This window comes from Trichosurus vulpecula, chromosome 3 (assembly GCF_011100635.1).
Source record: "Trichosurus vulpecula isolate mTriVul1 chromosome 3, mTriVul1.pri, whole genome shotgun sequence".
Classification (NCBI taxonomy): domain Eukaryota; kingdom Metazoa; phylum Chordata; class Mammalia; order Diprotodontia; family Phalangeridae; genus Trichosurus; species Trichosurus vulpecula.
Genome location: NC_050575.1, coordinates 266,601,427 through 266,858,019, shown reverse-complemented (window position 1 = coordinate 266,858,019; position 256,593 = coordinate 266,601,427). Strand labels below are relative to the sequence as shown.

Here is a 256,593-nt window from a genome sequence, read left to right as displayed (position 1 = left end):
GCTGGAATCCCCTCCAGATCAAGTCCTCTAACAACAGGTGTCTTTCAGGGTTCTATCCTAGGTCTTCTCTTTTCCCTCTATGCTACCTACTTCACATGGTGAACTCATCAGCTCCCATGGATTCAATTACCATCTCCAACCTCCCATTTCCAACTACCTTTCAGATATCTCAAACTGGAGCTTGAATCTGTGCCCTTCTCTTCTCTGATATTGCAGGTCCTAATTACCTCATGCCTTGATTACTGCAGCAGTCTCTCCCCCTCCAATCCATCCTCCATTTAGCCACCAAATTATGTCAAATCCCTCTCCTAACCCCAATAAATCCAGTGGTTCTCTATTGCCTCCAGGATCAAATACAAAATCCGCTGGCTTCCAAAGCTTCCCATAGCCTCTTCCTACCCTTCCAGTCTTCTTACGTTGTACGCCTTGCCATAATATTCTTCCACCTAGTGACATTGGCTTCCTTGCTGTTCCTCAAAGGAGACACACGGCACCTCGGCTCCAGGCTTTCCTCCATACCTGGGATGCTCTTCCTCCTCATCTCCACCTTCTACCTTCCCTAGCTTCCTTTACATCCCAGCTAAAGTCCCATCTTCTACAGAAAGCCTTTCCAACTCCCCCTTAATTTTAGTGCCATGCCTCTGTTAATTATTTCCTCTTTATTCTGTATATAGCTTGTTTGCACATATTTGTTTGCTGTCCCCACCATTAGATTGTGAGCTCCTTGAGGGCCTCCTTTTATATCCCCACTGCTTAGTTCAGTGGCTGGCACACAGGAAACAGTTAATAGACATTTGCTGACTGACTGAGCCTGGGCAGGCCATTTCACCTTTGTCTTCCTCCATTTCCTCAGTTGTAAAATGAGGATAATAAACGCACCTACTTTGGGGCAGCTAGGTGGTGCAGTGAGTAGAGCACCGGCCTTGGAATCAGGAGGACCTGAGTTCAAATGTGGCCTCAGACACTTGACACACTTACTAGCTGTGTGACCTTGGGCAAGTCACTTAACCCCGGTTGCCCTGCCTTCCCCCCTCCTAAAAATAAAAAGCACCTACTTCCCAGGGTTGTTAGGATCAAATGAGATCTCTGTAAAACACTTAGGACAGTGCCTGCCACATAGGTGGCACTTAGTGAATGCTTGCTTCCTTACTTTCTTTTTATAATAAAAAAGAAAGAGGAAAAAGTTAATTCAGGGAACTTAACCAATGTGTCAACTGAATCTGACAATGTATTTAATGTTCTACACCCACAGTCTCACAGTTCTTCAAAGTAGAGAAGGAACATACATTTTCTCCTCTCTTCCTCAGTCAATAAGCATTTATTAGCACCTACTATGTTCCAGGCTGGTGGCACTGGTGCTAAGTACTGGGATACAAAGGAAGACAAAAGACAAGCCTCAGCTCTCAGGGAGCTCAGAGTCTAATGAGAGACATTAGGCAGACAACTATGTACAAAGAAAATTTATACAGGATAAGTGGGAGAGAAAATGCCCATATCTCTTGATTCAGAGATCTCACTGCTAAGCTTAGACCCTAAGGAAGTCAAAGGTTCAAAGAAAGGTTCCCCTAGGACAAATTATAATAGCACCTCTGATAGTATCCAAGAACTGAAAATAAAGTAGTTATCCATTTCTTAGGAGATGGCTAAACAAAGAATGGAACAGCTTGTAATGGTCTCTTACTCCTCAATAAAAAAAATTATAAAGATGAAAGATCCAAGAAAAGTATTAGCTGTAAGGGTGTATAGGATGTTTAGGGAGGACTAGCCCTCTGGTGTGTGGGTTTGCCAAGCCCTTTTCATGGCTGCTCATCCGCCTTTGGTGTCCACCTGACACTCAACTCTCCCTTGTGTCTCCAAGAAGCTGTAGCATGCACAGTGGCCACACCCTGGTAAAACTATCTTGGCAGATGGGCTAAACCAGACTGAGAGTAACTGATAGGCCTCAAAGCTGCTGGTGAATTAGGGGGATGTCAACCCCAAGTATGTGAAGACCTCCCCCTGTGACATGGGTGGATGAGAACAATTTGTTCAATTGCCATGAAGGTGACTGAAGCAGGCGCTGTGGAATGGAAGACACCAAGGTCATCTACTGCATCCCAGGCCACTGTCAGTCATCTTGACTTTTGTTTTGTCACTAGACTTCCATGATCCTGGAAGAGAGAGTGAGGCTGATGACTTTGTGCAGCTCTGCCTCACAATTCACACATTAGTCAAGACATCACTTTGTGATATCATGGGTTCTCTTCAAAGGATGAACAACAAGGGGTATCAAGAAAGGCTTCTCATAGGGATTTTAGTTGCAACTTGAAGGAAGTTAAGAGGCAGAGATGAGGAGGGAGAGTATTCCAGGCATGTAGGACAACCAATGAAAGTGCTTGGGGTCTGGAGATCAAGTGTTTTGTTCAAGGACCAGCAAGGAAGCTAGCATCACTGGATGGAGGAGCACATGGTGGGAAGTAAGAGTGGAAGGGTAAGGGGCGAGGGTGGGGGGAGGTTAAGAAGGGCTCTAAATGGCAAATGGAAGATTTTATATTTGACCTTGGAGGTGACAGGGAGTCACCAGAATTCATGGCCAATCTTGATCAGTATAATTACCAAGAATTCGGGTTTGTTTGTTGCCGTTGTCCTTTCCATTGATATTAACGTTGTCACACTCCATATTGCATTACTGGCTCAGCTCACTTCATTAGGTAGCTGATGGATGAGTCATCCTTGCTTTAGCTGACAGAAGTCTTCCCATGATTTTCTGTATCTTTCATCTCTATAATTTCTTATCGAGGAGTAAGGGCCCATTAGAAGCATGTGCCACCCTTTGTCTAGCCATTTCCTAAGAGATGGATAACTACTTTATTTTCAGTTCTTGGATACTGTCAAAAGTGCTATTATAGTTTGGCATATGTGGGACCTTTATACCTTTGACCTCCTTAGGGCATAAGCTTAGCAGTGAGATCTCTGAATTAAGAAGTATGGGCATTTTATTCACTGGATATCTAGTTGACATCTTAAACTCAACATGTCCAAAATGGAACTCATACTTGCCCCTAAACCTTCCACCCTTCCTACTTTCCCTATTACTGTAGTAGAGGGCGACACCATCCTTCCAGTCTCTCAGACTCTCAACCTAGGAGTTATCCTGAATTCCTCACTATTTCTTATCCTGTTCCGCACCCCCCCCCCATATTCAAGCTATTAACAAGACCAGTTGATTTTACCTTTGCAACATCTCTCAAATATGCCCCCTTCTCTTCTCTGACACTGCCCCTACTAGTGCAGTCCTCAATTAACTCACACCTGGATTACTATAATAGCCTGCTCTTGGGTCTGCCTGCCTTACATCTCTCTTCACTCCAATCCATCCTACACTTAACCACTAAAGTGATTTCCCTAAAGTGCAGGTCTAACCATATCACACAACTTCCTCCCAGCCCCCTCCTCCCTCCCCAATAAACTCCAGTGGCTCCTTATTGCCTCCAGCATCAAAAACCAAATCTTCTTTGACATTCAAAACACTTCATAACTTGGTCCCCTCCTACCTTTACAGCCTTCTTATATCCTATTACCTAACACTCTTCAATCTAGTCTAGTGACTGGCCTCCTGACCGTTCCACAAACATGACACTCCATCTCTCAGCTCCAGGTATTTTCTCTAGCTATCTTCTATGCTTGGAATGCTCTCCCTTTCATGCTCAGCCTACTGACCTTCTTGGTTTCCTTTGAGTTTTACTGGAAGCCTTCCTCAATCCCTCCTAATTCTAGTGCCTTCCTCTTTATCCCATTTTGTATATATTTGTTTGCATGTTGTTTCCCCCACTAGATTGTAAGCTCCTGGAAGGCAGAGACCATCTTTTGCCTCTTTTTGTAGGAACTTAATGTTTACTGACTGATTCACTGATTTCTTAGCATAATTCCGAATTGATTTCCAGAATGGCTGACCCAATTCATAGCTCCGCCATAATCCTTCCAACATTGACTCTTACCATTTTTGGTCATTTTTACCAATTTGCTGGTTGTGAGGTGAAATCTCAGAACTGGTGTGATTTGCACTTTTTCTTATTAATGATTTGCAGCAATTTTTCATATGGCTACTTACAGGCAGCAATTGTTCTTTTAAGAACTGCTTATTCACACCCTGTGACCACTAGGGAAAGGATCTTGGTCTTAATTATTTGAAACGAATTTTTATAATACTATATAATCTGTACAAATAAATGACAATTCATAGAATTACAGGGTTTACATCCAAGTCTCAGAAAGTTAAACAGCTTGTAAATATTAGAACAGTTTGGCTTCCACTATGTCACACTTCGGAGCCTGTGGTCTGTGATTTTAAATATTCTCAATGGGGGCAAATCTTCAATGATTTCTGAAAAGAGACAACAGTTAAATTTTAATAAGGTAGGTGATCAAAACATGCAAAACAGCGATTGCTTCCAAACAGTGTGAATGTAAAATAATGAGTCCAATTTTCTTGTCTGGTTTGTAAATTAGCTATGAAATTCCAAAAGAAAAATTCCAAATAGATTTTGGGCAATGGTATCATTGATAACATTTCCCCTGGGACCTCCCTCCCTCCTTCCCCTTTCCCCAACTTGCTTCATCTAGCTCTAGCAGATACCAGCAACTATTACCTCTCAAGGTTCTAGAGCACTCTGAGGGGCTCCTACACCCCTGAAACTAGGGCTCATACCTTCATTCCCCTCCTGGCTGTGCTTCTCACTTTCCAAACTTCAACCATGTTGGGGAGGGGCCCAGACCAACCTTCGTTCCTTCCTAGATGTTCTGATTGCTCTTTGGACTTCTACACCACGTGTCACCCCAAGGCCCTTCTTTGCCCCAAACCCAGCTTTCCAGCTCCCTTTTGTATGCTGTCTCCCCCCATTAGAACGCACACTCCTTGATGGAGAGGATTATCTTTCTTTTTGCTTATATTTGTATTCCCACTGCTTAGCACAGTGCCAGGAATATAGTCAGTGCTTAATAAATGTGTTGCTTTGCCTTGCTCACCAGTGTGCAATAAGCCTATCTTTAACAGCTACTAGACACAGTTAACTCAAAGCAAAGATTTCTACAAAGATGACATGATGAGAACAATAGCTACAAAAAATTTCCCTACCCCCACCCCGGGTCCATTAACCTAGGGCACATTCTCCCACAGATATATACAATTTCCTTGGGAAAAATGGGCAAAGACTTAAGTCTGCACTGGTAGTGAGACAAACACATCGGGAACCCAGGCGACTAAAGGACCTCACACCTCCTCTACTATGAAGTCCAGAGGTCCTTTCTCTTTCCCTGACATCCTTATATGCTCTCCTCTGGGTGTCATGACTCTGCTGGGCAGGTAACTGAGCTACACTCCCAGGGTCGACTCTTAGTCTCAGCTTGACTTCTAACTGCCTGGGGCTAATTTTCTCTGTTGCCAGAGGTCATGCTCCTGTGAGTTTCCTCTGGCCCTGACTCTTTCTTTGCTCCCTCTAGGATGCAGCTGCTCCTAGTGCATTGGTAGCTCCAGTGTAAGATGCCATAGCTAATGGGTGGAGGGGAGGAGAGGAGAAGAGAGAGAAATCATCTCCTCCTTACTGCCCTTCTGGCAGAGGTCCAGGGATTAAGCTCCACAAAGCTCCTCTGAGACATTTGGCTTTTCAGAGTCCTGGCCAGTCTTCCCCCAGCCAATGCCAAACTCCCTTTCCAAGTCAATCAGGAAAACTTATTTTTTTCATATTTCCTAAAGGGATATTAGAACTTAGATACTTTAGGCATATTAATACTTCATTACCTCTATGTGTCTTTTATTTTTTGTGATTATATCAACTGGAAGACCAATTACCCAACATTACAATTGGAATGTAAGCTCTTTGAGGATATGAACTGTTTACATCTTCTATCTTAATATCCCCGGTGCCTGACACACAATGAATACTTAATAAATGTTTGTTAGATTAGACTGAATTGGAATAAGTATATATTCCAAACAAGACTACTTTGAAGGACAATACTCACTTGGCTATAAATCTGCTACAGTATTTCTAAAGAAAACAAAACCAAAAAGTCTTCCTTTCATTGTACTTACATGTCTATCAAACATACTATTGGTCTCATTTGTAATGATCACATAGCCCTATTTAATAAATTAAGACTTTTTAACCCTTTTTACCTTTCTAGGTCTATGTCTTTCCCCCCCTCTTTTTTGATGGGCTTCTCTGGATGTCTGTAGTACATTTTTCTACCTGTGGATACATATATTATAAATAACATTTCACTGCTTGTGCTTGGGCTGATTTGGTTAACTTGTCCTAAATTATTTTTCTTAAGAGGAATTCTTCAGAAGTTTCCCCAAAATATTCAACTCTTCATCTCATGTTGCTTTTGTCAAGTATTGTTTCAAAAACAACCTAGTAGAAATGATGATCAGGCAGACTTCAGAAAAACCTGGAAAGACTTATATGAACTGATGCTGAGTGAAGTGAGCAGAACCAGGAGAACATTGTACACAATGACAGCAACATTGTACAATGACCAACTCTTCTCAGAAATACAAGGATCTAAGACAATTCCAAAAGACTCATGATGGAAAAATGCTTTCCATATCCAGAGAAAGAACCATGGAGTCTGAATGCAGATCGAAGCATACTATTTTCTCTCTGTCTTTTTTTGTGTGTGTTTCTTCTTTCTCATGGTTTTTCCCTTTGATTCTAATTCTTTTTTACAACACAACTAATGTGGAAATAGGTTTAATATGATTGTAGCCTATATCAAGATTGCACAACATCTTGGGAAGGGAGGAATGGAGGGAGGGGGAGAAAATTTGGAATTCAAAATCTTATAGAAGTGAATGTTGAAAATTAACAAATACATACATTTTTTAAAAAAAGTTAAAAAAAAACCAACCTAGTAGGGGCTATTCTAAAAATGGCACAAAATCCATAGCACTGCCCTGTTCAGTTATTTCTCCTAAGATTAATTGGTCATTTAAAAAAGGTACTTTCTTCCAGAACTTTAGTGTTTCCTTAGAGCTATGGCTATTTTGATGGGATTGTACTTTAATCCTTTTATATATATATATACACACACATATGTATATGTGTGTATATATGTATGCATGTGTGTACATACACATACATATACACACATATATATCTCTATCTATCTAATCTCCTTTTGACTTTGTTTTGCACCTGCCTATGCTGACTCGCTGCTAGATAGAGGTTTCCCACCTACAAGGCTTATCTTTAACTGCTTCACAGTATGAGGTTTTTGCTGGCTGCTAGTATCTTGGGGTTGTTTCGTTAATATTTTCCAGTTCTCTAACAGGAAGTTCCAAATTGCACTCAGTTGTATTCAGGCAATCTTTTGGCTGTCTTATACATCAATATTTGCTTCAAATGGATAAATGGATGAAGTTTGATATTTATTCTTTTGGTCCTCTATGTCTGAATTGAATGAGCCAATAGAAATTTCCATAGTGTTCTTACCTATTTGTAATTTGCTTGTGTTATTAATCTTTGTTTCTATTTTTCCATCCTATAATAGAAAAAAAATTTTATAATTAGAGTATTTCTATATGTATAATAACATGATTTCTCTCAGATTCTGCTTTAGTGTTCACACATATTTCAAGGAATATGCTAAACTCTTCAAATCTAGAAAACGAAGTTAATCTCTTTCCCAAATCTGGAAACAATTCTTTCCCCATATATCCTGGATTATATCCTAAATGAGGATTTATACAATCAAGTAGATTCCAAACCCTCAGATATTCTGCTGTACCAAGAATGAATCTTACAAAGGAACTCAAATTATACTTCACGAGGTAGAGATATGTTAATTTTAGATTTTAAGGATGAATGCTATATATGTATGATACACTGAATCTGTTATAGCATCTGTATAGCAAGTATATAATACACATATCTGTAACTGTATACGCACACACATACATTCATATATGTATACATATATGTACATGTATATATATGTATATATATATATATTTATTGTATCATATGTGCTATATTTATGCACACATTCAGGACTTCCATACTCTGGTGTAAAGCATTTTTTTGGAATTTCTCTCAGGATATTTTAAGTTAGAACTCAAATTTAATCACTGCTCAGCTAATACTAAGCCTGTTCATCTGGGGAAAGGGCTGAGTTAATATAACTTGAAATGTCCTGAAAGGAATTCCAGAAAGTATTAAAAGATAGTGAAATCATAGAAGATATCATAGAATATCAATATATACACATCTTTTCAACTGTACCTGTTATAAACGTAAACTTCACATAGACTATAAAGTTAAGAGGCAGAACAGAAGCTGCACATGTGGAATTTAAAGACCAAACATAATGTCTTCAACACCATATTCTGCAGGCTTGTGGATAGTAAGAAACTTCCTTTAGATCAAACCCAGAACACTGGAATTTGGCTTAGAATTAGTCTAGGAAGAAAAAGTTCTTGATGTTGCTATTAGGAACATTCACCAACAGAAACAACTTCACTCAAAAAACAATTTTCTGAAAGAAGGTATTTTCAAAAATGTTTGCAGTAATCCTCAGCACGGTACAAAGAAAAATAAATACCATCACCACCACCAACCGGCACTTTTCATCTTCAAAGAACTTGACAAACAATAATTATTACGCCTTGCAACACTTTTATATAGCAAGTACAATTCCCATTTTCCAGAAAGCAAGAGAGACAAATTGACAGAGAGGAGATAAAAAAACAAGGCTATATGACTTAGACAAGGTCAAAGAGAAGGTCGGTAAGAGAGAGAGAATTCCTTCTCTGTATTCAGACTATAGACAATTTGTTTGTAAAACCAGACTTTCTATTAAAAGTTTATTTATTCATTTGGCAATAATGCTGCTACAACTAGGTCTACTAGGGCTATTATGACTAGAAGGACTACTACTACTACTACTACTACTACTACTACTACTACCACCACCACCACCACTACTACTACTATCACTATTACTACTACTACTTCGCACCTACATTTCTTTTAGAGTGATTTGTAGTTTGCATAAGGAAGAGGTAGACCATGTGAATACCCAGAAAAATAATCAGATGTAACCACAGGAAGGTTGGTCTTTCTATCCCAAAAGAAATCAAAGGTTTAAAATGTAATCAATTACATAAAATAAAAATGATTCAAATTATCTTATGGATTATTTTTTCTCTTTAAAGGACACCTTGGCCTAACATTATTTTAATCTTTAGGACTCTAGTCAATATACTTGTCCCTTGGGACTCTGACTTCACCTATTTCATACATTAATGTGAACCACAAACAAACAATAATGCAAAGGATATAGATTCCAAATCATTTGGGGGAACTTTTGGCCAACATCTGATATCTCTATGGTTAAATCTGCGACAAATGCCAGGAACTGCTTTATGAGACACCCGTGTGTCAGTTTTTTTCTTTTTCTAGAGACTTAGTGGTGCAGTGATTCATATCCTTATTCTCTAAAGAATTCCAAGATTTTCAAATGTGCAAAAATACATTAGGTATATTTTACAATATTTAAGATAACTTTAAGGGTTAAAATTTTTAGCATCATCAGTTCTATGACTGGGGTCTAGGGTTTTCTAAAGAACCATATGCAAATCTTTGTTGTTGTTTTTAGCAGTGTCATGGTTTTATACAGTTCAGGAATGAGCTCTCTTTGTCTATATGTGCATGTCTCACAGTTCTATAAAATCCAACTACCTACTAATTTTAATGCATTTTATGCTGTTACCATGTTGTAAATGTGTTTGTGTGCACACAATGGCAAACAGGTCATTTAAAGAAGCAATGAAAGTTTCTCTCATTTCCTTTGCCATAAATTATATACATTTCCACATCAATTTTTAGTAATTTGATTCCTATAAGGTGCTGTTTTGGGGGAGCTTATGTGGTACAGATGTTGAGCATGAGTCAAATTAGACTAAGTCTAATTTGAAAGTGGCTACTAGTTGAATCAGTGGGCATGGAAGAATGAAGACAAGAGTACTTACAGTTAGAGAGAGTGTGGGCAGCTTTTATATACACTTATATAAGTTAATATATATCTGTGTGTGCGCACATATGTATACATATATAATACATATATGTTCGTGTGTGTCTATGTATACACTCATGACTGAGACTACCTACCATTATATCTGAATTCTGGAAAGAAGCATTTGGTTATTTCAAATTATGGAGTGGATTTCAGTTTTGGATACATGTGATTCAAAGCAACACTGATTCATGATATAAGACAATTTTAAAGTTAGTGAGCAAGAGACCAGTTTCATACAGATAAGATTCAGTAACTACCACATGACTGCCCCCTTTTTATTTGTTTGTTAAAACATCCAAGTTGACTAAAAAGGGTTAAGGCATAAAATAAAATTAAAAAAAAAAAGATTTATGTGTGAAACACTTCTAAACATGCCCTCTAAGTACAGTAGATTTTCCCCTTAGAACCACACCCTGTAAGTGCTGTATTTTCAGAGCTGAACAATTAACATAAGGAGTATGAGTCAGTCTTTGAACAGCTCTGTGGGAACCAGAAAGCCTTTGCTATTAGGAATGATGTAAATTCCCCAAGGCTGGAAGAAGTCCACAATAGAAAGCAGACAGGGTCATAAATAACAACAATGGACATTGCATATACCATATAAAATATTGTACCACTAGTGACACTTCCTTTAAATCTCATATTAGGCTCAATCATTGACTTTACTTTCTTTTATTAGGCTTCAAAAATGCCATTTCTTTCCTATGGGAATTTCAAAGCTTGCTTAAGAAAAAGGGTAATATGCACTCATCCCAAATTCCTTTGACAGCAAAATAATGAAAAAACCCGACCCAGAAATAGGATGACAACACAGAAAGTGATGTTCTGACTGAGAAAAAAATGCCCATATCCAAGGTTTACTTCTCCCCCCGCCTCCCCTTTTTAAAGGCAGGGACAGATCCCTTGCTTAAAATTAAAAACACATTTCTTGGCAAATTGTTGAAGACAGACATATTTACATTTCTATGAAGGCTGGGTGGGCAAAAAAAAAAAAAAGATTCAAATGCTTCTTTAGCCCTTGAACTGTCAAATCTCATTAGAAACTTCTTACTTTTATATTCTGAGATCCAGTCACTCTCTTTTGTCATTAAATCTCTGTATAGTAGCTCCCCAGAACATAAATCATCATCGGGGCGGGGGGGGGGGGGGAGGTTATTACCTGGAAACAGGATTTTCTAAAAGTAGTTCACACAGAATAGGATACCTCTTAGAACCTACCTGGCAAAATATAATGCATGGTTGTTTTAGTTAAGATTTATCTTGAGGCAAGACTATTAGGAGTGTATCATGTATTCTATTAAGGTTATAAACAACCTATTTGTTATGTAATCATCCCTTTTTCCTATCTGGATCCTGATGTGAACACTACATAAAACGACTTCTGAGTGGAATCAGGCATCAACAAAGAAAATATATTTATTAATGAACCAGCTTAGTGGGTTGTCCATCTGATCACATATCATAGTCTGGACAATATAGTTGGCATTTTTCATCCACTTGGCTTTTCTTGTGTGCATAGTTAGGGCAAACTCTTTTGAATAGATCTAATTTAAAAGGCTGCACAGTGTCCTAAGTAGATAATGATGCAATATTCAGAATATCATTTGCAAATGGTATACCTGGGGGGCTTCATAATCTGTATCTCCTCCATTAATCAACAGGTATTTACCAAACACCTTCTATTTGCTAGGCACCAGGGATAAAAAAGACACAAATGAAATAGGCTCTGCTGTATTTCAGTTAGACTTTATGCTGATTATCCTCCATGATGATGGCAAATAATTTTAAATAGCTCTAAGAAAATTGATCCAATTCTCAAAAAGTTAAAGAGTTCTGCTTTAAATATGACCTTTAGAGTAAGTTGTTTATAGAAGTGCAACATTACTTTCATTTGCAATCTTAAAAATTATCTCTTTTTTTAATTCAAAGGATGCTGGAATGCCCACCTTTCTCTCTGCTGATTCATTCCCATCTTCCTAAAATATATTTATTCTAAGCCATTTTACTCAATTTCTTCGTGTGTAAAATATGAATACTTATACTAACTACATTATAGTACAACCATAAGGAAAGCACTTTGTAGACCTTAAGGTATTAATATATCCATATGTTGCTACAACATTTTCTATTTGTTATATCTTATTCACTCTCCACTGGGTTCTAAACTCCTCGAAAATATGGACTGTCTCTATCACATCTGTGTTCCTAGCACTGCACAGACTACACATAACACATAGTAGGCCCTTAACAGTCATTGAATTGAATTATTAGACCCACAATTTTAACCCATATTTACAAAAGAGAGCAAAAAAAATGCATCCATATTTGCAAATCAATCTATTTTCTTATTGTTTATCTCTGGGCTTCACTCCTGATACCACAACTTCTTTTTCCACTGTGATCCAGCAGTCTTCTCATCCTGGAAGAACACTTTGTCCCTGTGTCTTTTTACTTTGATTGGTCAATTTCTCACAGAACTTCCATTTTAAAGAAAATGCCCAGGCTAGCTATGTTTACTCCTTTATTCCTCTCTGGGCTCTACCCCTTACTCTTTAGACATTTTAACATCTTCCTCATTATCCTTTCTCCCCACCTTCTTCTTTTCAGCATCCTTTTGATGTCTTGCCTTCCCCCATTAGAATGTAAGCTCCTTGACAACAGGTACTGTTTTTCTTTTTCACTTGTACTTGTATTCCTAGAACTTAGCACAGTGACTGGCATATAGCAAGCACTTAATAAATGCTTTTTTGACTTGATTTGATAAAACATTTATGTATTTTTTTTTGCCCTGGTACTATATACTCTAGTACTATATGCAACTTTTATTAATTTGAAATAAAAACAAGGTAGGAAAACTCATAAAAGGACAGCAAATGGGAACATATGTTTGCAAAATATTTTTGTCATCTTTTGGCAAAACAAAATTTTTAGCAATATTCAAATTCACGAATACCTGTTTATGAATCCCAAACAAGTCTTTTTTCAAGGCATTGGTAAGAGTTCAATTACTTTTGATAAGTTGGTTTAGGCCATGTCATTGTATCAGTAAGGCAAGATTCATGACCTCGAGGATGACCATGAACATGACTGTATGGTTCAGAATCACAAAGGAGTTTTGCCTAAAGATAAGTCTTAACTAATAGAACCATGAATTGTCTTTTGATACCAGGTGCTAGGAATCAGTGTTTTCCTTGTACAATACTTTAAGAAAAATCCTATTCCCAAGTAATTTCTTTCTCCATGATGTATGGCAGAGATAGTGACAAAAAGGAGTGAGTTGACCCTAGAATATAAGAATAAAAATATTTGAATGAGACTAGACATTTCTAGACAGGGTATAAGATACTGACAGACACTTCATATGGACAACAAATCTGACCTAGAACTGAACAAGAAGAGAAAAGGATGGACTACATTTGAGAAACTACATTATGCTTTTAATGATCCCAAGCATCATCCTGAGACAAAGTCTTTTTTTTAACATTCATATTCTTAGGGTGATACTGCATGTCTTCGAGTTATGGAGTAATGCTAACTCAGAAGAATTAAAGTTGTGGGATATAGGAAGATGTATTCTGTATGTGAATAGGGCTATGACATATTTTTACAGAAGGATCATGCAGAAGTGGTGTAAGTATACCATTAGAGAGCTGGATGATAAGAAAGGAAGGTATGGGGTGCTTGGTGGGAAATAACAAATGAACAGCCTGTGTGCTCTTTTGGTATCCATGTGACATCAACAGAACTGGTGTAAGGATATGGACAAAAATATGTGTGGGTGTGTATGAGTAGAAACCTAAAACATTGGATGGTATACTCATAGATCTGTCAAATAGTGACACACCTAAGTGTATACTCTCACTCTTTTCCATTCTCTCTTCAAATAAAAATGTTTAAAGCCACCAGATAAATTAAACATGAGGGCATTTCTACTGGAATATGGAGATGTTAGGAATTTCCTACATGTCAGGAAATATGTAAAGAAATAACATTAATCAGATGGTCCTTTTTGCATATTTTGGCTCTATCAAGTCCCAAGGACACTGCAGAACCCTCTGGATGAGAATCACAGCTACTCAAAGAGTTTGGCCCAGCCAAAATGGAAAACACAAATGGAAAATGAATGCGTAGTAACCAGATTACAACATTAAGTTATAGAACTAATTCAATAATGTAATCACGCCCAGGGTAGACATGCAAATGTTCAAGTTGGGTTAGAATTAAAGAGGAGGAAATAAGCCAACTGGATTGACTATGAGAAATTGCAGAATTCTTTTGAAAACCCTAAACTTGTCTCAGAAGTGAAAGTTCATCTTTTCAATACCAATATTTTACCAGCACTGTTGTATGCCTATGAGTCAAAGAATTAAAACTGAGTGATATTCAGAGGGCAATGGAAACGCACCTGGTGGATGGAGCCAGGCTGTAATACGAGACAAATAAGGAAGAAGAAATTAAATAAAGAATGTTATCAAAGACATGTATGATCATGGGCTGGTCATGTGGCAGGAGTAAGGAATAACTCTTGGTCATGTTGTGTGATCCTCCACTGTTCTTATGACGTCAAGAAAAAGCAGGCAAGGATGCCAGTACATGATGTGCACCCCTGTGGTGAAATAAATAATGGGAGGACATGGACAAGAGTCATTCAAGATGGGCATCTTTGGAGGGAACATTCATATCAATGAGATCACAAATCCATCTGAGCATCTGGTGTACTACTCAATCGTAACCATTAAACAGTGTTTTGTGGGGCCTTTGCCTCAATATTTCTTTTGGCCATGTCTATTGTGATTGATGTCTATATATTTAGTAAACCAGATCCCTGCAGAATTAGGTATAACATCAGTTTTAAGCATTATTATACCCAGAATTTTAATCGTATAATGTTACCCTTTGAAAAACAGGTCTAAAAATTCTTTTATATTAATAGATGCTTAATTAAGTATGATATTTTATGTGTTAGTGATGCACAGTATTTGTATGTTCATACAACGCAATACTTTTTTCCCTTTGGAGTTCATCTTGTATTTGTATAGCACTGTTAAACTTCCTGAAGCATTTTTATATTATGTTTACATTATCGCATTTGAGTCTTGGGATAGCCTTCAGCTCGATATTAAAAAACAATTCCTAATGCTGTTCAGAAGCAGAAGAGCTGCCTTATAAAATGAAGCTGTTCCCCCTACGTGGAGGTGGATGACTACATGCTAAGGATTTTTAGAGCGGATTCTTGCTCAGTCGCCCCAGGTTGGGCCAGATGACCTCTAAGGATCCTTTCCACTGAGATTCTAGAATCCAAAGACAATGAGATTGATAGAAAATGTTAGCAAGCCAAAGTCATGTAACTAGCTAAGTGGCAGAAGCAGAACAAGAGGATGTGTTTCTTATCTCCTCGTCCTGCGTTTTTTTCTACCACACTACTTAAAATAGTAATGTCCTAATTGTTTTCCTCTTCTGTGCCACAAAGGTGAAGCTCCAAGCTGTATTTTTGGTGACATAATTCAAAACTACCTGACTCAGCCAGTGTGCTTGACTTTGATTCCTGGGAAAATTCGAGAATGGATCATTAAAGAGATGGTTGGTGAATATCTACAAAGGGAAGCAGGGATTACAAAGAGCAGGCATGGCTTCATCTAGAACAGGTCATACCAGATTAATCTCATTTCCTTTTTTTGATGGGATTACTAAACTAGTAGATTAGGGGAACGATGAATGATGAATGAATGTAGCCCTGTACCACATGCTGTATGTGGAGGGAGATGAGATTTCTAATTGGTGGACAGAATTCTGAGCTTGAGGCTGTGTACCTGTGTAAAAGTTATATTGAAGTAGTTCCAAACATTCTCTGGAGAGAGACAGGCAGACTATGGACACTCTATGGAAGATGAAAAGACTTTAGAATTCTCAGCAGACATGTAGGGGAAAGCTGGTTATTCAATATATCCCAGATTTTCTGCTTATCTCCCTAGAGACTTCAGAGAAAGGACCTCCCTTTGGTCGAGGATGAGCCTTCTCTCCTTTTTGAGCTAAGCTATTATTAGGCAGCTGGGTGGCACAGTGGGTAGAGTACTGGACCTAGAATAAGGAAGACCTGAGTTCAAATCCTGTCTCAGATACTTATTAGCTGTGTGACCCTGGACAAGTAATTTAATCTCTCTCAGCCTCAGTTTTCTCATTTGTAAAATGAGGATAGTGTTTTGCCAACCTTAAAGTGCCATATATATGCTAGCTCTGATCATGAAGACGATTATATCACTACCAGCTGAAAAGCTCATTCATTCTGTGTATCTTTGGGTATATTTTAATCTGTGCTGCTTCTTTGATTTCTGTTTGCAGCCCTGATCAGATGAATGGGGTTTCCTGCTATTTGTTTTTTGTTTTTTAGTGTGTGTGTGCAGTATAATTAGCATTTGGTGAAAGGGAGCTAAATTGATAAGTGTAAACTAAAAGTTACCCTCCCCTCTAAAGCAAACTAGCCTGATGCTTTTCTAGGTGACTGGAGAAAAGAGCACTTAGCCTTGGTGGTACTTCTGTACCTGCCTGCTGCCTATCCTCTCCCGCCCAGCTAGTATGTTGGTGGTACAGACATTGCCCTTGGTTTTCCTCCTCTCCACAGATGGGGTATTAGGCTAGAGCTATTTGCAACACCTTATATATCCGTCCGGTCTACGAGTATGAAGTTTGGAATAAAAAAGGCACTATTTTTTCAAGGAAAGCAGCAAACAGAAATTGGAGAAGTTATAGATTAGAATATGCCAAATGATACATAAAAGTAAATGATCTCTTCAGTTGGAAGCAAGATAAAACCTCAGTTTAAATGAGGACAGAGGTCTCAGTCTCATCCAAGAAGAGGTCCTTTTTCTGAAACTTCTAGGAAGACAAACCAAAACCGAGGGCATGTTGAAGGGTCAGCTTCCCTTATGCGTCAGCAACTTTCAAAGTTTTTCCCTCGATCCTCTGTAGAGTATCCTATGCCTACCTGTCTCTCTCTCCAAAGAACGTCTACAACTACCTCAGTACAGACTTTACACAAGGACATAGTCTTATGCTCAGTATTCTCTCTGCCCATCAGGAGTTACGTCCCCTTTCATTCACAGCAAGAAGTACACGGCTGCCTTTCTTCTACCCTGCTTATGTGAGCCAGGTCACATATAGTTTCCTTTGATTTTAGTCAAGTTTCTGATAAAGTATCATATTATTGTCATAGGAAGGCTGGATCAATATGGATTAAATGATATGATTAGATGTATTAGAACTAGTTGAATGGACAGATTCAAAGAGTAAGCTGCTAAGGATTCAATGCCAATATGGCACATGTGGCCCTCTAGGTCCTCAACTGTGGCCCTTGACTGAATCCAAACTTCACAGAACAGATATGCCATGTTGGCATTGAATTTGCAGGTTCCCTCCTCCTCCCCCCGGGAATAGTTAATACATGGGAGAAGTCAAGATCCAAAAGGCTCCTGACAGGTTAGAGCTCTGTGCTCAATCTAATATGAAATTCAACAGAGATAAATGCAATTGGGTACAAAAAAATCAGCTTTAAAGTACAGATAGAAGAGTCATGGTTAGAAAGCAGTGGTTCTGAAGAGTGTTTTAGTGGACTGTGAGCTCAATATTGGCCAGCAGTGTGATTTGTCAACTTAAATAGCTTATGTGATTTTGGACTGTATTAAGAAGAGCCTAGCTTCCAGAAATTACAAGTCATCCTTAGACTGCATCTTCTGCACAGTGTTCAGTTCTGAACACCAAGGTTTAAGAAGGACATTGATCAGTAGGACAACATCCAGAGAGGGGCTAGTGAGGTGCAATTAAATTATGACATAGGAGGATCAGTTAATGGAGCTGGGCAACCAGGAAAGACATGATAGCTGTCTTTAAATATTGCAACTGTTGTCATATGAAGAGAGGCTAGACTTTTTCTATTTGGCTTCAAGGGGGCAGAACCAAGAGCAATGGGTGAAAGCTACAAATAAGCCAATTTAGGGGTGATGTCAAAAACAACAGAGCCTGTGGTTTCCTCCTCCCTGGAGATATTAAAGCAGCATCTGTGTAATATAAGTTAATAAATACTAACATAGCTACAATATAATATGATAAAATATAACATAACAATATATTAAAATCATAGTATTATATTAAATAACACTATATTATATTATGATGTATCTGTATTATATAACTATGCTATATAAACATGATATCATGTTGACATTTATATTTTAATATTGCAATATAATGCATTGATATTAATATAACATAGCATAACTATATTGAATATAATATAACCATATTAAACTATATCAACACAAATCTTATAATATAGCCATACTTGTACTAATATAAATATATAAAATAATTTTAACATAAGTTAACATGTATATGCTATGCCAAGCTATGCTATGTTGTGTTATAGCATATACTATGCTATGCAGCAGGGGTTCTGTGTGTGGGCTGACAGCTGCTGAAGTCTCTACCAATTCTCAAATTCTGTGATTCTATGCTTTCTGCTAATCTACATGGCAACTTCACAAATCAGATAGCCTTATTTGGGAATATAAAGTAATCCTAAGGCATAACATTGATCCTATTCTATGAACATATACAAGAATAAGAACATTTTACAGTTATATTTGGAGCTTCTGGTTGTACTTGATGGTAGATGTTTGTTAATCACATATAAAAGTTATGAAATATGAATGAAAGCAGTGCCAGTTTTAGAATGTCATCTGTTGTAGAGATGACAAAAACTTCCCAAGAAGATACAAAATTGAATACAACCTTTAAGTTAAGAAAATTTTAATTTGCACAAGTATCATCTTCTGGAAGGAGTCTCACTGAGAATACTGTACCTTTTTTAGTGTAATATCTGACTATATGACAGTAAGAATAACAAACTGGACTAAGTTAAGGAAGGAACATAACAGAAGAGGCAAGTTTTATTACATACTTTTGAATGAAAAATTAAAACATGCTTTCTGTCTATTCAAAGAAAAAATGAAATACTTATAAAATATGAGAATGTTTAATGAAGCAATCAGATTAAGCAAATAAACAAAATAAAAAGGAAAGAAGAAAATACTTGATTTTTACATGGGAATTGTTTGCTTTAGAAATGCTAGCACTGGTCTGTGAAAATCCAATGACCATATAAGGGTGTACTGAGCAGAAGGCAGGCTATGTTGCAGTTTTAATTTGTAGTCAAGATGCTGGGAACTTGGAGGCCTGGGGAGAGAGGCATTAGTGAGCAAGAGAGGACCTAGAAAGGAAGGTGGGAGATTGCCAAAGACAACTTCCATCTATTTAAAAATTTTTTACCTAGTGTTGGCCCTGTGCCCAGGAAAAAGGGAGGAAAATCCATTTCTCTATTTCACCCTCCATATTACAGTACACAGTCTCCTGCTTCCAAGACCTCTAGAATTTAGGTTACTTCTGGTTCCCAAATAAGTTTTTGTGGATAAACTGGACAGTATTCAGAGGAGGACAAACAGGATTGATAAAAGCCTTGATTCCACGTCATACTGCTTGGAAATCTATCATTCATGTTATTGTCTCCATGGGAAAATGTTCTCCAAGCTAAAAACAGTCAATTTAAAAAGGAACTTTTTGGAACTAGGCCCATGTAAGCCAACAACTGCCTCAACTATCAGAGTAGGGAATACTAGTGTCTTACTTGCTCATGAGATGATAATGCTGAGTCAGGCTGCTGCCTTCCACTTCTTACGCACTCTAGGGAAGTAGATGCATCCTCTTTCCCTTGAGGGAAGAGGTTTTTTTTTTTTTTAAATTTGTTTGTGGAAAGCCCCCTAGGCTGCTTTAGGGCACAGAACAGGATTTCAGCTGGGTGGTCTCTGGTACTGCCTTTTTTTTCTTGCCTGGCCTGGTATAGACCCTACTGAGGACCACAACTTTCTATTAATGCTGTCTCTTTTCTACTACTGGTTGATGGACTAAGCACAAGTAACTGACAACTTCGTAGGGTCTTGGTTTTTCTATCTGTAAAATGAGTTATTCTTGATTTTTGTTTTACTACAAGGAGAGAAGGGAGAAGGAGATTATGCTTGTATATATGTATATATCCCAAGTCCCAAGTGGCAAAAGGGTCTTGAAGATCCATAGGACTCACCTGTTTATACTCATTCCCAATATTCCAAAAATTACCTTGTTTCTATTTTGTGTATACCTCTGTTATGTACATTGTCTTCTGCTAGATTTTAAGCCATTAAAGTCCTGGGACTGTTTTGGCTTTTGTCTTTGTACTCCTAATACCTAACACACTCTACCACATAGCAGGTGCTTAATAAATGCTTGCTGATTGAATAATGGTTTTTAAAAAGATGGGTTTTTGTTTTAGAGAGAAGACTGGAGACTTTGGAAGAACTGCTTAGGTTCCAAAATGTGATCAACCCATTCTCTTCCTTTTACAAGCCTAGCTCACTGTCCATTTCCAACATTTGTCCAAAGTATTTGTACTGACAGATCAACTCTATAGCTGGTCTTCCCAGCTGCATTTCATAATCTGGCAGTTGGGATGAATCCTTCTGAATAGCAAGTATTCAGGACTTGATGCAACCTTAGTTGTTATATGCAAACATGAACATCTGGAGGCCTTTGCCATTGAGAGGGAATTTCTCTTGGATTTGGATGCCATGATAGGTACTCTTGATGACAGTCACACATATCTGTTGCTGCAGCTATCAAGGAATCTTACGTGATTTTAACATCCAATTGAGAAATGCCTTGTTGGAAGACAGCCCTTAAAGCTGCATTTTGTTCTACCGAGTCCAGTGATTTCTTATAATCAGCAATGGGATCTAGTATTCCCTGTACCTTTTAGCCAATTATGCAATTATTATGATGTAAACTGCGGTGGACAAACGTTTATGAAAGTCTGTGTATTTCCTCTCACAATTCTAACAGTTTTGCCAGCGACACATTTGTCAATCACTGATAAAGATTTTGTAGAGATGAAAAATGAATCAGTAGTTATTGATGGCCTTTTGTTCACCACTTTTGATATCAATACTTCCCATGATCCCAATTGCTCGGTGCCTCTCTATCATATATTTTGAAACTTGAAACCTCAGCATCATCAAAATTTATTCACTTCCAGCAATATCCTTCTCTGGCTAAACTGTTCTTACCTTTGTTTTCTTCAATACTGTTTCTCCTTCCTCATGCACAGTATTAAGGTCTGTGATGATAGATTTTAAACGTGGTAGAGGTCATAGAATCTTACCCTCTCATTTTACAGATGAGGAAATTGGCTCAGGGTCACAGCAGAATTTAGTAGCAGTCAGGATTTGAATTCAGGTCCTCTGATTCAAAATCTAGTGGTTTTTCCCCTACATCACGCTGCCTCTCTCTTCCCTTTGGGGAATAACTAACTAAATGCTTGGGTACTTAATACCCATATAGCTAAAATTGTACTTACAAAGAGTTCTGAGAACTTTTTTTTGTTTGTTTTTCATAAAGAGACATAAGTTTTTTACATTTGATAGTGAACATTTGATAAATGAATATTAGTAAAGAAGTACGTTATATTCAAAGAAAAAATTTTCATGTGGCTGACATTTGGTGACAAAGACCAAAACATACAGTCAGAAGAAGAAAACAAAGTCAAAGAGCCTACATCAAAAGTCTCCAAGAAAAACATGAACTGGTCTCAGGCCATGGAAGAGCTCAAAAAAGAATTTGGAAAAGCAAGTTAGAGAAGTAGAGGAAAAATTGAGAAGAGAAATGAGAATGATGCAAGAAAACAATGAAAAACAAGTCAATGGCTTGCTAAAGGAGACCCCAAAAATACTGAAAAATATACTGAAGAAAACAACACCTTAAAAAATAGACTAACTCAAGTGTCAAACGAGATCCAAAAGGCCAATGAGAAGAATGCCTTGAAAGGCAGAATTAGTCAAAAGGAAAAGGAGGTCCAAAAGACCACTGAAGAAAATACTACCTTAAAAATTAGATTGGAGCAAGTGGAAGCTAGTAACTTTATGAGAAATCAAGATATTATAAAACAGAACCAAAGGAATGAAAAAGTGGAAGACAATGTGAAATATCTCATTGGAAAAACCACTGACCTGGCAAATTGATCCAGGAGAGATAATTTAAAGATGACTGGACTACCTGAAAGCCATGATCAAAAAAAGAGCCTACATATCATCTTTCAAGAAATTATCAAGGAGAACTGCCCTGATATTCTAGAGCCAGAGAGTAAAATAGAAATTGAAAGAATCCACAGATCGCCTCCTCAAATAGATCCCAAAAAGAAAACTCCTAGGAATATTGTTGCCAAATTCCAGAGCTCCCAGATCAAGGAGAAAATACTGCAAGCAGCCAGAAAGAAACAATTTGAGTATTATGGAAACACAATCAGGATAACAGAAGATCTAGCAGCTTCTACATTAAGGGATCAAAGGGCTTGGAATGCAATATTCCACAGTGTCAATGGAGCTAGGATTAAAACCAAGAATCAACTACCCATCAAAACTGAGTATCATGCTCCAAGGCAAAATATGGACTTCCAATAAAATACAGGACTTTCAAGCTTTCTCAGTGAAAAGACCAGGGCTGAACAGAAAATCTGACTTTCAAACAGAAGAATCAAGAGAAGCATGAAAAGGTAAATAAGAAAAAGAAATCACAAGGGATTTACTAAAGTTGAACTGTTTTGTTTACATTCCTACATGGAAAGATGATGTGTATGATTCATGAGACCTCCGCATTAGGGTAGATGAAGGGAATATATATCTATATATCTATATTTATGTATATAGACAGAGAGCACAGGGTGAGTTGAATATGAAGGGATGATATCTAAAAAAATAAAATCAAATTAAGGGATGAGAGAGGAATATATTGAGAGAGGGAGAAAGGGAGAGATAGAATGCAGTAAATTATCTCACATAAAAGTGGCAAGAAAAAGCAGTTCTGTTGGGAGGGAAGAGGGGGCAAGCGAGTCCGAATGAGTGAATCTTGCTCTCATTGGATTTGACCTAACATACACACTCAATTGGGTATCTTACCCCACAAGAAAGAAGGAGGAAGGAGATAAAAAAGGGGGAATGATAGAAGGGAGGGCAGATAGGAGGAGGAAGTAATCAAAAGCAAACACCTTCAAAAAGGGACAGGGTCAAGGGAGAAAATTGGATAAAGGGGGATAGGATAGGAAGGAGAAAATATAGTTAGCCTTCCGCAACATGAGTAATGTGGAAGGGTTTTGCATAATGATACACATGTGGCCTATGTTGAATTGCTTGCCTTCTTAGGGAGGGTGGGTGCGGAGGGAAGAGGGGAGAGAATTTGGAACTCAAAGTTTTAAAAGCAGATGTTCAAAAAAAAAGTTTTTGCATGCAACTAGGAAGATATATAGGCAATGGGACATAAAAATCTATCTTGCCCTACAAGAAAGTAAGGGAAAAAGGGGATGGGGGGGAGTGGGGTGACAGAAGAGAGGGTTGACTGGGGAGCAGAGCAATCAGAATATATGCCATTTGGGAGTGGGGGGGAGGGTAGAAATGGAGAGAAAATTTGTAATTCACATTCTTGTGAAAATTAATACAGAAAACTAAAAATATTAAATAAATAAATACTGATTTAAAAAGAACAACAAAAATATTCTGTCAGGACATACAGAACAGGGGCAGTAAGAGTTCTTCTGCCTACATAAACTGAGGGCATTTCTAAAGGTCTCCACCCTACCTGGTCATTCCCCTACTCTATCTGGTTGTTCAGAGCACCCTACTCTTGCTGTTCAGGGGGTAGTTCACATGAATCCCTCTGGGGAAGAGTTGAGATTCCCCTAATGTTCATCTAAGTGGTACACTGGAAAGAGCAGCTGAGTCCAGAGTCAAGAAGTGCTGAGTTCAAATCCCATGTGAGACACTTAGTAGGTATGTGTCCCTGGACAAATCATTTAACCTCTGACTCAACTGCTCTTCTGTAAAATTGTGATAATAATAGTATCTACCTTTCAGGGCTGTTGTGAAGGTCAAATAAGACAATATTTGTAAATAGTTTTACTGATGTTAAGGAAATCTATTGTTATTACTATTAGGCTGTTCTAACTACAGGACTTCTGGAGGACTAGAGGCTATATACTTGAGGAACTGTGATTTTGAAAGGGGGTAGGGAGCCAAATGTACAAAGATCTGTTAGATACTTGGTAGCTAGGTTAGTTGGTTGGACCCTCAATGGCAGATTGGACTGGTAGCCAAGTTGGACCCTGGGGGGTACCCTAGTTTCCAGTGGTAGTTTTTTTGAGAAAACTTTGAGGAAACACCCTTGGTTTGGGTGATGGTTGGTAGAGGACCTCCTGGCTGCATCTCAGTTGTGGTAGCTAATAAGTGGGAGAGTATTTGTGAGCATGGCTATTATAAGTCCGTATAAGAACTTACAATAGCTTCTATGTTGGTTATTGTGGGTTAGTGGAAGCTCTTGTAGTTGCTTAAATTATCTCATGTAGTCAATATTAAACAAAATGAGGTGCTGGATGGGATAAAATATACTTCCCTCCTAGTGATAAGAGATGAAGGAGGCTGGAGTACTTCACTATACAAACTTCCCTCATAAAAAACAGTATGGTCAACGAAAGGTGCTGTATGTGGTAGGCACTGTGCTAAGCACTTTACAAATGTTTTGTTTAATTCTCACAATAACCCTAGGAGGTAGTCCCTATTATGACCCCCATTTTACAGCTGAAGAAACCGAGGCAGGCAGAGGTTAAGTGACTTGTCCAGGGTCATAGAGCTAGTAAAGATTTGAGGCCAGCTTTGAATTGAGGTCTCCCTAATTCTAGGCCCAGTGCTCTATCTATTGTAGTAGAAACTGTAGACTAAATAATACTGGACTAGTCTAATAAATGTGCCTAACTTAATACCAAACAACAATGTTGGTACTGTACCTGAGGTTTCAAACACAGACAGAGCATTTGATGGTTATTTATAAAAACCAAACAAGGAAAGAATAACAACAAAAAAGTATATAAAGTCCTGAAAGCATATCAGCTAAAACACAAGCAAAATGGCCATGTTTTTATACTTTTAACAGAAAATAGTCAAGAACATATGTGTGTGAGAAAGAGATCATGTCCAAGTATAACTGATAGTAATACCGTTTTCATTGAAGTTCCTCATGGTATCAGAAAACTAAACTGGGCACCTTGTTTTAGGAAAGACATTAAAAAGAGGGATGGTGTCCAGGATAGGTCAAACAGGATGGGAAGGGGCCTTTATGAGGCTGACTGAGAGAATTAGGTATATTTAGTCATAAGAAGAGAAGCCATGTCTCCAGGGAGACACAATAGCTGCCTTCAATTGAAGCGCTGTCACATGGAGGGTGATTAGGTGTGTCCTATTTGGCTCCAGAAAGCAGAACCAGCAGCTGTAGGTGGAAGCTGTTAAGAAGCCAGTTTGGGCTGGATGTAAGGATCAACTTCCTGACAATGAAATCATCCAAAAGTAAAATGGGCTGCCTAGAGAGCCTGTGGTTTTCCCTTCCTTGGAGGCTGGATGACCATTTGCTGGGTGTGTTACAACGTGGATTCCTTCTGAGTGTAGGTGGTTCTAGATGGCCCTGCAGTCCCTTCCAACTCTCAAATTCTGTCATTCTGGTATACAGTTTGATGAGTAAAATGCAACTAGTTTGAACCAGATATCCAAGGTTTTAACTTATGTGTAGACTTGGTTTTCAAGACGACTTGTCCGGAGATGTCCCAGTCATCCTTCTCCTTCGATGATATTAAAAAAAAGGATTCGGCAGAAGCAGTAAGTCTTCAGCACCATAGAGATGTGTGATAAATTTGCAAAACTCTGACAGCTATTTTCACATCTCAACTCCTAAGCACAAAAGGAATGAAAACAAACATCCTTGAAATACAAATCCATTCACAGGTAACAACTGCACAAATTACTCTTTTAGTGTATGATTTCCTTCTGCAGGGACTACAGACGATACTGACTTAAGCCTAAAATCAAGAACTTAGGGTCATGGCTTCTAAGCGTTTTGGAACTTCGGGTTAGAATCTCCACTAAAGTCCTACTTGGACGCCTCATGAAGGTGTTCCTGGGATCTTGAAGGTTTACATCAGAGGAGTATGAGGCCTAGCAGGTTATGCCTTGTTGGGACGGGTTTTGCATGTCCGTTCTATAAGGATCAGATCATTATTAACATATAAATCTTTGTTGATAGCTCTTGTTTTTCTGTGACTTACATTTTCCACTGCATGCCTTCTTTCCAGACAGCCATCCCCTATGATAGAGAAGATAAAAAAGGAAAAACTAACCAATATATCAAAAAAGTCAACCTATCCATATCTCCTATACAGGCAAAGAAGGAGGGAGGTGCCTTCTCATAGCTTTTCTTTGGGGCCAAGCTTGGTCACTATAATTACACAGTAGTCAGTTTTGATGAACACCTGTTTCCAATTTTTTGCTATTGCAAAAAGTATATGAGCATCAGCTTGTACAAGTACTGATAAAATGATTGTCAAAAGTTGACTGCTTAATTTTAGTGACAGAAACTCATGAAAAAGGGACAGGGCTTGATCCCTGTCAGTGGAGAGAGTATCTATATAGATGAAATCATGGATCTCTCAAGACATCAGAATGTAGGAAGAATGATCATAATACTTCTACATTTAAACACACATACACACAACGACAATGGATTCTCTAGAGGTTCTATCTGAATTAAAACCGTTCTGGGCCTCTGGTACCATTTAGTATACTGTGGTGCAAACTGTAGACTAAATAACAGTCTAGAGGAGTACACTGATAAATGTGCCTAACTTAATACCAAACAACAACGTTGGTACTGTACCTGAGGTTTCAAACATACAGGCAGGGCCTTTCAAGGAAAGAATAACAATGAAGTAGTATATAAACTCCTGAAAGCATACCCGCTAAAACACAATCAAAATGTCAGAGGTTCAAGTTTTTACACTTTTGACAGAAAATAAAAGGTAATACATTGGTGTGAGAAAGAGATGAAATCATGTCCAAGTCTAACTGAAAGTAATACAAGTTTCATTTAAGTTCCTCATGGTATTAGAAAACTAAAACATACTGAAAGAAAAACTAAAGGCATTATGAAACGATTCCCTATGTAATGTACTGTGTCAAAATCTGAGACTGAAAGGGTTTGGGGATTTCTTATGAGAAACTCTAGTAAGAAAAACAGAGTGAGTCATTTCATCATAATGTCACATTCCCACATCTATCGTTTCTGGCCTCTTGGTTGAGTGCTACTGCCACACGAAGCACCTTCACTGCATCACTCTCACTGAGTGGACCAGGGGAATGGATGCAGTGGGATAACTGGACTTGACTGTCACAGCCACGGTGGAAGGAGGTGATGTGAGCTGTCCTTTCCGTGCACACTAAAGAGGAGAAATTGTACTCTCTTTGTCCAGGCTGATCTGGAACAGCGATTCTTTTGTGTCTCTGTCTTTAGGAACTGGGAAGCTAAGTGCAGCTGGTTTTCTTTTCTGTAGGCTGAAAGAAGTCTTTGGCAGAAGTAGTTCTCAATAGATGCTCCCAGATTTTCTGACAAATTGTCAGTCACACACTAAGAATCCTCCTCCCCCTCTACCAAGGAAGGAATAAAGAAAAAAGTGTATGTTATTCAAGTCCCACAGCACCAGTAAATTATACAGGTTGTTTCTCAGGTAACTGCAGCTCTCCCACAGGATTTTTTTTTGTGGCACAGTGAGCTGGGTGAACAGCTAGAGGAAAATAATTGGAATTATATTACCAAAAAGGAACCTCATTGTAGCTACATAGGGAACCAATATCCTATTGCTTACTTTCCTTAGAGTCACTACAGAGGGAAGATGAGATGAATACAGACGCTTTGGAGAAAATTGATGAAAAAGTGATAAAAGTATTCAACATTTTCAAGATGCTCTTTATAGGAATACCATAATCTATTTTTATATTCTCTAGGTCCTGAACTTTCTTGGTTTGGGGTAGTTAATAGAGGAGAAAGATTCTGGCAGAAGGAAATTTTAAAAATCAGAAAGAAGGATTTTTTTTATTGATTCTTGAGAAGCTTAGACAAACAGACTCTCCACAGATCGAATATCAATGAGGATAAAGCACTGAGGCACTTCTGTTGGAAACCTTTGTGTCACTGGTGTGATGGGTAATCTGAAGGGCAGGGTGAATTACATGTCCTCTGTCTTTTGTTACTTCTAGGGACAGTAAGCTTAAGGAAGTGACATTTGGGTAGACTGCTAAGGGGGTGGAAGTTGAAGTGAAAAGGTGGCATACCCAGTTTAATTTGCTGAACAGAATAGAGGTGGTTTCAGAAAGGCCTTAATTATAAGAACAGCTCTATATGTTATAATGTTGGGTCTTACATTCCTAATATGTATGTGTATTTTGGGGGGAGGGTGGTACACATGCCTCTGTTTTAAAAAACTCAGATTTGTAAGATTAAACTAGTGTCCTGAAGAGAACAACTGAAAAGAATTAAAAAGCTTCCTGTTGAAAATGTATCAAATTATTTTATAAGTTAAGATAATTAAATAACAGACTATAAACTCAAGAGCTTTGACTAAAAGAACTACCCCAGTGGTCTAGAACAAAAAAAACCCACTAGAGACCCTAATATTTAGCAATTATTCCAGAGCTTAAGGGATAACAACTATATAAGAAAATATGTCTATATAAACACTGGTACCCTTAAGGGGGATAGTATTTCTTTTGTGCTGAGATAATGTTTAGATTCCCTCAATTATTTAAGATCTTGAATACAAATGTTTCCTATCAGATCAAAGATCTAATTTTTCTTATATCCCTATTGAAAGAAGTAATATTTATGAGAATAACTTCACATCCTTTTAACTACAAAGCCATTTGATCTTCATTTGGTTGGACTCTTACTAGTAACATTTGCAATTTCTAGTGCAAATAATATCACAGCTTTAGCCAGTCTCTAATTTATTAAGATCCTGGGATAACAAGGAATTAAACTGGCTAAACCATCCTGGAATGGCATTTTATTAGATGAGTTTACTTCTGCTTTGCTGAAAGCTGGGAAACAATAAGACAAGATTATACTGGGATTCTCAAAGCATCCTTCTACCTACCTTTGTTATTAACTAAGGGCTTAGAGATTGGGACTGGACCTTTGATTTTGCTGGCATAAGAGCTCTGGGAGGAGGAAACTTCCTCCACTAATGCGGAAGGGAACATTAACTTCCAGAGCAGCACCCATAGAGCACAGAGAGCAGAAGTGATTTGTTCAAGGTCACGTGCACCGTAAATCAGAGATTTGAACTCAGGACTTCCTGGGCTTCAAGATCAGCTTTCTATCTACCATACCAGACTGACTCTCTTTTCTATGCTATATAGTTCTAGGCTTAAATACCTGAATCCATACCTCATTTACTTTCCTTATGCCTTTTAGTCAGAACATGAGGAAGAAATTTCATTTCCAGCAGAGGCTGTGTGTGTATGTGTGTGTGTTATATACATATATGTGATAAAGATTCTAGTAACCTCCAAATTATTTTGGAAACATAATCAAATCAGGCATAATGGCAAAAATACATCTCCTATTTAGCATTTCTGGAATTCAGTTTTCATGTCTGTAAAATGCAAAGTGAGGTAAGAAGGGATGATCTTCAGGGTCCTTGGTAGCTCTAAAATACTATTTATTATCTAGATGTCTTTCTTTAAAACAAAAATAATCAAGTAATAATTCTGTAATTATGAAGAAAATTGTTCTGAGCATAACTACATCTGTGAGAAGCTATTTTCAGGTTTGAGTAGTGGATGCCATAACTTTTTTGTTTTAATTTTCTGAAAGGAGTGTGGGAAAAGATCGTTTAAGTGAAACACATCCTGCGTATCCATTAAACAGTCATTAAAAGATGAAAGCTATGAGTGAAAAGATTCTAAGTGGGTTTTCCTTCATCCTTGTATCTGAATAGCAAAATCCAACCAAAGAGAAACATTGCACAGTCTTTGAGCAGGATTCTCAATACTTAACCATGAGAAGAGAAAGGAAAAAAAAAACCCTATCAGTTATGAAACAATCCGCTGGGGAAAAGCAGCAGTTCTCATGAAACTGTTAATGATTCAGCATGGAATAAAACTCAAAAGCCACTGACCCCAGTGAAAAATTCCAGCGGAAACATATGGATTTTTATTCACTTTATTAAACTACTGAGGAATTTTAAAGTTATTATAGGTGTATCACAGCTTTCAGTGTTCTGCCTCTGTTAGCTGCTGTCTCTTTCACATAAAGGTGATATACATGTATAATTTTATTGGATTGGGAAAGATTAAATAAATATAAAAAAGAACCTTTAAAGAAAGAAAATCATCAGCAGTGCTAAATATCAAGCATTTTTTTTCTCTTCTACATAACATGTGCTGAATATTTAAACAACTAAGTTCTCCATAAAAAACATTTTTCAATCCATTTGGCAGTTACTCAGAACTATTCCAACCTCTCCCCTCTTGCCCATATTGTCTCCGCCCCCTACCCCCCCACTCCAAACAGTTTCATACTTACCAGTGCTTCATTTTGACTTGCCAAAAGATGGTGAGTTTATTCAAGATGATTTACATATACCACAAATTGATCTGGGAATACATGTAGTTCTGTGCATGATGAAGAAAATAAAGTCACCAAAAGGGACAGAAGTACAACTCTTAAAACAGAAAATACACGTTTTTTTTTCTAGATTATAATAATAAGCATTTCTAAAATGCACTCTTTCTCTTTGCCTCACTTACACCCCTCCCCCTTCCTTTTATCTTTGGCTATCAATAGGGCAGGGCAAACTCAAAGCTCTAGAGGATACACAAGGCTGCAAATTAGTCCACCTGAGCCCCTGGACCAATATATCACATAAACCCCCTAGGCATGTCCTTTGTATGCCTTCTTTCATGTTGATTTTATTTTTTCATTTCTCAGAATCATATTTATAGGGCATGATCATTGATTATTAAATCAGGAGTAGGAACGAACAACAGATGGGGGAATGTTTTACTAAATCTGAAAACAGGAATAGTCAGAATTGTTACTAGTTTACATAGCATCTCTGTCTCTCAATATATTAGCATATTAGCTCTTGAATGTTTTCTCACTTCCTAATTTGAGTCAGACTATAAACATGAAAGATTGTTAAGAGAGATTATGAATTTGTTGGAGATTTTAAAGCGAAAGAAGACTTGACTCTATTACTCTATTACTCCAACAATTTACTATGAAAGCTTCTTAGAATTAGACTGTTCATTTGCAGAGAGGATTAAATTACTGAAAAGTGTATTACTAAGAAAACCAAACGGAAAACTATCAATGAAAAGCTCTTCTTTGTATTATGTAGATTTAAAATTGGATAACAGCTTCAAGAGTACCCACAGTCGACAATTTTACCTAAATTAATTTACTTATTCAGTGGCATACCAATCAAACTACCAAAAATTATTTTACAGAGCTGGATAAAATAATAATAAAATTAATCTGGAAGAACAAGAGGTCCAGAATATCAAGGGAATTAATGAAAAGAAATGCTAAGGAAGGTGGCCTAGCCATACCAGATATTAAACTATATTACAAAGCAGCAGTCATCAAAACTACTTGGTACTGGCTAAGATATAGAGTGGTGGATCAGTGGAATAGATTAAGTACACAAGACACTGTAGTCAATGACTATAGAAATCTAAAGAATTCACTATTTCACAAAAACTGCTGGAAAAACTGGAAAATAGTATGGCAGAAACTGGGCACAGACCAATTATCTTACACTGTATACCAAAATAAAGTCAAAATGGTTCACAATTTAGGTATAAAGGCTGATACTATAAGCAATTTGGGAGAACAAGAATAGTTTCCCTGTCAGATTTACGGAGAAGGAAAGAATTTATGACCAAATAAGAGATAGAGAGTGTTAAGATATGCAGAATGGATAATTTTGAGTAAGTCAAATTGAAAAGTTTCTGTACAAACAAAGCCAATGCAACTAAGATTAGGAGGGAAGCAGAAAACTGGGAAAGAATTTTTACAACCAGTGTCTCTGATGAAGGCCTCATCTCTAAAATATACAGGGAACTGAGCCAAATTTACAGGAATACAAATCATTCCCCAATTGAGAAATGGTCAAAGGATATGAACAGGCAGTTTTCAGAGGAAGAAATTAAAGATATCTATAGGCATATGAAAAAATGCTCTAGATCACTATTGATTAGAGAAATGCAAATCAAAACAACTCTAGGTACCACATCTCTCCTGTCAGATTGGCCAACATGACAAAACAGGAAAATGATAAATGCTGGAGAGGATGTGGGAAAATTGGAACACTGTTACATTGTTGGTGGAGTTGTGAACTGATCCACACATTCCAGAGGGCAGTTTGGAACTATGCCCAAAGGGCTATAAAGATGTGCATACCCTTTGACTCAGCAATACCACTTCTAGGGCTGTATTCCAAAGAGATCACATAAGTGGGAAAAGGACCTGTATGTACAAAAATATTTATAGCAGCTCTTTTTGTGGTGGCAAAGCATTGGAAATCAAGAGGATGCCCATCAATTGGGGAATGGCTAAACAAGTTGTGGTATATGAATGTAACAGAATACTACAAGAATGCTGTAAGAAATGGGGAGCAGACAGACTTCATAACCACCTGGGAAGACCTACTTGATCTGATGCTGAGAGAGGGGAGCAGAACCAGGAGAACATTCTACATGATTACAGACACTTAACATCTGAGACGACTAACTTTGACAGACTTGGCTCTTCTCAGCAATGCAAGGTTCAAAGACAGCTCCAAAAGACTGATGATGGAAAAAGCTATCCACATCCAGAGAAAGAATTACGGAGTCTGAATGCTGATTGAAGCAGACTATTTGCTCTTCTTTTTTCTTTTCTTTTTTCCTCTTTTTTGGTTTTGTTTCTTCTTTCTCATGGTTCATTCCATTGGTTATAATTCTTCTTTACAACTTGACTATTGTATAAATAAGTTTAATGCCAAGGTATATGTAGAACCTACATTGGATTACATGCCTGTTGGCAGGGAGGGGAGAAGAAAGGGAGGCTGAGAAAATTTGGAACTCAAAAATTTGGGGAACTGAGTGTTGTAAACTAAAAATAAAAAATAAATTAAAAAATAAAAGAGTACTCACAGTTTATGAAATAATAACTATAATACTGAGGCTAATCACTAACGTGTTAATTATCCTGGGATTGAACTGATCTAACAAATTAAAACAGATCTAACAAGATATACCACAAGGCTATTTTAAAGTACTACAAAAAGTTGAATGAAGTGATTCAGTATAGGGAACTTCCTCTATAGAAATTCCCTAAATTGGTCTGCACCTCAGTGTCAGAGTTGCCTGGGGTACCAGCACCAAGAGGGTTAAAGTCACTTCCTCATGTTTTGTTAGAGACAGGACTTAAGGCCAGGTTTTCTTAACTCCAAGGCCAATTCTGTTATTTTTCTTCAGTGCATAAAAAAAAACGTTTACAAATTCATGTAAAGTACTTTATGTTTGATAGTAATACGGAAATTAAGATAACATGAATTTTCTCACTAGGGTACAAATATGAAGCAATTTACAAATCACAGATGGCCTTTTATGGGGAGCATTACTGACCCTATGATTTCACTGGCATCAGAAACCCCCAGTGAGGAAACTCCCTTTACCAAAGGAAGTTGGTGCCTACTCTTCAACTTACAATTTTAGAGAGTTGCCTGGGATACAAAGATGTTAAGTGACTTGTCCAGGTTCTAGTATATGTCCAAGGCAGAACAGGAATCTAGGTTTTCCTGACTCCAAAATGGAAATTCAATTTACTATACCACTCTGTCAATAGGATTCTACAACTGTTAAGTTTTGAGGTTTGCAAATGAAGTGAGAGGGTAAATGGATTCTGAAAACTACTACTGTCTTAGAGGCTATTTATTTCAATTATTCTCTTTGAATTGGAGTATCTTGAGAATAGTGCTGCAAACAGTGATGAAGATAGGTGGAGGGAATTCACTCCTTAAAACTGTCTGTGGTTTTGCAACCTGCATGGAACTATAATTCCACTGGTTATATGGACTACAAAAGTACTACTAATTTTGACAATTATCTAGGTGAATGTTGTAAGCCATTCTCAATCTTCATCAATAAATCAGTTTACCTCAGACAGACCCATAAATTTTGTAATACATTTTTAATCAAATTGTTTATATAAATAGGGGCCTTGTAAAAAATAGGGGTCCTGCACACCATAGACATAGGCCTGAATAAGACTGAAGAGGAAGCATCAACAGGGCTTGGTAACTGATAGAATATAAACAGTGAAAGAAGAGGAAATGTAAAATTAATTCTGAGAAGAAGCAGATGCTGAGGAAAAGATAAACTCAGGTTTGTACATGCTGGGTTTGAAGTATAGGTCTATCTATAATAGAGATATCCTGTACAGAGTGGGAGATGTGAGTCTGGAGCTTTTAAAAAAATATATAAATTTGTGGGTCATCTGAATAGAGGTTATAATTGAAGTTGTGGGAATAAGACAAACAAGGAAAATGATGTAGGAAAAGAAAGATGAGAAGAATTTTGGAAAATATGACATTCAGAGGTAAGGAAGAGGATGGAGAATCATGAAAGGATATAGAAAGAGTGGTTAAAGCTCATTATCAACCACAAGTTCCATTTCCATGATCAGAATGTCCTCATTCCACCTCTCCCTATGAACTATTCCTCTCTAACTTCATCTTTTCCTTCACCATGACCTCCGACTTTCCCACCCTTTAGTATTTTCTCAGGCTATCATCCCTGTTCTGTAGCCAGTTCAACTCAAAACTGTTCTCCATTCTTGAATCCCTTACTTTCTCGTCCTATCGCCAAACTGCCAATATGGATTAGTCCCACCATCCCCTCCTTTTGCTCTTACGCACATGTTGTTGAATGCAGACTGGGTCTACTACAATTCATGGCATCTAATTTCAATTGGACTTTCACTGCAGCAAAGCAACCCTTTTCTTCCTCCCTAACTGATACTTTATCTTACTTACCCCACAGGCCATTTTAAATCTTGTCTTTTCTCCTTAAGCCTTTCACACCACCCCTCCCTTCCCCTTCTCAGTTTCACACTTTGCCTTATACTTTATCAAGGAAATCCAGGTTATTTGCTGTGAGTGCCTACTTCTTTTCAACTGATAACCTGATTATCTCCCACTATATTCTCCTTTACTCCAGCTGCTGATAATGAAGCTACCCTTTTTCCTTTCCAAGGTCAACTTTTCATATCTTGTCCTTTTCTCTAGCACATTCTCCCTGCTATCATCCCCCCTTTCTAATCTTCAGTATCTCACTATATACTGGTTCCCTTTCTGCTTTTTAAAAATGCTTATTTAGAAAAGATTCCTCGTTAGATCCTACTATCTATTCTAGCTATTGTTATCTATCTCTCTTCCTTTTCTCAGCCAAACCTTGAACAAATCATCTTCAGGGGTGGGGAACCGGTGTCCTCGAGGCCACATGTGGTCCTCTAGGTCCTCAAGTGCACCCTTCGACTGAATCCAAACTTCAGAGAACAAAGCCCCTTAATAAAAGGACTTATTCTGTAAAACCTGGATTCAGTCAAAAGGCTGAGTCTGGACCTAGAAGGCCACATGTGGTCTTGAGGCTGCAGTTTTCCCACCCCTGAATTCTACATTATCTCCATTTTTCTTGTTTTTTTTTTTTTTTTCTAATCCCTCTACAAATTGGTTTCCCATCTTATCTTTCAAGTGAAACTACACTCTTCCAAGTTACCAGTATTCTCTTAATTGCTAAATGTAACAGCCTTTTCTCAGTCTACATCCTTTGACGGATTTAATTCTGTTGGGGAACCCACCCACCCATTTTGTCTTTCCCCTAGCACTTAGCACTGTGCTTTACATATAATACTTAGTAAATGTTTATAGAGTTGAATTGGATTAAATTCTCCAGTACAACTAAACTTATGTTTGGATATATTTGAAGACTCAGTTGGCTACCATCTGAAATGGCATCCTTAACTATTTTTTTTCCAGAAAGCTTTCCATTTATTTTATGATGCTCTAATATATACAGTAAAAGTACAGACAAGGGTTTCTTTGTGTAGGTGAGAAGCACTCTTAATTCTTATCAACAAAAAGGAATTAGCTGCATAAGTAAAAGCTGTGGAAACCTCAGGGGAAAGGAACTACCATATCCTTGAATTCAAGATAGAAAAGAGGAGGGCTGCACATTGTCTGACACACCATAGAATTGGAGAGAAGAGAATTCAGAGACTTAAGTGAGAAGAAAGGTAGGTTTCTGTGAGTGAAAATTTTATAAGGGAAGCTGACCCAAGAGATAGGAAACTCTTAATAATACAATTCTTAAAATCCAAACAATTATGATAAAGAAGAAAAGGATAAGCTGTATAAAGAGACCAATGTGGAAGCAAAGACAACTCAGTGCCCTGCCTAGATTTTTAAAAACCATTTTAAGAAGCTGGTCTTTTCTGCTTAGCAGTGATCATAGAGTGGCAGAAAAGAGAGCAAAGGATGCTAATGATTATCCTGTTTTTAACCATAAAATCAGCATGAACTTATTGTTGGTAAGAGCATTGTCCAGTGACCAACAAATGAGCATACCACTGGAAAGAAGAAATCATACAAATTCCAATATTCTTGCTATAAATGAAACAACAAAAACATTAATAATAATAACTACCATTTATATAGCACCTACTATGTGCTAGGCGCTGTGCTTTACAAATATCTCATATGTTCCTCACAACAACCCTGGGAGGCAGATGCTATTATTATCCCTATTTTACAGTTGAGGAAACTGGGGTTAAGTGACTTGCCCAAGGTCACACAACAAGTAAATGTAAGGCAAATAAAGAAGTCAACAGAGTTCATTACTATGTGCTCAAAAACGATGACAGGAAACATCACTTCAAGTGATATTTGGCAATCTTTTATTGAAGTATTGCATTTGCAAAAAGATTTCCATGAAAATAAATGTCCCTAATGCACCCACATTCATTACAGTGGATGAAGAGATGGAGCAGTTCCACAAAGAAGTCAATAGGACCATGCAAATCAAATCAATGTATACTTTGATCCTGGATGACTCTAATGTACAGGTAAGCATAGGGAATCAGGAAAAATATTTTGCAAAATGTTCAGAAGTAAGACAGGAAAGAGGCTTGTAGAAAACAGAAGTCTGTTATCTGTACATGAGTTCTTACCCCTTTTTAATTTCAATTTTCTTTTTTATTAAGTGTTTTAAAAACATCAACATGAAAAAAGTGCTAGATAAAGAATTGAAAAAGATTTATATGAAACTGAATTTGCATAAAGTTACAATTTGTATATGTGTAAGTAGTAATCAACTGCCTTGCTTATCTGTGTCCCATTTTTTTTAAAGAAAGGATATCAATTTGTCCAAATCAATGGCAAAACAGAAATCAGAGCAAGTGTACATAAAAGAATGGCTACCAGAGAGTACAGAATGAAGAAGCTCTACCACTGGGAATGCTCAGCTGAACCAAGAGAGGGTCCTAGAACTTCCTCCTGTTCTCTTCTGTATAATTTTAAGGTTCTAATGATCTGTTTTTCTTTCTTTTCTTTTCAGTATCATCACTAATAGATTAAGACCTTTATTGGCAGTTTTTTTACAGTTAGATCTATTTCCCTTTCTGGGACCAGTTTATTTGAGATCTCTATCTAGTCTTCTGATAGTGTGGGTATTAGAGTTTTGAAGGTATTCCTCTACTCCTTCTGTATTCTCAGTTTTGTATGTATTTTTTTATTTCTTCTGGTTCTGTTGTGATTTCACCTTGCTCAGTTGCTATTTTATTGATTTTTTTGCCCTCTCTTTTTTGATTTGATTAGCTAAAGTTTTTATCAATTTTATTAGTCTTTTTGAAAAAACACACCAGCTTTTAGTTTTATTCATCATTTCTAAGTTTTTTTCCTATTTGTCTATTTATCCCTTAATTGTTTATATTTTCTTTTTGACTTTGTTGGCTTTCTGGTTTTTAAAAATGCATATTCTCTTCAATCCTCTTTTTTTGTTAATGTATGTTTGTTGGTATATGATTTCCCCTCTGAAGATTGCTTTAGCTGTATCATGGAAATCGTGGTATGTTTTTTAATATCATTTTTTTCACAAAATTATTAGCTTTTTCTATGATTGGTTCTTTAATTAACTCATTATTTAGTATTTTGTTGTTAAGAATCCATTTGGGTCTGTGTCTTTTGTTTGTTTTTATTTTATTTTTTATTACATTATAGTCTATAAAAGATACATTATTTATTTCTGCCTTTTTACATTTGTTTGCAATATCTCTGCACCCTAATTGTCAATTTTTGTAAAAGTTCTGTGTGATATTAAGAAATATATATATTCTTTTGTAGTCCCTCTTAGATGATGTCACAAGTTTTTGCTTTAGTTTCTCCAGCAATTTATTCAGTTCCATATTTTCCCTTTGTTTATCTTTCTATTATACTTTTCCAAAAGTCTCTTGTTACTATTGTCTTACTTTCTATGTGAACAGTGAATGTTTCCTTTATGAATTGGGATGCTAGGGCACTGGGAAAATATGTTTATTGTTGATAATAGTTTGCTGTCTAAAGTTACTTTCAAAATAAGGTAGTTTCTCTTTTTAATCTCCTTTTATTTCCTGAATGTTTGCTTTTGCTTTGTAAAATAGCATGATTACAACTCCTGATGTTTTAGATTCACTTAATACATAGTATATGTCTATTTTTCCATGTCCTTAGTTTTCGTGTGTATGTGTACGCATATGTCTTTGTTTTTTAAATGTGTTTCTTGTAAATAACAGATTGCAGCCAATCTGTTACTCTTTTTCATTTCATTGGATTGTTTAATCCATTCACTTTTTAAATTATGATTTAGGTTTATATTTTCCTCCACTTGTCTCTAATATTTTTTCCAAGTTATAATCCTATCCCCATTCCCCCTTCCAAACACAGTACTAGGTCTCTTCAGCTGTTTTTAGCTTAATCTTCCTTAAGGTGGCCCAGTTTCTGCTGGCTCTCTTCCCCTCACCCTCAGTCCATCTTCCCATTTGTAATCCTTTCCCTCTTGGAATTTTGCTTATCAGTTCCTTTTTCTTTCCTGCTTTTATTTGGCTATTTAATTCTTCCCCTCTTTTTAAAACTTCTGGACAAGCAGATTCTTCCTTGCCTCCTCTTCAACTGGTCCTGTTTATTAGTTTGTTTTTTTTTTTGCATCACCATCACTTTCCAGAGAGGATTTCTCTCACTCATTTCTTTTTCCATTCTCTTTCTTTTTGGACTCTCATTCTCTGGTTTATGGTCCCTGGCATTATCTAGTCCCTCTCTATTTTCAGTATTACTCATGGAATAAAAGCTTCCAAGGTATCCACTTTGGGATCTCCCCTCTATGCAGTTTCTGCCACTTCCTTGTAGATCTTGTCCAATGGATTCCCCTTTTCCTCACTCCCAGAATAATGCCAATTCCTGAAGGTGAAAAGAGGATACTGCCCCATGGTAGGACCCTTTCTACTTCCATGTTAGTGATTACGCAGACCACCAATGATCTATGCCTCTCCCTGGATAGCTTCATTCCTCATTTGCCTCAAAATTTCTTCTCTGGGTCCATGCCTTCTCCCAGGTTCCAGCTGCTTCCGGGAGTTCCAACTCCTCCACCCTCAAGGTAGGACAGGTGGTCTTTTCAAGCACAAATCCCCCCAGCAGAACCCAGCACAAGTTACCCTTATCCCTTCCCACATCTCTCTTCATCCTTAGGAGCAACCCCTCCTACTACCAAAAGGAGGTCTCCTTCTTTTTTCTCCCCTTTTCATACCTTCTCTCTTTCTCTTCAGCTATTTCTCTACAGGCTCTTCTCTTTCTTAGAGACCACAGGAGTCACCTTTCTCTCACTGTTAGCCTTCGCTTTGACCTGGGCACATCATATACTCTCCTCACCCTTTATACCCTCTTCAATTTTGTAATGTAGTCCCTCCCACCCCAATTATACACCTGTAGGTAGGGTGTTGAAAGTTCTGTCTATATAATGCCTCAGGCCTGCCTCTCCACTGTAACCTCCACTCTTCCTACTCCTGTCTCCTTGTTTACTTTTAGAAAGAAGTGTCTCTCTGGTCTTTCTGCCCTCCCTCTGTTGTTGCTATCCCTGGCTGCTGCATTCATTCACCCCTCCCCCATTTCTGTTGTTTGGGGAGTTCAAAAAGCAATTGTTCTCTTCAGGTCTGTTTTCTTTCTAAGAATGTTTCAAGTGACTCTTTATTGTTGAATGTTTACATTTTTTCATTTATGGTTAAGCTTAGCTTAGGTAGTTTACCCTAGACTGCATCCTGAGCTCCACTGCCCTTTGGAACATATTATTACACTCTCTCCTGCATTTTATGGTGGGTGAGGAAAAGTCTTGTGCTCTTCAAATTTCCTTTTCTTTGCATTTGAAGATCTTTCTCTTGGTCACTTGAAGAAATTGTTTCTGAACTGGATTACCGAATTTGACTACTACGTGTCTTGGAGTTTGCAATTTTGGGCTTTTTTTTTTCTTTCTGAAAGTGATATATGGATCCTTTCAATTGGCATTACATTTTCTGTATTCAGAAGATCTGGGCAGATTCCTTATATTATTTCTTGCATTATGGTGTTCAAATTTCTTGACTTGTGTTCTTCTGGAGATTTGTAATTTTTAGATAAATCATATAAATCAAGTGACTAAAAATGTCCTTACTCTGTGACTAAGAGATTTCACTAATAGGCACATAGGCCAAAAGAAATTACTGGTAAGAACAAAGTTCCCATATACATCAAAATAGAGCAGCAAAGAAAGAGCAGCAAAGTAGCAAAGAAAACATATTCATCAACTGGGGAATGGCTAAATATATTGCGGGACATATGAATGGTTTACTCTATTACTCAGAATATTATAAGAATATTATATTAGAATATAATTATATTATAAGAATTATAAGAATATTATAAGAAATGATGAATATGATGAATAAAGAGAAATATAGACAAAGTGGAAGCAGAACAAAAAAACATATGTAATGATTACAACAATGCAAATGGAGAGAAATATTTTTTAAAAATTGAAAGTTGAAAAATTAGAAAGAAAAAGCAGGCTTTGAAAGAAGAAATAAGAGAATATAACCACAAAAGCAGAAGACTGGATTGTCTGAGTGCTTTGCATAGTGCGGGGCACATGGTCAGCACTGAACAAATGCTTGTTTATTGGTTGATTATAATGACACATTGGATTTGATAGAGATGATCTATATACTTGGCCTTAGTTTCTCTTCTAAGCTCCAGACTTGCATCACCAACTTCCTATTAGACATTTCAAACTGGACACTCTCAAATGCAACATGTGTAAAACTGAACCTCATTATCTACCCTCCCCCAAAACCCACCCCTCTCCAGAACTTCCATATTACTAATGAAGGCATCACCATTTTCCTCATTTCTAAGGGTTGCAACTGTGGTTTTTACCTTTGACTCATTCTTCCCCTGCCCATAGTTCTAATTAGTTTCCAATTTTTGTTAATTCTATGTCTAAAACATCTCTCAAATCCATTACCTTCTCCCTAACCACATGACCACTACTCTAGTCCTAACCCCCACATCACTTCTCACTTGGACTAATAAAACAGCCTTTTAAATGGCCTTCACAATTTAAGTCTCTTTCCATTTCATATAGCAGGCAAAATTATTTTTCCTACAGAGTGAGTCTTACAAAATCACTCCCCTATTGGCTCCTCATCACCTCTAGGATGACATGTAAACTCCTCTTTTTAGTATTTACATTCCCTCACAACTTGGCCCTAATTTACCTGTCTAGCCTTATTATATACTACTCCCATTCATGAACTCTACAATGTAGTTATTCTGCTTTTTTACTGTTCCTTAAACATGAGAACCATTTCCTATTCTCTACCTTTTCCCTGGCCTTCCCTCATGCTGGGAATGCACTCTCTCTTCACCTCTTCCTCTTGGGATTTCTAGTTTCTTTCAAGACTTGGTTAAAGTGCCACCTTCTACAATGAAGTCTTTCCTGATTCCTCTCAGCTAATAGCACCTGTTTTCAAAAAAAAAAACCAAATTTTTATCTATTTTTGTGTTGGATCTTCCTCAACAGAATGTAAATTCCTTAAGGGTATGGACCATTTCACATTTATCATGGAATCACTATTGCCTGTTGCCATGCTTGGCATATACTAGGAACATAATACATTTTTGTTCATTATGACAAGTCTACAAAAGACACATGCCCCATTTATTGTGGTAGGTCATTGTACTGATCAGAATTACCAGGTCTTTCAAAATTTATTATCTTTAGAATGTTGCTGTTCCTATGAAGATTATTCTTCTGACTCTGCTTACTTCACACTGCATCAGTTCATACAGATCTTCCCAGAGGTTTGTGAAACCATCCCCTTCATCATTTCTTACAGCACAACAAGTATTCCATCATGATATCTTATTCAGCCATTCTCTAACTGATGAATTCCCTCAGATTATGATTCCCTGATATCACAAAAAGACCTGCAACAAATATTCTTGTATATATGGATCCTCTTCCTCTTTCTCTGATCTCTTTGGGGGTACAGCCCTAATAGTTACTGGGTAAAAATAGATGCCTTTTAATAGCCATTTAATAGTTCCAAATTGCTTTCAGAATGGTTGGACTAGCTCACAGCTCCACCAGCTGTGCCTTCTTGTGTCTGTTTTCCCATATTCCCTCCAATATTTATTTTCCTTTTTTGTGATTTTAGTCAATCTGATGGATATGAGGTAGTCCCTCACAGTTATTTCAGTTGATATTTCTCTACTTATTGGGGATTTAGAGCATTTTTCATATGGCTATTGATAGCTTTGAATTCTTCCTCTGAAAGCTATCATGTGACCATTTATCAACTGAGCAATGGCTCTTATTCTTGTAAGTGTGATTTAACTTACTATATATTTTAGCAATCATATCTTTGTTAGAGAAATTTGCTGCAAATACTCTTCTCAGTTTCCTATTTTCTTCTAATTTTGGCTATATTGGCTTATGTGCATAATCTTTAATTTTATAAAATCAAAACTAACTGTTTTATTGCCCATGAGCTTCTCTATCTCTTGTATGGTCATGAATTCTTCCTCAATCCAAAATCTGACAGATAATTTCTCCCCTGACCACTAATTTGCTTATGCTATTGCTTTTTATGTCTAAATTATGTGCCTATTTTGAGCTCATCTTGGTATATGGTGTAAGATGTATGTCTAGGCCTAATTTCTGTGGACTACTTTCCAGTTTTCACAAGTTTTTGTCAACTAGTGAATTCATGCCCTATAAGTCGGGATCTTTAAGGTTTATGAAACACTAAGTTACTACATACTTTTCCTTGTATATATTGTATATGTAACATGTTCCATTGATCAATATCTCTATGTCTTACCCAGTACCAAACAGTTTTGATGATTATATCTGTGTATAGTTTGAGATCTGGTACTGGCTAGGCCACCTTCCTTACAATTTAAAAAAAAATTCCCTTAATTTGACATTTTGTTCTCCAGATGAATTTTATTATTTTTTCTGGCACTATAAAGTAATTATTTGTAGTCTGACTGATGTGGCATCGAATAAATGAATTTTAGTAGAATTTCACTTTTATTGTAGTGGCTTGGCCTACCTACAAGCAATTAATATTGTGCCCATTATTTAGAACTGTCCTTATTTATGTGAAGTGTTTTATAATTGTGTCATGCGTATGTCTTGGTAGGCAGACTCCTGAGTATTTTATATTATGTATAGCTATTTTCAATGGAATTTCTCTTTCTCTCTCTTCATGCTGGATTTTGTTGGTAATATACAGAAATGCTGATGACTTATATGGATGTATTTTATAACTTGTAAAGATTTGCTGAAGTTGTTAACTGTTTGCATTAGTTTTTAGTTGACTCTCTAGAGTTCTCTAGGTAAACCATCATATCATCTGCAAAAAATGATTTCCTATGCTTATCTTTTAATTTTTCTTGTTTTATTGCTATAGCTAGTATTTCTCATACAATACTGAATAATAATAGTGATAATGTATGTCTCTGCTTCACCTCTGATCTTACTGAGAAGGCTTTAACTTATTCTTATTATAGACAAGGCTAACTCTTGGCTTTAAATAGATGTTACTTTTCATTTTTTAAGAAAAGCTTCATTTATTTCTGTTTTCTAGTGCTTTTTAACAGGAATGAGTGTTGTACTGTCAAAAGCTTTTTTTCTGAACCTATTGAAATAATCAGATGATTTTTTGTTGGTTTTTTGTTAATGTGGTCAGTTATGCCTATAGTTTTCCTAATATTGAACCAGTCCAATATTCCTGATATAAATCCAGTCTCATCATAGTGTATGATCTTTGGGATATATTGCTATAATCTCCTTGCTAATATTTCATTTAAATTTTTTGCATCAATAGTCGTTAGGGAAATAGGTCTATAGATTTCTTTCTCTGTTTTGACTCTCCCCAGTTTAGGTATTAATATCATATTTGTGTCATAAAAGTAGTTTGATAGGACTCCTTTTTACTTTTTTTCCAAACAGTTTGTATAGTACTAGAATTAATTGTCTTTTAAATATTTAGTAGATTTCACTTGTAAATCCATCTGGACCTCAGTATTATTTTACTTTTAGGAAGAGCCCAAGTGTGTCTTGTTCAATTTCTTTTTCTAAGTTAGGTTTAATTAAGTATTCTATTTCCTGTTCTGATAATTTATGAGATTTATATTTTTGTAAATATTCATCCATTTCATTTAGATTGTCAGTTTTACTGGTGTATAGTTGGGTGAAAAATCCTAATATTTGCTTTTATTGATTATTCATTGGTTGTGAATTCACCTTCTTCATTTTTGGCACTGGTAATTTGGCTTTCTTCTTTCCCTTTTAAAATCAAGTTAGCCATTATTATCTTTTTTAATCTCCTAACTTTTATTAGTTTGTTGGTTCTTTTACTTTCAATTTTGTCAACCTCTTTTTTGATTTCCAGGATTCTAATTTTTGGTGTTTATTTGGTTTTTTTAATTTGTTGCTTTTCTAGTTTATTTTTAGTTGCATGCCCAATTCATTGACCTGTTCTTTTACTGATGTAAACATTTAGAGTTATAAAATTTCCCTTAAATCTGCTCTGGTTATGTTCCAAAAATTCTGATGTTTTCTCATTCTTGTAATAATCTTTAATGAAACTGTTTCTGTGATTTGTTCTTTGACTCACTCATTCTCTATTTAGGAATAAGTTATTTAGTTTCCAATTAATTTTTAATCTATGCTTCAAAGGTCCTTTATTGAATGTAATTTTTGTTGTACTGTGGTCAGGAAAAGATGTATTTAACATTTCTGCTTTTCTGCATTTGTGAGATTTTTATGCCCTACTAGTAAATCATCAATTTTTGTGAAGGTGCTATTCACAACTAAGAATAGGTATACTTCTTTCTATTCCCATTCAATATGTTCCAGAGCTTTATCATACATACCTACCTTTTCTAAAATGCTATTCATGTACATAATTTTTTTTTTGTATTTTATGGGTGGATTTATCTAGATCTGAGAAGGGTAAATAGAGGTCCCTCTCTATTATTGTTTCACTGTCTATTTCCTCCTGGGTTCTTTTTTTGTTTGCTCATTTTTCCACCCTACTTCTTAACTTTGGACTTTATATCAGTGTTAGGCTCTTCTCAGTTCTGAAGAGATTGTCTGGCCTGATCCTCTGGGTTTTTTTTTAATAGCCTGCTCTTTTCACAGCTCAATCTAGGGACCTGCAAGTTTTCAGTGCTTCCAAAGTTGTATGAACCGGGGAGAGGTTTGTTCAATTCCCCCTTGGCATAAGCTCTGCAAGTTCCTGACCCAGGTTTGGGTTAGTTGGATTGTGTGCTTTTGAGTTTCAGTAGACTGTTGCTGGACTTAGTTACTCTTAGTACTCTGGGAAATTCTATAGGTTCAGAGCAACTAATATACTTGACTTCCCTTTGGTTTTTCTTTCCTGCCCTGTTCATTCCATTGCAGGCTTATGTGTGGGTTGAAAGGTCAGAACTGAGTCCTCCCTTTGTTCTTGGGCTCAGAGTTAAGTCTTTGGAATGACTTCCTTGTTCAGTACACAACCAGGAACTCTCTTGCTCATGAATACTCGTCTCTACCCTGGAACTATGATCTGGGTCTAGGTAATGGGCAACAGAGATGCCAGCTGGCATCTACTCCTGTTTCTAGTGCTGGTTCAAGAGTCGCTTGGGATTGCTTTCTGCCTTAGTGCTTCCAGCCCTGGTGTTCAGTCTTAGCCTCCTTACCTTCCCTGAGCACTAGATTGCTCCCTGCTGGCACTGCTGCTGCTGCTGCTGTCTCTGCCTCACTTGTAATGCTTCTACAACTCTGAGTTGTACTCCTGGCCAGTTGTGTGACATGGGGGACACTGGCACAGGACCACTCAGCATAGCATGCCTGCATCAGAGAAGGTGCTGTGTTCTATGAGCAAAGCAGAATTGAAACAGCTCAGAGGAAACACAGGATTCACAAATTTAGAGTGTCCACCTCAAATATTCACATGGATTATTCATGCCCAACCTGTGGTAGAGCATTCTGAGCTGATATTGGTCTGATCAGCCACAGTTGGACACAATGAAACTTGATTTTAGCATAGTGATGTCATTTTGGTCCTCTTCGAGAACAAAGGACAACCAACCAACCAAGAACTCTCTATCTTCCTAAGCTGCCTTGGGCTGGAGAAATGACTCACTGTGACTTTTTCTTGTCTTTCTCAATCAAAATTCAGTCTGAAGTGTTATCTACGTTGTTGAGAATGAGGTGTGTTGGAGGAGTTGTGCAAAAATGTTGACTGTCATTCTGCCACCTTGACTCTGGCCCCATGGCCCAATTTTTGAGAAAGTTAAAAGGATGAAATCTGCAAAGTATTAGGAGAGTGGGCTTAACTTCAATTTATGGAACAAAATTTTATGAAGTTCTATTAAAGGAATGACTTGTTAAAATCTAGAAGGGGAAGTGGGGGAATCACTAAAGAGAAACAGTATGACTTCATTAAAAACAGGTCAAGCCAGAATAGATTCATTTCCTTTTTTGAGAGCATTACAAGATTGGCAGATCAGGAGAATTAGTTATATTTTTTACCTTAAATTCAACAAAGCATTTTTTTAAAAATAAGATTTATTGCTTATACACTATAGTTATTTCTGAACATAACCCCCTATTTTCTAAATACACAATAATATTCTAGTACACTCAAATACCACAAAAAGCACAGCAAAGCATCTGCCAATCTTTTATACTATTCTTATAGACAGAAGGGAGAAATGTGGGTTAAGTGATAATATAGTTAGGTAGATTCAGAACTGGTTGAAAGGGAGGACTAAAATAGTAGTCATTAATTGCTCAAAGTCTATTTGAAAGGAAGTCTCTAGCAGAGTGATACAGGATCTGTTTCTGGTACTGAACTGCTTAAAATTTTACTTAATTATTTGAATAAAGGTACAGGTAGTCATGCTCTTCCAATTTTCAGAAAAAAGAAAGCAAAGAGACAGCAAATGTTTAATTAATGTAAAAAAAGAAGTATCAACAGGCTAGAACAAGTAACTGAATCTAATGAGTTAAAATTACTAAAGAGAAAGGGAGAGTTCTAAACTTGTTTATTTTTGAAAGTTTTAATTGATCACAAATTCATTTAATTGATTCCAAATTCAATAGGCATCCATAGTTTAACAGGGATGGAGAAGGGGAAGGGAATAATGAGCATGTGTTAAGCATCTACCACATATCAGGCACTATGCTTACTAGCACTTTACAAAATATTATCTCATTTGATCCCACAACAATCGTGAAGGTGTGTGTTATTATTATCCTCATTTTACAGTTGAGAAAACTGAGGCAGAGGGTAAATGGTTTGCCTAGGATCACACATCTAGGCCTTGTCTGAGGCTGGATGTGAACTCTGATCTTCCCAACTCCAGTCCCAGTGTTCTATATACTGCTAGGTAACCAAAAAGTTAATGTGTTGTTGGGCTGCCTTCCAAGATGCATATTGCCTAGGACTAGGGAAGGGATAGTTCTTCTGCTCTATCCTATTCAGATCACATGGAACTGTGCCTCTTCTGGGTGTCACATTCTAAGGAGGGTATTGACAAATCTCGGCATATCCACAGGTGCCTGTTCATGATAGTGAGGGGTCTTGAGACTTTGCTAGATGAAGATCATTTTTTTTTTTGAAACTGATAGGCATAGCAGTAGTTCTCTTCCCAAACACACAAAACAATTCAAGTATAAAGCCCCTAAATTCAGAAAACTCATCATCAACTGGAAGATAAATGAAAACAAAACAAAGCAAAATCATGAGGTAATTCTTTTGAAAAAAGGAAACTAGAGAACACCTCACCAACCAGTTGTCTATGGTTTAATATTTTTTATATTTTTTAATGAAGAAACATCTATTTTTTATTCCTTCCACTCTTCTGTCATTTTGGCTTCTCCTTCCAATTTTATAGTCTACTTGGTATTATGACCCTCCTGGCACTTGCAATTTTAGACACCTGACTTTTGGAGTTAATCTCTTTGCAGTTTGGAAAGGGGGACAGTGCTCCTAGGGTAGATGGAATTAATAAGTATCACTAGGTGCCATCCCCAAAAAACTTTCCCAGAGATGGCCCAAGGCAGCTTCTTATCCCTCTTGGCTGCTGCTGCAATTTCAGGCATAAGATTTTTGAAGCTAGTCCTTCCAGTTTCCCAGGAGGAACAATACTATCAGGGCAAGCTGAGGCCCATGAATCAGACCATACCTGAGGCCTGAGAAGGAAAGGGGGATGATGTTTAATTTAAGGAAGGGTACTTAAGGGAAACATGATAGCTCTCTTCAAATATTGCTTTCTATTGTTTAAAAATTTGATACGCATCACTACCTATACCTTTATTCAAGTAATTAAGTGAAGTGTGGGCATGTGGAAGAGGAATCAATCTTGCTAGGTTAAACCCTAGAAGGTAGACCTAGGAGCAATGGTTGGAATTTGTAGACAGACGAATAGGCTCAATATAACAAAAAAAATGGAATGAGTTGTCTCAGGAGACAGAGGGTTACCCTTCATGAGTGTGCTCATCAACAAAAGTTAGATGACTGCATGTTGGGGATATGGTAGCAGAATTTCCTCTATAGATATGGACTGAATTAAATGGCCTGAGGTCCCTTCCAGCTCTGTGTTTCTGAGTAGAGAAGTCTCTGTGAGCAACTAGGTATCCTCTATCCATCAGTCTTATTTCAGGACTAGGATGGCATTATTTACATACAGGAACAAAGTAGATAGTTATTTGTCTTTGGCTGCACTCTTGCAGGTAGTACTAATGAAAGAAGAAACAGGGATTTTATTTTTTTTAAAATTTATTTATTTAACATATTTAGTTTTCAGCATTGATTTTCACAAGAGTTTGAATTACAAATTTTCTCCCTATTTCTACCCTCCCCCCAACTCCAAGATGACGTATATTCTGGTTGCCCTGTTCCCCATTCAGCCCTCCCTTCTGTCACCCCACTCCCCTCTCATCCCCTTTTCCCTTCCTTTCTTGTAGGGCAAGATAAATTTCTACACCCCATTGCCTGTGTATCTTATTTTCTAGTTGCATACAAAAACTTTTTTTTTTGTTTTTGAATATCTGTTTTTAAAACTTTGGGTTCCAAATTCTCTCCCCTCTTCCCTTCCCACCCACTCTCCCTCCCTAAGAAGTCAAGCAATTCAACATAGGGCATATGTGTATCATTATGTATCACCCTTCCACAATACTCATGTTGTGAAAGACTAACTATATTTTGCTCCTTCCCAACCCTTTATTGAATTTTCTCCCTTGACCCTGTCCCGTTTCCAAAGTGTTTGTTTTTGATTACCTCCACCCCCATCTGCCCTTCCCTCCATCATCCCCTCCCTTTTTTTAATCTTCTTCCCTCTTCTTTCCTGTGGGGTAAGATACCCAATTGAGTATGTATGGTATTCCCTCCTCAGGCCAAATTTGATGAGGGCAAGATTCACTCATTCCCCCCTCACCTGCCCTTTCCCCTACTCCCACAGAACTGCTCGCTCTTGCCACCTTTATGCGAGATAATCCACCCCATTCTATCTCTCCCTAACTCCCTCTCTCAATATATTCCTCTCTCATCCCTTAATTTGATTTTATTTCTTTTAGATATCTTCCCTTCATCTTCAATTCACCCTGTGTCCACTCTCTCTATATATATATACACATACATATATACATACATACATGCACATTCACTTATATATATATATATATATACACACATAAACATATACATATACATATATATATATATGCATATTCCTTTCAGCTACTATGATATTGAGGTCTCACAAATCATACACATCATCTTTCTACATAGGAATGTAAACAAAACAGTTCAACTTTAGTAAGTCCCTTATGATTTCTCTTTCCTGTTTACCTTTTCATGCTTCTCTTGATTCTTGTGTTTGAAAGTCAAATTTTCTATTCAGCTCTGGTCTTTTCACTGGGAAAGCTTGAAAGTCCTCTATTTTATTGAAAATCCATATTTTGCCTTGGAGCATGATACTCAGTTTTGCTGGGTAGGTGATTCTTGGTTTTAATCCTAGCTCCATTGACCTCCGGAATATCGTATTCCAAGCCCTTCGATCTCTTAATGTAGAAGCTGCCAGATCTTTGGTTATTCTGATTATGTTTCCACAATACTCAAATTGTTTCTTTCTGGCTGCTTGCAGTATTTTCTCCTTGATCTGGGAGCTCTGGAATTTGGCAACTATTCCTAGGAGATTTCTTTTTGGGATCTATTTGAGGAGGTGATCGGTGGATTCTTTCAATTTCTATTTTACCCTCTGGCTCTAGAATATCAGGGCAGTTGTCCTTGATAATTTCTTGAAAGACGATATCTAGGCTCTTTTTTTGATCACGGCTTTTAGGTAGTCCAATCATTTTTAAATTATCTCTCCTGGATCTATTTTCCAGGTCAGTGGTTTTTCCAATGAGATATTTCACATTGTCCTCCATTTTTTCATTCCTTTGGTTCTGTTTTATAATATCTTGATTTCTCATAAAGTCACTAGCTTCCACTTGCTCCAATCTAATTTTTAAGGTGGTATTTTCTTCAGTGGTCTTTTGGACCTCCTTTTCCATTTGGCTAATTCTGCCTTTCAAGGCATTCTTCTCCTCTTTGGCTTTTTGGAGCTCTTTTGCCATTTGAGTTAGTCTATTTTTTAAGCTGTTGTTTTCTTCAGTGTATTTTTCAGTATTTTTTTGGGTCTCCTTTAGCAAGTCATTGACTTGTTTTTCATGGTTTTCTCGCATCCTTCTCATTTCTCTTCCCAATTTTTCCTCTACTTCTCTAACTTGCTTTTCCAAATCCTTTTTGAGCTCTTCCATGGCCTGGGACCAGTTCATGTTTTTCTTGGAGGCTTTTGATGTAGGCTCTTGCACTTTGTTGACTTCTTTAGGCTGTATGTTTTGTTCTTCTTTGTCACCAAAGAAAGAATCCAAAGTCTGAGACTGAATCTGGGTGTGTTTTCGCTGCCTGGCCATATTCCCAACCAACTAACTTGACCCTTGAGTTTTTCAGCGGGGTATGACTGCCTGTAGACTTAAGAGTTCTATGTTCCACGTTTGGCGGGGATGCGCCAGCTCTGCCACACCAGCACTCCTCCTTCCCGAAGAATCCCCAACCTGGACTGGGCTTAGATCTTCAGCAGGCTGTGCACTCCTGCTCTGATCCACCACTTAATTCCTCCCACCAGGTGGGCCTGGGGCCGGAAGGAACAGCAGCTGTGGCTGCCCCACCTCCGCTGCCCCGGGGGTGGTGGCCAAACCTCGAACTCCTTCCACTCCTGCAGCTTTTCCCACTAACCTTCTCCACTGTCTTTGGTGTTTGTGGGTTGAGAAGTCTGGTAACTGTTGCAGCTCACTGATTCAGGGTGCTAGGGCCTGCTCCTTCCGGCTCCTGGTCTGGTTAGTCTGAGCCGCTCATGCTGGGCTCTGCTCTGCTCCGCTCCTAGCTCCCAGCTCCCAGATCCCAGCTCTGTGCGGGATAGACCTCACCCAGAGACCATCCAGGCTGTCCTGGGCTGGAGCCCTGCTTCCCTCTGCTGTTTTGTGGGTTCTGCAGTTCTAAAATTGGTTCAGAGCCATTTTTTATAGGTTTTTGGAGGGACTCGGAGGGGAGCTCACGCTTGTCCCTGCTTTCCAGCCGACATCTTGGCTCCACCGAAACAGGGATTTTAAATACAGAATGTCTATGGTTGGCTTGAGATGATTTTGTTTTATCTACATTTGGAAGACATATAAATAAGGCCTTAGAAGAAAATACTGTCTTCAATTCAACAAATATGAACAGCTCAGTAAGTGACAGGTACTAAGCTAGGCCTTAGTGATAAAAAAAGACAAAAAACAAAAGTCTTTTTCCTCAAGGAACTTATTTTAAGTTCCTATGATCTCCATTTTATTTTAACTACTCATGAGGGTGGTTTCTCATCATTGATTCTTCATTCTATCTCATCCCTATATCCAATCTGTTACCAAATCATGTCAGTTTTACTTTTGTAGAATCTCTTGTATATGCCCCTTTCATTTCCATTCCTCTGACACTACCACCTTAGTGCAAGCCCTCATCCTCTCGTGCCTGGACTGTTTCAATAGTTTGCTGGTGGGTCTGCCTGCCTCGTCTCTCCTTGTCTATCCTACATTCAGCTGTCAAATTAATCTTCCAAAAGTACAGGTCTGATCCTGTCACCCCTCCTCCCATTCAATAAATTCCAATGGTTCCTTATCACCTGCAGGATCAAATACAAAATTCTCAGTCATTCAATAATCCGTCCCCCCCACAACCTTTCCAGTCCTTCTTACATCTTACTCACTCTCATGTACTTTGAAGTACAGTTACATCTGCCGCCACCCCCTTGCTGTTCCTCAAATATGACATTTCAGTTCCCCACTCGCTTGCTTTTTTACTGGCTGCTTCCATGATGGAAGGGAGAATTCTCTTCCTCTTCATCTCTGCCTCCTGTCTTCCTTTGATTCCCACTAAAATCCCACATTCTTCAAGAAGCTTTTCCTTATTACAGTGCCTTCCCTCTGCCTATTCTCTCCAATTTATCCTGTGTATATCTTGTTCCTGTTATTTACCATCTAGTTTCCTTTATAATTCCCATATCCCATCTCAGTTCTAGTAAACTTCCTAATGCACTCCTCTGACTCTATCACTCCTCTACCTAAAAACTTTCAGGGACTCTCCATTGCCTGTTGAATAGAGTAAGAGAGCAATTTGTCACAGTAGTTCATAAGGCAAAAGCAACGAGGACTGAGAATCTTGCTATTAGAAAGTAGAAAGAGCAGGTCTACATAAAGTACATGATTTTGGCCAAGAGAGATCTCTCTATGTTAAAATATATACTAATCTCCTTGTTAAAGCAGAAAGGAAAAGAACTCAGGAAACCTGCTTTTACTCTCCAGGGAACCAAAGAGAAGGAAGCATTCCTTAAAAAAAAAAACCAAACCAAACCAAACAACAAACCAACAACACATCAATGTGAAAACAAAGAAAGGAAAAGATCTAAAGAGTCAGAGAGGAAAGTTGATCTACGTTGGAAAGTGTAGAAGAAAATAGATATGAAGTCCTTCCCAAAGAAGAGGGAACTAAAGAAGAGGAGGAAGAAGCTATTTATCCTTCAGAAATTATGCTTAACCACAGGTGCTAAATGAGATACTTTATCAAGAGCTAAAATCTGGATTGGCTCTATCTCTAAGTAGACTTCTGCAGAAGGATATTTCAAACCTCCTTTCCCATACTCTCACCTCAATTCATGCAACTAACTAGATGTTCTATTATGCTCGTATATCTTTATCAGGCAAGAACACTTTTTTCTGACTGAGTTACAGATTCAATCAGTCAATTACATGTGTAAACTAGGTTGTGAATAGTTCCCAGAAAGCTCTATGGAAACAACCAGTCAATCAAAATTATAAATTAGATACAAGAGAGAAGTGTTTTGGAACTTCTGGAAGAAACCAGACAAGGAAATGTATTGGGAATTGAAAGAATTAGACATACTTCTAGGGCTAGGCAGATCAAAAAAGGTACTTGAGTAGCAGAGCACTTAAACTTTGGGAGTACTTTGAGGATCTGGACCCTTATGTTTATAACCAGAGGGCAACAAAGGAGGTGAGGAGTGAGGCTAGAGGGAGATAACCTGTGGTTTTCTGCACCCTAAAGCCAGACCAGACCATAGGTCACATCCACCCTTACACACTCAGCCATTTTGCCATTGCTCCCTCCACACACACCCCTACTCCCCTACCTCTTGTTCAAATCAATACTATCATACCACTATTCCTACAAAAAAGTATCAATTGACTGCCTTATGGATCACAATTCCAGGGACTCCCCAGACATTCTCTTCCCTAGCAATCACGTCCATATATGTGTTGTCTTCCCCTATTAGAATGTAAGTTCTGTGAGCTTGTGGGCTGCCTCACTTTTTTATGTGTATCTCTTATGAGCTCACTGGATACAGAGAAGTCCCAGATGAGTAAATTCCTCCTACCAAATCAGGTCAGTACTTTCCCTGTAACTTAAGAGTCTTCAAGAGAGTAGCCTGGAGCCTCACAAAGCCAGGATGTGCGAGAGGTAGGATTTAAGTGCAGGTCTTTCTGGCTCCAGAGCTGCTTCTCACATATATATTTTTTCATCATTCATTTGCCATTTTTTAATTCTGTTATTTCTAATCCACCAGTCATTCCCTGGACAGAGAAAACAGAAGCAACATGAAAAATGGACAGTTGTGCCTTCTCTCTGCCATCAGTCATCACTGACTCTTCCACACTGGAGCAGCACCCAGTGCCAGCATTTCTGGGCTGCAGAGCTCCTGGCACTGTTCTGTAGTCTCACCAACTACCCTTGCCACTTCTTCTCTAGATATTCAAGGGGCCCCATGGCCCATACCAAGGGGGTGTTTTCTCCAGCAATGCAGATTGCAGCCCATTTGTTCTTGCATAACCTGTGTGTTCTTGTCTGTGTCTTCCCACAAATTCACTGCAGTGTACTCACATATAGATTGTTCATTGGTACTCAGGGCCTATAACCAGGTCATCTTTTGTACTCATACATACATTTGATGATATGCTTTACTCTTGTCCTCCTTTGTAATTATTTTTTTGGATTGTGTTGCAATTGACATAAGGAAAGAAAAATTCTTAAAATCAGAACTACAGAAAGTGACCTAGGATGCCCTGGGAAATTGTGTGGTCCTGCTGACTGGAGATCTTAGAGAAAAGGGCTGAAAATCAATTAGGAGGACATTGTAGAAAGAATTCTTTTTAGATGTGGTTTGGACTAGATGGTCCCTGAAGTCCCTTTCAATTATGAGATTCTAAGATTGCCCTTGTCATATACTTATTTTAACTAAATAAGACTACCCTAGATCTCCTTTTCTCACTTTGTGATCTCCAGTTTGTACTTTTGATCATGTGGCTTCTCCACTTGTATAATGAGCTTCAGCATATGTAGAAATCCTCTAGTTTCTTCAAGGTCAAACCTAGGTACCATACCTCCAGTGAAACTTTTCCTGATCTGTAAGTTGAAAATGATCTCTTCTTTCCTTTTTAAAGACTAAATATTTTTCATAAGATGTAAAAAATTCTTTAAAAAACATATTCTTAAATTGGCCAAATATAGTTAACTTTCTCTTCTTTGAAGAAAGACCAGTTCAAAAGGTAATTACTATTATTTGACTTTATTGTTAATGCCTGGACATTTTAAAAGTCACTTCCCCTTGGAACACATTGGCTTGAGAAAAATAGAAGGAAAAAAATCTGGCCCAGTTACATCACCTGTGTAGGGATTTTATGGCATTAGACGGAGAAAAAGCTTTTTCATGTACACACTTGTACTATATTTTTGATGTTACAATGTGCTTAAACAATGATGAAGTGATTCATGGTGCAATCTCTTGTTGATTCACTGTGGAGACTTAAGAAAGTGCTGAGACTCATCAGAAAAGTAAAATTTGGTTTGGCTCAGCTGATTATCCCCAGTTAGATACTACATATATACATATAGATATTCATACCTACATACATACATGAAAACATATTTTTGAAATTTTTCTAAGAAATGCTTAAACCATATGCAGGTTACAATAGCAATAACATTGCTAATTCCTTGGTCCTTATTTTTTTTTTTTCTGGAGAAATGTGATTGTACAAAAAGGTATAGAACCCAAAGAGTATGCTACTTACCACAATTTGGCTTCCCTACAATACAACGAAGGTGAATCCTTCTTTTGATGAAATAGGCTGTTACGTGAAGCCCATATCCTATAAGACAATGAAAAAAATAATCATGAGACTTGAGAACATTGTTTCAGAATAGACATGCATTTCAGGCTCAGTTTCTCGGGACAGCTCTATAATTGCCCTAGTTACCTCATTTACAAAAATGACATAAACAAGTAAAGCTGAAAGAATATTTCTGAGTCTTACATTTCAGAAGCAAAATAATGAATTAAATTGTCTGCTGCTTAGGTTAGGCATTAAACATCAGTTAGGAACACAGCCCTTGTGGCAGGTTGCCTACCTCAAATATAGAACTTCTGTTTGCTTACAAAATGAACAGTCTGTCACTTTCCTGTCAGATACCAGGTATACTTCCCAATAAAAAATAAAGCTTCAAAGTAATCTGCTGGAAGATGTCGAAGAGAGATGTGGCATAGGGATGTTCTCCCACTACACAAAATGATTCAAGTAAAAAGCCCCCCAAACTCAGAAAACTCATCATCAACTAGAAAATAAATGAGAAAATGAGAAAAAAACCCATGAAGTTTTTAGTCCCAGACTCCTATACATGCCTGGGTAAATCAACTGGCTAAGTGTGATTTGGAGATTGGGGGAGCTGTAGCAGCTCTTCACACAAATAGGAGCTCTGGGGATGATGGAAGGTAGCCTAATGGTCACTGCCATGCTAGGTGGGCAGAGCAGGATGATATTCTCTCCTATAAAGAACTTTTTATTTAGTTTTTAAAACAGGAGGTCATTGATTGTCAATCTAAGGAGGTGTTGGTAAAATTTTATTAAGATGGCCACAACTGGGCTAATAAAGGTGCTTCTATTCCATTGAAAATCTAAGATATCCCTAAAAACTCCCACTCTACTTGGCAGGTCCCCTATTCCCCTAGTTGTTAGCTTGTTAGACACAGATTTTGTGTCCATATTTGGAGGACTATTAGAAAGAGTCCTCCTTGGGCCAGGGTTGCAGGACCAGAGGCTGTGCATCAGAGTTATCAAGGTTTAGAAAGCTAACGGACGTTGATAAAAAGATATATTACAGGATGGAATGCTGAGAATCAGATTTCTTTCACTGACTCATGGGCCAGTTGCTGGCATGAATCGAACCCAGGGTATGGTAATATGCAAAATCATAACTTTTTTACCATTCTTAACAATCTTCTGTATTAGAGATATTTTAATTGACATGAAATAGTAAAGTCAGACATTAGAAATGGAAATGTTCAAGTGTGATTTGATCATCATGATGTCAGGATTTCAGAATCTCAAATGCTGTTGTAAATTTAAGTACTGGATTCTAGAACTTTAACATGCAGCTTACTCTTTTTTTTCTTTAAAACTAGTTCATCTTAAAAGGTTTTTTTTCATCAATAAGTGTAATTTTCCTAAATTTTATTTCCTTGTTTGCAGAAGAAAAAAATCATCATCTCTAGTTGAATTCTTTGTTTTTAACTCTTGTTATGATCATATTTTAATATTATTACAACTATTTTAAAGTTATCATGAGTTCTTGTGGCTATTGTGACTGTTCAAGTGATTACATAACTATCCTGTTCAACACAATACAGAAGAGTCCCCAAAGGCAACACAGGAACACCCTAAATTCTACTGGGAGTTTTGGGTAAGAGTGCTCTTCCTTAGATAGAGGTAGGTGAAATATTATCTGTTTGGGTCTCAGCTGTGGTGACTGATCAGGGCAACTGAACTGTGAGTATGGACATCATGAGTTTTTAGGAATTGCTTTTAGTATTGTCTATGTAAGTTACTATGGGTACAGCTAAATGAAAACCCTTGGAGTTATCTGAACCATCCTATATTACTAATATTAAAAAATGTTTGGTTCCAGGATGGAGGTTAAAGACATCTCCTCTTTAGTAAAGGAAATGAAGAAGGATAGAATAGTTGGATATATAAATTTCCTTATAATCTGTGTGGCCAGTGAAGAAAGTGGATGGTGCCCAGTGACTAAAAGTAGAATACTGGGAGTTAAAATAAGGTAATTGTGCTGATTGCTGCAGTCATTCCTGAACTTATCAAATGGTAGATTAGAGAACCCAGGCACTATGTGAGTGGTTTGGGGTTACTGATCTTACCAATGCTTCCTTCTCCATCCCTATTGCTGAGATCAGGCAGACACAGAGGGTCTGTAGTGTTGGATTTCCTTCACAGATTGTCATAATGTGAAAAGTTAATATAGACTTTTAAATGAGGAATGCTTTAGGAAGAATTTATATAGGAAAGAGCACCATATTGTGAGTCAGCAGAGCTATGTTCTAGTATGAGTTATGCCATTACCTAGCTTGAGGTCCTGAGCACTGTTATCTCACTGCTAATAGTTTCCTCATCTGTAAAATAAGAGCATTACACTTCACAAGCCCTAAGGACTCATTTGTCTTTAAATATACTTTCTCACCTCGATTTTATTAAATATCTTACTAAATCTAAAGAAGAAAACTAAAGAAAATTGCCAATAGTTTTTTCCACTTTGACAATCACAATCTTTCTAAAATATTCAGTGAAATCAAACATTTAAAAACTTTCTTTCCTAAAAAATTGCTGATGATTTAGTGAAATGATACAAAATTTCCTAAAACACACATCTATAGTACTAGAAGAGTAGATTTCATTCAGGTCATGTGGTTTCCTTCTGAGGCAAAGTCAAAGAAAATGTGCAAATCTTTTGCATTACCTGGATTTCTACAAAGAAAATACTTTATGAGGTAATTTTAAGAATAGAAATATATTTTACATTTGTTTATTTGTCTTGTTGCTTTGGAATTTTGTAAGACATAAATCAGTTGCTATGAACTAACAGAATCACTGGGTCAAAACTGATTTTCAATAGCAATGATTTATAATGTTTTCCCCTGTAATAGGGAAAAATATGAAATATGAAATACTTTTCAAGACCACCCATTCTCTGCTGGTACATTAAATGCTCTGGGTAATTAAAACTCAGAAGATATGTCAATAAATATCACACATTTGAGATGCTATTAAAGTTATTCATCTCAATTTACCCCAATTAACAAAATCTTCCATTTTACTTCCAGCAAAGGAACAAATGAAAAAAATTAATTTTTTTCTGTATTTTAATCCTGGAAATCCGTAATTTACTATATAAGTGCAAAACAGCATTTAAATTCTATGAAATCTGTTCTACCTCTCTGATTTGGTAGGAATAAATTAGAGTTTTACTACGAGAGTGTAACTTTCACTATTCAGCACATATCAGCAAGAGGTAGTAAATCCAACATAGTTTATCACTAAAACTGTATATGCAAAGGATGTGCACATTTTCTTTGACCTTTTCATCAGAAGAAAACCACATGACCTGAATGATATCTACTCTTCTAGTATTGTAGATGTATGTTTTAGGAAATTTTGTATCATTTCACTAAATCTGTAAATAATCTTTTTACAGTTTTAATTGGCATCTCTTTTTCATGCATTGTCAACAAAAGGGATTATATGTTACATCAACAATTTTTTAGGAAAGAAAGTTTTTAATGTTTGATTTCATTGAAAATATTTTAGAAAGACTGTGATAGTCAAAGTAAAATAAACTACTGGCAATTTTCTTTAGTTTTCTTCTTTAACTATAGTAAAATATTCAATAAAATTCAGATCATAAAGGCACCTTAGTATAATACCTAAAATATAACCCAATATTATAGACTACATGCAATTCAACTCAACCACTATTCATTAAAATCCTATTATGCTACAGCCACTAAGATAGTCACTGGAAATAAAAAGACAAAAAGGAAATAGTTGCTGCCCTTAAGGAGCTTGCATTCTACAAAGATAGCATTATTTAGTAGAGATGATAAAGGATTTAGTTCTTAAAATGGCTTCTTTTGATTGGTATATTTTAGTCATTGTCTACTACAGGTATAAGCATAACAGAAATTTAATATACAAAATATTTATACTTGGCCATCAAATTCTACTATTTTTTGCAGAAGTATAATGGTAAATCTTTAAAGTGAGTTAAAATGTAGGTATGCTGTATCATTTCTCATGGACATGGATGAAGTCAAGTAACTACTTGAAAACCTCACAAAGAGCTGATTTTCATTCATCCACTAATCACCAACGAATAAAGAAAGAGTTCTAACCTTATCTCCTGAAAACCAAGCGTAAAGAAAAGAAGTCATATTCTTTACCTATGTAGGGCTAAAGCTGTGCTTTGCTATTTTCCAGGTCAAAGTTATTACCACTTGGCAAAGAAGTCATAGGATTGTAGATCAAGAGATAGCAAAGCCCTGTCTCACTCCTTTCCTTGGTTCTGTAAAGTCCTATTTCTGGTCTGCTGAATTAAGGATCTGGGTTGAAAATGTTTATATCAGCAAGGAAATGTATGATTGAAATGTTAAGCCCAAGTGCTACTTTGGTGCCCACAAAAAGTAAAACCACTGTGAGGAAGATCTTCAGCTAGCTGGAGAAAAAAATGGGAAAAAACAGAGACAAGAGTCATGGAAGATGAGATGGTATGGAGAGGCTTGTAATTTGCATAAAAGGAGACACTAATCACATTGATGAGATAATAGATCCATTAAAGTATCAAAGTAATTTTATGTGAGTTACAACCTTTCTGAGGCTACTTTCTCATCTGTAAAATGGAGATAATAACACCTGTGCACTACCTACCTTACCTCACAGGGTGGTTCTGAGGCAACTGCTTTGCAAATGTGGCACTGGGTAGAGTGCTGGATGTGGAGACCCTGAGTTCATACCCTCGCTCTGCTACATACAGTACCGCCACAGGGGTCTTGGACTTCACTGCTTTGGGCTTTGTTGTCCTCATATATAAAATTAAGGGTTTGGATTAGATGATCTCCAAAATCTTCTCTTCTTGATCTAAATCTGTGATCCATAAAGCACTACTCAAAGAGGTCTTATTATGAATATTGTATTTTAGAAGGTGATTCTGGTACAACCATGGATTCTCTAAATGATGAGGTTTTCCAGGATTGGTTAGAACACATTATTTTTCTTATAAGCATCATGAACTATCACAGATCAAATCTTTCCCCTTTTCTAGGGTTTCCCCAAAGTCTTAGTATAGCTCTAATCTCTACATCATTTAACCTTTAATAGCTTAGCACAGCATTAAAACTCAGGGGATACCCTAAATTAACTCTTAAGTCCCTCCACCTTTCCAGTCATCATTTTTCAATAACTACAGCAAAAATGAAGGCCCGTCACTAAGTAAAATCTTACCTAGCATAATAAGTTGTTCAGAAAAGAACATTCAGCCTCCAAGAAAAGGGAGGAAAATTATGTTTGTAAGTGGCACACAAAGGCAAGCAATTAATAACTATGGTAAGTTTGTTTGCTTTTAAAAATTTCATATTTTGCTGAAAATTATGTTTTGTGGTTCAAAAAATTCATTAACAGAGAAGCTAAAATTCCAAATGTGACTTGAACAAATTCCATTCAAGCTTAGAGAGAATGTAGTTTACTTTTAAGCAGTAATGTGCTCCAGTGAGTAATGCATTTTAAGGGAGTGGTAATTTGCCCCGGTTGTTATATTTCATGGTCCCAGGATACTGAGAGGAAATATCAGACACTGGGTTTTTACTGTAAAACTATCCAGCATCACTTGTTTTCCAGTGGACTCACAGCCAAGTTGACTTGAGCTTCCACAAAGCTGCCAAGTAGAGTCTGTGGTACAGTGCATAACAGGAGAAAGCCCTCTCCCACGGCTATTAGAGACCATTCATCTGGGAGCCTGGGAAAATGCCTCTGACTGACGGAGTTATCTGGAGTAGCCTGGCAGGTGTTTGCTTCCCAGCAAGTTCTGGCACCTGCATGACTCCCTCACTGAATCCAGCAAAGTCTTCTCCAAAGCCACAAGGCGGGCTCAAGGAGGCCAACTGTTTGCCCAAAACATGTCTCTATTTGAGATGGTCTCTTAATCAAAAGGACAATTTTTATAAATCAATTTTCCTAAATATAATTTTTCTTGTTGCTTGTCATCTTCAAATAATACAAAGATCTTAGTAAGAAGCTGGTCAGTGTGGTGGATGGAGGGTCCTCTTTGAGGTCAGGAAGACCTGGATTAAAGCCTTGCTTCTTATGGAGCCTAGATATGTGACCAATGCCAAGTCTTAATTGCTCAGTGCCTCAGGCAACTCTCTAAGACTATAAGTTATTGATGAATTGCTGATCTGTACTTGCTGACAGAGTTTTTATACCATGAGTTTGATGTACTAATAAAATAATAGATCAGCAGCTACCCATCAAGAAATTTTTTTTTAAAATTTAAACTATTATTGAATGAAAGGGCAGATTTATGTTAATGAAAATACACAATGGCTAGAAAGCAGATGACTTTCATACTAAATAATAAACACAATTTTAAAAAATTAAGTTTGTTATGGATGCTTATGTTTTTAGCAAATGCAAATTCATTAAAAGCAGATTAAATTATTTCAGATGTGTTAAAAGAACACCGAATTGTCTTCTTTGGCAGTCACAACTAATCCTAATAATAATGGTCTATAGTTATGATGGGCAGATGCACTTAATTTTATGCCTATTTTATACATTTGTTTGTTTTCAAGCCTTTCAAGCCCAAGTCATGGTATTTTATTTTCTACTCTGAAACTGCAGAGATGTGGTACTTTTTGTGTCTATGTCTTATGTTATTTAATGGGTGAAGAAAGGAATAATCAGGCAAAATGATCATTTAGGTATTTTTGACATTTCTGATGAGAGACAGCCAATTTTCAAAAAGCTTTCCTACACGATTACATTCAACATGCCAAAGTGTGAAGTCACATGCCCACTCTTTATCCCTACACCAAAATGAATTTTAGTAGATTTGATGTATTATAAGTACGTTTAGGGAGCTTATATATATTTCATTTAGAAAAAAATAAAGTTGTAATTCTTTATGAATAGAAACTTCTTGCACAATTGTTTTCAGATGCATGCTCAATGGGAAATTTCAATTTAGAATTATCAGGACACAGCCTAGGAGAAAATGTCAAAAATCTGTAAATCCCTAAAAGTAAGCAGACAGAGTAAGAATGTGATTCATTTTGGATGAGTTGACTCAATGACTTGTTTGCAGAATCTGGAAGGTATTCCTGTGGACTTCTCTATGGAAGTATTGCTGGATTAAGAAGAGTTTAGTGGCAGCTGTGGCTGTGGAAACCAGTCAACGAGCATTTATTTATCTCTTATTATATGCCAGTCACTGTGCTAAGGGGATTCACAAAGAAAAAGCAAAAATAGTCTCTATTCTCAAGGAATTTACATTTCAATACTAGAGACAACATATACATAGATTGGTACATCTAAGATAAAAACAAGTAGGTGGAAAGTAACTTGGAAGAGAAAACATCACTAGCTGGGGGGATTAAGGGGCGTGACCAGAAAGGGCTGTCTACAGAAGGTGGCACTTGAATTGAGTCTGAAAGGAAGCTAGGGATCAAATGAGGCAGAGGTTTTAGGGAAAGCATTCCAGGCACAGAGGAAAGGAAGAGCAAAAAGCAGAGACCAGAGACGAAGCATCATGTATGAGGAACAAGAAGTTGGCCAGTATGGCTAGACCATAAAGTATATGCAGGGGAGAATTGTGTTTAAAGCTTGATAGGAAGGGTCCAGGATGTGAAATATATTAAATGTCAAACAGTAGAGTTTATATTTGAAGGTAATCAGGAATAATTAGAGGTTAAAAGAGGCATGGTCAGAGACTTTAGGAAAAGTATGCTTGCATCTGCATGGAGGAGGATGGATTATAGTGGGGAGAGAAGTGAGGTAGGGAGTCCAATTTAGAAGGCTACTGTAATAGCCTACGAAGAAGGGGACATAAGTGAGAGTTACAGAGAAAAAAAATTACACAATTTAATGACTGGCTGGATATATGGGAGGAACAAGAGAGGAGGTAAGGATGACAAAGTTTGCAAACCTAGGTTATTAGATGGATGGTGGTATCCCCAAGAATAACAGGGAAATCTGGAAGAGAGCGTTAGAAATTTCTGTTTGGGACATGTTGAGTTTGTGATGCTTTAGTAGACTCAGGCTGAATTAGCAACTTAGGTTTAAGAAACTGGAATGAAATAAGACATGGGTAATTCATCTAACGTAACAAAAGCATATTATCTTAGTCATAGGGAGGAAGGATATTCAAATCATGGAAAGGATATTCAACAAAGTTATGGCCTTGATTTGGGGGAGTACGGCTTTGCTCTGGTGTGTTGGTCATGCTGCAGGTCTGGCTGTCCCTCATAATTGGAATATTCTCCCTCCTCATCTCCACCTCTTAGTTTCCCTGGCTTCCTTCCAGATACAACTTAAATTTCACTTTCTACAGGAGACCTTTTCTGGTCCCTCTAGCTGCTACTGCCTTGTCTTCTGTGATCATCTTCCATCTACTCTGTACATGCCTTTTATATACTTTGTTATTTATATGTTGTCTCTCCCATTAGAATATGAGCTCCTTGAGGGCAAAGACTACTTTTTTTGCCTTTAATGTATATCTAGCACTTAGTCTAGTACCTGGCACACAGAAATTAATAAATATTATTTGAAGAATTGGAAATTGAAGGGTGGATGTCCTTCAATTGGGGAATGGCTGAACAAGTTGTGGTATATGATTGTGATGGAATACTATTTGTGCTATAGGAAATGATGAGCAGGATGTTTTCAGAAAAACCTGAAAAGACTTACATGAACTGATGCAAAGTGAAGTAAGCAGAACCAGGAGAACATTGGATATAATCACAGCAATATTATAAATGATGATCAACTTAGCTATTCTCAGCAACACAATGATCTAAGACAGTTCTAAAGGACTTGAAAAAAAATGCTAGCCACCTCCAGAGAAAGAACTGATGAAGTCTGAATGCAGAACAAATCATACTTTTAAACTTTTTTATTTTTCTTGGTTTTTTTTTTTGGTCCAGGTTTTCTTTCACAACATGACTAATGTGGAAATATGTTTTGCATGACTGCACATTTTTAACATATATCAAATTGTATGCCTTCTCCATAAGGGGGGAGGGAAAGGAAACAGAGAATTTGGAATTTAAAATTTTTAAAAAAGAATGTTAAAAAATTTTTACATGTAGTTGGAAAAATATTTTAAAAAATAAAAAAGCTTGTTGACTGAGTGAAAGGAGAGTTCTTGCCCTTCATGGCTAGTCTGTCTTAATACTTCAAGAACCAGAAAGATACTTTAATTCCTCTAACCCTTGAGCCAATTCAATCTTGAGGACAATTTCAATATATTTTAAGCGTAATTAAGAGCTAGCTTAATGGGGTAGGGCCTTCTGACATTGGTCTTGCTGCAGACGCTTATGACATATATACAAATTGTAATGTTTAACAGGCAGTCAGTGATGTAGGTCTGGAGCTCTGGGTAGAGAATAGGCCTAGATAATAGTCTGAGAATCAATTGCATTGAGATGAAAATTTGATCTACTATCTGATTAGATCACTAAGTGAGAGTAAAGAGAAAAATGGAAGAGAGTCAAAGACAGAGTCTTAAGGAATGTCTACAGTTAGTGGGTCTGGCATGGCCAAAAATCCAGTAAAAGAGATTGAGAATGAATGGACAGACAGATAGGAGAATCAAGAGAACAGAAAATTCAGAACAGAGAGTATCTAGGAAGAAAAGGTATTCAGAATCAAATGGTACGCAAAAGTCAAGGAGGATGACTGAGTAAAGGCCATTAGATATGGCAACTAAGACATCATTGGAAAATTTGGAGAGAGAGAAATTTCAGTTAAATGAAACTGAGTGAAGAGATAGTGTAACACACTGAGTGTAGATGACTTCTTCAAAGAGTGGAGCTGAGATGAGGGAGAGAGATACACAATAATAGCTAGCAGGGATGGTAGGCTCTAGTGACAGTTTTTTAAGGTTGGGGGATACATGGTTGTATTGGTATGCATTAGGAAGTAGCCCAGAGACAGGAAGAGACTGAAGATTAGAGAGAGAGTGGGGGTGAGGGTAAGGATATTCTGCTTAAGAAGACAAGAAGGGAGATCAAGAAAACATGTAAAGGGGTTGACCTTGGCAAAGAGAAAAGTCAACTCATCATCAGACTGGAGGGAACAGATAGTGGTAAGTGATGTCTGAATGATATAAGATGAGGAAGAGGGGAAATGGGGGTGCTCTTGGCAAACAGTCTTGATTTTTTGAGGTAGGGAATGAACTATGTTGAGGTACCTAACAAAGAGATTGGGGAAAAGGGCAGCATGGAAGAGATGGCTTGGAATAGCCAATGTAGTAAGTGAGAAACGGAATCTATTAGGGAGGAATTATATTTCTTTGTTGCAAAGAGGGATGAGTTGATATCATATGACAAAACTGTAATGGACTCAATCAGCATAATTTCCCTCTGTTCTCTTCAGTAGAATGTGCATAGGAGGAAAGGAGATGGGTTGTGAAAACAATTTCAAGAGGTTTACAAGAAGTGATCAGAAGTAGGACAAGAAAAAATTCAAGAGATTTCTATAGTATATGGCAGTACAGAATGGAATCCATTCAACTAACTGGGAAGGGAGAAGAATGTAGTCTGGAATAGTACTAAGGAACAGAGGGATTGGAAGTTATGGTGAGTATGAAAAGTAGGTCTAGGATAAGTAGGGCACGGGGGAGAGACAGACAGGTTCAAGATTAGGATCAAACAGGAAGATGATTTTGAGGAGCAGAGAAATACAGCTGTTCTAGGGGCTATAGTATATAAAGACAAAGCCCCAGTTTTGGATACCATAGGAGAAAGCAATGTAAGTAGATTTGTGGAAATAATCACGGGCCTGAAAAGTTTTTTCACTTGTCTGAGAAATGTAGAATTCCACAATACGGTGTTAAGACAATTCATGTTCTTGACGTAGTATAATCTTAGAAGCTTTGGGCCACACTAAAGTGGTTGAATGCCAAACTAAATAAATCAGTCAACTTAGTGAAAAAAAGAATTGGTCAGTAGTATTTGGGAAGGAATCTAGAAGCCTCTTCCCCCAAGGGTCAGACTGAATTTTTCACCTCTCAACTGGTTGTTCTTACCTCATATGTGCATGTCTATGCACATGCTATAAATTTATTTATGTGCCCTGACAGAAACAAAAGGATTTAATAGGAGCAGCACCCAAGAGTAGAACAAATTAGAATAAAATACATAAGAAATTATCCCTCTAAATTTCTTTCCCATAGACCTTTCTTACTTCACTATTTTTAAAAAATATTAAATACGAAAAATAATATGCAGGCATAGACATGATGATACTGAAATTTACTGTTCCTACAACTATAATTCTGTTGGATTGTGTATATGTAATAATATTGTGCACTTAAAACATTCAAAATGCTTTCCAATATACTACTTCACTCATTCTTAAATAACTGCTGATAGAAAAAAAATCTTTAAAAAAATTTTCTAAATATAGTGTATTTGGTTTGAACTACTAGGCATTCAGGTACTTTTCTCAGTGATGCAATCTACGTCTTTTTTTATGTCTATGAGCCCCAGATCACAATATCATGCTGAACTGATACTAGAAGATAATGAAGCACGTATAGCTAAACACTGCATCTATGACACTATTGTTTTTCATGAAATCTCAAGAGCTGCTTTGTAGAAATAGCTAATGAACTAACGGACCATACTAGCAAGAGCAAAGAATCACAGGACTACTAAAAGGGAACTTGAAAGTATAACCAGTCGATTTTCCTAAGTACATCTAGGACTCCTCTTAAACTATTAAGAAATAAGATTATCAATCACTTTCTTTAAAAATCACCAGATGAGAAAACTGAATGAGGATAGAAAGGAATGTGAGTGTGTGTGTGTGTGTATGTGTATCTTTTTCTCAGCTACATATGCTATCTTCATAGAGCATAAAAACCTCACAAACAAATACAGAAAAACAGAAATATTAAACGCACCCTTTTCAGACCTTAAGGCTGTAGAAATGGATTAAAAATTAATTGGAAAGTAAATAATCTAATCCTAAAGAATGAGTAGGCCAAAGAACAAATCAAAGAGACAATCAATAATTTCATTAACAATAATGACAATGATGAGATAATGTATCAAAATTTTTAGGATGCAAAGGACTACTTAGGGGAAAATTTACATCTCTAAATGCATACACTGATTTAAAAAAAGAGACAGCAGATCATTGAATTGGATATGCAACTAAAATAACTAGAAAAAAAATGAAAAATTCCCAATTAATTACTAAAATAAAAATCCTGAAAATCAATAGATTAATAAAATTAGAACTGAAATAAACACCACTGAATTGCAAATAACTCTAACCCTAAATAAAAACAGGAGCTGGTTTAATAAAAAAAAATAGATAAACCCTTGGTTAATTTGATTTTTAAAAAGAAAGAAGACCAAATTACCAGTATCAAAAATGAAAAGTATAAATGCACTACCAATGAAGATGAAATTAAAGCAATTAGTAGTAGTTACTTTGCCCAATTATATGCCAGTCTAAGTGAAATGGATGAATATTTACAAAAATATAAATTGTCTGGATAAACAGAAGAGGAAATAGAATACTTAAATAGTCCCATCTAAGAAAAAGAAATTGAACAAGCCATGAATAAGCTCCCCCATCCCAAAAAAAATCCATGGGACCAGATGGAGTTACAAATGACTTCTAGAAAATATTTAAGGAATAATTAATCCCAATATTGTATGAACGCTTTGAAAAAATAGGTAAAGAAGGAGGCTTACACCCAATTCCTTTTCTGATACAAACATGGTTTTGATACCTAAGCCAGGGAGAGCAAAAACGGAAGGAAAGCTTAGGCCAATTTCCCTAATGAATATCAGTGCAAATTTTTAAATACAATACTAGCAAGGATATTATAGCAATACATCACAAAGATTATACATATGACCAGGTAGAATTTATACCAGGAATGCTAGGCTGGCTCCATATTAGGGAAATTATCAGCAAAACTGACCATATCAATAAGAAAAACAACAAAAATCATATGATATATACCAACAGATGTAAAAAAAGGTTTTGAGAAAATACATGTATTCCCATTAAAAACACTAGAAAGCATAGGAATAAATTGAACTCTTTGTAAAATGGTAAGTTGTACTTATCTAAAACCTGCAGCAAGCATTCTTTGTAATGAAGATATACTAGAAACATTTCCAATAACATTAGTAGTGAAGCAAAGATGTTCACTGTCACCATTATTATTCAATATTGTATTAGAAATGCTGGCTATAGCAATAAGACAAGAAAAAGAAATTGAAGGAAAACAAATAGGAAAAGAGGAAATAAAACGATCACTCTTTGCAGATGATATGATGGTATTCTTAGAGAACCCTAGAGAATCAACTAAAAAACTAGTCGAAACAATTAACAACTTCAGCAAAGTTACAGGATACAAAACAAACCCACATAAATCACCAGCATTTCTACATACTACCAAGAAAACCCAGAAGAAAGAGATAGAAAGAAAAATTCCATTTAAAATAAATGCAGACAATATAAAATACTTGAGAGTCTACCTGTTAAGACAAGCCCAGGAACTACATGAACATAATTACAAAACACTTTTCACACAAATAAAGACAGATGTAAACAACTGGAGAAATAGAAATTGATCATGGGTAGGATGAACTAAAATGATAAAAATGATAATTCTACCTTAATTAATTTGCTTATGCAATACCATTCCAATTAAGCTACCAAAGAATTATTTTACAGAACTAGAAAAAGCAATAAAATTCAGCTGAAAGACTAAAGGTAAAAAATATGAAGGTAGTCAATGAAAAAAAAAAGGAAGGCCACCTGTCAGTTCTGGATTTGAGATATTACAAAGTGGTAACAATCAAAACAATCTGGTAGCGGCTAAAAAATAAAGTAGGGGACCAGTGGAACAGATTAGGTACACAGTACACAGTAGTAAGTGACCACAGTAATCTAAGGTCTGATAAAGCGAAAGATCCAAGCAAAAGCTCACCAATTGACAAAAAATGCTGGGAAAACTGGAAAACAGTTTGGCAGAAAGTAGGCACAGGCTAACATCTTACAGCATATAGCAAAATAAGGTCAAAATAGGTAAATGATTTAAAAAGGGTGATATTATAAGTAAATTAGGGGAACATGGAGAAATTTATCTATCTGATTTATGGATAAAGGAATAGTTTATGACCAAAAGAGACAGAGAGGCTTATGGGAGATAAAATGGATAAGAATTCATTATTTGATTAAAAAAAATTGCTAGGAAAACTGGAAAGCAGTATAGCAGATATCGGGCATAGACCAATATCTTAGATCATTTACCTAAATAAGGTCAAAATGGATACATGACCTACATATAAGAGAGATATTATAAGAAAATTTGGAGAGGCAGAGCCAAGATGGAGAAGTAAAGGAAGGGACTCTCCTGAGTTCTCCCCTACATACCTTTAAAAATGACTCTAAACAAATTCTAGGGCAGCAGAATCCACAAAAAAGATGGAGTGAAACAAATTTCGAGCCCAAGACAACTTGGAAGGTAGGCAGGAAAGGTCTCCTGCACCATGGTGAAAGAGGAGCACAGTCTAGCATAGGCTACATCAGTGTAGGCAGACCCAGCCCCAGCAAAGCCAGAGCAGGCCTCAGGGTGATTGACTCACTGGCAGCAGTGGTGTTTCCAGGTCTCTCAGACTATAAACATCAAAGACAACTTAGAAGGTCAGTAGGAAAGGTCAATTGCACCTGAGTGATAGTAGAGCACAGTCCAGCACAGGCCATGCCAGCACAGCCCCAGCCTCAGCAAACCAGGAGCAGGATTTGGGCGTGGCAGCAACGGCAGTTGTTTCTTTCAGAGCTCTCAGCAAACAGACAGTAAGGGGGTAAAACAAACGGGGAGAGGGAAATTGCAAGGGTCTTTTTGCTAGCATTGAGGCAGGCCTCTGTTGCTTTGCCTGGATCTGGGTCCTGGGTGGCAGTGCCAGGGTGAGGAGGAGTACTAGCATAGCAGAGCTTGTAGCCACAGGTGAGGAGGGACCCTCCTCACAGTCCCAGGGCAGAAAGAGTGATTGTGGTCTGTCACAGAACAGAGCACAGGCCAGGAGAGTAGTAAACACCTCTCCTTAGATCATACCACCTTGGAAGAACTGAAAACTTACAGGGCCGTAGAAGTATCTCAGAAAACAGCTGTATAAATCCCCTGAAACTTGGAACAGTGAACCCTCCACCCTGGAAGCAGAGCCCTACTGTAACAAAGACTTAAAAGTCAACCTAGTACGCTGGGAAAACGAACAAACAGAAAATATCTCTGATTACTGAAAGTTATTATGGTAACAAGATCAAAACACATACTCAGAAGAAGACAATAAAGTCAAAGCTCCTACATCCAAAGCCTCCAAAAAGAATATGAATTGGTCTCAAGCCATGGAAGAGCTCAAAAAGGATTTTAAATATCAAGTAAGAGAGGTAGAGGAAAAATTAGGAAGAGAAATGAGAGAGATGCAAGAAAATGAAAAATGAGTCAACAGCTTGGTAAAGGAGACACAAAAAATACTAAAGAAAGTAATACCTGAAAGAACAGGCTAGGCCAAATGATAAAAGAGGTCCAAAAAGCCAATGAAGAGAAGAATGTCTTAAAAAGCAGAATTGGCCAGATGGAAAAGGAGGTCCAAAAGCTCACTGAAGAAAATAATTCCTTGAAAATTAGAATGGAGCAAATGGAAACTAATGACTTTATGAGAAATCAAGAAATGGTAAAGCAGAACCAAAAGAATGAAAAAATACAAGACAACGTGAAACACCTCATTTGAAAAACAACTGACCTGGGAAACAGATCCAGGAGAGATGATTTAAAAATTATTGGACTACGTGAAAGCCATGATTAGAAAAAGAGCCTAAACATCATCTTTATAGAAATTATCAAGGACAACTTCCCTGATGTTCTAGAAACAGAGGGTAAAATAGAAATTGAAAGAATCCACAGATCACCTCCTGAAAGAATCACAAAATGAAAACAGCCAGATATATTATAGTCAAATTCCAAAGTTCCCAGGTCAATGAGAAAATATTGGAAGCAGCCAGAAAGAAACAATTTAAATATCATGGAGCCACAATCAGGATAACACAAGATTTAGCAGCTTCTACATTAAAAGATTGGAGGGCTTAGAATATGATATTTCAGAGGGCAAAAGAGCTACATTTACAACTAAGAATCACCTACCCAGCAAAACTGAGTATAATCCTTCAGGGGAAAAAATGGATAGTCAACAAGATAGGGATTTTCAAGCATTCTTGATGTAAAAACCAGAGCTGAATAGAAAACTTGACTTTCAAATACAAGTTTCAAGAGAAGCATAAAAAGGTAAACAGGAAAGGGAAATCATAAGGGACTTAATAAATTTAAACTGTTTACATTCCCACATGGGAAGGTGATATTTATAATCCATAAGATCTTTTTCATTACTAAGGTAGTTAGAAGGAGCATATAGAGACAGAGGCACAGCCCTACCCCACTCAAATCAAAGTCAATTGAAAGTCATGGTATCATCTCCCTGATATCATGGTCCTCTTTGAGAACAAAGGAAAAAAAACACAACCACACACAGACAGAAGGCATAGGTATGAATTGAATGTGAAGGGATGTGTAATGATAATGTATTTTTGCTCAATTTGAAGATCTTCACCATCCATTAATAGGCCCATGTGACTTGCTTACATCACAGGAAGCCTAAGTCATGTGGTGGAAGGAACTTGCTGAAGGGGTGGAATAGGAAAGGGTGGAGCAGGAAGGAAGAGCAGTTAGAGCTGAGAGAGAGAGAGGAGGCAGGCAGCTTGCTGTGAGTGTTTGTGGGAAGGCCTGGGGGGGACATTGGGGGCAGGGAGAAGGATATGGAATGGAGCTGCTCTCTGTAGTGATAATGTGTTTTAACTTCTTTTTTGCTATGATGGATTCAGTTTGCTGATGTTGGGATTTGACTTTCTGGTGTCTGAATAAATGCTTTGCTTCTGTCTTCTATGTGGAGAGCCTGTTAAATTTTGTGATTCAGAACCACGCCGGCATACTCATGGCAACCATTGTGAATATTGCCTGACGATACAGGATAATATCTAAAAAATAAAATTAAGGGGTGAGAGAGGAATGTACTGGGAGAAAGAAAAAGGGAGAGGTAGAATGGGGTAAATTATCTCACATAAAAGAGGCAAGAAAAAGCTTTTGCAGTGGAGAGGAAGAGGGGGGAGGAGAGAGGGAATGAGTGAACCTTACTTTCATTGGATTTGGCTCAAAGAGGGAATAACATACACACTCAACTGGCAGCTATTCCTCAGTTGGGTGGGAAGAAAAGTTTCAGGGTTCATGCTTGGTCCCCTACTTCTGAAGTCAGAGAGTTCTTCCCTAAAAGACACAGGGGTTTCTTCGCTCTTATTTTTCTGACCCACATAGTGGACCACAAAGCCAAGGCTGAGAATGGGAAATGGGACTATCAATCACTATCATCCTTAACTACATAGATCCGGTGGAAGCTTGGGTGCCCCTCAAGATTTCTAGAGACTGGCCAAGAGCTTTAGTACATTGCCTGATGAGAAGCAAAAGTGAGGTCCTGTAAGGTGGGCAGGGCTCCTTTGAGGAAAAATTAGCAAATGTCAGAGAGAGAGAGAGAGAGAGAGAGAGAGAGAGAGAGAGAGAGAGAGTGTGTGTGTGTGTGTGTGTGTGTATGGGGGAGCGCTGTTCTAGACCTGCAAGTTGTTTGGAGTGAATCTACTGTACAACAACAATTTTTAAGAGCTGGATATGTCCCTCCTCCAAGACAATTCACTCTAACCAGGCTCAGGCATTCAGGACAGTAGCAGTAGGCTGTTATTCTTCAGGCCATAAAGACTAAGCTTAGTATGGAAAACATGATAGTATTTTGATTGCCACTGTGGGGCTGACACTAGTTGGCCCAGTGTTCTAAGCTAGGTGGGGATTCAGGGGTCCTAGAATATTCTGGCCATATGCTGTACACAATCTTTGTTCCTGTGTTAAATAAAGGTAATAAGTAGTCTGTTCCTTTTGTATCTGGGCCATGAAGATAGTCCTTAACTAGGGAGCTTATCCATCAGAGGCACTGAGAAGGTGAAGGAGAGAGGAGAGTATTATGAAGGACCTGCACAGTTGCTCTAGAAGGAGTCAGCTGAGCTTTTATGGATGAAGTGCCCTACAGGATTCCAGGGAGCCTCTCTTTATAAAAGATGGGTCGAGTTTTGGGCTACATAGCATGTGAACACTGGAGGCAGGGTACAGAGGCTGGTGGGTGCTGAGAACACTCTCTCAGGGTTCCTTCTATCTTTGTTTTAAGGCAACTTCTAAATACAGAAAACAAAGTGACAAACAAAAGAATCCACAGATTGCCTTCAGGGGTAAAAATAAACTCCAAAACATATAGTAGTCAAATTTTAACTACTTGAATAACAAAGAAAAGTTATAAAGATTAGAAGAAAGACCTTCAAATATAAAGTTAAGGAAATTTTGATAACATAAGATTATTTGGTATCTCCTGAAAAACTGCAAGAGGGAATAGAATAACATGTTCTGAAGAGCAAAGGAGCTCAAGATACAATCCAAGGTGATATACCCTACAAACCTGGGCCCAACCAGTAATGAAAAAAGATAAACTTTCAATTAAAAAAAAAAGCATTTGAAGCATTCCTAGGAAAACGTACCTAAAACAAATGATTTGCTTATTAAGTACCCCAGAGAACAGAAATACAAGGTAAACAAACGTAGCAACCAAGGACAACAACAAAATAACAACAGAAAGACCATTAAGAGATTTCTTTTTCTCTAATACACAAGGAGACAAATGTGAAAGGAAAAGGCAAATAAAGCAAAAGGCGAATGCAGGAAAAGAATAAATTCTACAATCCCCAGCTTACAAGTGAATCAGCGTTCTTGTGGTTTGGGAGAAGGGAAAAGAAAATGGAAGAGAGTAGGTGATGTATCCTAATCAAGACAAAGGTTAACAACGAAGGACAATAACTCCTGCAGTCTCTCAGGAAGAAGGGAGCCCATACGAGAATGGGTGAGGTGGCAAAGAGAGGAACTGAAAAAGGGAGAAAGAGGGAAATCTTATTCAGTGCTGGGAATGGACACCACAGATGAATGCTTCTATGAGAGAAGAAAGATTTTATAAAGGGAGAAGGGAACTTTACAATTTACTTTACACGGTGCTTGGAGAGATGACTCATCCTGACTAAGGAGAAGGGGAATTAGAGCTTCTGGGGGCAAATGGCATCCAGAAGAGAGGGAAGGCATGGACTTGAGATGGAGATTCTGTGGCAAATGGAAAAATGGCCAAGGGTAGAGCAAAAGCTAATGATAAATTGCCCAATCAGGGACACAGGAAAATTCCTGCCATGAGGCAATATCTTCTTTATTGTCTGTCAGAGTTGGTATTTCTAAGAGTGAGACACAATAAAAGGGGAGCAGGGGAAAAGATCCATAGAAATAGTTTAGACGAAGGAACTCAAAATAGGTACCTTAAAAGTTCTAATTTTCAAGAGACTAAAAAAAGGACTACATTAGTATAAAATCCATGATTCAAAGAATAAAAGTCTAGAATAGACAGAAAGGGAAGATAATGAAGAGAATAAGGAAATAAAGTCCATTTTAGAAAAAAGTACAGAATACAAAAATATAAAAACTTAATGACCAAATAAAATAAAGAAAAAGATAGAGGATCATATTTGACTAATTAACTGGGAGGGGACAAAATGATGGGAAGAATTATATAACTAGATAAAAAAAGGAATTAGTAAGTAAAACTCCAAATCTAAAGGAAGGTATAAATAAGTGGGAGGGTGAGGGAGGCCTTGAGGTTGAGGGAAGAAAAGGTGGACTACCTTAGAGTAGATTAAACTAAAATAACTCAAGAGACAAAGTACAGTATTTATAGAGGAAGAAAGGAAAATTTCAATTTGGAAAAAATATTAGAGACAAATGGAGTAAAATATGAACCCAATTCTCATAACTTTAAATGTGAATGAATTATAAAATCCAATAAGGTGAAAAAGACAGCTTGGATAAAAAAACAAAGCTCCACAATCTGTTTGTGAATCTAAAGAAGCAGAAGTTGCAGATCATGCTATCAGACAAGCCCAAAACAAATGATCACAACGCCAAAAAAGGGATAAAGTAACTACATTGTGCTCAAAAGAATCACTGAAAATCAAACAATATAATTATTACCTTAGCATGTAAATTCATAAAAGAAAAATTAATTGAATTACAAGAAAACAAACTATAGCAGTAGTAGGAGATTGCAATATCATTCTCTCAGTTTAGGATAAGTCTAACAGAAAGACAAACAGAAGGGAAAATACAGAATTGAACAAAGTGCTGGAAAAACCAGAGCTAAAAGTCTTACGGTGTCTTCTAAATAGTAGTACTTAAAAATAAATGTATTTCTCAGCATCATATGAAACTTTTACAAAAACTGGCCATGTACTGGGGCATAGAAATACTGTATGCAAATGTAAAGATTTAAAAATGGTAAATATCCTTTATAAACAATAACATAATTAAAAATTGTAACCCAACTCATGGAGTGCTAACAAAAATTACAGACCAAATAGAGACTTAACAATGAAATCCTACATAATCACTGGATCAAAGAACAAATCATAGAAAACATCAATAATTATGAGAAAGAAAATGATGATAATGAAACAACATACCAAAATTTCTGAAAAGCAGAATTTAAGGGGAAAATTACGTCTCTATAAACATACATTAACATAATAGATAAGGAGAGGATTGAAGAACTGACTATGCATTTTTAAAAATGAGAATGTCAACAAATACAAAAAACTAAAATAAGACAAAACAGGGGATATTAAAAATTAGAGGAAAAATAAACTGGAAACAAAAAACCCAGAGAGCTAATAATAAAACATCCCAAAAGCTGGATCTTTGAAAAGACAAATAAATTGATAACTTTTAGTCAACCTAATTAAAAAAAAAGGACAGGAAATTAAACTGATAAAATAACACACGAAATGTGCAAACACAAAGCCAGAAGAAATGAAAAGAATTATTAGAACCTACTATGCTACCACAATTGAGAACACAAAGGAATGGATGAATACCTTGAAAAATGTAAAATCTCCAAATTAACTGAATATCAAACAGAGACTTTTTTTCCCAAAGTATATTAAGTTTCTTGGCTGTGATATCATCCTGTTGTTTTTTCCCAGGTCTTGTTTCAAACAAACTGCCTTCTACATGGATGGGCTCCTCACATATATTAGCCCTGAATCCCAGCAGTCACCTTCCTCTTCTATTCCATCTCTTACTCTGCCCTGTCCTCTCCATAGCTGGTCTGTTCTATCTTACATCACTGTACCAGCACTGCTACCAAACCAGGTGCCCCTTCTTGCATTGTACCCTTCTTGATGGGCCAATGGTCTCCTTTGACCATGACCTTTACTTTGTTTTATAAGCCCCCATTTTCTTCATCTCTGTTCCCTGTACCTGGGAAGCTTTTGATCATAAAAGCACACAGATAGAGAGCTGGAAGGGACTTTGGATCTTCCTTCTTCATAGCCTTGTGTCATTTCTTGCCCTGATCCACCAGCTTTTCATGCTTCTCTTGATTCTTGTGTTTTAAAGTCAAATTTTCTATTCAGCTCTGGTCTTTTCACTGAGAAAGCTTGAAAGTCCTCTATTTTATTGAAAATCCATATTTTGCCTTGGAGCATGAAACTCAGTTTTGCTGGGTAGGTGATTCTTGGTTTTAATCCTAGCTCCATCGATCTCTGGAATATCATATTCCAAGCCCTTCGATCCCTTAATGTGGAAGGTGCTAGATCTTGTGTTATTCTGATTGTGTTTCCACAATACTCAAATTGTTTCTTTCTGGCTGCTTCCAGTATTTTCTCCTTGTTCTGGGAGCTCTGGAATTTGGCAACAATATTCCTAGGAGTTTTCTTTTTGGGAACTTTTTGAGGAGGCGATCTGTGGATTCTTTCAATTTCTATTTTACCCTCTGGCTCTAGAATATCAGGGCAGTTCTCCTTGATAATTTCTTGAAAGATGATATCTAGGTTCTTTTTTTTGATCATAGCTTTCAGGTAGTCCAATTATTTTTAAATTATCTCTCCTGGATCTATCTGCCAGGTCAGTGGTTTTTCCAATGAGATATTTCACATTGTCTTCCATTTTTTCATTCCTTTGGTTCTGTTTTATAATATCTTGATTTCTCATAAAATCACTAGCTCCACTTGCTCCAATCTAATTTTTAAGGTAGTATTTTCTTCAGTGGTCTTTTGGACCTCCTTTGCCATTTGGCTAATTCTGCCTTTCAAGGCATTCTTCTCCTCATTGGCTTTTTGGAGCTCTTTTGCCATTTGAGTTAGTCTAATTTTTAAGGTGTTGTTTTCTTCAGTATATTTTTCAGTATTTTTTTTGGGTCTCCTTTAGCAAGTCATTGACTTGTTTTTCATTGTTTCCTTGCATCATTCTCATTTCTCGTCCCAATTTTTCCTCTACTTCTCTAACTTGCTTTTCCAAATCCTTTTTAAGCTCTTCCACGGCCTGACATCAATTAGTATTTTTCTTGGAGGCTTTTGATGTAGGCTCTTTGACTTAGTCGACTTCTTCTGGTTGTATGTTTTGGTCTTCTTTGTCACCAAATATTTCAAAGTCTGAGACTGAATCTGAGTGCATTTTCACTGCCTGGCCATGGTTCCCAGCCAACTTACTTGACCCTTTAGTTTTTCATGGGGGTATGAGTGCTTGTATAATAGAGAGTACTTTGTTCCAAGCTTGAGGGGATGCATTGTTGTTTTCAGAGCTATTTCTATACAGCCAGCTCTGCCACACCAGTACTCCCCCGCACCCAAGAACCACCAACCTGGACCTGACTCAGATCCTAAGCAGGCTCTGCACTCCCACTCTGATCTGCCACTTAATTCCTCCCACCAGGTGGGCCTGGGGCCAGAAGCAACTGCAGCTGTAGTTCTGTAGCTGTACCACCTCCGCTGCCCCTGGGGCGGTGGCTGAACCACGAACTTTCACTCTGTCCCCGCAACTTTTCCCACTAACCTTCTCTGTTGTCTTAGGTGTTTGTGGGTTAAAAAGTCTGGTAACTGCCACAGCTCACTTATTCAGGGCACTAGGGCCTGTTCTGCCCAGTTCCTGGTCTGGTTGGTCCTGCCACTGCCAACGCTGGGCTCGGCTCCCCTCTGCTCCCAGCTCCGTGCACAATAGACCTCACCCAGTGACCATCCAGGCTGTCCTGGGCTGGAGCCCTGCTTCCCTCTGCTATTTTGTGGCCGGGAACTCACACAAGTCCCTGCTTTCCAGCTGCCATCTTGGCTCTGCCCCTCCCAACAGAGATTTTAAATCAACCAGTATCATAAGAGGAAATAGAATTAAAGGTAGTTTTTTTAATTATCAAAGAAAAAAAAAGTCCTAGTCCTGATGAATTCACAGAGCTTTGGTTTATGTGAGTCATACCTGTAAATATTTACTGTATTAGAAATTTAAAAGTCTTAATATTACTATGAAAATAGGTTTGATCTCATGGATCCCCTGAAAGGACATCAGCAACCTCCAGTGATCCCTATTTTGATCATATTTTAAGAAGTGCTGATCTAGAATATTGAATGAAGTGACGAAAATATGTAGAGACAAGGAGGAACAAACACTTTTAGATCTCAAAGTATATTCAAGCAGCAGTCATCAAAACCATCTCGTACTGGTTAAAAAAGAGAGAGGTAGATCAATGTAACAGACTAGACAAAGGAGAACCAGAAACCATAGAATTCAAGAACCCAGTTTATTTAACATTACAGTTCAATAAACTAGAAAATATAAATTACTTATCAAAGAATTCTCTTTTTAATAAAAACTGTTGGAAAAACTAGAAAGCAGTCTTGCAGAAATTAGGCTTAGATCAACACCTTTTAGATATTCCACAATACACTCTAAATGGTTCTATGGCTTTCATATTAAAGATCATACTATAAAAAAATTATAAAGGAAGTAGAATAGGAGATGTATTCATAACCAAACAAAATATAGAGGTAATTATAGAAGACAAAATAGATAACTTTGATTACATGAAACTGAAAAGCATCTGCACAGAAAAAAAATTAATGTAGAATAAGAAAGGAAATGATTGAATGGTTAAAAAGATTTTGCATCAAATTTCTCTGATATGGGTTTGGTATCTAATATATGTAAACAATTAACATATATATGAATGATTAACATGTATTATATATTTATATGCTTATGTACATGTGCATATCTAAGTATACAAACATTAAAAGTCATTCTATAATAGACAAGTGATCAAAGGATATGAACAAAAAGTTCTCAAATGATGTATTACACACTATTCACTGCCATATGAAAGAACGTTCCAAATTATAATAAGATAGCAATAATTCTATAAATAAGAGACACACAAAGGAAAATAACCCTGAAGTTCTCCTTATACCCTCCAAATTGGCAAAGATGACAAAAGATGAGAGTATTATATAATGGAGGAGCTATGGGAAGATAGGTAGTACAATGTTGGTGTAGCTGTCAATCAGTACAACTATTGTGGAGAACAATTTGGAATTATGCAAATTAAGTGACTAAAATTTCCATACCCTTTGACCCTGAGATTCCATCATTAGGGTTATACCAAAAGGAGGTCATTGATAAGAGAAAAGTTTCCATGTACACCAAAAGTATTCATAGCAACACTTTTTGTGATAGCAAAGAATTACAAGTAAAGTAGATGCCCAGTGTTTGAGGAATAGCTAAACAAATTGTGGCACAAGAATGTGACAGAGTATTACTCTGCAATAAGAAATGACTAATGTGTTGAATACAGAGAAACATGGAAATGTTACCACGAACTGATGAAGCCATAAGAAAATAATATACAATGACTAAAACAATGTAAAAAGAAAAAACAACCAAAAAAACCCTGAAAATTGCAAAATTATAAAGAATAAGCATGGCTTGAAAAAAAAAACTATTAGAAGCTATTCCCATTCCACACCTTATGAAGAGGTCGGAGGTCCCTAGGTATGGTGCAATGCACATATATTCAGACTTTTTTGATGCACTAATCAGTTATTCTAATTTATTTCCTCTTCATTTTCTTTTTTTGTCTTTAAAAAAATTCTGTTTCTTACGTGGGATGGCTCTCTGGTAAGTGGAAGAGGAAGGATCCTAGGGGAAATTATGGTAACGTAAAAGACATCAATAAAAACTTATTTTAAAAGATTAATTTATGGAAGTAAAAAATAATAATGAAATTTATCTGGAGGAACAAAAAGCCATGAATCTCAAGGAAAATAATGAAAACAAGTGTACAGAAAAGGGGCCTCACGATATCAGATCTCAAAGTATACCACAAAGCAGTAATTCGCAAAATAATGTGGTACTGGGCAAAAAATAGATTCTTCAGTTTAACAGATTAGGAATACAACAAGCAGAAGCAAACAAAACTAGTGGCCTGGTGTTCCATGAATCCAGTAACCACAGCTGCTGGGATAAGAACTCACCATTTGATCAAAACTGCAGGGAAAACTGGACAGAACTGCAGCAAAAATTATATTTAAATTCTCACATCTTATGCCAAGATATGCTCAAAATGGATGCATGATTTAGATATAAAAGGTTATATACTATAAACAAATTTAGAGGAACAAGAAAAAATTACCTTTCAGATCAATGAATAGCAGGATAATTCATGACTTCAAAAGTAAAGGAGAATCACAATACAATTTTTGTTACATAAAATTAAAGAAGTTTTTATACAAATAAATTCAAAATAGCCAACATTAGAAGAAAGACAGTTAATAGTGGGGGTAGGAATCTTTAAATCAGATTTCTCTGACAAAAGTCTCATTTCCAAGATATATAAGGAAATGATTCAAATTTATAATAAGGATCATTACCTGATTAATAAATGGTCTAAGGATATGAACAGGTAGTTCTCAAGGGAAGATATAACCAAGCTGCATATTAGCTATGAGAAAAAGTGTTCCAAACCATTAATACTTAGAAAAATGTAAATTAAAGCAATTCTGAGGTTCCATTTCATACTCATTCAAATTGACAAAGCTGACAAAAAAAGAGAATGGCAAATCTTAGACAGGGTGTGGGAAAACAGGCACACTGATGCAGTGTTGGTGGAGCTGTTGTTTGGTCTAACTTTTCTACAAAACAATTTGTAACTATGCCTCAAAAGCTACTAAAACTGTGCATGTCATTTGACCCAGCCATTCCATCACCAGGCCTATATCCTAAAGAGATCAAAGAACGACAGTAGGGATCGTTTTATTCTTTGAATTTGTAACCTCAGCACCTAACACTAGATGCTTAATAAATGCTTGCTGACTGATTTACTGATCATTCCTACCATTTTGGTTGGCAAAACAGGTTAGGACCATGACACAGAACTGACATAATTGAGAAATTATTGAATTTTATTCAGAAGGCTCAAAGCATATATTACTCTATTAATTCAGATAAAAGTCATATGTTCCTAAAACAAGATTTAAAATTAGCTTCTAACCAGTGAGTTAAAACATATTTCTAACCTTGACATACAAATTTGTTTCTTTGATACTTTTATACAGAATGATTCAATACTTTTAAGAAAAGAATGAGATGTGTTTTTCCAACCAAATATATAGGGACTGTCAGTTTTTCCTCTGTTTTGCAATTCTAAGTCTGTCATTCAGAATATTTTATAACTGGAAAAATAATCAAAAAAGGAAATCCAAGTGATGAAATAAATCCTAAAAAGTAATGTTATATAAGTCACAGTGATAATAAAAATATACAGTTTAATAAGTATAACAAATGTTTGTGAAATAATTTAACACATATATTTTCATAATTTTCAAACAGCTGGCCAACATGTTTTTATTGTTTTGGCTACAAAAATCCAGTGATACTGCTACGCTTATTAAGAAACATAGATTATATGCATATGTATACACAACTATCTTGGGTTCATGTCAGTAGCTTTCCTACTAAAAAAAAAGCTAAACAGAAAAAAAAATACTTCAACAATATCAAAACTAAAAAGTCAAAAGTCGCAAAAATTTTCCAGCCAATGGATGCGCTGTTTCACATCTGCCCTGGGAAGGTAATATCACATAGAAATATAAAGAAAAACCTGATAGAGAAAAGGCTGGCCTAAAATTATATTTTGAAAACACTATACTTAATTTTAAAAACCCAGAAGTGGCATTCTTTTTCTTCTAAAGAAAGATTTGATAAGTGTTTCAAAAAAATGCCATCCATTTAAGAATGGTTTTTACAAGTCTTTCTTGTAAATAATGAGGGTTACTTTTCTCTCAGGGGAACGATTTCTACTTCAGTGTTTCTAAGAACACACCAAGTTAAAATTGCATAAAATAGATTTTCTCACAGTTGGGGGGAGTACAAAACACCGCATCTAGGGAACCAGACAGCTAAGGGGTCAAAACGTTACACTTCCAGGTCAGGCTTCTGGTTGCAATTAAGTAAAATTCTTGCAAACTTTTCTAAGGACATCATATTTCTTTTGTGTTCTTTCTCAGTCCTTGCATCTTTTAACTCCCTTCAGTAGCATGTTATATACTTATAAATAAATAAATTTATAAATATATACATGCATATATAAATATGCCCCCCATAGTATGAATAAATAAATCAGCAAATCACATGTACCTAACTTTAGAACTACAAATTGATTTTAAAAATAAATAAATTCAAACGTCCAGAGTTCTTTGGAGTTCTTTAGACAGTTCTATAAAATTTGCTTAATTTCTCATTTTCTCAAGAGAATTCACCAAATAAGTGATTACTATTTTTTATTATCAAACAATTAAATCTGAACCTAGTTTGAGTTGATGCACTTGTGCAAAGCACTTCTGGTAGCATGGTAGAATACTTTCTTAAATCATCAACGAAACAAAATAAACAGTATCTGCAGAGTTGTTGAAGATGTTGCCATGAGAACTAAATAGGGGCTCTTGATGTCTCAAAAATTTTCACCTTAGAAAAAACCACAGTGAATTTTCGAATGGAGGCAATATGAATATTAACTAAATCAGATGAAGTGGATATTCTGATTTTCATAAGCAAATATAGGTTTCTAATAACTTGCATAGGATTGATAAGGTAATAAGGATATTTTAAACAACTCAAATAATGACAATTTTTTACTTTTAATTTTCATCATGAATGCAAAAGCAGCATTGTCTCCAGGGATAACTGCAATGGAAGCTAACCCTGAGTAAGTTAAGGCTTATGTCAGAGGAGTTGCCAATTGAAAGGTTTTCTGTTCTTTATTGTGTTTTGGTTACAGTCTAAAAAAATTCCTGAAGGTTAATGTGGTAGCAAGCCTTTGTTGAAGCTTTTTTTCTACAGCAAAATATACCTACAATGATGCCTAATAAGTCTTTATTTACATGAACAATATCTAGACATTCATCCCTCTGAATCTTGAGTGTTATATCAAAGCTATGTATAGTATAGGTTATTTGCTAGAAACTATCAACACTAATAATGCTAAACATGATTATTTTATGATAGTGGGTCAGCTAATCATCCTTATTTCGATCCGGAGAAAGTGTCACTATTGATACTAATTAAATATGCACAAATAATTTTAATTACTGAAAGACATTTGCATATTAGAGATGCCAGGATTAGTGAAGCCAAAGCCAGGAAAGGAGATTCTGAATATTGTTGGTATCCCTCTCCCTCTCTGGTGGCAGAATAAGACAGGGAAAACAAAAAAAGAGAATCCCTATAATGTTATTTTTCATCTCTTTTATCTCCTCCCTGCATTGTTGCCTGAAGAAAGGGGCAATGCCAACCACTGCTTACAGTGGTTCTGCTATTTGAATACATAAATACCTTAAATAAATCTTAGGCTACAAATGGCAATCTTGCAGAGACGGAGTTTAAACATTCTTACCACAACATTAACACTAATAAAAAATAGTAAACGAGTGTCCTACATGTACTTAGCACAATCATCACATATTACAACCTGAATTAGAAACTAATTTAGAACCTAAAATTAGAAATACATACCAATTGGTGAAAAAAAATGTTGAAAACAAAGAGAAAAAAGCATGCCAATGAAGTCTCTGTTTCCCAGGCAATAGTGCCCTTTGTCCATGGAAGGGAAGAACATACAGCATGTCACAATGGGGAAAGAGCCAGATTTGGAATCAGGGGCATGAGTCTGAAACCCAGGTCTGCTACTTACTATCCATGAGTCAATTATGCAACTCATCCAACCTTTATGAGCATCAGTTTACTTACCTTCAAAATAAGAGGGTTGGACTGGGAGTCTCTAAGGTTTCTCTGTACTCTAAACATGTGATCATAAGGCCTCTGGCCCTGGGTCCTCAGATGAGAGGGGGCTCAGAGCAGGTTGCATCTGCTAGAACTGCCTCTCTTCCCTCTGTTAGTGAAGCTCCTCTTCCATTATTGTGTTAGAAGAAAGAGGTGAAAGACAGACCATTTATGAAAATTCTATTTCATATATATGTGTGATGAATAAAGTTACTTTCTGTACTTTTGTTCATTTGTTTCTGGCTGGAATGGAATTTTCCATCTCCTACTATCTTGACCTACTGAAGTTGCTCCTTTCCTTTAAAGATATCACTTACATACAACCTCTTCCACATCTTCCATAACTCAACGACTCCCTTGAATAATAGTTATTTGTGTATGTGTTATTCTCCCACATTAAACTATAAAATACTTGAGCCTAAGCCTCATGTCACATCTATATTTTTATTCCTAGCACCTATCATGTTGTTTGTACATAGTAAGCACTTAAATGATATTTGCTGGATTCTAATAAATTCATATATGTTAGTCCTACTGACAAGGAACAGAATTACAAGGGAACATTCAGGGAACTGTATGCTATTAATACTATTGGCATGCACCAGTGGTATTACAGTGCCTTCCTCTGTGTAATGGAAGCAAAACTCCCGAGAAAAGAAAAGTATTGGCCAAGAAAAATTGTTCCCATTGCATCTTGGCACTCTACACAAGATAAGAATACATCACCTATGGGAAAAGGTCACTGATTTACAAGTGGGCAAGACAAACAATATAAAACAACTTCCCTAATTAGCTGTAATCCCTAAACCACAGGAGAGGTCATCACCTTCCGGACCTTTGCCAAGTCTCCGCCAAGGGCAAGTATGTCCCTCTGGGGTCACACTACCCACACACACATACAGAGTATGAGAGCTAAGCAAATGAACCAAACACAAAGCTTACACCCAAGGGTATCTCATTCCTGGCACCTTGGGAAGAAGCGCCTCTTTCAGTTGTTGCCACGAGCTTTCTTTCTTGTGTGTAGTGGAAGAACTTAGGATAATGCTCAGTCTGTTAGTATTAACATAAAAAATAAATAAATTCATCAGAAAATAAGTAGCTAAGATGCATAATATACTAATATACACACATGCAAACATGCATACACAAAATAAGTCTGTTTACTTTAGTAGATAAACTTAAGGGAAGGCCTCCTATCCACTCCTTCCACAGTTAAAGTGGGAATACCAGTTCTACCTGACCCTTCAAACAATTGTTTTTGGAATGTAGACTATAAATAACTTGTAATCTGTAAAAGGGTAAGGCTAACAGCCAACTAGGGCAGCTCAAATAAAACAACAACACAAGTTTTCCAAATCAGCACACATTGACAACGATCTTCATATAAGTCCTGGAGGGATACAGTAAAACATGTTTTGAACTTCCTCTACCAGCAAATACAGAAACTTGAGAAAGGAAAGTTTAGATGTAAATGTAAACAAGCAAACTCAGAAGATAATAAAACTGATGTTGCATCACTTTAGAAGCTTCAATGGAATTTGCATTGTAAACTGAAACCAAACAATGGGTAGCCCAGACTTTGTATTATGAGAGAAATAAAGCCTTCCATGATTTTCTGAAATTCTAAAACAAAGAAAAAGCAAAAAATACAACCAGAAAACAAAACAAACAAAAAACTCTACCTGCTGCTTATAAATAAGATTCAAAAAGATCATTCCGACAAAATATATACTGACATACAGAGTCTTCCATATGGTTTAAATTGAAGCTCTACAATTGTTTCATTGGTGAACAAGAATTCTAAAAATTTTTCCCAGACTTGAAGTTGTTTTATGCATTTTCTATGCATCCTACAAAGTTATAAAATAAGAAACAGCCATCAAAGAATAAATATACACAATTTTATACATATTCATATATATACGTATATATATATGTATATCTCACTATATGTGTCATATCCCTAATAGAAAATCGCCATATTGCATTTCCATAAAGGCTAATACCCTGGATGACTGGTGCGCGCCCTCTTGGACTCAGGGTCCTGGGCTCCAATCTTATCTCAGACATTTACTAGCTATATGACTTTGCACAAGTTATTTACATCTCTCACTGTTAGTTTCTTCATGTATAAAAATGGAGATAGTAGTACCTAACTCACAGTGTTGCTACTATGAAGACCAAATGAGATAATATGAACCTTAAAATGCTATATCAATGCTAGCTATCACCACCATCATCATCAAAAAGGTAAGCTTCCAGAGGTTTGGGAAGGGACAGGATCAAAGACATAACCGTATGAATTGGCAAAAAGAAGGGTCACATTACCTGAGACTGGAGCAAAGGAGGAAAGAATGGGAGGTGATGTTGAAAGTAACAGAGGTGAAGAATTTAAGAGAAAAGTAAACTCAATGCAGAAGGCATCAGTTTTCTCAGTAATATATGAACTGAAGTCCTCTGCTCAGACCTAGTGGGGAGGGGTGGTAAGTGTGGCCTGAGGTGAGAGTGTATGGCAAAAAGGACATCTTTTTCATTATCTAATTCCTTTGAAAGATAAAAAACTTCATTGAAGTTCTGACTAACTTAAAGGAATAATCATACATTGAAAATACAAAAATAAATTATAAAAGATAAAAACAAAGCAATCACTATTTTCTTTACCTTTTGGTCTTTACAAAATCTTAGAAGTAATTGAAATTTATAGACATTGTTTTCAAACAATTCCATAACTAAGATAGGCACAAATACACTAACTTTAACATAGTAATCAATCAACCAATAAATAAACATTTAATAAGAGCCTATTATGTACCAGGCACTGTGTTAATTGTTGGGGAAACTAAAAGAGGTAAAAGATATTACTTGTCCTCTAGAAGCTTACAGTCTAACAGGAGAGACAACATACAAACAAATCTCTACAAAGCAAGTCATATAGAAGATAAATAGGAAGTAATTTTAAAAGAGGGAAGATACTGGAATTAAGAGGGGTTGGGGAAAACTTCCTGCAGAAGGTGGGATTTTCCTAAAGTGCAGGTCCAGTCATCTCACCCTCCCCTTACTCAATAAACTCTAGTGGCTTCCTATTGCTTCCAGGATCAAATACAAAATTATCTGTTTGGCATTTGGAGCCCTTTATAACCTAGCACCCCAGCCCCCCACCTCTCTAGTCTTCTTAAACTTTACTCTTCAATGACACTGGCCACCTGGCTATTTTACAAGTGAGACATTCCATCTCTTGGCCCCAGGCAGTTTTTTCTGTTCATACTTGGAACATTTACTTTTCACGCCAACTACTGACCTCCCTGGCTTCTTTTAAGTCTCAATGAAAATCATTTGAGGCATGCAGAAAGGGAACAGCATGAGCAAAGGCACAGAGAAAGGAAACTGCTGTGCATGAGGGACACAGAATACCTGGTATTCAGGCAAAACACAGAATACATGGAAAAGGGACAAGGGAAGGGGAAAGGAACAAATGTTCAATAAGCTTTTACTATATGCCAGGCATTGTGCTAAGTACTCTAAAAATGTTATCTCATATTACATGGAGAAAAGAAGTAGATTATGTGGCTGATATCAAGCAGAAGAATCTGCACTAGACTTAGAAGCTCCACATTGTGCCACAGTGCACTGGATCGAGAGTTAGAAGACCCGAATTCAAACCCAGCCTCAGACACTGGCTGTGGGACCTGGGGTAAGTGATTCACTTTCTGTCTCAGTTTCCTCAACTGTAAAATTCAGATAATGATAGTACCTACTTGCGAGGGTTGTTGTGAAGATCAAATGAGTTAATGTTTGTGAAGCATTAGTAGAACACCTGCACAAAATAGGTGCTTAATAAATACTCTTTTCTGGAAGCCCAGAAACAATGCAGTGTAGAGGCAAAGGCACTGGGCTGGATTTCAAGAGACCTAAATTCTACTACCAGCTCAGCCATTACCTTGTGTGACCTGGGGTAAATTGTTTAACCTCCTATCTTCATCTCAATTTCTTACTTGTAAAAGGAAAGGGTTGGGCAAGGTGATTTCTAATGTCTGTTTTAAGCCTGACCATCTCTGAGATTGTCCATAGCATTCTCTTCCTCACCCTGGAGGGCCATAGCTCTTTAATATTTGACTTGTGCTAGTAAAGTTCCTTATGTGTAGTTTGTGCTTATTAGAGGTTCACTGAACTAAAAGACATTTCTATAAGCAAAAGGAAATTACTAAGGGAATCTGTGAAAAGAGGTGAGTTTTTTTTCCTCTGTCATTTGAGTGTTACTACTTGATCAACAATGTTTTTTTACCTAATATGTAAGAAACCATAAAATAAGAAAACTTGGAAAGTTAGGGTGAAGTTTTAGAGTAAATTCTAAGTGCATTGTGTAAAAATTCCTGATAGGTTATATGAAGAAGGGGGAGCTAAAGGAGGAACAGCCTTTCTTCTAAAACTTATTTTAAATAGGAAAATATATCATTTTCAATAAGTTGGAAAAGCAAACAAAAACCAAAACAAATACTACATATACAAATTTGCACATTAGCCAAGACATCAGGGGAGAAGGGTTTACAATAAAGCCTATGTCTGAAGAACAAATGAAAGCTTACTTTGGCAGGTACTTTGTATCAGCTGTTTGGAAAGGGAGGGGAAAATTTCTCAGACTGAAGGAAGAATAGGAAGAACTTGCTTGTTTTGGCTATGCCCTCCCATTTTTTCAACATTCTCTGTCCGCTCTCATCTTGCACATAACACCCACAGATTTCCTAACATGGTGGTATTGTGCCCCACCAGAGAATGCTGTGTGGGTGTAAACAAAGACAGAGGAAGCCTGGTATTTTGGAACTTAAAATTCACATAGATACTTTTGGTGACACAGAATAGAAGACTGGACAAAATGCCACCAACTTTGAATAGTGTATTGAGTTTAAACTTCATTTTAAAGTTGAGCTTAGAGGAAACATCAAAATGAAATCCAATTTCTACCTCTTTAAAAAAGAACCCTGCAAGATTTAATTTCTTTTATACAATTTTTCTTAGTTATTAAGTTTAAAGAAAGACAAGTGTAAAAAGAAAATAGGATGTTGTTAGCATCAATTTATTACCCTCTTTTACCTTCACCACTATTTAAACGGCCTATTACACGCATCAAAACAGCATAGAAATTATGTAGAATTGTGACCAAAAGATAATTTTCTATTTTTCTTCTTTGTACATATGCTTAGAAAACAATGTTGAGCCTCAGAATATAAAAGCAAAAATAAAGGCTCACAAGTCAGCTTAAATTCTCATAACACATTTCAGATTTTTAAATAGGTTTTATATACTTAGGTTAAAAATCAGCCATTGTTGGATATTCTTTTTTCATAGTCAGAATTTTCCTTAGGGGGAAAAACAAGGGGAAAAAACTGTCCTTTATAGGACGATTCATGCTCTTCTCTATTTGAGAGGCAGATAGGTCAGGGGTTCTTAACCTTGGCTATGTGAACTTAAAAAAAAACCAATAACCTGGTATTTAAATATAACTGGCTTTCTTTACAATACTATGTATTTTATTTTATCCATTTGAAATATTATTCTAAGAAGGCATCCATAGTCTTCACCAGACTGCCAAATTGATCCATGACTCACACAAAGTTAAGAACTCTGATGGAGTAAGGATCGAGTGATGGTCTTGGTGTCAGGAAGATCTAAGTTTGAATCCTGTCTCATATACTGAGTAGCTAGGGCAAGTCATTTAACTGCTCTCAGCTTCTGTTTTCTCAGTTGTAAAATGGGACTATGCAAACGTTAGCTATTATACAGATGAAAAAAGAAGCTCAAAATAGAGAGGAAGATTAATTTCATTGGGTTTTTTTTGGAAGATTATTTTCAAGCATAGCCTGTCTAAGAGTAAAAAACAACCACAATTATTACAAAAACTCTTTTAGAAAAATAAGGTATAATTTCTACTTTCTAAAAAACCCGTCCGGTAATCTCAACTCATATGAAATATCTTATTATGTCTGCCTGTTTTACACTGACACAAATCCACAAATGTAGTATTGACTAGATACATACACATACAGATTTATATATGTATATAATATTATATATGTGTGTATATAAAATCTGTGTGTATACATACACACACGGCAGTTGTGAATAGTTCTTAGTTGTTAAATGCTAAAAGGGGCTATATCTACTCATTAAGACATTTTAAAGATTTCTTATAGGCATTCACTGCCACTAAACCTACTGAACCATTATAGTAAGAGAGAGGAACATTAGATGCCCCATGGTAATTATACTACTTTCTCTGGTTACTGGTAGTTCTCTGAAAACTCTAAGCACTTCCTTCCTTCCTCATTATTACATAGTAAATGAAACTTCCTTGAAATCTTATACATTCAGTTTTTAACAAATGAAAATCATACAACAAATACTTCATGAGCACTTAGCAAAACTACCAATTGTGACTTTATATTGTCGAAGAAAAATCAAGAGTATACATATATGTTAATGCAAATTAAACTTGGAAAGAATTGGAAATAAAGTAAAGGCAAACAGTAAGGTAATGAGTAAATGAGTAAAGGCACCCAATCTCCCTATTTTCTAATACAAAAGCATAAAGAGGCACTATCACATTTTTTGGAAGTACCCCAATGTTGAAACAACTTTCCCCATTCCACACGAAGTCCAAGGGTGTAAAATTGAACACTAAGGTAAAAAGAAGCACAACCCTGTGGTTAATGGCATTGATTGATACTGTTTTTGAATAAGTCACTTACCTGAGATCATAAGAACAGATGAGAAAAGGTAGGATTTTGAAGACTGTGTTAAAGAAGTGCCTAAAGAAGTTCCTTTGGTGCAGTCCTAAGAGTACAATGGTTCATTTAGTTTGTACTTTGAAGTTGCTTTTTGGCAATGATGAATACATAATATGAAATCATGATCACAAATGCTGATGTGCACATCTATTTTATGCTCTTGGGCATATACTGCCCTTATATATCTTGTGATCTTCACCATCTATGGAAACCAATTCCGTGGCAAAGGAAGAAATGTAGTATTCTCATTTTCTGATTATAAGCACTTTAATGCTGTTAAGAGTTATAGACAAAGCAAACTGGATATAGTTAGCATCCAATTAATGTCCAGATAATTGGCCTGCTCTGCTTTATCAATAATTGTTAACAGGAAAAGTTACAATAAATTACATAACTTTCTATTTGTATGTGTTTATAGTTCACATTTTTTTGTTAAGGAATAAAAGTCGTAAAAATTGTAAAAACTGAAATATGTCCATTTTAGATAATTTGGGAAAAATAACATCTTTCCCTCTTTTACTGCTAATTGCCAGCATGTTTTTGTAAGGATATTAAGTAAATATTCTCTAGATAAGTAATGGAAAATGCCTAACTCTGTAGAGCCCCATATGACAATAATGAAAATAACTGCTCTAAAACTTCAAGGTTTATAAAGTATTTTCCTTACAACAATCCTGTGAGGAGGTTAGCACAAACATTATCTTGTCTTACAGATGAGGAAGCAGGGGCTCCTAGAGATCTGCTCACTGTGATATAACCAGTAAGTATCAGAGATGGAGCTTCAACACTGGTCCTCCTGAATCTAAGCCCAGGGCTCTTTTCACCACACCAGAGTGCCTCTCGAATAAAAAAATAAAAATGTTCCCCCCGCCCCCGCCACCCCTAGTCTATTTGAAAAGAGAATTCCTTACAAGTATATTATCCAGGGTTCTAACCATCAAATAGGAAAACAGAAGGCAATCGTGTAAATAGTTCACCTGACTTTTTCTCCAATGGGAACATCAAGAGCTAGCAAAAACGTACAAAAGAAAATATGTACAACATAATTTTCATAGTAATATATGCTATCCATGTATGTGCAATCTCTTTTAAGAATCAGTCAGTATGGGCAAAAAGGAGAGGTGATATTGTTACTAGCACATGGTGCTATTTTTAAGAACAAATTATTGTTTTATAAAAAATTCAGTAAGCATTTTTAAAGCACTTACTCTGTGCCAGGCATTGTATTAACCATCTAGAAGAACCCGGGAGAAAATTTCTGCATAAAGGAAACATATCAAAACAGGATTTTATAGACACTTGACTTTTGGTTAAATTAACTAGACTGTATCTATCATCAACAACTACCAGCGAGGAAACAAATTCTTACCAAGGTACTTAACAACTGCTCTGAAACTAATAGAGAGGTGTCTGGGGCACTGAAAAATTAAGTGACCATCCCAGGGCCACCAGTAGGTATCACTGCCAGTCTGTCTCTCATTGGTCACCTATAAGGTAGGTCTGCTTTAGAAATGCTTATATTTAGGGGAAAATTGAAAATTTATTAGAAGGTTCAGTTTTTATTTACTCATTCAGGTCCAATATTACTCAGTTTAATCAGAGAATGAAGATCTGTAATTCACCATATTGTCCTGAAAAAACCTTCAGTTCATCTTTCCTTCCCTGCTAACACATCATCTCTTCTGCCCTTTGTGGCTAAACTCCTTGAAAAGACCATCCACAATGCATGCCTACACTTTTTCTCCTCTCCTCTCACTCTGATCTTAACTCCTTGTAATCCATCTTCCAACCTCATCATTCCACTAAAACCACTCTTTCCAAAGTTACCAATGATCTCTTCATTGCCAAATCCAATGGCTTTTTCTCAGTCTTCATTCTCCTTGACCTCTTGACTGCCTTTGACACTGTGGATCAACTTGTCCTCCTTGATACTCTCTTCTCTCTAAATTTTCAGGACACCACTCTCTCCTGGTTCTCCTCCTATCTAACTGACTGCTCCTTCTCTGCTTCTTTTTCTGGATCCACATTCAGATCATGCCCTCTAACTGTAGGTGGCCCACAGGGTTCTGTCCTGAACCTTCTTTTCTTCTCCCTCTATACTATTTCACTTGGTGACCTCAGCAGCTCCCATGAATTTAATTACCATCTTTATGAAGATGATTTCAAATTTATCTATCCTGCCATAAATTCTCTTCTGACCTCTGAATCTCTAAATGCCTTTCCAACATTTTGAACTGGATGTTCCAGTAGACATCTTAAACTCAGTATGCCCCAAACCAAACTCATCTTTCCCCCAACACTCCCCACAGTTCTATTTTCCTTATTATAGTAGAGGGCAACACCATTCTTCCAGTCTCTCAGGCTCAAAACCTAGTAGTCATCCTGGATTCTTTACTCTCTGTCACCCTCCCACCCCCAATATCCAATCTATTGTCAAGGCCAGTCAATTTCACATTTTCAAAATCTCTTGAGTAAGCCTTCTTCTCTCTTCTGCTACTGCTACCATTCTGGTGCATACCTTCATCTCCCCATGCCTAGACTATTGCAATAGTCTCTCCACATTCCAATCCATCCTCAGTTCAGCTATCAAGGTGAAGCCCCTAAAGCAATACTCTAACCATGTCACCCAATATGCTTCAAAGGCTTCCTTTTTCTTCTAAGATTAAATACAGTCCTCTATTTGGAGTTAAAAGCCCTTTATGTAACCTAGTTCCTTTTTACCTTTACAATCTTCTTATCCCTTACTCCTTATCATATACTCTTCCAACTAGTGACACTCGCCTTATTTTCCCTGGCTGTCCCCCATGCCTAGAATGCTCTCTTTCTCTTCTTCTTTGTCTACTGGCTTCCTTTAAGTCCTAACTAAAATTCCACCTTCTACAGGAAGTCTTTCCCAACTGTTCTTAACCCTAGTACCTTTCCTAATCTAATAACTTCCTATTTATCATGTATATGTTTTGTACTCATTTGTTTGCTTGTTATCTCCCCCATTACATTGTAAGCAAAAAAACCATTCTTGCTTTCGAGGAGCTCATGGTATGATGGTAAAGACAACATGCACACAATTATGTATAAATGAGATGTATACAAGATAAACTGGAGATAATCACATAAGGGAAGTACTAGGCCTCTCCATGAAAGCAAATTTTTGAATGGTTATCATTGTTAAAGTTAAAAATAACCAACACCCATAGAAAATGAACCTTTATTTTATCTGTCCATCTTACAAGTACCTTGTGCTTACCTTTTAAGGATAATGGATTATATAGTGTGAATTCTGCATTTTTTGACAGGTCATGCTGTTTAGGAGACTCTAAGTAATCCTTTACTCTTGAATCAATAGTTTCTTTAAGTAACATACAGATATCCTGAAATAGACAAAATTTTACAAGTAATGTCAATCAATATTTTGATAAGTGAGTGATGAAATTCCATTTTAGTTTTCAATTTCCTCATAGTACAAATGTTAAAGAGAAACCACAATAAGCTAATGGACACGTCACAGGATCTGAACAAACAACGAGTTAAATTGTCCACCAACTTGTGTTGGCTCACTCTATTTCTCAGCAAGTTTTTATTTTTTATCATCTAAATTATCCTTGATTTAAAATGAGGCTACTACTGATTAATACTAATCATACAAGATAACTGTAAGAATAAGATAAGAAGGTAAATTAATGACATTATTCAAATTTCTTTGGAAATTGTTGTTACTTAGAGAGAGGCGTCACTGACATAAATGGAAACACAAATGATAAAAATAACAACCCATCTATGATGGTCCATCATATCTGATCTAGTTAAACCAACATTTGTGAACTAACTACTATGTATAAATCTTCTTTATTAAAATGCAGGTCATGTACTACCTTTTACATGAAGTCTTTCCTAACCTTTCAGCTGCCAATGTCCCCTTCTACCTTGTATTTATTCTGTATATACTTAACATATGTGTCTCTTCTGTCCCATAAGCTCATAGGCAGCAGGGATTGTATAATTCTTTCTATGTGTATCTCTCGTGCCTTATATAGTACCTGACACATAGTAGTATGCTTAATAAACATATTTTGATTGGTTGATTTCAAGGAACTATACTGGAGCTTGGATTACAAATATAAACATGAAATAGCTACTCTCCTCATGGAGCTTAAATATGTTCTTCTATGATAGGAAAGGGAAGAGAAAAGTGTTTAGCACAGTGCTTGCCAAATAGTGGGTGCTTAATAAATGTTAGTTGACTGACTGATTGAGAAACTACACATACAGAAGTGAAAAGAACCAGGAGAATGTTGTAGACAGAAAAAACAATACTATTTGAGGAAGAACTATGAATGACTTAGCTAGTCTCGGCAATACAATGATTCAAGACAATCCCAAAAGACTAATGATGAAGCATGTGATCTGCCTCCAGTGAAAAAACCATAATCCCTCCAATATGTCATCTTTTTCTTTTCAATTCTGATAGTGTGATGAATGTGAGGACATACTTTAATTGGTACTTGTTGAACTTTAGTGACTTAGTGCATTTTTTCATATGGTTATAGGAAGGCTGGGTATCTTCACTTGAGAACTGTCTATTCATATCCTGTGACCATATACTAATTGAGGAATGGTTCCCATTCTTATAAATTTGAAAAACATTTGTGTATTGTTTTTGTCAACTCTGTCAATCTGATTGGGGTGAAGAGGAACCTCAGAGGTGCTTTTTTTGAGTGCAGCATTTTTTTTTTCATGTAGCCATTGATAACTTGGATATTTTCCTTTGAAAATTGCCTCTTCGTATCCTTTAACTATTTATCAATAAGGAATGACTCCTATTCTTATAAATTTGACTAAGTTTCCTATATATCTTGGAAATTAGACCTTCATCAGAAAAATTTGCTACAAAGACTTTGCCCATATTACTTGTTTCCCTTTCAATTTTAGTTATATTGGTTATGTCTGTGAGGGGAAAATTTTTATTGCCTATTTTATCTTGTGATCCTTTTTTTTGTGAACTCTTCCCCTATTCATAGATCTTAAATGTAATCTTGCTCCCAGCTCCTCTATTTTGTTTATGCTGTGATCCTTTACATTTTCAAGTTGTCTTGGATATACAGTGTGAAATGTTCATCTATACTTCATTCTACCCCTTCTTGATCACTTCCCCTGCCACCTCCCCCCACTATTTCCTGTAAGCTTCTTGACCTTTTGCCTTTCCAAATGAATTTTGTTATCATTTCTTCTAACTATAAACCAGAGCTAGAATTACCAAAGTAATTCTCTGGCAGTTTAATCAGCATGGTATTGAACAAGCAAATTAATTTGGGTAGAATCACCATTTTTATTATGTTGACTCAGCCTACCCATGAGCAATTAATATTTCTCCAATTATTTAGTTCTGTCTTTATTTGTGTAAAGAGTGTTTTATAGTTGTATTCATATAGTACCTGTGTGTGTCTTGGCAGGGAGACTTACTAGTATTTTACACATTCTGTAGTTACTTTAAAAGGAATTTCTCTTTATATTTCTTGCTGCTGGGTTTGGCCCATTCATGCCGGACTCAGATTCTCTTCTTGCCCTTATGTACAGCCCCAGGTATCTGTACAGTTCCTTCTCTGGAAGGCTCTACATGGTACTCTCCTGACTTGACCATATTCTCATTATCCATTAACCATTCTGTCTTCCTATGATGACCTGGGTTAGAAAAATGATTCCCTGTTATTTTTTCCTTGGAATTCTTAATAAGAACTTAGTCTGCTATATTTTCTAGGTTTTGTGGAGTAGTTATTGGGGAAAGTCTGGCTATACTGCTTCTTCCTACTTTATCATCTTAGCTGGTCTCTCCCATGAGTTCACTTATTATCTCTTCAAATGATTCCTCTATCTGTCAGGGCTATCCAACCTTAGATTTTTATTGAAACAATAGACAATATAATTTGATTTGCCATTTTAGGTAGCTAGGCTTCATTTACTAAAGCATTTATGTGCATTTCTATGCTCCTAGGTGGGCCGCATAAATCACACTGAGGGCAGGCCCAGGCCACATTTTGGACAGCCCTGCTGTAGATCTAGCCTTAACCTATCTCCTGAACTCCAGCATTATACTGCAAACTGCCTTTTGGATATTTAGAACAGGATGTCCTATAGGCATCTCAATCTCAATGGCAGCAAAACAGAACTCATTATCTCCATCTCCTTCCTCCCATCCCCCAACACATTCTCTTGTCTTCTTAATGGTCTTGTTATTGTGTTTATATACAATAATGTCACTGTAAAGACAAATAAAGAGATTAGGAACAAAGACTTGGAGCTGGAAGGCATATCGGAGGTCACATCTTACTCAAACTCCTCATAAATGGGAGCTAAAGTCAAGAGATGTTAAATGACTTGCTCAAGCTCACAGCAGTCATCAACACTACAGCTTGAATTTGAACCCAAGTTCTCTGACTGCAAATCCTGGGCTCTCTCTCCCACACAATGCTGCCTAGCTGGCAACCAAGGACACAACCAATTCCAAATTACCAAGGCTTACCCTTTGATGTCATCCTTTACTGCCTTCTCATTCACTTTACGTACCCATTCTGTCATTGAGTCTTGCCACTTTAACAACATCTCTCATTACATCCCTAGTGTTCTCACTGCCCCATACCTGGACCTTGCATTCTAGTTGGTCTCTTTGCCTCAAGTCTCACCCCATTCCACTTTATTCTCCACTTGGCTACTAAAGGATTTCCCTAAAGCAAAGGTCTGTTTCACCCACTGATTAAGTAAACTTCAGTGGCTCCCTGTTACCTCTAGAATCAAGTATAAAATGCTATGATTGGCATTTAAAGCCCTTCACAACCTAGCTCCTTTATATCTCCCCAGTAATTTTATTATTTCCCCTCTGCATACTCTGTTGTCGTTACAGTGGCTTTCTTGCTTACTTTGGGAGCTAGGTGGCAGTGGATAAAGCGCTGGGCATGGAGTTAGGAAGATGGGAGTTAAACTCCTCCTCCAGACACTTACTAGGCATTGGATCCTGGTCAAGTCACTTAATTTGTCAACCCTGGTTTCCTTAGCTCTAAAACAGGGATAATAATAGCACCCATCTTCCAGGGTCCTTGTGAGGGCAAAATGAAGTATTTATTACAAAGTGCTCTGCAAACCTTAAAGCATCATATAAATATTATTATTATTCCTTGACACCATACCCCATCTCCCAACAGCATATTCTCTCTGACAATCCTCATGCTTCGAATATGCTTCGAGACATAGCTCAAATCCCACTTTTTACAAGATTCCTTTCTTCCCACAGCTAGTACCTTTCATCTGAAACTACCTTCTATTTACTCTGTATAAAGCTTTTATTTATATTGTTATTTGTATGCTATCTTCACCATTAGAATGTGAGTTCCTTGAAGCCAGGGATCCTCTTTTTGCCCATCTTTATATTTCTGGAGCTTAGTATAATCTCTGGCTCATATAAAGTATATTCATTCACCCATTAACTGAATGCACACATGCACATACATACACACACACACATATATATATATACACACACACACATGCATATATACGTGTGTGTGTATCTTGAAGAGACTGCAAATGGATAGCAAGAATATGTACCGTAGGTGTTGTGTGTGTGTGTGTGTGTGTGTGTGTGTGAGTGACAGACAGAGAGACAGTGAGAGAGAGAGAGAGAGAGAGAGAGAGAGAGAATTGGTGAAACTTAGATGTCAATCTAATTGCATGTTACAATCTGAAGAATAGGTGTTTTTATTTACTTGGTTTTCCTAAGTAGATTTCCTAAGCTTTTTTGAATATGGTTGAGTTCTGACTTTGAATATCTCAGTTTAGAAGTCCAGCAATATTCTAGCTCTGGAGGACACCAGCACAATGACATCTGCAAATATCAACATTTAGAGGAGTACTCTATTTACAAGTAGTCCATTTTCAACTTGAACTCTGTGCAAGTAGCAAGTGTCTTTGGTGAGTGTACGTCTCTGTTTTATGTCTCATCTAATATTAATGATCAGAGGTTGATGGACAAAGCTGTTATATCTTTCAAGGAATCTTGGATAATTTTGATTATGTAATGTAACATTTTTGAGATTAAGGATTGTTGCACTTTTTGTATTTGTATCCCTAGTATCTAGCATAGTATCTGTCACAAAGTGCCAGGTAAAGAATGAATGAATGAATGAATGAAAAAATTTATTAATGCTAACTATGCCCCAAACATTGTGCTAACCACTAGACATGAATATGGATAAGCAAGGTACTTTATGTGCTCAAAGAATTCAACACTCAAAGACAACAAACCTAAGAGCATTTAGCTACTGGCCAGTTAGAAAAGCTCAGAGATCTTTAGGGTGAAGTGACAAAATAGATGGTGACACATCTTTAATGTCATTTCCATTGATAAAATTTTATCTGTTGTACTGAGGGTGCCAAGGACTTTGGTGGTGAGAACTTTCTTTTTTGGTTCTTTAGTAGTGGTGGCTACTGAAGAGGGAAGCTGTAGCACCTACAGAGGCTGTTGAAGGTCTAATCTCTACAAGAAGTACTCCCCTGGAAGACAGCTATAAAAGTTGGACTGCAACCAGGGCCAGTAGTTTGGGTGAGTGGGAGGGTAACCGCTATTCCTGGTACTCAATGGCCACTGTTGGCCACCTGTTGGTATTGGTGGTGACAAAAAGGGCAATCCCTTCTCCACAGATTATTATTCATTTTAAGAGTAATAAATATTGGAGACTGATTTATACATGGAAAACATCTGGCTAGGTGACAGCTTTTAAGGAGGGTCTTTGCTCGATCATCAATATAGTAACCAAAAGCTAGTATACTGAGATCTTTCTTATTTGCTTTCTTTGTCGATCAATTGTGTGATGGAAAAGTTGTGATCTACTGTGCAATTATTTGTAAAAGTCTAACTATTCCCTCCTAATGCCCTCATCAAAGATGCTACTGATGCATATGTAGATTATCATAAGATATTCGATATAGATGGGATAGCAGGCATTTAGTTTGTTAGTTGTTAAATATTTTCAAATATATTCTTAATTATCCCTGCCTACTGCACTGAAGTGTCTAAGAATGAATAAATTAATAAATGAGTTAATTAAAATAACTTATTAAGTGCTTATTGTGCTAAGTATCAATATAAATGTTAAATTTTAATTTGGAATGTTGAATACTGAGTTCTTTGTAGAATTTTATAATGCTTTATTCAACAGATATCGGTACAAAAGTTGAAATTATTTTCACTAACAATCTTTTTGCAAGTACCTATTATGAGTACTCTAACAGAGTACTTAAGAAGATCAAGAAGTTCCAAAAAATATTTCATGTTATGCTCAAATGACTAGTATAATCAGCTCCTACATTTTTATCTCCTTTAAGCCATTCTTTCTTTTGGCTGCAACTTTTCTCTTCTAATCTTGTTAATAGAAAGAATATTAAGACTATTATTAATTAATTCCTCTCTCAGAAGTTTTACTTTTTGATTATCCAGCAAGGATATCACATTTAGAGTATCAATATTTAAGTTAAATTTTGAGATTAAAAATTGATTCTTAGACTCCCATAGGAGTCTAAGTTCATTTATAATTATATAGTTCACATATAGTTCATTTATTCACCACTCTGCAATTATTACTGCTGAAGCAGAAGGGACCCTAAAAGTGCCCAGAGGCATTTTGTATTTTTATTGAATAGGTTACCATGGCCAAAAAATTCATCACCAAATGACCAGACTATTGGTGATGATTCCTGCTTTACACAGCTAGGCTGGTCCTCAGAAAGTACATTCTATCAGCCACTAGGACTACATTCTACGCCTTTTCAATATAGTAGGCTTGCCCCGAACTAGCAAAACCTATAGGATTCAGAATAAGTTACATACCCCCATGATGCACTAGAGGATAGCTTTACTACATAAACATCAAGTAGCTACCACAATAACATATACAAAAGGGATGTGAGACATATTACTGCTTTATAAAAGGAAGTGGAGTCCATTTAAGGGGGAATTTCCTAAGAAGATAAATGGAACTACAATATTGATTTTATTTTTGACTGATAATTAGGCATAATATTACTTGATCTCTGAACCTTACTAATTCACCTGTAAAAGCCAAAAGTAATATAACACTGGTTCATTCCTAAGGTCTTATGAATTCTAGACACACTGCAAAAATTTATCCAAATTTTGTTTCAATTCTAAAACACCATCTATATTAACCAATTCCTTCATTTGTAAATGTCTTTTAACTTCAAAGTAAAAATGTATACCTATATCTATATACATATAAATATATATGCACATGTGTGTGTATATATATATATGATATATATGAATGTATAAATTCCCTTCAAAGTAAAAGAGTATAATATGCTGAATTCTCTTTCATGCTCTCCCATTTCATTATAACACCAAGAAAACTTCAGCCAACTTAAGAAAAAGACATTCTGAAACTTCAGTGGACCTGTGGTCTTAACCATTCCTTCTTAAAATTTAAGAAGCAACTCATCCATGCCTTTTCACTCATTTTAAAATTAAATTTTATTTTCGATTCTAAGTTCTCTTTCTCTGCCCTCCCTCCCACCCATTAAGAAGGCAAGAAAAACAAATCCCATGACAAATATGCAAAACAAAGTTCTGCATTAGTCATTTCCAAAAAAGAAAAGAAGAAAATATGCTTCAATCTGCAGCCTTAGTCCATTTGCTCTTTATCTGGAGACAGACAGCAGTTTCATCATGAGTCCTTTGGAACTATGAGTAGTCTTGATAAGAATATATAAGAATAAGTAGTATTGATAAGAATTCCTAAGTCTTTCAAAGTCTGTTATCTTTACATTATTGCTGTTACTATATAATTTGTTCCTCTGGTTCTGCTCACTTCTCTTTGTATCAGTTCATACAAATCTCCCAGGTTTTTATTTCTTTCATAATTTCTTATAGCACAATAATATTCCTTCATGTTCATATACCATAACTTGTTAAGCCATTTCCCAATCTATGGACATCTGCTGAAGTTTCCAACTGCCACATCAAAAAGATTTTTCTGCATATGGGTGCTTTTCCTCTTTCTTTGATCTCTCTGGGTTATAAGTCTAGCAGAGGTACTACTGGGTCAAAGAGTATGCACCATTTAATAGCTTTAGGGGCATAGTTCCAAATAGCTTTAAAGCTCCAACTAACAGTACACCTGTTTTTCCACATTCCCTCCAGCATGTCATTTTCCCTATTGTCCATTTAGTCATCTCAGAGTTCTTTAAATCTGCATTTTTCTAATTATTCGGAATTTAGAGCATTTTTTCATATGTCTACATACAGTTTAGATGTCTCTGAAAATTGCCTATTCATATCCTTTGACCATTTGTCAATTGGGGAATGGCTCTTAATATTGTAAATCTGACTGATACATATTTTTAAAATGAGACTTCTTCATCAGAGAAACTTGTTTGTTCAAAAACCTTTTAATATTATGTAATTAAAATTATCCATTTTACCTCCTATGAGCCTTTTTATGTCTTAATTTTGTCATGAACTCTTCTCCTATTGATACATATGATGGGTAATTTCTTCTGTGCTCCATTAATTTGTTCCAAATACTATTCTTTATATTTAAATTATGTACTCAATTTGAGCTTATGCTAGTAGACAGTGTGAGCTGTTGGTCTAGGCTTGGTTTCTATTTTCCATTTTTCCATGAGGTTTGCCAAGTGAGTTCTTGCCCCCAAAGCTAGGAGCTTTGGGTTTATCAAACACTAGTTTGTTGTGCTCATTTGCTTCTTCATTTGTGTACCTAATATGTTCCACCAATAAACCTCTCTTAACCAGTACTAAATTATTTTGACAATTACATCTATGTAATATAGTTTGAGATCTGGTACTGCTAGGCCACCTTTCTTCTCATTTTTTTTCATTTATTTCTTGATATTATTGACCTTTGTTTCTCCAGCTGAATTCTGTTATGATTTTTTTCTAGCAATATAAAGTAATTCTTTGGTAGTTTGATTGATATGACACTGAATAAGTAAATAAATTTTAGTAGTATTTTCATTTTTATTATGTTGGCTCAGCCTACCCATGATCAAATAATATTTCTCAAATTATTGAGATCTGTCTTTATTTAGGAAAAAAGGTGTTTTGCAATTGTGTGTCATATAGTTCTTGTGGGAATATTGGCAGGTAGACTCCTACATATTTTATATTGTCCTTAGTTATTTGAGAAAGAATTTCTCTATCTTTTCCTGGTGGAGTATGCTGGTAACATACAGAAATGCAGGTGATTTATGTGAGTTTGCTTTATATCCTAAAATTTTGCTGTAAATTTTTTCAATTTAACAGCTGACTCTCTAGGGTTGTCTAAGTAAACTATCACATCACCTATAAAAAGTCATAATAGGTTTGTTTCCCCATTTCTTAAATGATAAAACAAGTTCCTTAAAATTCAAATTCCTTCAATTTCTTCATCTAATTGCTACAGATAACATTTCTAATATAATAATCAATGGTAATAGTGATAATGGATATTCTGGCTGTACTCTTGATGTCACTGGAAAGACATCTTTTGTCGTTCAGCCATTTCAATCATGTCCCACTATTTGTGACCTCATTTGGGGTTTTCTTGGCAAAGATACCAAAGTGGTTTGGCATTTCCTTCTCCAGCTTATTTTACTGGTGAGGAATTAAGGCAAATAGTGTCAAGTGACTTGCTCAGGGTCACACTGCTAGTAATTGTCTGAGGCCAGATTTGAACTCAGGAAGAAATTTTCCTAATTCAAGGCCTGGTGTTCTATCCACTGTGCCACCTAACTGCTGGAAAGACTTCTAGTTTATTACCATTACAGATTATGCCTGTTCTCACTTTTAGATGGATATTACTGTTTTAAGGAAAGCTCTGTTCATTCCTATATTTTCTAGTGTTTTTAACAGTAATGGTGGTTACTGCACAACCCACAAAATAGCAGAGGGAAGCAGGGATCCAGCATAAGACAGCCTGGATGGTCGCTGGATGAGGTCTATCGTGCACGGAGCAGAGGGGAGCTGAACTCAGTGTGGGCAGCGGCAGGACCAACCAGACAGGGAGCCGGGCGGAACAGGTTCTAGGGCCCTGAATCAGCGAGCTGTGGCAGTTACCAGACTTCTCAACTCACAAACACCAAAGACAACAGAGAAGGTTAGTGGGAAAAGCTGCGGGGACAGAGTTCGCGGAGGTGCAGCTACAGAGCTACAGCTGCAGTTACTTCTGTCCCCAGGCCCACCTGTTGGGGGGAATTAAGTGGCAGATCAGAGCAGGAGTGCACAGCCTGCTTAAGATTTGTGTCAGGTCCACGTTGGTGGTTCTTGAGGAAGGAGGAGTGCTGGGGTGGCAGAGCTGGGTGTATAGAAATACCTCTGAATCAACAGCGCATCCCCTCGAGCTTGGAACAAAGTACTCTTTGCTCTACAAGCAGTCATACCCCGACGAAAAAACTCAAGGGTCAAGTTAGTTGGCTGGGAACATGGCCAGGCAGCAAAAACGCACTCAGATTCAGTCTCAGGCTTTGGAATCTTTCTTTGGTGACAAAGAAGAACAAAACATACAGCCTGAAGAAGTCAACAAAGTCAAAGAGCCTACAACAAAAGCCTCCAAGAAAAACATGAACTGATCTCAGGCCTTGGAAAAGCTCAAAAAGGAGTTGGAAAAGCAAGTTAGAGAAGTAGAGGAAAAATTGGGATGAGAAATGAGAATGATGCAAGAAAACCATGAAAAACAAGTCAGTGACTTGCTAAAGAAGACCCCAAAAAACACTGAAAAAAATATTGAAGAAAACAACACTTTAAAAAATTGACTAACTCAAATGGCAAGAGAGCTCCAAAAAGCCAATGAGGAGAAGAATGTCTTAAAAGGCAGAATTATGCAAATGGAAAAGGAGGTCCAAAAGACCACTGAAGAAAATACCACCTTAAAAAGTAGACTGGAGTAAGTGGAAGCTAGTGACGTTATGAGAAAACAAGATATTACAAAACAGAACCAAAGGAATGAAAAAGTGGAAGACAATATCAAATATCTCATTGGAAAAACCATTGACCTGGAGAATAGATCCAGGAGACATTATTTAAAAATGATTGGACTACCTGAAAGCCATGATAAAAAAAGAGCCTAGATATCATCTTTCAAGAAATTATCAAGGAGAACTGCCCTGATATTCTAGAGCCAGAGGGTAAAATAGAATTTGAAAGAATCCACAGATCACCTCCTCAAAAACATCCCAAAAAGAAAACTCCTAGGAACATTGTTGCCAAATTCCAGAACTCCTATGTCAAGGAGAAAATATTGCAAGCAGCCAGAAAGAAAAAATTTGAGTATCGTGGAAAAACAATCAGGATAACACAGGATCTAGCAGCTTCTACATTAAGGGACCGAAGGGCTTGGAATATGATATTCCGGAGGTCAATGGAGCTAGGATTAAAACCAAGAATCACCTACCCAGCAAAACTGAATAGCATGCTCCAAGGCAAAATATGGATTTTCAATAAAATAGAGGACTTTCAAGCTTTCTCAGTGAAAAGACAAGAGTTGAATAGAAAATTTGACTTTCAAACCCAAGAATCAAGAGAAGCATGAAAAGGTAAACAAGAAAGAGAAATCATAAGGGACTTAACTAAAGTTGAACTGTTTTGTTTACATTCCTACATGGAAAGATGATATGTATGATTCATGATACCTCAATATCATAGTAGCTGAAAGGAATATGCATATATATATATATATATATATATATATATATATATATGTGTGTGTGTGTGTGTGTGTGTGTGTGTATGCATATATATACACATATGTGTGTGTCTATGTATGTGTATATGTAGGTACACATATATGTAATATGTGTGTATGTGTATATATAGATATATATGTATATATATATGTAGAGACACAGGGCACAGGGTGAGTTGAATATGAAGGGATATCTAAAAAAATAAAATCAAATTAAGGGATAAGAGAAGAATATATTGAGAGAGGAAGAAAGGGAGAGATAGAATGGGGTAAATTATCTGTCATAAAAGTGGCAAGAAAAAGCGGTTCTCTAGGAAGGAAAGAGGGGGCAGGTGAGGAGGAGTGAGTAAATCTTGCTCTCATCGGGTTTGACCTGAAGAGGGAATACCATATACACTCAGTTGGGTATCTTACCCCACAGGAAAGGAGGAGGAAGATAAAAAAGGGGGGATGATAGAAGGGAGGGCAGACAGGGGGAGGAGGTAATCAAAAACAAACACTTTCGAAAAGAGAAGGGGTCAAGGGAGAAAATTCAATAAAGGGGGATAGGTTAGAAAGGAGCAAAACATAGTTAATCTTTCACAGCATGAGTATTGTGGAAGGGTTTTACATAATGATACGCACGTGGCCTATGTTGAATTGCTTGCCTTCTTAGGGAGGGTGGGCAGGGAGGGAAGAGAGGGACAATTTGAAACTCAAAGTTTTAAAAACAGACATTCAAAAACGACAACAACAAAAAGTTTTTGCATGCAACTAGGAAATAAGATACACAGGCAATGGGGTGTAGAAATTTATCTTGCCCTACAAGAGAAGAAGGGAAAGGGAGATGGGAGGAGAGTGGGGTGACAGATGGGAGGGCTGACTGGGGAATGGGGCAACCAGAATATACGCCATCTTGGAGTGGGTGGGAGGGTAGAAATGGGGAGAAAATTTGTAATTCAAACTCTTGTGAAAATCAATGCTGAAAACTAAATATATTAAATAAATTAAATTAAAAAACAGGAATGGTGGTTTAATTTTGTTAAAAACTCTTGTTATATCTATTGAAATAACAATATAACTTTTGCTGATTTTGTTATTAATGTGATCAATGATGCTTATGATTTTTCTAATATTGAACTAGCCCTGCCTTTCTGGTACAAATCCAGCCTAGTCATAGTGTATAATCTTTGTGATATACTTCTATAATCTTCTTGATAGTATTTTACTTAAATTTTTTGCATCCATATTCCTTAGGTCTTTTTGACACCTTCCCTGTGTCCTTTGCTGGATCCTCTTCCAGATCACATCCTCTAACTGTAGGTGTCCTTCAGGGATCTCTCCTGGGTTCTTCTCTTCTCCCTCTATAACACTTCATGTAGTGATCTCATCCATATTTCAATCTCATCATTCCACTGAAATTGCTCTCTCAAAAATCACCAATGATCTCCTAATTGCCATATCCAATGACTTTTTCTCAATCTTCATTCTTCTTGACTTCTCTGTAGCCTGCTGATCATTCAATCCTCTTTGATAATGTCTTCTCATTAGGTTTTTGGGACACCACTTTCTCCTGGTTCTCCTCCTACCTATCATTCCACTCTCTTGGGCTTCTTTGCTGGACCCTCATCCAGACCATGTCTTCTAATGATAGGTGTCCCACAAGGTTTACTCCCTAGGCTTGCTTCTCTTCTTCCTCTATAGTTCTTCACTTGGTGATCTTAGCAGCTCCCATGGAGCTAATTACAATCTCTATTATAATGATTTTCAAATCTACCTATCCTTCTGTAAACTCTCTTCTGACCTCCAATCTCACATTTCCAGTTGCCTTTTGGACATGTCAAACTGGATGTCCAGTTTGACATCTTAAATTCAACATGTCCAAAACTGAATTTATCTTTCCTCCTAAAGCCTCTTACCTTCCAAACGTCCCTCTTACTGTTGAGGGTATCACTATCCTTTCAGTTCACCACACTTATAACCTAGGTGTCATCCTCAACTCTTCATTATCCCTCAACCCCCATTTTCATTCTATTGCCTAGGCCTGTTGTAAAAGCAATTTATATCTGAAGATCTTTCCCACTCATTAACAGGCCATGTGACATGCTTATATCACAGGAAGTCTAAGTCACATGTGGTGGGAGGAGCTTGCTGAGATGAAAAGGAAGTTGTGTCACAGGAAATGCTGAGAGAGCAGTTATGGCTGTTAATGACAGTTAGAGATGAGGGAAAGAGAGCCGACTTGTGATAGCTATACTGTGAGTTTTTTTGGAAGGCCCCAGCAGGGGGGTAGAGAGGTTTCCAGATGATGAGGCCCCATGCTGTGATATTATGTATGGAATTCTTTGCTGCTGTAATGAACTGGCAGATGGCTTACGGGACATGACTCTCAGGTGTCTGAACAAATGGTTTACTTCTTCTACCTTCTATTTGGAGTCTCATATATTTTGTGATACAGAACCACATAGGCATTTTGACAATTATCATCTATATCATGATTATTGCCTTGCTAATACACCTGTCAACTTCACTTTTGCAAAATCTCTTGAATATGCCCACTTCTCTCCTCTACCCTACTGCAGATCCTCATCGCTTCATGCTTAGATGATTACCACAGCCGGATTGTGAGTCTTCCTACCTCAAGCCTCTCCCCATTTCAATTCATTCACCCACTAAAATGATTTTCCTAAGGTGTAAGTCTGACTATGTCATCCCACTACTCAGTGAACTCTAATGGCTCTTTATTGCCTCCAGGATTAAATATAAAATGATATTTGGCATTCAAAGTCCTCCGTAACCTACAACCCCTCTCCAACCTTTCTAGTTTTCTTATATCTTGCTCCCCAACATACACTTTGAGGCAGTCACATAGGCCTCCTGGCTGTTCCATGAACAAAACACTCTAGTTCTGGGTTTCTGAGCATTTTCTCTGGCTGGTGCTTGTGCTTAGAATGTTCTCCTTCCTCTATTCCAACAATCTCTCTAGCTAAAATCCTTTCTTTTACTGGAAACCTTCCCTAATCCTCTTAATTCTAGTGCCGTTCCTCTGTTAGTTATTTTCTATATATCCTGCATATTTAAGCTTTGTATATACTTGTTTGCATTTTGTCTCCCCACTAGTTTGTAAGCTTCTTGAGGGCAGAGACTATCCCCAGCAATTAGCACAGTGTCTGGAACATAGCAGGTATTTAATATTTAGTGGTTGATTTTGAATCTCTCTAGTTTAGGTATCAAGACCATATTTGTATCATAGAAAGAATTAGATAGGACTCCTTTATTTTTTCAAATAGCTTACACAATATTAGAATTAATTGTTCTTTAAATGCCTGGTAAGTCTCCCAGAAGAACATAACAGGATACACTCACACACACCCCCACACACAAACCCTTAACACCACAATAAAGGAAATACTAGGAGAGAACTGCCCAGAACTTCTGAACATAGAAAATGCAATTTCAGTTGAAAGAATTCAGATCACCTCCAGAAAAAAACCCAAGGCCAGAAACTCCAAGATACATAATTGTTAAATTTAACAATGCAAATCTGAAACAACAAGTTCTGCAAGCCATCTGGGAAAAAAATCTGCACGCCATTTATGTGAAATTATTTTCCCCTTTCTTCTTCTTCCTTACCCCCTCTCTCCCAGGGCATTCTGCTTCCTCATTTTTTCATTCTTCTTTTGAGATAATCCAAGCACAACAGAATCATACCAAGGCTCTCTAGTTAGAGTCTAAGACTCCTGATGATGATAAAGTTCTGAGGGCTTACATGTATTATCTCCCTATATAAGAATGATAATAGCTTAACCTTATTTAATCCTATATGATTTCTCATTCATGCTTACCTTATTATGTTTCTCTTAAGTCTTAGATATCAAATTTTCTATTTTGCTCTGTCTTTTCATCAAGGATTCTTGAAAATCTTTTATTTCATTAAATATTCATTTCCCCCCCTGCAAGATATACTCAGTTTTGCTGGGTAGGTTATTCTCAGTTGCAATCCTAGATCCTTTGCCTTTTGGGATATATTCTAAGCTCTCTATCCCTTTATAGGGGTGAATATTAAATTTGTGTGATCTTGACTATATATCTGTGGTACTTTGAAATCTTTTTTTTTCTGGCCAATTGCTTTTGGTTAAAATATTCCAGGCAGTTTGTTTGTTTTCTCCAGGGGGTGACTAGTAGATTTTTTTGATTTCTACATTGTTTTCTAGTTCTAAGATATCTGGGGAATTTTCTTTTATAATTTCTTAAAATATGATGTGTAGGCTTTTATTTTTTAATGCCTTTCAGGTAGCCTAAAGACTCTTAAGTTATCTCTCTTCATTCTATCTGCCAGGTCAGTTATTTACCTTAAGAGATATTTCTTTTTTTTTCTTCAGATTTTAAAATTTATTTTATTATTTCTTGACATCAAATGGAGTCATTAGCTTCAATTTAGTCAATACTAATTTTCAAGGAGTTATTTTCTTCAGTAAGATTTTATACTTCTTTTAATGAACTAATGATCTTTTCATATCTTTCCTCTAAAAATCTTATTTCTCTTTTGTATCAGTAAGGCAAAATTCATGACTTTGAAGATGACCATGAACATACCTGTACAGTTTGAAGGTCATTCTAAGACACTCTCTAGGTAGGAAGTAGGGGAAGTATAACATTTATTTAGACACCAGAGGATTAAATCCCAAAACCAATTAACTCCAACCCAGCATAGCAACAGTTGTATCCCAAAACCAGTAAGTCCACCTCAATGTAACAACAAGGAAATTATAACACAGTATTATAGCAAGGAACCAAGTCATCCTGTAATCTTCCCCCCGATGGGATCTTCCCTTAAACACTCAGGAATGCCAACTGTCTCCTTGCCTATGTTCTTTCTTCCCTCAGTTCTCTGGTGTCCAAAGCTCTCTGGTCTCCACTCTGCACTTGACACTCTCTCTGCAGCTCTGAGTTCTATAGCTTGCTAAGTCTTCAGATTCTCAGTTCTGTCTTCTCAGGGTTCTTACTTCTTCTCCTTGGGCTGAATTCTGACTTTGATGGCTACCTTCTGGGTATATATGCTCTGCTTAGGGCCTGAGGGCACCACACCCAGTCAGGGAAAGGGTGTAGGAATGCCTCTAATCAAGTCTCCCTTAACTGGCCCCACCTGAAGCCTACTGAATGGGCAGGAAAGATCTTTAATCACTGACTGGAATTACATCTTCCTATTTTTTCCTCTACCATTTGTATTTTTAAAATAGTTTTATTCATTTTGAATGAATGCAAAAAGACAAAAAAAGAGAACATTTCCATGTACACAGTAAAACATAAAAGGAGAATTCAATACAAAATCATTAATTTGCATTTCAATTTACTTTTTTAAAAAAATGTAATACTATACATTATTTTCCAAGATACCCTGATTTTCTGTACTTTGTTCTCTGCTGTGCCTTTTCATTTTTTTCTCCCTACTTCCCCATCTCACCCTAGAAAAGGCTATTAGACATTAATATGTATATACATGTAAAACCATACTATACATACTTATATTTATCAGTTCTTTCTCTGGATGTGGATAGCATCTTCCTTCATATGTCCTTTGTAATTGAGTTAAGTATTTATAAAACTCAAAATGACTTAGTCATTTAAATTTGTTTTTAGGACAATATTGCTGTTGCTATGTACAATGTTCTATTGGTTCTGCTCATTTCATTCTTCATAATTTTATGCAAGTCTTTCCATGTTTTTCTAAGATCATTGAGCTCATCATTTCTCATAGCATAGTAGTAGTCCATCACAATCATACACTATAACCTTCTTAGGCATTCCCCAATTGGTGGGCATCCCTGTAATTTCCAGTTCTTTGCCACCACAAAGGGACTACCTGTAAATATTTTATAACATATAAGTTCTTTTTCTTTTTCCCTAATCACTTGAGAAGCAGACCTAATACTAGTATTGCTGGGTCAAAGGGTGTACACAGTTTTATAACTTTTGGGGAATAATTCAAAAATTTGCTCTCTAAAATGGTTGAATCAACCCAGAGTTATACCAATAATGAATTAGTGCCCTATTTTTTCCACATCATTGCCAACATTTGTTGCTTTCTCCTATCATTTTAGCCAATCTGATAGGCATAAGATATCTAAAAATTGGTTTAATTTGCATTTCTGTAATCAATAGTGATTTAGAGCATTTTTATATGACTATATGTGGTTTTGATTTCTTCATCTAAAAACTGCCTATTTGCATCCTTTGACTATTTATTAATTGGGGAATGACTTGTATTATTATAAATTTGACAAAGTTCTTTATATATTTGAGATATGAGACCTTTAACTGAGAGACTGTCTATAAAAATTTTCTCCCAATTTTGTTTTCCTTCTAATTTTGGCTATATTGTTTTTATTTGTACAGAAATGCTTAAATAAAATGTAATAAAAATTGTCCATTTTACACCTCACAATTTCATCTTCTCTTTACTCATAGATTGTTCCCCTATGCATAAGTCAGATAGATAATATGTTATACATATTCTAATTTTCTTATGATATTTCCCATTATAACAGGATCATGTAACCATTTTGACCTTATCTTAGTAAATGGTGTAAAATACTGGTCTATGACCAATTTCTGCCAGACTGCTTTCTAGCTTTCCCAATATTTTTTTTGCCAAATAATGAATTCTTTTTACCAAAAGCTTAAATCTTTGTTTGTCAAACACAGGGTTACTATAATTATTGGCCTCTGTGTATTATATGTCTACTCTGTTCCATTGATTTACCTTTCTATTTTTTAGCCAGTACCAGAGAGTTTTGATAACCACTGCCGGATAGTATAGTTTAAGATCTGGAACTACTAAACCTCCTTCCTTTACATTTTTTCATTAATTCCTCTGATATTCTTAATTTTTTGTTTTTCCAAATGAATTGTGTTATTATTTTTTCTAGCTCAGTAAAATAATTTTTGGTAATTTTATTGGGATGGCACTGAATAAATGGATTAGTTTAGAAAACTGTCATTTTTAATTATATTGGCTCTGCCTACTTGTAAATAATGAATATTTCTCCAATTATTTAAACCTAACTTTATTTGTATAAAAATGTTTTATAGTTATATTCATGTAGTTCCTGGGTTTGTTTTGGTAGGCATACTCCCAGGTATTTTATACTGTCTACAATTATTTTAATTGGGGCAACTCTTACTATCTTTTCTTGCAGGGTTTTGTTGGTGATACATAGAAATGCTGATGATTTATGTGGATTTCTTTTATATACTGCTACTTTGCCAAAAATTATTGTTTCTCCAACATTTAGTTAAACCTTTAGGATTTTCCAACTGTATCATATTGTTTTCAAAAAGAGATAATTTTATTGCCTCATTCTTAATCCTTCAATTTCTTTTTTTCTTCTATTGCTATTGATAGGATTTCTAATACAATGCTGAATAATATTTGTGACAATGGGCACCCTTGCTTCACTCCTAATCTTATTGGGAAGGCTTCTAGTCTATCCTAATTACAAATTATGCTTGCTGATGGCTTTAGGGTAGATGCTTCTTATCTTTTAATGGAAAAAACCCATTTATACCTATGTTTTCAAGTGTTTTTAATAGAAATGACTGTTGTATTTTATCAAAAGCTTTTTCTGCATCTACTGATATAATTATATGATTTTTGTTATTTTTCTTATTGAAATAATCAAGTTAATAGTATTCTTTATGCTAAACCATCCCTGTATTCCTGGTAAAAATCCCACTTGGTCACAATGTATAATCTTTGTAATATACTGTTTCAGTCTCCCAGCTAGTATTTTATGTAGGCTTTTTGCATCCAGATTCGTTAATGAAATTGTAATATAATTTTGTTTCTCTGTTTTCACTCTTCCTGGTTTAGGTATAAGTACCCTATTTGTTTCATAAAAGGGGTTTGGTAGGACTCCTTTGCCTATTATTCCAAATAATGTGTTTAATATTGGAATTAGTTGACCTTTAAATGTTTGATAAATCCATCTGGTCCTGGTGCTTTTTTCTTAAGAAGCTCATTTATGGTCAGTTCATTTTTTTTTTTTTCTAAAACAGGTTTATTTAGATATTCTATTTCCTCTTCTGTTGATCTAGGCAGTTTATATTTTTGTAAATATTCTTCCATGTCACTTAAATTGTTAAATTTATTGGCATAAAATTGGGCAAAATAACTCCTTATAATTGCTTTGATTTCATCATCATATAGTGGCATATTCACCTTTTAAATAATATTAGTGATTTGGTTTTCTCTCTGTTTAAAATTATATTAATCAATGGTTTATCTGTTTGTTTTTTTTCATAAAAACCAAGTCCTAGATTTATTTATTAATTCAACAGGTTTTTTTACACCCAATTTTATTAATCTCACCTTTAGTTTTTAAGATTTCCAATTTGGTGTTTAATGGAGGGTTTTTAATTTATTCTTTTTCTAGTTTTTTCAGTTGTATAGCCAATTCATTGCTTTGCTCTTTCTCTGTTTTATTAGTGTATTTAGAAATATAAATTTTCTTCTGATTATTACTACTTTTGCACTACTTTTTTCCCATTGGTTTCAATATGTTGCTTCATTATTGTCATTCTTTTTATTTTTGTTTTTTTTTTAATTTTATTTTAGACTCAAGGGCCAGAATACAAATACAGAATAGAAGAAAAGAAACAAAATATATCATAAACTTAAATACTGAAACTTAAATACAAAGAAAGAAAAAAAGCATGTCATGTGCATAGCAGAACGTAAGAGAGGATTCAAAATATGTGACAATAAATTTTCATTTTGAGAAAGCCTGTATAATAAATAATATACGTTGTGTTGAGAATTGTCCATCTTTTCATTGCTCCTTGTGAGTTTTCTTTAGTTCTCTGCTGGGCACTTTTTTACTTTGTTCTTCCCCCCTGCCCCAGAAGGCTACAATAAGGTTTAGCTATGTTTCTCTATAGGTATAGATACATACATACACATATACATACATATACAGACATATACTTTCCCAAACATACTCTACTCCTGATTTTTGTTTTTATGTCTGTGCATATCTAGTTTCCTATCCCTTCTGACTCCTCTACTTTATATCTACAGACTACCCTGCTGTCCTATTACTTGCCTACCCCCTTCCAAGGATCCCTCCCCTATCCTCCCATTCCCATAAATCTAAACACCCTTCCATCATTCTCTCCTCTAAAAATCCCTCCCTTGTCCTCTCCCCCTCCCTATTCCCCTACCATTTTATTTCTTCTAAATTTAGAAGACTTTTATACTCTTCTAACTATATACGTGCATATAAATGTATATATTATTCCCTCTTAAACCCATTCCAAATGAAAATAGGTTACCAGAACTACCAGCCCTCTACTCCCATCTAATTCCTCTGTATCCATTCTTCCTCTTTTACCTCATTTGTATAAAATAGTTACTCTTTTTAGCTGTTCCTAAATGATTTTACCTTTTAAATTCATATCAGTCAGGTTTACTGCAATCTTTCTTATGAGTTCACCGATTATTAATAAGAATCTTAGACATACATTTTACATATATAAAAGGTAAACAGTCTGTCCTTATGAATTCCTTATAATCAGTTGTTGGTATGTCCCTTACGTCTCTCTTGGTTCTTGTATGTCGAATCTTCTATTAAGTTCAGGATTTTTTTTTAACAAAGTCTTGAAAGTCTGAGAGTTTATCAAATGTCCATTTTTTTTCATTCAGGATAATACTTAACTTTGCAAGGTATATTTTCAGCCAGAGCCCCAGGTCTTTTGCTCTTTGATATATTGTGTTCCAAGACCTGTGGTCCTTTAATGTCTCTGCTGCTAGGTCTTCTGTAATTCTAATTGTGGAGCCATCATATTTAAATTGTTCTAATCTTGATGCTTTTAAAATTCTAGCCTTGAGCTGGGGAATTTGACTGTGATATTCCTATGAGTTTTCCTCATAGGATCTCTTTTAAGTGGTGTTCGATGGATTTTTTCTATTTCTACTTCCCTGCCTTGTTCTAACGCTTCAGGACAATTTTCTTTAATTATTTCTTGTATTATTGTATCAAGATTCTTTTTTTGATCATAACTTTCCATTAGTCTGATTATTTTTGTCCTTTCTCTTCTTGGTCTATTCTCCAAATCTATTTTTTTTTGTTTCACTTTCTCTTCTATTTTTCATTATTCATATTTTGTTTATATTATTTCTTGATCTCTCATAATTTCACTGGCTTCACTTTGCCCAATTCTAATTTTCAATGTGTCATTTTCCTCCTTAAGATTCTGGATCTCCTTTTCTAGTTGGTTGACTTTCCTTTCATAACCTTCTTGTTTTTCTTGGATTTTTTTTTTTAGTTTTTCCTCCATCTCTGTCATTTGATTTTTAAAGTCTTTTTAAAGATCTTCTATAAATTCTTTTTGGGCAGATGACCATTTGACATTACTCTTTGGGGGTTAATTTACTTCAATACCCTCCTCTGAAAATGAGCCCCAGGCCTCTCTATACCCATAATAGCTTTCTATGGTTGGATTCTTTCTCCTTTGCCTGTGCACTTTTTGTGGTAATAGCTTGATTTTTGTAATCACCTCTAGCCCTGGGGTATGGGAAATAGTGCCTCTTGCCCCAGATCTTCAGTTCTCCCCTCTACCCTGGAACCAAAGCCAAACCTCCAACCTCTTGTAAGTGCCCACAGCCAGGGGCTCTCTGCCCCATTGCTTCTACACTCACCAGGCCTGTGTGGGCTCCTTCTTGTCCCCACCGCTTTTTGCAGCACAGCTGGGTCTGGCATTCCTCATCAGTAGAGGTTCCCTCAATCTTCCTGGGCTCAAACGCCCAACTCCTCTCACTATCCCAGAGTGAAAAGTTCCTGTGGCTGGCTGAGGCAGGTTCTCAAACCAACTAACCCCAGGACTTGTTGCTTGTTGTTTAAGCTGCTTGAGGCTTGTGGTTAAAACAGAACCTAGCCTGGAGGTGTTTACTCTTCTCAAGGTCTATACCTAGTTCTGGCATTTTTCTTCTGATCTTCTGAAGTTGTCTCTGGAAGACTCAGTTGTGCCCCTATTCTTCTTTGTCTCCACCTACACTTTGTTCACCCTAATGTGCTATTTTAACTATTTGGCGGGGGAAAATCTTGAGAGCTTGGAATTTTCTGACCTACTCCACCATCTTTCCAGAATCCTCTCCCGTTGTCATTTTTTTAAATGAAATTATTGTTTCTATGATTTGTTCTTTAATCTATTCATTCTTTAAAATGGGGTTGTTTAGTCTCCAGTTAGTTTTTAATCTGTGCTTCCACGGTCCCTTATTAAATATAATTTTATGCTATGGTGATCTGAAAAGGATGCTTTTAATATTTCTGCTTTTCTGCACTTAACTATAAAGTTTTTATGCCTTAATATATGGTTAATTTTTGTAAAAGTACCATGTACCACTGAGAAAAGGGTGTATTCCTTTCTATTCCCATTCATTTCTTTCCAGATATCTATCAAAAGTAGCTTATCTAAGAGTCTATTCACCTCCTTAATGTCTTTCTTATTTATTTGTGGGTTAGATTTAACTAATTCTGAGAGAAGGTTAAAGTCAACCCACTATTACAGTATTCACCATTTAACTTGTCCTTTAAAAATTCAGATGCTATAGCGTTTGGTGCATATACATTTCATATTGAGAATGCTTCATTTTCTATGGTACCTTTTGTCATAATGTGGTTTCCCTGTTTATCACTTTTAATTAAATCTATTTTAGTTTTGACCTTGTCTGAGATCATGATTGCCATCTCTGCCTTTTTACCTCAGTTGAAGCATAATGAATTCTTCTCCAGCCATTAATTTAACTGTGTGTAGCTCTCATTTTAAAATGTGTTTCTTGTAAATAACATATTATCAAATTCTTTTTTACTACATTCTGCTAGTCAAATGGATGAGTTCATCCCATTCACATTCAAAATTATTATAACTACTAGTTGTAAGCCTTCTATGTATGCTGTTTCAAACTATCCACATAATGATAACATTTTCCCATATAAGTAAGCAGTTTGACCTTATTGAGTCCCTTTTAATATTCACTTTATGCTTCTCTTGGACCTTATGTAAAATTTGCCATTCGGTTCTGGTCTTTTTACTACAAATACCTGAAAGTCTTTCAATTCATTAAATATCTTTTTTTTTCTGTTTAGGATTATACTCAGTTTTACTGGTTAAGTTATACTTGGTTGCAAATGCAGATCCTTTGCTCTTCAAAATAAAATTTCCCAAGCCCTTTGTTCTTTTAATGTAGAAGCTGCTGGATCTTGTGTTATCCTGACTGTAGATCCATAGTATTAAATATTTTTTTCTTGTTCTTTGTAGTATTTTCTCCTTAACCTGGGAGCTTTGAAACTTGGTTATGATGTTTCTGTGACTTTTCAGTTTGGGATCTCTTTCAGATGATGATTGATGGATTTTTTCTATTTCGATTTTACCTTTTCATTCTAGAAATTCTGGGCAATCATCCTTGGTGATTTCTTGTAATAATGTATCTAGACTCTTTTTAAAAGCATAACTTTCAGGTAATCCAACAATTCTTATATTCTCTATCCTCTACATCAGTTGCTTTTCTAACAAGATGTTTCACATGCTCTTCCATTTTTTCATTCTTTTCTTTTTTTTATTATTTTCTCATATCTTAGAAAGTCTTTAGCTAATCTTTGCCCAATTCTAGTTTTCAAAGAGTTATTTTCTTCCTTAAGTTTCTGGATCTCTTTGTCTAATTGGTTGACTTTCTTTTCATAATTTTCTTGACTTTCTTGGATTGTACTTTTTTTTTCCTTAATTTTTCCTCAACCTCACTTACTTGATTTTAAAAGTCTTTTCAAAGCCCTTTCAAGAATCTTTTTTGTGCTTTTGACCATCTGAGATCTTTCTTCGAAGTAGGAGTGGTTTTTTTAAACTTCACTATCTTCTGAGTATGACCCCACATCTTCTCTATCCCCATAGTCACTATCTATGGTGGCGCTATTTCTCCTTTGCTTCCTCCTCCTCATTATTATTATTTTTAGCAGTTTATTGCTATAGTCAGGTTCTAATCCCACGGTGTGAGGGATGATGCCTCAGGCTTCAGGTTTTTTGTACTATTGTGTTCTGAGCTCTGTCGAGAAGCCTGATACTAGGCACTTTTTTCTGCCCCTGAGCCATGGCTAGGGCCCCCAGCCATGCTATTACTGAAAACACTCTTGTTCCCTGTGGTCCCTCCTGTGGCTGTAAACTTCAGTTCACCTCTCTGCCTTGGAACCAACCAAGGACTCCACTCTCCTGCAAATGCCCATAGCTGACAGGATCCCTGCCCCTATTTCTGTACTCACTGAATGTGTTCTCACTAATTCTCATCCACAGCTGCAGCCTAGGACCACATTTGGTCAGCATATACTGGGCCTCACATCCTGCGACAGTGGAGAGTCCTTCAGTCTTCCCCTACTCAGCTGTCTAACACCCACACTGTCTATGAGGTGAAAGTTCTTGAAACTAAAGCTGCCACCAACTCACCAGCCCCCAGGGCTTATTGTTTGTTGATTCATCTGAGTCTGCCTGCACTTCAGTCAGGCCAAACCTCTACCCCTAGAGGTCATATCTTTCTTAAGGTCTTCTCAAGTTGCCTTAGGAGGACAAATGCTTTACCCCAACTTTTAATTATTTCTGCCATTCAAAGTTCATTAAGAAATGACATTTACCTTGTTTGTGGGAGAATTTTGGAGAGCCTGGTATTTTCTGTCTTATTCTACCATCTTACCAGAATCCTCTCTTGTTTTGTTTTTAAAATAATTTTTTTTGTTCTTTTAAAAAAATCTTTAACTCTTGCGGGAATTCTTGTTGAGCTTGTGTGCAACTTGTGTTTTTCTTTGATGTTTTGCTTATAGATGTTTTCAAGTTATTGTCTTCTTCTGTGTCCATTAGATTGTTAGTTCCTTGAGGGGAGGGACTGCTTTTGCCTCTTTTTGTATTTCTATCACTTAGCACAGTGTCTAGTACATAGTAAGTGCTTAATAGATGTGTATGAATTGACTGAATGTTTGTGTCTTAAACTTCCTTTTCAACGCAGTAGCTCTTTATGGTTTCATCCTTTTTGTCTGTTTGTTTGCTCATTCTTTCAGCCTACTCCTTGAATTTGGACTTTATGTTAGTATTGTGCTCTGCTCACTTCTCGTATGAGGGTGGGGAGATGTCTAGTCTGAGAATCTGTTCTTTTAAGACCTTCTGTGGCTTTCATTATTTAGTCTTAGGGCCTTCAAGTTTTCAGTGCTCCCAAAGAGGTGATCTGGGGAGAGCTCTGTAAATTCCTGATTGGAATTTGGGTCTGTTGGCTTGTGCATCATGGAGTTTTTGTATACTCTTCTTGGACTCAGTCACTGTTAGACCACTGAGAGCTTCTGCAGGTTTAGAGTGACTGAACTGTTGGTTTCCCTATGGCCTAGGCCACTCCTGCCCTGGTTATTCACTTAAAGGTTTATATGCTAGGATAAAGGTAGGAACTGAGTTGGCTTTATTCTCCTAGTTTCATAGCTACATAGCTATATTTTGGGGACTTATTCTGTGCTCAGTACTCAGCTAGGGCCCCACTCACTTGTGACCTCTCCTCTCTACCCTGGATTGTATGACCAAACTGAGTAATAAGCAACAGAACTGCCGGATGACATTTTTTCCTATACCCAGCACTAATTCTGAGATCCCCTGAGGTCTCATTCTACTCCTGTCTTTCCTGTTCTGATGCTCTGTCTCAGCCCCTTTTCTCTCCCTGGGCACTAGAATGGTCCCCTTAACCACCAATGCCACCTCATGCTCCTGGCCAGCCCATGTATCAGTGTTGGCAGACCCCTCTGTTTGTCAGAACTGCCCTGGGCTAGGAAAAATGACTTACTATGACATTTTCTTGGCTTTCCCAACCAGAATTCTATGTGGTGCATTTTCTGGTTTCTTGTGGAGGAGGTGTGTTGGGTAAGCTAGGGAAAAATTCTTCTTCTCATGCCATCTCAACTCTGGCACTCTCATTCATGCTTTTTTAACCTATATAATTCTTATATATGTTCTTCCATACATCATCCACGGGAAAAAGAAGTCACAAAGAAGTCTAAAGTTCTCTAGAATTCTCTAATTCTCTTAGAATTCTTTAGGTACCTAAAAATATACAACTCTGGTTTAATTCCAAAAGGCAAATTCTGGGAAAGCTGAAAGCTGACTGGGCCCACTCATTCTAGTTTCCCTGGCTTCCTCTAATAGCTTAGAAAGTTTATCTGTGGGACAACTAAAAAAATTAAAAAGAAAACATTCTCAAAGATACTATATTTTTCTTCTACCTTCCTCAAAAATTACACAAAAGATGTGTTTGATTCACTAATATTAAGACTTGATGAGGAAGAATCTTTCTATTTTTAAACTTAATGTCTAGATAAAATGCAAATATTGGTCACTCTTCTCCTGCTTCTCATTTTGCAGCACAAAAATTTGCTACTTTGTGGAATACAGATATATCAGTTTACATTTGATTCCTTTGGCACTATTTAGACGGAAAGCAGAAATGCAGCCATGCCTTATACTGTTGTTTTAACAATTAAAGAATTTTGTTTCACATGCAGTTTAGCTATGACTGAGCTAGAAAATATGTGGAACAGATACATGGAAACATGGACTGTTAAAATTTTGCCATAAATCCCCTATATGGAGAGGTCTAAAAATAACATTAAAAATAAAGCAACATCCCATGCATATAAACTTTCTCCTTTTAGTTAAGGGGATTGTTTCAATGATTTGACAGTCAAATAAAGAGTACATCATATAAGAAGTAGCTATGATCTACCAATTAAATGAACTACTTTTATGAGCATCCTTTTTATAAGCAGACTCATGGGGGAGAAGATTTCAACAAAAGACTCTCTGGGTCTGGGAACATAGAAAGAGGAATCAAAAAAGGTAGACAAAACAGCTAAAATATCTTTGTGATAAAAGAGGTTTGTATTTGCTTTCTAAAATTTATAAATGCAAATCTGAATTCAATTGTTTGGGAACGATCACTGCTTACATTATCTTCATAACATACATAATTTTAAAAATGTACTTAGCTCCCTTTTCTGCAAAGCAACCTGATAGCCTTAATCTTATCTTCTAAAATGACTTTAAATTGCAACCAGACTCAGGGTTCATGAAATCTCAGCTCTGTGAAGATGGCCTAAGTCACAGGGGACCAAATATTATTTAAAGTAACTTCAGTAAATTCAACATATTCCTTTCAATGCTGTCCCTCTTGTCTGTGATTCTTTTGTGCCTTCCTTATGTTCTCTTCTGTGCATTAAAAAAAGTTTCAATGACCCTCTTTTCTTTTTTCTGTTTTTTTTTATTTGTTATCCTAGTACTATTCATTTCTCTCCCTCACATCCCAATCTTATAGGGAAAACAAAAATAAAAATGAATCATTTGTAATACATTTGCACATTTAAGCAAAACAAATTCTTACACTAGCCTTGTATATTTTATTCCTTTTATTTTTTTTTGTTTTTTGGGGGGCAATTGGGGGCAATTTTTTGGCAGGGCAATTGGGGTTAAGTGACTTGCCCAAGGTCACACAGTGAGTAAGTGTGTCAAATGCCTGAGGCCAAATTTGAACTCAGGTCCTCCTGATTCCAGGGCCAGTGCTCTACTCACTGCGCCACCTAGCTGCCCCTATTTTTTTCTTTTTAGACTCATTCATCACTACATTGTTCAGAGTTCTTGAATGGTCAAAGTTTTTGTGTTTTTAAATGATATTTTTACTGTAGAAACAACAAGTCTCTTCTCTTGGTTCTGCTCACTTGGTTCTGCATTCCTCGTTAGTTCATATAAGTGTTTTCTAGTTTCTCTGAAATTTCCGCTTTCATCATTTCTAACAGCACAATCATATTCCATTAAATCCATCATCTACAATTGGTTTAGCCAAATCTCCTATTGATGGGCATGCCTTGAGTTTCCTGTTCACTGCCACAAGAGTAAGAGCGGCTAGAAATAGTTCAGTACACATGAGTTCTTTTCCTCTTGTTTTGATCTGTTTGTATAAACTTAGTTGTGATATTCCTGGTTTAGCAAATTTGAGATCACAGTTCCAGACTGCTTTACAGAATGACTGTACTAATTTATAGCTTCATTAATGTCAATGTCTATCTCTCCACTGCCCAAACAATTGTCATCCTCCATTTTTGTCATCTTTGCCAATATGATATATGTGAGATGGAACCTGAATATCAGTTTAATTTGCATTTTTCTTATTACTAGTGATTTAGAGCATTTTAAAAAATATAGCTTTTGACAGATAGCTTGGACTTAACCCTTAGAAAAATGCCCATTTTACCTTTGACCATCCATCTATTGGGAAATAGTTCTTGTTCCTATAAACTTGAACCAGTTACCTTGTCAGAGAAATTTGCATCAAAGATTTTCTTTCTTGGCTACCTGTTGCCCTTCTACTCTTAACTACGATGATTTTGTTAAGGCAAGAGCTTAAATTTTATGTAGTCAAAACTATCCAGTTTATGTTCTACGATACTCTCTATCATATTTGGTCATGACTTCTTTCCCTACTGAAAGACTGGCAAAATAATTTTTCCTTTCTCCTCTAATTTGTTTATGTTATCTTTTAAATTTATATTCTGAATCTTTTGTTCTTCCTTTTGCTACTATCTTTGTACCTCTAAATAATAGTCCTTAGGCAGTTTGTCACTGCATAGGTAAATTAATGTAATGTAATGTAATATAATGTAATATAATTATCATTTTTATTATATCAGACAACCCGTGAACAATTAATACTTCTCCATTACTCAGGTCTGTATTTTATTCATTCATTCTGAATATTGTTTTCCTAGGTCTACTTACTTTCGATCAGTTCTTAGAAGTCTTTCTACGTTTCCTTGAATTCTTCATAGTCACCATTTCTTAGGGCATAGTAATATTCTACTACATCATGTGCCATGATTTGTTATATCATTACCAAATAGATGAGCATTTACTTTGTTTCTGGTTCTTTGCTACTACAAGGAGTACTGTATACATGTTTTAGTGTATACTATAGCTTTCATTCTGTCTTCAAACTCCCTAGGGAATATACCTAGAGTCTCTATCTAGGGTATAGACATTTAACACATTTTCATAGAAAAGTTCTAAATTGCTTTCCAGAATAATTGGATCCAATTCACAGATCCACCAACAGTGTATTAGCAGGTATTTTTTTCTCATGGTCTAAAAGAGCATCAATTAAGAAATATCTGATTAAAAGGTAGCATTTTTCTACCACCATAATTAGTTCCTTCTGCCTATATATATTCTTCTTCTTAGTGTAACTAATTTGGATTTGGATTTCTAGCTCTAAAATGCTACTATAATCAATAGATCTGAATGAAAAATTATTATATTTTAAAAGGTATTGCAGATGTCACTTCCTCACTCACACCAATATTACAGTAAACAAAAATTTGATGCAATGAGAATACTGAGAGATAGATGAACAACAAAATATATTTTATGAAACTATCACTTTCACTGACATGGCTGAGAGAAGGAAAAGACAGTCAAATATTTCTTTATTGATTGGTTATCAAAAGGTAAAGGTAATAAAATGACAGACAAGGGCTTTAAGGAAAAGTGAAAAAGATATTACTGGCGTTACCTTTTACCACTTATTAAAAATGTGAGCACCACTTACAAGCGGTTATGAATATTCTGTTGTATATGTTGCATAAATACAACCTGGGATGGGGTGGGGACAGAGGAATATTCTGGGGATAAATAATACTAAATGGAAGGTCAGAAATGTTTGTCTAATATAGACATGGCTTTAGTATCCTGAGGAAAAACAAAATGTATCTTGGGGGAAATAAAGAGTGCTACAGTAAGATTTTTCAAGCTTATGCATTATCGCCATCATTTCTACTTAATTAGTAAAGTAGAATCTAAACAGATTAGTGCTAGGCAATGTTTTCTCCTATAGTCATTTTGTCCTTAAAATTGAAAATGTTGCTGTACCTTTTTCTTCTGTTCTGAAAACCAGCTGAGGTCTTTTCTTGAGCCTTGAGGCAAAATATGAAGATCTACTAATACAGCAAAGTTCCTACACTGCAAGACATCAAAAGGAGAAAATGTTAAGTATGTTGGGCTTGTATTCAACAAACAATGAAAGAAATAATCACTGATCACTGTGAGCATATGAAATGGTAAGAAGGGTGGGACTTTTTTACTGTCTTCTCTTTTGGAATGCTGAGGTAATCAAGTACCTTTGATGAGTTTTGAATTTCAAATGTAATGGCAAGCAAAGTGGACTTTTTGCTGTTTTTTGTTTGAGTGCTTCTCAGCACTGAGGTAATCAAGTGCCTTTGATGACATGCTTAAGAAACAAGAAAGCCCAGTTCACAAGAGTTTGAGTCACAGGATTGTGACACCCTCAGACCTTGAGAAGGGTATATAAGATCTGAGGTTAGCATTTTGCTTGGGGCTCTCACTCACTGGGAGAATGCCATGTGATTTGACCAGAGGAGACTTTGGGTAGCTGTCATGGGGCCCCCCAGCTTTGAAAACACAGATGTTGGTGCTTCTCTCTCTGGTAACTGTATGTATTGCTATGGACAGATAGAAGCCTGTCTACTGATTTGTGTTTGTTCTGTTTATATAATGTATGCTTGTAATTTCTGTTTGTGTTCTCTCTGAAATTCAGGGTGCTGGCTTTTCCCCCTGAACTACGTGAATGATATGTGTATGTTTAATTAAGTTGAGATTGTTAACCCCTTAAAGTTGCTTTCCTTAGAAAAGCAAATCAAAGAACTTGTGCTAGCAGCCTTCCTGTGTGCTGGCGTTATTGGCCTTACACCTCCATAGCAGCTGCCAGTGACGTTGTTACAGCATACGACTCAACGGCGATAAATACAATTACACACTAGAAATATGAGGAGGCAGAGGTGGTTTTCTTTACCTGTTATTCCCTTTTACAAGTTTAAAATAAATTGCAAGAATACTTAGTAGAATTAAACTGGTAATCACATGGTCCGTTTAATTCAGTGCTCTCATTGGTGCGAGTATTCCCTCCAATAATGCTGACTGCAACCTCTCTATGTCTGACCACATGTTGTGATTCTTGGCTTTGCGTAAACATACTATAGAAGGCCCACCCAACATATCTTTGATGACATCCTTTACTCTACTTCTCCAACAAAATTGCTTGTTTGTAACTTTAGCCCATCACTTGCCTTTCCATTGTGCTTTCAGAGACCACAGGATTCTATGACTTGTAGCCATATAACATAACTGGGAAAACAAGATAGTAGATAGGGAAAGGAACTGTGATTCTCCTGATTTATTAAGATGAAGAAACTCCCTCTACCATGCAGAGCAGCACATTATCTGCAACTGCGAGTCTTACAGAGTTGCCTATATGCTGGATGAACACTGGTGGTCAAAAACGTGAGAAGCTTTGGGGTTTAAAAGAACTATTTAACGTCCCAAAGGCAATCTAATTCACTCTCCCCCTCTTGTTAATTCTGGGCTCAGATCACTGTCCATTTGTGGTGTTGGTCCACGATGTGTTATAGGTTGTCCACCCAACAGTGCATTGTAGTCTGAGTAACAGGCATTCTTCATCCAGTTGGTTTTAAAAATGTGAACAGCTAAGACAAAGGTATTTGATTGACTAGGAAACTGCACATTCTAGTGTCTCATGTAATAATCAAGCATAATGTTATCTATAAGCACGAACACCCAGAGCAGGGGTTGGCAAACCATAGCCCATGAGTCAAATTCAGCCCACCACCTGTTTTTGCATGGCTCACAAGCTAAAAAGCAATTGTTCACAGATGAAATTGTGTTTGATTATTCTATCAGGTCCCAGAACACCATAGAGCTTTCTAATCACTCAATCACCCTTGTCTTAGCTGTTCACACTTATAAAATCAACTAAATGATGAATATCTATTGTCTAGACCAGGGATCCTTTAGGTCCTCAAGTGCAGCCCTTTGACTGAATCCAAACTTCACAGAACAAATCCCCTTAATAAAAGTATTTGTTCTGTAAAACTTGGACTCAGTCAAAAAGCCACATCCAAGGACCTAGAAGGCCTCAAGGCCACAGATTCCCCACCCTTCATCTAGACTATGATATAGTACAATACAATACAATGCAATGTAAGTATAACACAAATATATTTTAAAATGTAAAAAGCTTTCCTAGCTCAGGACAAACAAAAACAGGTGGTGGGCTAACTTTGCTGACCACTGATCTGGAGGATCTCATCATTTATAGGAAATACCTCTTTGACATGGATTCTGGTAGATCTTCATGACAGTGATGAATACCTTGTTGAACATATGTCTCTGTTTTATGGCTCACTTAATATTAATAATCAATGGATTTTCAAAGTTATTTAGTATTATATCTTACAAGGAATCTTGTTGACATACAATACTGACATAGTCATGGGAGACACTTTGTTGAACAAAAGTCTTTGAGGAGGCATTTTATTCTACTGAATCAATTTTTTTAAGTCAAGAAAAATAAACACAGTGGAATCTTGTAGTCCTTATACCTTTTTGAAAACCATAGTTTCATGTAATCATGGGATGTTAGAACTATAAAGGACCTCAAATATTATATTACAACTCAGTATAAGAGCAGAAGTATCTGAAAGTAGAATGGGCTGCCCTTTATTGGACTGTTGTTGTTGTTGCTTTTTATCCTTTATTCTCAAAAAGGACTATGGCATCAGAAAGACGATGCCATGACTGGCAAGTGAACTGGATTTAAATGAGAGAGGGCTGTGCAAGGTCATTGGGTCCAGTGGCAAGACATAGATTAGCATGACTGGAGATGGACTCTTCCCTTTATTGGAAGTCTTCAAGCGATGTAAGGACTGGTCATTTGCAGGTATCAAAAGGATTCATGGTCCAATATATGTTGAACTAGTTGCCCTCTGAGGTTCTTCTAACTCAGTCATTAAATGAACACTTACTAAGAGCCTATGATGTGCCAGGCACTATGCTGAGTGCTGTGGATACAAATACAAGTTAAAAAAAAAGGCAGCCCTTGCCCTCAGGGAGTTAACCATGGAATGCAGGATGACAACATAGAAAAGGAAGCTAAGAATCAGGTAGTGTTGAGGGGGTGGTATTGGCATGATTGAGAAATCTAAAGAAGTTCAAAATCAGTGTATGTGGTCAGAAGTGAGGAGACTACGCTGAGTCTCTGTCTTCAATAAAGGCCTTAGAGCTCATGACCTTCCCTCTAGAAAGAGGTTCCAATCAGGGGATCAGAGAATACTGAATGAATACTAACCTGAGAGATTACATTATTCAGTATTTTACAGTTTTACCCAGATGAAATTCTTGATGTCAGTTATAAGCATAATAAATAGCATTCTTTGCCCATTATGTTCTTGTAGCATGAAAAGGAGTAATGAACACATGGTTAGAAAAACCTCAAAAATTTATGTTTCTACAATTCTCTGCGCCACCATAGCTGAGCAAGGATAGAAAACCACCATTTCATCCTCACCAATTTGGCTTAAAAATCATAGTGACTGTCAAAGGGTCGTGTCCTCCAGTACAGAAGACATTCAACATGGTCTAGGATTTGAGGCCAACTGATAGTATATTTTAAAATTCTACTTTGAACTTTTATTTATAATTCTACAAAAAACAGTACAATCAAATGTGACTTAAAAATGAGCAGTAACTGAGTTTGTAATCATCTAATTAACTTAAGGAATCAACAGGACATAGCTCTAAATCTATGCCTAACAGAACCCCTGTATGGTCTAATTTACCTTATCAATGATGGATTTTAAGTTTAATCAAGTTACCACATATTTTCACTTTAAGTTCACATTAGACATAGTTTGTGTTTGTTTTTTGTAAAAGCTTTTAATATCTCAAATAAAAAAACTACTATGTATTGTACTTGTACTAGTTTAGAAAAATTGTTTAAACATCTTTTAAAGTCCAGCCTTAACCTAATGTCCATGCCTACACAGGAGAAAGATATGAGTTCAAAAAGGAAGAATAGTGAAGTTGATTTGGAGGGCTTTAGAACGATAAAGAAAGCCAGAAACTGAATTTGGGGAGGGACACTCAAGACACTTTAATAGTTATGTGACTCTAGAAAAGTCACTTAACTCCCTCTAGGCCTCAGTTAACACATTTGTAAAACAAGTGCTGATCTACGCCAGGAAATTACTTCTTTCCTTGCCTCTCCAAAATCAAGGGTGGCTAGGACATCAGCTCCTTGGCACCTTTTCCTTAACACCAGTCCCATAGCCAGGGACTGAAAATTCCACTGTGAAACTCAAGCCCCTTTCTTGCCTAGGCCACAGAAAGGATACTGAGCTTTGCCTTAGGCCAGGTCTACTGTGGAGAAGGGGGACCCTGGGGTTAAGACTTATCTTTGTTGAGGCTAATTAGACCATGCAGGGGTTTTATTTGGTTTAAATTTGGACCTGTTGATTCCTTCAGTAAATAGATGACTTGATAATATCTATGGTTCCTACCCCCTCTAAAACTATGATCATATGAATTTCACTTCCAACAAGAATCATGAACAGAGTGTTTTATACTGGCCTGCATAGAGTGTGCCAACACTATGTATTTCTTCTATAGCTAAGTGACTACAATCTGTGCTTAACATGAAGGCTGCTATTACCCTCAAAAGAGAAGGTAATGATACCAAGCATATCTACCCAGCTAGAACTACAGTGAGTAGGCCAGAAATTAACATGTAAGAAGAACAGCCACAGTTCAAGTCAAAGGAGATAAACCCTAAAAAAAAGGCCAGAAGTAGAATCCTCTTTCAAACTGCTTTACCAAGTGTGAAACAACACTAAAGTCTATCCTCATGTCACCAAGATTAATGAGGGAAAAGACTGCAACAGTACTACAAAGAAGTGAAGAGAAAAAACTAGAGAGAGGGGGAAAGACTCTAACTGTGGATGATACTTCAGGGGCCCACATGGTAAGTCTGGGCAGGTGAGTATGTTGTCTCTTTTTTTCTCCTCTATGCAAAGTCCTGTCTCCCTTCCTGACTGAGGTAGGGACCCAAGAGATGCTGGGATTCTTTTCCACTCTATGTTGATGGAAGCTCATTTAGTCCCAAGGCAGGGTATGCTTGAAAACAGGTCAAATGAGAAGAGCTCAGAGTCATGTCCCTGGCTTTTAACAGTCAGGGAGCTGGGGGCCATACCAAGGCCATGGATGATGCCAATAGCTCCCCAAGAGCACCCAAGTCTGAGAAGAGCAACAGATGTCCCTGTTTTCATCTACCCAGGGAAATTACCTGCCTTCTTTGCCCCTCTACAATCAATGGGCAAAGGACAGGGGCACCAGTTCCTCAGTATCCTTTCCTTAAAACCAGTCTTACAGCCAGGGACTGACTGAATTGGATACTTCACTGTGAAACACAGCCCCTTTCCTGCCTGGGTCATGGATAGGATGCTGAGCTTTCTCACAGTCTAGCTCCAGAGTGCAGAAGAGGGTCCTTTGGGGGTAATGCCTAACCTGAACCTTAACATTGCACTCCAGATAATTACAAAAGTTATCGGGGACCTGCTGCTAGGAAACCAATCTGTTCTTTCCTCCCTTACTATCTGGGAAAATCTCCCTTCTCTGTTCCCCTCTACCTAAATTTAAAGTAACTATCTGTCCCTCCATGCTAACCAGACCACAAGAAGTGAGCAATCAAAGCCTCCCACCTGGCTCCGGACTAAGCAACCCTAGGTTATACCTAAAACACCTACTTCTTATACCCTGAACCAGAAAAAGGAATAGCAAATCAAAGAAAACCTACAACCTGGGAAATGGAAATACAGCAATGGAAACATTTAAGGGATAAAATTCCTCTAGAAATGAAGGCTAAAGCATTGGTAGATGGGATAGAAGTTCCAAAAGAAAAAAATTAAATGAAATAATAAATATATTGTAAGGATTAAAGCACATCTCTAAAAAAGTTAAAGAAACGAAGAAACAACTAGGGACACTGCAAAATGATATCCAGGGTCTAAAAATATCTTTAAAACCATCATACAACAGAACTAACAAAACCAAGGAAATATCCAAAGATAACAAAATTAAAGAAAAAGTATCAAAAGCAAGAAACTGAAAAAAAGAAACAAAAAGATATGCAGAACAAAATAACATTAGGAAAATACAGTGAGAAGTCCACACATCAGACTAATTGGGATCCCAAAAAACTGTAAAGTAAGAAAAGTGAGCCACTGCATTTAAGAACCTAATTAGATAGCATTTTGCACAGTGGATTAGATATATAGCAATACTTTATAAGAAAAAAGAACATATAGAACATCTGCAAAGAGCTATCCTAATGGAGATTCACTAGGACACATCATCATAAAATACAGAATTGAAAAGACAAAGAAAAAAATAACACAGATGACACATAAAGACAAAGAGTACTAATGAATATCACTATCTACTATTAAAAGGGAGTTTAACGCTTATCACAAATAATTACAACAAGCAAAGGAGGAAGACAAAGGGAAAGACCCCCAAACCCAAAGGCAAAGCTCCTCTTTTTCAAATTAAAAAGATATGACTTGGGGAAGCAGAAAAATTAGCAATTTCAAAATTAGAAATAGAACCAGATTTAATTCCTAACCTTATTAGTTGAATTATAGACAATTAGCATAGACTACTCTGCTCTAGGCAACATAAAAAATAAAATAACACAAAACAAATAAAATTTATTATTTACAATAATAAATGTGAATTTTCCAGTCAAAATAGAAAGTTTCAGAATGGCTCAAAAAACAAGGTCCATTGCTATATATTTTGTAAGAAAATTATTCAACACAAAAAGACATATGCATGTCAAAATTAAAATATCAGTATAAGACATGTTAGTGCAAACTAGTTTAATAAAAAGAGGTGCCAGTAATGCTAGATGATAAATTAGAAAAAAATTTGAAATAGATCAATAGATCAAAAATATTTTGATGAAATGAAAAATTTGCAACTCTGTCCTCTCACTGTATATGTACCAAATAAAAAAATCTATTTAAGAACAACTGATAGAACTGAGAAGAAAAACAGACAAACATAATGACAGGTAGAGACTTCAACATTCCATTATCAGAATATGATAAATCAAATAAAATATTAACATAAAAATCAGTCTTTAACTTCTTGCTTCATTAGTTGGAATTAATAGCCACATGGAGAGAATTAAATGAAAGAAGCAAAGAATACAATACGAATGTAAAGCTCATAAAAACAGATCACATACTAGATCATAGAGAAGCCTTAGATAAATTAAAAAGAGATATACATACTATATTTTAACAGCATAATGAAATAAAAGTGAATTAAATAACAAAAGCCTGAGAAAAAAGTGTTAACCTAAGTGGAAACTGATTTTTTTTAAAAGCCTACAATTAAATGGCCTAAACTTAAACCTGAATGCTCTAAAAAAGGAATAAAATAACAATATAAAAAGAGCTATTGTTAGAGCAGCAACAAATGAAATAAATTTTTTAAAAGCACTGATAAAGAAAATCAGAAGCTTTTAAAAAATGCCAATAAAACTGAAAAACATTATTAACAAATTAAATTTATTATAATATGCATTTATTAATATCCTACTGTATCCTAGGCATCATGTCAGATGCTGCAGATAAAATTTAGGCAAACAGAAATTGCACTGGTCCTCAAAGAGCTTTTATTCTAATGTGGGAGGAAAAAGCATATTCATAGATAAATAAAAATAAAATAGACATATAATAGGCAGACTGGTCACTGCAGACCCCATCCTCACAAGACGCTCTGATTTGCTTTGTTTGTGCCTCCTTCTCAACAGCACAGATACTCCCTGTTTAGTTCTAATCCAACATGAAACTTTGGGGAACTGAGAGTATTAGTTTGGTATAATGATAATAAATCTCTCATGGCTGTGAGCACAAGCAGAATCTGTTCCTTCTAGATTTATTCTTTATCTTAGGGAAAGCATCAGGGGGTGCACTTTAAATAAAATGAAGTAAAATAGAGGAAATCTTGGCTTACAAATCTAGAGAGTTTCATAGTGTGGAAATTTCTTGATCTTCCGAGCTCTTTGGGGCAGATTAGAATATATTCCTATGGGTTCTGTTCTTGGCTTTGCCACCAACTAGTTAGTTGACCTTTAACAAGTCAATTAGTCTCTCTGTATTTTAAAATGACAAAGTCAAGCTAGTGTCTCTCCTACGTCAGAGTGAAGGACCTAGACTCATATCTATAGAGTTCATGGGGCTGGGCAGGCTAAGACCAGGCTTCTTAGGTAATGGAGACCAAGTCCCTGCCTTGGGTTTGTGGGATGGCGATGAATAATCAGCATTACTACTATTCAGTGATTTTTTTTTTTGGTGAGGCAATCAGGGTTAAGTGACTTGCCCAGGGTCACACAGCTAATAAATGTCAAGTGCCTGGGGCTGGATTTGAAATCAGGTGCTCCTGACTCCAGGGCCGGTGCTCTATCCACTGTACCACCTAGCTGCCCCACGATTTTTTTAAAAGTCTGATCCAAAGTACAGTCCTTCCTTTCTTCTTTATCTTGGTATAAGTATGTTTCCAATATTGTCTTCAGAGAAGAAAGACAGGAGCTAGACATCCACAGGCCTGCCTTCTGAAGATTATCGTCTTCTATAGGAGATAAGCACTGAGGACAAAGTGGTTATTATGTTCAAAGAGATGCCATGAGTGACAAGCAGAACCTAGAACCTTTCTCCATTCATTTATTTAAGGATGCAAAATAATGATAGGAAACTTGCTCTCCTGGGCAAAGATAGCTTTTCTCTCTGGCAAAAAAGCTAACCAATGGTGTCCATTGGGGGTGCTTCCTTACCTGTTAATTGCTATAAGGGTTTGTGAGGGCTCAGCAATACTTGTTTAGCATTGGAACACCTGAGATTCCTAATCCCTATTTTTGTTCCTTTTGTTGTATGGCATAAAAACAGTAAAGAGGGAAGAAGGGACCAGGTTATAAAAGGCTTTGAATGCCAATGAGAGGATTTTATATTCGATTCTAGAGAAAACAGGGAGCCACTGGAGTTCACTGAGTAGTAGTAGCAGTGGTAGTGGTGGTGGTGGTGGTGGTGGTGGTGATAGTGACATGGTAAGATTTATTAATAGGGAGATAAATTTGACAGTTGAATGGAAAATGGACTGGCATAAGAAGAGTGGATTGGGGCAGGGAGACCAACCAGTCTATTATTTCAATAATTCAGGGGTGGAGTGTTAAAGGCAGTGTCAAAGGATAGAAGCAGCGCATACACAAGGGATGCTACGGAGGCCTTGGCAACAGACTGGATACGGAGTGGGTGACAGTGAGAAGTCAAGAATGACAACCTGTTTTGATCCTGGCCAGGTGACTGGGAAGATGAAGAGACCCTTGACCATTATAGGAAAGTTAGGAGAAGAAGAGTTTTGGGAAAAAGATGTCTACAGGAGGGGCAGCTAGGTGGCGCAGTGAGTAGAGTGTCAGTCCTGGAGTCAGGAGGACCTGAGTTCAAATGTACCCTCAGATACGTGACATACTTACTAGCTGTGTGACCTTGGGCAAGTCACTTAACCCCAATTGCCTTGCCTTCCCCCCTCAAAAAAAGAGATGTCTACAGAACATCCAACTCAAGATGGGGGAGAGATTAGGGCCAGATAAGAAGACTGAGAATCATCATCATAGACAGGATAAATAAATCTATGGGAGCTGATGAGATCACCAAGTAGATCTCATTATTTCATCAAATAGAATAAGGGAGAGAAGAAGACAGCCCAGAACTGATACTGTTCTGAGTAACAAAACTGTAGGCTCCTCTTTGGTCCAGGATTCCTGCCCTGGTTATCCCATTACAAGCTTTTGACAGAGCCTGGGGGTTAGAATTGAGTTTCTATTCAGTTCCTGGGGTCACAGCCACGAAATTGTTGTTAGCTTCTGAATTTGTTCCTAGCTTAGTACATAGCCTAAGGCCTCAATTTAGAATGCAACTCCTAGATGCAGGTCCCTCCTCAATCCACCTTGGATATATGACTCAAAACTGGATACTGAGTAACAGAACTGCCATCTGTCCCCTGTTCCTGTGCCTTATACAAGGTTGAGATCTCTCAAGATCTCTTCCTGGTCTGGCCTCAAGGCCACATGTGGCATTCTAGGTCCTCGGGTGTGGCCTTTTGACCGAGTCCAAATTTTACAGAACAAATCTTTTTATTAAGGGGATTTGTTCTGTGAAGTTTGGATTCAGTCAAAGGGCTGCACTTGAGGACCTAGAGGGCCACATGTGGCCTTGAGGCCACAGGTCCCTCACTCCTGAGTTGGGTTATACTTCTTCCTATTACTCCATCATCTTGGTTCTGCCCCCACAGGATTATCAAACTAGTAGATTAGGGGAATGCTGCGGGTGTAGTTTATCTAGATATTAGTAAGTTTTTATAAAAGTATCTCATGATATTCTTTTGAAGAATATAGACTAGATGATAATATAATTATATATATTTAGACCTGGTTGGTGGGTCAGATTCAGGAGTAGATATTAATGGTTCAGTACCCCAGGGATATGTTCTTAACCTTGTGCCATTTAACTTTTTTTTCAATGAACTTAGATAAAAGCAAGTTTGCAGATGACACAAAACTGGAAAGAACAGTTAGTACATATAGTAGATAACAATCAGGATCCAAAAAAAAATCTGACATGGGGAATACAAGATTGAATCTAATAATATGAAGTTTAATAAATGCAAAAATCTTATACCTGGGTGAAGAAAAAAAAAACTTCATATGCTTAAGATGGGGGAGGCATGATTAGATTACAATTGTTCTGAAAAAAGATACCGGGCTTTAGTGAGTGACAACCTCAATAGGAGTTAATAATGCGATATGGCAGCCAAAGATGTAATGTGATCCTAGCCTCCATCTAGAAGGGCGTAGCTTCCAGAATGAGGAAGTTACAGTTCCACTGTACATGTCTTATGTCAGATCTCATGTGGATATTATATTCAGTTCTGGGTATCAGAATTTAAGAAGGACATTGATAAGTTGTAGAGTATCAAGAGAAGAGTAACCACGACCAAAAAGGGCCTTGAATCCATAGAACATGAGTTCTGGTCTAAGGGACCTTTGCTTGAAGAGAAAACCCACTGTAAATGTCATAGCTATGTTAAATTATTGAAATACTATCATATGGAAGAAGAATTAAATTTTTCTTTTTACAGAGAACACAGGATCATTAGTAATGGGTGGAAGTTTTCAATGAGACAGATTTAATCAATCACTCAACAGATATTTATTAAGTGCCTGCTATGTGCCAAGCACAGTGTTAGGCTCTAGTGATACAAAGAAAGGCAAATGTCAGTCCTTGCTCAAGGAACTCACAGTCTAATTTAAGCCTGATATTAGGAAATATTTCCTAATAATTTCAGCTGTCCAAAAGAGGAATGGGTTGAAGTCTTTAACTAGAAGCTGGACAACCATTTGTCAGAAATGTTACACTGAATATTCTTTTTGTGTAAGGGTTAGACCAAATGACTTGAAGTTCCTTTTCAAATGTCAAAAATTCTATGACTGGGAATTCTTATCTGCAAAAATGGGTAAGTGCCTGACAATGACTCATGAGAAAGGTTTGCATGATGCAGCACAGAAGTATATGGAACTAGAAGACAAGATCCCTTCCAGGTCAACAATTCTATGATCTATTTAGAGAATATGGCTATGCTTATATGCTTATAGGTTCTCAGAAACCAATGATGAGAAGTCCCTGGTGACCCAGGGGTGGAGGTGGGGGGAATTCCCATCGTTTAATGAAATCTATCCTCAGGAAATGCTAGGGACTAACCTTTGGAAATTTCTATGATCCATATCTTAGAGTGAGTTCGAGAGAAGACACATGTTCAGGAATATTTTCAATTTATAGAAGAGGATAAAAATAAAAATGGTTTTTGAGGACATAAAATAAATTTATTTAGATTTTCTTTCACTTGTCGCCTGGTTACTGTGATCCTAATTTTCTCTTGAATCATAAAATGTTCAACCAAAATTTCACTGACTTTCTACTGCCTCTTTAAATCACTCCTAAATTCTTTGGCTTTCCCCTCTAAGAGCCAGAAGTCTAAAATTTTGTTCAAGATTTCCCCGTACACCTCACTGTACCTCACCATGTTTTGGAAAACAATCCAATAATTCTCATAATCTCAGGAAAGAAAGTTGCCATATGACAGGGAAGAACACAAAGGGAATTTTAAAAATGATTCCCAAAGGAGGAAAATGAAATACCAAAACTGAAAGAAGCTTAAGTATACTTATGGGACGAATACTGGTAAGTTTTTCTTCCTCTGACCCATTTTTAGGAAATTACAAAGTAAAGGGACATGGCTAATTGGAATGGAACTTCTTTAAATCCATCTTTTCTTTTCTTTTCTAATTGACTGTTGGAAACAATATCCCCTTAAAAGGACTGCTCAAAACAGGGAAGTTAGTTGGGGCAGGAGACAATTGATGAAATGACTTTAGAAGTTAAAGATAATTAATGATACTGAAAATAAAACTTGAACACTTAGATGAAATAAGTGGAAAGTCACTTTAGTATCAATAGTAACATAAACTACCAGCATTGTAGCAATTAAATACTTCTTAAAGTTGAAGACTTCATTTTCTATGCATTCTTTCTCTAGGATAAATAAGAGTTTTTCTAAAGCAGTTCATATCTGAGTGAAGGTACAGCAAATGCCGTAGAGGATGGCAAGAGATAAAACAGCATTTGGGGGAAGAGGGGCCACAGCAGGAGTTAGCAGATGGAAAGAGTATCAGAGAAAGAAGACCAGTTGTTTATTGGAGAATGACAATTCAATAGAGTATAATAGAAGGGATGGGCAGAGTTTGAGTAGTATACAGTTGTGATAAGAGTTAAGGAAGATGGGAAAGAGAAAAGCACGTAGGGGTGGGCATAGTTTCCTCTTAATCACTGGGAGGCAGCGGTGATCAAGTAATATAGGGAAAGGGAGGTAGGAATGGAAGGGGTTTGCCCATCATTGGGATGGCAGTAGATGGTAAATGAATTGTAATGTTCACAGGCTCCAAGGGTTAGTGGTGTTTGGCAAAAGCTGGGACACTATGCTAGGTGGGGTGGGTGGGACCAGGTTGGAAAGTGTTACATTTGGGGCAAAAGAGGAGTCTGGGTCAGGCTCTAATAAAAATGGAGGGGGTTGGTTTTTTGTTGTTTTTTTTTTGCTTTCAATACAGAAAAAGGTCATTGCTACCAGCAATTACTGAAGGGTAATGTTTTATTGATGAATGGACATTTTGCAAGTAAATGACAGAAACTGTAATGTATCAATGCAGGTTGCAAATATTTGTCATTTACTGAATACCTAAAAGGATACAATCAATTGTCCAAAATTATCAAGAAGAAGATTGCTATCTTTCATAAATTAACAGATAATAGATACCTGAACTAAAAATACGAACCTCAAAATATCTTTGAGAATTCTACAAACTTCTGGAAGCAGAGCAACATCACAGACAAAAATGTTGCCAACAACTGTTTAGACATAATATTGATCTATAAAAATTTAAGAACAATGTTGCTCTATCAAATATTCATAATCTCCTCTGTGTGGTATTCAAAGCCCTTCATAATCTGTCCCATCCAACTTTCCAGTCTTCTTACAACTACACCTCCCATACGCTCTGTGATCTAGTGACACTCTGTGATACAGTGACATAGGCCTCCTTATTGTTTCTCAAACAAAACACTCAACCTCTCATCTTTGGGCATTTTTACTGGCTGTCCTCCATGCCTTGAATGTTCTACCTTTTCATCTCTGCTTCCTGGCTTCCTTCAAGTACCAGCTAAAACCCTACCTTCTACAGGAAGCCTTTCCCAATCCCCTTAATTCGAGTGCTTTCTCTCAGATCATTATTTCTAATTTATCCTGGGTATAACTTTTTTATACATAATCGTTTGCATGTTGTCTCCTCCATTAAACTGAGTTCCTCGAGACGAGGGACTATCTTTCACGTTTCTTTGTATTCTTAGTACTTAGCGCAGCATGTGGCCCAAAGCAGGTGCTTAATAAACGTTTTTGACTGACTGGAAGTTAAGGAGAAACGTGGGAAAATCCAACAAGAACGGTACTAGATGACTAATTTCATTCTAGCAATAATGGCAATATATGACTAATGTCATTTACTTTAGGACTATAGAGTGGGAGGATGATGCAAGAGGACTTGAGTGAAGACCCCATTTAACTAGGAGCCATAAAGAGCCATGAATAGAAGAAACTACAGATGCTGCACAGAAAGTCAGAGGAATTGTGGAACAGGAATACTAGAAGGAGTGATCAGAAGATCCTCAGAAATGGACAAACTGAGGAATCGCAGAAGAGGCAACATTAGCTAAAGACTATTCAAAGTGTGACAGTAAGCGACTATGATTGTTATCGTTGTGTTTGTCCTTCCTTCTCGAAGAGGACCATGACATCAAGGAGATGATGACATGACTTGCAGTTGACTTGGATTGGAGTGAGGGAGGGCTGGGCAGGGTCACCAGCCTCACTTTCTCCTCCAGAGCCATCTGGTTCCAGTGCCCTGACATAGTAGCCAGTAGTAGCTTTACTTATTAAGTAAGTGCCAAGTACTGTGCTAAGCTCTGGTGATACAATAAGAAACAAAAGACAATCCTTGCCCTCAAGAACCGAAAAATATAATGGGGAAGGGGAAGCCAGGTGGCACAATGAGTAGAGCACCAGCCCTGGAGTCAGGAGGACCTGAGTTCAAATTTGGCCTCAAACACTTGACACATGTACTAGCTGTGCGACCTTGGGCAAATCACTAAACCCCAATTGCCCTGCCAAAAAAAACAAAAAACAAAAAAAATCTAATGGGGGAGGCAACAAATACAGACCTTTTCATAAAGCAATTTTTATGTAATATGAATTTGCCTGTAGATCTGGGGAAGAAAGGGAGGGAGGCAGGCAGGAAGGGAACTCTGGGTCCATGGAGGGAAGGGGCCAGCATATAGTTCAAGAACATGTAGGGGGTTAGTGTCAGAGAAATGAGAGTAAGAGTAACATGCAGAGTTTGGGGCTAGCCACATAGAGGCCTGACCAGAACCAAGAGGAAGAAATACGTGGGGGGGGGGGAACCTGGGGTGGCCAGACACAGACAAGAGGATGGGCAACAGGCAGGGGTCCTGCAACAGACATATGGTACCCAAACTTGAAAGGAAGACAAACGTGTAAGGCCAGACATGGGTGATGTGAGCAAAGGTCTCTTCTCTCACTTGCACTGGAAGTCTCAAGCCAAAACCCAGATGGGAGTGGGGGTGGGGAGGGGTGATTATAGCAGTCTCTCCATGCCTCCATTCTTCTACTTTCACTCAGCAGAATTTTTTCAGAATTTCTATTTTTGCGGGGTGGAGGCTACAGAGTGCCAAGCTAAGGGGCAGGAGTGGAGAGAGAGATAGCACAATGGTAATACAGGTTTTATTTTGTAATGTAGATTTCTTTCAGAATTCTTTACGTAAAGTTTAATTTGCATAATGCAAATTTACATAAAGTGAGAACTGTCTTTATGTGCATGCCAAAAAGTCTACTTTCACAATTTTCATTTTCCTTTTGAATTTCTCAGGAACAGCATGTTTTTGCTTGATGGTATCTTCACATTCCACAGGGCTCTGTCTTATTAAGTGGGGATTTGTTTTCCTTTGTTTTAAAATATTTATTCACAGATGCCTGAACTAATTTACTATATCTGGAAACCAAATTTCTTCTACTATTAATTTTTTCCCTCTTGATTTATCTGCATATATTCATATTTTTTGTGTTTTCTTCTTCCTGAGATCTTTGGTAACTTCAGGAATTTTTTTCTCCCTTATTTTCCCCTGGTGCTCACTTTCTGACTCCTTCCCTTGGATGCTGGATCCACCTTCTCCCATGCTGGGCAATGCACAGTTCACTAGCCAAGGTCTCTACCCCCAACTGACTTTTGTGGGGGACAGAACTGGTCTCAGCTGGATGCAGAGCACTTTCTCTCAAGGTAAATGGAGACACTGTTCTATCCCACTCCTTTTCCTGAGTTCTCTGAACTGGCCTTGGCAGTTCCCAGCATTAGTTGGCTGGTGCTATGGGACTCATTTCTATACTTTGAATCTTTGAGCCTCTGGGAGGAAGGTGGTGGAATGTGTTGTTGAGCTCTATTTTACGCACATACATGTATTCTTCCCCTCTCCTTGTGTTCTGCTGTTCTACTGCAGAGATCTTTTGCAGTAGAAACCACTGCCCATCTCGATGTTGGCTGTCTGTTGTGGCCCCAGGAACCTTCTGCCCTTTGAGTGGTGCTACTACTCTGTCACAGCCTGAACAAACTTCCCTAGCCTGGAGCCTTAATCTGCACACAAAAAAAGGAGGTGGAACTAGAGTATGGGATTGAGTTTCCATGAAAGCCCATGTGTTGGGTCTTTGGATCAGTTAGTATAACCTTGCTGCATGTAGCATGGTGTTAAGGCAATCAGTAAATGAGAAGATCTTTCCCACCCATTTGAATAGGCTTAAGGTGGGACCTCAGGTGGGGCCAAGTGAGGGAGGTCTGATTAGATCTTTGCTCCTAAATTTGCCCCAAACCCCTAATTACTAGGTGCTAAGCTGACGGGGGCATGAAGCTCCCAGGGTCCTAAGGGGAGGTGCTAAGACCAGAGCCAATCATAGAAGCTTAAGTTCTGGTCGCTCAGATGATGTTTGATCATGTCTGAAACTGTATAAAAAGAGAGAACACAGCTTGGAGATTTAGATGCAGCGGCAGCAACAGTGGCAGTGGCAGCGGTGGTGGCGGTGGCTGCTGAAGCCGCAGGCGCTGCTGAGAGCAGGGCTGACCTGTGTGTAGACTGGAAAGTGCTGAGCAAGGGCTTGAGGCCACTGGGTAATCTTCTTACCGGAGTGGGGGAAGCATGAATATGATTTGGTTTAATGTCATAATGTTTTTCTGTAACCTCCTGGTTACTCTTGTGAGGCAGACTTATTGGGCCAGGAAGCTTTTGGCCAGGATATTGAATTGGGGACACTGGTCCGCGGGTCTGCTACTTTGGAGCTTGAGTAAATGCTTTAATTCTTCTGCCTTCTACTTAGAGAATTCCTTATATCCTGCAGTTCTGAGACATTCAGGCATATATATATGATTTTCTTTGAAATCATGAATTCTTCCTTCATGATATACATGGGAGATAGGGGACGATTGTTGAGTGATCTTAGGGTAGGTGACAGTTCAATTTTTTAAAAACCTTTCAGATGCCTAGCTTGCTAGGCATGAAAAGAGCTGAAGTTGTTTTAACTTTGGTGCATAAGTTTTATTTTGGAGAGGCCAGAGAGGTTGTAAGGATTTAGAAAAAATGTCTATTCCCCCATTTTGCTAGTTATATCAAACAAGTACACTTGCAAAATCAGCTACTATATTAGAAATGGAAGACGCAATACTATTCTCCTTTCTCAGGAAGGTTGGAGAAATTGTACCCCTTCTCACTGACAGGAAAACTAAAACTACTGAATTATTTTTTATTGGCAATTAACTGAAAACCACATTGACTTTCAGAGAAAATGAAAGACTCCTCATTATGGCGGTAAGTTTGTTATGCTTTATATATCCCATGTTTAACTGTAATTTTGAAGATTATTGTAACATTTACTGAACTATTATAAATATGTTACCTAATTGCATAGCTACCACTCATATATTACTTTAAGGCTTACAAAGCGCTTTACATTTGTTATCTCATTTAAACCTCACAACATTCCTGTGAAGTAGGTGCTATTATTATACCCAGTTTATAGATTAGAAAACTGAGGCTGAAAAATGTTAAGTGACTTGCCTAGAGCCACACAGTAAAATGTCTGAGGCAGGATTTGAACTCATCTTCTTTCTCTAAGTCTAGCACTCTATCTATCATGCCACTTAGCTACCCCTAGATATATGAAAACTGAATTCACAAATGTAAATTGAGGGAAGGATGGCTATACAATGATTTATATGAAAAGTTCTGAAGTTCCTTTGTAAGAGACACACTCAAGGTAAATCAGCTGTGCAAAAAGCTAATGAAATCTTAGGCACACCGTACTCTGCCCTGGACAGATCATATCCAGAGAACCACGTTTCATTCTGAGTATCACAGTTTAGGAGGGATGGGTAAACTAGAGAGTATCATAGTGATGGTGCAGGGCCTCGAGTCCATGTTATAAGAGGATAGGTTGAAGGAACAGGGAGTGCTGAACTTGGAGAACAGAAGACTCAGGGGAAGTATTATCACTTTCTTAAAAATACAAAGAATGTGAAATAAAGGTTAGATTTGTTCTGTTTGGCCTCACAGGAAAGAACTAGGAGGAATGGATGGAAGGTGAAGAGAAGCAAATTTAGGGTTCAGGAAAATCTTCTAAGTAGGAGTAGGATTCTTTGTCAAGTCTTTCTTCCTGGAGGTCTTCAAGCTGGACAATCATTTGTCAGATCTTTTGTAGTGGAGATTGCTTTGTGGATATAGTTTGAACTAGATGGATAGTGTGGTTCCTTCCAATTCTAAAATTGTATAATTCTTTAAAATATCAGAAATGAACATAGCCCGATAAGAGCCTCATAGAATAATATGCACATAATAGGCACATAAATGTTTGCTGAACTGAATTGAATGTTTTGTGTTCCTTTTCTATTAATAATGAAAACCTGGCAGATTTTGGTACAGATCTTTTATGTCATAGATTATATTAGTGCTTTCCAAATTTAAATTTATATATAAGTTAAATTTAGGAATGGTTATTTCACGAATTAATATTTTACTTTTATAAAAAAGTATTCACTAAAAAAGGCTTTTAAATATAAAAACTTCCTACATATTTTATTATATACAATACTGATACGTATATATAGTAGATTTAAATGTCTCTATGCATACTATTATGGGGCCTGAAGCCTAGTTGGGGGAAAAAACTCTTAGTTTTTTAATCTCATTGCAAACATGTTGTCAATCAAAACAAATTTACTTACTGGCCATGTAAAAAAAAAAATTTTGTCCCGTTCTGTATTTTGAGTCCTTCACCTCTCTTTTAGGAGGTGGGTAGCATATTTCATCATTAGGTCTCTGAATCCTACTTGGTTATTACACTGATAAGGGTTAAGCACAATAGTATTTCATCATATTTCTATGCCATAACTTGTTCATCATTCCTCGATTTATGGGCACCCCCTAAGATTCCCATTTTTTGTTCATCTCAAAATATTATAAATATTTTTTCACAACTTTACAATTTGTTTTGTTCTGAACTAATTCCTCTCTCAATTCTTTCCCCTCTTTGCCTCTTTCCCTCCTATTTCCCTGTTGAGTAAAGTGTATTTCTGAATTCAGCTTTGTGTGCATAGACTTCCTTTTTTTGATCAGTTCACATAAGAGTGAGGTTCAAGTGTTAGCTATTCTTCCCACACCCCTTCTCCTTGTTTGCACAGATGTCTTTTTGTGCACCTTAATTATGTGTGATATTTTCCCTAATCTGCCTTTCCCTACCCCCTCCTAACTCCAATGTATTTCTCTTCCCCTATCTTTCTTTTCTTAAAATGATGAAGATATAATAAAACCATTTCCAGGTCTTTTATTGTTGAACTCCCTTTGTGAACCCTAATGTTCCCAGGGCACAAGTGCATCATTTCTCTATATTTGAATGCAAATAGTTTAGTCCTTTATCACGCTGTTCATTCATGTTTACCACGTTTGTGTTTTTCTTCACTCTTGTGTTTGAACTTCAAAGTTTCTCTGTAGCTCTGATCTTTTCATCCAGAAAGCTTGGAAGTGCTCTTTTTTAATTAGAGGGTCCATTTCCCCCTCTGCAGCATTATATTAAGTTTTTTCTAGGTAATTTTTTTTTATTGTAATCCTAGATATCCTTTGTCTTCTGGAATATCATATTTCAAGGCCTCCATTCCTTTAAAGTGGTGGCTGCTAAATCTTGTGTGACACTGACAGTGGCTGCTTGGTACTTGATTTTGGGGGGAGAGGTGCTTGTAGTGTTTTTTTTCTTTGAGAAACTCCAGATTTTGGTCATGATGTTCCTAGAAAATTTCATTTTGTGATTTTCTTTCAGGAAGTGATTAGTGGATTCTGTTTCTACTTTGTCCTCTGGTTCTAAAAGAGCTGGGCAGTTTTGAGATTTCTTGAAATATGACATCTAGAATCTTCTTTTGGTCACAACATTCAAATAGTTCAATGATTATTAAATTTTTTCTCCTAATCTGTTTTTCAGGTAAGTTGCTTTTTCTATGTATCTTACAAATTTTCTTAATTTTTCCAGCTTTTTGACTTTAATATTCCTTGTTGCTTCATGGAACTAATAGCTTCCACTTGATCCATTCTAGTTTTCAGGGAGTTTGTTGCTTGGGCAAGATTGTATACCTCTTGTGCCAAAGACATTAATTCCTTTTCCATTTTTTTCTTCCATAGCTCTCATTTCTTTTTCAGCTTTCTTCTTCAATTGCTCTCATTCAATTTAGAAAAAACATCTTCAACTGTTTTTCTCTTAAAATTTTTAACTCTTCCTTCATCTCTTTCAGGAATTCTAGTTAAGTTTCTGCTCAAGCTGTGTTTTTCTTTGGGATATTGTTTGTAGAAGTTTTGGAGTCATTCTCTTCTTTCTGCATTTGTGTCTTGATTGTTTCTACTACCATAATAATTTCTTATGGCAGGGTTCTTTATTTCTCCCCCTCCCATTCATCTAGCCTACTTCCTAATTTTAGACCTGATATTGGGGCTGGTGTATGCCACACTTCTGGAGAGACAGTCTGGTCTCATCCCATTGCTGCTTTCTTAGGGGTATTGACTTGCATTCTTCTCAGGGCTCAACAACAGACTAGAAAAGGTGGTTCAACCTTGGACAGAGTTTAATTGCTGAACTTCTGGTCTGCAAGTTCCTGAACAGGGATTATGCAAGAGTAGACTGCAGCTGGACTCCACCCCTATCAATCAGGTGGCACAATTGTGGGCTTCCCTTTGGTCTGGTTTTCTTGTCATGGTTATTTCTCTGTAGGCTGGGCTAGATGTATTAAGTGAGACTCTGCTCTGCACCAGGTGTCTGATCTATACTGCTGTTGCTACTGCTAGTCTTTGAACTTCCTCCCTCCTTGGTACATCATTTGGGGCCTCCCTATCCCAGAATACTACTCCCTTTTTCAGATGCCCTTCTCAATCTGCCCTGGACCAATGACCCACAACTGGATAATGGGCAACAAAGCTGCCAATTTGTACCTATCTCTATTGCAATGACCTGGTATGGGTCTGGGGTCGTCTGCGATGGGTCTGAGGATTCCTCTTGCCCTGGGACATAGCCTCTTCCACAGCGTGTGCTACTCAAAGTGCCCCTGCTCCAACTCCATCTCCAGTGTCTGCAGAACTCCCTGTAATATCCCCCTACACTGACCTAGGATGGACAAAGGAGTCAATGTCATTTTTTAAATATATTTCCCCATCAGGATTCAGTAAGGTGCATTTTCTAGATCTATTTGGAGGAGTTTTGTGGCGGGGAAACACACTGTACCACGTCCCATCACTCTTCCAAACTTGACTCAGCCTTGGCAAGCAAAGAAGCAAATAAAAAAACAAAACTTAAAAGCAATCAGTAACCAATTCAAAATGAAAGTAAAACACCTCTGAAAATATAAGGTATGCTAATAAAATCTGGTTCATACAGAACTTTTTAGTAGATATAAGCTATGGAAAGCAATGTATATTTGTCTCTTCAGTGGCTAAAATGCCATTTGGAAAAACAATGTCAACTTGCTTTTAAAAAATTTCTGGGAAAGAACTTCTAAGTTGTAATTTGTTTAAGTCTTTTACCAAAAAAAAAAGTCCAGAAAAATCAGTCCTGAAAATGAATTGTTTACTGAATATTCTGTCTCACAGCGTAAGAAACATTAGAGACTAAAATTTAAACCATATTCTTTGAGTTCAATGCTATCATAATTTATGCACATTCACATATTTTTAAATAAATAATTAAGACAGGGTTTCATAGCAACATAAAAGGGACAAAGGAAAGCTTTTGTGAAAAGGAAAGAGTTAGAATAGCAAGAGTGCTTTGAGCATCTCAAAAGATCATAGGATCATAGATTTGGAGCAGGAATGTATCTTACAAGTCACCTAATGTAATCCTCTCATTTTATAGATGAAGAAACAAGATCAAAGACATCAACCGGCTTGCCTAAGGTGGCAGGTAAGAAGTTGCAGAACCAGAATTTGAACCTTGGTCATTGACTCCAAATCCTAAACTCTTTCCAGTGTACCATACTACCTCCTTCCAACTAATCAAAACCATAAACAAGGTTAAGAAATTCATATGGTTATATAAGTATATATTTAACTAACAGAGTATTAAAATCCATAAGTAAACATTTATTTCATTCTGATGATTCATGCCTGTGATAATAAATTATGAATTCTCATTACTTATAAAATTCAAGCCATTTGTAGATTTAGCTTCTTACCAGAAGGGGGCAACAGTGACTTCCCTAGCATTGTGTTAAAAATATGACTGATAACCTGAAGTAGCATGTGGTATACTGCCAAATGAGAGAGGCATGGCGAAATCAGTCTCTAAAGCTGATGAATGAAAGAATACAGTACTTTGATGTGCTTTTCAAAAGACTGTTCTTCCTTTCTCTCATTTTTCCAAAAAGTCAACAATTAACAGATGACTAAACCTTTCTAATATTTTCCACTGATGACAAAGAAGCACTGCTCATTAACTGTCAATTGTTACAAACCAGGAACCCTCAAAGTCAACCAACAAGGTTAAGGATTCTGGGCACACCAAGAGAAAGTCATTAAACTACATAGAGTCTAAAAATATAATATATTTGCAGATACCAGATTCAACAGGAAGAATCAAATTATCATGAGGCTGCATTAAATATTACCTTAAACAAGTACCAATATATACCATATAATCAATATCCCTGTTATATGCGAGAAAAGTATAATTTTAAATTCAAAATATAGTTTCCCCCAATGGACTTTGCAAACAGCTTCTATTTGCCTGCTGAGAGATAGAATAAACTAAGATTCAAATGGAATTTGTAAAGTCTTCAAATGCTTTCCCTAGTGATTCTCTCCCCTAACAACACCACCATCTCCTGACATACTCTTCCTCTATTTTCAGTGGCCTTATATCTTGAAGCTTTCTAAACTTTATATCTCTTTAATGTTTCTCTCTCATTCCTCTGACCAAAGACTCCTAGTTGCCAGGAATTCAGAAATCATTATCACTATGTAAACCTCTCTTTCCCTGGGCCTCATTGTTGCTATATAGTTAAGAAGACAGCAGGTGACTACCCTTTAACGGATAGGTGGTGCAATGGATAGAGCACCAGGCCTGAAGTCAGGAAGAAATGAGTTCAAATCCAGCTTTAGACATTTAAAAGCTGTGTGACCATGGACAAGTCACTTAACCCTGTTTGTCTCAGTTTGCTCATCTGTAAAATGAGCTGGCAAAGGAAATGCCAAACCACTCCAATATCTCTGCCAAGAAAACCCCAAATGTGGTCTTGAAGAGTCAGACAAGACTGAACAACAAAACCCTTTAGCATCTTTTCAGGAAATTCATGACCTTATGGCCCTGAATTTCCGTTGCCTCAAACCTTTCAGTGCCTAGTGTAGTGAGCAGGATTGTAAAGTAACTAAGGTAACTGGAGAAGTGGCTGGGAATTTCATGGGATTGACCTGGACAGAATTTCAGATCCCTTGTTTTCACAGTCCTTGAAAAAATTATATACATAGAGTTTGTTTAAAACCAGAGACAATAAAACTATGACTTCTGCTATGCTTACTTTAAGAAACTTCTCATCAGAGGCCTGACATGTCCTTTGTCATCTAAGCCAAAATCCTTATTGTTTTTAATAAGGAATTCACATTAAAGTCTATGATCATGCCACTGTTAATAGAGTGTGGTACTAGAAGTCAGAAAGATCTAGATTTGTCTCCTACCTCTGATACTAGCTTTGTGACCTTGGTAAAGTCATGTAACCCTTGCTAATCCTGTTTTATAACTTTAAAATGGGCATAATAATATGGCAATATTTACCTTAAAAGGACTGTGAGACTCAAAGGAGATAATTTAGATTAAGCACTTTGAAAAGTTGAAAACTCTATTTAAATGTCAATTACTGTTTATCATTATCATCATAATCACCATTATTATTATCATTATCATGTATTTTAAAGTTATAAATCTACATAGGAGGATTAGCTGGAATGTAGGTCTTCTTGCTCCAGGGTTTGTCTTCCCTTACACCGTGGCATTTATTCTATATTAACTTTAGAACCTTAAGCCACTCACTATACTTTCGTTTTGATTCACTTCAACATTAAACCAACATTAAAGCAGTCTAGGAAAAAGATTTAAAAGCTTCTTCTCCTGTACGTCTATATTCTTGTCACAAATTATTTCACTTTGTAGTGAACTGTTGTTTCTTAGTAGCAGGCTCAAATTCCAGCTTTAATTAAAACCGGTTCTGAAATGTACTTCTCAATTGATGTGTGGTCAGATGGCATCTCCCCCATGAGTACTCAGACTGCTTTACAAAGCTCAAACAGGCACTCGTCCCAAGTTCTTAAACTGGGGCATTATTAACTGCAAGTGATCGTTTTCTTGCTCTGTCTGATGATCTTAACTTGACCAAAAGGCCACGATGACCACTTGAGAGAGATAAAATGCTGTAAGACCTAAAACGCTGATGATATTGCAGTTGTTGGCATTCCAAAATGGAAACGGAGCCATGAAAAGAAAAGGCCCATTTGTGCTAGTCATTTCCCAAACAATAACATAATGACAAATTAATAAATTCGAAGTAAGGATAAGGCTTTCTCATTAATACCCTTTCTCATTAATACCTTCCCCAACAAAACAACATTTCTGAGATTAATCTGTCATATTAATATAACTAAATCCTTTTTAGGAGGTCCAAAACAACAGAAAAACACTTCTTTACCCTACTCTATACCTTAAATACTGTGTACTTCAAGCCTAAGTACTGGCTAGGTCATAGAAATTGCAACACAGAAAATAAGCATCTTTATGTTGCCAACTTATAATGTGCCTGCTCCTACTTTGCAGCTTACATATGGAAAGGAGCCAGAAGGAGGGAACTTAAACAACTGTCAATTTGAATTTTTCCTAAGGGCAAAGACTCCAAATAATTTCCCAATTTCATTAAAGTCTCTGGAGCAGAGATACCTTGTTTTGGTGCAGGTCATGATGTAGTCGACTGGTCAGGAATGAAGACAGCACTTTGTATACCACCATGGTACTTGAGGGAGAACTCCTTAATTCACACTTAAGTTAGGTGTCCTTACTTCTTTCTAAAATCCTGTTTCTACACTATCATCTAAGAAACAGAATACAAGTATTCCTGTTGGGCAACACAAATTTTCTTTTTATCTTCCAGTATCACTATAGAGACTAAGTGCAGTGAACGACTGCATAAAACAGATATAGTCACTGAGGGAAATTTGATACAATAGTTTATTTAAGGTTAAACAAAATTAAAATAAAAACCATCAACTGATTCTGCTAAACTGGGCTAAAACTTGTGCTTTTGTTTTATATTTGTAGATAAATGAATCTTAACATACTTTCTTGGTTTTAAATGTCAGGCTAAATTTTAAATCACTGAAAACTGGAGAGAATCTACTCAAAAGCAGAAGTGAGCTAGAGTATAAAGAGGGTTGGCTGGATGAAGAATCAGAGGAATCCCAGTTCTGTTACCTGTGTGACCTTGAGTAAGTTACCTTTAACTTTCAGGGACTTAATTTTATTAATAAAATGATGAAATTGAAGTAGATGATCTCTAACATCCCTTCCAACTCTAAATCGATGAACTAATATGCAGCTGAGGCATCACCGCCAAATTTCTTCTTGTTAAAAAGTCATAATTCAAGTATCAGTTTTACATCTTACTAATAGACAGTTTCCAAGTTACTTTACTTCTCTGGGACTGTTTCTATATCTGAAAACCAGTAGATGGCACTGCGAGACAAGGTTTGCTATCCTTCCAATTGGGTAAGGGGGAAGGGATAGCTGCACCCCCCTACCCTCGCCAATGCCTTGCTCTTCCCAACAGGTGGCCGTGGAGGTTTGATTTGCCTTTAGTCTAAACCTCTATTCTGCCCTTTACAGGAAAACAAACGATTTCTTGAAGTACCTGAATTCTAATCCATACCTGCTTCTGATTACAGTGCTGATGACTACTGTCATGGTCCATGTGAGTTGTCTCTGCTATTTTAGAAAGTTATAAAAATTTCAAATAATCAGAAGCATAAGATTATCTGATTATAGCTTTCAGCCCCCATTTAGGATAAAATACTAATGTTTAAAGACAGAGGGTTTTTTGTTTTTTATCTGAGCTAGTCAGTGGCATCCATCTTTATATTCCTAGTATGCAATCAATATACAGATATGCATCACAAAGAGTAACTAGTGACAAGGGGGTGGGGATGGGGAAGCTTAAACCTTTAGCAGTTTTTCTACAACTCTCAAAGGGGCAATAACTTTCAAAAGTTTGAGTCTATTCTTGTCACCACCATCAACATTCTAGTTTGTTTCAGTCAAGCCACACATCTAATGAAGCTGTGCTTGCACCAAACTCCTGGAAAATGAAAAGCAAAAAGCTTCTCTGCTGCAGTTCAGTTCAGAAAGTCCTGGCATGTTGGAACTGGGTCCCCAGTTAAACCATGCCTCAATCTTTTCAGGGGTAGGTAGTGTCTTGTGTTGATGACATGAACTCCAAACCCAATAAAGATGGTTTCTCTTACTGCCTTTCTAGCTTCCTCCTCTTCCACAGCCATTTGCCAACTACTTTGCAGCCCACACCAGCGATTGTGTACTAAAAGAACTTCTACCAGGGCGCCATCCTCCTGATTAGGGACTACTCTCAACCCACCGTTCTTCACTTTATTCCCTCCTCAATGACTGAGTACCTTCTTCCCAGCCACCCAGACAACTACCTGTCAATGGGGCCCACATACCTATTCTTTATTGCCAGATCCTCAACCCTTCAGAGTTCAGGAAATATGAAACATGGAATCAAAACCTGTCTTTATCTACTCCCCAATGTTCCTATAATACCATCCCTAAAACCTCCCTTGTCCACCACTCTTTAACTCTAGTTTCCTCCATTGTAGTGTAAGCTTATTTTGGGCAGGGACTGTCATTGCTTTTGTATTTGTATCTATAGTCCTTAGAATAATGCTTGGCAAATAGTAATCACTTAACAAATGCTTTTTTAGTCATTCATTCATTTTGTAGAGACCAATATTAAATTATATCTGGGTGCATTTCTCCTTGGCAGGAGAGAGGCAACAAAATGTGTTATCATGGCTACTACTGATAAATGAATAAAGTATTTATTAAGCATTTACTGTGGGTGAGGCACTGTGCTAGGGATAGGAATATAAACAAACGAGACAGTTTTTACTCTCAAAGAGCTTATATTATAACGAGAATACTTGAACTAAAACTGTCAAAATAAAAACAGTATTAAGGAAGACTAATTTAGCAGTTAAAAATCCTGCTATGCAAGTATACTGTAAAAAAATAAAGTATACTGTAGTTCTTTGGCTTCATCTAAAAAAACCCAGTCCCATATCTATTAAGTAGGTATCTAATCCAGCCAATTTAATTACCTTAATAGAACTAATTTTATATTGTTTAAAGCTTTTAAACATTACTTAGAAAATATGATTTTGAGTTTTCTGTCAATTAATGAGAAATTATAACCTAAAATTAAGTTTTAGGTATTTAAGAAAAGAAATTTTAAAATATGGCCAAAAACAAAGTGTAACCTTTCATTTACCTAGCCCCATGCAAAATTTTCTCTCTGAAACAAGACATAGCAACAAGTATATAGAACAAAAAAGAATTTCTTTTTGATATACAGTCCCCCCCAAAAAACCAGAATAGATCTGAATGTTCAAGTTAAAACTAGCCTCAGTTATATGATCAGGATCTAACCTTCTCTAGCCTAATAAATTAGCAGTTTTATGCCTCATGGAAAAGATGACATTTTTGGCAACACAGATGTACCTTTGTGACAAACGGATTAGTGATTAGCATGGAATAAAGAGAAATAAATGTTTGCCTTAATTAGAATTACAAACTATTTCCATATTGTTTCTACTTGGGAGGTAAACTTTAAAAAGTAAAACAAAAGCTCTAAACTACAACACCTATCTTTAAGTTACCTTTGAAGTAAGTACCTTCTGAGTTGGATATGAGATGGTGGAGTAAAAGGTCACAATTGCTAAACCTTTCATAAATTCTCTCCTATTGAATAACTACAGAAAACCTCAAACAGAATTCTGAGCAGGAAAGCAAAGAAAAAAACACCATGAGTTATTTTTCTAGCCCAGGGAAGCTTAGGAAGACAAAAGGAAACACTGAGTAAGGGCTAGCCAAGAGGACAGCATGGTAGCAAGCAACAGCAGTAAGGAAGCATCAATAAAAGAGAGAGAACAGATAAACAAATTGGCATGCAACTAAAAAATCTACAAAAACACTAAAAACTCCCAATTAAAAACCAAAATGGAAATCCTGAAAAATCAAAGAAGAAACTGATAAAATCAAAAGTAAAAAACAAAATACAATGAATTAATAAATTAAAGTAGGAGCTGGTTTCATGAAAAAAAAACCAATAAAATAGAAAAACCACTTGTTAATTTGATTTAAAAAAAAACTAAATTATCAGTATCAGAAATAAAAAGGAGGAATTCACAATCAATGAAGATGAAACTAAAGCAATTATTAGGAACCATGAAATGGATGAATATTTACAAAAATATAAATTACCCAAATTAATAGAAGAAAAAATAGAAAACTAATTGATACATCTTAAAATAAATTAAACAAGCCATAAATTAACTCCCTAAGGAAAAAAACGTCAGGACTAGGTGAATTTTTGAGCAACTTTTACCAAACATTTAAATATTAATTAATTCCTGTACTATATAAATTCATTGAAAAAATAAGTAAAGAAAGAGTTCTACTAAATTCCTTCTATGATATAACTATGGTTTTGATGCTGAAATCAGGGACACCAAAAACAGAAAGAAAACTACAGAACAATTTCCCTAATGGATACTGATGCAAACAAAGTAAATACTAACAAGGAGATTACAACAATATGTCATAAAGATCATGCACTATGGCCAGATTGGATTTAAGCCAGAAAGGCAGGACTGGTTCAATAGTAAGAAAACTATAGGTATAATTGATCATATCAATAATAAAAATAACACAAATCATATGATCATATCAATAGATGCAGAAAAAGTTTTTGATAAAATAGAAAAACAATAGAAAGCAAAGCATTTATTAAAATAAGTAGTCTTGATCTAAAATCAAGAGTAAGCATTAAGAGTGAAACTAGAAACCTTTCCAATAAGACCAGGGGTGAAGCAAGGGTATCCATTATCACCATTATTATTCTGTATTGGATTAGAAATGCTAGCTATAGAAATAAGACAAGAAAAAGAAATTGAAAGAATGAGTCTAAGCAAGAAGGAAATAAACTATCACTTTTTGCAGATGACAGGATGGTACACTTTTATAATCCTAAACAGTTACCTACAAAACTAGTTACAACAATTAACAACTTTTAGTAAAGTTGCAGGATATTTAAAAAAAATCCTCACTTAAATCATCAGCATTTCTATATATTGCCAACAAAACCCAGCAGGAAGAACTAGAAAGAGAAATTCCATTTAAAATAACTACAGGCAGTATAAAATACTTAGGAATCTACTTGCCAAGACATACGCAGGAACTATATGAACACAAGTACAAAACACACTTCACACAAATAAATATAGATCTAAACAACTGAAGAAATATAAAATGCTTATGAGAAGGTTGAGCTAATATAATAAATGTGATAATACCTAAATTAATTTATTCAGTGCCATACCAATCAAACTGCCAAAGTATTATGTGCTCACGTCCCTACACACATGTTCACATCTCCAGAGAGTTCTCCACAACGACAGGGCAAAACCTGTACACTGTCATTTTAAGATCTAATCACCCAAAATTAGACTTAAATAGACAGGCATGGGGAGTTTATATCATCTTACAGATACTACTCATTGATGACCTACTACACTATAATAAAATATGTAGAATGAGAAGAATATACTGTTTTTAAATAACTTTACAAATTCTTGACATGATATATAACTATCTGAAATTCTTCACATTTCTTACACTTATGCCCATTTTCAAGATATTATAAAACAGAACCAAAGGAATGAAAAAGTGGAAGACAATGTGAAACATCTCATTGGAAAAACCACTGACCTGGAAAATAGATCCAGGAGACATAATTTAAAAATTATTGGACTACCTGAAAGCCATGATCAAAAAAAGAGCCTACATATCATCTTTCAAGAAATTATCAAGGAGAACTGCCCTGATATTCCAGAGCCAGAGGATAAAATAGAAATTGAAAGAATCCACAGATCACCTCCTGAAAAAGATCCCAAAAAGAAAACTCCTAGGAATATTTTCACCAAATTCCAGAGCTCCCAGATCAAGGAGAAAATACTTCAAGCAGCCAGAAAGAAACAATTTGAGTATTGTGGAAACATAATCAGAATAACACAAGATCTAGCAGCTTCTACATTAAGGGATTGAAGGGCTTAGAATATGATATTCTGGAAGTCAATGGAGCTAGGATTGAAACCAAGAATCACCTACCTAGCAAAACTGAGTATCATGCTCCAAGGCAAAATATGGATTTTTAATAAAATAGAGGACTTTCAAGCTTTCTCAGTGAAAAGACCAGAGATGAATAGAAAATCTGACTTTCAAACACAAGAATCAAGAGAAGCATGAAAAGGTAAACAAGAAAGAGAAATCACAAGGGACTTAGTAAAGTTGAACTGTTTTGTTTATGTTCCTACATGGAAAGATGATGTGTATAATTCATGAAACCTCAGTATTAGGGTAGCTAAAGGGAATTATACATATATATGTATGTATGTATGTGTGTGTAATATATATGTATATATATGTATCTATATGTGTGTGTGTATATATGTGTATATATATAGAGACAGAAGGCACAGGGTGAGTTGAATATGAAGGGAAGATATCTAAAAACATAAAATGAAATTAAGGGATGAGAGAGGAATATATTGAGAGAGGGAGAAAGGGAGAGATAGAATGGGGTAAATTATCTCACATAAAAGTGGCAAGAAAAAGCAGTTCTGTAGGAAGGGAAGAGGGGGCAGGTGACGGAGAATGAGTGAATCTTGCTCTCATCGGATTTGACCTGAGGAGGGAATAACACACACACCCACTAAATTGGGTATCTTACCCCACAGGAAAGAAGGAGGAAGGAGACAAAAAAGGGGGATGATAGAAGGGAGGGCATATAGGGGGAGGAGGTAATCAAAAGCAAACACTTTTGAAAAGGGACGGGGTCAAGGGAGAAAATTGAATAAAGGGGGATAGGATAGGAAGGAGCAAAATATAGTTAGTTTTTCACGACATGAGTATTGTGGAAGGGTTCTGTATAATGATACACATGTGGCCTATGATGAATTGCTTGCCTTCTTAGGGAGGGTGTGTGGGGAGGGAAGAGGGGAGAGAATTTGGAACTCAAAGTTTTAAAAGGAGATGTTCAAAAAAAAAGTTTTTGCATGCAACTAGGAAATAAGATATACAGGCAATGTGGCATAGAAATCTATCTTGCTCTACAAGAAATAACGGAAAAGGGGATGGGGGGTAGTGGGGTGACAGAAGAGAGGACTGACTGGGGAATGGGGCAATCAGAATATATGCCATCTTGGAGTGGGCGGGAGGGTAGAAATGGGGAGAAAATTTGTAATTCGAACTCTTGTGAAAATCAATGTTGAAAACTAAAAATATTAATTAATTAATTAAAAAAGAACAGTGGTAGGGTTGATAGTATGATTTTCTTTTTAAGACTAGAAGAGATTTGGTCTTATTCACAGGTAGTAGGAAAGGGTACAGTAAATAGGAGGAGATTGAAGATCAAAGAAAGGAGAAGAGTGAAGGACAAATCTGCTAGATAATATGGGAAGGGATGGAATCAAGAATACATTTAGCAGGGTTGGCTTGGTAAAAAGAACCACTTCTTCCTTAGGGACTAGAATAAAGGAGGAGAAACAAGATGATGTTAATGGGTTATGATTTGGAGATAAGGGACTTCATACTGAAAGTCTTATAAGAGCACTCAAGTTTTTCATTTACTCAGTTAAATATTAGGCAAGGTCTTTAATTGGGAGAGGAAGGAGGGTGCAGTTTGAGAGGCTTGGAATACAGCCCCTGAGAACCTGGATAGAAATTCAATAAAAAAAGAGTAATGGGATTGTGTTACTAGTGAAGGTCCAGGTGAAATTAGTTTAAAAACAAACAAACAACTTGTAACAGACTCAGTCAACAGGTCTGTATGACATTCTGAAGTTTCCTTGATGTTAGTAGATGCAGTGGAAGCATATGACGAGAGTAATGCAGGGTTGTAATTTTGGAAGGCATGAATGCAGATAAGACAGAGGTTCAAGACTTTTGAGAATGAAAAGTAGAATAGAATTGAAATTGTTCAATAAAAGGAAGGAAGAGAAAGTCAGAGTAGGAATAATGGCCTGGAAAGGTACTAAGAGGTATAGAGATTAGAAATCATAATGAACAAAAGCAATACGTTTAGAAGGAATAAGACAAAGGGAGAGTTAGATGATAGGAGGCTATGATTAGGTAAAGGAATTTTGGAGTTACTGATCTTGGAAATGTAACAACTGAGCAAGGCGGCAGTCACATTGTGTTGACTTGAGGTTTAATGAAGTAGTAGTTAGGAGGTGTGTAACTGATTTGAGAAGAGGGAGGGTGTTTGAAGGAATGTCAATATGTAATGCTGAAATCCCCTCACACAAGGGAGGAAGGAGGTCAGGTGGTGAGGCTCAATTGAAGACTGAGAGCCAGATACTGAACTCTTTTAGAAAGGAGGAAGAATGTTTTGGGAGGTAATAGGAAGTAGCTACTAAGATCTAGATTTTACTGCTTTCTGTCATCAAGATCCTTAAAAATTCTTTAGCAAGAAATGTTAATTTCATATTAAATACACCCACAAATCCTGCTCTTTTCAGGGGCATTTTTTATAAATAAATTTTTCATTAGGAATAACTAATTTTTAATGTTCCTCTTCTCTTACCCACCACATTGACAAAGTATGAATACATGAATAAAAAATCTGACTCTTTTTCAATTTTTAAAAATATTAGAATAGAACAAATATTTAAAGAATGCTGTTTCTAGAATTATTATCATGAATTGTATGGGACCTCAGAAAGCATGTAGTTAAAATACTTCATTTTATAGTTGAGGAAACTGAAGTCATTTTTTGAATTCTTAATTCCTCTTAAGAATTTTTCTAAATATGAAAAAACACCTAAATACTATGAAACTGAAGGAATAAAATTTTTAGAATAGTAACACTCCTGGAAGGTATATTATTTTTGTTTTAATTATTAAATTGTTAAATGTTTAATGCATTTAGCATTTTTATGAGCATGTGAAATTCTACATATACTGACTTGAACAGTCAAATGTTTTGCTTACTATGTTGGTAAGTTTTTGTATTTGATTGAAAGTCAGTTGAAAAACATCATGTAAAAAGAAAGGTGCCTGTTCAAGGTCTTAACAGCTGTAAAGAGGTTGGGAAGAAAAGTCAAGCAAACAGAATGCTTTTATTTATCCTCAAGCCAAAACACATTAAAATGACTATCCATGTACCAAAGTGAGTTTGGAAAAGGACTAAACATAAACTAAATATATATGCCTTAGTTGGACATACTTGAAGTTGGGACTTAAAGGAAGCCAGAGAGGTCTGTACTTGGAGCAGAGAAAGAAGAATGTTCCAAGAAGGGGGCACAGCCAGAGAAATTACCCTGAGTTGAGGGATTCAAAAGACTAATAGGCATAGGGGTGGGGAAGGAACCTGCAGTCTTGAGGCCACACATGGCCCTCTAGGTTCTCAAGTGCGGCCCTTTGACTGAATTCAAACTTCAGAGAACAGATCCCCTGTCCTCAGGTACTCTGGCTCCAAAGATCTGTTACTTTGTTTTTTAATACCATGATGCCACTTTTAAGGCTATTAATAAGCCCACCAACTTTTCAAATGTTGGGAAATGAGTGATTTCCAGTTATCATGGAAACTTGAAAGGTGGTGGAGAAGCCTATTCTCCCACACAAATCCCAGAAAGACCAGTAAAAAAAAAAAGCTTTCCTTTGGAAAAAAAAGGCAAAAAAAAAGCAAACTCCATCCAGTTCAGAATTGCACCAGAATCCCACAGAGGCCAAGGCAGGGGTTGTACTAGGGAAGCTAGTGAATGGGAATGGACCAGAGAAGCTTAGGTAAATGTAGAAGTAGCGACACAGGTTGGGCCAGGGAAGCCAGCATGAGATCCAGTAATCGCAACTGAAATGTGTCAGTGAAAACACCAGTAAACATCAGGGACCTAAAGCTAGGTCCTGGCCCTGGTCCTACAGAACAAAAGCAGGTGACAGAACTAGCCCCAGTAGGTCTCCCTATGGGAAGACAGAACCAGATGTGTCCTCCTTGGAATACTAGGATATAACAGGAGACAGGGTCAACTCTGAGCCTGGGTGCCAGCTCAAAAGGTGGTAAGGGACATTGGGATGTGAAAGGAGCAATATCTATTCCACACAGACTAGGCTAATTATTCTCTAAAAGGCAATGTAACTTTTCTCAAGAATTAAAAAGATCCTGAGGGGAGCCAAGACAGCAGAGAAGAAGCAGGAACTCATCTCAACTCTCCAAAATTCCCTTCCAAACAACTTTAAAATGATACTTCAAATCAAATTCTGTGTAACAGAGTCAATAAAGGTCAGGGTGAAACAATTATCCAGCCCAAATCAACATAGGAGGTTGGCAGGAAAGGTCTGTCTCACCAGGGCAACCAGCAGCAAGTCCTGGAAGTGACTGCAAGAGTGGCAGCAGCAGTTTCAGGAGCCCTCAGGACAGAGAGGGTAAGGGAGTCAGGGAACTGATCAGAAGGAGATTAGAGGGGACTCTCTGCTTGTACTGGTTTCAGGACCCTGTTGTATTGTCTAGTCACAGTTCTGGGTTGCAGTCCCATGCTAAAGAGGTACAGTAGCAAGAGAAGAGGGGCCTCGTCACCATTCCAGGATAGAGAAGAATGCTTGTGGTCACTCACAAGGTCACAGTTCCAGGGCCAAGAGAAGTATGCTAATGGCTACAGGGCAACAAGCTCCCTTCCTGGGTAAAAACTAGAGTACAGGACAGGAGACCAATGAACATACCTCTCCTTACATCATAGCACCTTGGAAGCATGAAAAAATTACAAATTCCCTGAAAACAGCCACAAGAAAAACCTGAAGCATGGGGCAGTGCCCTTCCACCCAGGGAGCAAAGCCCAACTTTAACATAAAGTGAAAAGTCAATAAATAGGCTGGAAAAAATGAATAAACAACAAAAAAAAACAACCTGACTATTAAAAGTTACTGTGATGATAGGGAAGATCAAGAAACAATGTCAGAAAAAAGACAATGATATCAAGCAGCCTTAAAGATAAATGTGAATTGGACCCAAGGCCACCAAAAATTACTAGGAGAGTTGAAAAAGGATTTTCAAAATCTATTAAGAGAGATACAGGAAAAACTGGGAAAAGCAATGAGAGTGATACAAGAAAATTATGAAAAGAGAATCAACAGTTTGGCAAAAGAAGCACAAAAAAATTCTGAAGAAAACAACACCTTAAAAAACAAAATTGGCCAAATGGTAAAAGAGGCACAAAAATAAAAAGCAGAATTAACCAAATGGAAAAAGAGGTAAAAAAATTCACTGAAGAAAATAATTCCTTAAAAATTAGAATTGGGCAAGTGGAAGCTAATGACTCAATGAGACTTCAAGAAACAATAAAACAAAATTTAAAAAATGAAAAAATTGAAGAAAATGTGAAATATCTCATTGGAAAAATAACTGACCTTGAAAATAGATCCAGGAGAGGTAATTTAAGAATTACTGAATTACGTAATAGTCTTGACCCAAAAAAGAACCTAGACATCATCTTTCAAGAAATTATCAAGGAAAATGTCCTTGATATTCTAGAAAGAGAGGATAAGATAGAAAGAATCCACAGATCAGCTCCTGAAAGAGATCCTGAAATGAAAACTCTCAGGAATATTATGGCCAAATTCCAGAGCTGCCAGGTCAAGGAAAAAGTATTGCATGTAGCCAGATAGAAACAATTCAGATATCTTGGAGCCACAGTCAGAATCACACAAGATTTAGCAGCTTCCACTTTAAAGGATTAGAGGGCTTAGAATATGATGTTTCAGAAGACAAAAGGGTCAGGACTATTGATAAGAATAACCTACCCAGCAAAACTGAGTATAATCCTCCAGGGGGAAAACTGGATATTTAATAAAATACAGGACTTTCAAGCATTCCTGATGAAAAGATCAGAGCTAAATAGAAAATCTGAGTTTCAAATATAAGACACAGAGAAGCAGAAAAAGGTAAACATAAAAGAGAAATCATAAGAGGTTCAATACAGTTAAACTGTTTATATTCCTATATGAGAAGGCAATATACATGTAACTCCTAAGAACTTTTTAATTATTAGGGCAGTTAGAAGGAGTTAACACAGACAAAGGACATGGGTGTTTGCTGATTATGATGAGATGATTTAAAAAAATAAAATTAAAGAGTGTGAAACAGGGATGCACTGGGAGAAGGGGGAAGGGAAAGGAAGAATGGAGAAAATTATGTCACATAAAGGAGATGCAAAAGGATGAATTTCATCTGCTTTTTTACTGAGCCAAGAATCCTGCACCTCTCTAAGCTTCTCCTGAACTTTACTTTTGATGGAGTTAAATGCTGCCTTCCCAGAGACACAGACAAACTACCCTACTGGTAAATCCTGTGGAGTTCTCATTTTTGATCAGCAGCTTCTGAATTTCCCCGTCATTTTTGTCAAATCAGTCTTGATGTTTGCAAGTGTTTTGGGACCAGATGAGTAAATGTGGTGCTGTATACCAAGTCTCTGAAAGTTGCCCACTCCATTTTTGCTCCACTGTTCCTGTGTGTTGGCTCAGCTTTCCCTCGAAGTTAGCAACCAACTGTTGAGGCATGAGAACTGCTCAAATCTGTTGACATTATATCTTCTGGTAGTAGTCTTGGGGCCACTTTTGTGGAATGTCAATGGTTAGCTTGGAAAGGATAAATCTATGATTGGTCCAGCAATCATATAGTACCACATATAGCCTCTGTCACTCTCATATTCTGTCTCTTTTCCTTACAATGGCACATTCTATTAAATGCCAACATTTGCTGTGAGGATGTATGCACGAAGTATTGTGTTTAGGTAAACAGAAGGCATGTTATTGCTCTTTCCGACTCCATTCTTCCCAAGGGCTCCCTGACATGTCTGATAATCTGTGCCTACCCTGGTATTAAAGTCATCCAGAATTACAGCACATTGATGATATGGGTCTCCAGGCTTTCATAAAAACATTCTTTGCCCTCATTAGGGTTCAGTATAGTGGGAGCATACACACTGATGATAGTGGTGTGGTGCTTTCCTTCAAGTGGAAATCGCCTCTGTTGTGTGCCTTACTCCTTCTGGGAGGCACACATGCTTATTAATGAGATTGGTTTTGACTGTGAAACCTATGCCAGCGTCATGCACTTCCCATCACTGTGGCCACTCAGAAAAAAAATGTGTATATAGCTCCAACTTCAGTAAGCTGGCCTTAATTTGGTAGTTTTTGCAATACCCATTGAGTTCTCTTATAGCAAGAGCTGTTCATCTTTCAATTCTACTAGATTTTGTGTTGTCCATAACCGAGCCAGTGTAATAAAAATGACAATTCTACCTAAATTAATTTGTTTATTCAGTGCCTTACCAATCACACTACCAAAAATTATTTTATTGAGCTAGAAAAAATAACAAAAGTCATCTGGAAGAATGAAAGGTCAAGAATATCAAGGGAGTCAATGAAAGAGAAAAGTGAAGGAAGGTAGCCTAGCAGTACCAGATCTCAAGCTATATTACAATGTGGTAATCATCAAAACAGTCTGCTACTGGGTAAGGAACAGAGTAGTGGATCAGTGGAATAGATTAGATAAACAATACAGAGTAGTAAATGACAACAGTCATCTAGTATTTGATAAACCTAAAGATTCAAATTTCGGGGACAATAACCCACCATTTGATAAAATGTGACGGGAAAACTAGAAAGTAGTTTGGCGCAAACTAGGCACAGACCAACATCTCACACTATATACCAAAATAAGGTCAAAACGGCAACATGGGGAACTACATCTACCCGAATCAAATCTATTCTTAATATCCTTTCCGCACTACTTATAAGTAAAATCTCCTTTTGTTAAATGTTAGATGGTCAATAAATGTCTCAGTTCATCTCACACTCAAGCCTAAACTACCAGACAGATCTGAATCAGGCCTGGCCCAGAGTATAACGCTTCCTTTTAATAAAGAACTTGTGCATGCCAGATATGTGTATAAATACATACATACAGACATAAGTACACATATATCCCTTGGAATATATGCATTGTTTAAAAAATAATATCTGCCTGACACCTTGTAGTATGCTGAACTGTTCAAATGACTTTGTGAATCATATAGTGTTAATTATGTCTAATCTCACAAAATATAACCATCACCTGAAAATCTAGTGTCAGTTTTCCTCCTGATGCCAACTCTGATAAACCTGATTGATATTAAAGTCATTTTAAAGTCATATTAAAGTCATATTAAAGCTGTCATTTTGATAAATATATCCATAAATGTCATCCTATCATAAAGAATAGAATGCACCCTGTCATAGCTTAGCATATTCATACTATATCCAAATTCATATTAAAGTTCATAATTTGCCAGGAACTTAAAGATATAACCAATTTCCCTAAAGGAAGCAGACTGAATTGTAGCTAACCATTAAATAAGAGACCTACAGAAAATAGAGCTTGCCAAACAATGTTCCATGTTGACAATATCAAGGACATAAAGGGTTACATAACTATCCCAGCTGGTTGTAGCAATGAATTAAAGATAAGAGTGACTACAAATAATTATTTGGCTCAAGGGCTATATTTTAGATATTTCTCTTATATATGCTTGAATGATTATATCAAAGCTGTTGAGTTATATATTAGCACCAACACAAAAAAAAGCTTGTAATCAAGAAAGTCTGTCACATTCTCTATATTCAGGAATACAAAGATTTAGCTTACTCATAATTTTTTTTTTTGCAAGGGCATTTTATCTGAAAACATTCTTTGGGTCTAAGCTATAAGCCTGACACTTGATGACATAGCAGATTATTACCTGACAGTAATTTTTAAATAGTGTTTTCTTTTGAATCATTCATATATATCTTTGTTATAAATTTATGAAACACTGGAAAGCTACAGGCTTCAGAGTTTGATAAATCTGAGTTTCTTTATTAGTTTTGCTACTTTATAACTGTGTGACCATGAGAAACTCACTTACCCTCTTTGTGTGTCAGATTCCTCATATGTAAAATAAGGCACATAACTGATGGGTAAGTTACTTCTCAGGTCTAAATTTATGGTCCTATGACACCTGAAAATGTAGGTCACAGAACTTAGAGCCAGAAAGGAATTTAGAGGTTATCTATGCCAATCAGGTAAGGAAACTGAGACTTAGAAAGGCAGAATGACTTACCCTTGGACATACAGCTAGAATTATGTCCATTCACGTGTCCTTGAGGATGAATTTCATGCTACTTTTAGGTTGTGTGTATATACATATACATATATATATACACACATATATGTATATTGCTCTTTACATGTTAGACATAATGTAACATTATATATACATATATTTTGTGTTTGTTTTTTTACCATGTAATTTATATCACCCTTTGGGTTACCCAAGGTAACTGATTCACACAAGTATGAAAGTACTGCCTGTAAAGTATTTAGAGTACTTGGAAATAAGTTTAGCATATTTAAAAGGATACCGAATTAAGGACTAGAGGTCCTTGTCTCATGTGCTTCTCCTTTGTGCCAAGACTGCACTTAGGCCTTGACATCACCTGTTGTGGACTATGGCTGTGGTGACAACTCTTTCAACTTTTCCATACTCTGTTCTGAATCAAAATCAATACTTAACTGTGTCCCAGTGATGCCTAAAGTATTTTACTATAAATGATTTGTATCACATTTTCTGCTAGCAAAAGAGTAGAAATAAAGTTAAGTACTTATGGATTGGAAAATGGCTGAACAAAGAGAATTGACTTTAGAATCCCAAGACATAGAGCATATTCTGCCTCTGACTCTTACTACCTGTGTTAGTCATTGAACCTCCTTGGGACTCAATTTCTTCATGTGTAAAATGAGAGAGTTAAACTAAATATCCTCTGAAATCCCTTCAGAGGGATCTTATTGCCATAACACAAATGAAAAATGTAAGAAATGCAGAGAAAATGGGAAAGACTGATGTGAGTTGATGTAGAAGGAAGTAAGCAAGACTAAGAGAATATACAGAATTATAATACAAACCTGCATGAATTATAAAGGCTAATGCTGGTCTTGAAAAATAGAAAATTACATATGCCTCCTTTAGCTTTGCAAAAATATTGACTTGTCCTGCGTTTTTGAAGAGGACCCCGACATCAGGGAAATGATGACATGACTTGCAATTCACTTTGATTTGAGTGAGCGAGGGCTGGGCAGGGTCACCAGTCTCACTTTCTCCTCCAGAGCCACCTGGGTCCAGTGGCCTGGTATTCACCAGGATGACTGGAGATGGCCCAGGATGCATTGGGAGACCCTGGCCCTTTTAGGCTAAGGCCTTTTCAGGTTCTCACTTTGAGTGAGGTAATGCCACATCCACATTCTAGCAATCAACAAATATTTAATAAGGACCTGCTATGAGTTGGGCACTAGTGATACAAAGACAAAAATGAAAAATTCAAGGAGCTTACATTCTATCGGGTAATAAACACAACTACACTCACATAAACATGAACATAGACAAAATAGTGTATATATATATATATATATATATATATATATATATATATATATACACACACATATATGTATATACAAATAACACAAGGAAAAAAATATTAGCAGGAGGGCACTAGCAGCTGGGGTTAACAGCAAAGAATGTAGAAAGCGGCACTAAAATTTTTAAGGAAAAAATTTATTCTAAGAGGCTGAGGTAAAAAGGAGTGCATTCCAGGTCATGGAGGCAGTTAGCGCAAACATCTGGATAGAATGCAGTTCATGAGGAACAGCAAAAAGACCAGTTTGGCTATACTAAAGAGTTATTGTACAGACTGATTTTAACTACTTTTCTTTGTTACAAAGGAAGGATCAATGGTAGTGAGGGTAGGAGAAGTTGGGGAGGTGGAGTTGATATCTGGAAATGACTATCACTTAAAAACAACTGGCAGTAAAAAAAAAAAAAAAGAAAAGAAACCAAACCATAAAAGCTATGCAAATTTTGCATAATTCTTTACTTTTATACATGACTGACCTAAAGAGAGACCATATCTAAATCCTTGTTTTATCTTCCCTGATCCATACCAGGATACAGTTTGACTGGAGGGTCCCCCTACTCTTTACAGTATTTTGCCAAGGTTGAAAAGTGAAGCTAGAAGGGCCTGGAATATAAAATTCTCATGCATTTGGTAAGTATCCTTATCATCCCCATGACCACTAAAGATGTAACTCCCTGAAAAATATAAAATCAGTCAAGAAAAAAATACTATGCGTCCAATTCTTTTCTCTGGGAAATCAGGTAAGTGAACTTATTAAAGTGGTGAAGAGAAAAAGAGTAAATTAATATTTATATAAGGTCTTAAGACATTTTGTGACATCTAGTTAGACTGCTCAGAGACCATTTCTACTCATTTTGGGGTACTCCCACAACACCGCAGCTCTCATTATATCTGAGTATTCTAATTCTCACTGCATTCCATCATCTATCTAGGACTTTTAAGATCAGAGTTCAAATTCACCATATCAGAAGTCAGATTTCAGTTAAGGGGATTTTTTTTCCATTTCTCAAGTTGTTAATGGTCATTATGGATTCTCCTGATAGAGGCACTGTTGCTGTACCCCAGGTAGAGACACTACAGGAACATGTAAGAGTGATCCTGTTGTACAAGACTTTAGAATTCCTTGAGAAAAAACAAAGTAGAATACGATGCATCTAATTATGTGTTCAGTCGGCAGCTAAGTGGTATAGTGGACAGAAAGCTGAAACTGGAGGAAGACCAGCATTTAAATCTAGTCTCTTGTACCTGTTTGGGCCTGGCTGTCACAATCTCCGCCTCAGTTTCCTTTTCCTTAAAGCAGGGATAATAATAGCACTTATCTCTCTTATTTATTACAAGGATAAAATGAGAGATTTGTAAAATGTTTTGTAAACTTTAGGGCATTATGTAAATGTTAGCGATTGTTGTTATTATTATTCAGTTCAATGAACATTTATCTGGGTACATGTGTGTCAATTCTCCCTACCCCCTCACTCACTCTTCCAATTCACTCTTACATGGATAGGTCTCGAGACAGATGGCTATTACTGCTTTCAAGGTTCTAGAGTTAACCCTATGGGTAATTATCCTCATAAACACTAGCTTACAGTCCCAATCTATGCATTTCCCATTTAAAATCAGCTAGTAAAGTCAGTTCTTTAGCAAAGGCATTTATAACCATTTCCCTCAACTCTAGGGGAATACTTATGGGTAGCTATGTAATGCAATGGATAGAGCATCGGTTCTGGAGTTGAGAAGATCTGAGTTCAAATCTGGCTTCTTACTAGCTGGGTGACCCTGGCAAATCACTTAATCCCTATTTACCTCAGTTCCTTATCTGTAAAATGGAGAAACCACTCCAGTATCTTTGCCAAGAAAACCCCATGGACCACATCCATGGGCTCACAGAGTCAGACACGACTGAACAACAACAAAGTGAACACTTCCACAAATACACCCAGAGTCCAGATATGGGGTAGTGGAGACACAAATTTAAAGTTCAATGGTAATGAAGCACATGTGTAGGGTCAAGGTACCTTAACACTCTAGAATTGCAAAGTATTGATATGTTTTTCCTGTTTGTAAGATCCACACAACATTCATTGCAAGGCAGTGTCTCTTCAGGACCAGTATCTCAGCTGGGTTTGGTCCTCCTAGGGTGTTACAGCTTGTCTGAATGGGTCAATGTGAAGTTGTACTGGGACACTTTTTGGCTATACTGGCTCCTCATCAGATTAATGCTGCTGGCTTTGACCAGGCTAATGACTAGGTGACTGGACTGATTAATCCAGCAGGTTCTGCTGCTACTGGGCTAGGCAGACTTCTGAACTGTTGGAGATGGACAATCTACTCTGTTGCTGGTCAGGTTGCTGGTCTGATAGGCTCTTCTTAGTGTACAATGTCTCTGTCAGACTGGCCAGTCGACTTATCAGTGGGCTTGCTCTTCAACAGGCAGCTGTATTTATTGACTTTTAGCCACTAGCTGGTACTGTGCCTTCACCTTCAGGCAGGAGATAAGAGAAGGTTTGACTCTTCTGTTGACAAATTCTTAACTCAAAAGGCCCTTCTCTCATTATACAATTCCATGCTGCATTAGGATCATTATTTTAAATTCATTGTTTTCTTTTTGGTCGGGAGAGGAGGTTAACTTACACACACACACACACACACACGCACACACAGAGAAGGGGGCATTTCCATAAACACAGTAGACCACAAAAAGAGGATTGTACATGAAACAATTAATCTCCATTTCATACCACCTGATTTTTTTAAAAAAGCATGAGATAAATTTTGTGCATTACTTTCAAAACTGTCCTGATTTTCTATTCTTCCTTTTGAACTTCTGTTCTCTTTTGTGCATTTTTAAAAATGGCCCTCTTTTTTTAGCAACATTACTGCTATCCCCCTCCCCCTCCACTGACATACCACTCAATTGAAAACTCAAAGAAAGAAAAAAAAACTTTACAACAAATAAGCATAGTCAAACAAAATGAATCCATACAGGTCCCATGGCCAAAAATGTCTATTTCTATACCTTTCTATCCATCAGCTCTCTGTCAGAGGATGTGAAACATATTTCATCATAGGTTCTCTGGACACGTGGTCATTGCACTGATCAGAGTTCTTAAATCTTTCTCAGATGTTTTTATTTACAACATATAGTATAAAACTTGTATAAAACTTTTGTATAAAGTTGTATAAAACTCTTGTATAAAAGTTCATAGAAAACATCCTTCTCACACTGTTCATTTCACTTTGCATCATCATTTGCACTGTTGCAATAATATTCCATTACATTCACAGAGCACAATTTATTTGGCAATTCTCTGAGAGACAATCTAAAGAACCCCCTGATTTCTAGTTCTTTGTCTTTCCCCCCTTTTTAATGTCCCCTTCAGATGAAGAAATTTGTTTTGCTTGTACATATTTCCTTCCCAGTATATCTTTCCCCTTAGCCCCATATCTCTACCCATCCCTGTTTATTTCCTTCTTTCATCTGAAGTATTTCTACACCAAAACTTGTGTGTGTGTGTGTGTGTGTGTGTGTGTGTGTGTTCATGTCTCTTTTGTTTAAGATGAGGAAGGTTCAACTGATACCAACTATTCCAAACTTGCTCTTCCATGTTTGTATTCTTCTCCTTAAAAACCCTAATTTTAAGAAATAGCAAGTTTGATCCCACTGTACCTCTTTTCTATATTAGAATATTCATTTTGCCTTTCTCTTTCTCCTCTTAAAGCTCTCTGGACAGAATCAGTCTAACCTTAAGACCTCTAATTTTCTTATTTAAATCCCTCAATACTCTTTTGAAGACTGTAAGGTTCAAAGGGATATGTCAGTATTATTCTTCTATCAGAATGTTAGCATTACATCACCTAATAGTTCTTTCCAATTACTCAAATAAGCCTTTCTAGGTTTCTCTGGGCTTATATTTCAAAGGTCCTATTAACTTCTGGTCTTTTTATCAGAAATTCTCAAAAGCCTCTATTATAATAAAGATCCATGTTTTTCCCCATTACTATTTTATTTAGCTTTGCATTGTAAATTATTTGTAGTTGTAAACCTAATGCTTTTGCCTTTCGGAAAACTGCATTCCAAGACATTCTTTCACTTATAGTAGGAGCTGAACGTTCTTTATCCCTGTTACTTGAACAGCTTTTTCTCCTGGACGCTTACGGTATTTATTCTTTGAAGCAGAAGCTCAGGATTTTGGCTATGGCACTCTCTTTTGACGGTTCCATTCAGGTAATAGGTGGATTCCTTTTATCTTTTCTTTGCCTTGTGTTTCTAACAGATATGGACAATTTTCATATATGATTTCTTTACAAAGAGTGTACAGGGTATTTTTTAAATTATGGTTTTTAGGGAATCCAGTGATTCTAAAATTGTCTCGGTTTTTTTCTTAATATCAGATATTTTTCTGTCCTTCTGATTTTCTTCTAATTTTGTTTATTGGATCAAATAGTCAATTTCTTTTTTTTTATTGTTGTTTTTTTCTGTTTTTTTTTTTGTTTGTTTTTTGGAGGGGCGAAGGCAGGGCAATTGGGGTTAAGTGACTTGCCCAAGGTCACACAGCTAGTAAGTGTGTCAAATGTCTGAGGCTGGATTTGAACTCAGGTCCTTCTGCCTTCAGTGCCAGTGCTCTACTCACTGCGCCACCTAGCTGCCCCCATAGTCATTAATTTCTATTTGGTCTATTTTTCAGGGAGTTTATTTCTTGGATAAAGATTACCACTTTCTCTCTTATATGATTTATTCTCCTAATGTTTTCTTCAAGAACCTTTATTTCATTTTTCAAAATTTCTTGTTTTATTTCTACTAGATATACATGTAGTGTATCTTATAGAAAACCCAATTTTTTTCTTGCAGTCTCTTCTTAAAGATGTTATGAAGTTACTCTTTCCTTCTCTGAGAGGACTTTTATATTTGCATTAATTTTTATGTCAGTCAGTGTTTCTCTGATTTACTTATCTTTGGGCATTGTGGTAGGACCAGACATTGTCTGCTCCTACACTCTGGGGTACTAAGCCCTGCCTGCTCTCACCCAGGGTCTCCTGGGTTCCTGTACTAAACTAAACTCTACCTCCTGGGCTTACTAGCCACTTTAGACTCCCTGTGCTTGGGGTTTCCTACTCTGTGCAACATGCACAAGACAATGCTGGGTATAGGGAAAAGGATAGGAAGAACATGGAAAAAAACTGAAAAGGTAGGTGGGTGTCAGATTTTTGACAGCTTTAAATCAGATTGAAGATTTTGTAGTTTATCATATAATCAACAGAGCTCCACTGAAGATTTCTGAATAGGGAAGTAACACGGTCAGATCTGTGTTTTAGGAATATTAATTTGGCTGCTCTAAAGAGTATGGATCAGAGAGGTGAGAGACTTAAAGAAGGGAGATCAATTAGGAGGCTATCACAATAGTTTAGGCAAGAGACAGTGAGAGTCTGATCTAAGTTGGTGGCCCTGAGAGGGAAGAGAAGGGGACTGATGCAAGAGATATTTGGAAGATGGAAATGGGATAACTGGCTAACTGATAGGATATGAGGGTTAAAAGAGAAGGAAGAATCAAGGGTGACATCAATGTCAGGAACCTAGGTGACCAGAAGGACAGTGGTAACCATAGAAGAAATGGTAAATTTGTAGGAAACAGTGGATTTTGGGGAAAAGATAGTGAGTTACATTTTGAACATGCTGAGTTTGAGATGGTATAGACATCTACAGCAGACAGTTAATAATGCAGGACTAGAGTTTAGGAGAGAGATAAAACCAGATATAAAAAAATGGGAGTTAATTATAAAGATTTACATACTCAATCTGTTGATTTTCTTGTGAAAAAAAGGCATATCTTCCTTCAAGCCTGCCAATCGGCTGTAAAAAGATGTGTTTTAAAGCAGATTCCCCACTAATTTAGATACCCATTTCTCTAATTCTCTAAAACAGAACAATAAATGTTATGAAAAAATAATTCATTTTAACTTGTAAAACTAATTATGTTGCCCATTTTCTATCTCATTCATACAATGATTGACCAAATCAAGTAGCAAACAAACTAGTTTCACATTTTATGTATTATTAAAGGGTTCTCCATGTTTGCTGGCAAAATATGTTGACACAGTTGTGCACCAAGTTTTAACATGCTGATCATGTTAAAATAGTGCACAAGGAATACTTTCCACTTTATAAAAAGCCAGACTGTTTACATGCCTAAGTGGCCAGAGACTTTGCTGTCTGTGTGTGGTCCTACAGTTTCAATATCATAACCATGAATATAAAGTGGAGCAATATTTAGCAAGTCAGAAAGAGCAGTACCAATTCCAAAATCTGGGACATTAAGAGTCAAATCATTTTAAATGAGCAAGTAAAGGAAAAAAAGGCTTCTTTCAAAGTCTAATTTCTATATAAACAAAGAAAAGCTCTAACATTATCTGTGGAATGTATATATATGTATATCATAGGCATGTTTATATATGTGTATATGCATGCATGCATGTATGTATGTATGTAAAACTTAATCATGTCCTTTGGAGATTGGCTTCACAAGGTTTTTTATATATGTATATATATATATATACACACACACACACAAAATGTGTCACATATAATATATAAATTATATATAATATAAATATATGACAAAGTATATATACATATACAATGCAGAAATATTTCTAAAGCCCTTTGAAGCAAAGCTACGAATGACATGACCAAGCTTCATAATTAATACCCAAACCTTCCTAACAAAAAGGTAAAGCTCTCTGGTCTGCAGAGGTTGACTAACACTAGTAAATACTAACAAACCACTGAGGTAACTATGCTGAATACAGCCTTAAAGTACATTTTCAGTGTCAATTTGCATATAAAGGCCATGAAATGGTTACCAGTGGTAAAGAAATGGAAGAGGCATTATTTCAATTTAGCCTGGTAGCTTGATGTAAGTATTGCACAAGACCACTAGGGACCTAGCTTGAAGAGTATGGCCTTGAAGTTCATTCCCAGGCCAAATGAGTAAATGTGCTTTAGTCTCCAGGGTCCTTTGCATTTTCAGAGCAGCACTGGCTTCAGTATTCAATCACTTAGTTTTCTTTGCAACTAGAAATAGAGTTTAATCAGAAGCCCCACCCTGTCCAGACAACATATAAATGAAGAAAGACCTCACAGAAAGAAAGAAAAATGTTCTATATAGGCCTAAATTAAGAAGCACATATTTCTGGTGTCTAGGGTTTTAAATGATCTAGACAATCTCTGAATTCTAGGCTGCCTGCATTTATCATTCCATTAAATCTTAAATGTTCCAAGTTAGGATGGGTGGTTCTCATATTTTTTTAAAACAGGTTCTACTCCAAAGTTCTCTGCACAATTATATCATTCATATGTACATATACATACACATGTATATATACACATACATACATATATGCATATATAATACATGCATATGTATGTATATATAGGCTTGTTTTACAAAATGCAATGACATTTCCCATTTGATTGCCAAACACACAAAATATAATTCTCAGATGACTGAGTAAGTGGATGAAGGTGTTATGTTTTTTTTCACTACAGTTTCTCATTAATGTTCTCCATGTTTATAGCTTATGATTTTTTTCTGTTGCCATGACAATAGGGTAAATAAGTAGACTTTAAAAGCAGTTTGTTTTAGGGATCTGTGGTTTTCCAGCTTTTTAAATTCCTCTGAGATGCCAGACCTCTGACATTTTATTGTAGTCTCTCTACCATGGCTTCTGTCCTGCTGGCTAGGAAAACTCCTCACAATTCTCAAAGGATCTCTAAGTGGGACATTCCTACACACAGCTTTAAAAAACCTATCCCTTACCTGCCACAATAAGAGAGACGTAAACTCAATATTATATCTTTCCAGATGCTAAAATGTGTGCATTGTAGTTGTACTATGGTAATTACTTTTATCCAACATATGTATATCATCTTGTCACTTTTGCGTGTCAGTGTTGCAAAGTGACAATTCTGAAAAGCCAGCCTGAAATAAAACTCATGGGAGTATTCTACCTAATACCTATGGAAGGAGAACCTTTCAAGAGCAGCTTCCTGTACCTTGATAGCAGAGGCAAATTCTTTTCTTCCGTTTTTTTCCACACTAGCTTTCTACACGTACCTGCTTCTGAAGTAAGGTCAGAAACCTAAAATGGGCAATTTCTAGAGTATTAGAAGCACTGGAGTTTCAGTGAAAGAGGGCGGGGGTTTCCGTTTATATTTACAAAGAGTTCTTCTAACTTTTTAAAGCTTTCTTTTTTCACAATTTAATGCAACCTAAGCTGTCCTCCTTGTGTTCCTGATGTTCAAAGACAGAAGTAATGCTTGCTGAGTAGTGGTCCAGTTAGCGAGCCAGGGGCTGAAGACTATAAGCCTGCCTCATGGAAATTTAAGTAAATCCTATCTAACAAAGAACGGGGGTGCAAAAGAAGATCCCTTTCTTCAATTATCAGGTCTCTTCTTCCCGATTCCATCTGCTCCACAGCCCTTAGTTACAAAGGGAGGACACAAACTTTATGTAATATGCTCACTTGTAAATGGTAATACCTTTCAGGTCAGAGCAGGCCCAGAAGGGGAAGTCTGACCTTCGGTCTAGGGAAGTTGGGGAGTAACTCCTTATAACAGGAGGGATAAAGGGGGTTCATACCGGTAGTATTGCTAAAAACAAGTAAAATTCTTGGGCAGAACACCATAAAGTAATTACTGGTTGGAAAACCCATACCATATAGCGGAGTGCCACCTTTCAGTCTGCTCTAAATAGATTCCAATATCATTCCTATGCCTCCTTAAACAAAAATAGCCTAATCCCCTATCAGCAGAAGTAACAGATAAGTTACTCGTAGGTATGTTGGACCTCTGAAATATTCCAGGTCTGAAGGCATATAAATTATTTGAGGGCAGAAAAAAAATTCTGAATAAATCTGTACCTGGGACAATGCCACAAACAATATATATTAAGTGTTTAATAAATCATTACTGAACAAATGAACTTGCTGAAATAGATCTAGGGTGGCATTATATAAGAATTATGGTAAAGTTTTACATCTGCTAATAGAATGGCATGTAGGTTTATAAAAAATTCAAAATTTATTTGTTAAAACTAATAAAACGTCAATGTTTTGATGAATGTGTAAACTCATCAATGTGAGTACTTCTGGAAGTACAGCTCACAGCCCATCTATGCCTTCTCACCCTGTGTACTTTCCTCTACTTTTTCCATCACATCCTCCCACTGGAGTCCACCCAACACGCAGAAATATCTGGATGTCCTGACAGTTCGTGGATACAAATGTAACATTTGGGTGGTCCACTATATAGCCCTCTCTGTTACATGACCAGCTTACCTCCATTACTAGCTATACACCTCTTTGATGATAATCTTTTATGCTGATTTTCCTGAATAATTCTTGGTGGACAGTGACCTGCAGTTTATTCCCACCTATATGCACCTTTCCATTGCCTGCTGGGTGTCTTGCACATTAATTCTTTGGGACCATGGTACTGCACGACTACAGACACAGTGCATCTATAGGAGAAAACTGATGCTAAAACGATAGGTCTTTCTTCCAGGGAGAAGCTGAAGGTGGTCAAAAGCTGTATACAGTTTCCTAAAGACAGCCCAGCTTGCATGCCTCCTCTCATATTAAGGTAGGCCAACTCATTATTGATTCACTGGGTCTGTTGTAGATAGATATATTGTTACATTACTTTCATGCGCTATCCAAGGAACTGCATATCATGGCCTACACAACAGGAATTCTCATTAACTTGGTTTTTCCTATGTGTATAGTTATACCAAACCCTTCCAAGGGCTTATCTATCTCATTTAGGAGGATCTTCACTGTTTTAGATGAGAATCAGAAGGATGTCACCTGCAAACAACAGTATCTTAAGAACTTCATTGGTCTGAAACTTTTTAACATTTGGGCTGTAAATTGAACATTCTCCATGACACTGTCAATACGTATCTCACTGATTTATACTTTGAATACTATTAATAATTTAACAAAATTCTTTCTGTTTTTATGTTTTTCAAGGATTCTATGTGATTTCAATACATTCTTTTAAAGAAATTTTTTATTAGTTTATTTTTAGTTTTCAACATTCACTTCCACAAATTTTAAATTTTCTCCCCCTTCATTCCCCTGTCCCTCCCCAAGATGGCCTGCAATCTGATATAGGCTCTACATATACATTCCTATTAAACATATTTTCACATTACTCATGTTGTATAAAAGAATTATAATGAATGGGAGAAACCATGAGACATTCTCTCATTCTCTCTCCACACAGAGGCAGCTAGGTAGTGGATGGAGTGCTGTACCTGGAGTCAGGAAGACTTGAGTTTAAGTCTTGCCTCAGACATTCATAGCTATGTGACCATAGTTAAGTCACTTAACCTCTGCCTCAGTTTCTTCATCTGTAAAATGGAGAAAATAATAGCACCTATCTCCCAGAGTTGTTGTGAAGATCAAATAAGATAATGTTTGTAAAGCTCTTTGCAAACCTTAAAGGGCTATATAAATGCTAGTTATTATCATCAATCATCATTACTGTTATTATTAACATTATATCTAGTAAGTTAACCAAATTTGTCATTTCTACCATCACAACATATCTTGTATACATCCCTTTCTCTGTAGTCCCACAGCTACTACCTGAGTTCAGGCATTTATTATCTCTCTCTCCTGGACTATTACAATAGCCTTCTAATTGGCCTCCTTGACTCAAGTCTCTCCCCATTTCAATCCATCTTCCATTTGGCTGCCAAAGTGAATTTTCTAAATTGTACGTTTGACTATCACCACCTTACTCAATAGTCTCCAATGGTTCCCTGTTACCTTCAGGATCAAATATAAAGTCCCTTGTTTGGCATTTAAAATTCTTCAAAAACTAGTCCCTTCCTGCCTTTCCAATGTTCTTACACTCTACTCTGCTCTACTAATTCTATGATCCAGCCACACTGACCTACTTGTTGTTCCCTACATACTCTAGCTCCTGTCTTCATGCATTTGTACATGCTGTCTGCCATGCCTAGAGACAGTGGTGTCCATTAGATTTGAGTTCCTTGAGGGTAGGGACTGTCTTCTGCCTCTTTTTTTTGCTTCCCCTGCACTTAACATAGTAGCTGGCACTGAGTAGGGGCTTCATAAGCGTTTACTGATTGATTGCTAGAGCTGGTTCATATCCACTTTAGGAGAGTTGATCACTAAACTTCCAGTTTTATTGTTGTTTTAGTTGATTGTGTAGACTTAGGAACCAATGGGGAAAATGTTAATAATACAGAAAAAAATTTTAAAGTGTGTTCAGCATACTTTTTTTTGGACACCCAATTGTTAAACATTTACTAACACCCTACTTCTTAGAATGTTCTCCCTCCTTATTTCCATTTCTTAGTTTCCCTGGCTTTCCTCAAGACTTAGCTCAAAACATACCTTCCTGGTGCCCCCAATTGCTAGTGTTTTATTCTACTAGATTACCTTTTATCTACTCGGTATATAATTTGTATGCACTTAGTTGTTTACATGTCATCTCCCCCATTAGAATGTAAGCTTCTTGAGGGCAGGGACTATCAATTTCTGTCTTTCTATGTCTCCCCAATACTCATCACAGTGACAGAAAGTAAATGCAGATTCCAATCCAGTGCTCTTTCGCGGCTAAGGGCCTCATTATACATACATTATACATCATAAAGATTTTGCATAAATGTTGAAGTAGGCATGTGCATATTGGTAATTATTGTTATTTCTCTCTAAAGATGCGCCCCTCAGACTTTGACAAACTTTTAGGCTATATGGCGGAAGTAAGTGATAGTTTGTTCCATTCAACAATATGTACACAGAGTAAAAGGTGAGTACTTTCTGGACAAGAGTGGATCATCTTGTGCAAGTAAAGCTTATAAAATTTCAGTAGGCTCATTTGTACCCCATAAAGGATATAAAGCTTTGAGTAGCTAATTTACATATTAATAGCCAGGAAACTGGCTGAGCAGCTGGAAACAATGAACTTGCCTCCCTGCCACAAACTGACCTTTTCCTTGCATTCTCATTTACTTGGACCAATGAGGAAGGATTTTTGATTTTGAAAAAATCTAAAGAGCCCCAAACCTCAAAGTTCACTGGTGATTATCGGGTAAATGTCCATTGTCTGATTATGGCCTAGCTTGAAGAGATGGAAAAAAAAGGAAATGTACTGGATAGTCAATATAAGTTTGGGTAGGGTTTCTCAGTGAGGGAACAAAGTTCTCTACCAGCAAGAGTTATCAAAAGTAATGATAAACCTTACAAGGATTAGCTTGCAGGGCCTATTCTGCTTTCCCACCTCCAACAATGGAGGAGGTGTTATTTATCCTTCCATTTCAAAAAGGACCAATGACATCACAGGGTGATGTCTTGACTTGCAGGTGAATTGGATTTAAGTGAGGCAAAGTTGCATAAAATGATCAGCCTGACTCACTTCCGGAGCCATTCAAGTCTAATGGCAAGACAAAAGTCAAGAAGACTGGCAGTGGCCTGGGATGTTGTGGATGACCTTGGCATCCTTGATGTCTGATCAAGCTTTAAATATTTCCTGGCATATGCACCCATCATGGCTGTTGGAACAAACTGTTCTCATCCACCCATTCTGCCAGGAGAAGTCTTCATATGCTTGGCGTAGACATCTTCCTAACTCACCTATGTTAAAGCCTATCAGTTACTCTCAGCCTGGTTTAGCTTGTCTGCTGAGATGCTCCATCTTCTTTGAGCCAGAGGTAAGACTTGGGTAAAAGATGGATAAGCAGCCCTGAAAAGGACTTGGCAAGTCCTCCAACCAGAGAAACTAGTCCTCTCTGAATATCTAATATACCCCTCTGGAGGAGGTACAACTCAGCAAAGACAGGTACCCAGTGAAGTCAGTTCAGTTAAATTCAGGCAGAAGCAAGACTCAAAGGGGAACCCAGATCATGATGGGAGGTGTAGAAGATATACAGAATCGGAGAAGGTGAAGCCATGAAAAAGAAATGTGAATCTTGTAGGGCAGAAGTTCAGGTAAAGGCAGCCATCATAAGGACAGGAGCCAGGACTCCCAGGAACAGGGTGTGTGCACCAAGCAGGCACAAGGATGGTCAGGACAGAAGCTGTGCTGCCCTTTTCTTCCTCCAGGCTCCTTTTTCAGAGACTGATGCCATTTCCTCTGGGCATGTAGAAAGTTGGTTTACCTTCCATTGGTTTCAATGGTTTACTTTGTCTTTATAAACAGTATTAACCACAGGTATTTGCCACTCTAGGTGTACTTATTTGTAATGCAATTAAGAGGAAACAAGTGAATAACAGGAGGTAGGAAGAGAGGAGGAGGATTTATTACTGGTTTGCAATAGCAGTGTCCCTGGCAGGGGGCTAAGAGCCCTTAAAAAAAAAAAGAGAATAATTGTTTTGTTACAACATCACAGAAAAGGGAGAGAATATTTACGCTGAGGGTGGGGGTGAACTGTAATGAATAAGAGTTTGAATGACCCACCTGTCATCCTACCATCAAAGTGTCTCGATTGCTTTTTTTCAATAATAATTAGGTTCTTGATTGATCAAGTGGTAGACTAACTGCTTTTAGCAAACTTCAGCAACCCCAAAACCTAAGAAAAAGGAATTATGTGACAGATAAAGTAATTTAGCTGAATTCATAAGATAAGAAGCAAAAAACATTGCCCAAAAGCCATAATCTTATGAAAGAACAAATAACAAAAACTTAGAGCTTCTGGAAACTCAGTTTTCCCATCCCCAAACCAATCTAGGCTCAGCAGCACAAGCAAATTCCCAGACTTCTGATTTTCAGAATCTGGCTGTAGGCCTTCCTGCCTATGCCATCCATAACAATGACTTGATCTGAGCTTCTCTACATGTCACGAGAGATTGTAAGACATTGACTCTGCCTAGCCAGGAAAAGAATAGCAACTTTCTGAGGACAAGACAGGAGAAGGCACTGGCGGGACTAAGAACTCAGCAAGTACAGAACATAAAGCAAAGCTATCACCTTGGGGAAAGAGGATCAACAGCAAGGGAAAGGGACCTAAAAAACCAGTAGTGGCCATAGCTCTCCCCCAGAATTTCCTCTGCGTAGGGACTAGATCAGAACTACCCCTCCACTTCTCCCAATCTGATGAAGCTTAGGCCACTCAGAAACCAAAAAGCCAATGAGTTGAAGAGGTAAAATGAGAAAAGTGGCTAGTAAACCAAAACAGAGTATTAAAGATTAAGAGGCCAAAGGAATAAATCAGTCAGTCAGTAAACATTTCATTAAGCCTGTTAGCACTAGGCTAAACCTTGGGGATTTAAAAAAAAAGAGGCAAAAGACAGTTCCTGCCGTTAGAGAGCTTACAATCTAATGGGAGTGAGAGACAACACGCAAATATATACAAAACAAGCTACATACAAGATAAATTAAAAAATATTTAAAAGAGGGAAAACACTGGAATTAAGAGGGGTTGTGGAAAGCTTAGAGTAGAAGGTGAAATTTTAGCTGGGACTTAGAGAAAGCCAAGGAAGTCAGTAGATGGAACAGAGGGGACAAAATTTTCAGGTATGGGGGGCAGCCAGAGAAAATGCCTGGACTTGAGAGATGGAGTGTCTTGTTTGTGGAACAGTTAGGAGGCCATTGTCACTGAACTAAAAAGTATGTGTTGGGGAGTAATGGTAGGAGGGGGCTAGGTTACAAATACCAAAACTGAGCATTTTGTTTGACATGGGTGGAGCTGTAACTTAGGAAGATCATTTTGGTGGCTAAATGGAGTATAGATGAGAGTAGGGAAAGACTTGAGGCAGGCTGACCCACCAGCAGGCTCTTGTAATAATCCAGGTGTGAGGTAATAAGGGGCTTCACTAGGGTTGTGGCAATATCAGAAGAAAGAAGGGGGTATATATGAAAAACATTGCTCTCCATTTCTACTTTCAGACAATCAGCTAGCAGCTGCTGTGGAGGTGTAAAACCAACAACAACCAGATCACAGAACACTGCAAGCCTAGGTTCTTTGGATCTGCTTTACTAAGGAAAGCAGTGTTAAGGGGTTAACAATCTTACTTTAATCCAGCATACAAATATCATTTACTTAGTTCAGGGGAAAAAGCCAGCACCCTGAACTGCAGAGCAAATACAAACAAATTACAAACATACATTTGTAAACAGACCAAATACAATTCATAGTTACCAACATCTGAGTTCAGCTGGGAGCCCGACAAGGGCTGGCCCAGAATCACGAGTCACTACTGCTGCAGCTTAGAGCTCCGAAAAAAGAAAGCCAACCTCTGGTTTTATATCTTCTTCAGGGTCAAGGGTGAGTCACACATGGGACTCACCCACATGACCTAAAAAATGTCACAAAAATGTGAATTAAACCCACGTGGTCTAAAAGCCTCTGATATCACAAACATGTCATTCAAACCCATGTAAACTAGGCTTTCCCTTGAGGCAAGGAGGTCATCAAGGACTCCTAATTTACTCAAGGAAATAAAGGCCAAACTTTTCAAGGGCATTTGATTGAATTAAGTGCTAAGAGCTCATTTTTATTGCCAATACACATCAGCAACATCTCCTTTCAAGATCATTCAATCTAAATTTATCACCTAATTAAGATGGTTCGCTATTATCAACTTGTTCCAAGGATATTATCCTTCCTTCCAGCTCAGTGCCAAGCTCACTGTTTTCCCTCCACCTTAACTCCTGCCCTCATTGTAGTGAAAATCAAAATACATATTGATATTTTTTCCAATACCCTAACTTATCAGTTCTATAATCTACTCAGTTTCTATGACCCCACTCATACACTAAACCTCAGCTATACACAGATTAGCATACTCATGATTTTGCCATCATGCCCAATGTTACACTTCCATGTTTCTTGATTCTTAATTCCTTTATCAGATGATAATACTTTATCATTTTTACTTTCCCTATGCATGACAACTGACTTCTAACCCTGTTCTTCATTCTCACTATGACCTCCACACCTTCCACCCCTCAGTTTTCTCCTAGGTCACTCCTTACTCCTTGTAACAACAATGTTACTACTCACAGCTACTGTGGCTGTGTGAGACCAATAACATCAGCACACAGGAGGACTGCTAGCACAAGTTCTTTGATCTGCTTTTCTAAGGAAAGCAACTGTAATGGGTTTACAATCTCGCTTTAATTAAACATACACAAATATATCATTCACTTAATTCAGGGGAAAAAGTCAGCACCCTGAACTTCAGAGAAAACACAAAGAGAAATTATAAGCAGAAATTATATAAACAGAGCAAATAAACACAAATCAACAGACAGGCTTCTGTCTGATCATAGCAATACATATAAACGTACCAGAGAGAGAAGCACCAAGATCTGGGTTTTCAAAGCCCAAGGGCTCCTTTACAGCTACCCAGAGTCTTGTCTGGTCAAATCACACAAACGCTCTTCTGCTGAGTGAGTCCCAAGCAAAATGCTAACCTCAGAGTATATATATGCTTCTTCAGGGTCAGAGGGTACCACAACCATGTGACTCAAACTCATGTGACTTAGGCTTTCTTCTGACTTAAGCAGGTTATCAAAGACTCCTGATTTAATCAAAGCCTCTTGATTGAAACAAAGGCAAGTTTCAATCAAAGGCACTTGATTGCCTTAGTGCTGAAAAGCAATACAAAACAAAAAACAGCAAAAAGTCACACCCTGCTTGCTTCCTATACTGTACTTTCTTCCCTTCCCAGTCTCTAACCTTTAGTAAATCAATCCAACTAACTTGTACTCTATACTAAAGATCTTTATTCCACTATTGATTTGCCATTTATGTCTTGCCAAGCCCCACCTCTGCTTTCCTCTCACCATTTGCTGGCTTCATTCTTATTTATCTCCTACTGAACAGAGCTGGAGAAATTTATGAAATTGTAGACAGGATACACTATAATTTTATGTTACAGAACCTCTAACGGGTCCTCAGTGAAGCAAGGCAATCCTTCTTTACTTCCAGAATCAAATTACTATTCTACTTACCACAGCAGCTTTTCCAAAGCTACTTCCCCAATCTTTCCTCAAAGCTCCCATGTCACTTCTTCTTCTGAATACTCCCAGCTGAGAACCTTGTCTCATATTCTACTGAAAAAATTGAGGCAAATAACCAAAAATTCCCTCTTCTTTCTTTTTTTATATACATAATTTATTTTCAATTTCCAACATTCACTTCAACAAGATTTTGAATTCCAAATTTTCTTCCCATCTCTCCTCTCCCCCTACCCCAGGACAGCATGTATCCTGACCACCGCTTCCCCCAATCTGCCTTCCCTATCCCCAATCATCCTCCCTTCTATTTTCCTATAGGGCAAGATAGATTTCTATACCCCATTGCCTGTACATCTTATTTCCCAGTTGCACGCAAAAACAGTTTTTTAACATTTAATTTTAAAGCTTTGAGTTCCACATTCTCTCCCTTCCTCCTTCCCCACCCTCACTGAGAAAGCAAGCAACTAGATATAGGTCATACATGTGTAGCCATGCAAAACACTTTCATAACAGTCATATTGTGAAAGACTAACCACATTTCTCTCTTTCCTGTCCTTCCCTCCATTTAGTCCATTCTTTCCCTTGATCTGTACCCCCACAAAAGTGTTTGCTTCTGATTATCCCTTCTCCCAATCTGCCATCCCTTCTATTATCTCCCCTCTCTTATCTCCTTGCCCCCCACTATCCTGCAAGGTAAGATAGGTTTCTTTACCCAATTGAGCGTGTGTTATTCCCTCCTTAAGCCAAATCCAATGAAAGCAAGGTTCATTTATTCCCTCTCACCTCCCCCCCCTTCCCCTCCATTGTAAAAGCTCTTTCTTGCCTCTTTTATGTGAGATGATTTACCACATTCCACCTCTCCCTTTCTCTTTCTCCCAGCACATTCCTCTCAACACCTAATTTCATTTTTTAGGTATCATCCCTTCATATTCAGCTCACCCTGTGTCCTCTGTCTATATACATACATGCATACATACACACACATATATATATACACATATACATGTATATATGCACATATACATGCATACACACACATATATGTGTGTATATATATACACACACACACACACACACACACACACATACACACACACACACACACACACACACACACACACACACACACACATATTCCTTCTAACTACCCTAATACTGAGAAAGGTCTCATTAGTGACAAATGTCATCTTTCCACGGAGGAATGTAAACAGTTCAACTTTAAGAAGTCCCTTACGGCTTCTCTTTCCTGTTTACCTTTTCATGTTTCTCTTGATTCTTCTATTTGAAAGCCAAATTTTCTATTCAGCTCTGGTCTTTTCAACAAGAATGCTTGGCAGTCCCCTATTTCATTGAAATTCCATTTTTTCCCCTGAAGTATTATACTCAGTTTTGTTGGGGAGGTGATTCTTGATTTTAATCCTACCTCCTTTGATCTCTGGAATACTATATTCCAAGCCCCCTAATCCCTTAGTGTAGAAGCTGTTAAATACTGTGTTATCCTGATTGTGTTTCCACAATACTTGACTTGCTTCTTTCTGGCTACTTGTAATATTTTCTCCTTGACCTGGAACTCTGGAATTTGGCTACAATATTCCTAGGAGTTTTCGTTTTGGGATCTCTTTCAGGAGGTAATCAGTGGATTCTTTCCGTTTCTATTTTACCCTCTGGTTCTAGAATATCAGGCAGTTTTCCTTGATAATTTCTTGAAAGATGATGTCTAGGCTCTTTTTTTGATCATGGCTTTCAGGCAGTCCAATAATTTTTAAATCATCTCTCCTGGATCTATTTTCCAGGTCAGTTGTTTTTCCAAGGAGGTATTTCACATTGTTTTCTATTTTTTCATTCTTTTGGTTTTGTTTTATAATTTCTTGATTTCTCATAAAGTCATTAGCTTCTATTTGTTCCATTTTAATTTTTAAGGAATTATTTTCTTCAGTGAGCTTTTGGACCTTTTCCATTTGACCAGTTCTGCTTTTAAAGGCATTCTTTTCCTCATTAGCTTTTTTGGAGCTGTTTTGCCATTTGGGTTAGTGTATTTTTAAAGGTGTTATTTTCTTAGCATTTTTTTTGGGTCTCCTTTAGAAAGCTATTGACTAGTTTTTCATGTTTTTCTTGCATCATTCTCATTTCTGTTTACAATTTTTCCTCTACTTCTCTTACTTGATTTTCAAAATCCTTTTTGAGCTCTTCCATGGCCTGAGACCATTTCATATTTTCCTTCGAGGCTTTGGATGTAGGAACCTTCACCTTGCTGTCTTCCTCTGGTTGTATGCTTTGATCTTCCTCACCACCAAGGATGTAAGAAAATACTTTTTCACCAAGAAAGTAATCTTCTATAGTCTTATTTTTCTCCCTGTTTGCTCATTTTCCAGCCAATTACTTGACTTTTGAGCTCTTTTTTAAGTGGAAGTTGTACTGCCCCAAGTTTCAGGGGTTTTGTGCAGTTGTTTTCAGAGATATCTCTAGCGACCTGTAAATTCTCAGTTCCTCCAAAGTGGCATGATCAAAAGAGAGATGTTTACTCCTCTCCTGGCCTGTGCTCTGGCCCATGAGCAACCACAAGCACTCTTTTCTACCCTGGAACTTCGAGGAGAGTTCCCTCTCCACAGCTGCCATCAGCTCCGCCATGCCAGCGCTCCTCCTCACACCAGGACTGCCACCTAGGACAGTGACCCAGGTGAGCCATTCGACTCCCCCACTGTCAGCAGGCCAAGAGCTCCAGAAGCAGCTACTTCTGTGGCAGTGGCTGCCCCAGCCCTGGGACTGGGGCTGTGCCTGGCCACGTTCCTCTCTTACCCAGCTGAGAGAGCCTTCCTACTTACCTTTGAAGCAGTCTTTGGTGTTTGTTGGTTGAGAAGTCTGGAACCCCCTACAGCTGCCAGTGCTTTAGTGTCCTGAGGCCTGTTCCAGTCCTGTCTGTGCCAGCATGGCCAACACTGGGCTGCACTCTGCTCTGAGCCCAGCGCAACAGACCCTTCCTGTCAGCCCTCCAGATTGTCTTGGGCCGAAAATCTGTTTCACTCTTTCATTTTATGGCTTCTGCTGCTCTAGAATTTGTTTAGTCATTTTTTACAGGTATTTTGAGGGGTTTGGGAGGACAGCTCAAGCAGGTCTCCGCTTCTACTCCACCATCTTGGCTCCATGCTCCACCCCCTTCTTTCTTCCTCATCTCATAACTCAGATGCCTTCCCTGACTCTCTCCTACTTCATCTGTCTTACTTTACCTGTCTCATATAAAGAGATGGCTATTCTCTTTGCCATGGCAATCTATGCATCACTGCATGGTTCTCAGTATACTACTTCATCATGCACCACTGACCCCATCTTATCCTTCTCTTCCAAGCATACTGACCTTTCAATTGTTCCCACCCATTCACTTATCTTTAATCTCTCTCTCTCTCAATTGGCTGCTTCCTTCCTGCCTAAAAGCTTCCCAGGGGCTTCCTTATTCTAAACAAATAAACAAAAAACCCTCACTTGATTCTATCATCCCTGATAGAATCTATGTTATTCTCCCTTCCATGGCAAAACTCCTTTAAAAAGTTATCTATAACCTGTGCCTCCTCTTCCTTTCCTCTCACTCTCTCTAAATCCTTTGCAGTCTAGTTTCTCACTCCATCACTGAACTGAAACACCTCTCCCCAAAGTAACCATGAATATTTTCTGTTCTTCTAGATTTTCTTGACCTCGCTCTTTCCTAGTTCTACTACAATGTCTTTCCACTTCATTTCAGTCTTCTAACTTTCTAACTGATCTTCCCCTGGGTGAAACTCACTAACTATGGTGGGGGTTGGGGGGTCAGGTGAGTGTCCTACAATGATGTGTCCCTTCTCCCTCTATACCACGGGTTGGTAAAACTACAGTTGTCAGTCTAAATCTAGCCTGTCACCTGTCTTCCTTCTTTTAAATACAATTCTTAGCTTTGGGGCTATATAAAAACAGACATCAGGTTGGTGATCTTATCAGTTCTCATGAGTTTAATTGTTATTTCTATGGACATGATTCTTAGATCTAATGTTCTAACCCAAATACTCATCAGACCACCACTCTCTCAACTGCCCATTAGACACCTTGAACTTGATGCCTCATAGACAATTCAAATGCAACATGTCCATGACCAAACTCATTCTCTTTCCTTTTCCCAACCTACTTTTCCAGCTTTGTTAAAAATCACTTTCATTTCTTCAGACTGCAATCCAGGCAAATGAGTCCCTCTATTCCTCCTGTATAGCACTCCACCTCCCACCTCTATGCTTTGCACCACCTGTCTCCTCTTCCTAGAATCTACTTCTTTCTAGCATCATCTTCTAGAATTCTCTTTCTTTAAGACACCATTCATGGACAATCTTCTAAATAAAGCCTTTCCTGATCTACTCAATTAACAGTGTTCCTGCTCCTTAACTACCTTCTATTTAAATGTCTTGTATTTATTTTATATTTATTCTGAACATACATACATGCTGCAAATGTAATAAAATATAAGCTCTTTCATATGGCCAGTATCTTCTTTTTTTGTATCTATATCTTCAAGGCCTAATATAATTAGCCTGGCACACAGTCGGAACTTAATGAAATGCTTCCTGATTGAAACAGTCGGAACTTAATATAATGCTTGCTGATTGACTGTTAATATCTTAAAATACTATAATGACAGTGAATGTGGGTTTCATTGTGGAAGACATAGTTATCCTGCTGGCAAGTGAACTTTACTGCTCCCTCCTTACGCTAGATAGGGGTGGACTTGTATTCTTACAGGTCTTTCCTATCTCCTCCCCAGAAGTAGTTTAAGGTATGTTTTTTCCTTTGGTAGCCAGTGTCTTCCCTACTCTCCTTCTCTCAGGAGATTTATTTACACCTTATTACAATTAGTTTAGATAATACTTTTAGCTCAGGGGCAATATAACATAATGGCTCTTCAGGTCCAAGTTGTCTTCTTTTCTCTGTTTTGTGATATTTATATTAGATGAAAGTTAGTAGTATAATCACAATAGCTTAGAACCTTCAGTTGTGAAAATTCCTAACATTCAGATAAAGGTTTGCATCTTCATCTTAATTTAAAATTATGTTTAGAGCTAGTAACCCTGATCTCTTTATGTCTGACCCAGAAATTAAGATACTGGAAACACTCATGCTGGAAAAGGTGAGCACAGGACATTATAGTTTCTATTATTGAAAAGGTAGTAGAAGGTAGCTGAGGAAAGGATAGACCCTTTCCTTAGTCACTGAAGAAATAGGTACAACCAGTAGGTCTGAGATGTCTACAGGGGACTTCAAATCTCCTTTGGTGTCACAGTTCAGTTCTACTTTCAGGAAGTCAATCAACAAACAGTTATTAAACCTGTGGGGGGAACAAAAAGAGGAAAAAGATAGTCCTTGACCTCAAAGAGCTCCTAATTTCACTTTCTTTTCTTTTTTTGCTTAAAATGCTAGAACCATTCTTTTTTCATAATGGTTTTTATTTTTATTTTGTGTTCACATCATCTCCACTTCTGTACATATTTTTCCCCTAATTAAAAAAACTAAAAGCATTTCAGTAAAACTAAGTCATCAACCAAATCTGACCTAATACGCAGCATCTCCTCTACAAAGAAGAAAAGGAGGTGCATTGGTTATCCAAATGTTTTAAGTAATAGTTTAATATCCAATGCTCTACAATATAACCTAAAATGACATCAGTGGTTTAATTACCCAATCAATCCAACTAGTAATTGTTAAGAAACTACCACCCTCAAATCTGGGCAGCGAGAGGGTACAGGGGACAGAATGCCTGCCTTGGAGTCAGGAAAACCCTAGTTCAAATCCAGCCTCAGGCATTTACTAGCTATGTGACCCTGGGCAAGGCACTTCACCCTGCTTGCCTTAGTTTTCTCATGTGTAAAATGAGCTGGAGAAGGAAATAACAACCCACTCCAGTATCTTTGCCAGGAAAACCCTAAATGGGATCAGGAAGAGTCGAACAGGACTGAAAATGACTGAACGAACACACACAAGTCATTGTGTTAGGTCTGGGGAATAGGCTACAATCACAAAACAAGCCCACTCCTAGCCTTCGAGGAGCTTACTTTCTGCAGGGAGAGGACAATACAACATAATCTGAGAAGGAGGAGGAGGGAGAGAGTACTAATCACAAAGGGGAACGATAAAGTTTGCCCCCAAAGACATGACAGGATCTCAGAGTCTTGGGGGAAGCTATGGATTCTATAACGTAAATGTATGGAAGGAATTCATTCCAGGCATGGGGAAAAAACTTGTGAAGAGGCACAAAGGTGAGAGATATTGGAACAAGTAGGCCTGCTTTGCTATTGTATTTTCATTTCTTTTTTTGGCAGGGCAATTGGGGTTAAGTGACTTGCCCAAGGTCACACAGCTAGTATACGTGTCAAATGTCTAAGGCTGAATTTGAACTCAGGTCCTCTTGACTCCAGAGCTGGTGCTCCACTCACTGCACCACCTAGCTGTCCCTATTGTATTTTCTTCATATGGATTTTCCTGTCCTTGGCCACAAGGAAAGAATCCCATCTCTGCTCTAGCTAACATGGTTTTCAAGGTGTACCTATTTTTAGGACCTCAAACCTACAGGAAATGAATGTTTGACACCCCCTTCCTTCTTATTGGCCACCAGAGGTCCTCAAGTCCAACCTCCATATTTTACAAATGAGGAAACTGAGGCTTAGAAAAGTTAAGTGACTTAACAGGGTCACGTAGCCAAACAGGTTTCTGACCATGGATATAACCCGTCTTCTTTTATTTTTCTTTTTTCTGTTATTTATTTAATATTTTTAGTTTTCAGCACTGATTTTCACAAGAGTTTGAATTACAAATTTTCTCCCCATTTCTACCCTCCCTCCCACTCCAAGATGGCATATATTCTGATTCCCCCATTCCCCAGTCAGCCCTCCCTTCTGTCACCCCACTCCCCTCCCCCATCCCCTTACTTTCTTGTAGGGCAAGATAGATTTCTATGCCCCATTGCCTATATATCTCATTTCCCAGCTGCATGGAAAATCTTTTTTTTTTGAATATCTGCTTTTAAAACTTTTGAGTTCCAAATTCTCTCCCCTCTTCCCTCCCCACCCACCCTCCCTAAGAAGGCAAGCAATTCAACATAGGCCATATGTGTATCATTATGCAAAACCCTTCCACTATACTCATGTTGTGAAAGACTAACTATATTTTGCTCCTTCCTATCCCATCCCCCTTTATTCAATTTTCTCCCTTGACCCCGTCCCTTTTCAAAAGTGTTTGCTTTTGATTACCTCCTCCCCCTATCTGCCCTCCCTTCTATAGTTCCCCCTTTTTTATCTCCTTCCTCCTTCTTTCCTGTGGGGTAAGATACCCAATTTAGTGGGTGTGTGTGTTATTCCCTCCTCAGGTCAAATCCAATGAGAGCAAGATTCACTCATTCCCCCTCACCTGTCACCTCTTCCCTTCCTACAGAACTGCTTTTCTTGCCACTTTTATGTGAGATAATTTACCCCATTCTATCACTCCCTTTTTCCCTCTCTCAATATATTCCTTTCTCATCCCTTAATTTCATTTTATGTTTTTAGATATCTTCCCTTCATCTTCAACTCACCCTGTGCCCTCTGTCTACATATACATATACATATATATGTGTATATATATGTATATATATATCTACACACACATATATACACACACACATATACGTACATATATATATATATATACACACACATACATACATATATATGTATATTCCCTTCAGCTACCCTAATATTGAGGTCTCATAAATTATACACATCATCTTTTCATGTAGGAATGTAAACAAAACAGTTCAACTTTAGTAAGTCCCTTATGATTTCTTTTTCCTGTTTACCTTTTCATGCTTCTCTTGATTCTTGTGTTTGAAAGTCAAATTTTCTATTCAGCTCTGGTCTTTTCACTGAGAAAGCTTGAAAGTCCTCTATTTTATTGAAAGTCTATATTTTGCCTTGGAGCATGATACTCAGTTTTGCTGGGGAGGTGATTCTTGGTTTTAATCCCAGCTCCATTGACCTCTGGAATATCATATTCCAAGACCTTTGATCCCTTAATGTAGAAGCTGCTAGATCTTGTATTATCCTGACTGTGTTTCCACATACTCAAATTGTTTCTTTCTGGCTGCCTGCAGTATTTTCTCCTTGATCTGGGAGCTCTGGAATTTGGCGACAATATTCCTAGGAGTTTTCTTTTTAGTATCTTTTTCAGGAGGTGATCAGTGGATTCTTTCAATTTCTATTTTACCCTCTGGGTCTGGAATATCAGGGCAGTTCTCTTTGATAATTTCTTGAAAGATGATATCTAGGCTCTGTTTTTGATCATGGCTTTCAGGTAGTCCAATAATTTTTAAATTATCTCTCCTGGATCTATTTTTCAGGTCAGTGGTTTTTCCAATGAGATATTTCACATTGTCTTCCATTTTTTCATTCCTTTGGTTCTGTTTTATAGTATCTTGATTTTTCATAAAGTCACTAGCTTCCACTTGGTCCAATCTAATTTTTAAGGTAGTATTTTGTTCAGTGATCTTTTGGACCTCCTTTTCCATCTGGCTAATTCTGCCTTTCAAGGCATTTTTCTCCTCATTGGCTTTTTGGAGCTCTTCTGCCATTTGAGTTAGTCTATTTTTTAAGGTGTTATTTTCTTCAGTATTTTTTTGGGTCTCCTTTAGCAAGTCATTGACTTGTTTTTCATGGTTTTCTTGCATCACTCTCATTTCTCTTCCCAGTTTTTCCTCTACTTCTCTCACTTGCTTTTCCAAATCCTGTTTGAGCTCTTCCATGGCCTGAGACCAGTTCGTGTTTTTCTTGGAGGCTTTTGATGTAGGTTCTTTGACTTTACTGACTTCTTCTGGCTGCATGTTTTGGTCTTCTTTGTCACCAAAGAAGGATTCCAAAGTCTGAGTGTGAATCTGAGTCCATTTTTGCTGCCTGGCAGCCAACTACTTGACCCTTGAGTTTTTCATGGCGGTATGACTGCTTGTAGAGTATAGAGTACTTTGTCCCAAGCTTGAGGAGCTGCGCTGTTGTTTTCAGAGCTATTCCTACACAGCAAGCTCTGCCACACCTGCGCTACTCCTCTCCCAAGAACCACCAACCCTGACCATGACTGAGATCTGAGCAGGCTCTGCACTCGTGCTCTGATCCGCCATTTAATTCTTCCCACCAGATGGGCCTGGAGCCAGAAGCAACTGCAGCTGTAGTTCTGTCCTCAGAGCTGCACCACCTCCACTGCCCCCCAGGGCGGTGGCCTAACTGCAAACTCCTTTCACTCTGTCCCAGCAGTTTTTTTCCTAGTAACCTTCTCTGTCATCTTTTGTGTTTGTGGGTTGAGAAGTCTGGTAACTGCCACAGCTTAGTGATTCAGGGTGCTAGGGCCTGTTCCTCCCAGCTCCTGGTCTGGTTGGTCCTGGAACAGCTCAGGCTGGGCTCTGCTCCGCTCCTCTCCCAGCTCCGCAGGATAGACCTTACCCAGAGACCATCCAGGCTGTCCTGGGCTGGAGCCCTGCTTCCCTCTGCTATTTTGTGGGTTCTGCAGTTCTAGAATTTGTTCACAGCCATTTTTTATAGGTGTTTGGAGGGTCCTGGGGGAGAGCTTTAGGCGAGTCCCTGCTTTCCAGCTGCCATCTAGGTTCTGCCCTAGCACCACCCTTTTTAATCCATCTCAGCCCACTAAATCATGGGTGGGGCTAGGGACACAGTCACCTTTCTACATTAGTGTTGCCCAGTTCTTGCTACCGTAATTTTTCCTCTTGGTCCATGTCTCATAAACGGAATGCGTCCCTGTATAAACTCCCAGGCATGGTATGGCACGGTGATGCTTGCCTGTAATCTTTGCTATGAAGGGTGCTAGATCTCTTGAGTTTGGGAGTTAGGCACTGCAGTAGGCTAAACCAATCAAGTGTCTACAAGAAGTCTTGCACCAATATGGTGTGCCCTAGGGTGGGAGTGGGCAATGGGTGTGGGGACAGAAAGGAGAACTGGACTGCTTAGCAAGGAGTGTGCCACTCTAGATCAGAAATAAAAGCTCTTATGCCAATCAGTGATGGGATCAGCCCCATGAGTAGCGTTTGCACTTACAGCCTGGGTGAGATAGGGTGACAGTCTCAAAACCAAAACCAAAGCCAAACCAAGAAAAACTCCCAGGTATGACTTAAGGCATATCATAGTCCTAAATTATTCTCAGGGCTGAGAAGGGAATGCTTGTTCCTCTGACCTACAAATTCCATAATGCTCTCTTATAACAATAATACAAGTCTATATAAATTCATTTTCAGTTTAAATGAAAAATTTTAGGAAAGTCTTAAGCTATGACAACACTAAAATAATCATTTGATTAAAAAAAAAGAAAAATTCAGTGGGAGAGAAAATACATTGTCATGTCAGATGAAAGATTAGGGAAAAATTATTTTATTATTCCAATATATACATAGCCTTATTCTATGTCCAGTTTATATATTCCATATAGATCACAACTGGTTTGGGGTTTAACCACTGCCAACAATTTCCCCAACTATCATGAATAATCTAAAATTGGCTGGAGAATGGAGTCTCTTAAGGAGGAACTGGAGGGGAGAGAGAAATCCATAAAAAGGAAAAAGGGAGGTAGGCAGGAAAGGAGGGAAAGAGGAAATGGTGGAAACCTGGGAAAGTAAATCTTTTTGCACACATGTACAATCCCAACTGTAGATTCTTGGCAAACAGCAAAGCAAACCAAAGGCATATTTTAAATCCTAGAGCATGCCTAAACCTATCCTTATGTTCCCAGAGCTTAGACAACAGCTGTCCAATAATTAAATGTGCAGTGTTTCTCTGTGTTCTCCTCTAATGCCTTAAGAAAACATTTTTTCCTAGCATCTGCAAATTATATCATAGTTCATTTATAGCTCTGCCTTTTCTGACTTTATCCATACTGCATATAATTTCCTTGATTTCAGTTACCTAATTTGCTTATTCTTTTGGTAGAAATAATTATCTTAAAAGCAGATTTCTATTTTAGATAAGAAGGTATATTTGTGATAGCAAAAAATATTTCCCAGTCACAAATTATTTTGAGCATGTACATTTTAAAACATGCTAGTTAGTTTTGTTAATGAGTAACACCACCTTTTCATATGAAACGATGGTGAAGGAAGACAGTGTCAAAGGCTTCCAAGTAACATGAGATAAGGAAGAGAGGAGAAGAGGGAACTCTCAGCACATGGCCTCAATTTTTTCAGTAAAATATGAGTCAAGGTTCTCAGCTAAGAAGGAGGAAGAAGGGAGAACCATGGGAGGTATTTAAGGTTTGGAAAAGGCACTTTGGAGAATGGATAATGAGTTGATATGAGAGGCATGGTAGGACTGCCTAGGAGCAGTGAAAGCCCATTTGAGGTTATGTAACATAAATTTGTAGTGGATCCAATCAGAACAGTTGTGCAATTTTCTTCACCTTTATTCAGCTGCATGTGTACAGGAGGGAACAGATGTTAGAAATGATTCCTGGCTGAGTTTTAGCAAGGAACAATCTGTAACATAAAGGGGCTGGCAAGAGACTGAAGAAAATAAAATGGTGTAGAGCTGAACTGGTTCACCAAGGGTCAAGATGGAGAGAGGAGGAAAGTGCAGGGGTGATGGCCTGAGGGGCTGGAGGTCATGGTGTAGATGAGTAGGTTTTAGTGTGGGATTCAGAATTTCACATTTCTTGAACATGGAGATGGTAATGTGTGGGTAATGGCAAGATTAAGGGTATGACCATCTTTATGTGGGACTAAGGTTGGGTAAAAGAGTAGGTCATATGAAATGAGCAGGTTGAGGAACCAGGACATTAGGGTGTCTGTATCAACATGTATGTTGAAGTCTCCTGGTATGAGGATAGGAATTAGGGAGGAAAGAGGATTTTGAGTCAGGTACTAAATTCATTGAAGAAGAAAGGAGACTGTCCTGGACATTTGTACACAATGGCTATCAGGATTCTGACTGGGTGGAAGACATGGATTTCATAGATTTCAAAGGAGGAGAGGGTACTGAATGATGGTGGTAGAGGGAATACCTGGAAGTGGCTATTGGGTGACGAGGTGTATCCCAACTCTATCACCTTGACCAGTGAACCTAGGGAAATGAGTGAATGTGCAACTAGTGCTAGAAAGAGTGGCCAGGGAGGTGGTGTCATTAGGGGGACCCATGCCTCAAAGAGACAAAAAGATGGAAGGAAACGGGAAGGAAAACATTTAAGATGAAAGCAAATCTGTTGCCTAATCCAGAGGACACAGTGAAAAGTATAGGTAATATTTTGTTTGGGACTTTGGGGTAGGTGGGTTGAGAGAGATGAAAAAAAAAGGGAAATGGGTTATGGGGGGATGGGAAATGAGGTTTAAATGATGACTTAAAGGGTAAAATAATATAATAATACAGCATAATATAATGGAATGTTCATACGAAATATTGTGCTAGGTGTCTAGTAGCCTCTTCCTACATAAAAATTTCTCCATGAGTTCCTGTGACCTAGGTGTCTCACTGGAGATCACATATATTTCTTCTGGGTTTCTGTAGTGAGAATGAGTTTGTTACCTTAACATAAATGATTCACTATTGTATTAAGCCATCATTTTGTGGTGGTGTTTTGATATTTGGTCAACAACTTGTTTTCCAGTATTAAGATTAACATGTATACATTTACACACACATATATGCACACACACATACACACATATGTACATGTGTGTACATATGTATACATATGTGTGTGTGTATATATATATATATATATATAGAGAGAGAGAGAGAGAGAGAGAGAGGGGGAGAGGGAGAGAGGGAGAGGCAGAGGGAGAGGGGGAGGGGGTGAGAGAGAGAGAGAGAGAGAGAGAACAATTTGGTAAATAACGTGTATGTTCACAAACCACTGATAAACATATAGGACCCCCAAACATAACAGACAACCAAGGAGAAAATTTAGTAAACAAACTCTTCATTAGATTATGTCATCAAGCATTAATCAAATTGATTGATAAATTAGGCCACCAATTAGAACTTGAGTGTAATCAGCTAATGCCCATAGCTATATTCCTCTCCTTCTATATCCCCCATTCCCCAACTATAGCTCAAGTATCACACTGACTCGAGGGCAGCGCTAATTGAATTACAGAGGCCTGACTTGCTAGTCAGTCACCTTAGTGGGATATGCAGCCTCCAGCTGAGCAAAGAGGAACCTTCTTGTTCCATACCAGGATAAAACACGCTTCCCGGGAAGCTCTAGGAAATTAGATTGGTGATTTGTTCTTAGTGGGGCTGATGCTTGTATTATCTAATTGATAATATAAATTGACATTTGCACCCTGTGATTAATAAAGTTTGATGGCCAGAATTGAGGCATTTCAGTCTAATGCTACCATAGAGAATGGTAAATCAGTTTAACACTTGTGCCATGTGTTACAGTCTCTGCACAAAACGGCACCTGAAATTTCCTCTAAAGAATCCTTACTAGTATAAGGACAATCAGGTTAATTTAACGAAAACATGCCCTCGAAGATGAGTGGAGCTCCAAAAAAGATTACATGGACTTAGGAATGATTACATGGGTCTTTTAGGCTAGCAGGGAAAAACCTTATTGTATGGACCTGTAGTCCACAAGGATTTCTGACAAGCTTTCTTGATTCATGTTAAAAATGAGGTATTCTGTCAAGGGCATGGGGCAACTAGGTGGTGTAATGGATAGAGTGCCGGGCCTGAAGTTAGGAAGAATCATCTTCCTGAGTTCAGATCTGAACAAGTTACTTAACCCCGTTTGCCTGAGTTCCTCATCTATAAAATGAGCTAGAGAAGGAAATGGCAAACAACTCCAGTATCTTTGCCAATAAAACCCCAAATGGGGTCAGAAAGAGTTGGACACCTTCTGGGAGCCAAGATGGTGTAGTAAGCAGTAAATCGCCATAACCCTCTCACATTCACCTCCAAGCAACCATAAAATAGCACCCCCAAACAAATCCTGGAACAGCAGAACCAACAAAAAGATGAAGTGAAACAATCTTTTAGCCCAAGAAACTTGGAAGATCAGAAGGAAAGGTCTGTCTCACTCTGGTAAAAAGGGAGCACATTCTAGAACAGGAAGGATCCCAGAAAAGGCAGCCTCCAGTGGCCAGACCGCCATATGCTTCAGTGTAGCCCCAGGGAAATGCAAAACACCCCACATGCCTCAGCACATACCAGACCACTAGGACCCCGGCTCAGCACCAGGTAAGCTGCCAGACCCCTATGGCCTCCAGCAGCACCAACCACCACCCCCCTCCATCCCATTTCCTAAGTGCAGCACCAGACACAAAGGTCCCCTTTGGGACTTAGAACAACATTAGTCAACACCAGTGAAACAGCCAGGGCCTGCAGCCACTGGCACAAGAAACCTGAGACAGGGTCCCTTCTAGCCCAGGACCAGAGCTCAAATTTAAAAGAAAGGAAAATGGGCAAAAAAATGAGCAAACAAAAAAAAGAATCTGACCACAGAAAGTTATTATGGTGACAGGGAAGATCAAGGCACAAACTCAGAAGAGGACAACAATGTCAAAACACCTATGGGCAAAGCTCCAAACAAAAATGGGAAGTGGTCTCAAGTGCAGAAAGAATTCACTGAAGAGCTCAAAAAGGAGTTTTAAAATCACATGAGAGAGAGAAGGAAAACTGTGAAAAGAACTGATAGTGATATAAAAGAATTATGAAAAAAGAGTCAACGGGGCAGCTAGACGGTGCAGTGAACAGAGCACTGGCCCTGAAGTCAGGAGGACCTGAGTTCAAATCTGACCTCAGGCACTTGACACTTACTAGCTGTGTGACCTTGGGCAAGTCACTTAACCCTGATTGTCTCACCTCCCCCCTCCAAAAAAAAAAGTCAACAGCTTGGAAAAAGAAAACAACTGTTTAAAAAGTAGAATTGGCCACATGGAAAAGGAGATATAAAAATCCACTAAAGAAAAAAACTTCTTAAAAAATACAATTGGTCAAATGGAAAAGGAAGTACAAAGCTAACTGAGGAAAACAACTCCTTAAAAATTAAAATTGGGCAAGAGGAAGCTAATGACTCTATGAGACATCAAGAATCAAACAAATTCACAAGAATAAAAAATAGATGAAAATGTAAAACACCTCATTGGAAAAACAACTGACCTGGATAACAGATTCAGGAGAGACAATGTCAGAATCACTGGACTACTGGAAAGTCATAATCAAAAGGAAGACCTGGACAGCATCTTTCAAGAAATCATCAAGGAAAACTGCCCTGATATCTTGGAAACAGAGGGCAATATAGGAACTGAAAGGATCTACCAAACACATCTTGTAAAGAGACCCCAAAATTAAAACTCCAAGGAAGATTATAGACAAATTTCAAAACTATCAGGTCAAGTTAATGTTGCAAATGTCCAGAAAGAAACAATTCACATATCAAGGAGCCATAATCATTATTACACAAGACTTAGTGTTATTAAACATTAAACATTAAAGGAGCAGAGGTCATGGAACATGATATTCCAGAAGGCAAATGAGCTAGGAATCTCCTATCCAGAGAAATTAATCATAATACTTAGAGGGGAAAAATGGTGATTCAAGGAAATAGAGGATTTCAAGCTTTCAAAGGAGATCAGAATTGAACAAAAAAATCTGATCTCTAATATCAAGACCCAAGAAAAGCCTAAAAAGCTAAAAAGGGAAAAGAAAACATAAGGGGTTCAATGGAGCTGAACTTTATATCCCTACATGAGAAGATAATACTTGCAATTTTTTTTAAAATTTATTTAGTTTTCAGCATTGATTTTCACAAGAGTTTGAATTACAAATTTTCTCCCCATTTCTACCCTCCCGCCCACTCCAAGATGGCATATATTCTGGCTACCCCATTCCCCACTGAGCCCTCCCTTCTGTCACCCCACTCCCATCCCATCCTCTTTCCCATCTTCTCTTGTAGGGCAAGATAAATCTCTCCACCCCATTGCCTGTGTACTGTGTATCTTATTTCCTAGTTGCATGCAAAAACTTTTTTTTTTTTGTTTTGGAACGTCTGTTTTTAAAACTTTGTGTTCCAAATTCTCTCCCCTCTTCCCTCCAAACCCACCCTTCCTAAGAAGGAAAGCAATTCAACATAGGCCACATGTGTATCATTATGTAAAACCCTTCCACAATACTCATGTTGTGAAAGATTAGCTATGTTTTGCTCCTTCCTAACCTATCCCCCTTTATTGAATTTCCTCACTTGACCCCTTCCCTTTTCAAAAGTGTTTGTTTTTGATTACCTCCTCCCCCTGTCTGCCCTCCCTTCTATCGTCCCCCCTTTCTTATCTTCTTCCTCCTCCTTTCCTGTGGGTAAGATACCCAATTGACTGGGTATGGCATTCCCTCCTCAGGTCAAATTCGATGAGAGCAAGATTCACTCATTCCCCCTCACCTGCCCCCTCTTCCCTTCCTACAGAACAGCTTTTTCTTGCCACTTTTATAATTTACCCCATTCTATCTCTCCCTTTCTCCCTCTCCCAATATATTCCTCTCATCCATTAATTTGATTTTATTTTTTTAGATATCATCCCTTCATATTCAACTCACCCTGTGTCCTCTGTCTATATACATACCTAGACACACACACACATATGTGTGTGTGTGTGTGTGTGTGTGTGTGTGTGTATACACATAACATATATATGCATATTCCTTTCAGCTACTATGATACTGAGGTCTCATGAATCATACACATCATCTTTCCATGTAGGAATGTAAACAAAATAGTTCAACTTTAGTAAGTCCCTTATGATTTCTCTTTCTTGTTTACCTTTTTATGCTTCTCTTGATTACTGTGTTTGAAAATCAAATTTTCTATTCAGCTCTGGTCTTTTCACTGAGAAAGCTTGAAAGTCCTCTATTTTGTTGAAAATCCATATTTTGCCTTGGAGCATGATACTCAGTTTTGCCAGGTAGGTGATTCTTGGTTTCAATCCTAGCTCCACTGACCTCCGGAATATCGTATCCCAAGCCCTTTGATCCCTTAATGTGGAAGCTGCTAGATCTTGTGTTATCCTGATTGTTTTTCCACAATACTCAAATTGTTTCTTTCTGGCTGCTTGCAATATTTTCTCCTTGACCTGGGAGCTCTGGAATTTGGTGACAATATTCCTAGGAGTTTTCTTTTTGGGATCTTTTTGAGGAGGCTATCGGTGGATTCTTTCAATTTCTATTTTGCCCTCTGGCCCCAGAATATCAGGGCAGTTCTCTTTGATAATTTCTTGAAAGACGACATCTAGGCTCTTTTTTTGATCATGGCTTTCAGGTAGTCCAATCATCTTTAAATTATGTCTCCAGGATGTATTTTCCAGGTCAGTCGTTTTTCCAATGAGATATTTCACATTGTCTTCCACTTTTTCAATCCTTTGGTTCTGTTTTATAATATCTTGATTTCTCATCAAGTCACTAGCTTCTACTTGCTCCAATCTACTTTTTAAGGTGGTATTTTCTTCAGTGGTCTTTTGGACCTCCTTTTCCATTTGGCTAATTCTGCCTTTCAAGGTATTCTCCTCATTGGCTTTTTGGAGCTCTTTTGCCATTTGAGTTAGTCTATTTTTTAAGGTGTTGTTTTCTTCAATACTTCTTTCAGTGTTTTTTTGGGTCTCCTTTAGCAAGTCATTGACTTGTTTTTCATGATTCTCATTTCTCATCCCAATCTTTCTTCTACTTCTCTCACTTGCTTTTCCAAATTCTGTTTGAGCTCTTCCATGGCCTGAGATCAGTTCATGTTTTTCTTGGAGGCTTTTGATGTAGGTTTTTTGACTTTACTGACTTCTGGCTGTATGTTTTGGTCTTCTTTGTCACCAAAGAAAGATTCCAAAGTCTGAGACTGAATCTGAGTGTGTTTTCACTGCCTGGCCATGTTCCCAGCCAACTTACCTGACCCTTGAGTTTTTCAGCAGGGTATGACTGCTTTTAGAGTAAAGAGTACTTTGCTCCAAGCTTGAGGGGATGTATTGTTGATTCCAGAGCTATTTCTATACAGCCAGTTCTGCCACACCAGCACTCCTCCTTCCCCAAGAACTGCCAACCCGGACCTGATGCAAATCTTAAGCAGGCTGTGCACTCCTGTTCTGATTTGCCACTTAATTCCTCCCACCAGGTGGGCCTGGGGCCAGAAGCAACTGCAGCTGTAGTTCTTTAGCTGCACCACCTCCACTGTCCCCCAAGGCGGTGGCTGAACCTCAAACTCTTTTTCCTCTGTCCCAGCAGCTTTTCCCACTAACCTTCTCTGTTGTCTTTTGTGTTTGTGGGTTGAGAAGTCTGGTAACTGCCACAGCTCACTGATTCAGGGCGCTAAGGCCTGTTTCACCTGGCTCCTGGTCTGGTCGGGCCTGCTGCCGCTGCCCAGGCTAGGCTCTGCTCCCAGCTCCGTGTGCAATACACCTCACCCATCGACTATCCAGGCTCTCCTGGGCTGGAGTCCTGCTTCCCTCTGCTATTTCATGGGTTCTGCAGTTCTTCTCTGTTGTCTTTCGTGTTTGTGGGTTGAGAAGTCTGGCAACTGCCACACCTCACTGATTCAGGGCGCTAGGGACCGCTCCACCCAGCTCCTGGTCTGGTTGGTCCGCGCGGCCCACGCTGAGCCCCGCTCCTCTCCGGGCTCCACTCCCCTCTGCTCCGTGCGCCATAGACCTCAATCAGCAACCATCTGGGCTGTCCTGGGCTGGATCCCTGCTTCCCTCTGCTATTTTGTGGGTTCTGCAGTTCCAGAATTTGTTCAGAGCCATTTTTTATAGGTTTTTGGAGGGACCTGGCAGGGAGATCACACAAGTCCCGGCTTTCCAGCCACCATCTTGGCTCCACCCCTCTACTTGCAATTCTTAAAAACTGTACCACTAATAGTACAGCTATAAGGAATATAAATAGAGAGAGAGTATGGGTATAAGGTGAATGTGAAGGAATGACATAAAAAATAATTAAGGGAAAAGAAAGAGGAGTACACTGGGTGTAGAAAGAATGGAAAGTAGAATGGGGTAAATTATTTCACATAAAGAGGTGTAAAAAACCTATTATAGTAAAGGGAAAGATGGGAGGGGGGGTGGTGGGCCTCACTTGACCCTTACTCTCATCAGTATTGGCTCAAAGGGGGAAATAACATACACAATAAAATGAATACAGAAATCTACCTTATACTACAGGAAAGTAGGAGGGGAATAAATTAACTAAAAGGGTGGGGGTGAACTGACAGAAGAGAGGGCAGACAAGGGGAGGTGGTAGACAGAAGCAAAACACTGTCAAGTAGGGAAAAGGGTAAAAGGAGAGAGAGGACAAACAGGACGAAAAATAGGATAGAGGGAAATACACAGTTAGTAATTATACCTATGAATGTGAATGGGATGAACTCTCCCTTAAAATGGAAGCAGATAGCAGAATAGATCTAAAACCAGTATCCCACAATATGTTGTTTACAAGAATAACACTCGAAGTAGAGAGATGCACACAGAGTAAAGGTAAAGGGCTGGAACAAAATCTATTATGCTTCAGCTGAAGTAAAAAAAGCAGGAATAGCAATCCTGATCTCAGACAAAGCAAAAACCAAAACAGATCTAATTAAAAGAGATAGGGAAGGAAACTACAACTTGTTAAAAGGTACCATAGACAATGAAGTAATATCAATACTAAACATATATGCCCCAAGTGTAATAGCATCCAAATTCTTAAAGGAGAAGTTAAGTGAGATATAGGAAGAAACAGACCGCAAAACTATACTAATGAGACACCTCAACTGTCACCTCTCAGAACTTGATAATTCCAACCAAAAAGCAAACGAGAAAGAAACTATGGAGGTGAACAGAATGTTAGAAAAGTTAGATATGACAGACCTTTGGAGAAAACTGAATGGGAACAGAAAGGACTATACCTTTTTCTTAGCAGCACATGCCACCTACACAAAAACACGTCTTAGGGCATAAAAACCTCAAAATCAAAAAAGGAAGGGAGAAATATTAAATGCATCCTTTTTCTAGCATAATGTAATAAAAAATTACATTCAAAAAAGGGCACTGGAAAGATAGATTAAAATTTAATTGGAAATTAAACTATCTAATCCTAAAGAATAAGTGGGTCAAAGAACAATTTATAGAAACAATCAATAATTTAAGTAAAGAGAATGACAATAATGAGCCAAGATCCCGAAATTTGTGGGCTACAGCCAAAGCAGTACTTAGGAGTAAATTTATTTCTTTAAATTCTTATATCAACAAAATAAAGAGCAAATCAATGAACTTGGCATGCAACTAAAACAACCAGAAAAGAACAAATTAAAAATCCCCAACTGAGCACCAAATTGGAAATCTGAAAATCAAAGGTGAGATTAAATAAAATTGAAAGTAAAAAAAAATATTGAGCTAATAAATAAAACTATGAGCTGGTTTCATGGAGAAAAAAAAAACACGATAGATAAGTCAATGGTTAATTTGATTAAAAAACAAAAGGACACCAAATATCTGGTATCAAAAATGAAAAGGGTGAAATCACCACCAATGAAGGAAAAATTAAAACAATCATTACAAAATATTTTGCCCAATTATATGCCAATAAATCTGGGTGAAATAAATGAATAGTTATGAAAATATAGGTTACATAGAATAAGATTAACAGATCAGGAAACAGAATGCCTAAATAATCCCATCTTAGAAAAAGAAATTGAACAAGTCATTAATGAGTTCCCTAAGAAAAAAAATCCCCAGGGCCAATTGGGTTCACAAGTGAATTCTACCCAACACTTAAAAAACAATTAATTCCAATACTATATGAATTATTTGGAAAAATAGGTGAAGTCCTACCAAACTCCTTTCATCACACAAATATGGTACGGATACCTTCACCATAAAGAGCAAAAACACAGAAAGAAAATTAAAGACCAATTTCCCTAATGCATATTGATGCAAAAATTTTGAACAAAATACTAGCAAGGCAATTACAGCAATATATCACAAGGATTATACACTATAACCAGGTGGGATATACCAGGAATGCAAGGTTGGTTCAATATTAGGAAAACTATCAACATAATTGACCATAACAATAACAAAACCAACAGAAATCATATGATTATCTCAATAGATGCTGAAAAAGCTTTTGAAAAAAATACAGCACCCATTCCTATTAAAAACACTAGAGAGCAGAGGAATAAAGGGAGCACTCCTTAAAATAATAAGCAATATCTATCTAAAACTATCAGCAAGAATTATCTGTAATGGGGAAGCTAGAAGCCCTCCCAATGAGACTGAGGTGAAGGAAGGGTTGCCATTATCACCACTATTATTCAATGTAGTACTAGAAAAGTTAGTATAGCAATAAGAGAAGAAAAAGAAATGGAAGGAATTAGGACAGGCAATGAGAAAACAAAACTATCACTCTTTGCAGATGACATGATGGTATACTTAGAGAAACCTAGAAAATCAACTAAAAAATCTATTTGAAATGATTAACAACTTTAGCAAAGTTGCAGGATATAAGATAAACCCACATAATCATCAGTATTTCTTTATATGACCAACAAAACAAGAGATAGAGAAATTTCATTTAAAATAACTGTAAACAATATAAAATACTTGGGAATCTACCTGCCAAGACAAACCCAGGAATAATATGAATACAATTACAAAACACTTTTCACACGAATAAAGTTAGATCTAAACAATTGAAAAAATATCAATTGTTCATGATAGGCCAAGCCAATATGATAAAAAAATGACAATTCTACCTAAGTTAATTTATTTATTCAGTGCCATACCAATCAAACTATCAAAAATTTACTTTGTAGAGGTAGAAAAAATAACAACAAAATTCATCTGGAAGACCCAAAGGTTAAGAATATTCCGGGAATTAATGAAAAAAAAAATACAAATGAAGGTGGTCTAGCAATACCAGATCTCAAAACTATGTTATAAAGGAGTAATCATCAAAACTATCTGGTACTGGCCAAGAAACAGAGTGGTGGATCAGTGGAACAGGTTAGGTATACAAGACACAGTGGTCAATGACTAAAGAAATCTACTTTTTGATAAACCCAAAGACTACAGCCTTTGGGATAAGAACTCACTATGTGACAAAAACTGCTAGGAAAACTGGAAAATAATAGGGCACAAACTAGATATAGATCAACATCTCACACCATATAGCAAGATAAATGATTTAGACATAAAGGGTAATACCATAAGCAAATTAGTAGAGCAAGGAATAATATACCTGCCAGATCTATGGAGAAGGGAAGAATTCATGATCAAACAAGAGATAGAAAACATTATGAAAGGTAAAATAGATGATTTTGATGGTCAACTAAGAATGACTCAGCTCTTCTCATTAACACAATGATCCAAGACAATTACAAAGGACTCATTAAGGAAAATACTATTCACATCCAGATAAAGAACTGATGGACTCTTAATGCAGATTGATGCATACTTTTTTCATTTACTTTATTCTTTTTGTGTTTTTCCCCTTCAATCTGTTTTTTTCTTTCACAACTGTGACTAAAATGATACATGATAGCACATCCCATATCAAATTACCTACCCTACTAGGAGGAGCAGAGGGGAGGGATGGAGGAAGAAAAACTCAGAACTGAAAATCTTTTTTAAAATTAACAATAAAAATTGTCTTGACATGTAATTGGAGAAAAACATAAAATACTATTTAAAAAAAACAAAACAAAAAGTTGTACTTGACTGAAAACAACTGAACAAGTCAAGGACTGCCTAGAAGGAAAAATAATCAAACAAACAAATGAATAAGCATGTGTGAGCTATCCACAATAGGCTCTAGACAAACTTCATAGACATGCATACATATATTTAGCTCTTGGCCTCAAAAGGTATATTGAATACAGTAATACAACAGATTTTGTTAAGTATGTATTAAACAAAAGCTATAACAAAGAAACTATTTTGACCTTTAAGGAAACATATCAGAAAGTATACTGCTGTAAAACTGCAGTCTAAAACAAAGGAGAAAAAAACTGTGAAAAGTAGGATATCCAGTACAGTCCAGAGAGGAGAATCTCTTCATATACAACACACACGGACTCTGTAACCATCTGCCCAACCCCAACTGACACTGGTCAGCCAAATCCTCCAAGCATAGCTATGACATCTCCCCTCCATTTTCTAGGAGAAGCCCTGAGAGGCAGGGAGATGTTTTGCTAAATACAGTGCCTGGCATATAGTAAGTGCTTGATAAATGGAAACTGACAGACTGCTACACGTGAGGAGCCCCCAGCAGTGTTTTTTGCCATAAGTATCAGTTGACATCAATTAGTCAGATAGACAAATAGCTTTAAAAATTAAAAAAAAAACCAAAAGGTTATTTACTCAAGTGGTATAGTTGATAGGAGGCACCTAGGTGGTACAGAGGATAGACATTAATTCCTTAAATATTTTGGACATTCAAATAATTTATTCGAGGTATCTGAGGAAAAGATCCACACACTCCCCCCACCCCCAACGACAAGTTTATCTTATCATCCCAAATACAACAATTGTTTGTACAAAATTTATGAATTCAATTTTATAAAGTTCAATTTATTTTTTTGTGGTCTCTATCACTTGTTTGGTTGAACATTCCAATAATATTAACTATTATTAAAATTAAATATTCTAATAATATTCATCATAGTGAAGTGACCCAATCTTAGTCCCTTCTAATTCTTTTTAATATCCATTTTGAGCTTGTTGTGGTATAATGTGAATGATGTTGTTTTAAAGTTAATTTCTAACAAATTACAGTCCAGTTTTTTCAGTAATTTTTATAAAAGAAGATTTCTTCCTCAAGAAGTTTATGTTCTTAGGCTTATCAAAAACTGGATTACTGAGTTCAACTATTCCTGATTCTTTCACATCTAGTCCATCCTACTGGTATACTTTTATACCTTTAGGGAAGAATTATTTTAACAGTAACCCATGTGAAAGACTTGGACTTCAGCTAACCACTAACTTAATATAGGTAAACATTATGGCAAGGTTGCGAAAAAATGTTATCTTGAGCTACATTAATGAATGTATTCTATTCAGAATAAGGGTGGTGTCCTACTATAGTGTACCCTGGTCAGGCCAGTATGAAAATACTGTATTCAATTCTAGCTGCCAACATTTTAAGAGAAATATACAAATACTTTAACATGTACAGAGAAGGGTCACCAGAAAGTTAAAGAAATTAGATGCTACCTTATATATGGAATGGTTGAAGGAAATGCAGATGTTTAAATACAGATTTTTTTTTTTTCACAAACAACCTGGTAACCTTTGGCAAGTCATTTAACTTCTCAGCTCTTCAGTTTCCTCTGCATAACTGATGGAGTTGATTAAAGGCCCTTTGGAGTCTTTCAATCTAAATCACAATTCTATGATGCTATCAAAAGGCAAGTATTATGAGAGATAGGATAGCTGCTTTTGTACATTTGAAGAGTTGTAATGCGGACAGGAATGAGAATTATTCTTTGAAGCAAAGGGGGAAAACCTTCGCCAATGAATCCAATAATAATAATGATAATGACAACAATAGCTCACATTTATATAGTACCTTCTATGTACCTGGAACTGTGCTAAGAGATTTACAGATAGTCTTGTGTTTGATTCTCATAATCCTGGGAGGAAGATGCCATCATTATCCACATTTTACTGTTGGGAAAAATGGCACAAATAGAAGCTGACTTATACAAAGACACACAGCTAGTACGGTCTACAGCCACATTTGAACTCAGGTTTTTCTGACTCCAGGCCAGTACTTTGTCTATTATATTACCCAGCTTCCTGGATAGTAATGGCTACTATTTCTATAGAACTTTTAGGTTTGCAAAGTACTTTAAAAATATTATCTTATTTTATCTTCAGAACAATCTTGGGAAGTCGGTGCTATTATTATCCCATTTCACAGGTGTAGAAACTAGCACAGACATGTTAAGTAACTTGCCCAGAGTCTCTCAACTAGTAACTGTATGAGGCCAAATTTGAACTCAGGTCTTCCTGTATCCAGGCCCAGAACTCCATCTGCCATACCAACTAGCTGCCTCAAGTGACAAGGTATCAAAGCACAATATGAGAAAAAGCACTTTTATAATATAGCTTTTAAAATATTGAATAAGTTGCCATGTAAGGCAGTGAGCTTTCCATTATTCTAAGTATTTAAGAAGAGCCTTGATGATCACATGTTAGGAATAATGTAGAGATCTTTCTGACTCTAACTGGAAAGTTAGATTAGATTATATCAAAGATCCCTCCGAATTCTAACAAAAACAAAACAAACAACTTTCTCTTAGCTCTGTCACTGCTCAAGCTTTAATTCTCTTTTCTTTCATATTTTTATTGCTAAACTTTTTGAAAGTGCAACTAGATGGAATAGTGTTGGGGAGGCAGGAAGACCTGAACTCAAATTCTGCCTCAGACACTTATTTCGCTTCAGTGAAAGTCACTTAACCTCTGTCTGCTTTAGTTTCCTCATCTGTAAAAGGGGATAACAATAGCACCTACCTCATAGAGTTGTGAGCATCAAATGAACTCACATAAGTAAAGTGTTTTACCACTTTATTCTAAGTCACAACCTCTGCACGTCTGCTGTACTTCATATGCAAAATGAGGGAGTTGACTTAGAGGCCTCTAAAAACTATCCTTCTAGCTCTAACTCTATCATCCTACCTAGTATCTGACAATTTGTCACAGGAATAAGCGATTCTACAATTATGGCATATCTATGTCATTCAGTACTCCCCATCTGACTAATTTGTCTTATAATGACTAATGAGTAGAAAAAAAGTTTAGAAGAGTGAATGAGTGGTGCACAAGTAAAAGAAGTGACTCGAGATGGTAAACGTAGAGCCAAACAAGCCTGGCTATGCAGTGAGCCATGATCCATGCATGGTCCAAGGGTGTGTGTGTGTGTGTGTGTGTGTGTGTGTGTGTCTGTGTGTGTGTTGTGGGGGATGGGGGGAAGATTAATGGAAGTCTGGGTCCTAATGCACTCCCCTATTCAGCATACGTAGGAGAAGCTAGGTGGTACAGTGGATAGAGCACTGGGCTTAGAATTAGGAATATCTGAGTTCAAGTCTGCTTTCAGACACTTATTAGCTGTGTGACCCTGGTCAAGTCATTTAATTCCTATTTACCTCAACTCCATATCTGTAAAATGGAGACACAGTGGAGAAGGAAGTGGAAAAAGACTTTAGTATCTTTGTTGTCAATAAAATTCCATGGACAAAAAATCCATGGAGTCACACAGAGTTGGACACAACTGAACAACAACAACAACACAGCATACATATGAGCACAGAGAGCAGCAAGAGATGCTATCAGACTGAGCCTCATACTAGTTAGGTACCCTTGCTCTTTCTAAACTCTCTCAATCAAGTCATGCTGATTCACAAGTTTCAAAGTACCCAACACTAACAATCTCTCAGTCACTGATGGTCATGGAGTTTACTCTACTGCAATGCTAAATTTCCATCCATACTCCTAACACATTCAAACCAGCTTTGAATCATGCCATGACCAACCTGAGCCTGTGGCTAGGTCATGATGCTCCTAGAAAGGTCAAAAAAAATAAATGGCAGCTGGCAATTCATGGAGGTCCGAAAGAGCAGCTGTTTGTCCTTTCTCAATATCTTCAACTTAAAGCACTGGAATGTTTAACATAAAAGGTCAATCTGACCTCACAGGCATCTCTTAAACTTGACAGGATATACTTATCATCAGTGTAACAATGGAAGGGTATGGCATCACTTGAAATAGGTAGTGGGTTAGCATTACACAACAAAAAACTATATTCCTATACACATCACTCAATCAAAATTGGAGAGCTAGCATAGGTAATAAAGAACACATTGTTCAACTCCACCCTACAAATGAGGAATCTGAGGACCAGAGAGGTTAATGATTTTTGGCCAGGCTACAACTTCTGCACAGCTAGAATTTGAACATATCCTGATTCCAAATGCAGCACTCATTTCATTGCACTTATTCCATGGCTTGATTTAATTAACTCAACAACATCCAATACCAATGGCCTCTCCAGGCAAGACAAAATTCAAGACGACTGACGATGGCCTGAGACAACCTTGCAATGGACAACTTTGACATATTCAATGTGTTACAAAACTCTAAATGTTCCATCATGCCTGCTTCAGCCACGTGCATGGATGTTGAAACAAACTGTTCTCATTCACTCATTCTGCCAGAGGAAGTCTTCACATGCTTGGAGTAGACATCCTCCTAATTCACCAATGGGTCTAAGGCCTGTCGGTTATCCTCAACCTGGTTTAGCTCATCTCCTGAGATGGTTTCTGGGATGTGGCCACTGTGCATGCTACAGCTTCTTGGAGCCACAAGTGAAAGTTGAGTGAAAGACAGAAGCCCTGAAAAGAGCTTGGCAAATCCTTGCACCAAAGATGCTAGCCTTCCTGGACACTCCATACACCCAATACTTGGAGTAGGCTGCCTCTGATGTCCCTTTCAACTTTGATACCTATCCTCATAAACAACAATAAAAGATGATATTAAATGCAGATATGGAATGAGAAAGTAAGTACATATTTATCACAATAATTAAAGTGTTACTTTGCAAATACTCATGCAAATTTGCTTTGGTCTTCCTTTGAAAGTATGACTTTTAAGAATGTTACTAATTTATTTAATAGTAAAAGAGTTAAAGGCTAATTTGTATTCTGTAATATTTAGTTGGGTTGAATTTTCTAATTTAAATGTTGGCAAATAATAACAAAAACTCACATTTATGTAGGGTTTTAATGATTAACAAAGCTTTCCTTACAGCAAACCTGCAAGGCTGGTAGTGCATCAGCTTCATTTTAGAGATGAAGAAACAGAGGCACAGAGTGGGTCACACAGCTGGTAAATGCCAGAGTAGGGACTCAAACCTCAACCTTGGGCTCTAAGATCAGGGCTCTTTCCATAATGTTTCAAAATAAATTTTCCTTGTTACTAGTAACTGTACTTTAAAATCCCCAAATGGTGGATTTCTAAATATCCCTTCCCAGAGAAGATCATAGGATCATCAATTTAGATCCTTACCTTACAGGTGAGGGAACCTAGGACTTTCAATCAGGACTTTATAGATCCTTCTATAAAGCACAAAAACATTTTAATTGTTTATTATCTAGGCTAATGTAGGATCACTCAAATATTCACCTGGGTTTTAGTCAAATCTCTGTCACTTGGACAAATTACAATTTCCCTGAGACAACATCTCCTCATCTGTAATGATATCTGCTCTGTGTACTTTACTAGGTTGTGAGGAACAGACTATGACAGCATGAAATCCTCAGACAAACTACTAAGTGCAATACAAATGCAGTATTATTATGACTGGTAATAATTATATGAATGGTAAACAAGAATGACATGAATAAGATAACTTCATAGATAAGCATCAAACTTTCCAGTAGGCAAAAGTTTCAATAGCCTTCAACTAATATTTTTGCCTCATTAGAGATTTTCCAGCAAAGATTGAAAGGCCACCTAATCGGAAAGTCATAGATTGTAGATTCCTGCTCAGATATTAGCCAGTCTAGATATGACTAATTAGCCTCCAAGGTCCCTTCCAATTCTGATGTTCTGGGAAGTACTCATTAAGTATCTACCATGTGGGAGACACTGTGTCAGATGCTGAGGAGGATACAAGTTTTTGCCCTCGTGGGAACTTACAATCTAGAATAGGAATTAAAATGTGTACAAATAACTATAAAAAAAAATAAGACAGGAGTGAAAGTGCAGCAAAAGAAGTATAAATGTTGTTAGTTCAAAGGAAGAATAGATAATTTCCCATCAGGGCGTTGTGTGTCGTTCATCCTTCATTTTCAAAGAGGAACAATGACATCAGGAAGGGGATGTCTTGACTTGCAAGAGAATTGGATTTAAGTGAGGCAGAGCTGTACAAAGTCATCAGCCTCACTCCCTTCTCCAGGGTCCTGAATGAATAGTATGTTAGTGACCAAGAAAACTTAACAGAGATATGGAATGTGTCTCAGCTGTGGGCTCTGAAAAGGAGGCCAGATATTCTTCTGTCCTCAATTCCTTTGGTTTCAAAGGAAGGTTTTCTCATTTTAAGGACAGTTATCATTTAGATTTTGGAAAATTTCTTCTATTAGTTCAAGGCTGTCTCCATCAGCTGACAGGTGATAGGAGGCAGAGTTCAAAAATAATGAAACAAAGAAGGAAGCTATCTCTGTGTTTGTAATAGTTTATTATCGATAGTGACACTATTACGGAGTCAGTAAGAAACTGTTGAGCTCCTACTGTGTGCCCAGCAGGATGTGGAAAGAGATTAGAAAATGTGGCTCCCTCCCCTCATTGAGTTTACAATACTAGTTTGGAAAACAAGATCTATATATGAAATTGTTATTAAAGGCAAAGATACCCCCCTTTGGGGTTCTTTTCTTTTTTTCTGGCTCTCCCCCCTGAAAAAAAGAGTCATTTGTATTTTTTCTTTCAGTCTTAATTTTATTTCAGTCTATGGATTTTACATCACCTTCACTTCTAAATATATTTTTATTTCCTCCCTTCCCTTGCCTTGTAACAATAAAAAGGAGGAGAAAAAGCAGTTCAGAAAAACTAGCCAACATACCAACAATAAATATATTGCTGGAATCTAGTATTCCACATCAATAGGTCCCTACCTCTATAAAGAAGGGGAGAAGTGAATTTTCTCAACTTTAAAGTGGTGCTTGGTTATTATTGCAACGTTCAATTTCCTTTCTTTGGTTCTTGGCATTTATGTGAGTATAGTCATTGTGTGTCTATGGTTTTCCTTATTCTGCTACTTCATTTGGTAGCAGTTCATCAATCTTCCTGTACTTCTCTGTATTCTTCTGATGGCATAATAATTTCTATTGCCTTCATGTACCACCACGTGTTTAGCCAATCCCCAGCTGATCCAGTTGAACTTTTTTTTACTGTTCTTTTTTTACTGCCAAAACACATTACTTGAAATATTTTGTTGTACAGAGGACTACCTTGAGTTAGATGCCTGGTAGTGAGATTTCTAAATAAAAGAGTGTGATTATCTTTTTCAGGATAGGATACCCATCAAAGAAAATTTCATAGAAGAGGGAGCATACAAACTCGGCATTAAAGAACTATGAACTGAACATTTAATCAGAGACCTAAAGAAGCAAACAAAGTTATATTGAATTTCATGTTCCAAAAGTCATGAAAATGGTTGAAAGGAGGCAAGAGGCTTGCTAACTAATCTTAAAACTTGACTTTGTTTAAGGCTAGAGTTTCAAGATGTTATGGCTGGGGAAATATTGTAATTCTTTTACTTTCTTTTAACTTTGAAATAACCCAAAAGCATGGCTTCACTCACTGCTCATGAAAGAGAATAGAAACCAATGAACTGATTTTTTATAAATTCTTTGTATCTATGATTTCAAGTTTAAAACTAAAAACACTTTTTAAAAGTTAAAAAAAATCTAAGGCAGTAAGTAGATCTTTTGCTTCTTGCAAAGGGGAACTAGCTGTAGTCAAAAATTTTTGGAAAACCCTGACTAGACACTTCATTATTAGTGCCATACAGACATTTAGTGATTCACTTTTGATATTACCACTCAGCGTAAATATTACTTAATTTAAAATACTCCCGTGACTTGTGTATGGGGAGGCTGAAATTGTGTAAAATACAGAAGATAATTTTAACTCCTCTCCAAAATACCAAAATAAACATTCCAGTCACCAACACAGAGGGTTGACAGCTGCTAAGTAATGCACTGTCATGCCAGATGGAAGATCACAGTTGTAGGAAGTGAAACAGAGATCATCAGAACTGACACTATGGTATCTGTTTCCATTAGGTGATCTTGGTTAAAAAAAAAAACAAAAAACACCACACCCAGACTGTTTAATCAGCTGTTGAAATAATTTTCATAATCACGGCCAACATTAAGCCAAGACAATTAAGAACACTAAAAACTACAATACATGGAGGGTTTTTTGGGGGGTGGTGGTTTTGTTTTAATTTTTTTGGTTTCACACATTTTACAGAAATGTTCACGTAACGCTGAGTCACAAGTAAATCTGCAGACTCATGGCTGATTATGATTTCCTGCTCTATGCATCTTGTGCTTGAAAAGTACATACTTATGAAAGAATGACATTGCTATAAAATATGTTTGCAAGGGAAAAATGAACGCTCTGGAGTATATGTCACATACTCTTTCACCCCTCCTATTCAATCTGATAACAGGTCTTATGGATTCTACCTTCACATTTCTGGTATATTCTACTTTCCTATCTCCCTTTATCCCTTCTGACATTGCCATCTCCCTGGTGCAGACCCTCATCATTTCACATCTAGACTATTACAACAGTCTTCTAATTGGTCCCCCTAACTCAAGTCTCTCTTCCCTCTAGTCAGTCTTTCACTCTTAAATTCAACATGTCCAAAACTGAACTAATTATCTTTCCTCCTACAATCACCTATCACTGTAAAGGGAACCATCATTCTCCCAGTCACCAAAGTTACTCCTCACTCTCTCTTACCCCTCCTATCCAAACTGTTGCCAAGTCTTGTGGATTCTACCTCAGATGACATTAGACTCCCGGGCGACCCTTTCCAGAACTGGCTGTACCTTCACTCATTCTTTTCAGCTAACTGGTTTAAGTGGGGGAGTTGGAATACTCTTTACTCCCAGATGCCACTTCCAGGTTCTCTACTTTCTTCCATCATTCAGTAACTTCTCTTACTCTAAGGGTCATATTGTCCATATCTACCACTCAATCAAAAATTCTGGTAACTATAATTGACAGACCCCCAAGTCACTCCCCTTCCTTCCTCAATGGGTTCAATACCTGACTTACAATTTTCCTCTACTCCCCAATTCTTGCCCTCATACTAGCAGACTTCAATATACAATTTGATTCTCCCTCAAATACCCTATCCACTCAGTTCTTCAGCCTACTCACTTCCCATGAGCTACTCCTCCACCTTACTTCAGCTACACGCAAAGATAGTCATTCATTTGATCTTGCCATCACTCACCTCTATATTCAAGAACCCACTTATCCAACCATAATCTTTTGGTTTTTCTCTTCTTTCTCAGTCTTCCCTTACATAACCCTTCTCTTCATCTTTACTGTTACCTCCAATCTCTTAAACATCTCAGTTCTCTCCCAGGCCATCTCCCCTGCACCAGCCACTGTCTCCTCTTCTCCCCATCTTGACCCATTGATGTACCAATTCAACACAGTCCTTCTCTCTTGAATCCCTAATCTCCTTATCATATCACCAATTAGGCCTAGCCAAGCTCCAGTCTTAGATCATTCCTAATGTTTTCCACCTTCAGTCCTACACAGGTGCTGAATGAAGATGGAAAAAATCATGCAACCATTCGGAGAGAGCTCACTACAAAGTGATGTTATACAACCTCAGCTAAGTCATTACTGCTATTAGGCAATCCTACTATACTTTGATTATCAACTCACTATTCCATTCTCTACAGCAGTGCTTCCAAACGTTTTCATTCCTCCTCATACCTTCCATGGCTCCCCACGCCTGTCAGAAGAGAACTTTGCCTCATATTTTATGGGAAAAATTGAGGCCATTTACCATGTATTCCCTCTTCTCTCCTCTTTCTCATCTCCTATTACTCAGATGCTTTCTGTCACTTTCTCCTCCTTCCCCTGTTTCATATGATGAAGTGGTCTTACTCTTTACCAAGGCTAACTCCTCTAATTCTTCAAATGATCCCATTCCAACCCATGTCCCTCAACAGACTACCCCCCCCCCCCCCGCCCCATCACCCTCTCTGTTTCACTTATTTTCAATCTGTCTCTTGGCTTATTTCCTATTGCTTACAAACATGCTCATGTCTCCCCTATCCTGAAAAACCTTCACTGAATCCTTCCATCCTTACTAATTATCGTCCTTTTTCTCTTCTGCCCTTTCTAGCTAAACTTCAAAAAGGCCTTCTACAATAGGTACCTCTACTTTCTCATTCTTTTCTTAACTCCTTACAATACAGCTTAACAACAACCTCTTAGCTGACAAATTCAATGCCTTTTTCTCAATCCTGTTTCTCCTTTGCTTCTCTGCAGCCACTGACAGTGTTGACCACTCTCTTCTCTCTAGATTTTTGGAACACCACTCTCTTTTGGTTTTCTTCCAGTCTGACTGCTTCTTCTCAATCTCCATAGCTGGATCCTCTTCCAGATCATTCCCTCGAACTGAAGGTATCCCTCAAGGTTCTGTCCAGGGTCCTCTTCTCTTCTCCCTCCATACTATTTCATGGATTTCATTTACCGTTTCTATGCCAACGACAGTCAAATCTATCTATCCTGCCCCGAACTCTCTGCTGATGTCCAATATTGCATCTCCAACTGCCTTTCAGACATATTGAACTAGATGTCCAGTAGACATCTTAAACTCAACATGTCCAAAATGAAACGCATCTTGTTCCCAAAGGCCACCTTCTCTCCCTACTTTCCCTATTACTGTTGAGGGCTCCCAATCTCTCAGGCTCACAATGTAGAAGTCATCCCAGACTCCTCACTATCTTTCATCCCTATAACCAAGCTGCTACCAAGGCCTGTCAATTTTACCTTTGCAACATCTCTTGAATATTTCCCCTTTTCTCTTCTCACACTGCCACCATTTTGGTGCAGGCCCTCATCACCTCACACCTTGATTAAGGCAACAGCCTCTATAACTTCACTGATCCTATCTATAATCAATAAGCAATTTATAATTATAGATTACATAATTGTATGTGCATATAAATGTATCCAACTGGACATATGATTTCAGCACTGTGAGGTACTCTCAATAAGAAAATTCCCCCCACCAATGCAAATCACTCAGCAAGTTATATTCTTAGAGAATAGCCTTGAGTACTGAGAAGATAAGTGGCTTGACTGGGGTCACAAAGTTGGTATACATCAAAGACAATTTGAAACGAAACATTCTTGACTTCATCTACTACACCAACTACTTCTGTCACATATATTTTAAATGAAATGTTTCTTACCCACAAAGACTACATAGGACAATTCTTTAACTACCACATCAGCAACTTTTCCAATCATTTCATGGGAAGGGGTCCCTCCCCTGAAGGATCATACAATCTAATATTTTAGTTTCTTAGGCTAAAAAGAGGACATCTAGCATTGTACCTGAAATAATTATGGGAATGAAGTTTTACTTTTCGGGTAAAGTATTTCCTGCCCAAAAGAATTTGACAGGCATTAGCTTATTCCAAATAAAGAAAAATTTGTATCAAAATCTATTGTTTACTTGCTAGGAGTTAAATCCTTAAATGAACTTAATCAACTTATAGAATGTAAATCACTTCCTTTTCTCTTACTATCCCTGACCTCTAAGCATTCAAAAACACAAGGCTTTAATTATTTAATATCAGTAAAAGTGAATTCCCCCATTTTCACCAACTAGTCATGATCCAAAAGCAAAGAACTATCCACATACCAAAAGAGCTAGACTGAAATTCTAGCTATGCACCACACTGCTTTCTCTCTCACTTTTTTTTTTAATGCACAAGTTACTGGAAATGTCAAATAAGTCTGCTGTTGACATGCCAAAAATAATTTTCAAACTACTTATTATTTTCAAAAACTATTTTCTAGATAATAATAATTCACTAGACATAATTCAAAACACAGAATTAAATGTACTACTTAGTTGATCATAATAGAAAAAAACCCAAAAAACTAGGGCAACCACTAAGAAAATTTTGGTCTTTTGAATAACTTGACATTCTCAAGACTTATGCTACACAGTGGTATGCTCTGGTTACATTAGAATTAAGTAGAAAGATCACCTAATGGATTTCTGGAGGAAGAACCAAGATGGTAGAGTACAGAAGCACTCAGCTGAGCTCTCCCAACACTGCCCTCCAAACAACTTTAAAATAATGCCTCAAATCAAATTTTGGAGTAGCAAAGCCAATATAAGGATATAGTGAGAAATTCTTCCAGCTTAAGACAACACAGGAGTTTGTAAAGAGATCTGTGACAGAGGTGAAGAGACTGCCCCAGAACCCACATGTATTAAACACCAGTGGTTGGATTAAATGTTGGTGAAAGAGGCAGCAGTAGCTTTTGGAGCTCTCAAGCCCCTGAAAGTAAAGGGACCTGGCAACTGGTCAGAAAGAGACTACAGGATATCCCTGTGTTAGAAATGGAAGCAGGACCAAATGCTATTTGGCAGCTCCATTGCCTATACCCACCTCTGGGTGATAGTTCAAAGGCAAAGAGAAGTATGTTCAGTCAAGAGGGAGGGGGAGCCCTGAAAAGCAATTGTTGGGCAATTCTATTGCCTATATCTACTTCTGGGTCATAGCTCAAGGGCAGGGAGAAGCACTTTTGATTAAGAGGGAGTGGAAGGGGCAGCATCACTTCCAGTCCCAAAAGAGGACCCAAAAGCAGTATGGATTATAATTCCAAGGGGTCAGGGGCCCTTCCTTGGTAAGGACCAGAGTACAGACCAAAAGAATAGAAATCACACCAACTTGGAAGTACCAAAACCCTCCAAACTTCCAGAATCAGCTCTGAAAACAGTAATGCGAAAAAGCCTAAAGATTCAGAGTCCTTCCCAATCCCCCACAGAAGGAACAGAGTCTAACATTAAGATAAGGTTCCAAATCAAGGATTGGGTAGAAAAATGGGCAAAAACCAAACAAAATAAAGCACCTGAACATAAAAAGATACCATGGTGACAGAGAAGGTTAAGACACAAATGCAGAAAAAGTTAAGGAAATCAAAACAGTTCCAAGCAAAGCAACAAAGGAAAAAAATGTGAATTGGACACAAGCCCAGCAGGAATTCCTGCAAGAGCTAAAAAAAATTTTTCAAAATAAAGTAAGAGGGCCAAAGGAAAAATTAGGCAAAGAAATGAAAGCAAAGGAAGAAAATTATGAAAAGATAAATAATAACTTGGTAAAAGAGGCACAAAAAACAACACCTTAAAAAACAGAACTGGCAAATAGAAAAAGAGGTAAAAAAATTCACTGATGACAATAACTCCTTAAAAGACAGCATCAGCAAAATGGAAAAAGAAATACAAAAGCTCACTGAAGATAACGATTCCTTAAAAGTTAGAATTGGGCAAGTGGAAGCTAATGAAACATCAAGAAACAATAAAACAAAGAGAAAATAATGAAAAAGAAGAAAATGTGAATATCTCAGTGAAAAAATAACTGACCTAGAAAATAGATTAAGAGATAATTTAAGGACTATTAAACTACCTGAAAGCCATGATCAAATAAAGGGCCTAGATACCATATTTCAAGAAGTTATCAAGGAAAACTGCCCTGATATTCTAGAACCAGAGGATAAAAACAAAAAGGGATTGAATGTACATATCACCTCCTGAAAGAGATTCCCAAATGAAAACTCCCAGGATTGTGGCCAAATTCCAGAGCTCCCAGGTCAAGGAGAAAATAGTACAAGCAGCCAGAGAGAAACAATTCAGATATCTTGGAGATACAGTCAAGGTGACAAAAGATTTAGCAGCTACCATGTTAAAAGAGCAGAGGGCTTGGAATATGATATTCCAGAAGGTAAAAAATCTGGGATTACAATTAAGAGTAACATAACCAGTAGAAATGAGTATAATCTTTCAGGGGATAAATGAATATTTACTGAAATAGAAGACTTTCAAATATTCCTGATGAAAACACAAGAGCTGAAAAGAAAATATGAATTTCAAATACAAGACTCAAGAGAAGCACAAAAAGGTAAACACAAAAGAGAAATCATAAGGGATTCAATAAGGTTAAGCTTCACGATAAGATGATACATGTATCTTCTAAGGACTTTATCATTATTAAGAGAGGCAGAAGGATTCTATAAAGAAACGTAGTATTTAAGTGAGTTGATTATGTTGGAATGGTGCAAAAAAGGGGGGATCGGTGAGGAAAAGAGAAGCCTTCTAAGAAGAGGGAAGGGAGAAAAAGAATGGAAAATTATTCCACACAGAAGAGGTGAACAAGGAACAGTGGAGGGGAAAATGAGGAGCAGGGGAGCAGTGGCAATGCTTTAACATCATTCATATCTAAATTGGTCCAAAAAGGGAAAATATATGTATACATAATCAGTAATGGAAATCTATCTTACCAAACAAGAAAGTTGGAGAGGAATGGTGGAAGAGAACGGGAGGGTGAAGGGGGTGATAAAAAAGGAAAGCAGAAAAAGAAGGCAGTAATCAGAAGAAAAACAGACTTTTGAGGAGAGACAAGATAAAAAAAAGGGAGAAAAAGATAAACAGAAGAAAATAGGATAGAGAGAAATGCACAGTTATTACAACTGTGAATGGGAATGGGAAGAACTCACCCATAAAATGGAATCATTTTAGAGTAGAATGGATTAAAAACCAGAATCCAACAATATGTTGCTTACAAGACACACACATGAAACAGAGAGATACACACAGAGTAAAAATAAAAATCTATTATGAATTAGCTAAAGTAAAAAACGCAGAGGAAACACTCAAGATCTCAAGATAAAGCAAAAAGCAAAAACAGACCTAATTAAGAGATAAGCTGAAGAACTACATTTTTGCTAAAAGGAACCATAGACAATGAAGTATTATCAATAACATATGTATGTATGTATGTGTATGTATATATGCATGTATGTATATGTATATATGTGTGTAAATGTATATATGTGTGTGTATATATGTGTGCGTGCGTGTGTGTGTGTGTGTGTGTGTGTGTGTGTGTGTATATGTAAAATATATCCAAATAGCATAGGATCCAAATTCTTAAAGGAGCAGTTAAATGAATTATAGGAGAAAGCAGACAGTAAAATTATACTGGTGGGAGACCTCAACTTTCCCCTCAGAATGAGATAAATCTAACCATGAAAAAAATAAGAAAGTAATCAAGGATTTGAATGCAATCATAGAAAAGTTAGATATGATAGACCTCTGGGGAGGGGGGAAACTTGGTGAGAAGAGAAAGGAGCATACCTTTTTCTCAACCATTTATGGCATCTTCACAAAAATTGACCATATATTAGGGCATAAAAATCTCACAACCAAATGTAAAGGGGCAGAGATAGTAAATGCATACCTATCAGAACATAGTGCAATAAAAATTACATTTAATAAAGGGCTACGGAAGCATAGATTAAAAGCTAATTAGAAACTAAATAATATAATCATAATGAACAAGTGGGTCAAGGAACAAATCATAGAAATGACCAATTGTTTCATTAAAGAGAATGACACTATTGAGACAAAGCAGTAGTTAGAGGAAAAGTTAGATCTCTAAATGTATACATCAATAAAACAGAGAAAGAGCAGATGAATGAATTGGGTGTACAATTAAAAAAAACAATAAAAATCAATCAAAATTGAAAGTAAAAAAAAATTGAACTTATAAATAAAAGTAGCAGCTGGTTTATGAAAAAAAATGAATAGAATAGTTAAGCCATGGTTTAATTTGATTTAAAAAAAGAAAAACCAAGTTTCCAGAATCAAAACTGAAAAGGCTGAATGCATCACCAATAAAAATGAAACTAAAGCAATTATTAAAAATTATTTTGCCTGATTATATGCCAGTAAAACTGACAACCTAAGTGAAATGGATCAACATTTACAAAAAATAAACTGCCTTGATTAACAGAAAAGGAAATAACACTACTTAAATTACCTTGTCTCAGAACAAGAACTTAAATTTGCCATAATTAAGCTCCCCAAGAAAAAATCTGGAGGACTAGATGGATTCACAAATGAATTCTACAATTTAAGAAACAATTATTCCTAAAAATATATAAACTATTTGAAAAAAAAAAAGAAAAAGTAGCCCTATCAAATTCCTTTTCTAACACAAAAAAAGGTTTTGATACCTGATCCAGGGACAGCAAAAACAAAGACCAATTCCTTAATGAATATTGATGCGAATTTTTAAAAATAAAATACTAGCAAAGAGATTACAGCAATATACCCCAAGGATCATATACTATGACCAGGTGGGATTTAAATCAGGAATGAAGGGCTGGTTCAATATTAGGAAAATTATCAGCATAACTGACCATATCAATAAAAAACCAACAAATATCATGTGATTATATCATAAATGCAGAAAAAGTCTTTGAAAAATACAATACCCATTCCTATTTAAAACACTAGAAAACAAAGGAGTCAATAGAAGCTTTGTTAAAATGAAAAGTATTCTCTATCTAAAACCAAGAACAAACATTATCTGTAATTGGGATAAACTTGAAGCATTCCCAAAAAGATCAGGAGTGAAGCAAGGCTGTCTTCTATTATTCAATATTGTTCTAGAAATGCTAGCTATAGCAATAAGACAAGAAAAAAGAAACTGAAGAATTAGAATAGGCAATGAAGAAACAAAATTATCTCTCCTTGCAGACTGTATACTTAATGAACCTCGGACAGGAAGGATCTGTTGCACCAGGCTGGGAGAGCACAGAGTGCCCCAGTCCACCTCCAACCATAGTGAAGCGGGAGCAGGCTCCACAATTTGAATCACCGACAGCAGTGGCAATTACAAACCTCTCAGCTCCGGACTCTGTCAGAGTTGGGTGAGAGAAGTACAGTGCTTGTAGCACTGGCACCAGCTACTCCTGGCACTATCAGCCCAAAGACTAAATGTTTGAAAGCCACCTACTTGAACTTCAGGGAGCCATGATGGTAGAGTAAACCATAAGGGCTCTCACACATCTCCCCTTACTCACCTTGAAAATCCAGAGAATACTGCCCCAGGAAAAATGCAGAAATAGGGGAGCCAGCAGAAGAGGTACATCAGTCTTTTAGCCCAGGAAGCTAGGAAGACAAACCCCTCTTCTTGTGGTGGAAGGGGACCAGTGCAAGACAGGAGGTGTCCCAACAGGTCCCACCTCAGCAGATGAGCGGGAGATCCTGAGCCTGAGGCAGGTAAAGCCAGCAAGTGCTAACACCAGGACCCCAGGCATGCCTCTGCACAGCCAGGGGGATTGGCAGAGGCCAGCGCTGAAGATGGCTGAGGCTACCCACGCTATAGTGCAGCCTTAGGGGAAGAAGATACTTCCAGAAGCCAGACCACCCCTCCCCCACCCCTCACCCTGCAAGGTTCAGTTTAACCCTGAGGAAACTCAGAAAGACTTCAGCGGGCTGTGATCCTTGGCACACACCAGCCAGCTTCAGCTCAGCACCAGGGGAGCTGCAGCATTGTATAGCTTCTAGCTGACAAAACCAGAGGGCACAGCACACACACAGAGTAATCAGGCCCTTAGCTCCCAAGACAAGGAGCTTGGGATGGAGCCCCCTGTGCCCCAGAAGCAGAGATCCACTTTAAAAGCCAGAAAAAACACAATCACAATGAAGAAGCAAACTAGAAAAGCAAAGACCATAGAATCTTACTATGGGGACAAGGAAGATCAAAATACGAATTCAGATGAGGACAGCATTGACACTATACCCACATCTGAAACCTCAAAAGGGAATATGAACTAGTCTCAGGCCCCAAAAGCATTCTTGGAAGAGCTAAAGGAGGATGTTAAAAGCCAAATTAGAGAGGTAAAAGAAAATTTGACCAATTCTTTTAAAAATACAATGGACAAAAAGGAAAAAAAAATCACTGATGAGTACAAATCTGTAAAAGTAAAATTGGCAAAATGGATAAGGAGCTACAGAACCTAGTGGGAGAAAATAATTCCTTGAAAAGTAAAATTGGCCAAATGGAAAAGGAGGTACAGAAGCTAATTGAAGAAAACAATTCATTAAAGATTGGAACTGGGCAAGTAGTAGCTAATAACTCTATGAGACATCAAGAATCAGTCAAACAAAATCTGAGGAATGAAAATACAGAAGAAAACGTAAAATATCTTATTGGAAAAACAATTAACCTGGAAAATAGGTCCAGGAGAAATAATCTAAGAATTACTGGTCTACCAGAAAGCCATCATGAAAAAAAAGCCTGGACAGTATCTTCCAAGAAATCATTAAGGAAAACTGCCCTAAAGTCCTAGAAGGAGAGGGTAAAATAGTCATTGAAAGAATCACCTCCTGAAAGAGATACCAAACTGAAAATTCCAGGGAATATTGTAGCCAAATTCTAGAATTGTCAGGTCAAGGAGAAAATACTGTAAGCAGCCAGAAAGAAACAATTCAAAAATTGTGGAACTACAGTTACAATCACACAGGATCTTGTAGCTTCTCCATTAAAAGATCTGAGAGACTAGAATATGATATTCCATAAGGCAAAGGAGCTTGGACTACAACCAAGGATCAACTACCCAGAAAAACTGAGCATAATCTTTCAGGCAAGGAGATAAACATTCAATGAAAAGGCCAGAACTCAATGGAAAATCTGATCTTCAATTGCAAGACTCAAGAGAGGCATAAAAAGGTAAGCAGGAAAAAAATTTAAAAAAAAATCCTTGTTATACAATAAGGGCAAACTGTTTACATTCCTATATGGGAGGATGATACTTGCTAATCTTGTGAATTGTATATTTATTATGATAGTTAAAAGATATATAAACATATATACATGTAGTCAGAGGGTGTGGGTATAAATTAACTGATGTGATGATAAAAAACCCAACTAAGGGGTGCAAAGGGATTGTAATGGGAGAAGAGATAAGGAGGAGGCAGAAAAAGATAAATTACATCACATGAAGAGGCACAAAAACATAGTAGAGGGAAAGAAGGGAGGGAGAAGAGCAGTATTTGAGCTTTACTCTCAGTCAATTTGGGTCAAAGAGGGAACAACATACTCTGTTAAGTATAGAAATCTAACCTACCCTACAGGCAGTAGGAAGGGAAAGGGGAAAGAAAAGGTGGGGGGGACTTAGAAGGGAGGGAAGAAGTAGTAAGGGAAAAGGGTAACATAAGGGAGGGGGGCTGATGGGAAGGGAAAGTTGAAGGAGGTAGTGGTCAAAAGCAAAACTCTTTTGAGTTGGGGAAGGGAAAAGAGAGAAATAAAAGCATAAACAGGGGGAAAAATAGAAAGACACAGATAGTAATCATAACTGTGAATGGGATGAACTCTCCCATAAAATTTAGGCGGGTAGCAGAATGGATTAAAAACCACAATCCTACAGTATGTTGTTTACAAGAAACACATTTGAAACAGGGGGATACACACGGGGTAAAGGTAAAAGACTAGAGTAGAATATGTTATGCTTCAGCTGAAGTAAAAAAAAAAAAAGCAGGGGTAGCAGTCCTGAACTCAGACAAAGCAAAAGCAAAGGTAGATCTAATTAAAAGAGATAAGGAAGGAAACTATATCCTGCTAAACAACATCATAGACAACGAAGTAATATCATTATTTAACATATATGCACCAAGTGGTATAGGATCCAAATTCTTAGAGAAGTTAAGAGAGTTACAGGAAGAAATAGACAGCAAAACTATACTAGTGGGGAACCTCTCCCTCCCCCTCTCTGAACTTGATAAATCCAACCTCAAAATAAACAAGAAAGAATTTAAGGAGGTGAACAGAATTTTAGAAAAGGCGAATATGATAGACTTCTGGAGAAAACTGAATGGGGATAGAAAGGAATACACCTTTTTCTCAGTGGTACATCGCACATATACAAAAATAAAATTAACCACGTACTAGGACATAAAAATCTCACAATCCAGTGCAGAAAGGCAGAAATAGTCAATGCATTCTTTTCTGATCATGATGCAATAAAAATTGTTTGTAATAAAGGACCATGGAAAGATAGACTAAAAATTAATTGGAAAATAAAGAATCTAATCCTAAAGAATGAGTGGGTCCAAGAACAAATCATAGAAACAATCAATAACTTAATTCAAGAGAATGACAATAATGAGACAACATACCAAAACTTATGGGACGCATGAAAACAGTTCTTAGGGGAAGTTTTATATCTCTTCTGAATGCTTACATGAATAAAATAGAGAAAAAGGAGATCAATGAATTGGGCACACAACTGAGAAAGCTAGAAAAAGAACAAATTGAAAATCCCCAATTAAATACCAAATTAGAAATACTGAAAACCAAAGGAGAGATGAATAAAATTGAAATTAAGAAAACTATTGAACTAATAAATAAAACTAATCTGGTTATATGAAAAAAAAACCAATAAAATTGATAAACCTTTGATCAGTCTGATTACAAAAAAAAGAAAATCAAATTACCAGTATCAAAAATGAAAAGGGTGAATTCACCACCAATGAAGAGGAATTTAAAACAATAATTAGCAATTACTTTGTCCAACTGTATGCCCATAAATTTGACAATCTTAGGGAAATGGATGATTACATACAAAAAAATAAATTGCCCAGGCTAACAGAAGGGGAAATAAAATACTTAAATAACCCCATCTCAGAAAAAGAAGTTGAAAAAGCCCTCAATGAACTCCCTAGGAAAATCTCCAGGGCCAGGTGGCTTTACATGTGAACTCTATAAAACATTTAAAGAACAATTAATTTCCATACATTATAGACCAATTGGGAAAATAAGTGAAGGAGTCCTACCAAATTATTTTTATGACACAAATACAGTACTAATACCTAAACCAAGAAGAGTCAAGAACAGAGAAAGAAAATTACAGACCAATTTCCCTAATGAAAATAGATGCAAAACTTTTCAATAAAATAGTAGCAAAAAGATAACAGCAACTTATCATGAGAATAATACACTATGACCAAGTAGGATTTATTCCAGGAATGCAAGGCTGGTTCAATATTAGGAAAACTATTAGCATAACTGATCATATCAACAACAAAACTAGCAGAAACCATATGATTATCTCAAGAGATGCAGAAAAAACTTGAAAAAACAGAATGCCCATGGATGCCTTTGGAAGCCTAGCAACTCCTTCTCAGAATAATTTTTAATGGCATGAAGTAAAAAGTATTACAAAAGAGACCAGTTATATTGAAATACAGTTATCAAAGTATTTTTAAAAACAAGTTTGCAAGTCACTAAGTTAAAACCCCCTGCTTTAGACAATCTGTTGTTTCCTTCCTACAGCACCGTGTCCATAAAACAGAATCAAACTTGGTGTCCGCTCTCTGAGTTACCTAAGGAACTTATCTTTCAAGATTTTGTTTTAGACATGTTTCCAATGATGCTGACCTTCATATAGAACTCCTTAAAAAAAGGTTCCCTCATAAAACTGATAAAATGATTTTCATTTTATTCAACTCCCCCCCCTCCAAAAGAGAGGGAAGGAGAAATGTTGCCTTGACAGAAATAGCCCTGACATTCTTAAACATTCATGTAGAGATATTATTCCAATAAGAGATTTTTAAAGAAACACTTTCTTATTTTCTGAGTGGTGTAAAATGTTGCTAAATGTGTTATCTTATGTCACTGCTGGAAATTATTTGCACTAAAATACAGGAGCACTTTTTACAAAGTAAAAAAAAAAATAGAACACCCATTCCAATTAAAACACTACAGAGCATAGGAATAAATGGAGTCTTCCTTAAAATCATAAGTAGCATCTACCTAAAACCATCAGCAAGCATTATATGTCGTAGGGATAAACTAGATGCATTTCCAATAAGATAGGGAGTGAAACAAGGATGTCCATTATCATCCCTATTATTCAATTTGGTACTAGAAATGTTAGCTTTAGCAATAAGAGAAGAAAAAGAAATTGAAGGAATTAGAATAGGCAAAGAAGAAACTAAGTTACCACTCCTTGCAGATGATATGATTTACTTAGAGAATCCTAGAGAATCAAGTAAAAAACTACTTGAAATAATAACTTTCACAAAGTTGCTGGATATAAAATAAACCCACACAAATCCTTGGCATTCCTATATATTAGTAACAAAGGCCAACAGCAAGAGATAGAAAGAAAAATTCCATTTAAAGTTACTGTAGACACTATAAAATATTTGGGAGTCTACCTGCCAAAACAAACCCAGGAACTAACTATATGAAGACAATTATAAAACACTTTTCACACAAATAAAGTCAGATCTAAATAATTGGAAAAACATCGGTTGCTCGTGGTTAAGCCAAGCTAATATAAAATAAAAATGACAATTTTATCTAAATTAATTTATTTTTAGTGCCATACCAAACTACCAAAAAATTATTTTACAGAGCTAAATAAAGTAATAACAAAATTCATCTGGAAGAATAAAAGGTCCAGAATATCAAGGGAGTTAATGAAAAGAAATGCTAGAGAACAGGACCTAGCCATACTAGATCTTAAACTATATTACAAAGCAGCAATCATCAAAATTACTTGGTACTGGCTAAGAAATAGAGTGACAGATCAGTGGACTAGTTTAGGTACACAAGATGCAATAATCAATGACTATAGTAATCTACTGTTTGATAAACCCAAGGAATCCAGATTCTGGGAGAAGAACTCACTATTTCACAAAAACTACGGAGAAAACTGGAAAATAATATGCCAGAAACTGGGCATAGACCAATATCTTACACCGTACACCAAAATAAAAGTCAAAATGGGTTTATGATTTAGATAGAAAGGTGATACCATAAGCAATTTGGGAGAGCAAGGAATAGTTTACCTGTCAGATTTATGCAGAAGGAAAGAATATATGACCAAACAAGAGATAGAGAGCATTATGAAATGCAAAATGGTTAATTTTGATTACATTAAATTGAAAAGTTTTTGTACAAACAAAGCCAATGCAACCAAGATTAGGAGGGAAGCAGAAAACTGGGAAAGGATTTTACAACCAGTATATTTGATAACGGCCTCATTTCTAAAATATACAGGGAACTGAGTTAAATTTTAAGGACACAAGTCATACCCTAATTGATAAATGGTCAAAGGATAAGACAGACAGTTTTCAGAGGAAGAAATTAAAGATATCCATAGTCATATGAAAAAAATGCTCTAAATCACTATTGATTAGAGAAATGCCAATCAAAACAACTCTGAGGTACCCCACCTCACCTGTTAGATTGGCTAACATGACAAAACAGGAAAATTATAAATGCTGGAGAAGATGTAGGAAAACTGGAATACTATTGCATTGTTGGTGGAGTTGTGAACTGATCCAGCCATTCTGGAGAGCAATTTGGAACTATGCCCCAAGGGCTGTAAAAATGTGCATACCCTTTGACCCAGCAATACCTCTTCTAGGGCTGTATCCCAAAAACAAATGGGAAAAGGACTCATATGTACAAAAATATTAATAGCAACTCTTTTTGTGGTGGCTACGCAAGGGGATGCCCATCAATTGGGGAATGGCTAAACAAGTTATGGTATATTAATGTAATGGAATACTATCATGCTATAAGAAATGAGGAGCAGACGGACTTCATAATAACCTGGAAAGACTTATATGAAGTGATGCTGAGTGAGGCGAGCAGAACCAGGAGGACACTGTACACAATTACAGACACACTGTATCTGTGATGACTAACTTTGATAGATTTGGCTCCTGTCAGCAATGCAAGGTTCTAAGAAATGATGGAAAAAGCAATCCACATCCAGAGAAAGAATTATGGAGTCTGAATGCAGACTGAAGCAAACTATTTGCTCTCTCTTTCATTCACTCATTTTCAATCATTTTTTGGTTTTTTCTTTCTCGTGGTTCATTCCACTGGTTATAATTTTTCTTTACAACCTGACTACTGTGAAAATATATTTAATGTGAATGGATATGTAGAACCTATATTGGATTACATGTTGTCTTGGGCAGGGAGCAGGGAGAAGAAGGAGGAGGAGAAAATTTGGAACTCAAAACCTTGTGGAACTGAATGTTGTAAACTAAAAATAAATAAATTTAAAAGGAAAAAAAGAAAGTATCATGGTTCAAAATCAAATCCTCAGATTCCCACCTCCTAAAATGAACCTCAGACAATCAAATGAAAAACTCGTTGAAACAATAACTTCAGCAAAGTTGCAGAATATAAAATAAATCCATACGAATCATGTGCACTTCTATAAAACTACCAACAAAGCCCATTAGGAAGACAAAGAAAGATAAATTCCATTTTAAATGACCACAAAAAATATAAAGGCAGCTGGGTGGTATAGTGAAGAGAGCACTGGGCATGGAGTCAAGAAGACCTGAGTTCAAATATGGCCTCAGACACTTACTAGCTATGTGACCCTGGATGATTCCCTTAACCCTGTTTGCCTCAGTTTTTTTGATCTGTAAATTGAGCTGGGGAAGGAAATGGCAAACCACTCCAGTATCTTTGAAAAGAACACACCAAACAGGGTCATGAAGAGTTGGACACAACTGGAACAACTGAATAACAATAAAAGACAATATAAAATACTTGGGAGTCTACCAGTCAAGATAAACCCAGGCAGTAATGAACACAACTACAAAACAGTTTTTCACACAAATAAAGTCAGATCTAAACAACTGGAAAAAATATCAACTGCCTATGGATAGGCCAACCCAATATAATAAAAATGAGATTTCTACCTACGTTAATTTACTTATTAAGTGCCATACCAATCAAACTACCACATATTTATTTTATAGGGCTAGAAAAAATAACAAAATTCATCTGGAAGAAAATAACAACAAAATTCATCTGGAAGAACAAAAGGTCAAGAATATTTAGGGAATCAATGAAAAATATGAAGGAAGGTGGTCTATCAGTTTCAAATTTCAAAATGTATTACAAAGTGGTCATCATTAAAACAGTGTGGCACTGGCTAAGAAATATATTAGTGGATCAGTGGAATAGCTTAGATATACAATACAAAGGAGTAAACAACCATAGTAATGTAGTGTTTGATAAACTCAGCTGTAAGTTTTAGGAGTAAGACCTCAACATTTGACAAAAATTGCTGGGAAAACTGGAAAGCAGTTTGGCAGAAACTAGGCTCACATCAATATCTTATACCATATACCAAGATAAGTACAAAATGGATAAATGATTTAGACATAAAGGGTAATATCATAAATAAATTAGGTGAGCACAGAAAAATGTACCTGTCAGATCTATGGAAAAGGGAAGAAGAGTTATGATTAAACAAGAGACAGAGATTGTATGGGAAATAAAACAGATAATTTCAATCACATGAAATTAAAAAAAAACTTTGGCACAAACAAAATTGATGTAGTCAACATTAGAAGGAAAACAGGAAATTAGGGAAACATTTTGCAAGAGGTTCCTCTGAAAAAGGCCTCACTTCTCACATATATAGGGAACTGAGTGAAATTTATAATAATAAATGCAATTCCCCAGTTCATAAATGGTCAAAGGATAAAAACAGGCAATTTGAAGAGGAAGAAATCAAAGCTTTTAATAGTCACATGAAAAAAATTCTCTAAATCACTACTAATTAGAGAAATGCAAATTAAAACAGCTTCGAGATACCACCTCACACCTATTAGATTAGCTAATACGACATAAAAGGAAAATGAAAAATACTACAGAGGATGTGGAAACATTGGGACACTGCTGGAGTTGTGAACTAGTCCAACAATTCTAGAAAACAATTTCGAACTATGCCCAAAGGGCTACAAAACTGTGCAAACTTTCTGTGGTAACAATTTGGCTAGCAGCTACTGTGACTGTGTAAAACCAACTACAACCAGCATACCGAAGGGCTGCTAACACAGGTTCTTTGATCTGCTTTACTAAGGAAAGTAACTTTGAGGGGTTAACAATCTTACTTTAATCAAACATAAATACATACACACACACACACACACACACACACACACACACACACACACACATGTGAAAACTCACTTAGTTCAGGAGGAAAAGCCAGCAACCTGAACTTCAGAGCAAATACAAACAAATTACAAACATATATAATATAAACAGACCAAATCACAATTCATAGTTACCAGGAAAGCATCAACATCTGGGTTTACGAGCCAGAGGCTCTTAAAATGGCTGCCCAGAGTCCCATACCAGTCTTCCAATGACTGAGAACCCCAAAGGAGAACACCAACCTCTGGGTTTATATATCTTGTTCAGGTTTAAATGGCATCACAATGTGCAACTCAGACCCACATGATCTAAAAGCGTCACAAACCTGGGACTCAAACCCATGTGGCCTAAAAGCCTCTGGCGTCAGAAACATGTCACTCAAACCCATGCAAACCAGGCTTTCCCTTGAGGCATGGAGGCCATCAAAAACTCTTAATTTAATCAAAGAAACAAAGGCCGGACTCATCAAGGACACTTGATTAAATAAGTGCTCCAAAAGAGAAAACAGTAAAAAAAGTTCCAACCTAATTAATATTATATGCTTTGACCCAAAAATACCACTACTAGGCCTGAGAGATCAAAGCAAAGGGAAAAGGGCCTATTTGCACAAAAACATCTATAGCAGCTCTTTTTGTGATGGTAGCAAAGAATTGAAAATTAAGGGGATGCCCATCAATTGGGGAATAGCTAAACAAGTTGTGGTACATGACTGTGATGGAATATTATTGTGTTATAAGAAATGACAAGCAGGATGGTTTCAGAAAAATCTGGGAAAACTTCTATGAACTGACACAAAGTGAAGTGGGCAGAATCAGAGTACTGTCCACAGTAATAGCAGCAATTTTTTTTTGCTTTGCTTTTTTTTGGATGAGATGTTCAATTTTTCTCTCATTTTATTTCCACAATTATATGTAAGATACTTACTATTTTTTTGCTTTTAAAAAACTTTTATATTTTTTTAAAAAAATAAAAAATAATTTAATATTTTCTCTCAATTACATGCACAATTTATAACATTTGTTTTTTAAAATTTTTGAGTTCCAAATCATCTCCCTTCCACCACTCTTCCCAAAGAGCAGACAAGCAATGTGATACAGGTTATACATGAGCAGTCATGCAAAACATATTTCCATGTTAGTCAAGTCATGAAAGAAAACAGACAAAAAAAAAAGAGAAAGTAAGTTAAAAAAAGTATGCTTTGATCTGCATTCAGATCAGTTCGGATCAGAACTCCATCAGTTCTTTTTCTGGAGACAGATAGCATTTTTCATCATGAGTCCTTCAGAATTGTATACCTAAGTCATTCACAGTTGATCATTGTACAATATTGCTGTTATTGTACACAATGTTCTCTTGCTTCTGCTCATATCTTTTTGTATCAGTTCATGTAAGATTTTCCAGATTTTTCTGAGGACATGCTGCTGCTCATTTCTTACAGCATAATAATATTACATCAATCATATGCAACAACTTGTTCAGCCATTCTTCAATTGATGGACATTCCTTCAATTTCCAATTCCTTGCCACAACTAAACGAGGAGCTATAAATATTTTTGTACCTATAGGTATGTTTCCTTTTTGTTTTTTATCTCTTTGGGATACAGACCTAGCAGTGGTATTACTGGGTCAAAGGGTATGCATGATTTTATAGCCCTTGATCATAGTTCCAAATTGCTATACAGAATAGTTCAATCAGTATACTATTTCACCAACAGTACATTAGTGCATCAATTTTCCCATATCCTCTCCAATACTTGTCATTTTCTTTTTCTGTCACATTGGCCACTCTGATAGGTGTGGGACGGTATCTCAGAGTTATTTTAATTTCCATTTCTCTAATCAATAGTGATTAAAGTATTTTTATATAACTATAGCTTTGATTACTTTGAAAACTGCCTGTTCATATCCGTTGACCATTTACCAACTAAGGAGTGGCTCTTGTTTCTATAAATTTGACTCAGCTCTCTATAAATTCGAGAAATAAGGTCTTTAGCAGAGAAAGTTGCTTTAAATTTTTTGTTTATGATCACTATGTATTTCCCTCCACCCCATTTTCCCCGTTTATCCTATTCTCTCTCTCCTTTTACCCTGTCCATTCTCAAAAGTGTTTTTACCCCACCCCCAATCTGCCCTCCCATCTTTCAGCCCCCCTCCCTTCTCTTATAGCCTTCCCCTATTTTCTTGCAGGGTAAGAAAGACTTTTATACCCAAATGAGTGTGCATGTTGTTCCCTCTTTGAACCCAATTCTTATGAGAATAAGGTTCGCATGCTCCCTGCCCCCATTTCCCCCATCTTCCCCTCCACTGTAAAAGCTCTTTTGTGCCTCTCTTTTTTGTCAGATAATCTACCCCACCCTACATTTTCCTTCCCCCTTCTCCCAATGTATTCCTTTTTCTCACCCCTTAATTTTTTTAGATAATTATCTCACCATATTAAACTCATACCTGTTCCCTCTGTGTATATATGCTCCTTCCAACTCCCCTAATAATCAGAGTTACAAGTATCATTTTCCCATGTAGGAATGTAAATAGTTTAACTTTATTGAATCCCTTATAATTTCTCTTTCTTGTTTACTTTTTTATGCTTCCCTTGAATCTTATATTTGAAAGTAAAATTTTCTATTCAGCTCTGGTTTTTTCATCAGGAATGCTTCAAAGTCCTCTATTTCACTGACTTTCCATTTTTTCCCTTGAAAGATTATACTCAGTTTTGCTGGGTAGGTGATTCTTGGTTGTAATCCTAACTCATTCGCCCTCTGGAATGACACTGTGCTCCAAAATATTGTTTCTTTGCTCACTGCTTGCAATAATTTTTCCTTGACCCAGGAGCTCTGGAATGTGGCTATAATATTCCTGGGAGTTCTTATTCATCTTTTTCAGGAGGTGATATATGGAACCTTTCCCTTTCTATTCTATCCTCTATTTTTAGAATATATGGGCAGTTTTCCTTGATAATGTCTTGAACAATGATGTCCAGGCTTGTTTTGTGATCGTGGCTTTCTAGTACAGTAATTCTTAAATTATCTCTCCTGGATCTATTTTCTAGTTTATTTTTTCACTGAGATATTTCACAGTATCTTCTAGTTTTCATTTTTTTTATTTTGTTTTATGGTTTCTTGACATCTCATAAAGTCATTAGCTTCCACTTGCTCAATTCTAATTTTTAAGGTATTATTTTCTTCAGTGAGTTTTTGTACCTCCTTTTCTATTTGGCCAATTCTGCTTTTTAAGGAGTATATCATTAAGGCAAAATTCATGACCTCAAAGGGGACCATGAGCATGCCTGAATTGTTCAGAATCACAGGATATAAGGAATTCTCTAAGTAGAAGATAGAGGAATTAAAGCACTTATTAAACTCCAAGGACAAATGCCCCCAATTCGATATTGTGGCAAGAATCTTCCAGAACCAATAAGTCCACTTCACAATAGTAACCAGGAGGTTACAGAAAAATACTATGGCAGCAAGCCAAACCATACCTGTGCTTCTCCCCAGTGCTAGGGACCTCCTGTAAGAAGATCACTCACGGGTCCCAAGCCCCTGCTCAGCACTCTCTGGTCCGTACTATCTGGAAGCTGGCTCTGGGCTCTCTGTCCCAGACCTTAGTCCTCAGTCCTCAGTTTCTGCTCATCCTCAGTTTCTCCAGCCTTTGCTGCTCCTTCAGCTTCTTCAGAGCCTGCTGCTTCAGCTTCTTCTGCTCCTCCAGCTTCTACTGCTCCAGCTTCTACTGCTCCTCCTTCTGCCTTTCCAAGCTCTGCTCTCTCTTTTTATACAGGCCTTATATGTCATCTGATTGACCAGAACTTAGGCCCATACTATTGGCTCTGGTCTTAGCAACCCCCCTTAGGGGCCTGAGAGCTTCATGCCCACATTGGTTTAGCACCTAGTAACTAGAGGTTTGGGGCCTACTTGGGAACAAAGATCTAATCAGACCTCCCTTCCTTGGCCCCACCTAAAGCCCTGCCTATTCAATGGGCAGGAAATATCTTTTCACTTACTGATTGGCTTTACAAGGAGTTGTTCTCTTTTGTAAATTTTTAAAATCCTTTTACTATTTCACCAATTCTACTTTTCAAGGCATTTTTCTCTTCATTGGATTTTTGTGCCTTACCTCCTTCCCCCCCTCCTCCACCCAATTGGCCTATTCTGTTTATTAAGGTGTTATTTTCTTAAATATTTTTGTGCCTCCTTTAGCAAGTTGCTGACTCTTTTTCTCAAGATTTTCTTCCATCTCTCTCATTTTTCTTCCCAATTTTTCCTGTACTTCTCTTACTTAAAATCCTTTTTGAGCTCTTCCATGGCCTGAGACCAATTCACATTTTTCTTTGAGGTTCTGGATATAGCAGTTTTGATTTTGTGGGGCTCTGCTTCCAGTTACAGGGGACACTATCCCAAGCTTCAGGTTTTCTGTATAGCTATTTCAGAGATAATTCTGGGGACCTATAAGTTTTTGGCTCTTCCAAGGGTGGTATGATCTAGGGAGAAGTATGTTTACTATTCTCCTAGCCTGTGCTCTGGTCTACGAGTGACCACAAATACTCTTTTCTGCCCTAGAACTGTGATCAGGGTCCCAGTTCCCCTGCAGCCACAAGCTCTGGTGTGCTAGTGCCATTCTTCACTCTAGGACTGTGATCCAGATTCAAATATGGGCAAAGCAACAAAGAGTCCTGCTCCAAGTGCCAGCAAAGGGATCCCTGTAGTCTCCCTCTAGCCGGCTGTCTGATCCCCTTACAGCAGGGCTTTAGAGGTCTGGAAACTGCCACTGACACCAATGCCTACTGATGGTTTGCTGGGGCTCGGGATCTGCTTGATTGTGCTCCACTCTCACCCTGGTGCAACAGAGCTTTCCTGCTGACCTTCTAAGTTATCTTGGGCTGGAAAATTGTTTCATCCCATCCTTTTGTGAGTTCTTCTACTTCAGAATCAGTTTTGATGCATTATTTAAAGTTTTGGGGAGGGGTTTGGTATATATTTATGCTCAGGAATAATTATATGTAAAAACAATTTTTAAAACTCATTTTTAAAAATTATGAGTTCCAAATTTTCTCCTTCATCTTTTTCTAGTTTTTTAAATTGCTTGCCTAATTCATTGATCTGCTCTTTCCCTCTTTTCCTGATGTGAGCATTTAGAGATATAAATCTTCCCCTAAGTACTACCTTGGCTTCATCTCATAAATTCTGGTATGTTGTCTAATCATTGTCTAATAACGAAATTATTTATTATTTCTATGATTTGTTCTTTAACCCACTCATTATTTATGATTAGATTATTTAGTTTCCAAATTAATTTGTAATCTTTGTTTTCATGGCCCTTTATTTTATGTAATTTTTATTGCATTATGGTCCAAAAAGGGTACATTTAATATTTCTGCTTTTCTGCATTTGGTTATGAGGTTTTTAATGCTTTAATACGTAGTCAATTTTTGTAAAGGTTTCACAGACAGCTGAGAAAAAGGTATATTCCTTTCCCTTCCTATTCAATTTTCTCCAGAGAGCTATCATATCTAACTTTTCTATCTACTCATCTCCTTAACTTCTTTCTTATTTATTTTAGCTAGATTTATCTAGTTCTGAGAGAGGAAAGTTGAGCTCCTCCACTAGTATGGTTTTGCTGTTCTTCCTCCTGAAACTCATTTTACTTTTTCTTTAAGAATATTGGACCAATTCCAAGGAAAAATATGGACTCTCAATAAAATAGAGGACTTTCAAGTTTTCTCACTGAAAAGGCCAGAGCTGAATAGAAAATATGACTTTCAAACACAAGAATCAAGAGAAGCATAAAAAGGTAATCAAGAAAAAGAACAAGAAAAAGAATTCGCAAGGGACTTACTAAAGTTGAACTGTTTTGTTTACATTCCTACATGGAAAGATGATGTATATGATTCATGAGACCTCAGTATTAGGGTAGCTGAAGGGAATATGCATATGTGTGTATATAAATATATATGTATGTATGTGTATATATATATGTACACACACATATGTGTATATATATATATGTGTGTATATATATGTGTGTGTGTGTGTGTGTGTGTGTGTGTATAGACAGAGGGCACGGTGAGTTGAATACGAAGGGATGATATCTAAAAAAATAAAATTAAGGGATAAGAGAGGAATATATTGAGAGAGGGAGAAAGGGAGAGATAGAATGGGGTAAATTATCTCACATAAAAGTGGCAAGAAAAAGCGGTTCTGCAGGAAGGGAAGAGGGGGAAGTGAGGAGGAATGAGTAAATCTTGCTCTCATTAGATTTGATCTGAGGAGGGAATACCATACATACTCAATTGGGTATCTTACCCCACAGGAGAGAAGGAGGAAGAAGATAAAAGGGGGGGGGGATAATAGAAGGGAGGGCAGATAGGGGGAGGAGGTAATCAAAAACAAACACTTTTGAAAAGGGAAGGGGTCAAGGGAGAAAATTCAATAAAGGGGGATAGGTTAGGAAGGAGCAAAACATAGTTAATCTTTCACAACATGAGTATTGTGGAAGGGTTTTACATAATGATACACATGTGGCCTATGTTGAATTGCTTGCCTTCTTAGGGAGGGTGGGTGGAGAGGGAAGAGGGGAGAGAATTTGAAACTCACAGTTTTAAAAACAGACATTCAAAAACAACAACAAAAAAAAGATTTTGCATGCAACTAGGAAATAAGATACACAGGCAATGGGGCATAGAAATTTATCTTGCTCTACAAGAGAAGCAGGGAAAGGGGTATGGGAGGGCAATGGGGTGACAGATGGGAGGGCTGACTGGGAAACAGGGCAACCAGAATATATGCCATCTTGGAGTGGGAAGGAGGGTAGAAACAGGGAGAAAATTTGTAATTCAAACTCCTGTGAAAATCAATGCTGAAAACTAAATATAGTAAATAAATTAAATACAAAAAAAAATAAAAATGAACACAAACGTAAAAAAAAAAGAACATGGATCATTTCATCCATATGTGTTTGGTATTGATACCAGTTCATTGTCTATGGTTCCTTTTTAGCAAAATGTAGTTTTTCTGCTTATCTCTTTTAATTAGGTCTATTTTTACTTTTTCTAAGATCATGACTGCTACTCCAATTTTTTTTAACCTCAGCTAAATCATAATAGTTTCTACTTCAGCTGCTCATTTTTACTGTGTCTCCCTTTTTCAAGTGTGTTTCTCATAAATAACATATTGTTAATTTGGTTTTCAATCCATTCTGATATCTGATTCCATTTTATGTGTGAGTTCATCCTATTCACATTCACAGTTATGATTACTCTGTATTTCCCTCCATCCTAATTTTTTCTGTTTATCCTTCTCTTTATCTTTTTATCCTGTCCCTCCTCAAAAGTTTGTTTTGCTTCTGATCACTGTCCATGCTTACTTCCATCAGCCCACCTCCTTTGCCTCTTCTCCCCTTCCCCTCCTACTTCCTTGTAGGGTAAAATAGATTTCTCTACCCAACTGAGAACATATGTTATTCCCTCTTTGAGCCAATTCAGATAAGAGTAAGGCTCAAACATTGCCTACCCCTCTCATTTTCCTCTCCACTGTAAAAGCTCTTCCTTTTGCTTCTACTAAAAGTGTAATAATTTTCCCCATTCTTCTGCTCTCTTCCCCCTTCTCACACTGCATTCCTCTTTTTCACCCCTTAAGTTTTTTTTTTTTTAATCATCCTATCATGGTCAACTCACACCTGTGCCTGCTATGTATCTGCCTTTTATCTGCCCTAATAATGATAAAGTTCTTAAGAGTTATATCATCTTGCCACATAGGAGTGCAAACAGTTTAACCTTATTGAATCCCTTACGATTTCTCTTTCTTGTTTACCTTTTTTGGTTTCTCTTGAGTCTTGTATTTGAAAGTCAAATTTTTTTATTAAGCATTGGACTGCTCTATTTCATCAAATAGCCATACTTTTTTTCCCCACTGAATGATTATATTCTCAGTTTTACTTGGTAGGTTATTCTTGGTAGTAGTCCCACCTCCTTTCCCTTCTGGTATATCATATTCTAAGGCCTCTGATCCTTTAAAGTGGAAGCTTCTATATCTTGCATGATCCTAACAATGGCTCCAAAATATCTGAATTGTTCCTTTCTGACTATTTGCAATGTTTTCTCCTTGACTTGGGAGCTCTGGAATTTGGCTTTAATACTTCTGAGAGTTTTCACTTTGGGATTTCTTTCAGGAGGTTACATATAGATACTTTCCCCCTCTATTTTACCTTCTGGTTCTAGGATATCAAGGGAGTATTCCTTGATAATTTCTTGAAAGATGATGTCTACGCTATTTTTTTTAATCATGTTTTTCAGGTAGTCCAATAATTCTTAAATTATCTCTCCTGGATCTATTTTCCAGGGTGGTTATTTTTCCAATGAGATATTTCATATTTTCTTCTATTTTCTCATTCTTTTGACTTTGTTTTATTGTTCTTTGATATCTCATGGAGTCATTAGCTTATACTCACACAATTCTAATTTTTAAGGAATTATTTTCTTCAGTGAGCACTGGTACCTTTTTTTTTCCATTTTGCAAATTCTGTTTTTTAAGGAGTTCTTTTCTTCAATGAGTTTTTGTAACTCATTGTTTTATTTGGCTAATTCTTTCATTTAAGGAGTTCTTCTCTTCAGTGGATTTTTTGTGTTTCTTTTGCCATTTGGCCAATTCTTTAGTGCTTCTTTTACCAAGCTGTTGACTCTCTTTTTTCATAATTGTCTTGTATCATTTTCATTTCTTTTCCCAGTTTTCCCACTACTTGTCTTATTTGATTTTGAAAAGGCTTTTTCAGGTCTTCCAGGAATTCTTGTTGAGCTTAGGACCAATTAACATTTTTCTTTCAGACTTTGCTTCTAAGTATTTGACATCATTATCTTTTTCTGATATGGTTTCTTGATCTTCCCTGTCACCATAGTAACTTTTAAATGGTCGGGTTCTTTTTGTTGGTTTGTTTGCTAATTTTTCTAGTCTATTTTTTTAAAACTTTAACTTTATGTTAACATTGGGCTCTTTTCCTATGGTGGAGGGGCACAGTTTCAAGCTTTAGGGGTTTTTTTTGTGCTGCTGTTTTCTGAGCTAGTTGGGGTGGGGGGGGAGTGTCCTGTAATTTTTCAGTGTTTCCAAGGTGCTATGATATGAGGAGAGGTGTGGTAACTACTCTCCTGGCTTGTGCACTAGTCTTCAGACAAAAAGGTACCTTCTTCCCCTGTAGCTACTAGCATGCTTGTCTTGGACCTGGAACTATGACCAGGTCTCCTGCTAGCTTCTAGTCACAGGTGCTAGTGTTCCTTTCTGCCTTGGAACTAAGACCAGGGCATCTGGCTCCCTTTGAGTGATGACATGCACTCTTCTCTGTCCTGGAACTATGACCAGCACTCCTCTTTTTCCACTCCTCTTCACCCTTGAACTGCAACCCAGAACTACATTTGGGCAATGTGACAGGGTCCTGAACCCAGTGCCAAAAAAGAGTCCCCTACAATGTCTTTCTGATCAGTTCTATGACCCACCCCCACTATCCCTTACAGACTGTGGACTGAGAGCTCCCAAAGCTACCGCTGTCACCACTGTTTTAGCTTCCTCCAAGGCTTGCTGCTGGTGTTGCCACAGATGGGCCCAACCACTACCCCAGTGACACAGCCTTTTCCTGGACCTTTAAGTTGCCAAGGGCTAGAAACCTGTTTCCCTTCTGACCTTTTGTTGGCACTGCCACTCCAGAATTCTATTTGAGGCATTATTTGGAGGAGAATGTGGGAGAGTTCAGGTGAGTTCCTGCTTCTACTATGCCATCTTAGCTTCACTTTTTAGTAACAGCAATATTGTAAGGACGGTCAGCTTAGCTACTCTAATCCATATAAATCACGTAAGACAATCCCAAAGTACCTGTAACAAAAAATGCTATTCAGCTCCAGAGAGAAAACTGATGAATTCTGAATGCTGATTGAGGCATACTTTTAACTTTCTTTATTTTTATTGTTTTATTTTGCTTGTTTTTTTTTGCAATATGGCTAATATGGAAATGTGTTTTGCATGACTCCACATGTATAACTGAAATCAAAGTACTTGTCTTTTCAAGGAGAGGAGAAGGGCAAGGAGACAGAGAATTTGGAACTCAAAATTTAAAAAGAGATTGTTAAAATTCTTTTATGTGTAATTGGGAAATATTTAACAAAGCAAATAAATATAATTTTAAAAAAAGATCACCTGATAGCTCATCTATTGTCAAGCTTAGAAAAAAACCATGTCAGATAAAGAACAGTATTATAATTTTGTATCATAATGTTCAAATCTGTATTATACCATATTTAATTGAGTATTTGTTCTAGTAGTATAAAACTCCATGTTTTCTGTACACATAAGCTGATATCTATAAACTTATTTATAGCCTACTCTATTTCCTCTTCCCCATCGCCCCAAACCTAACTTCATAATAAGTTGTAGAGATCATCTTCTCATGGAACTTTTGATTTTCAAGTTCATCTAATCCAAAATGCTCATTTTACAGATAAGGACACTGAGGGCCAGTAATGCTAAGTGATTTGCCAAAAGTTGCACAAATAATTAAAAACGCAAGTGTAAGGAAATTAACCTTTCAATGAGTAACTCCCCAACCCTTAAATTCTACAAAGTCCAAGTTCCGTGATTTATCTTCCCAGGCTCCCAATCCCCTCCCCATTCATTCTACCTCTCCTACTGATCATTAAAGAATAAGTTCATATCCTTACTCCATAAAAACTTCCTAGACCACTGTCTTCTTCCTCTTCTGAACTCCAGTAACACTTGTCTACAGCAATCATCTGACAATTAATCATGCACTATGACATTTCTTATATTACAGTATCCAACTGTTTTTATCTCATATATTGTTAACTTTTGTTCATGTTTTAAAATTTAATATATCATAAGCCTGTCATGGAAGTATGAAATAGTGATGAAGAACTTCATATACCCAGATTTATGCTAGGGCTTTTTCTCACTGCTAAAAACACAGGTTGCTAGTCATTTCATGATTTCACTTAATAATAATGACATCCTTCAAAAGGTAGAGAAATCTGATTCTCATTAATAAGGCAGAACTCTGCTGGAGTGGATAAGGGAATATTGGAGGAAAGTGATCACTCTCATCTTAAATTTTATGACAGAGGCAAGGAAAGCTGGGCATAGATGTGTACTCTAGATATGGGGAGAGTAGGATTCTATGTCCAAAAGTTCAATAGAAAAATCAGTTTGAGAGTGATGAGAAGCTATCAAGAATGAAAATTTGAAGACAAAAAGAAGAAAAATTCTAATATAATAGTTGTCAAAGAAGATAGATGTGAATTATGGAGAACTAGTCCCCTGACTTTTCTGTTTCTCTGAAAAGGAGAATAGTATTTAGAATAGAACAGAGAAAAGAACAAAATGGCTACAAGAGAATTTATACCCAAGACAAGTAAGGAGATAGATTGTAGGGGCATACTAGCTGCCCTTAATAGTTGGTGTAGTCGTGAGTGGTCTATCAGTCTAGTAATTCTACCAAAAAAGTAAGTGTGGTTATCTGTTAGGACCCGTTCTTAATGAAGCCACGATGCCTCTCTTTAAGCATCAGCGGCTGTTCTAGATGTTCACTCTCCATCTCTTTACTAATTGTTCTATCATTCTGTCAGGAATTGGAAGTCAAGTTTACTGACCTTTTCAGCAGTAAGACATTCGCTCTTTTCTAATCCTGAGGCACCTTCCCTATTTTCTACAAGTATATGGAGATCACTAAAAGAGGTTCACTGCTTCCATCTGTCCATTCTTTCAGTACTGTGGTACTGTAGTTCACTGGATCTTGGCAACCTGAATTTATAGAGTGGCTAATGCTCTGTCTCTCTTTTTTATTCTGAACTTAAGAAGCACCAAATAAAAGGGCATTTTTACATACAAAGTGAATGGAAAAAGAGAACTGTACACAGAAATGCCAATTTATTATATTTAACTTGCTTTTCCTTTTAAGTACATAACAAATTTAACCTGTAACTTTCAAAGTTGTACTGCTTATTGTCATTTTCTTCTGGCCTTTCTTCCGTCCTCTTCTTGCTGCACACATATGCGGGCACGGGCACACCCACACAGCAGCTAAGTATCACAGTAGATAGAGTACAAGGCCTGAAGTCAGGAAGACCTAAATCTCCGACACTTATTAGCTGTGAGGCTTTGGGACACGTCACTTAACTGTTATCTGCCTCAATTTCCTCAACTATAAAATGGACGTAGTAGTTACCTCTCAGGGTTGTTGCGAGGATCAAATGAGATAATAACAGTAAAGTACCTTAGCACAGTGCCTGGCAAATAGTAAGTGCTTACTCCCTTCTCCTTTAGTAAATGTTTATTGAATTAAAGTGTTTCTTCAATTATACTGTACTTTGAAGGCAAGACAAATCAGAAAGCAGCTATCAAACTTCTCAAATATCTGTAATATGCCATCAAAATTATCTACAAATCTTGATACCAATTTAAATGAAGTGTTATTTTATAGTAAATGTTCAATAGACCACTTGATGTGTTTATATAATGATTATGGGATTTTTATTTATTCTTTTTGGGGAAATGTGACATCATACTAAAGAATACTATACCACAAAAACAATATAAATGCACTTCAAGGGTTGCTATTAGAAATATTTATGTATACAACAGAAAAAGTGGCCAGCAGGCAATTTAGCAAAGGCATTTAGTGTTTGATAATGCTACCATGAATGGAACACTGTAAAGAGAACTTGCTTCACTATTCTTTGATCTGACTATATGACAAAGAAATGAAAGGTATTCTGTATAACTAGGACAACGATGCCCTCTACTGAAATTGTTAAACTACTGCCAAACAGAAAGAAGCTAACTAACTTTTATATTCTTATAAAGTAGGGAAATATCTTTTAGGAATTTTATAGTGTTACTTAGTAACTGAGATCACTAAGAAGCAGCCATTGAGCTTCAGAGTCAAGAAGCACTGGGTTCCAGATCTGCCTCTGTCACATCGAGTGATTCGAGGAAAGTCACTTAACCTTCTGCTTCTTCAATCAAAACTTGAAGACTTTAAGTCGCAGGTAGAGTGTCAATCTGCATGGGTTAAGGGAGTTTTCTCCTAATTCCCTACTCTGATGAAATCATGGGTCTGGACCAAATAACTGAAACAAACAAAAAAAACTCAATAGGCAAATAATCAAAGCAGAAGTTTCAAGTTCTGCTGGAAAATAGAGAAAAATTAAATTACTCCAAAACACTATATTGTAAGGATTCAAGTGGAATTTCTTAACCCTACCAATTAAAATTATTAACCTGAAAAAATTATTGAACTTCTGGGGAAAAAATCATATTAGCAACTTCTAGTCTTTGTTGTTCTTTTTTTCCTATTTTTAAATTCTGAACTGGGCACCAAATAATATGTATATTTTCACGTACAAAGCAGAAGAGAAAAAGAGTATCGCATACGCAGCTGACAATTTGCACCTCACAGAGCTTGTTTCTCCTTCCAAGAATATAAGGTGTTGTTTTCAACCACGTAATGTCTGGATTTCTTATAGATTTTCCATTTTCTTCTGTGCATTAAAAAAAAATACTCCAACAATGACCTTTTTTCTTGCTTTTCTCCCTTTATGTTCATGTTGGGAACTCTATTGTTATCATTCCTTTCCCCAGCAACTCCTTTTCTGCCTTATCCCTCCCCCCAAAAAGTGAAAGGAAAACAAAACCTGTGAATCAAATATGTATAGTCCAGCAAAACAAATTTCATAATGGCATATACCCCCAAATACATGTATGATGTCTCATTCTGTACCATGAGCTCATCATCTCACAGGCAGAATGTGGAAAGTATATTTCTTCATCAGTCCCCTGGAATCATCGTCTTGAACATAGTGCTTAGGTCTTTATTCTTTGTTTTCTTTACAATGTTGTTATTGTACAAATAGGTTCTATATACATAGGTACATGTACCAATACATATAATTGGGTTCTGTTCATTTCTGTTTATGTCAATATATTTATGTGTATGCACATAGACATCTTACCAATTATTGTCTGAAACTATCTTTTGTAATTTATTAATAGTGCAAAAGAATTTCAATATATTCATCTGCCATAACTTATGAGACAGGTGGCACAGTTGATAAGAGTGTTTGACCTGGAGTCAGGAAGAACCAAGTTCCAATTGTAAGGCCAATCAGTCAGTGAAAGATCTTTCCTGCCCATTGAATAGGTCTCAGGTGGGGCCAATAAAGAGAGGCCTGATAGAGGCAGGCCCACAACCTTTCACTAACTAGATGTGAGGCCCCAGGCCCACACCCTTTTGCTAGTTAAGCTGATGTGGGTATGAAGCCCTCAGAGCCCTAAGGGGAGTTGCTAAGACCAGAGCCAACGGTATATGCAGAGTTCCAGTCAATCAGATGTTGGCTACGACCGTATAAAAAGAGAGCCCAGAACTGAAAGCAGCAGAACTGGGAGCAGCAGGATTCAGAAGCAGACATTGAGAGGGCACTGAGGCAGCAGACACTGAGGGAGAGCCAGCCTCGAGAGAGATTGCAGAGCAGAGAGTGCAGAACAAGAGAGAGTTGCAGAGATCAAGGAACTCGGAGCCAGAGGAGCTTCAGGAGAGAGTGCTGAGCAGACAGTTAGGATTTCTGAGTGATTGTTTACAGGAAGGCCCTGGTGGGGCGGGGGGGAACGACGGATGAGAAAGTTGCAGGATGGCTTGGCTCCTTGCTATAATACTTTGTTATAATTTCCTTGTTGCTACATTGTGGTGGGCTTACTGGTTTTGGGATATTATTGCTACTATATGGAATTGGAATTACTGGTCCTGGGATTGGATTCTCTCGTGTCTAAATAAATGTTATAATTCCTCTGCCTTCTACCTAGAGAATTTCTTATATTTTGCAATTCCCGAACCATTCAGGCATGTTCATGGTCATCCTAGGGGTCACGAATCTTGCCTTACTACTATACCAATCCAGCCTCAAACACTTACTAGCCATCTGACTCCAGGCAAGTGATTTAAATCTTTGCCTGCCTCAGTTTCCTCAACTGTAAAATGGGGATAATTACAGTGCCTACATCTCAGGGTTGTAAGGATAAAATGAGGTTTTTATAAACAACTTTAAAGCTCTCTATGAATACTAGCTGCTATTATTATTGTTGTGGTTGTTATTCTTCCCCAACTGATGGGTGCCATCTTACTTTCTAGTTCTTTGCCACTACAAAAAGAGCTGCTGTAGAAATTTTTTTTTTTACTTAATGGTCTTTTTGCACTTTCTTTGTGCTTTGGAGTATAGGCTCAGCAGTAGAACCTCTGTGTCAAAGGAGACATTTCTATGTTTTCTACCAGCAATGAGATGAGAGACTAAGCTTCACTCTTTCCATAGTCTATGAAATGAGTACTGAGTACCTACCTATCTCACACTGAGGACAATTCTTAGACTAAGTGAATTAGAAAACATGTTCTCTCCTTCAAAGAGCTTGAGAAAAAGAGAAGAGAAAAGAGAATGAATTTTATAATTTAATAGACCTGTGATCTTATCACTATGCCATATTGATTTGTAGGATTCTTATTCATATTCTCCCCAAAATCTTTCCCAATTATATTTCACTCTGGTTTGGGCAATTCCAGGATTGTTGTAGGCCACATGTAGCCCTTTGGCCATGTGTTTGACCCATCTGTTCTAGACTACCAGGTGGAGATGGCTAGTACTTTTAACACATCTATGAATCCATGACCTCACTGATTACAGTATATAAGTCTTAAGCATTTTTCATCCATAAATGCTGATTGACTATGATAAGGCCAAATAAGTGAATTGGAGCCAGATTTTAAAGGGCTTTAAATTTCAAACTTAAGAATCTGTACTTGATTCTAATATTTTTTAATTTATATAGTACTGGGTTATAAAAGCTCAGAATATTACTTTGTATCCTCACTGAGATTGTTCACACAACCCATAATGGAAAAACTAAATGGATGAAAGGCAAAAAACAGTCCCTGCTCTTAAAGAGCTAATTGTCTAACGGGGGAGATAATATATAAACAAGAATGTATAAGGTTTTACATGTGTGTATGTATATATAAAAATTAGGGGTGGTCTCAGAAGGGAGGCAGATTAATCCTCAGATTAAGGACTAAGAAAGACTTCTTACAGAAAGTAGGAACTGAGGGAAGCCAGTGTAGCTAGGGAGATAGACTCTTTTACACACCCCATGAGGTAGCCAAATTGTTCTCTTGTTATCTCTCTCTCTCTCTCTCTCTCTCTCTCTCACACACACTCACACACACACACACACACACACACCCCACATACACCTGCCCGCCCCACCTCAATTCCCCAATTATGTCTGGCTCTGCCTTTGCACAGTAAGGTGATATTCCTGGAACGCATTTTGTTCATCTCTGCCTTTCAGAATCCCTACTTTCCTTCACAGGTCAGCTTGAGTGCCATCTCCTACATGAAGCCTTTCTTTATTGTCCCAAGCTGCTAGTGCCTCCAGCCCCAAATTACTTTATATTTGGTTTGGATATACTTATATAAATTACATAAACTTACATAAATGTGTCTCCTTTGACAGACTGTAAGCTCCTGATGAGCAGGGGTTCCCATTTTTGTTTGTATCCCTAGTATCTAGCACAGTGCCTGTGCTGCAGTACTCAAATTCTTGTTGTTCTGCACACACAAGCATGCAGAAGACATCACCATCTATGGGAATGGAAATTGAGGGAATATATCTTTGTAAAATATAAAGAAATATAGAATTTTGTGTAAATCTTATCAGAAGTAGTAGTAATCTAAGTTTAAAGACGATAAACAGAAGTGAATAGAATGTGGCTCACCACTTGAGAGGGGTGGTGAATGCCATAAATACATGAAATTATGTGAAGGAATAATAAACAAATATTTGTTGGATATAGACAAGAAAAAAGAAGGAATAATCAAAGTGTGTGAGCTTGATATTCAGAGAGGGTAGTAGAGTCACTAATGCTAAATAGGAAAGCTGAGAAGTGTCATTTTAGGAGAATCTAAAGATGAATTTCCCTTCTGATGTGTCAAGTTTGGTATTTCAAAGGAACATAAAAGTGAAGATGTCCTGTATAGAGAAAAGACTGTGGAAGTGCCAGGTCAAAGCTGGAGATGTGCATTTAGTAATCATACACATGCAAAATGAAAAAAAAATGAGTTTTCTGAATAAAGTATATAGTGTGTCCAGGTAAGTTTGTCTCTAATGTAAGGGCATAGGAAGAAAAAAAAGAGAACTGAAAAATGGGTTCTTCCTTTGGAAAGATGGTGGTAGGCTACTTGGAACAGAAGTTCCAATCCAAGGGCAACACAGAATTTCCAGTATTGGGAAGTCGAGCGACATGTAAAATAAACAGATAGCTGCTAAAAACCTTAAAGCAACATCCCATTCCCGCTTTGATAACAGTACTAGTCCTACAGTAACCCCTACCTCTGCCTAATTCCTTCAAACCATGATTGCTTCTTACTCATCAATCAATCATTTTTTAATTTATGCCAGGCACTCAGGTTACAGAAACAAAAAAAAAATGAAAACAATGAAAAAATGAAACAATTGGGAGCAAATGTAGAAATGAGAAAGCACTAAGAGGTCAAGAAACCAAAGGATAGTGCCACTCACAGATCATATGTATTATTAATGATCAAAACCTAGCAGATCACAGTACAAGTATGACACTCTAATTTGTTAATCATTCCACTGGTGTAGTTCAGTTCAATATAAACAAGACATTTCTTACATGGAGATACTTTCCAGTCAGATGACAATAACAAGATAATATTCACTTTACAGGGCATCTTAATATTCCGAGATTTCCTATAAATTTCACAAACGTTAATTGATTAGTTCTCAGATTAGTTCTGTTGAGCAAGAAGTAAATACTATGCTCCACTTTGCAAGTGAACAAAAATCTAACAAAGTCAATTTAAGTAACCGATGAAGGTCAATGAGCAAGTAAGTAAAAAAAATAACAAGCACTCCTGATTTTTCTGCTTGCTGTAATTTTAAATCATTATGCCACCACAGAGCTAGCAAAGGTTCTTACAGCTTAAAATGGGGAGCAAGGGAGAGGGAAGCTGTGTGGATGGAAAGAAAGGGACAGATTTCAAGAGATGTTGAGATAGGAGGATCAGTAATATGTGGCAATTGATCGAGGGTGAATCCGAATGAAAAGTTAAGAATAATCTCTAGGTTGTAAACCTGGTTAACCAGAAGGGTGGAGGTTCCTTCAACAGAAATGACAAATAATAAAAAAAAAGAGTGGGTTTAGGGGAAAATATACTCAGTTGTTTTGGACATGTGGAGTTTGAGATTGCCATGGGGACATCCAAGTGGAAATGTTCAGCAACAAACTGGAGATATGGGGCTGGAACTAAGGAGAGAGATATGGGCCAGATACAGTATATAGATTTTAGAGTGATCTGCATAAACATCATAGTTGAATACACTGCAGTTAATGGGATTACAGAAGGGGACCTAAGACAAACCCCTAGGTATGTTGACAAATAAGTGCTTGAAAATGAATGATGACCTTGCTAAGGAGACTGAGACAGAGATAAACTGGAAAAGTGTCACAGCAAAACTGGGTCACGAAACCCAAGGAGGAGACAGTAGCCAAAAAGGTGGGTCAACAGTGTTACCACCACAGAGAGGTCAAGAAGGGTAATGACTGAGAAAGGGCCACCGGATTTAGCAACAGAGATAACTGGTGACCTCAGAGACCTGCAATGCTTCACATTCATCATGTGAACGGACAATTTTTTTTTGCTCATACATTTCTTTGATGATATCCTTTACTCCATGTCTCCTCCATAATAGTTTGTTTATATTATAGAACAGTCCTGGCAATACAGAAATTTTAATAGCTTAAAACTGCAGTATGACTTACGGGACACCCTATACTCAGACAATTTACCTAGAAACTTTAATTAGAAAATTTAACTAGAGTTATCACTGGTAAACTGGACACTTGTTAACAAACTCTCTCTAGCCTTGAAATCTCATTAAAAAAAAAAGAAATGCCAAAAGAAAAATGGACATTAAATGAACAAATCCAGGGAAGAACATGACAGTATCCCACTGATACGAGAACAGTGTAGAGGGAATGAGTAGAAAGGCGTGAAAAAAGCAAAAAGAAGACTACAGAAATTTTAAAGGGAACAAAAATGTCCACAACAAATAAAATATGAGACTCTGCTGAGGTCAAATATAAAGACAGTAGATTAGTGGGGGTGGAAAGATGGAATAAAGGAATCATTACTATTAGTTCTCTCCTCCTGCAGAAGAACACACAGCCCGACCCACATTCCAGAGAAATTTGGCCAGCCAGATTAGTTTTTTAAATATAGCTCAGCCTGTCCCAAAGTCAGTATCTACAATATTCCTGGGCTTACAAAGCCTGGACAATAAAGAATATATTTTAATTAATCAAGTCTTAATTAAATAAATTTTCCCACCCACAATGGAAAGAAGGAAAAAAGGAAACCTTCTAGTCAAGAGGATTAATTTTTGGAATAGATATTTTCAACATAGTGTTATTTCAATCAACCAGAACTTGAATAATTAACTAATCCAAGAAATGAGATGTAGAAACCAACAAAAGGACTGAGAAATAGAGATAGATAACGTTTTATTAGAAATAACAGTAAATATTTTTAATGTAAGAAGTTATGAAGAGAAGTAGAGTCATTGGTATACAAATTTCAAAACATTTAATACAGATTATCACACTGATAAGAGAGTGTGTACTTATTTGTAGGCAACAGCCTTCTCTTCAAGGGTGAGTACCCTACAAGACTGGTAATCTCTCTTTGCAATAAACTTACATTCTAATGGAGCAGAGAATGTGTGTCTGTGTGTATGTTCATATACATATGCATATATATACATAAAGCATAACTGCAAAGTGAAAAATACAGATACATACAAAGTATTTGAATATATTGTAGTTTGAAAGGGGGGACACCAGCAATCAACAGGAATCAGGAAAAGCTTCATGCAGAAGATGGTGGTTAAGCATCACCTTAAAAGAAAAGAGGGACTCTTCTGCTGAATGGAAGGCATCCAGGTATGTGGGAAGGCTAATGAAAAAGCAGAAATGGAAGATGACTGTCATGTGTGAAGAATAGAAAATAGGCCAGTTTAGTTGGGATGCAAAGTATGGAAGGTGAAGTCATATCCAACAAAATTGGAAAGATAGATTGGGGCCAGGTTGTGAAGTACATTCAAGAGAAAAGTTGAAATTTTATCCTAAAATCCTAAAAACAACAGGAAGTCATGGGAGTTGATGGAGTAGGGGACACATGTTCAGATGTGCTCTTAAGGAAAATTACTTTGGCAGTACTGTGTAGAACGGCTGGGGTGGGGAAGAGACTTGGGTCAGGAAGACCAATTAGGAAGTTGTTGCAATGATCCATAGAGGAGGGGATAAGGGCCTGAACTAAGGTAGTAGCTGTGGTGAGTACAGAGAGAAAAGGTCAGATGTGGGGGAGGTTGTACGAGTGAAAACAGCAAGATCTGGCAAACGGTTGGCTACGTGGAGTCAGAGAGGATAAGTTCAGGACAGCTTGGAGATTATGAATCTGAGAGACTACTAGAAGGTTTATCTTTGAAAGAAATAAGGAAGTTTGGAAAGGGGGAAAGTTTGGGGAATACTGATAATGATTTCAGTTTTGGACATGTTGAGTTTGAGATGTCTTGAAGACATTGAGTTTGAAATTCAATCCATTCAGTCCAAGAGGCGCACTTTCATACTGATGGAAGATCTGCATATGTTCCTACCTACCTAACTGGGAAACAGTTTAAATTTTGAATTTCATCTTTTTCATTTCATATGGAATTAGGGAATGGAAATTAGCTTCATCAAATTTTTCTGCCATTGCTTTTGCTTCAGCAAGAGAAAAAAGTCAAGGTACGCAGAGGGGGTCCAGTTTCACTGTTCTACTGTCTCTTCTCAGGGCAGGAAACCATTGAAAATTTTTTTAAAGAGCCCAAAGGAACCACTACTTTCTTAAGCCTCAGATGTTCCCAACACCAACCAGTAAAGAGATAGGAGGAAGTCAGAAGGTAGAAGGAAGAGGCCCAAGAGCCAATTAGAAAAGAAGAGAGAATTTTGTGGTAACATCTCATATTTAGCTAAAAGGAAACAAGTTGGTCTTTTAAGTTAACTAATTATCTAGCCTGGTCAGAAATCATATATAATAGGCACTTAAAGTAAAAAGTCCTCAAGTTTTCAGAGTATTCACAGATTTAAAGATTGGAAACAAGGCATACTTTGATTTTTTAACTGACACAGAATTTGGTAACATTAGTAAGTAAATATCCACTGTACAGAAGATTGTGTTACTTACCTTAATAACAAGCTTCTTAGACCCCATCAGTATTGATTCAACTATGATTCAAATCTAAAAACACAAAATATATGGATATTTAATAAATGCTACTTAATATAAGGTTCAGGTAGCCTAGAATCTCTTCCAAATTTACTTTGGTATTTGAAATGGCAACCACACTGGCATACCCAGGATGGCTGCTAGTGCAGGTTCTTTCATCTGCTTTACTAAGGAAAGATAACTGTTCCAGGGATCAACAATCTTTCTGTTTTAATCATATAAAATACAAACACAGGAAATACAGAAAAGAGAAATAAAGACCAATAGACAGGGCTCTACTGCCTGAATCAAAGCTTTACATCCACCACTGAATCGAGGGAGCCTTTACCTCTGAGGAGCACTCAGAGTCTCGACCAGGGAATCACATCTTTCTTATAAGCAAACCCCCAAAGCAAAAGCTCACCTATCACAATATATATTCTTTCAGCTAAAAGGCTCAGAGCCAGAAGGCATCATAACCTGACTCGCTGCCTAATTAGCTTATTAACAAAAGGTGTGCAAGCCTTCCTATAAGCAAGCTTCCCTTAATGGGCTCCACATGAGGACTGTTAAAGGGTGGGGAGGATCTTACACCCCCCACATTAACATTACAGTATTATATAGAAAAAAAAGTTAAATTGTTATAAACTACTAAGCAATTAAAAATTAGTTACTGACTCATGTCTTTATGTGAAAATACTATACTTTAGTAAAAATTAAAATAATTGGAACTCAGTAAATATTAACTGGATTTAATAAAAATATTTAAAACAAGATATTAATAAAGACATTTATAAATATTTGTGCTATAATATATATCATGATATGTATCATATCATATATCATATATTATATAACATAAAATTTATAATTTTTGCAATTCAACTTATGGACAAACAGGTAGAAAAGAGAGGTGTAGCAAAGATCACTAAATAAGCTAAAGACTATATTCTTTCTTGCTCATCAGGTATGGGTTGTAAAGTGGCTTTGAGAAACTTCCTTACACATTGCATAATCTCTGTTTCTAGGCCCTAGCATCTTAAAATGTATTAATCTAGCAATATGAGCATTAACAAAGCAGAATTCTTAGTGGCATCCCATAATTATAAATAACAAATAACATATTATTTAGGACCTGCTTTGTATTATGTAAAAACTATTTCTTACTTGGAAAATAAAAAATGCAATGAAATATGTGTTCAAACTCCATCTTTGGTTAAGACTTTAGAAAACAGGTTTTTTTTAAAATTATTCTATTTTTTAAAAAAATTATTGTATTTGTTTTAACCAGCTAAGATTGACACAAGGATATTGTGTTATTTCTGGATCTCAGGACATCTACAAGCTTTCAATGTTCCCAAAGTAGTCTGATCTAGGGCAAAGTGTGACTGCTGCCCCATTGTTCTGAGCTCTGCAAATTCCTGACTTGGGTTTGGGTCTGTTCAAAAGTAGACTGCTGCTGGACATGGCCCTACAGGCAAGCTGGAAAGTTATGTTCAAAGTGTCGGAATTGTAAGCTCTTCTTTTGTGTAGGATTCCTGTCCTAACTATTCCTCTGGAGACTGGGATAGATGCTGGGAATGAGACTGCACTAGGCCTGAGGCCTGAGCCACACTACTGCTGCTGCTGACTTCTGAACTTCCTCCTTTTTCCATATACAGAGCCCAGGACCTCTCTTCCTAGGTCCCCTTCTCAGTCTGTCCTAGATCTGTGATGTGGAACTGAGCAGGAGGGGACAGAGCTGCCAGTTTGCACCTGTCCCCATCTCAGGTATGGAGAATCCTCTTGACCTGATGTACCTGATGCCTCTCTCCCTAGGCATTGGAGAACTCTGCATGCAATGTGCTTCTGGTCTGACAGAGGGTGCACAGACCTCCCTGTCTATTTCTCTGTGATAAGCTGGGCTGGACAAATGACTCACTGTGACTTTTTCTAGATTTCTCCATCAGGATTCAGTCTGGTGCAGGAGTTCGTAAAGCAGAGCTCACTGCACTGGTTCCTTGCACTGCCATCTTCCAGAGGAAAAGTTTTAAACCCAAATGCCTTCCTTTACCAGACCACAAAATACTGGAGCATGGCAGTGGGAAAGATTTTAATCTTCAGATTGACCTGCCCTATGACTTCTCACCTGAACTTAGGTCTTGTTGGCAAAAAAATAGATCTATAACTTTAGATCAAAGCTTCTCTTGTTTTTGATATTTTATAGTCTGTTTAGTTGTAAAAAAAAATCTAGTTGTAACCTCTCCCCCACAATGATTGAAGAAAATTTAAAATACATCTCTAAGACATGCAATCAAGGAATAACAGGGATATCTTTCCAGGTGGGGGTGGATTTTTATCATCCTATCTGTATACAGTCAGTATATCTGGCACTTCTGTAGTCTTGGGCAA

At 37.1% G+C, this 256,593-nt stretch overlaps 1 protein-coding gene across 1 annotated transcript; it reads right to left on the bottom strand.

Moving 5' to 3' along the window:
- Positions 1-24,867: 24,867 nt before the first annotated feature.
- LOC118843989 (SLX4 interacting protein) lies at positions 24,868-254,239 on the bottom strand. The gene is given in 7 exon segments (XM_036751801.1): positions 24,868-25,898; positions 26,273-26,310; positions 30,586-30,674; positions 56,331-56,408; positions 95,701-95,824; positions 126,161-126,250; positions 254,182-254,239. Coding segments are annotated over 7 exon segments (453 nt in total). The 5' UTR covers positions 254,209-254,239; the 3' UTR covers positions 24,868-25,891.
- Positions 254,240-256,593: the final 2,354 nt, after the last annotated feature.